The sequence below is a fragment of the Elgaria multicarinata genome, chromosome 2 (genome assembly GCF_023053635.1).
Source record: "Elgaria multicarinata webbii isolate HBS135686 ecotype San Diego chromosome 2, rElgMul1.1.pri, whole genome shotgun sequence".
Lineage (NCBI taxonomy): Eukaryota > Metazoa > Chordata > Lepidosauria > Squamata > Anguidae > Elgaria > Elgaria multicarinata.
Genome location: NC_086172.1, coordinates 167,180,201 through 167,468,558, shown reverse-complemented (window position 1 = coordinate 167,468,558; position 288,358 = coordinate 167,180,201). Strand labels below are relative to the sequence as shown.

Below are 288,358 nucleotides of genomic sequence, written 5' to 3'. Positions count from 1 at the left end.
AAGATAGCAATGTCGATGCCAGGCAAGCTTGCCTGTGGAGGGAATTCCATACATGTGTTGCCACCACTGAGAAGGCCTCTCTCTGGGGCCACCTGTGGCGTTACACCCCACAAGTCAGTTCCCAAATGTATGTCTGCAGTTTGTAAGTCTGTGGTTTTTAGAATGTTGGCCTGAGTGGGCGGAGTTAGAATGTCTTGGGAGGGGGGAGGAGTGATATATAAGGGAAGGACGGAGGGGATTGAGAAGTGCTTTTCAGGGGGACTTGTTAGGTACTCTTAGAGTCTGTAGTGCTCTCTGTGTTTATGGTACTTAAGTTCTGGGAAATTTGAGGGTCAGTGTAGTGAGTGGTGTCTTTAGAGTGTGGTGTGCATGCAGTTGATGTATATTAATCAATACTGAGAATAAAGAAAGTTCAAGAGTGATTGTGTGAGAAAAAGGAAAGCGTGTATGTGAATGAGTGACAGGATTGTATGAAAGGTTTCAAAAAGGTTTTTAAATGTTGTTATTTGAAACAAAGCTTGTGAACTTTTAAAAATAAATTGATTGTTTTGCTTTTAAACTACCACAAAAATCCCACGTGTCTGTTTGGCATTTATCATCTTAAGTTTACACATTTAGCACCCACTCTGACAATCATTCACCTAAGCAGATATAACTCACAGCGCATTATTATTTATATTAAAATCCTTCTCCATTTTAACCCCTTTCTCCCTTGCCTCAGGCGTATCAAGCAGTGGTGCTTGGCTTGAGCAGGGAGCAGCCGGAGCCGGGTCTGTTGTACTGAGCCTGTGTCGTGGCACCACCCACCTCTGCCTCTCTCAGATCTTCTTCACACTTTACATTTTTTTTTAAAGGGAACACCTAACCAGTACAGACATCAGACAAATGGGATTCTGTGTACATTCAGTTGCAGACATGGGTTTGTTCTTGTGCAATGTGTGAAACTTCCCTCCGTTCCTCCAGCTATAAATATTGGTTAGTTCACAGCATGTTGGGATCCTCAGCAAATGTTCAAGCAGAGTTAAAAACATTCCACTGTATATTTCCTCGTCACTGGACCAGTTTCCACAGTGATTAGTGTGCTGCAGATATAGTGACACAATGCATTTCTCACACTATGTAATTGTCTTTGTAGGATATTCCCTGTAGATAAACAGTATCGGCTGATGAGTAATGTACAAAAGACTGTGATAATCCCATAATCATACTAGTATAACTGGCCTGTTTCCTAAACCCTGAGCATTGAGACTAATTTGACTTTTTTTTCCCTGAACTCCTTCCAGTTCTGAGGATATGCCACTCAACATAGCCCACAAAATAAAATACAACTCCTGTTCATGCAACTTCTGCATGAACCAGTTGGTTCCTCGCAAACAGAATTCACAGAGAAAAATCAAATCTAATGAAAGGTTTAACTTAACTAACAGTGTACAGAGAAGTTTCAATGTTATTTTGTTAACATTGACAGCTGCAGCCATCCTTTCTGAGCAATAACTAAACTTTGCCTGGGTTACATTTAACTGTAGGTGTCTCTTAATCCTTTACATGATTTGTTTCCAGGCCTAGTTTACTGGCATATCATTGTACTTTGGCCTGACCTGTATTTATAAAACTGTACAGATATGTTTGTGTGTGTTCATATTTCATTTTGCTCCTATTTGCAATTAATTATTTTTGTTTAATTATGCTTGACGTTTTTCCATGTCAAAAATAAAAGTTGATAGTACATTGTTATAGAAATCTTACTTCTTCTTTTAAAAAAGCTTTATGGACAGAAATAAATTCCCAACTTTGAATTATAGAGAAAACTGTTGTTATTCATGGATTCTATGGCCTTAGCTAGACCTAAGGTTTATCCTGGGATCATCCCGGGGTCATCCCTGTTCATGTAAATGACATACAGGATATCCCGGGAGCAGGCAGGGACGACCCCGGGATGATCCCCGGATAAACCTTAGCTAAAGCCTAGCTAAAGCCTCAGTTTCAAGAGCTTTCCAATAAAGTATGTTTCATGAGAATCAGTCAACGGGAAGGAAGTCAAAAAGGAATGACCAACTAACTCCCGACTTTGAATTATTTACTGTACATAAAATGTATGGAGGGAAAAGCATGAACACTCCTGCTAGTCCTATACCAACCTAGATGCACTCATGAGGAGCTGTGAACAGTCCCTCTGCACATACAGTTGAGGGAGGGACTGTAGCTCCATGATAGAGCATCTGCTTTGCATGTTCAACCCCTGGCATCGCTAATTAACAGGGATGTGGAACCTCCAGCCAGCAGGGCCTTATCTGGCCCGCGTAGATTCCACATCCAGCCCATGGAGTTTTCTTCACTTCCTCCAGGGGCAGAGAATGGTCTCCAAGCCATGTCCCCTGGAGGAATCCCTCCATAGATTGGGGATAACTGCTGGAATTCTGCTGTACGCTGCTCCCCCTCCTCTTCCCCAAGTGGGAGGACAGCTGCTTTCCATGTTCCTATGTTCTACACCTGCCCTCAGGAGCCTAGCAAATTGCCTGCTCCTGACTATGCAAAGAAGGTGTAGACATATGTAACTTAGGGTGACCATATGAAAAGGAGGACAGGGCACCTGTATCTTTAACAGTTTAAAAGTCATTTGTATATATGGAGAACCTGCTGAAATTCCCTCTTCATCACAACAGTTAAAGCTGAAGGTGACCTGCCCTCTTTTAAATCTGGTCATTCTAGTATAGCTCCTGCACCTTTAACAGTTGTGATGACGAGGGAATTTCACCAGGTTCTCCACATATACAAAGGACACCTGCTGAAATTCCCTTTTCTATGCAACTGTTAAAGATACAGGAGTCCTGTCCTCCTTTTCATAGGGTCACCCTAATGTAACTTGCAAACCCAAAAGCTCTCATTGGACCTTCTCAGGAATGCAGGCAGAGGCTGTGGCAACGCATATGCCATGTGAGTAGGTAGGGTGACCATATGAAAAGGAGGACAGGGCTCCTGTATCTTTAACAGTTGTACTGAAAAGGAAATTTCAGCAGGTGTCATTTGTATATATGGAGAACCTGGTGAAATTCCCTCTTCATCAGAACAGTTAAAGCTGCAAGTGCCCTGCCCCCTTTTAAATCTGGTCACTCTAGTATAGTTCCTGCAGCTTTAACTGTTGTGATGAAGACGGAATTTCACCAGGTTCCCCACATATAGAAATGACACCTGCTGAAATTCCCTTTTCTATGCAACTGTTAAAGATACAGGAGCCCTGTCCTCCTTTTAATATGGTCACCCTAGAGTAGGGCAACATGTATTGCTTTCCCTTCTAGAAAAACTAAGCTGTTTCTTAACTAGCAAACAAGTAGCAAATAAATAAATGGGGCAATTTGCTTGTATTTAAAAATATATTTTTATATTGCCTTTCCGCAGTAGTCATCAAGTAACCATACAACTGATGAAAATAAAACGCTAATAATACCATAAGAGCATTTAAAGCACACACACAAAATCAGCAACAAATCATGCTAAAACATTCAAAACAACTTTAAAATGGCTAAACGCAAATTTAAAAAGCCAGATTCAAAAGAGATTACAAATGGTCAGCATAAACCCCAAATTTATGGAGTAGTGGACACCTTTTATTGACTTTTGGCAAAATAATTTTAGTATAGAAATTAACATATATTTCTGTTTTACTATCTCTAAATTACCTAAATTATTAGTGTAAAGGTAAGTAGTATGTCATGCTTTGTGTTATTTACCATACGTTTGTGTTTAATTTAATGATAAATTCACATTATTATTATTATGTAGGTCTTTTCTCATCGCATAGGTAGTATTTTCTATGTAATTTGATGTGACAGATTGACAGTAATTTACTGTTTATGTTGTTTCTAGATAATGTTTTTTTCTGTCTATACGTCTGAAAAATAAACTTTGAAAAACAAACAGATGGTCAGCAACTAGTTTTGACAGGCAGAGGACCACTTCGATAAGAGAGGCGGGGGGGGACCCCTCTCCCACCTTCCAAAATATCATGCTACCAGGTCCCATTGTCATAGATCAGCCCTTCCCAAGATGGTGTCTTCAAGACACATCGTGCAGAATGATCACGCCAAAGCCGTGAGATTTGCTTATTGGCTACAGCAAATTGCAGTTCATTTATAACGCAGCACAACCATTCACAAGCCACAGGTTGGTGACTGTTCAGTCTACATCCTTGAACTCAATGGCCTGTACATAGGAATTTACTCAAGTTCTTGGAATTGTTAACACCTTTCTTTCTTTATTTATCTATTTATTTATTTTATTTAAAGCATTTCTTGGCTGCCTTTCAGGGCAGAGGCCCCCACAAGGCGGCTTACAACAATAAAATACATAACATATTAAAAACAATAAAATAGTAAAAGCAATAAAAACATGTTCACAATAGAATAGCAATTAAAACAATAAAACCAGCAGCTACAACAATATCAGCAATAACAGTATGCATCATGAGAAGGCCATGGTAAAATAAAATGATTTTAAGGCCTTCTTGAAAGCCTGCAAGGATGGTGCATGGCAGACCTCTGATGGAAGTTTGTTCCAGAGGTTTGGGGCCACAACAGAGAAGGCCCTGTCCTAGGCAAATGAGAAGGACCTCTCTTCCTGATCTTAAAGTGCAGGCAGGCTGATATGGGTGAAGGCGGTCCTTTAAGTAACTAGGTCCCAAACCATTTAGGGCTTTAAAGGTCAAAAACAGCACTTTGAATTGGGCTTGGAAACACCTGGTAACCAGTGCAGCTGGCACAATATAAGCATTATATTGTCAAATCGCCTTGCCCCTTTCAAAATAACTTCTACCATATCTGGTGTTCATCTCATAAATGTATCTTGAAAGACTGCCAATTCCTAACTTTGAAAGAGATTCATTGGACTAAAATAGTTGGGTGCTGGGATGTCAGATAAAGAGAAGAATTTCCCCTCCCTTCCTCATCTTTCAGTGGTGCTAGGGTGGCCACGTGTCCTTTATGGAGGATTGTCCTCTATAGAAGGGCTGTCCAATTGCAGTGTAAAAATAAAGAACCCTAGGAACTATTTCCCATAAACAGTTAGCAGCTGAATAGCAGATTGAACGGGCAGATACACAGGTCACCTGACCACAGACCTCTGTGTTATTATGGGATACGCTATATCTTATATAGATATACTTCAAAGCTGGGAGTTAGTGGGTTATCTCTTTTTGACAGCCTTCCCATTGATCAATTCTCATGAAACATATTTCTTTGGAAAGTTCTTGACAAGTAGATTCCATGAATAACAATGGTTTTCAAAATAATTCAAAGTTGGGCGTGTCCATAAAGCTTTTTTTAAATTAATCAATTGTGCTATCACCTATAACAATGTACTATAACATTTGATTTTTAATATCAAAAAATGTCAAGCATAGTTAAACAAACATAATTAATTGCAAATTGGAACAAAATGAAATACAAACACAAAAAAGATCTCTGTACACCTTTATAAACACAGGTGAAGGCCAAAGTAAAATGATACGCCAGGAATATACAGCCTGTAAACAAATCATGAAGGGATTAAGAGACACCTACAGTTAAAAGTAACCCAGTCAAAGTTTAATTATTGCTCAGAAAAGAAGTCTCTAGCGGTTAAATTTAACAAAATAACATTGAAAAGTCTCTGTATACCTTCAGTTAAGTTAAACCTTTCATTAGATTTAATTTTTCTCCACAGACTGTATTTGTGGGGAACCAACTGGTTTCTATTGAAATTATAATAATTATTTCTAAATGTATATAAATTTCTAAATACATATAAATTAACATATGCAAATTTCATACAGATTATTGCCCTCTCTTTTGGCTATTCATGTCCTCTATTTCTGGTGATTCACCCTTCTCAGAAGTGCTTCTATTTCTGTCTAGCTTACAGGTTCTATGCACTATTGTGATAAACTGCTAAATCTGTCTATGTAGCACATGTGCATGCCAAAGGCACAAATCCCTTTGCTTAAAAGATGTAGGTGGGCAGATGACTGATCCAGGTTGGTAACATTGCTGTAATCATATTGAAATCTTGAAAAGTAACTAACAAATGTTCTCTGTATTGTGTTCAGGCACAGTAAATTAACTTTGAGCTGTAAGGTAGGGTGACCATTTGGAAAGGAGGACAGGGCTCGTGTAACAGTTGTATAGAAAAGGGAATTTCAGCAGGTGTCATTTGTATGCATGCAGCAACTGGTGAAATTCCTTCATCATCACAACAGCTAAAGCTGCAGGAACCCTGCCCTGGGTGACCAGATACAGAAGAGGGCAGGGCTCCTGCAGCTTCAGATGACATGCTAAGCGATGGTTGTAAAGCATTTTGAGCTAAACATTATATCAAAGTGTGTCATGTGAACTAGAGTGTCCATATGAACAGGAGGACAGGGCTCCTGTATCTTTAACAGTTGCATTGAAAAGGGAATTTCTGCAGGTGCCATTTGTATATATGGAGAACCTGGTGAAATTTCCTCTTCATCACAACAGTTAAAGCTGCAGGTGCCCTGCCCTTTTTTAAATCTGGTCACTCTAGTATAGCTCCTACACCTTTAACTGTTGTGATGAAGAGGGAATTTCCCCAGGTTCTCCATCCGGATCTACACTAGTGTCTTATAATGTTGCTAGTGTCCCTTTCTAACGTGGTTCTCTGTATCGGTTCTCTGTATCACGGGGCACACTAGCGTGACTTACGTTTAGCTGTAACGTTACTGCAGGGCACATTGTTAAATCCTTTCCGTTGTTCTCCCTCTTCTCTGAGAGTAGCAGAGTTGCTGGGTTTGCTCCGCCCACTGCCTGCCTCATTCCTAGCCAGCAGTGCAGGGCAATAGTTATAAGTGCACACAAACCCCCTCCCAAAACATCTTAACACAAGTCCTAGGGAATTGCCTGAATGCATAAGAGCCAGCCACTTTGCTGAAGCTAAGCTGGGCTGGGTCTGGTTAGGGTTTGGATGGATGACCAAATTGAAAAGTTTTAGCAGCAGCCCCGTTTTGGACTGGGAGCAGAGACCCTTGTTTATTTTCCTGTGCGGAGCTACAGCGATCCTTTGAGTGCTCCTCAGATCCTTTGCAAAGAGGGGGGAAATGTTTAAAAAAAATCATAAAAAATCAACCCATGACCCAATTTGATTCAAATTTGGTATTTGAATTACTGTGCCAATTTTGGTGTCTTTATCTATAAAGCTTACGCAGATGTAAGCATTTGTTTAAAATCCCGCTCCTGCGCCCACAGCAGCGGCTGGGGCAAATCTTTTGCAAAAGGAGCACAATTAAGGCTGGATGCCTGGGACTACTTCACAATCAAAGCAGATTCTAAGGTGGAAAACTTCTGAGTCCTTTGCATGCAATTGTCAGTGATTACACAGTATAACGCTGGTGTGATTTATCTGCTGCCGCAGATAAGATAGCAAACGGGGCGAAGGAAGGAGAACAGGAAGTGGGCGGAGCAAACCCAGCAGCTCTGCTACTCTCAGAAGAGGGAGAGGAAAATTACCGGTATAACGAGGCACATGAATCTGTAGCCGCGCTGGAACTAAGAAATAGAACCTGTAAGTACAACTCATTTACAACGTTAGAGACCCAGGGTCACGTGATGCTGTGCATCACAGTAACCCATTCAAAACGTTAGAATAACATCAGTGTAGATTCCCACCATATATACAAATGACACCTGCTGAAATTCCCTTTTCTATGCAACTGTTAAAGATACAGGAGCCCTGTCCTCCTTTTCATACGGTCACCCTAATGTGAACCATTCCTAACCATGGTGGCTACATAATCATGGTTTAAAGACGCTCACTAACCATTTGCTGCAAAGGGGTTAGCGGCCCAACCATGGTGTTGTCTTAACAGGCCCATTCTCACCATGCATTGGTCCTGATCCAACAGCTGTGTAAAAGAAGCCTGCTGATCATCTGTTTTGAGGAGTAAGGTTGATCAAAGCCCGCTGCCATCTTTCTCCAGTTCTTGAATAATCAGTCAGCTCGATAGGGTGGTTTTTTTTACATATATAAATCCCTGGCTATAGAGAGTTATACACACAACACCCACTTGTGAGTGTGATTCCACAGCCAGCTAAGGACACACACAACTTTTGGTGGATGAAGGCGTTTGCCTTTTAGTTTTCTTTTGTTGTAATTTAGCAATATGTCGTAGTGCTAACAGGGGTGCCCCTGAATTCTGTAGCATCCAAACTCTGTCCTGGATTTTAGAGGACTGTCTCGGATACAGCTTGTTTACCTCATTGTAAAAATCAAGATTGTAATTTGAGGTTTGATCTCATATCAACAACCTCACCTATAGGTTCAGGCAATGCTCTTCAAATAGAATTGCCTCACTACTCAATCTGCAAATTACTTCTTGGATGAGTAATTATAGTTTAGTTGTTGTTTTTCCTACTATCCAACAAAACAAGGGTGCTCTAAACATCCAGGCCTGCTATGGCATCGGGCCAGTTTCTGCATGATTTATCAATACTAAATAAGCAATTTAATAAACTGCTACAGCCATAGGCCATTGCAGAAGTCAAATAAAGAACAAAAAAATTTTCTGAAGTACTTTAAAAATAAAATATACTGCTTAAAGTTTAATCAAAGATCAATCACCCTATAAATACCAGGTGTGTCAAGCAATTAATGAGTTTATGGTTGATTAATGATCTACCTTCTAACCAATTAATCAATCATTTGTTCGATTAAAGTTAAATACTTTCCCATGTTTCCAAAATCTCAATCTAGGTTCCATTTTTAGAAATTAGAGGACAGGTGAAATAGCTTATGATTTAGGCTGCAATACTGTGCATACTTACCTGGGAGTAAGCCCCAGTTAAAAGTAGTGGGATTTATTTTCAAGTAAATATGCATCCTCCTTAGAAGGCGAGGGTATTTTTTAATTCCCAATATAGGACCACACTAAAAACTAAAGAGCCTTTTAAAAACAAATAAGTATCCATTTAACTTGCAGTGCTACTGATTAAAATCGGCCTCCCGTTAATTAATTAATTAACAAGAAGCTATTGGAGAACAGGAAAACATTAGAAAGAGCAACTAAAGTGGACATGAGGCTGGAGCAACTCTCCTGTGAGGAAAGGTTGCAACCTGTGAGGCTTTTTGGGTTAGAAGAAAGACAATTAAGGGGAGATATAATAAAAGTGTATAAAAAGTGCGTAGTGTGGAGAAAATGAGGACTTACAAAAGGAAGTACTTCATACTGGGCAGACTTAAACCATGGAATTCGCTGCCACAAGACCACCGTTGTCTGGGCCAGAGTGAGAGGCAGGTGGAAAGGCTGGGAGGTTTTGTAGTCCAACACATCTAAAAGTTGGGGAATCCATTGTAGTCTAAGATTATTGTTCCTTGTAAAGATTTGATGTGATGGTTTGATTTATTTTTGGATAGTAGATAATGCAATGATTGTACCTGGGGAATATAATTACATTTATTTTGTTTTCGCTTTCCACTAAAAGCAAGTTGCTAGATCTCATGATTGCAGGCTCCACTGAATGCCCCTTCAGGCTCAGAAACTAGAACAGAAAAGACACAGGCTATCAAATTTCTCATGAAATGTAACCATCTCAGTAGGATGGTAGAGCACATGGGTTTGGCAATAATTTATTGTACTTTATATCATTTTTGTTATACTGTTTGTTTTATACTTTGAATGGTTTTAATTTTTGTGAACCGCCCAGGGAGCTTTGGCTATCGGGCGGTATAAAAATGCAATAAATAAAAAAAACAAGCAGGTTGCAATGATGAAGAGAAGCAACTCCAGGGCTCTTCTGTCAGGAGGCCCCTACTGAGTTGTGGGCCCATGACTGGTGCCCAACCATGCCCACTATTGATGGCGGCCCTACCAACTTGAGTGGCTTGAAAGGGGGATTAGACAAGATCCTGGAGAATCAGGCCATCAGTAGCCACTAGTCCTGATGTCTACTTCCAGTACCAGAGGCATCGCGTTGGCCACTGTGGGAATAGAATGCTGGACGAGGCAGGCCTTGGGCCTGATGATCCAGCACATCGCTCACGTTCTTAAGCTGCCAACCTTAATAAACACGTTAACTACTTTGAGCAAGCTTTACGTAATCAGCTCAGCATCAATCACAACTGGTTTTACAAATTGCTCCCTGGTTTTGCTGACTTCCATTCAGTGCAAGACACAATGCCGGTAATTTGCATTCCTTTATTTATTTGGAACTATACCCCACCCTATCCTGTAGGCTCAGGGTGGCTGAAAATAATTTTAATACTTAGTCTCTCGTAACATCCTCCCTCTTTCCAGTCTTCAAGCCTCCAAACATATGGCATCCACAGACCATCAGTGGCAGAACTAGAGCACTGCTACTGTCAGCGGTAAAGGAACAAGGCACAGGGAACACTGGGGCGGGAGCAACCCCCGCTACAAGCCGTACCAGTCTCTAAAAATGCACCTGGGGGTGCAAATTTAAAGGACCCCTTTCCCCCACACACAATGTCACCAGCAAATACTTTAATTTGGCACACAAGCGACAATGTAATGAAAAGTACGGAAGACCAATGATTTGGCTTGGCATGCAAAGACAAAGATGTGATTCATGTTTAATGTGTGAATTTATTTATTTATTTATTTATTTATTTATTACATTTTTATACCGCCCAATAGCCGAAGCTCTCTGGGCAGTTCACAAAACCGGCCAGAGAGGTTTTGTAGGTCACTAGTAGGTTGTGCTAATTATGCAGCCTCTCATTCTGGTTTGCATTCTGCATAGAAGAGGCTTTTCGATGCAAAACATACAGTGCAATCCTAGACACGTCTATTTAGGAATAAATCTCATTGTTTTGTGGGGGAGTTATTCCCAGGTAGGTGCATGGATAACAGCCCATAGAACAGGGGTGTGCAGCCTTTTTGACCCTAGGGGCTGTGTGCATGTATGGACGTGCACATACACACACACACCCCCAATGTTTCCAACACCAGTGGGGACCTTAGATAGCTGCTTTAGAATTCTGACTGGTTCTGACCGAAAGCTGGAGCAGATTCACTGTCCCACTGATACATACACGCCCATGCACACACATCCAAGTGATTTGTTTGAAGATCTCCAATGGAGAGAGCACAGAACCTTCTCTCCACCCTCTCTCCCAGTGATCCTGAAACAGATTAACTCTTTTTCTGTGGCACTTTGTGCCATTTGATTGGCAGGATCAAAGTGGAGCAATACCCAAGGCTCACGAAGCACACTACAGAGGGACAAGTTATAGTGGCGCCATCAAGGTTGAACTTTGGGGCAGATCTTGGGGCCCCATTCAACAGAATGAGCCCCCCCCCCAAGGCTGCCTTGGTACATTTTGAAGTAAATGAAGTAATATACATTAACTTCTAACTGGAGATGCCCAGAAGATCATAAGTCCAGAGTCTTAAAATTACCTAGCTGCAACACTAACAGGGCATGTGGCGTCTAGGAAGAGGCTCCCATTGCTGAGAAGCAACCAAAGAGCAGAGTCATATGAAGCTGCCTTCTACCAGATCAAACTATTTGTCCATGTAGCCCAGTATTGCCTACTCCAATTGGCAACGCTTTCCAGGGTCTCGGGCACCTGGATGCTTTTAAAACTGGAGATGTCAGGGATTGAACTTGGGACCTTCTGGACACAAAGCACATGCTGTACCACTGAGCTGTGGTCAAGCGCTACCACTGAGACAGCCCCCATGTCCTTACCAGCAGGCATTGAAAGCCTGCATCGGGACATGGGGATCCGCTGCGCTCAGGCATGGCCAGCACAGGCCTATCAGCAGTCACTTGCCTCCACAAGGAAAAGTGCGCAAAGAAATAAAATGCTAAGAATAGCAATGGAAGCGAGCCCTTGCTATTCAAGGGATCATCCCATGAATGGTGGGAGATTCAGGGCAGAGGAAAGGAAGTCCTTCTTCACACAGTGTATAGTTATTGTGGAATTCAATACCCCAAGATATAGTGATGGCTACCATTTTGGATAGCTTTAAGGGGGGATTGGACAAATTTATGGAGGAGACAGCTATCAATGGCTGCTAGTCCTGATGTGCTACCTCCAGTATCAGAGGCAGTATGCCTATGTACACCAGTTGCTGGGGAATATGGACAAGAGGGTGCTGTTGCACTCATATCCTGCTTGTGAGTTTCCCACGGGCAGCCAGTTGTCCAGTGTGTGAACAGAAAGCTGGACTAGATGGACCCTTGGTCTGATCCAGCAGGGCTCTTCTTGTGTTCTTATGAGCCAATGTGGGCATGGCTTAGCAAAATTGTACACTTGTCATATAATTGTGGGAGCACACATAGATTCTGTTTATGTTATTTCCAGTTATCAACTGTCAACATCAAGGCCGTTTTAAATGAGTCTTCAGAGAGACCTTCTTGGATGGTTTCCTTGTGATGTTTGTTTCCATCCTTAATTTAGGATTTCATTAGCTTAATCAGCATAAGCCAATGCTAACCTGCTTTCCTTTAATGTATTTGCTCTGCTAAGGTTAGCCATTTAATGGATGCTGAAAAAGTGCCAGATCAGGCTTGGGATGAATCTGTTCCTACAGTCAGCAGTAATTTTACATCCCGGCTGGGTTAGGCTTGTGAGGTTTGGAAGTCAAACTATATGTTCCAAACAGGGTTCAACCCATCAGCCCAGGATAGAGCCAAGCCTTTGCATAAGCAGGATTTTGTTTTTTAAAAAAACTGATTATGTAATCCTTGCCTATGGCTATGTTGCCAGAGGACTGGATGGAAACCACATCATTACTTTACTAGTTTCAGTCACCTGCATTCTAGGATCACCACACTTCAGTTTTCAATGAGCATGTTGCCGGGAGAAAGGAGGGAGAGATCCTGGGATGGGAGCAAAATTCTCAGCAAGGCCGTTCAAGATTAAATTGCAAAAAGAAAAGAAAGTAGAACAAAGGTATCAAGAGCCTTTGTTGTGGTTATTTTCTTCTTTATACCTCATAATAGCTAAACCAATGTTAACAAAATGGGCCAATCAGCCTTTTTAAGCAAAAGGATTTGTGGCTTTGGAATACCTACCTAGGCCCATTTAATTGCTTATAAGTATAATCGGTCGGTATGTAGAAAACCAGTGACTTGCTTCAGAGAAGTATTCTGCATTGGTAAACTGAGTTAAATCAATGCATTGCATATCCCACTCACAGGTGAGTGGTCCTTGAAAGTGTTTTCCGCTGGTCACCTAAATTACACCTGAGGACATCCTACTTAATAAAGTACAAGTTTATTGTTCAGACCAATGTTCCATCATTGCCCGCCCCCTCTTACACACACACACACACACACACACACACACACACACACACACTTTTCATGCTGAGTTAATATTTTTGTGAACTGCTTTGTGAACCGCCCAGAGAGCTTCGGCTATTGGGCGGTATAAAAATGTAATAAATAAATAAATAAATAAATTTTTCAAATATTTTATTGAAAAGCCTAGCAAGACAATTATAACCATTTCCAAAGTAAACAGAGTAAGAATATCATGACTGTTTCCAAGAAAATCATGATAATTTCCAGAGGGTTGCCACATAATTCTGCTATGATCTGTTTGCAAGTGGAAAGTTGACTAACTGTGGCATTACAAGCAGAGATGTACAGAGCCCTACCGAGACACATCACAAATCCTATGAAAAATTAGTTAAGATGCTCTCAAAAATGCCTATAACGGGGTTTTCCTCCTGAACAGGATCCTGAGGCATATTTAGAGGATTTCCTTTTCCTATTTACACAAAACTGAGTATGCTCTCTGACCTCATTATAGTGTTCCTTGGCGAGGGCGTATTCCCCCTAAGACTTGGGGTTTCCTCAGATACGTTTGGTGAAACCCTACTATCAGATTTCTGATACAATATTAAGTTAATCAGAACCTCCTGACGTTGCTCACCAAAGTGCTTGAGCATCTCATTTCTTTAGAACACAGTGGCTGCGTTCAAACAACAGAACAGTAAATGGTGGGTTAATAGTCAACTCCATGGTTGATTATTGAGGGGCTACTCCCCACACGACAAGATTATAATCAACCGTGGTGTGGATTAAGGCCAGCGTTGAGTTGACTATTAGTCAACAATGTGTTTGACACATCTCCTGCCCTCTCTCCCCACCCTCCATCCTCCCACTGGTATCCCATCAGCCATTACGAGTTCTGCCGGTTGGACTAGAGCGGCAGCCGCCACTTTGGTTGCTCTTGCCAGGGGACTCTGTAGTTGCCGAAAATAACTAACTGCGTGCAACAAAATAGTCAATGGTGCCCGACACAATAACCCATGGTTGTTCAAATAATCAAGTCTGCACAGTTTGGTTATTTGCATTGGTTGAGCCAAATAACCAACTGTGATGTGAAAAAGTCCTGACAGATGACAGAATAACCAACTGTTGACTATTTAACCCACTGTTGAGTATTTAACCCACCATTGGTTATCGTGTCATCCGAACCCAGTCCATACGTTGAAATGCACAACTTAATTTCTATATTCTAGATCTCTGTTAAAAGGTGTCTACCCTGACACAGCTGCCACTGAAGGCCTATGGCGCAGTGGTAGAGAACATTGCTGTGCATACAGTAGATCTCAGGTCCAATCTTCAACACCTTCATTTAAATGTCCGAACAAACAATACTACTGGTGGACCAATGGTCTTGACTCCCTATAATACAGTTTCATGTGTGGCTTAAGGACTGCAGTTTGCTCCATCTTCACATATTGCTTCCTGAAAACACCATTGAATTTACGCGTTGCACCCTTACATATTAATGGCAGACCATTTTCTTTCACAAGAATTCATTTTTTAAAAAAATCAAGCCTAAGAAAATAAGTCTCTTTTCTAAATTATTGTTAAAACAGTAAGCATCAGCTGACATGCCTGGCATTAATATGTGTATGTGCCTTTTTTTCATAGCCTGAGCAGAATTTCATGTACCTGGAGAAAAATCAGAAAAAATATATTAGATATGTACAATTCACTGTCTGAGCACTACTTCAAATCAACATCTCCTCTTTCTAACAGTTTAAAAAGTTTCCCACCGCACTCCAGTTTTCAACTCTTATCAGGGTAGTCTAAAAATTTAGTATCCCATCCTCTATTGCCCTTGCAATTCATTCAGATTTTTATCACGTACAGAGTTGATGAGTTTACTTGCTTCTCATCAAAGCCATTAAAGAAAATGTTGAATCATGGGCAGAGCACAGGAACACCTGCGGAATGGAATTTCTTACCTCTTTTCTGTTTAATTCTGGTCTACTGAAAATTACTACTCCATTAATATACTTTTTTTAATATATGAAACTTGGCTTGATTGTTTCAAGCTTACTGGCTGTTGTCCAGATGCTTTTAAAATGACCAGTTATGGATCTGAAATACAAGTGTTCTGAGCTGGGTGGAAAGAAGGATCAGAAAACTGGGCTATGAATATGTACGATAGGAGTTGTGCCGATAACCTAGTTGCTAGAGCACACAGCTACCAGAACATTGACATCCATTTATATACCAGAACGCTGACATCCATTTATATAGCACCACAAAATGTTGCACCATACAAACATAGAGCTTGCATACGATTTATTATACAGAGATAAGTACAAGTCATTTCAACATGCCTGTCAACAGATGAGAAACTTATTCCTCAGTACAGAGCTGTATTTCAGGTAACTTGAAAGAGCATTTGAAATTTCAAGAAGGATTTCACAGCCTGCCTTGTTAAATGACTACACAGGACAATTTAATACATTTCACAGGAACAAACCCAGATTTGCCAATAGGGAGTTGCAGATCACCACAGCTTCATGGCAAGCATTCTAGTACGATACATGCATTTCCAAACACCTGTTTGCCTCACACATGTTTCATGTTTTAGGGGTAAGCTTACAAAGTATCTTAGTGGAAATATTTTAGCTGATCTGGAAGCACTCCTACCGTGTCCAATCCAAACGTATATTTCCTCTCTAGGATTGAGCTATTTGAAGTAGATGCTCAGTATACACCAGTTGCTGGGGAACATGGGTGGGAGGGTGCTGTTGTCCTGCTTGTGGGTCCCTGGTCAGCTGGTTGGCCACTGTGTGAACAGAGTGCTGGACTAGATGGACTCATGGTTTGATCCAGCATGGCACTTCTCATGTTCTTATGTGTACTGTGCTGATTGGATGCCCCTGTGATGTTGCCAAGAGATCTCCCCTCAATCACTAGAGCAGTTTAACACCTTTTTTTTAAAAGGTTTCCCTTTTTTAACTGAGATGGCAACAAATTGCAAAGGACTAGCTGCTGCATTAGTCTGTTGCAGCCATAACAACTGAGTCTTGGGGCACCAAACAGTTATGATGACATAAGCTTACATTGACTAGGGTCCATTTCATCAGGTCCATTAGGACTATGAATAAATACAGAAATAGGCTGGACTTCAGGAAATTAAAAAGGGAATCTAAGGCATAGAGAAAGGGCAAAACTGACAGTGAGCCAGTATTTAAATCATCCACATGCATGCCTGTAATTCCAATGGCAAAACTGGGCTTGCACATCAGCTAAAGAATGCACCTGTTTTTACATTATGTCTGTCTTCATCCAAATTATTTCAAATAGGCTCCAGTGCCCTAAAAATTCTACTGGTTGAAGTTCCTTAGCAGTAAGGTTTCCTGGCTCTCTCCTCAACTCACCCTTCAAGAGAGGAGCTGTGGTTCAGTGGTAGAGCAACTACTTTGTATGCAGAAGGTCCCAGGTTCAATCCCTGGTATCTCCAGGTAGGGCTAGGAAAGAATCCTGCCTGAAACCCTGGAGAGATGCTGCCAGTCCGTGTCAACAACTCTGGGCTAGATGGATCAATGGTCTGACTTAGTACAGGGCAGCTTCCTGTGTTCCAAAGGCAAAGCTTATTCACACAGTGCTTCTACAATAATAGAGAGTTATGTTATGTTCCAAAGGTTACCGCGGAAGCTAGTGGGAAAACTATGAACTGAAACCAGAGAGAAGCATGGACATGGTTCAGCCCATTTTCCAAATCAACTATTCCACATGAAAAAGATGATACACACACCAGCAAATGCCCATTAAAAAAAGCAGCCTTACCAAATTAGGCTGCAAACGTCTTGAGATATTGCACAACTCTTGCATGTCCTGCAGCCTTGGCCTACAAGAAGATATTTCAATATCAGTGAGCACCATCACATGATGTGTACATAGATTTCACATGAACGTTCTCAACACATACACATGCACACACCACATGCACACACCAAATCGTACTGTTTCCTTATGCACCATCCTGTATGCATCACTCTTCAACAGAAGCGATGATTCGATCCTTTCAACACCTGAAACCAGTTTGGTATCTACTACAGGGCCTTTTTTGTAGTGGCACTTCCTTACAAAACAGCCTCCCAATAGAGCTTGACCAGGCTTGGACCATTGGAACCATTGGGAAAGCAGTACAAATGCTTCTATTCTACCACATTTAAAATTATAATGATGGGGCTTTTTCAGAGAGTCAAGGATGTTTTGAAAGACGGATAAGTTGTTGGGAAAGAGGGTCCACTAGAAACCGCTATCTTGTTTTAGGAGCTAGAAACTCAGTGGTGGGTTTTTTTGCTGCTTTCTATTAACGTTTATCGTTATCTATCCTTTCAGAGATTTTATGTATATTTTATTACATATTATGTTACTTTTAACTGGTGAATGAGATGGCTCTTGTGCTGAGTTAGCAGGATACAAATTTAAAATAGATAGATATATAAAAACAACTATACTGTACCACATACACTCAATTAGAAGCATTAATTGCATTAAGGCCATGACTAGATAGCAACTCTGTGTGTGTGTCTTTACTGTCTCTGCAATTTAGCATTAATCTAGAAGTATTAAAAGCAGAACCCGGAAGATTAAAAAGAAAGAGAGAGAGAGAGACAGAGAGAGAGAGAGAGATGTTGTGCAGGCATTTGCACAAAATCCCTTAGCAATTACCTATTTGAATATTGCCATTCTTGCTGCCCCTGCTATTTCCCTCTAAGGAACAGTATTTCATGGCTTACGAGTCTCAAGTATGTAGGATACACGAGGGTGACCATGTGAAAAGGAGGACAGGGCTCCTGTTTCTTTAATAGTTGTATAGAAAAGGGAATTCCAGCAGGTGTCATTTGTATGCATGCAGCACCTGGTGAAATTCCCTCTTCATCACAACGGTTAAAGCTGCAGGACCTCTACCTTTTTGATCAGATGCAAAAGAAAGCAGGGCTCCTGCAGCTTTAACTGTTGTGATGAAGAGGGAATTTCACCAAGCGCTGCAGCATACAAACAACACCTGCTGGAATTCCCTTTTCTATACAACTATTAAAGAAACAGGAGCCCTGTCATTCTTCTCCATATGGCCACCCTAGGAGGTAGATAGACAGACAGACAGACAGACAGACAGACACACACACACACACACACACACACACACACAAAAACACACACACGAGATTCTGCCTATGATGCGGGTATCCCAAAGCCTCCCCACTCCCAGCAGTGCAGCTCCATTGTATCCTCTGAAAACCTCCTAAGGGCACAATCCTATGCATGTTTAGACTGAAAAGAGTCCCATCATCTCCCAGCATTCCCCAGCCAGCATGGTTGGCTAGGAAATGCTGGGTGTGTATGACTTTTTTCGGTCCAAAGATGCATAGGATTGCGTCCTAAGTGGTCTAGGAATGTCTAGCCCTGTAATCTCCAATGTGGCGTTCGCGGGACCCAATGTGCCTCTCCCTGCTCCTTCTGATTTCTTAAGAATTGTTTTTATTTAATTTTAATAATAATAATAATAATAATAATAATAATAATAATAATAATAATAATAATATAAATTTCTTACCCGCCTCTCTGATTGGATCGAGGCGGGGAACAACAGCAAGCAAAAAATACATAAAATACTGATTAAAAACATAGTATACACTGTTAAAAACATCCTAAAAACATACTAAAAGTATCCTAAAATTACACTGGATAGGCCTGCTGGAACAGATCAATCTTGACAGCCTTCTTGAATGCTAAAAGACTGTCAAGCTGACGAGTCTCCTCCGGCAGGCTATTCCACAGTCTGAGAGCAGCAGAAGAGAAGGTCCTCTGGGTAATGGTTGTCAGCCTAGTCTTTGCTGACTGAAGTAGATTCTTCCCAGAGGACATGAGTGTGCAGGGCGGATTGTACAGGAGAAGGCGATCCCGCAGGTAGCCTGGACCCAAACCATGTAGAGCTTTAAAGGTGATAACCAACACTTTGTATTTCGCCCGGAAACTAATTGGCAGCCAGTGAAGAGATTTTAAGACTGTTGTAATGTGATCACCCCTAGATGTACCAGTGACCAACCTGGCTGCCATATTTTGAACTAGTTGAAGTTTCCGGAAGAGGCACAAAGGTAGTCCTATGTAGAGCGCATTGCAGAAGTCGAGCCTCGAAGTTACCAGTGTGTGCACTACCACCTTTAGGTCTTCTAACTCTAGGAAGGGGCACAGCTGGCATATCAGCTGGCGTATTTAAAACATTTTTTTTTTTAATTGGGAGGCTCGCCTGCTGTAAAGCCAAGTGCTGCCCTCCAGTGCCAAACTGATTTGGGTTCGAAAGAATGGATTTTGTGTTTTGGAGCTCAGAGCTCACCTCTGTTTAGTGAATGGGCAAACAACCATTTTGTGAGAGCATCCACGACACACTCTCAAAATTCCAAATATGCTTAATGCATACATTGAACAAGAGGCCCACCTTACATAGTATAATAGTTATATTTACCACATGAAATGGAGTATTCCCATCGTAACCGGGCTGCTTCAGATTCACACCAGCCATTTGCCAGGCACTCAGGCCATCAACATCTCCATTAAAAGCAAGACTGGGGGAAAAGAATTATAAATTATTGAGTCATGCAAACAGTTCTTCTTGTTTAGCCCATTACTCTGTATTCAAGGCAGTAAAAGTTGCCTTACAAATTTAAAACATAACCATGCGTGTTTCGTTGTCAAGGCTTGTAATGAGAGGACTTGTAAAGGATTGGGGCTTTCAAACAAATCATTACCTTCATAACGAATGCAAACGCAAACCAGTTACGCTGGTGTAGCTTAAAAGGCCATTGTTTTCTTTTAAGGAACGTTGGGAATTGTGATTGTAGGCCCAGGGTTCTCAAACACAAAACTCTCACTGTTCACGCAAGTCCACCAAAGGTGTTGGATCATCAAAGCAGGGGAGGGGGGGGGAATCATTCCCTCATTTGATCCATTTGATCTCAGGAATGAGAGAGAGAAATAAGCAGGAACGGGTTTGAGGAACAGGGAAAAGACATAGAGGGGGAAATCTCAGGTGTTACCAAGACTCCCCCATTGCAGCAGTCCTTGGAGTTCCCCACCTTTTGCGTCAGCTTCCTTAAGGCGACTTCTCTAATAGTCTGCCTTTAAAGCTGGATGTTTTGAAGCCCCTAAAGATTTCTTGATGTATTTCTCATAGAACTGGATGTGTGTGGTTGCTGCCTTTATTTCTGCCAGGGCTCTTGCATCTGTAACAGCTGAACGACAGAAAGGGTATAGTTTCCACCACCATCCTTGGGGGTGGAGGGGGCTTCTCCTGTGGAATTTCTGTCATGTACCTGTCATGCCAAGTGAAGACCTTTTTATCTTCCTGGTATTTTAACAGGTTACCATCTTAATCTTTTAACTTTGCTGTTTTAAATCTATTTTAAATCTGTATCAATCTCTTCATTGCTGATCGGTTTTATTCTTGTTGTGCTTTTATATTATACAGTTATATTGTATTTTTATACTGTGGTTTGTTTTAAACCTTGAATTGTACTTCATGGTTTTAATTTTTGTGAACTGCCCAGAGAGCTTCAGCTATTGAGAGGTATAGAAATGTAATAAATAAATAAATAAATAAATACCTGTTAAAAACAATCCTTTCCACTTCCATAGGATTTCTTTCCATAGGACAGATCAAAAAGGTTTCCAACTGGCTCTGATGGCTAAAGTTATTACCCATAGAATCATAGAATAGTAGAGCTGGAAGGGGCCTATAAGGCCATCGAGTCCAACCCCCTGCTCAATGCAGGAAACCACATTAAAGCATCCCTGACAGATGGTTGTCCAGCTGCCTCTTGAATGCCTCTAGCGTGGGAGAGCCCACAACCTCCCTAGGTTCCATTGCCATACTGCCCTAAAAGTCAGGAGGCTTTTTCTTGATGTCCAGTAGGAATCTGGCTTCCTGTAACTTGAACCCATTATTCCATGCCCTGCACTTTGGGAGGATCGAGAAAAGATCCTGGCTCTCCTCTGTATTCACTTATAAGATAATAAACAATGTTAAACCTTTGGAAAGGTTTAACACAATACAATAATGAGTGAGCATTATAGGTTGGAAATTAACTCCTTTAAGACCTTTAAACTGTTGCCATATATTAATAATTATTTATTCTGCCATTTTAATGTGTTGTCAATTACTTTTTTTTTTTTTTTGCAATTTTGAATATAAAAACTTTTCTCCATTCAGGAATCTTGTCAGATATTGAGCGACATATACATCCTCTAAACAAATAATAAATTATTTAGGGAGGGGGGGATGTTTCAATTTTAGCAGCGTATAAACAAAATCCTAAATTGGAATTTTTATTAAGACTGTAGTTCTGAAAGTACCTTCACATAAGTTTTATTGAAATGAACTTCAGCGAAAATATGTTTAGAAAGTGGAGCATTAATGTGCAATGGAAAGATGTTTCACCTTGGGAAAGTTTAGTGAGTCATGTTAATTTCATCACCTGCCCTCTGATTTCAATATTATGCATAATAACAAACATCTACTTCCTACTCGAGAATGGACTGGAAAAACTTATCTGACACCTTGCCCCGCCTCCTGGCACTGATAAACCATTCTTAACGCCTTCAATCCAAAGAACTTTGCCACCCACTCACCCACTGGGCGGTATAAAAATGTAATAAATAAATAAAATAAATAAATAAAAATTTAAATTGTGTTGCATATGCTCAGTAACAAAACATTTATACCTATGTAAAAGAAGCACATAATTAACATAGGCCTAAATTATACTGCAATAAAGATGAACATCTCTGCTAGTTAAGTTATAGAGCGCACACACTCTTTCTCTCTCTCTCTCTCTCTCTCTCTCTCTCTCTCTCTCTCTCTCTCTCACACACACACACACACACTCACACACACACACACACACACACACACACACATACAAACACACACACAGCCTAAACTTCCCAAATGCTATAAATAAAACAGAGTGTTCAGAGAACTAAATGAGGACCAAGAATACAGGCATTCTTGCCAACCCATCTCTGTCCTAGTAAATATTTTTGTTTTCTTAGCTGAAAAGTCTTACATCCTGAACCATCAATTCCCCTAGGGTACAGGGCCTCCAGTACATAGACAGAGTTCCCACCTCAAAGACTTTCCCTGCTTGTTTCAATGGAGGAAGGAGTTTCCGTCATGGAAGCCACAGACGTGTACGCAGTCCCACCCCCTCCATTGCAACAAGGAAGGCTGCTCATGTGGATCCGTTTTATCACCTTTGTCTCGATCTCACTCATCTCCTACTGCAGCCAACCTTGTTGAAGATCCAATCCATGTTCTACAATCAGCAAAAATCAATTGGAAATGCTTTTTCCTGGAACCTACCACTTCAGGCTGCAGATGGAGGAGGTTTCCCTTTTGAATACCCCATTGTCAAACAAAACAAAAACAAAAAACCTTCCAGGACACAGGACGGGAAATGTAACGAGGACCAAACTAGTTCCTTCTCCCTGTTATCCCAATTCTTCTATCTGTAGGAAGGGTTTACTCCTCCCTCTCCCAGTCCCCTGGCAGCACATGCAAGGCCTTCATCACTACAACTAAATGTCGTACATTCCAGGATAGGCTTTAGCACTTGGTTCTACTGAACATATGCACGGGTTCTGCCCAAGAACCCGTTCAAACCTTTTCCAGACATGCTTCTTCACCTTGTGTGGCATCATAATCGGGCCCAAGCAAATTTGCCTCCCGCGCCCCTTACAATTTTTTCCACTAGAACATTCTTTCACTGTTGTATTGTCTTCTCTGCATAGGCAACAACCAATCTTGGAGCCGGGAGACAAACAAAAGCCTTGGAATGCCTGCTGGGAAAAGCAGGAGAAGATTACAAAAGCTCCAAACAGCTGAACAAGCAATACTGCTAGAATGAATCAGCCGCGCAAATTAATAGGGGCGTATGAGAAGCAGCTTTCGACAGGCTAGTTTCACCCAGTGGGTGTGCCCATGACCAAAGGGGAAAAGGCACAGGCAGTTTCATATTTCACAACACAGGATTTATCCCATCTGAGAATGCAATTTAAATGGGATACCCTGCATTCAAGTTGCTTCATTTCGTTGCATGTTTGTACTTTAGAATTTGCCAGCCAAATTCCATCTAAGAGCAAACCTGCGGCAAAAGAATGTTATTATTTTTAATTTCAAGAAGGCTGTAAAATAGGAGTCAGTAACTAGCCTTCTCCAAGAAAAATCTGGCTTTCTGAAGGAGGTTGTTTGCCCCCTCCAATTGACATCCTAGAGGCAAAAGGAGGTGTTGCAAGATAACGTGCAGGTTGAGAATTTTAGGGTGTGAGGTATGAGACGCTAGACCACTACCCTTCAATCACTTCTCGAAGTAGACTAATAACTCACTGGAGTAAAGTACCGCCTCTAGCAGTGATGGCAAGAGAAGAGAGCCAGTGTGGTACTGCATTTGGACTAAGTGTTAGGCGTCGGACTAAGACCAAGGAGACTCGGTTCATTGGTGGGAGATTCATCTGTTCATCAGGACAGATCAAAGGAAGGACTTCTTCACACAGTGTGTAAACTATGGAATCCAGCACCACAAGATGTAGTGATGGCCACCAATTTGGATGGCTTTAAAAGGGGGTTGGATAAATTCCTGGAGGAAAAGGATATCTATGGCTATTACTCCTGATGGCTATATGCTCCCTCCAGTGTCAGAGGAAGTAAGCCTACATACATCAGTTGCTGAGGAACATGGGTTGGAGGGTGCTGTTGCACCTGTGTCATGCTTGTGGGTTCCTGGTCATCATCTGGTTAGCCACTGTGTGAACAGAGTACTGGTCTAGATACCCCCTTAGTCTGATCTAGCAGGGCTCTTCTTATGTTCTTATCTCTGTTCAATCACAAAACGTAGGGCTGGGGAATGCTGGGAGCTGTAGGACTTTTTTCTATCTAAATATGAATAGGATTGTGCCCTTATCATGTGGCCTTGGCTTTTGTCCCTATCTTTCTGCCTAACTTACCCCATAGGGTTGTTGTGAAGATAAGGGCAGGAAGATAAGGTAAGCTATCCTGACGTCTTTGGGATAAAAATGAAAAATAAAATAAAAACAAGAAATGTTTTCAAGAAGTTTTCAAGAGGCCGGTGGGTGGGTGCAAATATTTTCTTGAGGGCAGACAGTGGGATATTTTTTAACAGCAAAGGTTATGGAAGTATTTCATTTATGGAGTACCCTCTACATAAAACCTTATCAAGTTTGGGATCTGAAAGGCCAGCTATATTTTTGATCCCTTAACGAGGGCCTCTTGAGTAGAGCACCTGCGGATCAAATCTGTATCATGAGCACAAACAAAACAGGTGTTCTCTGTGGCTGCCCCACAACTGGGAAACTCCCATCCCTAGGAGTATTTTCTGCAAGCACTGTATGGGCTAGGATTCAACAGCCTGTTATGGTTTTGCAGGTATATGATCATTTTTGTTACATAGAGTCGCTTAGAAAACTCTTTATAAAGATACAGTTTAATATTGTATTTTATATTATGGTTTTATAATGTTGTTTTATACTTTGAATGTTTTTAATTTTTGTGAACCACCCAGAGAGCTCCAGCTATTGGGCGGTATAGAAATGTAATAAATTAATAAATAAATGAGACTGAGTTACAAATCAGGAAGCCCATAGTTTGAATTTCATCTCAGCCATGAACTCCTCAGATGGTCCTAGGCCACTCAGGGCCCCCATATGCAATATGAGGATAATAATATTTACTTACAAGGTTGCATCATACACTCAAATGTGCTATATAGGCGCTAAGTATTCATTGTGATGTATTTAGCTTTGGGCTAATCTCAACCTCTCAGCCTAACCTACTTAGAATCATAGAATAGTAGAGTTGGAAGGGGCATTATAAGGCCATTGAGTCCAACCCCCTGCTCATTGCAGAAATCTACCTTAAAGCATACCTGACAGATGGCTGTCCAGCTGCCTCTTGAATGCCTCTAGTGTGGGAGAGCCCACTACCTTCCTAGGGAATTGGTTCCATTGTCATACTGTTCTAACAGTCAGGAAGTTTTTCCTGCGGTCCAGCCGGAATCTGGCTTCCTGTAACTTGAGCCCATTATTCCGTGTCTTTCACTCTGGGATGATCGAGAAGAGATCCTGGCCCTCCTCTGTGTGACAACCTTTCAAGTATTTGAAGAGTGCTATCATATCTCCCCTCAATCTTATCTTCTCCAGGCTAAACAAGCCCAGTTCTTTCAGTGCCTCTTAACAGGGCTTTGTTTCCAGACCCCTGATCATCCTTGTTGCTCTCCTTTGAACACGCTCCAGCTTGTCTGCATCCTTCTTGAAGTGTGGTGCCCAGAGCTGGACACAATATTCAAGATGAGGTTTAACCAGTGCAGAATAGAGGGGAACCAGTACCTCACGTGATTTGGAAGCTATACTTCGCAGCCCAAAATAGCATTTGCTTTTTTTTTTGCAGCTACTTCACACTGTTGGCTCATATTCAGCTTGTGATCTACAACAATTCCAAGATCCTTCTTGTTTGTAGTATTGCTAAGTATCCCCCATCTTCTAACTGCGCATTTGGTTTCTTTTTCCTAGGGTAGAACTTGGCATTTATCCCTATTAAATTTCATTGTGTTGTTTTCACAAGTTTGTTGTGAAGGTAAAATGGGGTAATGCAATATACCCTATCCTGGGTTCCTTGGAGGAAAAGTGAGATTAAAATGAGAGGAAAAAATGATATTTTTTTAGCATTTTGTATTTTGAACTGCTAACCTCAGTTCTGAGGTGCAACGTAGAAAGAAGTAGGTGAAATGTCACAGAAACATCCAAGATTTCTTAAGATTAGAGGGCCATTGTGTACAGTACAGCTTTAGGTCCTCCCTGCGTCTGAAGCCACTTCTTCATCCTTAAGTGTTGATAAAATATTTGTGGGAATGTGAAGCACTAGAAAAGCAGTGGAATGCCCAGCTGCAACAGCCCTTGGATGAGAGGAGAAGGAAAAGGAGCCAAGAATGGCAGCCAGTGCCAACTCCAGGTTTTTGAGAGCTCTTGGGCAAGAATCCGCTCAATGGGGCCCTGCCCTCAGGGAGTGTACCTTCTCACCCCCATTCTCACCAGCTGCTATGGCTTCTCCTCCTCTTTCTCTTCATTGCTACCGTTCACTTCCTTGACAGGCAGAGAGCCAGTGAGCAAATAGTCAGCGGCATCTTCTGCTCCTCCTTCTCACCTCCACCATTCTCTGGGCTAGAACGAGAGGCAGGTGAATAAGCAGGTAGCCATGGTGAAGAGAAGCAGCAAGTCCAGGGGGCTGTTGTCAGTGGGACCCTGCTGGGCGTGGGCCTTCAATAGGTGCCCAACCATGCCTAGCCTTCAGGCTGGCCCTGATGGCAGCCCAGGTTGATAAAGAGCTGTGGAACAGCATTCATGGTTCCAGTGGTGTCATTCTGGAGTGCGGAACTGGCAGAGAAAGGAGTTTGGTTCACTTTGTTTCATGGAAGACAGCAAAGCTGTAAAAAACCCTTCTCTGTTGCTCTAGGAGAGCCAGTGTGGTGTGAGAGCCAGTGTGGTGTAGTGGCTAAGGCGTTGGTCTGGGAGTCAGGAGATCTGGGTTCTAGCCATGGAAACCCACTGGGTGACTTTGGGCCAGTCACAGACTCTCAGCCCAACCTACCTCACAGGGTTGTTGTTGTGAGAATAAAATGGAGAGGATTATGTACGCCACCTTGGGTTCCTTGGAGGAAAAAAGGCAGGATATAAATGAAATAAATAATAAAGAAATGTGATCAACAGGAGAAAAGCTGTATCTCCAAATAGATCCCAAGTCAAGTGGATGAGATGATAGGAACCACCTTCTTCTTCTTCTTCTTCTTCTTCTTCTTCTTCTTCTTCTTCTTCTTCTTCACCACCACCACCACCACCACCACCACCACCACCATCACCATCAGAAGCTCAATGAGTAAGGGATGGCTATGTCCCAGCAGTGCAGCAAATAATTTGTATTTGTGAGGTCTCCACTTCAATAAATGATGAAGCAGGACCAGCCCTACCATTAGGCAGAGTGAGGCAGCTACCTGAAGTGGCAAATGCTGTGGAACAGGGAGCAGCAGTGAGTGCTGGAAGGACAGAGCTGCATACGCCACACAGCCTGCCCTTTGCCCCTCTAAGCTAGTCTGCTGGCATCAGGTTAACTGGGCGACGGCATCCCATCCCCAGTGTTTAAGTAAGATTCAGCTGCCAGTTTGGTCAGCTTTTGTACGTGGAAAGGAAGGAGGGCACCATCTTTTCCTTCACCTCAGGCAGCAAAAGGTCTTGGGCCAATTCTCAGAAACATCCGTATCTTAACATACCATACATTTGCCTCCAGTGGTGTGATGGTTGCCATCTCCGTGGTCACTCCCATGTCCATACATGTAAAATCTTCCCAAGCTTCTGGCATATTCCAGCATGGCCAAGAGGCAGAATCCAGGATAGGAATTATGCAACTGAAGAGGCAAGACTATGCAGAGTGGAGGAACAGGCTTGGTTCTCAATGGCTTGGTGTCACCAGAGGCAAGGAACAGGGTAGCTGCTACTCCAGCATTATTCCTGTGCTTCTGGAATATTCCAGCATGACCAAGAGGCAGAATCCAGGATAGGAATTCCTCTCATATAAGTAACTGGTTGCCTTTCACTCCTATAGACAAAACTAAAGCCCTGCAATTGGGGATAATATTTCAGTGAGGGTAAAAACCTCAACACTTAGTGGGCCACTCTTGGCCCACTTAGTGGGCCACTCCTCCTGCAGAGGAGTGTATGTAAGTGCAAAGCACTCCTACAGGCTTCTCTTCCATAATTACGATGCACATTTGCTAGAATTCAGTAATTATTATAATTATTTGCAGGAGAGAGACTTTCCCCTCCCTCAGCCACACGGCCACCACCCATCAACTGCCCTGCGGGAAGAATGCCAGGAGAGACAAAGTCAGTGGCCAGCTTGGAACAAATGCCCTGAGGGAAAAATCCTGATGATTTCAAAATTTATTTTAAATATGTATATTTGTTTTGGAGGTGGTTTTTTTTTTAATGTTACTTGTAAGCCACGTTGCTAGGATTTCTATCTTAAAAGGCAATTGTGATAAATAAATAAATATAAGTTACGAGTCAAAATGGAAACAAAACCCCACCTCAAATAAAAGGATGGCCATATGTATCGTATTTATAACCCATTTTCACCCTGACTTGCAGGCTCAGTTTATCATCACAGAAAACGCTGAAAAGTTACATTTTTCCCGCCTGATGTAACAGCTTTTAAGCATTCCATGTGGGGCCTCTTTAAATAAATACCTTTCCCCTGCGAATTCATATGAGGCCATAATCACCTCAAAAGCAAATACGATATGCGCGCGTGCACACACACACACACACACACACACACGGTTGCCTCTTGTGCTTCAAAAAGGACACGAGAGAGAAAATAGACCAGTTCAACAGAAAAGTGTTTTAGCATACAAACTTTTAACCATTCTGTTCCCATTTTTATGATTCTTCATAGCACTTCACAGATAGCGGAATACCCTCCCTGATTCCTAGCAGATAAAGATATCACCACTAACAGCAATGGAATTGATTAGCACAAGTCATTTATTTAACCAAACCATTCTCCTCACGGTTCATATATTGGGTTAATGATGTTCCTGGCCTGGGAAAATTGCCTTTCAGATTCCAACCCTTTCTCTCATAATGAGTCAGGAGATTTACTTAAACTCTTTCATCAGATGCATCACTAATTAGGTCCTTTCCACCATCTTAGATATACACAAGATTAGTAATATGTTGAAAGATTTCATAAGTGTATCTAATGAACAAGTCTTCAGCTGAATTTCATGTATTAAAAAAAGAAAAGAAAACTTGTTACTGAAACAATCTTACGTAAAAGGTTGAGAAAGGAGTTTGCGAAGCTGAGTTTGTGTATAAACCGAAGATCCTCATGCATCGATATTTCAGGATAAAAATGACAAAATGTAAATCACTATTTTTTCTGGTTGACAGGGAGAGTATAGCAGCAGAAAAAGTCATCTGCTGTGTTTATGTATGTACCTATTGAACTGGTTTGCCCATGTTTTTGAATGTGGCAAAGCCCCACAAACCACAAGCAATTTCTTAACTTGCAGCATGTCAAAGGAGCTCACCTTCCCAAAAAAGACATAATTGGCATGGGGGGAAAGCATCAATCCTCTGAATGCTGGTGTGAGATTGTGAAATTAATAAACTCAGGCATAGAGGCCTGGAGATTTCTGTTGGGACGGGGTATCCCTGAGAGGAGTAGTTTCATTTCTCCCGTTAAGGTACATTAGGGTGAGCATATGAAAATGCGAACAGGGCTCCTGTATCTTTAACAGTTGCATAGAAAAGGGAATTTCAGCAGGTGTCATTTGTATATATGGAGAACCTGGTGAAATTCCCTCTTCATCACAACAGTTAAATCTGCAGGAGCTATACTAGAGTGACCAGATTTAAAAGAGGGCAGGTCACCTTCAGCTTTAACTGTTGTGATGAAGAGGAAATTTCACCAGATTCCCCATATATACAAATAACACCTGCTGAAATTTCCTTTTCAATACAACTGTTAAAGATACAGGAGCCCTGTCCTCCTTTTCATATGGTCACCCTAAGGTACATTCACTGGTTAAATTTCATTTCTCCAGTTAAGGTTCATTTCCTGAATGTAGAAATTTTACTTCCTGTTTTGGGGAAAGAGGGTACAAAAGAGTGAGACAGACCAAAGCCAGACAAAGATTAGAGCCTATGGAAGGAGCAGAAAGAAACAACTTAGGGTAAAAGAACTTGCATTTTTGCAAGTTTCATTTTCTTTTAATGCCTTTGTATCACTCAGTTGTATTGACTAAATGCCTTTACTTGTAATTTGCTTGTTTTGCTTTACTAGTAAACTGTTGTGTTAAGTCACAAATGTCTGGAGTGTCACTCACCCCACATCTGAAGCCTAAACCCCATGTTACTGGGAAGGGAAAGGTAAAATGAAGGAAGGTAGGACTTTTAAGGGGGCAGAAATCCTTAAAGAGTTGCTTAAGGAGTCCAGGTCATAGAAGGAACCCTGGCAGATGTACCGTATTCCTTCAATTCTAAGACACACTTTTTTCCCATATAAACATCTCTAAAAATGGGGTGCGTCTTAGAATCATAGGGGTGTCTTCGGGTTTTTTTTTCTGTTGGTGGTACTGAAATTAGTGTGCATCTTACAATCGATGGAGTCTTACAATCGAAGAAATACGGTATATGTAAAGCAGCCTTTACTTGAGCACATGGGGCAGATCTGGGCTGGATACAACTTATAAGAGGTTTGGAAGTGGTGCAACAGAATCATCTTTGCCTTTGGTGCACATAGTCATTTCTTTTGTCCAGTATCCTCTGTATCATCTCAGCTCTTGCAGGTTTCTGAACTGCTTCATCAAAAACCTACAAAATCTCCTTGAGCCAGACATAATGGTGAAACAAAAGAAATGGGAGCATATATTACCAGCCTTACCCAAACTGCTGTAGTTTTTGTCTACAACTCCCAGCATTCCATTGCTTATGCTGGCTAGGGCTGATAGGAGTTGAAGACCAAAATATCTGAAGGTGTTTAGAAGAAGGCTGGCATACGCCCAAGACAACAATGGGTTCTTTCATAAAACCTGCAAATTCTCATCTGTCTCCAGCCTAGGAACCCCCCAAAACTAGACGCCACTCAGAAGTGCATGCACACAAACTGCAACACATTCATCTAAAGAAGTCTTCAGGCCTGCAGAACCTGTACCCACCAAGACTAACACAGTCCACCAGCCAACAGGGACACAACAATCATTTTTTGCTGCCCATCTAGATCTTCACCATGCTGTTGGGAATATTGCAACCTTACTGGAAGGGGCACTGTTGCAGTTAGTTAATTCATAAGAATTTTGACCACAGTTAGCCTTAGGATCTCTATAGCCTACAATGTGATTTTCTGCTATTTCTTCCTTTTACTCCTCCCTTTCTCCCCACCCACCCACCCTCCTCCATTGCTGGGAGCACATGTGTTAGCTCCCTCGCTCCTGCCTGAGTAATGGAACACAAAACAGACTGAACAAACTCTTTGAAATTCTGTGCTGTACCTGCATTTTATATGCAAGAATATTATTGTTTATCTTTATTGTTCTAAGATAGCCTGTGTGCACGTGGGGCTGGTAAACGCTCGTTCTGTTTTGCCTTTTTTGTGTTTCTCTGCTAATTACCTTTCTAACAGGGGGCACCAGTATTAAATAATCCCATCATATACAAGGTGCATATCTCAAGGGTAGGCCTGGTTGGGGACCTACCAAAGGCCCACACCTCAGTAGGGGTCCACTAACAAGAGCCCCCTGGACCTGCTCCTTCTCTTCACCTTTGCAAACCGTTTGTTCACCCACCGCTTGCTCTGACCCAGGGGAGCAGTAGATGCCCCTGCCTGCTTACTCCCTGGTTCTCTGGTTGTCAAGCAAACAAGGGCTAGCAGTGATGAGGAAGAGGATGAGGAGCAATAGCAGCTGCTGACAGTGGTGGTGAGAAGGTAGAGTCACTGAGGGCAGGGGGCAGTGAAGGTGACTTGCCCAAAGGCCCTCAAAAACCTGGAGCTAGCACTGGCTTAGTGGGCCACATGTTGTACAGGCCTGTCTAAGAGGCAAAGTTAGGTGTTTTTGCTCATCTTTTCCCAGGACCTCTTGCATATCTTTCTACCTCAACTCCCTGCATGAAGCGTGCTAAGCCACTATGAGAGATTGAGATGTTTATTGCTGAAAAGTGTCACCCAGATAGTGAAGAGATTATGCCTCTCTGTTAGTGAAGAGCCTTGATAAGCAGGGTAGTGATTTCGCATGAGGGGAAGATAATTCTGCCTCCAGCACATTCAAGGATACCATTCCTATTAGCCGGCCCGCTGGTGCCTTTTTATGCAGTCTTCGTAACTGCCGGGACAGATGACAGATTAAGATCATAAAAAAAAAACCCACTCCATATTTTATTTCGCCAGAAAGATAATCAGGTATTAGAGGCATGGTCAAAGTTCTGTCAGAAGCATAATTTTTCCAGACAGCTGTGATCTGAATTGAACAGCATTTTAGCCTGGAGATGGGCTATGATAACAGGCTTGAATGAAAGCATCCTTGGACTTTCATTAACTGGCATTTTGATATATAGGCAAGAGAGCAGAGAAAGAAAGAAAAAGGGGTTTTGGTTTCTTCTCCCCCATCCTGAACACTCCCATTCCTTGCATTTTTCCATTTGGGGTGACAACCAAATATGAACAGGTCAAGGCACACGGCATTTTCTCCTAGTTATTGTAACAGATATGTCAATCAAACATAATCTCTGGTCAAATAAGATCTTGCAGAGACATTTTTAGAATGGATTCATATATTCCTGCGATATATATTTTTCTGCGACATGAAACCTGGTTTTGCATTTAATGATAGGAAAACTGTGAGCCAGGTCACATCGGAAGCCACGGACAAGACTCTATATGCAGTGGGCCGCATCAGCAAGTTACAGGCCCCTCTGTCATTTCACAGATAGGTGATACCCATTTCCCTTCTTCTTTTTTTTTGCAAAAAGGAATATGGGAGGCCTACAGGTATTACCCCATATTCATACCAGAGCTGAGCTGAAATTTCTCAGACGTTTTTCTGAGAACGATTCTGAGATAATGTTTCCTCATCTCTTCTACCCTCACCTCAGAGAAAGATGGCCACTCTGCAGAATTATCTCGGAATTTTCTCCACCATTTTTTGGTGCCATTTTCTCCCACAATGCTCCAGGATGATGCTCAGTACTGTCCCAAGATATCTTGCTGTGTCAAGCCAGGCAGCACTGCTACACACCCCACCCACTCTGCCAGCCTACCTGCTTGCTAATGCCACCCTCGCTCCTGCATGCCTCCTCCCTCGCTCCCTGCTTGGCTAGCCAGGCTGCCCGCTGGCCTCTCCCTCACTTGCTCAGCCAGCCAGCTCAGCCGGTCACTTGCTCCTGCTGGCATGCTCCCGTTTTGTGCCCCAACTATCACAAGAGGTCCAGCAAATTCCCAGAAGAGGTCAGCCAGGGCCAGTTCTCACGATAACTCATAGGAACCCCACAGGCAGCTGGGGCACAAGACGGGTAGACAGGAACAAGTGGGCAGCCAGCTCCCTGAACTAATGAGGGAGCAGCTGACCAAGCGAGTGGGCTGGGTGGGTGGCAGTGGCAGCTGAAACCAAAACCAAAGCCAAAGCCAAAGCCACAGCCGGCCGCAGTAGGAAGAAGTACTGAGCCCTCCTGGTAAAGACAGGGCAGGAAGTGCTGCAATTTCCCACTCTTTCCTGCTCCACTGCCTGATGCAGGTGCATGACTCTGTTACAGCAGGGCCAGCCCTGGTCCCGCGCATTAGGGAGGATGCAAAATAGTGTTGGTCTGCCAACACAGTTGGTTGCTGTTGCCACTTGCAGCGGCAGCAACAACAAAAACACCTTAGGGGGGAAAAGATAGAAGCTGTCACTGATCATGCTAAGTGTTAACAGACCACACTTTGATGCAATCATCCTGTTTTATTCATGGCATCTGATGGGGTGGAGCAGGGGTTCATACAATATTGTCTTCTATTTGTAACTCTCTCACGTTTTCTTATCGCTTCTTCCATCTTTTTTCTGAAGATGGAATCGTTCTGCAGTAGTTCTGCAATCTCTCTGTAAGCACCTGGTGAGCTCCACTCTCGGGGGGGGGGGGGACTGTTAGAGAATTTCTTCTCCCCCTGGAGTAATCAAGTTAAATGGTTTCCACCACCCCACTCCTGCAGTCTCCCTGCTCACAAACAAGAGTGGCGTATTCTGAGAGACCATTTGTGCGCAGTGGGCGCTTAAAGTATAGGAATCTGCCTTACGCTAGGTCAAACTATTCGTTTGTTCTCACTGGCAGTAGCTGCACACAGTCGGAGGCAGGACTGCAAGACCTCTCTTAAGGTTTAGCTAATAGCAGTAAGGGCGTTGAGGTAAAATATGCTAGTATTACTGCAATGCACTCTATGTGGGGCTGCCCTTAAAGCCGCTCCAGAAGCTGGAGCTAGTGCAGAATGCAGCAGCTCAGCTGTTGCCGGGAGCTGCCCCTTTTCAGCATATAACTTCTTTGCTGCAGTGCACTGGATGCGTATTCAGTACCAGGTCAGGTTTAAGGTTCTAGTACCAGTATACAAAACCCTAAACAACTTGGGACCAGGATACCTGAGACAGCGCCTTCTCCCTTACCAATCTGTCCGATCGCTAAGGTCCTCTGAGGGCGTGCTCCTGGCGATTCCGCATGGATCTATGTTCTGATTGGAAGCCATCCAGGAGAAGAGCCTTCAGTGTGGTGGCCCCCTTCCTACAGAATTCCCTGCCTTTGGAAGTCAGGCAGGTGGCAATGTTATATTGCTTCTGGAGCCTGCTGAAAACACTGCTGAATCAGGAAGCTTTCCATGAATGATCCGCCATGGTTTTATCAGTACTGGGGTTTTTATCAGAACTTTGTTCTTTTAAAAATTGTATTTTTAATATGGTGATTTTATTATTATTATTTTATTCTATTTGTTGTTCACCGTTCTGAAATCTTTTGGATGGGATGTGGTATATAAATATTGTAAATAAATAAAAAAAGATAATATTGGGGGTATTTTTACCTTGCCCCTTTTGCCTTCAGACTCGCTCACCGCTACCATGTGGCCCCCAAGAATTTCTCCAAAATTGAATTCAGCCCTCAGGCAGAAAGAGGTAAAACAGGTCTGTGGCCTTTCCCAGGTCCTGCTAACTGAAATGCTTTCAGAACTGGAGATGGCAGGGATTGAACCGGGAACCAACGACATGCGAAGCACATGCTCTGAAATATTGTTCCCTGTGAAGTATTATTTCCTTGCACCATTATTTGTGTGCACAAGATAATGTGCACTGAAAGAACTGGGCATGTTTAGCCTGGAGAAGAGAAGATTGAGGGGAGACATGAGAGCACTCTTCAAATACTTCAAAGGTTGTCACACAGAGGAGGGCCAGGATCTCTTCTCGATCCTCTCAGAGTGCAGGACACGGAATAACAGGCTCAAGTTAAAGGAAGCCAGATTCCAGCTGGACATCAGGAAAAACTTCCTGACTGTTAGAGCAGTAAGACAATGGAATCAGTTGCCTGGTGAGGTTGTGGGCTCTCCCACACTAGAGGCCTTCAAGAGGCAGCTGGACAACCATCTGTCAGGGATGCTTTAGGGTGGATTCCTGCATTGAGCAGGGGGTTGGACTCGATGGCCTTGTAGGCCCCTTCCAACTCTGCTGTTCTATGATTCTATGATTCTAAGAAAATGTGCATCGTTCAGCATGCTATGGGCGCTCATGGATCTTTTTTGTTGTGTGTACAGGGGTGGGGCAACAGCAACTGGCCGATACACAGGGCAAGGTGGTGATACTGGGGAACTATACATGCAATCCAGTGGAGGCTGGTATCTGATGCCAGTGGGGAAGTGAAACCACTCCGGGTTTCAGTCAGAATGCTAAGGAGCTATCCAAGGTGCTTCCGCACCTTGGATAGCTCCTTTAGAGTTCTGACTGGTTCAGAATGAAACCCGGAGCGGATTCACCGCTGCACTGACATCGGAGCCACCAGACTTCACTGGTGCAATCTTCACACACGACCATCTTCATATAGACCATGCATTCCCCACACAAAAGTGCCTTTCCATGCAGGAATTTTGCCAAGTGTGAAGCAGCCCTAAAACATCATCTAGCCACCAAGTTGGGCTGCTCCCGCAAAATGTAGAAATGAAATCGCCACGTTTTAAAGGAATATCTCAATTGAACATGTTGACTCTCCACTTTACGTGCTGCTTTAATCAAATTTGGACCAAAAGAAAGAAAGAAGAAGAAGTCAACTCACAACAGCAAAATGGAAGAAACAAAGAAATACATGAAGTGGAAAATTAGTCATGGCTCATAAATTGCCTTGGTGCAAAATTGCATCATACACGGATTTATTTCTTTTTCTGGTTCTTGTTGAAAGCCCCAAAGCATTTTGCCGTCCTCTAAGACTAGCCAGTTAAACAGGTTCTTTAGAGGGCAGAAGAGGCTAAGTGTGGGGTCAATTCATTTGTAAAATAATATGTTTCTTTTATAGCCACTCCCCTTAATAATCCTGACAGCTGAGTTAAGATTTGACAAAGCAAATTCCAACCCTGTCAAACCGGTGGGTGAAGACTATATTAGTTTTCTTTATGGAATGAAAGGCCAGAATGCAGAAAGCAAAATTAGTCTTACTTCAATTTCTGTGATGCAGTACTCTGGGAACTTTGCAAGACAGCTGTTTTCTTCTTTCTCTTATCGTAACAACTCAGTTCACCTAAAGTGTCCCAACCAGAAATTCCTACATTCACAGACAATAAGTCTATTGTTGGTGGCTATATAGAACCTCAGCATAAGAACATAAGTGTTCTGGGGGTGTTCCCTTGGCATGTTGGGAGAGGATGTGGAAGCACAGGTTCCAAAGGCCTCCTATGCCCCCAGGATGCCCCCAGAACAGGGGAAGAACTATGCCAGTGCTGGAGTAGTCAGTATCAATGGGAAGGAAACTGTTAGACGAGGAGGAGAAGAAACCCCTGGAAATGGAAAAGAAAAATGCTGCTCCTCCCTCCCTTCTACCTCGCCAGCATGTGCCAGGTAGGGCTTTTGAAAAAGATCACCTCTGCCCATTAATCAGCCAACCAGCTATCATTCAACTATTACTACTATACAATATTGAAGAAAGGCCTGCCTCACGTGATGGCTGCAATAGGAAAGGATGACATCCACGTGTTGTGTGAATGGGCCTCCACAGATAAACCCCACAAACAATGCTGTAAATGGAATCAGTTCGCACATTCCATTGTTAAGTCAACAACTATAGTATGTGAGGGTAGAGAAATCAAGTGATGATATATAGAGGTATGAACCAGTCCAGAGTCACACTGAGGGATGTTGGAGAAGTTCGCAATGGATTCAAATGATTTCAGGTGACTATGAATCCAACCTGCAGGTTCTGCAGAGGACCACCTTTTCCCCTGAATCGTGCAGATTCTGAAGACTTGTGGACCGGTTTTACTTTGGGGGGAGGGGGATTTGTTCAATTTTGCAAATATGCACTTGTTCTAAAACATATCACTGCAAGTGTGGATTAGCACAAATGAGCATTTGCAAACAAACAAAATTCTCATACAAAAAATCTGATTCCGTCAATGAGTGGACAACAGAACGAAGGATGCCTGACAATCCTCAAAACACAAACAGACTAGTTCAAAATATGGCAGCCAGGCTGGTCACCGGTACACCTAGGGGTGACCACATTACACCAGTTTTAAAGTCTCTTCACTGGCTGCCAATTATGTAGTCCCGGGCAAAGTATGAAGTGTTGGTTATCACCTTTAAAGCCCTACATAGTTTGGATCCAGGCTACTTGTGGGATCGCCTTCTCCCGTACAATCCGCCCTGCACACACAGATCCTCTGAGAAGAATTTATTCCAGTCAACAAAAACAGAGGACCTTTTCCTCTGCCGCTCCCAGATTATGGAATGACCTGCCGGTAGAGATTCATCAATTTAACAGTCTTCCAGATTTTAAGAAAGCTATAAAGACTGATCTGTTCCAGCAGGCCTACCCAATTGAATTTTAAGATGCAATGTATTAGTTTTAAATGTTTTAATTATATGTATTCTATGGCATTTGCATTTATGTTGTACCCTGCCTCGATCCGGAGGGATAGGCAGGTAACAAATAAAGGTATTATTATTATTATTATTATTATTATTATTATTATTATTATTATTATTATTATTATTCAAAATTTATACATCCCCTGTCACACTACAGTGTAGTCTCAGAAATTAAACAGGCTTTTTCTTACCTGCAGAGTTCTGTTCCAACATTCAAGAGTTCTTGGCTGGAAAGGTGAGCTCCAGTTGTGCGGAGCAAGGAAATCACATCATTGTGCCTTTAGGAAAAGGAAGGAAAGAGAAACTTTATTCTTAATCACACTAGTATCTTCCTAGAAACACTTGTAGCACACTAACAAAGAAAAGTCACTTCAGTTTGGTTTTTACTTTGGTTTTATTTAATTCCCCCCCCCCCAGTTTTTACATTAACTTTTTATATTGCATGGTTTTAAACTTTAGCTTCAGCTATTTGGTGGTATAGACATGCGATCAATCAATCAATATGCCAGCAGATAAATAAAATAAATAGAAGAAAATAATATCAGACACATTTATATCAATGCCTAATTGACAATCAAATTCAGGCACATGGTCAACTCAATATACCCATGATTCAGTCATAAGCAGGGTGGATAAAAATCAATGATTTTTTAAAAATGAAATAAAAAAAAATCAGTTTTTTTTTAATTTAAATCGGATTTTTTTAATAAAATACTTTTTGAGAAAAAATCTATCTAAAGATAGTCTTCTATTTAAGATACAGTATAGTCCAAAGGTTATTCATCATGAAATAAGGATTAGTTTTTAATTATGTAGCATAAGGCTGTATATTCATGCAATGTTTAAATTTTTTGGTAAATGAATTCCATTAATCTATTCACAATGTCATGCTCTTCTAGAGGTTTCTGTAAGCTTATTGGGCAATTTTGAAGATATTATCACAGATGCTTGGTTTTACAGTTCTCAAAACTGTGAATTTGTGTCTGCAGAGATCACAATCCCATTGTTCCTTTGCAAATCCATGTACACAGAATCAACCCCTTACCTCTTAAGTGCTAAGTTTCAAAAAATTCAATGAATAGAGTGTGCTTTGGGGGGGGGGGGGCGTCACATGATTAAATCGAGCCTTTCTGAGTAATGATTTAAATCGTGATTTAAATCAAATCCATTTCTGCCGAATCTTTTCATTGCAATATTTGGCCACATCAAAGGCCAAAGACATTTTGTTGCTGGGAAATCAGATGTGGCATGTAACATGTTCAGAACAGCATATGGAAACAGTGTGCTGGAAATGTTCCCTATTGTTTGTTTCTAAGGTAACTGCGAAGACACAAACTTGCATAAGAGTTGGCAGATATGACTCAGAAAGAACACTATCGCGTATGAAGAATAGGAGTTCCCAAAGAAGTATTTTGTTTATTTGTTTGTTTGTTTTGCTTCTGTTGATCAGTGAAAAATACATATTAAATCACACTGCCACAGCACTCCTCTGAAAAATAAAAGAATTATCCAATCCTGTATTCCATTAGCTGAGATGTATTATTAACTTCTACTGCAATTACAAACCTCACGTTTTGTTTATCATCTTAAGTATTTCATCACAAGTGTTCCTTGAGACACAACACATAATCAAGGACAATTCTCCCCTCCCCACTTTCTGGAGGCAGCAATTGTATTTACGTTTTATTCCACAGTGCAACCCAACATTTATATCGGTAAACGTTCAAGGAAAAATGTAAGCAACTTGCACATCAACTGGTGAAAGAAAGAATTGACTTGATCCAATTCATGATCCATATTCTTGAGATCCCAACCTCTCAGGCTGCAATCCTACGCACCCTTGCTAGGGCCTAATTCCTATTGGACTCAATGAGACTTAATTCTGAAGAAATGTGTTTGGGATTATTGCAATGTCAGTTACAAATGACAGTCTCACAGAGGCCATTTTACACAATTAGGTTGTTGTGGAATATGTGCACATTCTGAACAGACTTGGAACAGTGACCGAGCTACCGGAGTACTTGAAAACTCTCTTCTCCTCAGAAGACATCAAGGAGAACTTGTTTAACATTCTGTGGAGAACATGTTTAATATTTCAATGGGTTAAATATTTCAGTATGACTTACTCTGGATTCAATCCACTGGGCCGGTTTACAAGACATGGGCAGGTCATCGTGTGGTCGCCATTTTGAATACACAATGCTCTACTACTAGTAGAGGTTGTTAAGGAGTTGTTTAGCCTTCAAATACCCCATAATGGCTTGGTTTGTACAACACAGCGCAACCCCTATCGTTCTGATCACAAGTTGCATATTGAAAACTGTGGCTACATACACAGCATGCACCATGGCTCATTGTGGATACCTACGTTATACTCTTTTCAACGCCAGGTGAAGACCTTTTTATTTTCCCAGTATTTTAACACTTTCTCACCATAGTCTTTTTAGTTTGCTGTTTTAAATCTGTATTTTAAATCTGTATAAATCTCTGCATTGCTGCTTGGTTTTATCCTGGTTGTGTTTTTATATTGTACTGGCTGTGTTTTTATATTGTACTTTTATACTGTGTTTTTATACTGTTGCTTGTTTTATAGTTTGAATTGTACTTCATGGTTTTAATTTTTGTGAATCACCCAGAGGGCTTCAGCTATTGGGTGGTACAGAAATGCAATAAATAAATAAATAAACCAACCCACGAAGACCTGGCGGTGTTGTACGAACCAGGTCAATGAGTGGGTGGGCCGTAAACTTAATTGTGTATAATTAATCTAACTTACTATGCAGGTAAAGCAGTGCCTTGAATATGTAAATTGCAATCACCATCTCTTAGTTGTCCTGAAATAATGGAACTTTAGTCAGTCACAACAAACTTCTTCCATTGACTTCAATGGGACCCAAGCATGGCTAATGACTTCTGCATTTCACTGCTGACTTGCCCGAGAGTTAAGAAAGTGAGGATTTATAGCGATTGGGGGGGGGGCACAAGTGCATTTCCCATCAGCCGTTTAAAGAAATGTAACCCACTCCTAAACTTGAATGGCTTCATTCTTTTGGCTCTTCGGTGAGAAACAATGAACTGACCTTTTACACCAGGCATTAGAAACTTCAAAAGGTGGAAGCACTTCTAATGTGTGGAAAAGACCTGGAGGACTATGCTTGTAAAGATTCTCTCCATCCCCTTAAAAGTTCTAAAAGTAATATACTTGAAGATGAGAAAGTACTGTCATGTTTACCCAGAAGTATAAGCAATCACATGCTATCTTTGGCTAGGTATTTAGCTTTCCCAGAATGGTTACCAAAGGGTTTGTCCACACAGTTGGAAACACACAAATATTATGTGCATGTTCAGGCCTGTGCACACTGGCCTTATGGCACAAAAAAACACAACACGCACCACATCTACACTCCATTCCCACAACCCTTCCAGCTTCTTTTTCTTTCCTTTTTTCAGAGGGAAGGATTGCGGGAACTCGGGCACATAATATGCATGTTTTATTTGTTGTACTGCATTTATATCCCACTTTTTTTCCTCCAAGGAACCCAAAGGTGTGTACATAATCCTCCTCCTATTTTATCCTCACAACAACAACCCTGAGAGGTAGATTGGACTGAGAGTCTGTGACTGGCCCAAAGTCACCCAGTGGGTTTCCATGGCTGAGTGGGGACTAGAACTCAGATCTCCCAATTCCCAGTCCCACACTTTAGCCACTACACCACACTGGCTCTCCTACACCATCCTAGATAATGCCATACCAGTGGCCTGCTAGAAGCCCAGATGCAACCAGCCATGAATCCACTTCTATAGAAACAATCATTTAGCCTGGAGGATTGCAAGAACTATCACCCAGTCACATATATCGCCTTTTGGGGCAAGTTGCTTGAGAGGGTGATGGCTGTCCAACTCCAAGTACTGTTGGTGACACGGATTGTCTTGACCCATTTCAGTTCAGGATTACGCTGGGATTGGTACAGAGGCAGCATCAGTCATCCTGATGGATTACCTTTGTCGGAAGAGATGGGGGAGTGAAACCCTGTTGATTCTCCTTGATCTTTCAGTAGCTATTGATTCAATTAAATCAATTCTGTGAGTGGAGGTTGAAGGGGAGGAGCACAGAAAGGTCTCTTTCAGAAAGTAGCATTGAGCAGGGGGTTGGACTCGATGGCCTTGTAGGCCCCTTCCAACTCTGCTATTCTATGATTCTATTATTCTAATGGGGGATTTCTGCTTGACTACCTGGCCCATGAGCTGTAGAATCCTGAAAGGTTCCGCCTTAATGCCCCCCCCCACCTCCGTGCTCTTATATATCTCTATGAAGCCACTGAGTGAGGTCATCTGGGATTTGGAGATTTACACTGGGATTTACACTGATGACACTCAGCTCTATTTCTCTTCATCATCAGAGTCAGGTGAGGCTGTGGAGCTGCTGATCCATTGTCTGGATTTGGTAATGAGCTGGATGAAGGCCAATAAACTGAAGCTGAATGCGGACAAGGTGGAGGCTCTGTGCATAGGCGGTTCCCTGGTATGGGAAGTTGGTGTACTACCTGTTCGGAATGCGGTTGCATTCCCCCTGAAGGAGCAGGTTCATAGCTTGGAGCTACTGAACCTGCTCCTTCAGGGGGAGTGCCATGCTGGAATATAAGACGTGCCCTGCTGGATCAGACCAATGGTCCATCTAGTGCAGCACTCTGTTCACATAGTGGCCAACCAGCCATCATCCAGGGATGAACAAGCAGGACATGGTGCAACAGCACCCTCTTGGAACCAATTTTCCCTTGGTGGCTTGGAGCATCTGTTGCCAGGTTTGGTTGGTTCGTTAGCTGCATCCTTTCCTGGATAGGGATAGCCTTGGCTCCAGTGAACCATGCTCTGGTAACCTCCAAGGTTGGATTACTCCAGTGTAATATATGTGGGGCTTCCCTTGAAAACTATTTGGAAGCTTCAACTAGTACAGAATTCAGTTGCTAGAATTCCAATTGAAGTGCCTAGATAACATATTACATCAGTTTGGAAGCAGGTACATTGGCTGCCTATTCACTATGGCGCCCAGTTCAAGGTGCTAGGGCTTATGTTTAAAGCCCTAGATGGCTTGGGGCCAAAATATTTTATGAATGCCTCCACCCATATTAACCTGCCCTACTTAAACAAAACCAGTACTGAGGCTAATTGCTACCAACAATACAGAATCTCTGGAATCATATTGAGAACCACAGGGGTTCAATGACTAATGCTGGATACATTATAATCTGGAATGTGAGAAATTAAGGATCAATTCACTTAGTCAAACGTTGATTTTGAACATCATAATATAGCCAAGACATTTTTGATCAAGTGAACTAGTCCCACATCCTCCTGTTATACAGATACGTTTTAGATATTTAAGTATAAGAGGATCATGCTTCAGGATAGAAGGTTGGATTGCACAACCACCAATTCTTTCCTCCACTACCCCAATTCTATGTATCTGTACTACTAGCATAAACTATTTCTATAGCTAAATTCCCTTTCTGTGTATAATTAATTCTGCAAACTTGTTTCACCTGCAGTATCTAACTAAGGCCATGGCTAGACAACGGGGTTGGAGGGTGACTATCTCGCGATTTTATGATCACGAGATTGTCCCACTCGTTTACATGCGGCGCGCGACATCGTGGCCGCCATTTTGGATTTCGGTTTTTAAAGAGGAAGGAGCACACGAACGAGAAAGGAGCACACGAACTTTTTAATTTTTTTTTTAAAAAAAACCACACACCTCGCCCTCCCCCCATCCCACCTCCTCACGGTTACTCGTGAGAAGCCAGGACAATCTGCGATGCCCAGCCACACGTTCCGCAGTCTCGGGATCATCCCAAGACCGCGGAAAAAGCAGGATTAAAGGGTACGGCCATATCCCGGGTCAAGGGAGGGATCATCCTTCCCTGCTCCTGGGATCCCCTGTGCATCAAAAGTATTTCTTTTGCCCTCTCAAAAGAAATACTCACAGACGTGGAGTTTCTTCAGTAAAAGAGTTTACTGAGGCATATCAACATACATCGTTCCCAACACAGGGCTGATCCTGGGATATAGGCCTGGTCTAGCCATGTTTTAATTCTATCGGTTTTAAATGATACAATTCCACCTTAAGCTTTGCAGTGAAGTCTGTTGACAGAGTAGGCCTGAAGCCTCTGTGAACGGACAACCAATTTAATTCACCCTCTCAACTTGAGAAGAGAGCATAAGCCTGAATCCAAAGACGGCTTCCAACTCCCCTTTCGGCAGCTTTAAAAAGATCAAGCATCCCAGTAGGAGTTCCTTATGGGAGTGGTAAAGCAAAAGAATCTGAATAACATGCTCATGTGAAATTCCTCAGGCAGTCGCTGGGTGTGGTTAAAACACACATAGCTCTTTGCAGGAACATATTGCATAGGTGGGTTGGACAAGCGCCACCTCAGTTCACCAGCAAGTTTGTTTAACTTGCTCTAAAGAATTTTAAGAGATTGTTGTCCACTTTTCATGTCTTTGGACGACTTGGCTAGCCATCTGATTGTCACAGTGAGTATTAAGATTGCATGCCAAGTGACTAAGAGTGGAATCCTATGCATGTATAGACAGAAAAAAAGTCCTACAACTCCCAGCATGCCCCAGCAAAGCCATACTAGCTGGGGGATACTGGGAATCGTAGGATTTTTTCCCTGTCTAAACATGCATAAGATTGTACCCTTAATGACCTTTCTGTAGTGCAAAATACTAATCCAGGAGTATGACGACCAGACCGGAATAACTACTAAGGAATCTGGACCAACTCTAAGAAAAAAGCTTTGTTTGCTTTGAATCCTGTAAATGTTGGGGGGTGGGGAGGAGAGAGAGAGAGATTTAGCAAAGTTAGCACTGATAAAGGTGACCATATGAAAAGGAGGACAGGGCTCCTGTATCTTTAACAGTTGCATAGAAAAGAGAATTTCAGCAGGTGTCATTTGTATGCTGCAGAACCCGGTGAAATCCCCTCTTCATCCCAACAGTTAAAGTTGCAGGAGCCCTGCACTCTTTTGTACCTGGGCAAGAGGGCAGGGCTCCTGCAGCTTTAACTGTTGTATCGAAGAGGGAATTTCACCAGGTCCTGCAGCATACAAATGACACCTGCTGGAATTCCCTTTTCTATACAACTGTCAAAGATACAGGAGCCCTCTCCTCCTTTTCATATGGTCACCCTACCCAAAAGCAGTCATTATCAATGAAAAGCACCCTAACTGTGGAATTCCCTCCCTCCTCATATATGGTCAGCACTGAATCCTACAAGCTTTCGGCGCCAACTAAAGACTTATTTGTTCATGCAGGCTTTTGATTGAATTTGTTTTGCTGCATTGTGTAAACGTATTTATTTACTGTTCTCCTCTCTTTGACTGAGGTTTTTTTTTATTGATATTGAATGATTTTACTGTGTTTTATTAATTGTATCCTGCTTTGGGATGATTTTATAATGAGAAGCGGGTAATAAATTCCATAAATAAAAATAAATATATTATACTATATGTGGCCAAAACATTTTCTCTAGACTTTTTTTTCAGGAACCCAAGAATCAGTCATTTTTAACTCTAAAAGAAGTTCTAGGGGGAAATGTATTTAGCTTATTCAATAGTCACACGTTTTCTTCCAGCAAAGAACAGATCTGAATGTGACGAAGCTGTAGAGAGAACAGGAAGCATGAGTGCCTTATGCTTCCTGTTCCTTCATGACACTGTCCTATTTGAAAGACTTTTCCATTCCTACCGCCTGGGAGATAAGCATGTTCTTGATGCAACGGCATCCTATAAATCTACAAGACAGGAGAGATATGGACATTTATTCTGGAAGAGACAGAATTGCAAAGGAACAGGAAGTGTGAAGCATTTGCCCTTCCTGTTCATGAAACCATCTGGGCCAAAACCACTCTAAAGCGCTATATAAAGTGGAACGAGGTTTCAATAAAGCACCACAGGCTTTTACTAGGAAAGGGCTGTGGCTCAGTGGTAGAGCACAAGCTTTGCATGCAGAAGACCCCAAGTTCAGCCCCCAGCATTATGAGTTAGGACTGGAAAAACGTCTGCCTGAAACCCTGGAGAGATTCTTCCAATCAATATTGACAGTACTAGGTTAGCTGGACGATTGGTCTAACTCAGTATAAGGACACTCTCTATCTTCCTGTGTTGTTATTCTTCCAAGAGCTTGACTGAGACTCAATTCAGACAAGACAGAGGTAATGTTAGCAGGTGGTTTGCCTGTACAGTTAGGTGATGTTCACCCTGTTCTGGATGGGGTTGCACTCCCCTAAAGGATCAGGTTCGTAATTTAGGGGTGCTCTTGGATCCAGAACTGTCACTTGGGGCACAGGTGAACTCAGTGGCAAAGAGCACCTTTTATCAGCTTAGGCTGATATACCAACAGCGTCCTTATCTGGATGGAGATAGCTCAGCTACAGTTATCCACACAATCATAACCTCTCATTTGGATTACTGCAACGCGTTATACGTGGGGCTGCCTTTGAAAATAGTCCGGAAACTTCAACTGGTACAGAACGTGGCAGCATCTTTATTAACAGGGACTGGCCAACGAGACCACATCACACCAGTCCTTTTCCAACTTCACTGACTTCCAGGTCTGGGCCTGATTTGAAGTGCTGGTATTAATATTTAAAGCCCTAAACGGCTTGGGGTCAGGCTATCTGAAGGAACGCCTCCTCCCTTATGTACCTGCCCGGACCCTAAGGTCATCCTCAGGGGTCCTTCTCCGTGAGCCCCTGCCAAAGAAAGTGAGGCAGGTGGCTACCAGGAGGAGGGCCTTCTCTGCTGTGGCACCCTGGTTGTGGAATGAGCTCCCTAAGGAGGTTCGCCTGGCATCTACACTATATACTTTCAGACGCCAGGTGAAGACTTTTTTATTCTCTCAGCATTTTAACAGTCTATACATTTAATTTTAACTTTGCTGTTTTAAATTTTTATTTTAAATTTGTATTTCTGCACTGCCGCTGATTTTATCCTGGTTGTGCTTTTATATTGTATTTTATATCATGCTTTTATACTGTTGGTTTTATACTTTGAATGGTTTTAATTTTTGTGAACAGCCCAGGGAGCTTTGGCTATTGGGCAGTATAAAAATGCAATAAATAAATAAATAAATAAATAAATAAATAAAATTGACATAAACTGCATTTTTAAATAATAATAATAATACCTGAACTTGATAGCATTCATTAGTGGAGTAGCTCCCAATCGGTCTTTTGCATACACGGTTGCACCAGACTCCAGCAGATGTCTGACTACCTCCAAATTACCCTCACAGCAGGCAACATGGAGAGGGGTGCGGCCATCATAATCCCCACAGCTCAGGTTTCCACCCTGTGACAAAGTTGTTTAAAAAGAAGGGTCTTGAAAAGTATCATTCACGTACCGAATGAAAGTCTCATCTGCACACCCACAGCATTTCCCAGTTTACGATCGGGGCTTGAGACCAACACAGCCAAGGAAACATCTCCTTCCCAATTTTGGTTTTTATCATGGTCTTGAGGATTAATGGATTAATTGAGCAGGGGGTTGGACTCGATGGCCTTGTAGGCCCCTTCCAACTCTGCTATTCTATGATTCTATGATTCTAATTCTTGTGGTTACTTTCTGCATGCCAGTCCAAGATAGTTGAAGTAGGTAGAAACAATCAGAAAGAGAAGCCCGCTTCATATTTTATGCGAACACGTGGAGGGGAAAGGGAGATTGCACACAATCAACCTCCATTTATTCATTATTTATTTATTTATTTATATAGCACCATCAGAGTACATGGTGCTGTACATAGTAGAACAATAAAACAGCAACACCCTGCCACATAGGCTTACATTCTAATAAAATCATAATAATACAATAAGAAAGGGAAGAGAATGCACTAAATAGGCACAGGAGACAATAAAACTCACAGTGTGAAAGTAAGAACAAAGTCAAGTTCTAAAAGCTGTAGAAAAGAAAAGAAAAGTTTTCAAATGAACTTTAAAAACAGTAATTGAACTCGTGATCCGCAAATGCTCTGGAAGAGAATCCCAGGCATAAGGGGCAGCGAGAGAAAATGGACGAAGCCGAGCAAGAGAAGTAGAGATACTAGGGCGAGTAAGAAACATGGCATTCAATGAGCGAAGAGCACGAGCGGGGCAATAATGGGAGATGAGAGAAGAAAGATAGGAAGGAGGTCTGAGCAGTACGACAATGGAACCAGTTACCTAGGGAGGTCATGGGTTCTCCCACACTAGAGTCATTCAAGAGGCAGCTGGACAACCATCTGTCAGGGATGCTTTAAGGCAGATTCCTGCAATGAGCAGGGGGTTGGACTCGACGGCCTGTAGGCCCCTTCCAACTCTGCTATTCTATGATTCTATGAAAAGCCCCCCCCCCATTGTATACTTGTACAGATGCACACACACAGGGCTCCTCCACTTGATCAGGGCACCCCTGCTTTTTCAAGGAACCCTTTCACCCACTGAGGGACCTACATGCATACAGTTGTTACATGCAGTGGGCTCGTTGAAAACCTTATTATGAATAATTGAAAGACAGGAACACAAGATCCTGGTCCCCGTCCCCCCACTACAAGCAAGCCCTTTATCAGTTCACACTATTTCAGATAACTATCGGATGACTCCCTGCTGAAACCCAAAAGAAACAACTCGGTGATAGCTTTATTAGGATGAGCTACAACATGGCGAGCAAGGTTTTGACTTCGCCAGAACTCTTCTTCAGGCTGGATATTAAGTAAAAAGATGTGCGGGGAGGGAGGGAAGGAGAGAAATATGCACTTGTAATCGTCTTAAGTTGCTTTGGAGGATGTACTATGCAGACTTAATGAGGTTGTTAAACCATACATGGCATGAAAAAAGATCTCCTGGGACAAAAACGAGGTCTGCTCTCGCTTTGAAAATATAAAGGTCAGCAGTTATTCAGATTTCTCCCTAGCTCTATTCTGCTGTTAACTTTTGTATTCTTTCTAATGGATCAAAATAGCTACCGTATTTCTTCGATTCTAAGACACACTTTTTTCCCTAAATAAACAGCTCTAAAAATGGAGTGCGTCTTAGAATCGCTGGCATCTTAGAATCGAAGCAATACGGTAAGAGGAAAAGAGGAAGCTCCTGCAGCAGCCTCGAGCTGGGAGGGTAAGCGCCTGTTTTTTTGTTAGGCAAATTTATTCGTAAGTCCCATCGATTTCCATGGGACTTACTCGCGTGTCGTCGTCCCCTGGTGCACAGACAAGTAAAGAGCGGGACTGGAGAGTTAAGCGTTTTAGCTCCTTAATCGCGTCTTCTCCTCTCTCTCCTCGCCCGAAAATATTGTTTACTCTTTGTTTCAACGCCCCCCCTTCTTCCCACGCAAACGGCGGTTCCTTCTCTCACAGAGGGAAAAAAGAAAAGGACACAACCATTAGAAGAAAGCGTGGGGGGGGGGGGAGGTTGGCTGGGCGGTGAGGGAAGTATTTCTTCGATTCTAAGATGCCCTTTTTTCCCAAATAAACATCTCTAAAAATGGGGTGCGTCTTAGAATCGATGGCATCTTAGAATCAAAGAAATACGGGTAACTGAAATTATTTTTCCCTGTTGTGAGATTACTTCGAGTTTTTTTATTCTCACTTCAACTACTTGGGAGAAGGTGCATTTGGTAGAATATACAAAATGCACTTTGCGGTGGTCATAGCGGGTGAGATTTTCTCATCCTCAGCATCTGAGTGATTGTATAAAATACGGCACGTAAGAGATTTTTACCATGTTCTGCAACGCTTTTAGGGCTTCCAAGTCACCATTTTTTGCAGCCACACAAGCTAAAGGGGGAGTCAAAGCATCCCTAATAGCTGCTAGTTCCTGTGAAAGTAAAATAAACTATTAGCAATGTACACACACACGTATTTATTTCTCGTAATCCTTTCTAATCAGGCCTGCATATAGCTTGATTTGCTTGTGTAAAGTAGGGACATTAGAGAAATACGTTCAGGGGATGGAGTTCAACGGGTTTTCCCAGGCTTCGCCTCCCAGGCTGCGTTTCAGTTTCTGCTGCAGAACTCAACTCAATCTGCAGCAAGTTGGGCCAGTTTGCGGATTTTCTGGGAATTTTGTGCTTTTGGGGAGGGGGGGGTAAGGTCCTGCAATTTGCACAAACTATAGCCAAATTTGTGCAAGTTATGGAAAATGTGCATAATTTGCGCAAAAAATTGCTCAGAAATTTGCGCAAATTGCAGAATCCCCCCCCCCCAAAAAATGTGCAATACATTCCTGAAGTTCAGGGAACAGCCTGTAGCTCTCAAATATACACACTGCACAATTCTGGAATTCCAGCAACGGACATCCCTAGGCTGAGGCAATAAAGATGGTTGTGCTGCAAGCACCATCTGACGCATGCCTGCTTCAGAGGTCTGGGATACAGCATGTTCTGGAACAAGGTTTTGTATTAGATGGCCTTTTTATCCCTTTCAGTTGTATGAAGACACGAGTCCTCTCTTCTGTATTCCAATGAATCCAGCAGCTTTCAAATGCAGCTGGTTTTGCAACATTTTAAAAGTTGATTGGAGTGAACTTTCTTTAACCTGTCTTGAATACACATGAAGGGGTAGGATATTTCATTTCATTTTAAATAAAATAAAATACATGAATTGGGGGCTTGAAATAGCTAAAAGTACTTTGTACTCACAGCTACACACAGAACACCGATCATGCAGACTAACCTAATGCCCGGAATTCTATACTCAACTATCCCTTTTGCTGTTTTAAACTCTGGATTCCATCCAACATTGTGCAAGTGGACTTCCACTCATGTAACAAAAGAAGATCCATGCTGGATCAGACCAAGGGTCCATTTAGTCCAGCATTTTTTCATACAGTGGCCAACCAGCTGTTGACTAGGAACCCACCGTAGCCTTCCCTTTCCTCTCCTCCTTGTTGCAACCTCCCACACCCACTCCAAAGCTCTTCTGGAGATGGTTTGGGAGGGTGTACAAGTGCAGATACTCTGTCTTTTGCAATGAGGTTCTGCTTAAACAAGTCCTATTTGAACAAGTACCTCCTTGCAGCTGATAAACAGATATCTTGCAATCTCTTGAATAAACTTGCTATCTTTGAGGGTGATCTGGGTCCTGATGGGCACAACAGTCATCTCTCCTCTCAGATTCTCGTTCAGCATCTGGAAGAGGGGGGAAATGTAATAAGCAAGCTGGGAACCAAGTAAGAAAATCCAAGGTTGACTCTAGAACATCAGAAGAGCCCTGCTGGATCAGACCAAGGGTCCATCTAGTCCAGCACTCTGTTCACACAGTGGCCAACTAGCCATCGGCCAAGGACCAACAAAGCAGGCCATGGTGCAACAGCACCCTCCCAACCATGTTCCCCAGCAACTGGTGCACACAGGCTTACTGCCTAGAATACTGGAGATAGGACACAACCATCAAGGCTAGTAGCCATTGATCGCCTTCTCCTTCAGGAATTTATCCAACCCCCTTTTAAAGCCATCCAAATTGGTGGCCATCACTACATCTATGCAGACATTCATTCTGTGTACACTGAATGTGTATATGTGGCACTTTCAAAATAAGCCAACTTCAAACCATGGTTTATGAAGCTGGCTTGTTAAACTAACCAGAGTTTGTTATAAAACATGATTTCTGGTTTGTTTGCAACAACAAGCTGAGATTCTCTGAAAGCAAAAATAAATGCAGCAGGAGGCGGCAAGGGGAAGGGGAAGGGCAGGTGCCTGAGTCTCTCGTGGACTCATTCCAGCTTGTGAACATAGTACTAAGCCACGCTTTAGTGTTATGTGTTAACTGGGCCACAATTTGAACCTCCATGTAAAGCCACTGCTTGTTTTGTGTATTAATGTTGATTCGAAAAGTTTCTATAATCAAAACTCATAGACACCAGAAAGCTCCTGAAATTCTTGAATGTTTTTACAGTCTTTTCAACAAATAATTTAAAAAACACACACCACAAACACCCATTTGTGGTATTAATTGCCTTGGAGTAGGTAAAAAAAACCAGTTCATGTAAAACGCCAGATAAATAAGTAAAGCATATCTTCGATGCAGTAGAAAGTGAAACAAGGATATGAAATATACAAATGATGGTGTAATATTGGATCTTGGCTTGTAAAAAGAAAAAAAAAAGGCCCTTCAAACTGCCGGACTATTTTTCTACAAGTTTTAAAAACATTTGAAATGAGATTGATAAGTGAAGGTATCTTGGATAACCCTTTAGAAAATTAAAACGCTCCATGTGTCTCACTCAAACCAATGCAGATGACGGCGGGGGGTTTTTTAAACCCAAGACACTTGCATGATAGAATTTGGGTTCTTGCTTTATAAAAGGATGGTTTATGGCCACAGACCTTCAGCTATTTAGCCTAAGACTCGGTGGAGGCTGTTGGCTCTGAAGTCAGTGGGGTTATGAATCCGCTCTGGGTTCCAGACAGAACTCTATAAGGAGCTCTCCAGGTTGCTTCCCACTGCAAAAACTCACTTTCGGATTCGATCCTGTGAAATTGACTGCAATCTTAAATGCTATGTACATAACAGATTCATTATGTAAGCCTATGCGGCAGGGTCTTGCTATTTACTGTTTTACTCTGTACAGCACCTTGTACATTGATGGTGCTATATAAATAAATAAATAAATAAATAAATAAATAATAATAATAATAATCAGTTTCATGCCAGTTTAACAGCCATGGATCCCTTAAGAATCCAGGAATCTTAGCTTGGTCAGTGACACTGCTAGAATCAAGGAGGCCCTTGGGTTAGATGCCTTGTGCCATACTGGGTACTCTGCTTCCCTGGCTTCCCCACCACACCCCATGCCCTAGATTGCCCTGGCTTTCTCCCAATGCCATCCCAGTTGCTCTCTCCCTCTCTCTCCTAAGAACATAAGCAGAGCCATGCTGGATCAGACCAAGGTCCATCTTGTGCAGCATTCTGTCCATGCAGAATGGCCAACCAGTTGTCAACCAGGAACCTACAAGCAGGACACGAGTGCAATAATACCCTCTGCTCATGTTCTCCTGCAACTGGTGTACAAATTCATACTGTTTCTGATACTGGAGGGAGCTTATAACCATGAGGACTAGTAGCCATTCTCCTCCAGGAATTTAAAGCCATCCAAATTGGTGGCTGCTGCAGAGTAGCAGCCCAAGTAACTGTGCAAGGTTGGGGTTAAAGAAAGAGAGGACCAAGTCATTCCCACCTCCCATATTGAATCTTCACCACCTCCAAACATCATGCATGACAGTGGCAGCAACTTATTTCCTTTTTTAAAAAAAAAGGTTTACAAAGAGGCCAGAGGCACTGCAGAGTGAAGATCGAGTTGCGCCTGCCATCTTCATTTTCCCAGCATGCCTCTGGGCCCTACATGGGCCCACGAGCACCCTGGGAAGATGAAGGTAGCAGGTGCAACTGAATCTTGGCTTTGCAGCACATCCAGCCTCTTCTGTAAAAAGTTCTATAGAAAGGAAACAAATTGTTGCTGGAGGCCCTCTGGGCTGCAGAGTTCCAGGCCGGAGCCTCATAGTCTAGCCCTAACGGTATCACTGATATTTGAATAAGCAATTCCCAGGGTTCCCCGGGATACTTGAGAGAGCAGGGCGGGAGTGGGCAGGGGCAGAAGGGTCATAAAAAGGTCCTGGTGCAGTGCAGGAGCACCACTTTTCAAAAAGAAAAACGAAACACGCTTCTGAGCACTTGCAGATTTGTACAGGCACATCATGAGTCTCAGTGGACGTCGGCCGTACCTGCTTCTGTGATGTAGAACTGCTCCGTTATTAGAGAGAGTCTGGGAATACAGATCCACTGTGATAACTATCTGGAAACATGGCTGCACAAAGTTAAAGACAGTGAGGAGTGCTGTGGGAAAGAAGACTTTAGTTTTGTTTAGGCATGCCTTAAAAAGAAAGCCGGGGGGGGGGGGGGGAGAGAGAGAGAGAAAACACTGTAGATGTGTGAGCTGGGAGTGTTTCATTGCTCCTTTCTAAGGGAGGTTAGAGACTGGTTTGCTGTACAGGGGCATGTTCCCACATGGCAGAGGTGACACGTAGGGAGAACAGCAGACAATTGCTTTCTCTCCCCACTCCATGTTTCAGACAGCGGGCTATTATAGTTCAGCAGCAACACTAGATCTAGTTACTAAGAGGATGAAAACAGTAACCAGAACAGATACTCTTACGATAGGTTTCATTTTTGCAGTTTAATCTAAAATACAACAGATGTCCTTTGAGCCTCGTTGGGCAGATGGGGTGGCTGGGCTTGAGGTGGTGGGCTCCAGGGTTCTTATTTAGCACACCCAACTATCATCAGCCACACAGCATATGTAAACAACAGACAGAAATCCTCCCCGTTGTTTATTGGCAGACGAGGGAATTGCAAGGTAACCGTGGGGTTAATACAAGTGGTGCAGGGCACAGGTAGGTGCAAAACTCTGTGCATGGTGGTCTTCTTGCATTCTCTGCATACTTGGCTTTGAGCTAAAGCATCAAACTGGGAGCACCTGATGCTCCCTCCCACCTACCCACCCCCACAACAAGGAGATGCCCTTGGAGGTTCCAGCATTGAAATGATCATCAGTTAAGTAGGAGGGGGGAAACCAATAGATGACAAAGTAGGCAACTTGGGTGTGATTTTACAACATTGGAAGGATGAACGCTCACCTCCAGTGACACAATACATTGAGGACCTTACACCACTTTCAATATTTGAATGGGTGGTGTATAGATGCCGCCTTTGAATGGATTATTAATTGGATATCTGGTCCAAATTTGTTGAAGCTTATGTACAATTGCTGGAAAGTTATGCTTTCATATATATGCATTTCATATGTATTCATAGAATCATAGAATAGTAGAGTTGGAAGGGGCCTATAAGGCCATTGAGTCCAACCCCCTGCTCAGTGCAGGAATCCACCTTAGAGCATACCTGACAGATGGTTGTCCAGTTGCCTCTTGAAGGCCTTTGGTGTGGGAGAGACCACAAACTTCCTAGGTAACTGGTTCCATTGTCGTACCGCTCTAACAGTCAGGAAGTTTTTCCTGATGTCCAGCTGGAATCTGGCTTCCTGTAACTTGAGCCCATTATTCTGTGTCCTGCACTCTGGGAGGATCAAGAAGAGATCCTGGCCCTCCTCTGTGTGACAACCTTTTAGGTATTTAAAGAGTCCTATCATGTCTCCCCTCAATCTTCTCTTCTCCAGACTAAACATGCCCAGTTCTTTCAGTCTCTCCTCATAGGACTTTGTTTCCGGACCACTGATCATCCTCATTGCCCTCCTCTGAACACGCTCCAGCTTGTCTGTATCCTTCATACGTATTCATGTATAAATTTTAAAAAAATGAATTTAAAAAGCTGTGGGGGATATGTATTTAGGATAGGGGCTACATTGCCCCCACCAGCAGAACCCACCACAGACCGCACCCCTTCCCTGCCAACAGAAGTGGTTAAAGATTTGGGGAATAATTTCAGCATCTTGGATAGCTCCTCTAGAGTTCTGGCTGTTTCTGACTGAAACCAGGGATGGATTCACAGCCCCACTGAAAGTGGAGCCACCAGCCTCCACTGCACACAGGTCTAGGCCTGGCCGACGTGCTCCAAAGGAAAGAAACTTTCAGGAAGGCGAAACTTGAGAAAAGCCTAGATGTTCAAGAACTCAGAAGACAAAAAAACGTTTCACCTGTCTCTTCTCAGCCAAGGTAAGCCCAGGTTTGCTCAGGACGTAGGACAGCTTGGCCAGGGCGGCTTCCGGCGTCATATCTGCCCCGGGAATCACACCTGCATCCATAAGCGTCTGCAGTCAATGAAGAAAATGCAGCTTGACTGGGGAGCACATACTGGAAGGCACATCAGCTAACGCACTGTTGGCGCTAGGCGAGCCTCGTCGAGGAGATCATTCCATAATTGGGGGGGCCACCCCTGAAAAGGCCCTCTCCCTTGTTGCCATCCTCCGAGCTTCCCTCAGAGAAGGCACCCAGAGAAGGACCTTAGATGTTGAGCGTAGTGTATGGGTAGGTTCATGTCGGGAGAGGCGTTCCGTCAGGTATTGTGGTCCCAAGCCGTGTAAAGCTTTATAGCTTAAAACCAGCACCTAACTGGATATGGTGGCCCCCATATCCAGTTAGGCACACAAATGTCTCTAAAGCATGTTGAAGCATTTCCAAACTAACACAGTCATCATCCGATAGGGATGTCACCACCTTGCACATCCTTGGCGGTGTATAACGCAGCCTCCAAGCATGTCCAGAAGTGACATGGTATTTTTTAGCCCCACCTCCTTTTACTTTTGTCTCCATCCACCGCTGGGATGCAGTCCTCGAAAGCTGCTCCAAAATGGAATCCATTCCTCAGGTTCTGCAACCCTCCTTTAAATCATAGAATTTGGCTCAGTTCAGACAACACGTTTCTCAACGGTGGTTTTAGAACTCCACGGTGGATTTGTTACACCACCGTTGAGGAACGTGTTGTCTGGCGGGAAAACTCCATGCAACGGTGGCGTTTCTTTAAAAAACCTTCCACGTTGAATATCCACGCCATGCAGAGGAGAGTTCCTGCACAACTGTTGCGTGGCATGTTGTGTGGCGGGCTCCGTGGAGTTTTCCGTTGAGTAGACTTTTCCCACTGGTTACAGAGTTCTCTGGCAAAAGCAGCGAAAGGAGTGAGTGCCGCTCTAGGAAAGCCACTAGAATTGGGGTTTTTTGCAGCAATGGCTGATGGGATACCATCAGGAGGACCAGGGGAGGAGAGAGGGTGGAGGAACTGTCAACCAAATGTTGCAATGGATTTTACTCAACTCCATGGTAGCCCACAGTCAGACAATGGTGGAGTTAGAACGTGTTGTGTGGGGAGTATCCCCCAAAACTCCACCATTGAGTGGAGGTTTCACACTGTGTTGACTAATGTGTTGCCCGAACTGAGCCTTCTTCTCACCTTTCCTGTGGCATAGACTAAAGAAACAGTTCCTCGCAGACACTGGGTGCAGTTCAGAATCACCACATTGCGATCAGTTGCTTTCTTAAGCTCATCTAGCAAATCTGGACGATTATTGGGGGCATTTCCACTCCCATAGGTCTCAAGCACAACCCCTTCCATTGGACTCTGGAGGAACGCCTTCACCTGCAATGAAAGAAAAATGATATGCTTTAAAGTGGATTCCTGCACTGAGCAAGGGGTTGGACCTGATGGCCTTATAGGCCCCTTCCAACTCTACTATTCCATGATTCTATATCAGCAATTACAGTTCAAAAAATGTGTGCCACAATTGGAATTTTGGCTTCTTCTACACACACACACACACACACACACACACACACACACACACACCTCACACATATTCCTAAATATAAAGCCAGATTGTTTTAATACTGTATATTGTAAAAAAACAACAACCATATGAGATAGATTCCTGCATAACCTGACATAATTTTATGGGGTATGGAGTGAAACTACTGTACTTAGTAGAAGAGAGAGATGGGCAAGTAGAAGATTGGTTATAATGGGATGGACAACTTGAGCGACACTAAAATCCAGAAAAAAGTATGATGAGACAGAAAGATGCAAGCCATGTGTTTGTTTTAATTACACAGAGACAAAAGAAGCTGCGTAATTGGGGGAAGTGGCAGTAGCTGGAGGAGATGCAGAGATGACTCCAGATTGAAAAGGTGGTTATAGATTGACATCCCTTCGCACTCAGAACCACAGAGTTGCAACTGACAACACTGTCCCTTTTAACAGTCCTAATTACTGAAGGCTGGCTTACACAACGCAGGAGAATGAGCTGAGAGAATGCCAAGGAGGCAGGAAAAACTGCATTGGGTCTGGAATCTGGACTGCATGAAGTCTTAAGCACACCTGTAGCCTGCCTACTATGTCCGCATGGCTCATCTCCCTTTCCTGATGACCTCCACTTCCCTTACTCGGCTCCGTCCTTTTTCTTCTGCTGCCCCTTATGCCTGGAACGCTCTTCCAGAACACTTGAGAACTACAAACTCAATCACTGCTTTTAAAACTCAGCTAAAAACTGTTCTTTTCCCTATAGCCTTCAAATATTGAGTTTGTTCTGACTCTATACTGTTAGCTTCACCCTACCCGGTGCCTGTTTACACTTCCCTGTGCCTGTTTGCATTCTCCTTCCCTCTTTATTGTTTACTACAACTTATTAGATTGTAAGCCTATGCGGCAGGGTCTTGCTATTTACTGTGTTATCTGTACAGCACCATGTACATTGATGGTGCTATATAAATAAATAAATAATAATAATAATAATAATAATAATAATAATAATAATAATAATAATAATAATAATATACCGCCCTATAGCGGAAGCTCTCTGGGCAGTTTACAAAGATCAAAACTGTGGAAGCGCCTCTCAACAGCATGTGATTGAAAAGCATCGTAAGCATTCTAAGACATGGATTTGACACATGTCTGGATTTCTCCCCTCTAAGAGTCTCTGGATTTCTTTCTTTTTTTTTGACAAAGGAGCATTCTCGGAAGCGTCTCCCATCTGAGAAAGCATTGGGGGGCAGGGGCGTGTTGACCATGCAGAGTTAGTTTGGAGGAAAAACAAAAGCACAGAGGCACTCTGGGAGTAGTTCAGTAATATACTAGTGCCATTTTCTCATTGCTCATTATATTTATTTATTTATTTCATTTCATTTCTATACCGCCCAATAGCCGGAGCTCTCTGGGCGGTTCACATATGTAATCAACACTCCCCGACTTCAGTGCTGTCACAGCGTTCGTTTTTTCTTCAATTTTTAAATTTATTTTATAGTTCTGGTTACGTATATCAAGTGTTACATCATGCATATACATTCAGTGTCAATACAAATGCATGTTCCTGCCTGGGCTTAATATTATTTAACATAGCAAATTTAGGGTACCCAGGAAATTAGTCTCTTTGCCCGTCCGCCTATACTCTCGCGAATCCTGTATATGCCGATGGAGGCAGCCTCTCATTTTCTTTGTTCACAGAATCAATGAATTACCTCCATACCTCTTCAAAGCAAGAGCGACAGCCTGGGAGGAAGAAGGGAGCTGTGGCGCCATTTAAAAAAAATTTTTTTAAAGGAGCTGAGCGCATGTGCGCTCCAACGAAAAGTGAGGGTTTTTTTTAAAAAAAGCCCTGACCTCACTCCACCCCCCCGGATTCCTCCCAGCCCAGTTCCTTCCCTCTACTGATCCCCGCTACTCACGGGGAAGAGGGAAGAAGCCAGGACAGGAGGCCACACCTCCCGCAGTCTCGGGATCATCCCGAGACCATGGGAAGAATTAGGTTTTACCAGGAAGTATTTATCCCTGGGAAAAAACGTTCTTGTTCCTCCTTCCTCCCAGGAGTCCCTGTGCATCATTTGGATGCACAGGGACTCGGCCGTGACCAGCCCACATTTTTGGGCTGGTGTAGAAATGGCCTTAGATGTCCTCGCACTTTCCTCAATTTTGGGGTCAATTTTTCTAAAAGAGCAACCTGCCATACCCTTTGGTACCAATTGTCGATATGGAGCCTTTTGCCATCTTTCCAACGCTTAGCTATCAACCATCTAGCCACCAATAGTAGATGGCTTATTAATGCCTTATCTAACAACTTACTGTACAATCCGCTATATAAATTTAACAGTGCTAGGTCAGAAGATAGGTGAACCTGTTGCCCAGTTATTGAGCTAATCTCCTGGAATACTTTTATCCAAAAAGTATTTGCCTTAGGGCATGACCACCACATTTGCAGATATGCTTTTTGACATGTTCTCAGAAGCAGGGAGGACTGACCGCAGCAGCAGTGATGCCTGGGAAGATCCTGAGCAGTCCAACGTTGCTGTTCATGTTGGTGTGGATCTCAAATTTCCTGGTGGTACTGGCTCTCCATACGGTCTCCCAGTTAACTGTGAAAACAAAAGAATATCTGTGGCATTACCCACATTTCTATTCCCTTAGGTACGTCTGGCTGAGTACATCTAGACAGTACGGAATGTTGGACTGAGTGGGTGGGGCTGGTGGGGCTGTGGAAAGGTGGGAGGAGTCTATATAGGGGGGAACTGAGTGGTCTGACCGGTTTGGTTGGTGATTGGGTTCGGAGAGTAGATGTGTTTAGCTGAGTGATTTCTTGTCAGGAGTTGTGTGAGGAGGGAGTGAAAATAAGATCATAGGGACTAAGGATTGTTATTATTAGATTGGTTACTACCAGAATTATTAAGAATAGGCAGGATTGGAATAGAATTCAAAGGAACTAAGAACTGTAAACAACAATAAACATTTTCTTTATTTTGCTACCATAAAACCACGTGTCAGTTTGGCTATGTCTCCTACTCTATTGGTTCATAAATAAACACATTACATTAAACTTTTAGCCTGCTATATTCACAGAAAAGCCCTTTTCCAAATCTCCTTACCTTTCCCCTCTGCTATAAGGGAAAGGTTATACTTTTCTTTTTACCCCTTCCTCAGGTATTTAGGTGGTAGTGCTTAGCCTGAGGGAGGAGTGTGCGTCAAAGCCTTGTGTGTGAGGTGGTGTCGTCGCAATATCCCTCATTTAAGAAGCATCCCTTCCAATCCCAGCAAAAGATCTACCCCTTGGTCTTAACCCTTTACAACATCACCCCACGCACGTTTACTCAGAAACATGCCACTGTTTTCAGTGCGGCTGACTCCTGGGAAAAGTGTCCACAAAATTGCAGCCATAAGCCATAGTTCAGTTGGGGATGAAGGCATGAAGTGTCTAAAATTTAGATTGTAAACTCCTTGGGGGAAGAGAACTGAGTTGTATAATTTTGTGAAGCAGCATGTATGCTGGTGGTGTGACATATCTATTAAACAAGGACGAGCTATGCCTTCAATTCTGCTCTTTTAGTGTCCCAACATTCTTATATGCCTTGAATCCTGATCTGCTTCTTCTAAGAATCGCAGGTTTAGGATTATCGATATTGCACAGTGCAGTAATAACACAAAAAAATCCCTACCTTTTGTGTTCCAAAGCAGCATTCCCTAAATTGGTGGCCTCCGAATGTGCTGGGAATACAATTTCCAGCATCCCCCCAGCCTGGGGGATACTGGGACTTGTAGTACAACACATCTGGAGGGTACCAAGCTTGGGAAGGTTGAAGAAAAACAAGATTTTAAAAACCATGCTGGATCTTGTAATTTTTAAAAGAAGTTAGGGAAAAATAAAATCTATTCCGTGTTTTTAAAAAGTAAACATATACCTTTAAACAAATTAAGTAATTATACGATCATGTAAGTCCAATGAATACAAAATTAAAATGGATAAGAAATAGTGTTAAAAGATACTTTTTAAACTGCAAAATTCTAGCAAACGTATCTGATAAAGAAGAACCGTAGTATCTGGGAAGGAATTATCTAGCAGGGACTGTTTCTGTAAGTATGTCTAACAGTGACATCAAAACAAGGGTCTCCTCTTTGCTTAATTATCCAGAGAAAAAAATAGGGATATGCTGAGCCACTGTGAGTGTTTTTATCTGTGTAAATAAAGCTCCTGTGACTCCAGAAATCGACATGGGGCACATCTACACGAAGGGTTTGCCCCAGGGTGGCTTTGCAGTAGTGGCACGTCATCTACATGATGCAGCCACCATTGCGAAGCCATCCGGGGGCAAAACCTGGAAACTCCGCTCCCAAAAAGTCGGGTACTTTGGCAGCGGAGCCCATGGTGCCCCCTGATTGGTCGGCATGGGCGGCCCCACACCTTTAAAAGTAAAAAAAAAAAAAATGGGGTGGGTGGGGGGAGGAAAGGAATGGGGCCGTTTCCCCCTCCCCCTTTATTTATTTTTTATTATCTGTATCTCTGCAGCTGCACAGATACAGATAATAAAAATAGAAACGGGGGATGAGGAACAGGCCGCCAGAAGGAGGGAGAGATGGTTCTTCCCAAGTCCCTGCCCCATCTCCTCATGTCCTCCCTTTGGCTGCCCCCTCTCCTCCCCCCATTTCTTTTATTTTTATTATCTGTATCTGCGCAGCTGTGGAGATATAATTTTAAAAAATTAAATGGGGGGATGAACGGCCTTGTTCCTCTCCTCCTCCCGTTTCTTTTTCTTTCTTTCTTTTTTGCTTTTAAAGAGCCAGAAAGTTCGCACTTGCGTTCCTACCCGTGCAGATGTAAGGAAGGAACGCAAGTGCGGGCGCAAGGCGCCTCCGTATAGACGGGGGCATGAACATAAGAAGGGCAACAGTGGATCAGACGAAGGGTCCATTTAGTTCAGCATTCTGTTCAAACAGTACTCCAAAAGGTATAGGGCGGGATGTAAATATTAAGGTGCCCACGGGAAGCCCACCAGCAGGACATGGTGCACCCTCCTGTTCACATTCCCCAGCAGTTGGTGTACACAGGTATCTTCCTCTGATACTGAAGGCAATATATACCCATCATGACTAGTAGCCACTGGTCCAAAACGCTTTCAAAGCCATCCAAATGGGGGGGGGGCAGCATTACATCTCGTGGTAGCGACTGTACACAGGAGGGGCTCGCCCAATGACAAGTGAACAAGCTACAAAATTTCTTGCAAAGGTCCTACTTATCACAGCCAGTCTGCGACGCAAGTAAGTCAAAGGACTCCCGAAACCGTCTGGATGCCAGGTTGAAACAAAGCTCTAGTGCAAAAGCAACATTCTGGTATCTCAATCCCACTTCCATTTTACTTAGCAAGTGCAACTGTGTTAACATGCGCCTACGTGTTTGGGGGGGGGGAGCTCAGCCAAGCCACCTTGCCAGGCATCAGCAACGTGGCCCATATTTCACACATCTTTAGCAGACAGATGTTGTTACTCTTACTACTAATCACCTCCAGAGTTTATAATGCAGTTACTAGTGATTAAATAAAATGGCAACGATTCAATTAAGTGTGATTATACATCGCAAACCAGATGCCAGCTGTTTAACTAATAGTCACTCTTGAGTTCCATTGCTAAAATGCCAAAACATTCATTATTAATTCTGGAAAAGCTCACGATCCATGCCGAGCAGACAATGGTGTGTAAATAATCTTGAAGTCTGATGGAAAGCTGCATCCAACAAGATGTGCATGTATACACCATCTAACCAATATGTGGCATAAGCCAGGAATGCAGAACCTGCGGCCCTCTGGGAGTCTCATCTGGCTGGGTGGGTCCCCAGATGGCTACGCCCCTTCCCCTGGTCCCACCCACCCCCTTTCCCCCAACCTTTGATCATTTGGGCAGTAGCTAGACCTAAGGTTTGTCCCTGCCTGAGCGCTGGATGCCCTGTGTGGCACTTAGATGAACAAGTTTGACCCCAGGACAATCCTGGGATAAACCGTAGGTCTAGCTACAGCCTTGGTTTCTCTGTTTTTGTGCAGTTTTTTTTCCCCATTCTAAAAAGTTGAAATCCCTCTCCTAAGACTTTGTTGCTGGCAGTAAGAGCCTTAAACTAAAATATCCTGGTATTTTTTATATTATTGCTCCAACCCTATGGAAAGGAGGACAGGGCTCCTGTATCTTTAACAGTTGTATAGAAAAGGGGATTTCAGCAGATGTCATTTGTATGCATGCAGTACCCAGTAAAATTCCCTCTTCATCACAACATAGAAAGCTGCAGGAGCCCTGCCCTCTTTTGTATGTGATCATGGGGCTAGGTCTATCCTATCTAATCCATTTGTCTTTAGCCCTGACTCTTGCAATTTGCAAGGATTGCAATTTGAGATTGATAAACAAATGGTCAAAGAACACTTAATTTCCTTGAATGAGTTCAAATCTCCAGGGCCCGATGAACTGCATCCTAGAATAATGAAGGAGCTAGCGGAAGAACTCTCAGAACCTTTGTCTATTATCTTTGCAAAATCATGGAAGACGGGTGAGGTGCCGGATGACTGGAGGAGGGCAAATGTTGTCCCTATCTTCAAAAAGGGCAAAAAGGAGGAACCTGGGAACTACAGACCAGTCAGTCTGACATCCATCCCTGGGAAAATTCTGGAGCAGATTATAAAGAAGTCAATCTGTAAAAACCTTGAAATCAATGCAGTGATCACTAGAAGCCAACATGGATTTGTCAGGAACAAGTCCTGTCAGACAAATTTGATCTCATTTTTTGATCGGGTAACCTCCCTTGTGGACTGTGGGAATGCTGTGGATGTCATATATCTTGACTTCAGCAAAGCTTTTGACAAAGTGCCCCATGATATTCTGATTAACAAACTAGCTAAAAGTGGGCTAGATGGAACAACTATTAGGTGGATTCACAGTTGGCTACAGAATCGGACTCAAAGAGTACTTATCAATGGAACCTTCTCAAACTGGGGAGAGGCAACGAGTGGGGTTCCGCAGGGCTCAGTCCTGGGCCCAGTGCTCTTCAACATTTTTATTAATGATTTGGACGAGGGGGTGCAGGGAATGCTTATCAAATTTGCAGATGACACAAAATTGGGTGGGATAGCTAATACCCTGGAAGACAGAAACAAACTTCAAAGTGATCTTGATAGGCTGGAGTGCTGGGGTGAAAACAACAGAATGAAATTTAATAGGGATAAATGCCAAGTTCTACATTTAGGAAATAGAAACCAAAGGCACAGTTACAAGATGGGGGATACTTGGCTCAGCAATACTACAAACAAGAAGGATTTTAGAATTGTTGTAGATCGCAAGCTGAATACGAGCCAACAGTGCGATATGGCTGCAAGAAAGGCAAATGCTATTTTGCGCTGCATTAATAGAAGCATAGCTTCCAAATCACGTGAGGTACTGGTTCCTCTCTATTCGGTCCTGGTTAGGCCTCATCTAGAGTATTGCGTCCAGTTCTGGGCTCCACAATTCAAGAAGGATGCAGACAAGCTGGAGCGTGTTCAGAGGAGGGCAACCAGGATGATCAGGGGTCTAGAAACAAAGCCCTATGAAGAGAGACTGAAAGAACTGGGCATGTTTAGCCTGGAGAAGAGAAGATGGAGGGGAGACATGATAGCACTCTTCAAATACTTAAAAGGTTGTCACACAGAGGAGGTCCAGGATCTCTTCTCGATCCTCCCAGAGTGCAGGACACGGAATAACGGGCTCAAGTTAAAGGAAGCCAGATTCCAGCTGGGCATCAGGAAAAACTTCCTGACTGTTAGGGCAGTACGACAATGGAATCAGTTGCCTGGTGAGGTTGTGGCCTCTCCCACACTAGAGGCAGCTGGACAACCCTCTGTCAGGGATGCTTTAGGGTGGATTCCTGCATTGAGCAGGGGGTTGGACTCGATGGCCTTGTAGGCCCCTTCCAACTCTGCTATTCTATGATTCTATAATTCTTTTACCTTTGGTCCTGTCTGTCACTGGAACACAACCCTAAGAGTTTCTCCAAACTGGATTTTGACACCCCTGGTATAATCCTTTTAATCCAAACAACTGTGGGAACATACAAAATGGCTGGCTACGGAGGTGTCCAAAGAAACAGGAGTTCTGTTTACATCCCATTCATTATTATATTTTACACAGAACCAGAAGTATACTATAAATGGCATAAATTAAAATTGCCTATGCCAGTTTATGCCTGCAGACATGCACAATACTTCTGGGAATCACATATCACAAGAGCAGACATTTAAGAGGAACAAGATCTAAAGACACATTTAATATGGACTGGCATTGCTTTATAGTGTATACAACTTCGTAGGAATGGGAGAATAAAATTCCAAAAGCATTTAAGTCATGTTGATTGCCATAATGAAAGGCATCTCTCTTGTGGTTAGTTAATTTATTTTTTCTGACCTAGAAAGGAAGGAAATGCATAAGATCTGAAGAATAATAGACTTTGTAATAGATATATTTTGTAATAGTTGTAATATGATCATTGATGTCCTGTGAGATGAGGGGAGAGGGGAGGGATATTATATTTAAATTTGTTTTGTTTTATGAAATTTAAAATAAATAAAAAGAATGACAACACAATATGAGCCAACAGTGTGATATGGCTGCAAGAAAGGCAAATGCTATTTTGGGCTGCATTAATAGTATAGCTTCCAAATCACGTGACGTACTGGTTCCTCTCTACTCAGCCCTGGTTAGGCCTCATCTATAGTATTGCGTCCAGTTCTGGGCTCCACAATTCAAGAAGGACGCAGACAAGCTGGAGCGTGTTCAGAGGAGGGCAACCAGGATGATCAGGGGTCTGGAAACAAAGCCCTATGAAGAAAGACTGAAAGAACTGGGCATGTTTAGCCTGGAGAAGAGAAGATTGAGGGGAGACATGATAGCACTCTTCAAATACTTAAAAGGTTGTCACACAGAGGAGGGCCAGGATCTCTTCTCAATCCTCCCAGAGTGCAGGACACGGAATAACGGCTCAAGTTAAAGGAAGCCAGATTCCAGCTGGACATCAGGAAAAACGTCCTGTTACAGCAGTACGACAATGGAATCAGTTACCTAGGGAGGTTGTGGGCTCTAGAGGCCTTCAAGAGGCAGCTGGACAACCCTCTGTCAGGGATGCTTTAGGGTGGATTCCTGCATTGAGCAGGGGGTTGGACTCGATGGCCTTGTAGGCCCCTTCCAACTCTGCTATTCTATGATTCTATGAACTGTCCCAAGTCAGAAATCAGGTTCATCCAACCCAAGGGGACGTGCTTCTAGAATCTAGATGGATGCGTTCCCAGGATCTGACCAGAGTGGACTCCAATACATTTAGAGTTGTACAACACTGTGAATTCTTCCAGGCCTCTCTCCTCACTAGGACACGGCATTGGGAAGAACCATACCTCCAAAACCAGATGACACGTGACAATCTTAACCACTGAAGTTCCAGGTGGTTAGAGGTCCCCAAAGGCCTACATCACCGAAACCTACAGTTGAGCCTACATAACCCAGTCACTTGCTTCCTCCACTTCCCAGCAGATAGGCGCCATGAACCAGGCGTCCAACATAAAGCTTATTACACTGGACGGAACTCCTTCCTGCAATAAGCCCCACAAATCCTTACACCACTGTTGGGGTAATCACTATTGCACACTTGACTGCAATGGAGAACACCGAATGTGTATATCAGTCTTTGTCAGATAATGGTTCGGCGGGAGGAATTGAAAGCCAAAGATAAGCAATCATATTTCATTAAAATGTCACAAGAAGTTTATCTTTTTCGCAGCAACTGCGGATTAGTTTGCTTTTGGCCTCGATCAATTCCCGCCCACCAACTCCCGAAGAAGGGCGTTCGTTCTAAGTGGATGTTGAGAATTATTATTATTACCAAGTCTTTTTTCAGAATGTGTCCTACCTAGTTTGGGGAAATGTGTGTGTGTGTGTGAGAGAGAGAAAGAGCATTTTAAAACTTTGGAAAAGCCTGAAAACTAGTCTTTGAGATGACATACATTGACATCGATCACTGAAGAGAGATTTGTCCAAATCTAAAACAAGTCAATCAAAGAGGGCAATCCGTTCTCTTAGAAGAGTTTCTGGAGTTCTGCCTGTCTGAAAAACGCACTGCATACACTGCAACAACAGAATGAAACTTAATAGGGATAAATACCAAGTTCTACATCTACGAAATAGAAACCAAATGCAGTTACAAGATGGGGGATACTTGGCTCAGCAATACTACAAACGAGAAGGATTGTGGAATTATTGTAGATCACAAGCTGAATATGAGCCAACAGTGCGGTGTGGCTGCAAAAAAGGCAAATGCTATTTTGGGCTGCATTAATAAGTATAGTTTCTCAAATCGCATGAGGTACTAGTTCCTCTCTATTTCGCCCTGGTTAGGCCTCATCTTGAGTATTGCATCCAGTTCTGGGCACCATACTTGGACACAGATAAGCTGGAGCGTGTTCAGAGAAGGGCAACCAGGATGATTTGGGGTCTGGAAACAAAGCCCTATGAGGAGAGACTGAAAGAACTGGGCATGTGAAGCCAGCAGAAGAGAAGATTGAGGGGAGACATGATAGCACTCTTCAAATACTTAAAAGGTTATCACACAGAGGAGGGCCAGGATCTCTTCTCGATCATCCCAGAGTGCAGGACACGGAATAATGGGCTGAAATTACAAGAAGCCAGATTCCGGCTGGACATCAGGAAAGACTTCCTGACTGTTAGAGCAGTATGACAATGGAACCAGTTACCTAGGGAGGTTGTGGGCTCTCCCACACTAGAGGCATTCAAGAGGTTAGCTAGACAACCATCTGTAAGGGTATGCTTTAGGATGGATTCCTGCATTGAGCCGGAGGGGGGGGGTTGGACTTGATGGCCTTATAGGCCCCTTCCAACTCTACTATTCTATGATTCTATGATTAATTATAATAACAATATTAAAGGAGGATGTTTATCTACAAAATATGACTATTTTAACCCAAACTCATAACCAACTATGGACTTTCAATAGAATTCTCTATTGCTTAGCACCCTTCTGTAAGTCAATATAAACCAACTGATCTATTTACCAGGGAGAATCCTGTTTCCTGGTACCTGTCCCAGGTAAAATAATGCCCTTGCTTTATCTTTGGGGGATGCTGTCCCCACAGAGCTGTGTTGGCATGTGGCATTCATGTGGTGGAATCACCATTTGAAGGGTTGCAGCCTCTTCTCCAAACTCTCCAGAAATTAAATCTGAGTGGGGACAGAACATACATAGTGAAGGCATTGTCACAATGGCACGAAGCATGAGAACTATATCTATATCTATCTATCTCAGTTTCCAAATAGGAAATCTGATCTGGCTAAAATGCCAATCCTTTTTGTAGAATGTTTTCTGGTGCAACGCATTAGACTTCAAGCAACCTGTTCTGACTTGGACAGGCTGATTTTGTAAAAGAGATTCACTCTCACTGATGATCCTCTTCTGCATTATGTAAATGAAAATATAAACCTCATCAGAAAGAACTGAGATAAGTGCATAACTGATCTGGCTCTTGTGAAATCACGTTTACTTGGTAGGGGCCATATCTCAGTGGAAGAGCACATGCTACGAAAGCCAACGTTCTCAAGTTCAATTCCTGGCATCTTCCAGGTCAGGCGAGGAAAGGCTCCCGAATTTAAATTTGCAGAGCTGCTTCCGATCAGCACTGTCAATACTGAGCTAGATGGACCATTGGCCCGGATTGGGATAACACCGCTTTTTATATTCTCAGTGAAGATGGCAGATCTTACAGGAGATTACACAGCCTTAGGACCATACTTAAAAGATACACTGATAAAAGTTAGCTACATGCACACCCAAAAACTGGTTTACCATTTTCAAGTGCTGAAACAAAACTGCTCAGAGGCTGTTTGGAGTCACAGGTCTCACACCATGAGCTGGGGTGTAGTAGAGGCAGAACTCAGAGGGACTGAGCGCTGTGACTTTTTCTTTAGCAGGGATGCTGACATCATCTGCCACCCGCGTCACGCTTCCCTGTTCTCTCTGAGCTTAGCTGCAATCCTCACAGTCGCTGAGACAGAAATAGAATTTTCCAGCAAAAATACTTTTCCAAAGGGTGGCTTCTTAACCATGCAGTGCGGCTTGTTAACCACCCTGAACAAACCAACAACAAACCATGGGTTCTCAAGGTGGCCTATTTGAGAACAATAAGCCACACTGCATGGTTAACAAGCCACCCTGAAGAAAATGTCCTGGGTTCAGACAACACACTAAACCACAGTTCAACAAACAACCCAGAGTTCAACATTAGCCCACACTCAACTAACTTCTAAGTGTGGGTTGGCGTGTTGTGTGAACCCAGTCAGAGGGAGGGAAGGAGAGCAAGAGGGAGAACAACACAGTGGCCAGCATCTTTGGAGACTCCTTGAGGGCATGGCTATGGGAACATTCATGATGAGTACCTGCACTTCAAAATTTACCGCTACACCATGAGTCTGATTCCACGTTTCCTCTTCCATTGGGGCTTACTGGTCAGAAAAGAAAATTTCAAGTAGCTTGAGCTGGGACACGAATCCCACATCCCAGAATTCACCTGGCCCTGGGAGCCAGGTGTTTTCAGGAGCCAGGGCCCTGCCACTGTCTCCTACAAAGCTCCCAGTTCAGCCCTGGCAATGCTGCTGAGAGACGCCACCTTTACCTGGGCCTAAGTGCTTGGATAGGGGTGGGTAAATTCACTCTTCTGTCATCAGATGTATGAGCTTCTTCTGAGGTTCAGCTTGGCAGCCGTCTGCCCCCGGTGCCAAAATTCTGCACTTCCCCCCAGGGTGTTTATGGGGCCTTTATGGTCACTGTTAATGCAGTGGGGAAAGTGCACAATTTCAGCAGCGAGGACTGATGGCTGCCGAGGCTCGCCGGGGGATGCGGAGGATTCCATTAGATTCCTGGGCTCAGCCGGGAGCTCGCAACATCCCTATTTGATAAAGGTTGAGGAAATTCCTCTCTGTCTTACTTAACTACTAGCTGCGTTTTTTCAGAACAGAAAAAAATGATATCATAGTTCAGTCTAAACCATGAGAACATAAGAAGAGCCCTACTGGATCAAACCAAGGGTCTATCTAGTCCAGCACTCTGTTCACACAGTGGCCAAGCAGCTGACAACCAGGAACCCACAAGCAGGACACGGGTGCAACATCACCCTCCCACCCATGTTCCCCAGCAACTTGTGTACATAGACTTACTGCCTCTGCTACTGGAGGTAGCACATAGACCCAACCTGGTGCCCTCCAGATGAGTAGGACAACAACTCCCATCATTCCCAGCCAGCATAGCCATTAGCCAGTCTAACTGGGAATAATGGGGCTTGTAGGCCAACACATCTGGAGAGCAAGACAATGGCACAATAGCCTAGACAATGGCACATTGAGCATCTCCACATCAAAGAGGAAAATAACCCAGCAACGTTTCTCCAAGAGCAAAACGAGGGCTGGCAAACAGGCTGTCAGTACTAGATCATTTGATGACTCAGAGTTGAACATGTTAATGGCCTCTTCTAAACGGCATCGTGTCTGCGATGATGTCAAGCGATCGTGAAATTTCTGGTCTGGTCTTAGATTTCTGATGTAAGCCACCACTTCAGGGCTGCAGTCAACAACAGGTCATGAAATGTACGTGTGGGAATTAATTCCAGAACAAGCTGTTTTTCTTTTAGGTTTTCCTACTTGCCCTGGCTGGCCCATCTGTCAACTTGGGAGAACCACTCTTATTAGAACTCTCCGTAGAGTCTGTGAAAGGCCCACTCCTTTTGCCAGGCCACAGTTTCTGAATGACCTGGATTAAACACAGATAATCCATCCCAGGATTTGTACCAGACTAGCAAATGTGGCTACCTGCAAGGAAAGAACCCTAAAATAAACAACTATCTCCTAAGTCTTGTGTGGAACCAAATTCCTACTTCCAAGGGTCCCAGGTCAGCGGACACAACATTCTCCTTGAGAGAATTTGGATGGCTTTAGAGAACCACCCTCAAAAGCCACAGCTGGCCTGTTCAGCTTCTCTGGATCGCTGCCTCTTCCTCGCTCATCACACAACTCCAGGAAACATGAGGCTCGGGAACCAGCAAGTCACAAGAAACAAGGTCAACAGAAGGTGATGGCACCAGGAAGCAAATTTGGGAGTTGCCACCTTTTCCCTGGCTCTACTTCTATGCCTTCAACAGCAGTCTGACATGCGGTAATTAAGCAGGCACTTGGACAGAGTTAAAAAGACTTCGCCTGTTTCGCTTCTGCATGCCCGGCTGATATTAAAGGCACAGAACAACCCTCCTGGGTGAATGGGGGAAACCGGTACCCACCTGGCTACATAGACAGGTTAAGTCTCTTTGGAGGGGACACAAATCAAGTAGGGGTAAGAAAACACCCTCCTCGGGACAGATAGAGGCCTTCAAGAGGCAGCTGGACAAGCATCTGTCAGGGATGCTTTAGGGTGTATTCCTGCATTGAGCAGGGGGTTGGACTAGATGGCCTTGTACGCCCCTTCCAACTCTGCTATTCTATGAGTCTGTGATAAAAGCGAGAAGCTTAACAAGCAGAAACGTCTATATGAAGATTCCATGAGGCTCTTAGTTCAAAAGACTCAGCAACAACAAGAAGCAGGTGTATCTGTTGAGGCACTAGAGACCGTTTAGGCTGTGCAAAAAAAGCAGAAGCCATTGAGGATCTTGCAAACGAGCCCTGCACTCATTATTATATTATTATTATTATTATTATTATTAATATTAATTTATTACATTTGTATATCGGCCCATAGCCGAGGCTCTCTGTGTGGTTTACGTAGGATAAAAACACTTAAAAACCATAAACAAAAATTGAAAATCACACAAAAACATACAAAACAAACCCAGGCTAATTTCATATTGCTAAATGCCTGGGAGAAGAGAAAAGTCTTGACCTGGCGCCGAAAAAATAACAATGTCGGCGCCAGGCAGGCCTCATCAGGGAGATTGTTCCATGTCATCAGGGACATGATAGCCCTCTTCAAATACTTCAAAGGTTGTCACACAGAGGAGGGCCAGGATCTCTTCTCGATCCTCCCAGAGTGCAGGACACGGAATAATGGACTCAAGTTAAAGGAAGCCAGATTCCAGCTGGACATCAGGAAAAACTTCCTGACTGTTAGAGAAGTACGACAATGGAATCAGTTACCTAGGGGGGTTGTGGGCTCTCCCACACTAGAGGCCTTCAAGAGGCAGCTGGACAATGATCTGTCAGGGATGCTCTAAGGTGGATTCCTGCATTGAGCAGGGGGTTGGACTCGATGGCCTTGTAGGCCCCTTCCAACTCTGCTATTCTATGATACTATGATTCTATGAATTGGGGGGCCACCACAGAAAAGGTCCTCTCCCTTGTTGCCATCCTCCAAGCTTCCCTCGGAGTAGGCACCCGGAGGAGGACCTTGGATGTTGAGCGCAGTATACGAGTAGGTTCATGTCAGGAGAGGCGTTCCGTCAGGTATTGTGGTCCCAAGCCGTGTAAGGCTATTGTTGCATGCAATAAAAGCAACGCTGTCCAAAGGCAGGAGAGACTGAACTAATCCAAGCACGTTCTAGAAAGCAGTAGCGCTTGGGTTAAGCAACGTATTGGAGCCACGCTGCAATACAGGTTTGGACTCATTCATTTAAAGGAGTGCAATAGCTCCAGCAAGCGACACCTCCCTAAAGGAAGGGGGGGGAGGGATGGACTGAACTCCACCTCATGAAATCAAACCAGAAATGCAACTTTCAGTGAGTTTGGAGCGCCAGACAAACAACGACGCTTTCTTCCCACCGGGCTGAAAGCAAGCCAGACTCCATTACATAAGTTTGTGCAGCATTCATTTAGAATGCAGAGAGGAAGCCAAGAGGTAGAGAAGGTGCAGCAGCCTATGGGTGGAAGTTCTTGAAGAAAGGCAAGGCAGAGAACACACACACACACACACACCGCCCCCTTTCCCCTGGCAAAGAATTGCTGAAAGATAAATGATGCATGTTTTTAAAGTCAGAGAGAGAGAGAGCATCCTGTCTAATTATTATTATTATTATTATTATTATTATTATTATTATTATTATTATTATATAATTATTTATTGCATTGGAAATACCCTTCAGTTAATTGCCTAGGAACAACTTCAGTTTTAAACTGAATCAGGACTGCTTGGAACCGCTTCACACATTACAGATTTTAAGTGTGAACCTACGATGTTTTAGGTATACCCTTAAAAGCTAAAACAGTTAGATCATCGAGAACGTGCATCACATTGCTCATGGCTTCCTATTGCATATACCCTGAATGACACACCCAGGTTTGTTACCGTGAGATACGTGAAATGAATTTTAGCATCGGTTCCCTGGTTAAATTTATTCCTTTTATTAAATCCTGCCCAAAATGGCTCTCAAGGCAAGTAACCATGATAAAATGCAAATAAAAATGGAATTTGATTGAAACGTTAAAAACAAATCACTTGGGTATTGCCAGGTAATCAATTGGAAGGGGGCTTTCAAGTCATCTAGTCCAACTCCTTGGTCCATGCAGGAAATACTGGACCAGAATATTCCCTACAGATGGATGTCTGGCCTCTGCTTCTGCCTTAAGACCTCATAAGAAGAGCCATGATGGAACACAGAGGGTCCATTTTTAGCCCAACATTCTGTTCACAGTGGTCAACCAGCTGTTGACTAGGAACCCACAAGCAGGACACAAGTGAAACAGCAGCCTCCCACCCATGTTTTCAAGCAACTGGTGTACAGTTGCTTACTACCTCAGCTACTAGAGGTAGCACATGGCACTTACCTGCAGTGACACCAGGAAAACGCTCAGTGGCGGTTGGTGGCTGCAATGTCAGGAGGTTTCAACCAGAACCAGTCAGAGCTATCCAAGATCTGCACCTTGGATAGCTCCTTTAGAATTCTGGATGCTTTTGATTAAAACCCAGAGCAGATTCACTGCCCCACTGACATCGGAGCCACCAGCCTCCACTGGAAAAACAGGTAAAAAGGTGAGTTTGGAGAGAAGGGAAAGGTGTGTGCCAATGAACAGGGAGGGGAAGGGACTGGGGAAGCCAGCTTATGCCATATCCCCAGCTCCGCTCCCAGCTTTCTTCCTTCTTGCTCCACAAAGCCTCAGCTAGATGGGCAAAAAAAAAAAAAGCCCATCTAACTAAATTGCAGAGTGGGAGGAACACAAGAGGTGAAGATCATCTATGCCGCACCTCCCAATCTGTATTAGGTGACCATAAATCTCTGAGTTCGGAGGCTTAAGGCCATCCCAATAGGACTGCTCTCTAAGTTATTAATGGTGATAGTAAGAAAGTTGACAGTACTGATCTAGCACTGAGGAAGACCTCCTCCGGGGTGGCCGCTCCTCTCTGGAACACCCTACCTGGCAATCTCTCTCCACAAAACATCTACCGACAGGAACAACTTATATCCAAAACCCTCCACCAAGTTCTGTTACCAGTAGATTATTTTTGTTTGTTCAATTCTGATGCTATGGCTTCTGTTAAAAGCCTCCTGACGCATTTTCACCTGTTCAAATATACCTACTTTGATTTGAACATCTCTTAGAGCCAGTTTTTTAAACTAAAACCAAAAGACTACTAAATTAATACATCATTATCATAATGAGATGCCCTGTCTGTTGAGCTCAGTGGAGCCCGGGTTCCGCAACAGATGATGCAGCATGGGCAATTGCATCATTTCAAAGGCGGCAGCCATCAAAAAGCTGAAGCAGAGACTCAAGATGTCTGAAACAAACATGGCTGATGGGAAGGAAGTGATGCAGGGTGTTGTTGTTTTTAAAGTCAGCAATCTTCACAGTCTGTAACCCTGGTCTCCGGTCCCATTATACTACTCAAGAACTTCTTCACCCTCCATTTAATTGATAGAAAGCCCTCTACGGCTCGGGTCCAGGTTATCTGAAAGACCGTCTTCTCCCATATGAGCCTGCCCATGCTCTGAGATCTTCTGGGGAGGCCTTTCTCTCAGTCCCACCAACAGCCCAGGCACACCTGATGGGTACGCGGGAGAGGGCCTTCTTGGTGGCTACTCCAAAACTCTGGAACTCCCTTCCCAGGGAGTCTAGGCTGGCTCCCTCTGTGCTACTTTCAGAAGCAGGCAAAAACTTTTTTGTTTCAGCAGGCTAATAATAATAATAATAATAATAATAATAATAATAATAATAATAATTATTTATTTGTTACCCGCCTCTCCCTCTGGATTTTGGAACTATATTGGACCAGTGTTAATGTACTAGATCCCCCCTTTTAACCTGTTACAGTTTTTAAAAATTTTAACATGTTTTTAATTTTACTGCATTTATTTATTTATTTATTTATTTATTAAATTTATATACCGCCCCATAGCCGAAGCTCTCTGGGTGGTTTACAAAAGTTAAAAACAGTGGACATTCAAAAAAAGGATACAAAATTTAAACCATCAAAAAATATAAAAACAACCGTATAAAACAGTATCCATTTTAAACAACAACAGTTCTGGGGTCCACTTAAAAATAAACAGCATATGTTGTGAAATGCTGTTAAACGCCTGGGAGAAGAGAAAGGTCTTAACCTGTAGGTTTAATTCTATTTTTAACTTTTGTAATTTATATTTATATGTTTTAATTGTACATGTTTTAATCTTGCAAACCACCTTGAGTCCCAGTACTGGGGAAAGGGCGGGATATAAGTAAATATAATAATAGACACGTAACAGCGCCCTTCCCTATCTGTCTGCCTGGCACCTTCCATCCTAGACTGGCTGTAGGAGCAGCAAGTTAAGACTTCTGGGAGCAAATAAATGGAAGATGCTTAGTTCAGCGGCGACTCTTTTCCCAAGAAGATTGCAGCACAAATGCGTTCTATGACTGATTGCTTGTTAAAGGAAAAAGGCTTCCTGGAATAGGACATTGCTGCCGGAGCAGCAAGCTTCTAAACCATGCTGCCCATTCTATATATTCAACCCTAAGAGCACCATCCTGTGCAAGTTTAGACCGACTGGGTTATGCTGGGAATTGTAGGAGTTTTTCCTATTTTAGGATTGCACCCTAAGTCTAATTTCAGCTCCAGCAAAGCTACATTTTCTCCTAACCACCCCCTATTATTCCAATCTGCTTATTTTGTCTCTAAGTGTGTTCGATCACTATATTTTAATTGTGGGCCTGCTATCAGCGTTTTGGATAGCTACAATTTTTGCAGAATTCCGAATCTGTGATGGCAAAGAAGAGAAGCGTGAATAATGGAGAAGAGGTAGAAAAGAGCAGCCACAGGGAAACTCTCTGCTGGGGAACATGGGTGGGAGGGTGCTGTTGCACCATGTCCTGCTTGTTCATCCCTGGCCGATGGCTGGTTGGCCACTGTATGAACAGAGTGCTGGACTAGATGGACCGTCGGTCTGATCCAACATGGCACCTGAGGGGAGACATGATAGCAATCTTCAAATACTTGAAAGGTTGTCACACAGAGGAGGGCCAGGATCTCTTCTCGATCATCCCAGAGTGCAGGACATGGAATAATGGGCTCAAGTTATAGGAAACCAGACTCCAGCTGGACATCAGGAAAAACGTCCTGACAGTAAGAGCAGTATGGCAATAGAACCCAATTCCCTAGGGAGGTCATGGGTTCTCCCAACCTAGAGGCATTCAAGAGGCAGCTGGATGGCCATCTGTCAGGAATACTTTAAGGTGGATTCCTGCAATGAACAGGGGGGTGGACTTGATGGCCTCATAAGCCCCTTCCAACTCTACTAGTCTATGATCTATGATTCTATGATCTATGTAAAAATGCCACCCTTTAAACACTGGATCCTACTGCAGAATGTTTGACAGCTCAAAACTTGGCGTTCTGTTTTGTTTTGGAATGTAACGCTAAAAACCTCAAATAGCAACTACGTCATGGAAATTGCTCAGCTCTCTCTTTTTACTCCATGGGTAAACATTTTAAATGCATGTTTCCAAGTTATTATTAAAGAAATTATTATTACTGAAGTTATTATCAGTGATTTTTGTGAACCGTCCAGACAGCTTTGGCTATCGGGTGGTATAGTAATGTAAATAATAATAATAATTACTGGCCAGTGACCCAGCAAGAGAAACTTCTTGGCCAGTTCCCTGTTTTGTGTACATTTTATATACCCTATTGCTTTACGCCTGCCCCATAATTTCAGGACCAAACCATGTTATGTTACAAGCTTTTGTAATTAACATGCTTTGAACTGGCCACATCTCTTTCTTTAGAAAACAAAAACGCTGATCCCGGTCAGGCTGGCGGCAAGAGGGAAAGATGGTTAATCCTTCCTTCATGCTGTTCCCCTGCTGAATTTGTTTCCCCCCAAATGGCGCTTTGGGAGAAAAACAGCAGGGGGAAACGTTGTCTTCATCCCCCTCTATGCTGCACGTCAGTCCCTATTAATATTAGGGTCTTTTTCTAAAGGAGAAACAGAAATGTTCAGTTTTAAGCCTGTTGGTTAGAAAAGTTTTAGATGCATCGCATCATTTAGCCCCAAAGAGCAAGTAAAGGCTAATACTTATGTTATATCTGTATCCCTTCATTTGATACAGAAGAGTCCACGAGGCCATTGGAAGAGTTCCATCATTCTGAGGGCACTTGAAGAAGAGTTACCTGGGGAGCCCGGTAACTGGCAGGGGAGGGCATGAACCCACCTGAAACTTTAAGTGGCAGCCCAGTTGACTCTGCGGACTCTTCATGGGCATTTGAAACCCGGCATTTGGCTGCTTCAGACAACACTTGGCACCAGCCAGTGGAGGCTGGTGACTCCAAATTCAGTGGGGCTGTGAATCCACTCTGGCTTTCAGTCAGAACTCTAAAGGAGCTATCTCCCCTCTGAGGGAAAACGAGGAGTGCCAGGAGAGGAAAAATGAGGAATGCGAGGAGAGGAAAAATGAAGAGAGGCTGGCAACTACCGGACTGCAGCCTGATGTAAATATAGCAATCATTGATGCAATAGCAGATCAGTGTTTGTTAATTGTCAAAACATCAACTAATATTTTTGGGACTCTTGGGGACATAAGTGATAAACGAACCCCCATTGCTGGATGTACAAAACAACCTGATGAGATTTTACAACTTCTCAAGGACCTGAGGACCAGAACAAAACAAGAAGTGAACCAAGAAGTAAAAGAGCTATCGAAAGCGCTGAACCTAATCCCACCACCACCAAATGGATTCAGCACCTTGGACAGATCCTTTAGAGTTCTGACTGAAACCCAGAGCGGATTCACAGTCCCACTAAAAAACAGAGCCACCAGCCTCCACTACTGCCCGCCAGTTCAGTTTTGTAAACAAAAATGCATGGTAGGTGGTCAACTCCCCCTCCCCTCAAGGGTCCACATGCTGTCTACTATGAGGTAAGTAGAAATGACAAGATGACATATATGTCATAGGTTACATATAGGTTACATCCCACATCTGTTTCGGGTACATGCAAGAACACAATGAGAACTCAAAGGCCGTTTTTTAAACTGAATCATCCTCGTCAGAGTACAAGGAAACAGTGAGGAGTATTCACAAACCAAGAAGAAAAGCCCAGTGAATAGACGAAAAGGCAGCTTTAAAATCTTGACCCAGTATGGCAACAGTTCAGGAAAGGGTTACAAATGGTATCATTGGAGTCTGAGTGCTGAAATCACAGCGTTGCTTACTTGTAATATCCACCTCAGCATTTGCAAGTGGAGGCAGGTTAGGTGAGGAAAAGGCATTGAAACTCTCCGTATCCACCTTAGTCACCCGGTTTCCCCTGTACAGTTTATTATAAAAGTACAGGCACACCTATGAGGACGAGAAAAGAAACATGTCAGTATAGAAACCTTGTAATTAAAAAGATCCAACAGATATATATATATTTAAAAAAGCACGTCTGACTCTTTCTTTAAATATAAGGAGAATGATTTGAGAGAGGATTATAAACATAATGAGGATTATGCTGGGGTGGTGTATACCTTGCATGCTTCAAAAGTGCCACATTTGTCACTTAGTGTTTTGGTGTTCGACTACTGAAACTAAATGTAAGTGAACTGCTTGTGGCATTTCCTTCCAAGAGCAGGTTTGGTGGCCCTCAAGGTTCGTCAAGAACCTTTGAGGCTCAGATCCGATGACCAGGATGTTAAAGAAAGGATGTTAACATAAAGTGTGCGGTTTTGGGGTTCATTAGAGCAGGGGAGAACCACCCAATAGCTTCGGCTATTGGGCGGTATAAAACTGCAATAAATCAATAAATAAATAGGGGTGGGCAAGAAGTAGATCTCCAGATGTTTTGGACTTCAACTCCCAGCATTCCTGAACATTGGTCATGTTGGTAGGAGCTTCTGGGAGTTGAAGTCCAAAACATCTGGAAATCAACGCAAGAAGAGCCATGCTGGGGTCTATCTAGTCCAGCACTCTGTTCACACAATGGTCGACCAGGAACCCACAAGCAGAAAACAGGTGCAGCCTTCCCACCCATGTTCCACAGCAACTGGTGTACATAGGCATACTGCCTCTGATTCTGGCTATAGCACACAGCCATCAGGACTACTAGTCTTCTCCTCCAGGAATTTATGCAATCCCCTTTTAAAGCCATCCAAATTGGTGGCCATCACTACATCTTGTGGTAGTGAATTCCATAGTTTAACTATGCACGGTGTGAAGAAGTCCTTCCTTTGATCTGTCCTGAATCTCCCACCAATCAGCTTCATGGGATCACCTCATTGGGTTCTAGTATTATGGAAGAAGGAGAAACATGTCTCCCTATCTACCTTCTCCACACCATGCATAATTTTGTACAACAGGTCCCCCTTTTCCTGCACCTATGCTGCAAGTTAGCCCCATGGAATAGAATGCGCTTCTTTTTTTTCTTACCAGAGTTTCAGTTTAGCCTTTTGAACGACTGCTGATGGTCCTCTGGCAAGATGATAAATTGACCTGTAAAGCCTTACACGGCTTGGGACCACAATACCTGATGGAACGCCTCTCCCGACGTGAATATACCCGGTCACTACGTTCAACATCTAAGGTTCAACAACTATAGCTGTGCAATACTGGATATCTAATGCTCCTCACACTATTGCCCCGCTCGTGCTCTTCGCTCCTCTGATGCCATGTTTCTCGCCTGCTCAAGGGCCTCTACTTCCCTTGCTCGGCTTCGTCCATTTTCTTCTGCTGCCCCTTAAGCCTGGAACGCTCTACCAGAACATTTGAGAACTACAAGTTCAACCGCAGCTTTTAAAGCTCAGCTAAAAACTTTTCTTTTTCCTAAAGCTTTTAAAACTTGATTTTGTTCTGACTTTATACTGCTGGTTTTACCTTACCCAGTGCCTGTTTACCCTACCCTGTGCCTGTTTGCTTTCTCTTCCCCTCCTTATTGTTTTATTATGGTTTTATTAGAATGTAAGCCTATGCGGCAGGGTCTTGCTATTTACTGTTTTACTCTGTACAGCACCATGTACATTGATGGTACTATATAAATAAATAAATAAATAAATAAATAAATAATAATAATAATAATAATAATAATAATACTGAAGTATAGTTTAGGAAGGCATAATTGTCTCAGGGAGGCTAGACTGGCTCCTTCCTTGTTACACTTTCAGAAGCAGGCAAAAACTTCTTTGTTCCAGCAGGCCTTTGGGAATACTCTGGACCTGTGTTAATGTATTGGATTTTTTAATTGTTACTTGCTTTTTTAAATTTTTTAAATGTTGTTAATGTTACAGTGCGTTTACTTCTATTTTGACTTTCGTAAATTTATATTTACAGTATATGTTTTAATTGTATATGTTTTAATCTTGTGAACCTCCTTGAGTCCCAGTATTGGGGGAAAGGCAGGATATAAATAAATATAAGAACATGAGAAGAATCCTGTTGGATCAGACCAAGGGTCCATCTAGTCCAGCACTCTGTTCACACAGTGGCTAAACAGCTGTCGACCAGGGACCAACAAAGCAGGACATGGTGCAACAGCACCCTCCCACCCATGTTCCCCAGCAACTGGTGCACAAAGGCTTACTGCCTTGAATACTGGAGGTAGCATATAGCCATCAGGCTGATAACCATCGATAGCCTTCTTCTCCAGGAATTTATCCAGCCCCTTTTAAAGCCATCCAAATTGGTGGTCATCACTACGTCTTGTGGTAGTGAGTTCCATAATGCGCTGTGTGAAGAAGTACTTCCTTTTATTTATCCTGAATCTCCCACCCATCAGCTTCTTGGGATGACCCCTTGGGTTCTAGTTTTTTCAGAGATATAATATAATAAGATAGATACGTTAATGTGATTGATACATCTACAAAATTGAATCAGTAATGGAAAGGAGGTCATATTGTGATGAGGAGTTTTTGTGGTATACTGAAACACCCACCATGTATCCTAAATTAAAGGAGCCGTTGTTTTATATTTGGTAATGTATGATTTTTATGACTTTGAATTAAAAAAATAAAAATAAAGTTGCCCTAACAAGTGTTGACAATTGCACTTTTCTTTCTGTTTGTATATTCTGACTGTAATCTTTGATCCTTTGCTCTGAAAGTGTAGACACATGCAGGGGCATAGGGGCAAGAACAAAGAGACAAGAAGAGGAGCAGACCTCAGGGATGACAAATTGTCCAGCAAACAGCAGCGCCCCCAGCAGGTTGGAACGTCCATCATTTCTCAGTTCATATATGGGCACCTCGAAAAAGAGAGAGACAGAGAGAATCAACAGTCAATTGGTGCTTAAAACACACACACACACACAGCAACAGGAAAAAAACAGAGACTCCACTATATGCAATACAAGCGTAAAGCCATGAATAATTTATGAAACGTTCTCTTATCATATGATTTATTGGAACTGGGATATATATTTCTTCATCTAAACGATGGCAGATGGTGGGCTTTCTCCTTTTGAATGTAAAACGTATCTCACACCATCACAACCCACAAAGTTATCCTTGAATTTTGCAGGTTCCTTACGTTGCAAGGAGGGGGTGGGGAGAATGCGACGTGTAAGAAATATCGTTTGCCAAACGCAACCCCCGGTAGCCAACCGATGGCTTTGCACATTATTGGAGGAAGCTCCACCTTATTCCCCTGTACAGTTTATTATAAAAGTACAGGCACACCTACGAGGACAAGGTATCGCAGGCAGCTTCCTGGGCTTGTCTATACACTGTCTATGCTCTGTCCTGGCTGCGCAGTTGTGCTCCATTGTTTATATGATGCAGCCACGCATTCGCAGCCACGTCGTATTATCGCCCGCGAAGCTGTGGGTTTTTGGTGTGTCGCTTTACTGCGAGGTTTGACTATGCTCCAATGTCACCACATGCTTTTGTGCATGTTTCAGTGGTGGATGCAGTTAGGGGGTAGATCCCAGTGTAAGACAGGCATGAGAATAAGGGGCAGAGTGTTTAGTAATGGCTGTCATGGCGACCTTAAAGTCTCATTCTGGAACAAGAGTAAGGACAGTTATTGTGTATAACGCATAAATTCATTGAACTCCAGCAGAGCAGATGCAGGCTTTCAAAGCTACTGGTATTGACATTTAAAGTGCTATTGGTATTGACATTTAAATTGACATTTAAAGCCCTAAACGGTTTGGGGCCAGGTCCTCCCATATGTACCTGCCTGGACCTTAATATCATCTACAGGGGCCCTTCTCTGTGAGCCCCTGCCAAAGGAAGTGAGGCAGGTGGTTACTAGGAGGAGGGCTTTCTCCGCTGTGGCACCCCGGTTGTGGAATGAGCTCCCCAGAGAGGTCCGCCTGGCACCTACACTGTACTCCTTTCATCGCCAGCTGAAGACCTTTTTATTCTCTCAGTATTTTAACACTTAAATTTAACTTGAATTTGAATTTTGCTGTTTTAACTTTGTATTTTAGTTTTATATCAATTTTGCTGCGTGGTTTTTGTCCTGGTTGTGCTTTTTATACTGTATTTTGTATTTGTGCTTTTAACCTGTTGGTTGTTTTACTATGGTTTTAATTTTTGTGAACCGCCCAGAGAGCTTCAGCTATTGGGCGGTATAAAAATGTAAATAAATAAATAAATAAAATAAATACAACGTTGCGCAGAGTTGGCAGAAAACCAACCAAAAAATGCTTCTGGAGGTTGTCAGTCACTCGATACTTGCTGCCCATTACCGCCGTGTGACAACGGTACTGCAAATTTCCCTGGCTGGATAGTCCACATTCAATCCTGCCACGTGACCCTATTGTTGTGGGGTTTTGTGGGAATCATGTACAGCAGCTCCATAGCGACGCCCCCCCTAATGGGGGATACCCATTATCCCAGGACAATTCTCGTTTGGAACGCCACTAAGCGCCAAACTTCATGCAACGAGGAAGTTCCATAATTGGATCCCCTTTTCTCTTTCTCATGACTTCAAAGCAGCCACGGCAGACTGCTAATTTGATCACAGCACCAACACAGGTGGAAATGGAAGTTACATGTTTCCACTCAACGCACCATTTCCCCAATTGAAATCCCCTCCCTCGAAACTGCTATTTAGCTCCACTGGAAGGAGAGGGGAAGCAGGTACCAATACAGTACTTGACTTCCTGCCCCCACCCCCACCACCACCACCACCCAATGGGGCTAATAGTGGGGTTTCGAGAAGGGGAAATTCCAACCAGGGAAATTTATTTATTTATTTATTTATTTATTGCATTTGTATGCCGCCCCATAGCCAAAGCTCTCTGGGCGTTTCACATAAGTTAAAAACACTTTAAAAACAATATACAAAGATTAAAAACCACAAAAACAAGCAGAATACACATACATTTAAAACCACTATAACAACTTTAAAAACGATGAACCAAAAAAACCTAAAGGTCGTTACATATTGCTAAATGCCTGGGAGAAGAGATATGGGGAGGATTAAAAAATACCCCAGCAGCACCACTGCCCCAATTAAATCAGCAGCACCCCCCACCTGTGGTGCTTTAAATTAAAGAAAGGGGGCCTTCTCTGCAGTGGCCCCACATCTTTGGAACAAGCTCCCATTGGAGGTCCACCATGCTCCACCATTGCAGGGTTTTAAGAAGGTCTTGGAAACACATTATTTTATGTTGGCCTTCTCTTGACACGACTGCTGTTGCTGCTGGTGCCATTGTAGTTGTTGCTGGTCTTATTGCAGGCTTTTATTGCTATTTAATTGTGTTTATGTTTTTATCACTTTTAATATTTCAGCTGTTTTTTACATACGTTTTATTTGTCTGTGGCATAAAGGCCATTACAACCACAACAATACAACAAGATGTCTCAATGGCCTCATCTACACCAAGCAGGATATTGCACTATGAAAGCGGTATGAAAGCAGTATATAAAAGGCAGGAGCCACACCAAGCAGGACACAGCGGTATGAAAGCGGTTGTCAAGGCACTTCAATACCGCTATAAAGCAGAAGTGCAGCTCCTGCCTTTTATATACCGCTTCCATAGTGCAATATCCCGCGTGGTGTAGGTTAGGTCTATGACAGCCAAAATTCTTACAAACTCAGGGCCTTCCTAGACCTGCCGGCTTATGCCGGCAGGGAGGCGGGGCCGAGGCGCGCTAACGTTAGCGCGCCTCCCCCAAGCTTCCAGACGGCAGAGCCGCAGGGAGGACGCAAGCCCTGCCGCGTCCGCCATTTTTGTTTGTTTGTTTGTTTAAAGGGGCCGCGGGTGGCCCGAAGACTCCGGGAAGGTAAGTGGCTTTTTTATTATTATTTTTTAAACGGGGGGGGCGAAGGATGGGAGGGTGGGTGGCACAGGGGGAGGGCGGGTGCGATCACGCCGACGACGCCCGAGCAAGCAACCGAGCGGCGCTTGCCCGGGATGGGGCAGCATTGCCCGGGCAAGCGCCGCTCGGCTGCTTGCTTGGGCGGTGAGCGGCGCGATCGCACCCGCCCTCCCCCGGTGCCACCCACCCGCCCATCCTTCGCCCTCCCCTCTCTTCCCCCCCCCCCCCGCCGATGGGCACAGCGGTCCTATGAGCGCTGTGCCAGGTCCGTGGCTTTTCGCGGCTCCTCACTAGTAAGCGAGGAGCTGCGAAAAGCCGCGGAAGTCTCCACACTTCCCCCAGCCCCGGCCTGAGGCCGGAGCTGGGGAAAAAGCGCGCCATAAGCGACAGCAGGGAAACCGGGTTGGAAGGCGCGCTAAGGCCTGGTCTAGCAAGGCCCCCAGAGGGAGAGAATTCATATAAAAGAACCAAACTGAGGGAAAAGGCTGAGATTTATACTGGTGAAAAAACGGATACAGACCCTAGTAGCAATGATAACAGAAAATTATAGCAGGGGGTCCCCTCTGCAATCTATGCCTGATTTCTTTAGAACATTTTGGCGGATTATCTGAGCTGCTGCGGCAAACGTTCCAACCTTGATTGTAATCGCTTTACTAGAATCTGCTATCAGATCAAAGATAATATCAGCAGTGGGCCAACCTGCTCTTGATCTCAGAAGATCTCCCAGAAAAGCTGTTTTTTATGTATCTTACTGCTCTAAGCCTCCTTGGGAGGTCTTCTGCCCTGAAAGGCAACCAACAAATATTTTAAATGAATATATAAAATGATGGGAGGTGGGATCACAGTCCTCTTATGTCACGTGTAGCTTGGCCCAACTCCCAGCCTCACGTGCCCCATCTGAGGCCTTAGCTAGACCTACCTTTAATCCACGACAATCCATGTGATTATCACGAGATCCCTCCTCCATTTACACATGAGGCGTGACGACCCCAGGAGGAGAGGCGTCACACCCGCCATTTTTTTTTAAGCGACAGGAGAGCTCAAGCGCTGAAAGGTAAGTTTTTTTAAAAAATAATTGAACTTCCCCGCTCCCCCTACTCTACCCCGAGGAGCACTGCTCCCCGTGTGGGGCTCCCGGCTCCGCACGAGGAATCGCGCGGAGTCGGGTCAACCCGCGGCAATGGGTCACTTGTTCCATGGGCTCAGCCCGAGACTACAGAAAAACCAGGCCCAAAGTGTAGGGCTCTATCCCAGGGCAAAGGAGGGATCATCCCTCCCACTAATCCCGGGATCCCCTGTGCGCCATGTGGACGCACAGGGACGATACTAGGGTTCACCCCAGGATAAAGCCCTGTCTAGCTAAGGCCTGAGACACAAGGACAGGAAGCAGGGCTATTGTCAGGAGGCATGAGGATCAACAGCAGGCGCCCTCAAGCTTCGCTCCAACCTGGAACATCTTTCAAGGACACTTCTTACCTGAGATCCCGTTAGAACGATGGTTTTACCCAGGTTCTCACACATGAAGGACAGTGCCGAGGCTGTATAGGCCATCGTGTCTGTGCCGTGGAGGATCACAAAACCATCATACTTTTCATAGTTTGCCTGTTGATGCAAAACAAACTCCTTGCGTTAAGAGAATAAATAAGAAAAAGTGGGGGGGTGTTATAGTTTGGAGGGAGGGAGATAACGTGTTATATTTGAGAACAATGGTGAGCAAGTTGATTTTTAAAATAGTAAGAATTACATTTTCCCTCTCATGTATTGTTAAATAATTTTCTAAAGGCCAAATGCATTATAGGGGCCATCATTTAAAATATTGAAGTAACATACAGAGAGAAGCAATTTCTTTATTTTTCAGGTTGCCTTCATCTCCTCCTTCTTGACTCTCTTTTTGGCTCAAATTTCAGCAGCTATCCATTTACCAGAGAGTATCTCTATTACGGGGTCCTTCCCTCTGATAAATCACTACCCCAATGTTTTCCCTTTGAGGATGTGCAGTTCAAAATTCATTAGAGTGAATTGTAATTTCAGGGTTGGGTTTTTCCTGATGTCCAGACGGAATCTGGCTTCCTGAAACTTCAGCCCATTATTCCGTGTTCTGCACTCTGGGAGGATCGAGAAGAGATTCTGGCCCTTCTCTGTGTGACAAACTTTCAAGTATTTGAAGAGTGCTATCATGTCTACCCTCAGTCTTCTCTTCTCTAGGCTAAACATGCCCATAGCACTTTTCAAATACTTGAAAGGTTGTCACACAGAGGAGGGCCAGGATCTCTTCTCGAACATCCCACAGTGCAAGACATGGAATAATGGGCTCAAGTTAAAGGAAGCCAGATTCCAGCTGGACATCAGGAAAAACTTCCTGACTGTTAGAGCAGTACAACAATGGAATCAGTTGCCTGGTGAGGTTGTGGGCTCTCCCACACTAGAGGTCTTCAAGAGGCAGCTGGACAACCCTCTGTCAGGGATGCTTTAGGGTGGATTCCTGCATTGAGCAGGGGGTTGGACTCGATGGCCTTGTAGGCTCCTTCCAACTCTGCTATTCTGTGATACTGTGATGATTCTATTATTCCTTGTGTATGCTCCTATGGCAAATGGCTCAATCATTTTTAATAGAAGCTGAAAATCTACCTAAAGGTGTGAAATATACTTGAGGAAGCAGGCCTCTTGGCCGACCAATCTAAGGAAGCTCTACTATTGGTGTCGAATTTGTTTGCATATTCCAATCCGGCTTCCAGGGACGCTCCAACTTGAACATAATTAATTGTTGAAGAATACAGTCAACATAAAATCCCGTTCTTTCAGTAGCTAATTATGAGAAAATTCAAAGACCTGTTCTTCAATGTATACATATTAATGATGTGTCCTTAACCAGAGGAAGACTGCTAATTAAGAAAAGCTTAGCCGCAGCTTTAAAACAGGAATGTTAACATATGCAAATGAGGCGTATGATCTGATTTCTTGTAGCCGCTTTTACTTGGGGGATTATATACCATTTACGGGAACAGATTAAGCAAACTGGGGCTATTGTCACAGCCGACAAAGAGGAAGCCCCATCACCCAGCCTCAAGAAAGGCAACAGACTAATGTAAGACTGCCCTCTTCTGGCCAAAAGGCAGCAGGGCGCTGCATTAAATACATAGATATAGATACATACAGAGACACACATCCCTGCATTCGCAAGAAATGTATAGAGCAGTGGTTCCCAAACTTTTTCATGTAACCGCCCCCATGGTTCCACAAACTCATGCCCAGTGCTCCCTACCCTACCCTATAAAAATCATTATTCAGAATAGTGGTTTTCAACGACCCACTAAGGAAGATAATAACAATAAAATTCAAAACAGTAACAATTAATTGAATATTTATTCAAAATCCAATTACATTTTTTTTAGTTTATTCAATTAAACATAATTGTTGAACTTGATCCAGTGATATCATCTTTTCAAAGTCTGATAGTCATTTAGCAAGGCTATTAGTTATCACATTTAGTAACTAGGGTAGAGCACCTCACTATTCTGTAAATCCTTAATGTGATGGATGGGCTTGATGAAGCGATACCAGTTTCCCAATGTCTGGTTTAAAGTCACTTAACATCAGTCTTAAATCACCACGTTTCGTAATCTGGAGTCAATTTCTTTGCTTGGAGAGAAGTAGGCAGACCACACTAAAGCCACATTCCACCAAATACGATGTTGGAAATGCAAGCAGGAGCTTCTGAACCACTCTCCATAGTGCAGGAGAGCGATCAGAAATTTCCTTCTGTAACCAAAACTCCTGGTATGGAAAAGACTACCTTGAGCGCACTCCCTGCCACGCCTTTGCCTCTTAGCGCCCCCCGCTGCCGCCTTGCCTCTTAATGCCCCCCTATGCAATTCCACTGCCCCCAAGGGGGCGGTACAGCCCACTTTGGGACCCACTGGTATAGAGCATTGCTTCTGTTTGGTCCCAGAGGAAGAGAGAGATGCAAAAATCAGGAACTGGGTTTAATTTATTTGACAGACCCCTGTTAATGGATTCTGTTTAAGTGGATACTGTTGTTTTTATATTTTTGATGGTTTTAAATTTTGTATACTTTTTAACGTTCACTGTTTTTAACTTTTGTAAACCACCCAGAGAGCTTCGGCTATGGGGTGGTATATAAATTTAATAAATAAATAAATAAACTCCAGGGCACAGTGTTTCCCAAACGTATGAAGAACCAGTGGTGCAGCTAGGACTGGACCTTGGGGCCAAAGCTCATGATCCCAAAACTCAGGGAGCCCCCAAAGTATCAGCCAAAGGGTAAAATCCGTCATAAGTCCTACTTAGAGTTGACTCATTGAAATGAATGGGACTTCAGTTAGTACTCAGCTAGATGTACCAGTGGTCTGACTAGCAGCTTCCTAGTTATTACATTAACTTTCACAGCACATCAGCTGTGCCTTCATGCATGCATTGATTTATTTGTTACGTTTATATGTCACCTTTTCCTCCAAGGAGCCTAAACCCAGCCACTCACAGAGTGGAAGGAGGTGGACGTGACAGACCACGGATCTGAAATATAGTCAAGAAGAAGAAGAAGCATAAGGATGTAAAGGATTCTACCAAGTTGACCCATCTAGGGGAAGACCCTCTCTGAGGGTGGGACTGAGAAAGTCTTTCAGGTTCTGTTTTGCACACTAGTGTCAGATTTGTATCAATTTTCTCTTCTACTGTCATGCATCCCTCACAGGGAATTTTAGGTAAACTATTTGGTGTTGCATAGAATGATGGAAGGTGACCAGATCTGTAACCTGAATTGCTGACAGGCTGATTGCTTTGCATAATAAAACCTATTGCCTTGGGGTTTGACTTCTTTGTTTGACTATACACAGGCTAGGAGGGCTCCAGACCCCAAGATGCCAGTTTCTCCCCAGCCCTGCTTCGCTGAGCTTGTGGTTTGTCTTCTTATTCTGTTACTCTTTGGCCTCCAAAGAAAGATACTTGGGACCTTATGCTGTCTTTGGTATGAAATCTATACTTAATGCTCTCTAAGTGCCCTGATAACTGTTGGAGCACATTATGCTTTCCAGATACCACTTTTCCAGCGTTATTTTCTGCTTTTTATTCCAAAATTCCACAACACGTCACTGTGCATGCTACAAGGTGTAAACGCCCAAGAGGGATATAGCATCACCATAATGGGAACATATCAATATGACATAAGGTGTAGATCTGGGCCAAGCCCCCAGTGCGAACTCTGTAAACAGCAGCTGGAGAAAGGAGCCATTCAGTTCCTGTTCTTCAAACCAAGGTCTAAAGAGCTACCAGGTTGGACTGTGTTGTCAGGCAAGAATGTGTCAGTGGAAATCCCACGGAGTAACATGCGTGCTAAAATCCTATATACATACCAACAGCAAATTCAGTTCTCTGAGTTTGCAGTTCTCTGAGTACCAGTCCCTAAGTAGGCAAAATGACACCATTTACGCTTAAGAGTGGGCTTGAGGGAACCCCAAGGTCTGCATAAGTACAAAATTATTTAGGGAGGGATCTAAAAAAGTCCAATAAAGGCTAAGCCTTGTGTTCAATGGCCATCGAATATTAACTTTTGGAGGGGGAACAGGTGGGGAAGGGTGATGGAATGGGGTATCCTAGAAAAGGGCATGGATGGCAGGCTGGCTGGAACCTTAAACAGGAGCACTGCAACATTTTATTGCAGGTCCCACTTACAAAGTTTAAGATTCGGTCTCCCCAGTCAACACATTCTCAGAGGCAATGGCATGCCACCCATAAATTTTGCAGTGCTTGAAGCTATGTTATACTGCCACCTTGTGGTCCAATGGATTTTAGCAGGAAGCTGGAACGCTGTTTGCAAGAAATACATACCAGGCCTACAGGAAAACAAACTGATCATAACATAAGGAAAGCCGTGCTGGATTGGACCAGCATTTTAGATTAACGGTGTATATACCTGCCAGCTGGTCAAAGAAATGTATGGAAAATGGAATATACACCGTGGCCAACCAGCTACCTTTAGGAAGCCCACAAGCAGAACATGAGTGCAATAGTGCCCTCTGTGGCGATAGCCACCTTTCTGTCCCTTAGGTATGTCTGTTTTTGTATGTCTAGTGAGTGCGGAATGTTTGACTGAGTGGGTGTGGCTAGTGATGCTGTGAGAGAGGGGGGAGTATAAATAGGTTGGCTGAGGGAATTGTGTTTTTAGTTTTGGGGTTTGGTTTTAGTCTGGGAGTTTTAGTCTGGTTTGTGCTTCGTGAGAGTGTTTGGTGTGAGGAGTGAGAAGAGATAGAATTTTAAGGGGCTTGGGATTGTTGTTTTAAGTATAAAAATAAGCAGGTTTGATCCAAATTGAAATACTAAAGATCTCTTAAACTTTGTGTTCTGTTACCACAAACCACGTGTCAGCTCGGATTTATTACCTGCTATATTACACAGTGTAAAAACATCTAACATACACCTGCAGTTCAGTACCTCAGCAATAGAACCTATTTTCCAAAACCCTTTACCTTGTTCCCTCACATATAGGGGATAGGTTGTGTTGTTTTTGCCCTTTCCTCAGGCTTTTCAAGAGGTGGTGCTTGGCTTGAGAAGGGTTTGCTAAGGCAAGGCCTTCTGTGTGAGGTTGGTGCCATCGCCCCCTCCCACCCGTGTTTCCCAGCAAATGGTGTACATACGGCACCCCGCCTCTGATACTGGAGGCAGCATGGAGCCAGCATGACTAGCAGCCATTGACAGCTTTAACCTTCATGAGGCCTTCAGCTAGCACAATAAACTGATGATGATGATGATGATATACAAAGAGATTAACCTTCATGATCATGTAACCAAATCATGAAAAAGTTACATCAGACCTCGTTTTCCTCATCACTTTTCCCCAGGACAAATCTGTGAGCAGAATCCTAGTTTTTCCTCTTATTTTTTTTTAAAGGAGAAGGAATATGGAAATAGCTTGTGAATATGGAATAGAAAATGCTAGCTATGTGATTCACACAATTTGTATTTGTCAACCACGAAGATCAATAAAGGACCGAATACGTTGACACATCCTGCCAGCTAAACTGCGGATTCCGAAAGTGCTGAGATTTTGCCGGTATAAAAAGCATCTGATCCTTAAAAGCAGAACTGTTGGGACTGCAATGTGAAAAACAACATGACCAGCAAATTGCAAGAGAAATGCAAAATACCTGTAGATGCTTTGCAATATCGTCCCATTCAGCAGGTGTCATATTTGAAGAATCAAGCAGTGGAGAAAGTTCCAGGATTGTGTAGATAATTCTTTTATTTTGCTCAGAAAGGCTGTCAAAGGAAAGGACATTTTGCACAATGAGCTATTTTACTTGCACCACAAAATAAAGAATGTTTTAATTTTGACTTGAGAAAGTTTGAAATCCATGATCAATCTTCTCTTCCCACTTGAGCTGCCATTGTGTTCCAAAAATTTCAGCCAATAAATCAGATGGGATTTAGGATGCCGTCTTACGCATGCATAATACAGAAAAGGAAAGTCAAAGAACTCCCAACATCTCACATCCAGCATGGATGGCTGAGGCATGCTGAGAGTTGTAGGACATTTTTTCCATCTAACCATTCATAGGATCAATTAAGTCTGCATATGTGTGAATATAAATAAAGCAATAGTTCTGAAGAAAAACATGCAGCACACAGTACAGACAAAATAAAATCATATCATCCACATACAGTGGTTAAGTTTACTGCTCTGTTTAGAATTTTAAGCATGTAATAGTTCTGATTATGCAGAAATACAATTTCATTTATGCAAAAGTTAAAAAGAAATGGGGCTAAAATACCACATTTCCAGACATCCTTAAGGGTTAGACTTGATTGTGTTCTGACCTTCATAGAAGTTTCTGAATAAAGAGCTTTTATTAAAAACAAGAGTCTCAAATCTGTATTTGCATTTAACAATTTGGCCCAAAGACGGTGTCTTTGAATCAAAAGCTGCACTTAAATCAATAAAAGCAGCAAGAAGTTGTCCACCTTTTGTCTAACTTAGTTGTCAGGTGACGTAAGATATAACATTATTATTATTATTACTATTTATTTATATAGCACCATCAATGTACATGGTGCTGTACAGATTATACACAGTAAATAGCAAGACCCTGCCGCATAGGCTTACAATCTAATAAAGTTGCAGTAAACAATAAGGAGGGAAAGAGAATGCAAACAGGCACAGGGAAGTGTAAACAGGCACCGGGTAGGGTGAAGTTAACAGTATAGAGTCAGAACAAACTCAATATTTAAAAGCTATAATCTTCCTTTCCTAAAACCAGCCTGCTCGTCAACTAATATGGAATTTTCCTCTGACCAGTCCTCTAATTTTGACAAAAGAAACTTAGCATAGATTTTGGCTGGAATATCAATCAGACTAATTGGTCTGTAGTTCCTTGGATCCTGTCAATCGCCTTTCTTAAATATCAGCACAATCATCCTGAGATTCCAGCCTTTTGGTAGATGCCCAATGTTATTTATACGGTTGATTAGACCTGCTAACTGTGAAGCCCATCAGTCTAGATTGTTCTTAAATAATTTAAAAAGTCTTCTCCTGGTGTCTTATTATTTGTCAATAAGGGCTTTAATCTCCGATATAGATACAAGGGGCCATAAAGGGATAGACTTATTTTCCAACTCAGAGGTCAACCCACAAGCTGTTGTCCTTTCCTCTGCTTTAAATAAATTATAATAAAAGTTTTCCCTTGTTACAGATGGTATGGAAATATCAAACGTGCATTTTACTTCTCTAATTCTTCCAGAAACTAAATGCCAGAAATAAGCTGGATTTTGTGCTTGTTGTTGCCAATTCAAGATCGATCCAGAATCTTATCTGAAACTCAGCTCTCTTAACTGCAGTTAATTGTGGTTTTTATTTATTTATTTATTTGTAGTTTTGCCTGATGTTCAAAACAAAAAAGGAGGAGAGCATCCAAATCAGGTCAGAAAAAAGAAGAAACAAATTCTCAGGATGCAAGGTTTTATTACAAAGCCAATCGCCAATGAGAAAATTATTTTGCTAGAGAGAATTCTGCAGCCATCCTCTTAACAACCTCCTGAAGAAGGCCTTTGACAGGCCGAAACGCCTTGGGCTTTGTAATAAAATCTTGCACCCTGAGAATTTGTTTCTCCTTTTTTATGACCTTTGCCTGATGTTCAACATAATACTTTGATCCTCAGGGTGATGTGACACTTGTGCTCTTCATGTCCGACTTCTCAATTTCCTTCTTAGGCCATTTCTACACCAGCCCATGAAGAGGGAGGGAGGGAGGGAGGGAGGGGGGAGGATCTCGTGAGATCCTCCTCTTAGTCCACATGCAGGAGCAACTTCCCAGGAGGAAGGAGGGTGTCGTGCCCACCATTTTTTTTAAAGGATCTGAGCGCATGTGAGCTCCAACGAAACATGAGGTGTTTTTTTTAAAAAAAAAGCCCCAACCCCCTTCCCCACAACCTTGCTCCCCCCAACCCCGCTCCCCCCCAACCCCGCTCCCCCCCCCAGCCTGGTTCCTTCCCTCTACTGCTCCCCGTTACTCATGGAGAGGAAGGAAGAAGCCAGTACGGGAGGCCACACCTCCCACGGTCTCGGGATGATCCCAAGGCCATAGGAAGAATCGGATTTTCCCAGGGATTATTTGGATGCACATGGACTCAGCCATGACCAGCCCACATTTTCGGGTGGGTGTAGAAAAGGCCTTAGTGCACTGCATCCTTTATCAAACCAGAAAGTCTTCATAGGCTTTGTATCATTTGAATTTATGTCAGTCGTTAAGAAAGGTTTCAGATTATCACATATGGCCTGATACGCATGTAAAAATGAGTATGCATCAGAATCAGAAGACACAATGATGTCATGCAAAGACCTTAAATACTTTAAGTTTGGTCGTATTTACTTTTTTCCATTTTGATCTCTTTTCCTGATACATTTCCAGGTTTTGAGAAAACCAGTGGTTGGAATAAGTTACAGGTCTTAAGTTGGATTCAACTACCAGCTTTACCACTATGGGGTGATGATCACGGTCTTCCCTGGGTGGAACTGTTATACCAGAAAACAAACGTGCCTTTTCTTTGGAAACACAAATGTAATCAAGAACACTGCCTGAATAACCAGGAAAGAAGTAAAAGGGTAAGCAGTTTTGGGGTCATTGCTGCCTGCAATGAGCAATCTAAACATATATGTTCGCCTAAATAAATTTAGACCAGCATTATTTAACTTCACATCTTTGGATTTCCAATAATTCAGTTCTATGGGGATATCCTCCGATATACCAGTTTTCCACAATTAATGGTAGTGAAGATCCCAGTCTGGCATTAAAATAGGATAAGCAAAGACTTTGGGAATTCCATACTCAGCTCCTCCGGTATTTATTTATTTATTTCATTTATAGCCCGCCTTCTTTCCTCCAAGGAACCCAGGGCGGTGTACATAATCCTCATCTTCCTCTCCTTTTTATCCTCACAACAACAACCTGTGAGGTGGGTTGGGCTGAGAGCCTGTGACTGGCCCAAAGACACCCAGTAGGTTTCCATGGCCGAGTGGGGACTAGAACCCAGATCTCCCGACTCCCAGTCCAATACTTTAGCCACTATGCCACACTGGCTCACTTCCTGTTCCAAGTAGAGCCATATGTCTGCTCAATAATACTAAGAACACAAGGAGAGCCATACTGGATCAGACCAAGGGGCCATCTAGTCCAGCACTCTGTTCATACAGTGACCAACCATCTGCCTGCCAGGGACCCATAAGCAGGACATGAGTGTGTCCCATCCATGTTCCACAGCAACTGATGTATAGGCTGACTGCCTCGGATACTAGAAGTAGCACATAGCCATCAAGACTAGCAGCCATTGAAAGCCTTCTCCTCCAGAAACAGTCTAGCAATCTAATTTTAATTTCGCTGTTTTAAATTTGTATTTTAAATCTGTATTAACTTCTGCATTGCTGCTTGATTTTATCCTGGTTGTGTTTTTATATTGTATTTTATATTATACTTTTATACTGGTTGTTTTATATTTTGAACGGGTTTTGTGGTTTTAATTTTTGTAAACCGCCCAGAAAGCTTCAGCTATTGGGCGGTATAAAAATGCAATAAATAAATAGTTACACAAAAGCAATGAGATCAGAACCAACCCTCGGCTCAGAGAATCCAAATCCCACCATGATGAATTCTGTCATCTCTATGCACGACGCAAATCTGCGTGATTGTTCTGACTTTGCGGAGTTTATTTTGCTTTTGATAGTCATGGGGAAAGGAGCTCCACAATACACTGAAACCTTACCATGGAAAATCTTACTCAGCCAGCCTCCTGGCTTCTTAGATTTCAGTAAGCATATCTCCCACCATAAGGGCAAGCGACTTGCCTTTTAAAAAATGAAATTTGAGATACTCAGGAATCTGCTTTCATTAAATGACACTTCTACCTGCATATGCACAACGCTATTGTGCTCTGCACAAGGTTAAAAGGCAAACATTCAGGATATTTAACTGGAAGATTCAGAACTTCCTGCTTTAGGGTGGATTCCTGCACTGAACGGGGGGTTGGACTTGATGGCCTTACAGGCCCCTTCCAACTCTACTATTCTATGATTCTGTGAACTCCAGCAAGAGCGACACGTCCCCAATACATACGGAAGCACCAAAGTGTCATCTCGAAGTCCCGAACGGCAATACAGGTCAGTTTCCTTGGCGTATACCGCATCATGGAGAATTGGGATCTTCCTCAGGGCCGCTGCTAACTTGTTGGCCTCAGGAGCAAGACCTGAATATCAGGAGGAAGAAAAGGAAAAAAAGGGGGGGGGACAAGAGTAAAACAATCGTCTTTTGATTTCTTGGCTGATCATTAAGATTTCATATGATCTATTCAAAGTATTCAAGGAAATGACACCAAACACAAGAAATAAATGTCCTATAAGAAATATCCTTGGTATTGGGGACCTTACAAAGGCCTCACCAGAAGAGCGTAAAGTGCCGACAGGTTCACTGAGAGCAACTGGTCCTCGGGATATAATCCTAGGTTGGGTTGAAACACGCTACTCCTGCACAGCAAGCCAAAGGCAAAATCGCTTGAGTGTTTCACTAGTGGGGCCTGAGTGAAGTTGTGTGTATTAAGAACACGGGACGAGCCATGCTGGATCAGACTGAGGGTCCATCTAGTTCAACACTCTGTTCACACAGTGGCCAGCCAGCTGTCGATCAGGGACCCACAAGCAGGACACAAGTGCAACAGCACCCACCCACCCATGATCCCGAGCAACTGATGAATATAGGCTTACTGCCTCAGATACTGGAGGCGGAATTAAGCCATCAGGACTATTAGCCACTGATAATCTTCTCCTCCAGGAATGTATCCAACCCCCTTTTGAAGGCCTCCAAACTGGTGGCCATCACCACACCTTGTGGTAGTGAATTCCATAATTTAACCATGTGCTGTGTTAAGAAGTCCTTCTTTTTATCTGTCCTGAATCTCCCACCAATCAGCTTCACGGGATGACCCCCATTGGGTTCTAGTATTATGAGAGAGGGAGAAAAATGTCTCCCTATCCACTTCCTCCACACCAGGCATAATTTTATACATTTCTATTATGTCCTTTTTTCCCAAGCAAAACAATCCCAGCTGTTGTAAACTTCCCTTCAAAGGGAGTTGCCCCAGTCCCTTGATCCTTTCATAGAATCATAGAATAGCAGAGTTGGAAGGGGCCTACAAGGCCATCGAGTCCAACCCCCTGCTCAATGCAGGAATCAGTTGCCCTTTTCTGTACTTTCTGCAACGCCTTTATGAGGATCAACCAAAATGCCACAAGATATCGTATAACCTTTCAAGTTCCTTAGATTAGGTACATAAGAAGAGCCTTGCTAGATCAGACCAAGGGTCCATCTAGTCCAGCACTCTGTTCACACAGTTGTCAACCACAAGGAGGACATGGGTGCAAGAACACCCTCCCACCCATGTTCCCCAGCAACTGGTGTATATAAGCGTATTTCCTCTGATACTGGAGCAAGGGGAAGTTTATTTAAATCAGGATAACAGCATGAGGAAGAAGAGTTAAATCCTTATCTCCGAAGACCTCAGGTCTGTTCAGATTGGAGCACTTTCCAAGGCTGATTTTATTAATTCATTAATTAATTAAAGCTTCTTTTCACAAATATGACACTGTATCCTTTCCATTCTTAAATACAGTGTCTGAACAATTACAACTGGGTCAATAGCATGCCCACAAATTAAATTCTTTACTCAAATAGTCATAATGAGTTGCAGGCTGGAAAAATCCCAGGCACCGGAATGGAAATCTCCTAGAAATTTGGAGCTGGTTGGTTGAATGAAGTTAAACGTTGTATACAGCCCAAATGTGTACATCAATGATTAGACATAGTTGCGGTTACTGATTAAGGACAAAAGTTAAAGTCAACATTAGATGTTTCCCAGGGAACACGCCCCTGAAAAGGATGGGTGTCTGCTGGAGAGCCATCTAAATTCAACTTTTGAAATTCACTGGCTTAATCAGAAAGAGAACAAGGAAGGCAAAGCTACGTTAAATATCCAGAGGTAAGTCCCCAGGTTTTGGTGTGTTTTTTCTCCTTATAAAGGGAAGCAAAACACCTCAAAGAAAAAACCGCGGAATGGGTTTGCTTCAAGTCAAAAATAGCTGAAGAATCCACTTTAAGGCTCTAGCTGAAGAATCTAGCTGCCTCCTGTACTTCAACAGAACTCATGAATGCAAAATGAAAGTTGGATCAGGAACAAACTGTTTCATTAAAGATTGACACATAACCTTGTGGGCAAAGCCACATAAAACATCAGCCAGTACTTCCATAGAACTCAGAAATGGAAAATGAAAGTTGGATCAAAGAACAAGCTGTTTTATTTAAGGCGAGTGAATGGACCTGGCTTCCGATGGCTGGAATGATCCGTAGTTTGATACAGTGCATCCTTCAAGCAAACTTAGACAGTGGTCGGAGTTGGACACGTTGTGGCTGAGTGAAGCCATGATGAGGGAGGAGCCTGTTTACTAACCTCCCCCTTGGCCTGTGCTGGTTAGGGAAGTCTGCCCCTAGTGGATGAAGGTGTTACTGGAGGTTTCAACCACACGGGCACATTAAAATTCATTAATGCATTTTAACAACAAAATAACTCTGAGGTGCATACCCCTAGGATTCCCATAGTCAGGGCCGAGGCTACCATAGAGGCCACTCAGGCGGCCGCCTAGAGCACCAAGCTAAGAGGGGCACCGGGCACAGCGCAGTACTCACACGCGTTGGCTGTGAGCCGGCCCGGCCCGAGGATTCAGCCGGGCCTGGGTGGGCGAGATGGCGCCCCTCGCCCGCCCAGCCGAAGTGAAGCCAGCGACACTGGGGTGGGGGTGGGGCAGCTCCACGTTCGGACTTCCGGAACTCGCCCGGAAGAGAGAGAGAGAGAGAATGTATGGGGGTGGTGAATGGGGTGCATAGGGTCTTTGAGTGAATGCATGTGTTCATACGTGTGTTTGTTTGGAGTGAGTGATGCTGAGTGTGCCTGTGTGCGCGCGTGTGAGTTGGGGGGAATGATTTGGAGGTGATATTCCTATTAAATAATGCATTTTAGACCCATAGACGTTCCTTTCCAATTTGTTTGCTGTAATTGGCATGACGTATTTCTTGCACTTTAAAATAAATCTAGCAGTTTCAAGTTTTGTGCTCCTTATTTGTTCCAGGAAACATATGTTCTTAAAAATCAAAGTTGGCATTTTTGGGGGGTGGGGTGGGGTGAAAGTAGCTCACCTTGCCTAGGGCGCAAAATAGTCTGGCACCGGCCCTGCTTAGTATCCATGTCAAGCGTCTAAGATTCACAGTCTCGGAGCTATGGTGCTGAGACACATACACACACGCACGCACACACCTTCTTTTATGATCACAGATTCACACATAAGCCTTTGGGCAAAACTATATAAACACCCAAAACTGTTCCACTGAAGATAAAATAATTAATTCCCAATTTAAATGTATCACAGATCCACTACTCTGTGCTGGACAATGTAGAAAAGAAAATAGTTTAACAGAGCAGCTATATGAGTGAGAGATTTTATTATATTCAGCAGTATATAAATGCTACAAATAAATAAAAATGTTGACTTAGATTTAAGTCTCATTCATCACTACAGTTAAAGCTGCAGGAGCTATACTAGAGTGACCAGATACAAAAGAGGGCAGGGCTCCTGCAGCTTTAACTGTTCTCATGAAGAGGGAATTTCACCAGGTACTGCATGCATACAAATGACACCTGCTGAAATTCCTTTTTTTTAATACAACTTTTAAAGATACAGGAGCCCTTTCTTCCTTTCCATATGGTCAACCTAGTTTAGTCAGAAAAATGTCCTACAATTCCCAGCAAGCCCTAGCCATATTGGGAATTGTAGGACTTATTTTTGACTAAACATGCATAGGATTCCACCCTTAGAATGCATAGGATTCCACCCTTAGAAGCCTAGACAGAGTGGTAGACGATTCTGAAAATAGAATAGCAGTAACCAAGAAGAGTGTTATATTCAAGAAACATCATGAACTCCAACAAAAGGGTATTTGGAGTGAGGAATAATAAAAAACTACACACCTAGGAACAACACCAAAAGCACACACATCCAAATGCACAAACAGTACAATTGTCTTAAGAATATCAGATTGGATATTTATGTCATCACTGCTCTTATCATAACATTGATAACTTCACATGACTTGCCCTGAAATCATTTCCTTCATCCTAGAAACGTTGAAACTAGTGCCCTCCTCATGTTTTGGACTTCAACACTCAGCGATTCTTTTTTCCCCTCTCTTCATTATATTTATTTTAAATTTAATATCTCATATAGAAAATAAAATAAACTTGAACATGATATCCCTCCCCTCCCCTTATCTCACAGGAAATAAATGATCAAATTATAACTGTTACAAAATATATCTATTACAAATCATTCCACAGATCTTAAACATTTCCTTCCTTTCTTTGTAGGTCGGGGGAGAAAGTCAACCAACCACAAGAGCGGTACCTTTCATTATGCCAACCAAAAAGATTTAAATGCTTTTGGAATTTTACTCTCCCATTCTGTATCTCCACCTATAAAGCAGAAAATATGTGTGTGCGATGTATGTCCGGAAATGTTTACCCACTTCCAGAGGAGTTAGAAATTTGACATGCTGATAGGTCTAGCTGTACAATGTACCAGAAAAATCTAAAAATGCAGAATGTTGGTTTTTAAGTATTTTTTAAAGAATGTAATAAAAACCAAGGCTTACACCTGCCACTCCCAGCCTCCTAGCATGTCTTGGGTGGGAGGCCAGACTTACTGGCCTTTGGCAGCCATTGTGAGCTGGGCAGGTTGCTGCTGCTGTGTGTCTTTCACAAACCTGACTCCTAAGTTTGGTCTCGAGCAGTCAACCCAATTACACATAAAAGGAAACAACCTGCATAAATGAGCTGCATCCATTTGTGGTGCTTCCTCCTGGTCTCTGTGTGGTTTTAAAATTGTAACTAGATACAACAGCATGACTTTGTGGGACCAAACATGCTAAAAGGCACTCCGTCCTGAATATCACTGTTTTCCCAGAATTTTCTCAGCCCGAGACTGCAAAAAAAACGGGCCTAAAGGGGAGGGCGAGATCCCGGGGCAAGGGAGGGTTCATCCTTCCCTGATCCCGGGATCCCCTGTGTGTCATGTGGATGCACAGGGACGATCCCGGGGATCTCTGTTTTATGAACTTGGAGATGCACAGTTTCGCATGATCAAAGTAAAGGAAAATCAATCCTTCACAAATGCAAAAAGGTAGACTTTTGCACTGGTGAACTATCATGAAAAGGGTTTAAGGGTAGGGAATTTTAAAAAACCTAAAAAAAATCAAGGCATGAACCAATCTGATTCAAACTTTGCACAGCTAAAGCTCTCCTTAAAAGCTATCGCTATGCCAAGTTTGATCTCTTTACAGTCTTAGCCCATGCGCTCCCTCCTGTTTCCTATAAACAGCCTCCCTTCCTTGGAGTTTATTTAATATGATCTTAGGGTAAAGTATAATGTGTTGTTTTATTTGGCAGAAATAAAGACATGTTTTTTTAAAATAAAAAAATTAACTGCAGGGGAAAGGAGAACGTAGGGGGTGGAGCAGGAGATTTTGCCGGCATTGCAGCGCTCCAGGTGAAAAGTTAAATGAGCTGAAAGAGAGCAACAATGCACAGATGTGAAAGTGCCCAGAGCTCGACTTGCTAAGGAAACGGAAGGGGAAACCATGGATGAAAACTGGATTAAAAAAGTAGGTGTGATAGAGCTCAAAGAGACAAGCTTCTATATAATAGAAGAAATGGAAATGACAATATTCATAAAACCAGCAGGGGAACATTTCAACCTCTCAGAACACTCTATCACTAACAGAGGTGACCATTCTTGAACCAAGTAATTTAAAGACGGGGTTTAATGGAAAAAGCTGAACTACAATTCATCAAGCGGTTCAACTCTATCACATATGGCTTGGATATGGACAAAGGTGTGTTTATTTAAACTATCACCCAAGAACCTGTTGTGAATGGCCATGTTTAAGGTAATTATCACTTTCCACACTTCAGTATTCTCTGACTTCACTGTTTACAATCCCTACCACCCAACCATGTGACTATATATATACCAGTAACTCAGGAAACTCATGCACCTGATCAAGCAAACATTGCTATAGTTATTATCAGGTGTGAATAAATGAGCACCACAATACTCTTAGAATTCACTGATTGTTTTTTATCAATTTAATCTTGCCAGCTGAAGATCAATGGATGAAACACCTACAGTAATTCCTGTTATGTTATTTTTAAAATGCCATTTTTTAAAAAAATCCCATCTTTCAGCAACAGGGAACATTGTGGAATTATTAACTTGTTTGGCACATAATTAACATTCTAAGAAAATAGTGCAGCATTCTCTCTACCCCGTTTCTTCTAAGGAAAGTCTTTCCAATTTTTCCACTGGGGGGTAATTAGAAAAAAGAAAGAGCTCTGATGCAATCTTTTTCCTTCACAATTATGAGTGTTGTTGAAATAGTGTTCAACAAACACTATTTGTTGAAATAATGTTTTAAAATAATATTGTAATAGACAATTACATTGTTGCATAACTTCTAGATCCCAAATTCATTGAACATAAGAAAAGTCATGCTGAATTGGATCAAGGGTTCATCTAATCCAGCACTCTGTACACAGTGGCCAACCAGCTGTCAACCAGGGACCCACAAGCAGGACATGGTGCAACAGCACCCTCCCATCCATGTTCCCCAGCAACTGCCTTTCATAGCCATCAGGACTAGTAGCCATCAGGACTAATAGCCATCTCCTCCAGGAATTTATCCAACCCCTTTTTAATGCCATCCAAATTGGTGGTCATCACTACATCTTGTGCTGGTGAATTCCATAGTTTAAGTATGTGCTTTGTGAAGAAATACTTCTTTTTATCTGTCCTGAATCTCCCACCAATCAGCTTTATGGGATGACCCCAGATTCTAGTATTACGAGAGAGGGAGAAAAAGGTCTCCCTATCCACATTCCCCACTCCATGTATAATTTTGCATGTCTCTATCAAGTCTCCCCTCAGCCTCCTTTTTTCCAAGCTAAATAATTCCAGCTATCATAACCTTCTCTCATAGGGGAGATGCTCCAGTCCCTTGATCATTTCAGTTGCCTTTTTCTGTATTTGCTTCTATGGTTGCCTTGATTACAAAACAAGTAACACTCTTACGACTTGATGCTAAAAAAAAAAAATTAAAAAGCTATTTGCAAATATTGCAGAGGCTCTTCAGATATTTGGTCCAACCCAAGACAAAAAAACCAAGATTATGGCAACCAGCTTGATTGATAACTGTGGAGGCAGTGGAGGCAGTGACAGACTTTGTATTTCTGGGCGCAAAGATTACTGCAGACGCTGACTGCAGCCAGGAAATCAGAAGACGTTGACTTCTTGGGAGGAGAGCAATGACAAATCTTGATAAAACAGTTAAGAGCAGAGACACCACACTGACAGTGCGACAATGGAATCAGCTACCTAGGGAGGTTGTGGGCTCTCCCACACTAGAGGCCTTCAAGAGGCAGCTGGACAAGCATCTGTCAGGGATGCTTTAGGGTGGATTCCTGCATTGAGCAGGGGGTTGGACTCGATGGCCTTGTAGGCCCCTTCCAACTCTGCTATTCTATGATTCTATGATTCTATGACAACAAAGGTCCGCATAGTTAAAGCAATGGTATTCCCTGTAGTAACCTATGGCTGCGAGAGCCGGACCATAAGGAAAGCTGAGCGAAGGAAGATAGATGCTTTTGAACTGTGGTGTTGGAGGAAAATTCTGAGAGTGCCTTGGACTGCAAGAAGATCAAACCAGTCCGTACGCCAGGAAATAAAGCCAGACTGCTCACTTGAGGGAATGGTATTAAAGGCAAAATTGAAGTACTTTGGCCACATAATGAGAAGACAGGATACCCTGGAGAAGAGGCTGATGCTAGGGAAAGTGGAAGGCAAAAGGAAGAGGGGCCGACCAAGGGCAAGATGGATGGATGATATTCTGGAGGTGACAGACTTGACCTTGGGGGAGCAAGGGGTGGCAACGGCCGACAGAAAGCTCTGGCGTGGGCTGGTCCATGAAGTCACAAAGAGTCGGAAGCGACTGAACGAATAAACAACAACAAGACATTTTGCTACTCATTCCAATTATAAATGCTGATGAGACGGGCAGTTGAGTCTTATTTGAACTCTGGTTCTGGTCAGCGTCCTTCACCTCACCTGAGAGCAGCAGGCTAGCTTAGGGATAAAGGCCAGATGTGAAGCAAATGACTAGCTGGAAGATACTGGGAATTGGAGGCCTTTTTTTCTGTCGAAACATGCATAGGATTGCACCCTTATACTTTCAATTATAGTCAACAAGTAATGCATAAAACATTCCATATCCTCACACTAGCAATCCTATACCTGTCTACTCAGAAGACAGTCTCGCTATTCCCAAGTAAGTGGGCATACGATTGGAGCCCTAAAGTAGGAACTGTCAGGGTTGGAAAATTTACCCACAGAGGGTTATACCTTGAAAGAAGGAAAAATTGACTTTGGCACAATCTTTGAACTTTGGATCCTCAATTCTTTACAGATGTTACACATCAGTACTGTAAAATATCAAGGCCTCCTGACTCAATTGAATAATTGGCTGATGAAACTGTGTGCAATACCTTGTATGAAATGTATATAAAGTTGTACAGATGTAATGGTGGTGTGGGTGGATGCCGGATGGTGATGTTATGTATGCAGGATGTATTTTGTACAGAAGACGTTATATACCTCAGTAAAATCTTTACTGAAGAAAAGCTATACATGCTGTGAGTATATTTTCTTCCTGGAGAGACAGTGCTCAGTGGCCAAACAGAAGAATCAAACGCTGAAGCTGCTGTGTTGCTGCTTAATCTCTGCTAAGTCAATTCCTGACAGGAACGTCATTCAAGTAAGTAGGTTTGATAAGAAAGTAAAGGAGGGGGTTCATCCGTAGACATGTGTATGTTCAGAGGGAGAGGAGAGGAGGAACAGGACCATTCCTCCAGCCCTGCTAAAATTCCTCCTCCTTCAGTTGTCACCATCACTAGCCATCCCAGCTTTCTGTACAAAGGGAGCTGAGAAAGGGGAGCAGGGCCATTCTACCAGCCCTGCTAAAAGCGACTTCATTTTTCCTCTTCCCTTCCCATCCTTTTTTCCTTATGTGTTGTGTCGCTTTTGAATATAGGCCTGCAGGACTTATTTTTTTATTGATTTTATGTAAGCCACTTCAGGAGCCTTTTTGGCTGAGGAGCAGGATAAAAATAAATAAAGCATATGTGGCTTTAAAAGGGGGTTGGATAAATTCCTGAAGGAGAAGACTATCAATGGCTACTAGTCCATGGCTATGTGCTAACTCCAGGATCAGAAGCAGTAAGCCTATGTATACCAGTTGCTGGGGAACATGGGTGGGAGGGTGCTATTGCACCCAGTCCTGCTTGTTGGTCCCTGGTCGACATCTGGTTGGCCACTGGGTGGACCTGGTCTGATCCAGCATGGCTATTCTTATGTCCTTATATGTCCCTACACTGGACTGGAGTCATGGTCTTAGCAGAGTAGGTGCTAGATCTTCCTGTATGCTCTTTTTCTGATCTTGATCCCCACCCCAATCCTAGATGCTCCCGTTTGCTCTGCATAGGAGAAACTATGAGTTTGCTCCTGCTGGATAAATAGCAGTTTTGAGGTGGTCAGCAGGATTGGCACATGAAGGTTTAAAAAAACCTCTTCACCTGTCCAATTTAGAAACATACATGGTTGATTTTACCTGTGAGAATTTTATTTTATTTTTTGAACTCCTGATATGTCACATTTACTTTGGTCGTAAATCATGGTTTTATACCTCGCTTCTTTATTCATAATTACTAATGTGGATAAGCGTACATCAAAGGGATGGAGAAATGTCACTCTTCTTTATTTTTAGTCACCCTGATTTTGAAAACTACGAGCTGCGAAACATTGTTAAGACGCGACTAGCCTATTGTCTTGAACATGAGCCCTTAGTTAACAGTGCTGCTGTTTTCCTCTTCTAGAGGAGACACGTTCAAAACCACATTACGCAGATTGATCAGGATAGTTAAAGAGTGGCAGAAGGGTAAATATTGCCCACTTTTTCAGTATGTGCTTAAGTGAGAGTTCTAGTCGACGTAAAGCGAAGAACTGGAGAACGAAGTGATCTTGGGGCATGCAGCAACCATACCCTCTAATTTTGTGTTTATTAAACTCCAATAACTTCCCCCCTTCTTTCCATACGCATCGCCAAAACAGATTAGAATCCCTGTTTCACCATAACACTGAAATGAGCAAAGAAGAAGAAAAAAACACATTTTTTCCGCCAATCTTTTAAAAACAGCCAGGATTGTGAACACTGCCAAGTGTGGAAGAGGTCCTTTGGCATTGAAGAGCTAGAAATGGGGATTTCTGCAGGTGCAGCTTTTCCCACCCCTGTATGTCATCCTATGCCTACCAACATTTCACCTTCTACACAGGTACTAAAAGGGAGAAGAGCTTTGCATTCTTCTACACCCTGCCGTTAGAATATAATGTTCTGTGACCTATTTTACAAGACCCAATAAGTGCTTGGAGGAAGGAATAGGTAACTTTAGGAAGCTGCCTTATTCCAAGATCTTGCTCCATCTGTACTGACCCGCCCTACCCGGTGATGGCGGGTCTTGCGTGTGCAGAACACATGTTGTACCACTGGGCCACAGACCTTATTTAGGGCAACCTTCCCCAAAACAGATGTTTTGTACTTCAATTCCCATTAGCCCCTGCCAGCATGGCCATTTGCCAGGAATGCTGGGAGTTGTGGTCCAACTAGAGGGTCCCAACTTTGGGAGGGCTACCCTAGGGAACCGCCCCGTTGCATAGGGATGCTTCAATCACCTGTACGCCAGGCTGAAATACTGCAGATGCATCTTTTTTGCCCCAGTGATAGGGGAAGGCTACCCCTGCTGAATTTCTACCTGTCGGGAATTCTGCCTAGTGTGTGTGCACATGCGGCGCGGATGGAAGGGGAGGGGGAGAAAGTAGCCACAACTGTAGCATCGCAGGAGAGCCTCCAAGCTGCCCCCCTCCCAATGCCCTGGTCCTCTAAGATCCCCCTCCTTCAGGCACTCGACTCACCTTCTGACTGAGGCACCATCCCGATCGTCCCTCCAGTGTTGATCACCAGCACCCGCACTTCAACCATGGCTCTGCAGCCACCCCCAATCTCTAGGGCCAGAGCGGGCTCGGTGGACGAGAGGGATCTGCCGAGCGCGTTGAATCCTTTGTCCTTTTGCTCTGCCATGATGGTTTCCCAGCCCAGTTACCTGCCTGGGTTGGCGGGTGGCTAAAAGTGCGGATACCCGGGACCCCGGCAACGTGGGCATCTATATGCCGGCTCTTAGCGCCGCCCCTTTCCGGACTCGCCGGCTCTCATTGGGCGCGGCCAATGAGAGCCGGCGAGTCCCGAAAGGGGCGGCGCTCCCACACTAAGTGAAAGGGACGACCCTCCCGCTTCCTACCGTTAGGCCCTTTGGGCGCCTGAGGAGAAAGGTGGCTTGAGGAGTCGCTCTGCCTCTGTATCGAGGGTCGCCTCAACGCCCGCCGAGGGCTCCTTTATTTTCACCCACTAAACACCCTCTAACAGCCCTAGCTGTTCTCAAGGGGGGGACGGGGGACAAAAGACTTCAAAAACGAAGTGACTTTTTTATTTTCGTGTTTCACCTCAGCCCGTTCAGACAAGTTGGAAGGAAAGAAAAAGCCTTTCTGGTGTAACAGGATGAGGTTAAAAAATTAAAAAAAACAACCACCACCCATCGTCACCATTTTATTGATTTATTTATTTCATTTATATCCCACCTTTTTCCCTCCAAGGAGGTGATGTCCCCAGGGAGAGGTTTCATCTCTCTAATGAATGTAATGTGTCAAGGGTTAAAGACGGCTTCTCTGCCAAAGGGTGGCTACATGTGGCTATATGCCAGATTTGCATTCCTTAATGGTGGACATAATGTCCTAGCAGACAAAGGGAAAAACTTTCAACCAACAGAGCATCCAATGTAACCTATGACTCGTTGAGATTGTGCACCTTAACTTAAAAATTGAATGTAACATGCCCAGTTCTTTCAGTCTCTCTTCATAGGGCTTTGTTTCCAGAACCAGGATGATCAGGGGTCTGGAAACAAAGCCCTATGAAGAGAGACTGAAAGAACTGGGCATGTTTAGCCTGGAGAAGCGAAGATTGAGGGGAGACATGATAGCACTCCTCAAATACTTCAAAGGTTGTCACACAGAGGAGGGCCAGGATCTCTTCTCGATCCTCCCAGAATGCAGGACACGGAATAACGGGCTCAAGTCAAAGGAAGCCAGATTCCAGCTGGACATCAGGAAAAACTTCCTGACTGTTAGAGCAGTGCGACGGTGGAATCAATTACCTAGGGAGGTTGTGGGCTCTCCCACACTAGAGGCATTCAAGAGGCAGCTGGACAACCATCTGTCAGGGATGCTTTAGGGTGGATTCCTGCATTGAGCAAGGGGTTGGACTCGATGGCCTTGTAGGCCCCTTCCAACTCTGCTATTCTATGATTCTATGAATGTAACTTAACTTGCTAATCCAGAACTGACCAATAGAAGGGTTAGAAAGAGACTAACCCCCTCTTGTAGTCAGAGCCTATATATACTGTAAGATTCGTTTGTTTTGGGTGCCTCCATCTTGTGGAACCGGAGAACACCCCCATACTGCAGTATCGGAAGTAAATGGATTAAGTGTATTCTCCAGCCTCGTGTGTTTGATTGGCTATTAACACGCCGGGGAAGCAGGCCTTTAAATCCCTGGTTACGGGACAACAGAGGGGTACATAGTCCTCCTCTCCATTATATCCTCACAACAACAACCCTGTGAGGTAGTCTGGGCTGAGAGACTGTAACTGGCCCAAAATCATCCAGTGAGTTTCCATGGCTGAATGGGGACTATTACTCGGGTCACCCCACTCCCAGTCCAACAGTCTGGCCACTACACCACACTGGCTCATGCCATTTGCCATACCTGTTCTCAAAATAAAGTACAGAAGGATTAAGAAGACATGACATCTTGAATGACATAAAAAGATCCTTCTAGTGCATCCTGTTTCTAACAGTGGTCAACCAGATACAAGAAGGGGAGTAGGCCACCCTTGCCACAGACCACATCCACCACGCTAGCAATAGTATTCAGTGTATATGTGTGTGTGTGTATGTATATATAAACAAGAAAACATTAAACCCTTAAGCCATTAAAAATGGAAGCATTAGCTAGCTAATAGCTATTTATAGCCGTTTGTCTATTGTTTGTCTATTCTTGTAAGAATGCCTCTTTAAAAATGGGGGAGGGGAATGTGAAAAGAAATATGCCCTTATGTTTTTTAAGGCACCTTTTAAAAACAAAAACATGAGACCCCCTATTCTTTTTGTGACAGATTTGCCTGGTGGTGGTATTTACCACAGTCCACAGTTTTTCAGCTCCTTCCGTTTCCTCTCGTCGTGAGGAATTTCTTTTCACCAGCTCCCAAAAACTTAACTGCCACAAAGAAATAGTAAACAATATAAGTAGGGAAACGTTCTTTGCATGTCTTTCTGTCTACATACACAGAGCTTCTCAAGAGTTCAGGGCACCCTTTTAAGTTAAGGGCAAAGACAGATGTTTTAAGACTGTCTAAAATGCAGTGAATATCGACTCACTACAGATCCAGTCAACTCCAGCTCGGGGAAATAGAATGAAATCCATCAGGGCCAAACTGGGGGGGAAATCCATCTTCACCCCACAAATGGAATTTTCATACATCCCTATTTTACATGTAGTTGTTCGTGTCCACAGCCCCCTGCTCCTGCATGTGAAGATCTGTGGACTGTGGTACGAATAGTGACATAAGGGGACTAAAAAACAGGAATCCGCAACAAACATCATGTTTTATTTTGCAGTAACCTTTTGTGTCCAAGCGAACCACTCATTTTTCATTTTTAAAAAAAATGTTCTGTCACCAAAGGCAATAAAAATAGAATGTACAGATTTCACCACTAGCAGTAGAAACAGGACATACTGATTAAACAGACATCTTCAGGATCTAAGCTCATTGTGTTAAGATACATTGTTCCCTGTTATTAAAAGCAACATACTTCATGTACAGGTGACATTTCTTAAATTGACTCTCACGGATTAAAAAAATGTGTTGTTATACTGGTGAATAATCTCTAGGAAATACTAGAGCCCATGGGATTTGGGTAGCTTGTTAACCATGACAATGTCATTCTTACTGGCTTTGCATAACAGGGCAACCTGCACCAGCATGGGTAATTATATACAAATCTCACCAGCATATGCTCACCATTTAAAAGGTTTTACACTACTAAAGGGACAGTAACCTTCAACTGTGGCAGAATGTTAAAATTAGCACACTTGTACAGCAAACAGCCTGTATCAAAATCAATTATGCATTTGGCTCACCAAAGGGCTCTGGATTTTATTTATTAATTTAATTACATAGAAAGGCATATTGTGTGTTGTTCCTGCAATATTCTGAATAAACTGCATTACAATGCTGTTTTCAGCTATTTTAATTTTTTCCTTCTTTTGGTCTATGTACAGTTTTTGTTGTTCAGCTTTTGTTTTTGTTTCCTTGATAAATGTAATTTCTTCCTCTATACTATTCTGCACAAGCTTATTTCCCCTGCCCCAAATGCTGGTGAGATTTGTATATAATTACCCTTGCTGGTGCAGGTTGCCCTGTTATGCAAAGCCAGTAAGAATGATATTGTCATGGTTAACAAGCTACCCAAATCCCATGGGCTGTTTTAGGGTGGCCTCTTAACCACAGCAACAAGCCACCCTTGCTGGGGTTCGCATGACATGGCCACCCACATTGGTGATGGTAATTATGCAATATTTCAAAAAATTATGTACTCATGTTCATATTTTTCATTTCCCCTTACTTCCATTCCTACAGTTACTTTTCTAACTTGCTGTTTTCTGAACTTGGACATCTTATATACAGTTTCATAACTGCCAGTACCTTGTTTTCTTCACTTTCTTCTTTCCATACATGCTATATTTTTATCTTTATTCCGTTTATAATTTTGTGTGCTCTCTCTCTCTCTCTCTCTCTCTCTTTTTTTTTTTACATTTCATTCAATCCTATGGACTACTGCCTATCTTATAGTACTCTGCTGATTTATTATTTCCCCTCCTTAGTTTCAGAAATTGGTCTGTGGTTCAATCTGTAAGCATTTTCACAAAACATCTACAAAATTCTGAACAGCTAGCAGTAGGTTACAGTTTCTTATGGGAAGGCTTTGCTCATGTGCAACCTTCATCAAGAGAGCTCTTCTGTTTTGTTTTGTTTTGTTTTGAGCTTTTTACACAAAGTAGTATTTCCTGGAGAGTATCCCCAAGTATCCAGAAATCTCTACATTGGATTAGATCTAGACTAAGAGCTCCATCACACCGGGAGGAAACACGCTCCCCACCGTCGCTTCTCCGCCCGTGTTTTCATTGCTCAGTTACTTCCTCTTTCAAAAGAGGAAGTAAATAACGAGTATGAGGCCCATTCAGTCCGCTGTTCTAATTGCGCTGCTTCTCCTGCACACAGCAGGAGAGAGTAGCAATTCCATGCCATAACGAGGGGTTTTTTGTCGCAAAAGGATGGCCAGAAGGGGCGGAAGGCGCATGGGAGGCAGACGATGGCATGTGACCGACCTGAGAAAACTCCGTGAGTGCCCAGTAACGAGTGTGCAATAAAACACTTGTCGGATGGAGCTCTCAGTCCAAGATGGATCACTAAGGCAGGGTGTGTGTGTGTAGGGACTACAAGCCTGCAAACCATGGCTAACTGCAAAGGTTTATGGGTGAATGGCTGTTTCTGCTTCTAAGCTAGCAAACTGTTATTTTCTGTATTAGTCTGCAACATTCTTCTGTCCATGGGAGGATGAGTCAAAGTACGGTTCTCAGGTGCCTTATCTATGAGGCCTAGTACCATCCCTGGAGGCTCTTAACGAGCTGACATTCCAGCGGTGCCTTATCTAAAGCATAATGAAATCACATTTCATGTACCCCGGTTCCATGGAATTGAAGTTGGTTGCCTCCCATGGGTTGCATTATGCTGACAGACGGTCCAAAAATCTCATAGAGAACTACCTCCCATTGACCTGCACAAATTTTCAGTCATGCAGAAATTATAGGGCAGCCTTCCTCAACCTATTGTCCTCCAGATGTGTTGGACTACAACTGTAGAGCACATACTTTGCATGCAAAAAGTCCCAGGTCCAATCCCTGGCATTTCCAAGTAGGGATTATAATACACTACATTTAGGAATATAACGATTTCCATTAAACTTCAATAAACCAAGTAAAGTAATTCTGTGGTCCTTGGCATACCACACAAATGACGAGTGAAGATCTAACTTTTGCTTTCAATTTATATGCACACAGTAATTTCACAGGAAAGGGTGGGAGACAAAAACATGAACATGTTTATAGTTCAGCTTTACAGAAGCTAAAGAATCTGACATTCTAGTTGAGAAATCCAGCCTCTATCATTATCATCAATCCAAACATCTTTCCATTCGCAATTAGTTCGGAAATTAGTTTCATTTTGAAAAACCTGTAAGGAGAAAACGTAGAAAGAACGGTTAATTTTTAGTTTTATCCTGAGATTCTTTTCAAACAAACAAGTGAAATATCGCCAAATTAGCAACCACAACAAGAAGACTAATTATTCATATTTATTTACAGTACTATATACTGCACAATAATGAAGGATATTCTGAATAGTCATGTATAGCATTGCACTGTCACTTAAAGTTTTATATGGGGAAAACAATAATTCTAGAGTGAAAAACCTACTTCCTTTGTTTTTTAAATGATATGCACATGATGTTTCCATGCATCATCTTAGAAGAGGCTTTCCTTACTATGATTGAGAGAGAAGAGGGGAAGACTCTTGTAAGGTGGTACTAGCCATATACCATTTTTATAAGCATGTATATTAAATATATACTATCTCATTAATCAGGGGCACATCATAGCTAATTAAAAGTGTTGGTGTTTTTTTAAGAATCTGAGCATCATCACATGGGAGGAAATTGTGTTTCCTTACCATCGCTTCTCTGCCCACACATTTGTCCCTCATTACTTCCTCTTGCAAAAGAGGAAGTAAACAATGTGCACGTGGCCCATTCAGTGGGCCGGTTTGATCGCGCTGCTTCTCCTGCACACAGCAGGAGATAGCGGCAACTTCTGTCTCAAAAAATAAGTCGGACTTACTGGGGTATAGTTGTTTTTTGTCATGCAAAGAAGGCTAGAAGGGGCAGGAGGCGCACGGGATGCAGACGACGTTGTGAGAGGGACCCATGAAAATCCATGAGTGCCCAGCAATGAGCGTGTAATAAAATGCTCTTCTGATGACACCCTCAATTACTGATTAATAAATTAAATGCTGCAGCCTATATATATATATATATATATATATATATATATATATATATATATGATGCATCGGTTTAATTAATTGGACTTGTTATCTAATTAATAAACAAAGATGTGATTGATTGAGTGAACCAACTGTCATAAGCCTTTCCTCAGAGTAAATACAAGGGTAGGGAACCCATAGCCTTGCCCAAATGTCATGAGGCCCACAGTGACACACAGAGGGAGAGGTGAAAGGTAGCACATAGAAAGTAAATGTGTGTACTGTTTTACTCTCTTTATGCACCATCTATCGTATTTGAGTCTTGATTAGGATTGGAATCTGAAGACATCTCTAAAACAACAACAGTAATAAATGTAAAACCTCTAACGTATTACAGGATAGCAGAACATTTGCATCAGCTCCTACCTCTTCTTGATTTCAACTGGTTCAGGAAGTCCAAGCTTTGGATGTTCTTTTCATCAGTTGCCTGCAAATGGATCAGAACTGTTTTCTAGGTTTCAGAGAATTATCAAGTGTATCAAAACAAGGCATCACTTGCATAACGTGAGACCCACCAAGCAGAACACATTTATTTATTTATTTATTTATAAAGCACCATCAGTGTTCATGGAGCTGTACAAAATAAAACAAAACAAGACAATCCGCCATATGGCTTACAATATCAGCAACTTATTTTGGCTTCCCAAAATCTCAGCAATCTCCTCTGCTGGCCCAAACAGGTGTTCTGCCAAAACCTACTGGGCCTCCTTACATGGCTACTGAGCTGTCTTCAGCTTCACAGGTCCTAAATTGTGTGGGATTGAAACAGGTTCAGGAAACAGGGTGTGACCATATTCCAAAAGGGACTGAGCTTGCGCTCATTTGAGATCACTGCCGCAGAGGTCTTGTAGTGCTACCAGTGACAGAGCACAGCATTGCAGACGATCTAAACCTGCTCCCTGCACTAGGGAGACCCAACACTCCATCCTGCTTCCATCTACATAAACCTGCACTTTATCCAGAGCGGAGAGAGGCTGTCTATATGCAGAGAAAGCCCCGCGATGGTTGTGGACATATGCTACGTCGCTTAGATGACGCAAGTGCAGCTTCGCAGCCACTGTGCGGCTTCCCTGCGATGCTACGATTTGAAAAAGTCTGGGATTTACCCTGACTTTTTCAGCCGAGACGGCATCAATATGGTGCTTCCACTATCTGATGATGATGATGATGATGATGAAGATAATATATTTATTACCCGCCTCTCCCTCTGGATCGAGGCGGGGAACAACATTAAATACAATACATAAAACTGGTTAAAAGAGCATATAAAACCAATACAATATTAAAATAATAACAACATCTTAAAATTCTTCGGTTTAAAATTCATCTGGGTAGGCCTGATGTCACTCCGGGGCCAACCCAGGGGTGATGTCTGGTGCAAGGGGGCAGCTCCGGTACCTGGATGGCTACCTAGAACCCCTGCGCTCCCTCCTCGGAGTTGGGATTAGCCGATGCTGCCCCAGGAGAGGGAAAGCATGGAGTTTGAGAAGGAGGAGGCGGCAACGCAGCACCATGAAGTCAGCCCCCAAGTGGCATCCCGAGATGCCGGGCTGCAGCTCCCCCTATGTCATGAACATGGGAAGGACTTCTGACCAGAACACCTGTGATGCTCTTGCAAAACTTATTCAGTTCAATGGGACATGGTTAAGAGATGTTCCTGGTGGATAGTTGCCTATAATCAACATGTTATATAGCAAAGGGTTTGATCTTTGAATCTGCCCTAGACATAATGCGCATGCTCAGAACAGTCACCTACATGCATAATAACGGTTGCACTTACTACTTGGAAAGGTGTTCTGCCACCATAATCCGTGGATTCCATGTCTATGCCTGCAAGATGCCAAGCCATCAATCCATCCACATCTCCATTAACAGCAAGGCTGAGAGCAGGAATGGAAAAGAAGAACACTTGTCATGTGGTTTTCTGTTAACTACTAGCATTACTTTGCCCTGCTAGTGAACTGCTCTAGAAGAACCGGATGAAACAGAATGCAAAATAAAATTAGAACACTAGTTCTGAGCAATGCTGGTGCTCATAGGACTATGCACTGGGCTGTGCACCCAAGGGATTTTTTCTTTTAAAGGCGAACATTTATTGAATACTGAGCCATAAAGGACTTTATTTATTAAACACTGTAGACACTGATGCCCTACTCTGCTTGCCTGACTGAAGGAGGGCTGTTGCAGCTGCTCAAGCAGAGGCCTAGTGGCCGAGGGGGTGCGGCTCCCAGCAGAGCAATTCCTTTTCGTTCCTGCTGCCGGGAGCAATGGTGCAACCTTGGAGCCAGAGTTTCTTCGGTGCGGCAGCAGAGCAGCTGGAGGGCTGTTCCCCCCCTGTATCCCTACTCAGTGGCCTCCTCAATTCGGTGCTTATTTCTTGAGACATTAGGGTGTGCCTGGGCACACCCAGCACACCCCTTGCACATACCTATGCTGGTACTAGCAGTTCTGCTAAGAGCTGCTTAAATCATTAAATTATAGGTTGTTTCAAAACCCATTTCCCTGTAGGAAGGAGCTTCCAGGGAAGAGGACTAGCCACACCTATGGACCTTGAGGCTGTGTTTGTTTGGTAATAAAAGTCCAGTGCCTGCCAGCATCTGTTGGGAAGGAGATTCAGGGGGAAAGGACTACCTACACCTGTGGGCCCTCAGGCTGTGGTTGTTTTTGGCCCTGCCCCAACTAGGTAATAAAAGGCTAGTGCCTTCCAGCAACTGTTGGGAAGGAGTTTGTACCATGTGCCCTGGGGAGGTGAGATAACAAAATTCAAGGAGTCCTTTCAACTCCCTTAAGAAGAGACTCCCACCATGTGAAACCATGTCCTTTGCATCCCCTGGTATTGACTTCTCTAAATGAACTATAAATGAACCATGTCCTTTGCATCCCCTGGTACTGACTTCTCTCAATGAACTATAAATGAACCATGTCCTTTGCATCTCCTGGTACTGACTTCTCTAAATGAACTATTTATAACACACTCATGACTGACCACTAATGAAGGTTTGTGGGTTGATTTCATGATGTTTTCAACAAACAGGATGTCTCCCACGGACCCCCCCTCCCCTTTATTCTTTTTTTTAAAAGATCAGAGATAAGGTGGAATAAACCCTTAATGTTGTGAAATCGGCAGGGTGTAAAGCTGGCATTGCACTATGAACTTGCTGGGGAAGGACTTCCCCTGCTATCGGAGGGAGGAGAGCGTAAAATGCCTCCCTGCAACAAAGGGAGACCGATCTGATCCTCTGACCTCATCTACTTTAAATACGCCATTGCATGCCATTTGCTGGGGGAGCCACAAATGGAGAAGGCTATTGACTTGGTACCCCCCTGCACGCTTCCCAGCAGCATCTGGTTGGCCACCATGGGAAAGAAGTAGGGTACTGGATTTCATGGACCTTCAGTCTATCCAGCAGGTCTTTTCTTTTGTTTAAAGATTAATTTTAGGTTTGTTTGTTTTTCCTTACAGGCAAAGTTTGGTTCCAGCATTCTTTAGCTCTTCACCAGAAAGGTGAGCTCCTGTTTCTCGGAGTAGTCGTATTATGTCCATGTGCCTTTATGGGGGAAGGGGGGGGGGAGAAGAAAAGAAAATGAAAGAAAACCTCAGTGCAAATATGGACAATTCAATAGTTAATAGATTCTCAATGAAACTACCAGGGATAGGAGTTTAACCACTGAGTTTTCTATGAGCATCTTTAAATGAGCGTTTTATAGCACGCTCGTGACTGGCCACTCATGGATGTTCGTGGGCCATTTTGATGACGCCGTGAACTTCCTGTGCATCTCCCACTCCATTTCCCGGTTTTAGCAACAACAAAAAATCCTCAGAAAACCTGACTGTTCTGAGATACGTTAATATTTATCGGGATTTACTGCTGTGTGCATGTGAACTTGTGCTATAAAATGCCTACTAAATGGCCTGTCCCATTGCACTGCATTGACCTGTACAAGCTGAGTGATCCCTGCTCTCTTCCTTGTGTAATTTCAGCTCATTTGTTTGTTTGTTTATTACATTTATATACCGCCCCATAGCCGAAGCTACCTGGGCGGTTTACAAAAGTTAAAAACAGTGAACACTAAAAACAAATATAAAAATGTTAAACCATCAAAAGCATAAAAACAACAACATCGATTTAAAACAAGTTGGTAGAAGGCACTCTGTGCCACCGAGAGATGGTTCTAGGAGAATCCCCGAGCTATGAAACTGCTCCTTCAGAGGGAGTGCAACCCCATCCAGAACAGGTTGAACACCCACTATCCGGTCAAAAGAACCGCCCATTAACAGCATCTCAGTCTTGTCTGGATTGAGTTTCCGTTTTTTAGCCCTCATCCAGTCCATTGTCGCAACTAGGCACCAGTTCAGTACATCCACAACCTCACCTGATGAAGATGAGAAGGAGAAGGAGAGCTGTGTGTCATCAGTGTACTGATGACAACGCACTCCAAAACTCCGGATGACCGCACCCAACGGTTTCATGTAAATGTTAAACAGCATGGGGGCAAGACTGACCCCTGCAGAACCCCATACTGGAGAATCCATGGAGCTGAGCAATGTTCCCCAAGCACCACTTTCTAGACCCGACCAGCCAAGTAGGAACGGAACCACTGCAATGCAGTACCTCCCATTCCCAACTCAGCCAGTCGTTCCAGAAGGATACCATAGTCGATGGTATCGAAAGCCGCTGAGAGATCAGGGAGAATCAACATTGTATGAACCCAGCATCTGGTATTCAGAGGCATGGTCATTGGGTAGCCTGGAGAAAAGGCCACCTATCATAGGGTTATCATATAGGCTCATCTACACCAAGCAGGATATTCCACTATAAAAGCAGTATGAAAGAGGTATATAAAAGGCAGGAGCCACACTACTGCTTTATAGTGGTATTGAAGTGCACTGACAACTGTTGGGGCCCATGACACATGCCATATACTGCTTTCATACCACTTTCATAGTGTTATATCCTACTTGGAGTAGATGTGTTATGGGTCCCAGCAGTTGTCAGTGCACTTCAGTACCACTATAAAGCAGTAATGTAGATCCTGCAGTGCATTTCAATACCGTTATAATGCAGTAGTGTAGCTCCTGCCTTTTATATACCACCTTCATAGTGGAATATCCTGCTTGGTGTAGATGAGCCCAGAGTCACACTCCCCTAGGCTTTCTCCCGACATAGGTCATCATACAGGGAGACCAAGGCTGTTTCCTTGCCAAAACCAGGCCTGAAACCTGACTGAAATGGATCCAGAAAATCAGTCTCATCCAAGAGTGCCTGGATCGTTGCAAATGCTAAAAAGGAGAAGGAAGGAGAGTCACGGTAAGGAAACACGATTTCTCCCCACCTGAAGGATCCCTCTATTCCCCATTTTACAAAGCAGCAGTGAGCAAGCCCAGTCCTCCCTACCACATGGCCCAAAGGGAGAGAGGGACAGTGATAAGGCTGGGGTCAAGGGCAGGCATGGTTTGGCACCTGTGAAGAGCACATACTCCAGCAAGGGCCCACTGAAAACAGCTCCCTGGAGTTGCTCCTCCTCTTCACCTTTGCAATCTGTTTGTTCATCAACCCCTCACTCAGGCCCAGTAAATAGTGGTGGTGGTGATGAGAAGGACGAGCAGGAAATGCCACTGCCTGCTTGCTCTCACTGGCTCTCTGCCTGCCAAGCAAGCAAGTGGTACCAATGAGGAGGAGCAACAGAAGCTTGTGATGACGGCGGCGAGAAGTGAGACTCAATGAGGGAGGGGCCCCATGGAGGGTGTCTTAGAATCATAGAATCGTAGAGTTGGAAGGGGCCTCTAAGGCCATCGAGTCCAACCCCCTGCTCAATGCAGGAATCCACCTTAAAGCATCCCTGACAAGTGGCTGTCCAGCTGCCTCTTGAATGCCTCTAGTGTGGGAGAGCCTTGGGTTCTTTGGAGGAAAAAAGGTGGGATATAAATGCAAATAATAATAATAATAATAATAATAATAATAATAATAATAATAATAAATGGAATAGATGTGCAATGTCTTTTGGTTGGTGGTGCTAGGAGTTCTCCATCTGGAAGCATCCCAGCAGTTCAAACTGGAAGCCCACAACACTGTTTTTACTACAAAACAGTAGTGGCAGTATTAAGCATGCTTTTTAGAAAGCATAAGTGAGCTTTTAAGAGTGTAACAAGATGAACCCAATGTGTGAGAAGTGAGAGGTATTTTTTAGGTTTGCTCTTTCAACATTCAGTATCGATTTCTCTTTTTCTACCTGAATTCGATGGCATTCATCAACGGGGTGGCACCATATCTGTCTTTAGCATAAACACTTGCCCCACTTTTCAGTAAATACTCTGCTAGCTGAACATGCCCTTCACTTGCTGCAACATGAAGTGGAGTGCGGCCATCATAATCTTCACAGCTCAGGTTTCCACCCTGCAAAAAATAAGACATCTTCCATCTGTTCAAGTTGAGACCAATTACAAAAGTATTTAATTAAATCCATCGCTAAATTGTGGACTTCACTACCCCAAAACATAGTAATGACCATCAACTTGGATGGCTTTAAAGGGGGATTAGACAAAGTCATGAAGGCTATCAGTGGCTACTAGTCATGGCACCATCTGTCTCATGTTCCCCAACAACTGGTATACAGAGACATAGTGCCTCTCACACCGGACGTAGTATAGCCATCACGACAAGGGATGCATTAATAGAAATATAGCTTCCAAATCATGTCAGGTACTGGTTCCCCTCTATTCGGCACTGGTTAGGCCTCATCTTGAGTTCTGCTTCCAGTTTTGGGCACTACACTTCAAGAAGGATGCAGCCAAGCTGGAGCATGTTCAATGGAGGGCAACGAGGATGATCAAGGGTCTAGAAACAAAGCCCTATGAGGAGAGACTGGAAGAACTGGGCATGTTTAGCCCGGAGAAGAGAAGACTGAGGGGAGACATGATAGCACTCTTCAAATACTTGAAAGGCTGTCACACAGATGAGGGCCAGGATCTCTTCTCAGTCATCCCAGAGTGAAGGACACAGAATAATGGGCTCAAGTTACAGGAAGCCAGATTCCGACTGAGACATCAGGAAAAACTTCCTGACTGTTAGAGCAGTATGACAATGGAAACAGTTACCTAGGGAGGTGGGGGCTCTCCCACACTAAAGGCATTCAAGAGGTAGCTGGACGGCCATCCGTCAGGGATGCTTTAGGGTGGATTCCTGCATTGATAAGGGGGTTGGACTCGATGGCCTTATAGCCCCTTTCTAACTCTACTATTCTATGATAAATGTATTACTCTTTTAGAAGGAGTACAGACAAGGGCCTCTTCTGATGCTCTTAATGCACAGGCAAGTTGATATAGGAGGCACTCCTTCAGATATTTGGGGCCCACCCTTTATTTATTTCTCATTTTCCTTGAACCTACGAAGCAACAATACACCAAATCAGACCACTTCTAGCCCAGTACGGTTTACTAAGAGTGCCATGGGACGGGAGGTAATCGTGTTTTCCTACTGTCGCTTTTCTGCCCCACAATAGGCACGAGCAGCTTCCTCTTTCTTCACATAGGGTAGAAAGAGGAAGCAATTAACAACTACATGGCCCGTTCAGTGGGTGCTTTTATCACTTTGCTTTTCCTGCACAGAGCAGTAAATGGCAGCAAGTTGCATTTCATTAAGAAAAAAAAAACAGATTTACCGGGTCTTGTTTTGTCACGGAAAAAAGAGCAGAAGGAGCAGGAGATGCACGGGAGGTGGACGTCAGTGTCAAAACGACCCGTGAACGTCATAATTGGCCAGAAACGAGCATGCTATAAAACACTCATCTGATGCTGCACTTTGACTACTAGTAGCAGCTCTCCATGGTGTCAAGAAAAGATTTTTCCCATCACCTTCTAGCTATGCTCTATATTTAACTGGAGATGCTACAGATTGAATCTGGGACCTTGTGCATGAGGAGCACGTGCTCCACACCAGAGTTATGGCTTTTCTCCAGAACTCTGGAAAACAGATCACTGAAATATCATGAGCTCTGTTTCAAAAGAAGCTGTTCCAGTAAACCAACTTTACTGGAGTTGTTTACTGGAGTTATTTACTGGAGTAAATAAACTTTATTTATTTGATGTATTGTTGCATTTATATCCCGCCTTTTTTTCCTACAAGGAACCCACAGCAGCATACATAATCCTCCTCCTCTCCATTTTATCCTCACAACAACAACCCTGTGAGTTAGGTTGGGCTGAGAGTTTGTGACTGGCCCAAAGTCACCCAGTGGGTTTCTATGGCCGAGTGGGGACTAGAACCCGGATCTCCCAACTCCCAGTCCAACACCTTAGCCACTACACCACACTGGCTCTTAGCCAATACACCACAGTTTACACCTGGTCTGCTACCATTACACTGGATGATAGCATGGGCAGCAAACTCACTCATGTCACACTCCAGTCTCCAGATGCTGAAGACTCGGTTTGTCAACTATTCCTGAAGAACAGTTGACCAACCCAGTTCTGAGTCAGCATGAGCCTCCCTTGGGGATCCTGTAGACCCCAAGCTGGCCTGAGTCCGATTTTGAAGGAGAGGTACTCTGCAGATCATCTAGAACATTTGTTACCTCACACTGCCCCTTAAGCAAAGAGCTAAAATCCTTAGCTCCACCACCTCTCCAACTATTCAAGGCATCTCACTCTCCTCTAAGCTTCTGATAAGGGGCACCTCTGAAGGTCAGAGTGAAAGACTCCAAGGCACGTCTCTGCTCTTTTAAATCCCTGCTAGTTCTTCAGAAAGAGGCAGGTACTTGGGGGCTCAGCCAGTTTTGCTACTGAGATGCTCAATTGAGCTCAAGCACCTATGCAAGATGTTTCTGTCTTACCATTTGACAGGGAATTCTCCGAGGTCCTGCAAAATGTGATATCCCCTGGTAACTGGATCTGGGACCTGATAAATCTAGATGTACCTTGAGCCCCTTGCATGTTTGGATATGTGACCCAGAGACTCTCAGCCCAGCCAGTACTGCAAGGCCACAATTACACATCTGACTGTTATGAATTGTATTTACCACTTCTTCAATCGCTTTCAATGCATCCAAGTCACCAGTTTTAGCTGCAGCACAAGCCATAGATGGAATTAAAGCTCCAAGCTCCTAAGCAACAACAAAATGGATATACACATAGAGAGAATCTTTACTTTAAACTCTATCTCTTTATCATCTATCTCTACATTGACACAATATTATATACATGTGGGAGGAGAACAGAAATTACACATGGCTAACGTGTGATCATATAGATTAAGAGTTCAAGTCCAAAACGAGCAAAGAAGTGAGCAAAATCTGGATAAATACACAGATAGCTTAAAATGTTCATCGCTATTAGAAAAACAACAACAATGGAATAATCCAGTATTACGAATTAGGTTAGGTTTATATTTGTGTCAAATTGTGTTATTTATTTACCTCTTTGCAGTTAAGACTTATAAATTTGGTCATCACATTAATAAACTTGCTGCTCCTTAAAGAGCTGTGGATTCCTGTGAGCACAGAAGACATTTCTCCTCTAAGGTTGTCACCCAGCATCTGCAGTGGAGATGTGGGAAGGGAAGAAACAAACAAAATTACATTGGAAAAATCCAGAGAAAAAGTATTCTGCTTAAACCTTGTTTTAGTATGTTTGAGAAGTAATTTAGTAATCTGTATACACATATGATGGATTTGTAACTACAACCTTGTGGCCAATGAATCACCCAACTCCCCTAAAATTAAGCTAGTAATAGAATAAAATTCTTCAATAAACCTGGGAATTAATACTATCGTAGAGGGGTGCTTTATAAAGTCCAGTCAGGTGAGACTCCAAAAGCCAGGGTCTAACATATGGTTTTCTGACAATGGGCAACACCCAATGTCACATGAGCTGACACAATAAGCCTTTCCCCATCTCTGGTCTAACCCCTCGCCTCCCCCACACACAACTGCTCCAAAGAGTCCCCAAAGAGTCCTCCCTGTTTGGCTAACTGAAGCAGCAGAAGGGGCTAATTGGATACAACCCCATGATGGGAATTATTCCAGTTATGGGATACTCTAACTAAGGCCATTTCTAAACCTGCCTTTTCCCCCAGGATCGTCCCGGGATCATCCCTGTTCATCCAAATGACACACAGGGGATCCCAGGAGCAGGCAGGGACGATCCCTCCATTTTCCTGGGATAATCCTTACACTCTGCTGTAATGGTGAAGAGTGTGGCCCTGATCAGAAGACACCTTAAACCACAGCCTTAACCACGGTGAATAAGACTTTTTGCCTTATTCACCATGGTTAAATCTGTGGTTTACAGTGTTTTCTGAACAGGGCCAGTGACTGGGTTCACACAGGCATGAGTGGTTAATAAGCCACAGTGGCTTATTAATCACCCCTACATGTGCTGGGCATGTGCCACCCAATTTTCCTAATTCCCCTTGCCTGCCACAGCATGTGGTTATGTATGAACCTGGTGAGGGAGGGTGACTATGGTGATTAATAAATGACCCAGCAACCCTACATCAGAGCCCTGATAACTCCTGAGGCAAAACAATCTCAGCACCAAAAAAGACCTCTGCCTGGAGACCTAGGCCTTAGCTAGACCTAAGGTTGATCCCGGGATTGTCCCGGGGTCATCCCTGTTCATGTAAATGATTCACAGGATATCCCGGAAGAAGGCAAGGACGATTCCAGGATAAACCTTAGGTCTAGCTAAGGCCCTAGGGAGCTGCTGCAAGTTAGCTTTGACAGTACTGGGCCAGTTGAATCAGCATATAGCAAGTTCATATGTTAAAGGACAGAGACGGAAGAAAAGCTATTATTTTAATTCAGTCTGCATTCATTACCTTCTTCTTCTCCTTCCAAGAGAGGTGCCTTTTACCCAGCACATAAGACAACTTAGCCAAGGATGCTTCAGGTGTCATATCCCCTCCTGAAATTACTCCAACCTGAGCGAGGTCCTAGAAAGATGTGATAAACTGTTGGTGCAACTATCGGCTGAAAAAGGACAGAGTCACTGCAGCTAGCCACAGGCATTTATTTAGAGGTTGTCTGTGAGATGGCTTGTTCAAGCAGAGAGCCCCAACGTTAGGATATGAAAGTTATATGACTAAAGCCTGGTTCACATCCCAGGGGGCCTTGTCAACCACCCAGATTTGCATAATTACCTTCACCTGGCACAGTTTCTCATGTCATCCAAACCCAGTGAGGGTGTCTTGTTGGGGTGGTTAACACACCACCCAGAACCCATGGTCTGTTGTAGAGTTGTGGGGTGGGTTGTTAACCAACCCAGCAAGACACTTTTGCTGGGTTGGGATGACATGGGAAGCTGTGGCGATGGGGAGTTGAATTGGCAATTTGGCACTGCAAACCAGGTTTATAGTAATTGTGTGAACCAGGTTAGAGCGTTTCTACACCAGGGAAAATCCTACAACTTTACCACAGCTTCCATTTTCGTCTTGCAATCACAACATGCTCTCTTTAAATACATTTCCCTTCCTCCCTCCCCTTTGCCCCCTTTAACCAGGGGCAGAAAACTGCACAAGTACAAGAGAGAAACTTCCATGAGTCACAAGTGTGCTATAAAAATTGCTCATTTAGAGAAGCCCTAAGAGTGTGCTGATAAGTTAATGTGGGAGTTTGCTTCCTGGGAGAGTTTTGACTATAGGAAGAAGAGACTCAACCCTTGAGATCTTTCCATTCTGAGCACCACAGCAGGGCTGACCATGGAACATCCCACGCCACAGCTCTCCCGCTAGATATGCAGACCATAATTTGAATCAAGGCTGACCAAGGTTTGACCTTTGATGCAATGTTTATTGCTGTCAGGGCTGGGCTGTTGGCAGCAGTCAGAAGGGGGAATCTCACATACATTTTACACATAGTTGTATATTTCCTTTCTGTGCCAATGTTTTAAGCTGAAAAGCATCCTCAGAACTATTCAGGGGTGTGGGGGTGTGGGCGCGCGTATCATCTTTTGTTTTCCTGCCATTTGTCGACTCTAGCAGCTCCCCCCTCCCCCACACACGGAGGAAAAGATACAGAGATGCCATGTCTGCTATGTCATTAGCCCACTCATGTCCTTTAGATGACACCATCCGTCCCCCGCGTGCTTCCCACTCTTTCTTGCCTTCTTTCCGTCACAAAATAGACCCCAAAAAATCCTACTTTTTTTTTGGAAATGGAATGTGCCACCATTTCCTGCTGTGTGTAGGGAAAGCAGCGTGATAAAAATGGCCCCAAAGTGGGCCACATGGTCTTTGTTTACTTCCTCTTTCTTCTCCAGGAAGAAAGAAGTACTGAACAACAAAAGTGGGGGTGGAGAAGCGACGGTAGAGAACCATGATTTCCCCCGTCTGATGAAGCTTAATTTCTGTTGCCAGAATTCTTTGGGGAAAAGAAATGGCTTGTTGAACCCGGTTCAGTCTGTGATGTAGATATGTCTCATACATAAAACCCTAAAGCGCTACTCAAGAGACCAGGAATTGAATATAGATATGTAAATTCCCAGGATATGCTGCTCCTGGCTCATGATATGCTAGATTAGGTGTTAATTTTCTTTAAAATTGAACTCTTTGTTTTCCTATATTTTTGTTTGTTTATTTGCTATCTGCAGATGTAGAAATATATTCCTGTTCTTGTAATTTTCTGCTTAAGATTATTAATGCACAAAGCAGCACAGGTCTATAGGATTACGATTACAACGTTGTGCATATTTAATCCATCATTTCCATCACCTGCCCGGTTGCATAGGTTGAAGCCACAGACCCTCGCAAACACTGGGTGCAATTTAGGATCACCACGTTCCGTTCTGTCGCTTGCCTCAACTCTTCCAGCAAATCGGGACGGTTGTTTGGGGCATTTCCACACCCATAGGTCTCCAATACTATCCCTTCCATTGGATGCTGAAGAAACGCCTTCACCTATTGAGAAGATGATGTAAATGAATGGCTAGACAAAATTCCACAGTAGAGTACGAATGCTGAGATATTTCTACTAATATACGACGTAGACGGCTAACGTGTCCGTCATTGCATGTAATTTCTTAACTTGGAGGAGGGGCAAAAGGTAGGGCAGACAAGATGCTTTGCATACATTAAGGCCCCAAGTTTAGTCCTTCCATATGCTTACATGTATTCAACCTCTCAATTTAATTCAGGTTAATATTATATAAGAATATAAAAAGAGCCATGCTGGATCAGATCAAGGGTCCATCTAGTCCAGCATTCTGTTCACACACAGGTTGGCCACTGGGTGAATCCACAAGCAGGACAAGAGTGCAATAGCATCCTCCCGCCCATGTTCCCCAGCAACTGGTGTACATTATGACAAAATTGTGACTCTTTGGAATGTTTGGGGAAAGCGGTATAATGAAGCAATGGTTGAGGAAGAACAAGGATGCTACGATATATGAACAAAAAGCAGTGAAAAGTGCATAAATTCTGCCCACATTACTCAAAATAGATAAATCCTGAGATTATGCAACATTAATCAAATTACAACATTATTTTAAGAGCATAGGATGGTTATTAATAACATAGATGCTTTTTTTTTTAAGGCAGATTCATTGGGGATAGATTTCTTTGCGTGAATGCTCTCCCGTCTGCATATTTTCTTCTAGTTTCAAAATGTACGATTGGGAGAAAGAGCATGGGCCAAATATTGCTGGTTGTTGTTGTTGTTGTTGTTGTTATTATTATTATTATTTGTATACTGCCCCATAGCTGAGGCTCTCTGGACGGTTTACATAGTATGGGCATTCCCTTTATCATATTTCAGGAGCACATACAGTGGAAGCAGTAATTCCCGGGAAAATCCTCAGCAATCCCACATTCCGGTTCATATCAGTTTGGACCGTAAACTTCTTTGTGGTGTTGGCTCGCCATACAATTCCCCAATCAACTGTGAGAAGGAAAACAAAACAGTGAAATGCTGTGGAGATCAGAAGAGGACAACTATTCAATGTAACTCATCTTACATAGGATGATCGGTCACATGTAGTTTTTCCTCGTATTTTTGTTTCCCACACAAAATTCAGCCACAGAGGCTACCGTCTGAAGTTGAAGACTGGTACGAGAAGAGTGGATTGTTAACCCCTTTCCCTATAACATTTTTCCTATTAAAATTTGCCATCAGCAGCAGCTTCTCCCCCGCCCTGCCCCCTCCATCCATGGGAAGAGATACTGGGCCTTCCTTCACAGCACCACATTGCCACTTGCCTCGTGCTTTTGCTGCTGCAGGACGGTGGCCATTCAGCTCATCAAAACTGCTCCCTGTCTCTTGCCCAGCTTCTGGCGATTATTCAGAGGTTGCCTTTTGCCCGGGAACGCTCCCAGCTTGACATTGGAGCAAGGTCAGACAGCAGAAGAACTGTGATGATCTAAGTCCCCAACTTTTTCAAAAGTGCAGCTTGGTCTATTTGCCCCGAAGTGGCTGTGAATCAGCGGCTGCGTCATATAACTGATGCAGCACCAATTCACAGCCACTGTAGGGCAAAGACAATGTTTAGACAGCCTCACAGACAGGACCAGTTCCAAGTTTGAGGGGCCCTTAGCAAAATGTCTTTGCTACACTGATAGAAGTGCTCTGAATAAGTGCCAGCTGGCACTATCTATATTTCCCACAAAATGTCCCTAATGTAGGATCATTCTGGGGCATTATGGGAAACAAAAATGGCAGGGGTGGGCCCTTGAGGATGGTGCTATAGCAATGGTGACTTTTTATTCTCTCAATATTTTAACACTTAATTTTAACTTAAATTTAAATTTTACTGTTCTAACTCTGTATTTTAATCTTATATCAATTTTGCTGCGTGGTTTTATCCTGGTTGTGCTTTTTATACTGTATTTTGTATTTGTGCTTTTAACCTGTTGGTTGTTTTATTATGGTTTTAATTTTTGTGAACCGCCCAGAGAACTTCGGCTATTGGGCTGTATAGAAATGTAATAAATAAATAAATAAATAAATGTTGGGTCTAAACATAGATACACCATGGGGGGGGGGAGGAATGGATTCACACCATAGAAAAGCATTGCTGTGAGGGAAAGAAGAACTGCCAATCAGAGGTTGCTCACAGAATACAAGGATGACAAATATCCCACTGCGGGCCACAAAGTATAACAAAACGAACTTCTTTATTTATATTTATTTATTGCATTTATATCCCGCCTTTTTTTCCTCCAAGGAACTCAAGACGGCATACATAATCCTCCTCCTCTCAATTTCATCCTCACAACAACAACCCTGTGAGGTAGGTAAGTGACTGGCCAAAGCCACCCAGTGAGCTTCCATGGCTGAATGAGGCAGAGAATCCAGATCTCCCAACTCCCAGTCCAATACTCTAACTGCTACACCACACTGGCTCTTAAGAACAAGCTCCTGACATTATATGGGTCTTAAACCTGAGTCAAATAAAAAGCAATTGTTAATAAGGCCTTGGATTAATCTATCAAACACCAAACTAGCTGATTACTATTATTTCATTTATATCTCGCCTTTTTTCCTCCAAGGAACCCATGGCGGCGTACATAATCTTCCTTTGTTGGGCGCCTAAGGTCCGGCACCTCACTGTCACTTACTTCTTATATCCACCTCAGCATTTGCAAGAGGAGGCAGGTTAGGCGAAGAGAAGGCATCAAAACTTCCAGTATCCACTTTAGTCACCCTGTTTCCCCTGTACAGTTTATGATGAAAATAGAGGCAGACCTGCAAGGCACACCATAAAACGTACCTGGATCAAGATTGGCACATGCCCAACCCCAGACAAACCACACTTTGATTAACTGACCAGCCTAATATTCTCGAAAACAACCATGTACTTGACGTGTTAATTAATTTCTTAGATCAACAACATGGTCACTGGGTTACCCTGTAGAAGTCAATGTCATAAGGTATGTTGCTGACCATTGATGTTAAAAAATGCACTGATGCTGGAGAAAGATACCAGTGCCTGCAAGTCAATATGATCAGAGACATGCACGTAAAAATGTTCAAGATACCCATTAAAGAGCAAAGGAACAATTAAGCAGAGCTGGTGTGGTGTCGTGACTAAGGCTACAACCTTATGCACATTTAGACAGAAATAAAGTCTTACAACTCCAAGCATTAAACATGCATACAACTGCACCCTTAGAGACTGATCTATAAATCAAGGGATAGTTCCCAAAGTTACTTAAGGCCCATTGATTTCAATGGGTGCATTCTAAGTAGAACCAGCACTGGATACTTTAGGGTGGATTCCTGCATTGAGCAGGGGGTTGGACTCAATGGCCTTTTAGGCCCCTTCCAACTCTACTATTCTATGATTCAAAACCCTGGTTTGAATCTTGCCTGTGTTAGGGAAGCCACACTCTATCAGCATCTGCACTAGGGGTTGTTATAAAGATTACAACTATTATTTATGTATTTATTACATTTATATCCCACCTTCCTTCCATCATGAAACTCAAGGTGGCTACATGTGGTTCCCAGGTGGTCTCCCCTCCAAGCATCAACCAGACTCAGACCTGCTTAGCTTCAGCAAGGTGGCTGCCTCATGTGCCTTCAGACCACGCCCTGGAACAGCTTTCCTGAACTTGGTGCCCTCCAGATGTGTTGGAGTACAACTCCCAGAATCCCCCAACCAACCATAGGGGATTAGGACGAGATCCATATGAAATCAGGCCAAGGAATACAGGTTGCCCACTCTTGTGATATCTAGTATCATAACTTATAATTTATCTGACAGCAATTTCCATTGAGCGTAGAATTAGGAATGCATTTGCTAGACACCACAAACCTCAGGAATGACAAATTGTCCAGCAATCAGCAGTGCCCCAAGCAGGTTGGAACGTCCATCATTCCTCAGTTCATAAATAGGTACCTAGAAAACAAAGATGATAAACATGTGGGAATTTGTTCAGGCATAACTCCTAGCATTCACTCTCCCTTCAGGTATGAAGAGATGTCTATTTACTGAATAAAGCTTTGTGGACTGCATGGCAGACCTATATATTGTTTCACATCTCGCCTGGAGGCCTTGGAATCATGATACTTAAATTCTGCTAGGCAAGTTGTGTAACAATAGAAGGCATCCCACCAAACACTAAGCCCATTACCTGAGCTCCTGTTAGAACGATGGTTTTACCGACGTTCTTACACATGAAGGACAAAGCAGCAGCCGTATAGGCCATCGTATCCGTCCCATGAAGTATCACAAAGCCATCATATTGTTCATAATAGGTCTAAGCAAATCAAAGACACTGGTGTAAATAATTCCATGCACAAGTTGCACTTGCACGATCGGGGCACAAGGACTGCTAGGCCTGATAGCTTCACTTGTAGCCCTGCTCTGGAAACATGAGACGGTCCTAGACATTGCAAAGCTTTGGCAGTGTGGGCTGATATTACCATTAGCCAAAAACCACTGCCGTCGCATGCAGACTAACAGTGGTACACAAAATGACAGGACAGCACAGAAACAGAAAGGCATGGTTATGTTGGTGGGGGAGAACAAAATTTAGGAAGAAACATCTATCCACTATAATAATATTTTGGGTATTGTGGATCCAGACACATCAGATATAATCAGATGACCCCAAGAGGTTGTATTAACCTATCATAATGGGATGTGTCTTCGCCCATATCAGCCTGCCCACACCTTAGGATCAGAAAGGGAGACCCTTCTCATTTGCCCACCTGTGAGAGGAATTAGGTGGGTGATCACACATGAGAGGGCCTTCTCTGCAGTGGCCCAGACCTTTGGAACAAGCTGCCATCAGAAGTCTGCCATGCTCCATCATTGCAGGCTTTTAAGAAGGCCTTCAAATCCTATTCTTTTACCTCAGCCTTCTCTTGATATGACTGCTGTTATTGTAACTGCTGGTTGTATTGTTGGCTTTTATTGTTGTCTTAGTGCTATTTTACTGTGTTTTATGTTTTTATTGTTTTTAATATTAAAACTGTTTTAGTATGTTAATGTTGGAAGCTGCCTTGGAAGGGCTTCTGCCCTGAAAGCCAGCCAAGAAATACTAATACTAATAATAGTTGTGAGGTCAGGTGTGGCTGGTGGATGGCCTCTGGAGTTCCGCCTGTTGGACGTTTTATTGAGCAGGTAAGATCAACATTTTATACTGATGCCTGACCAATACCAAGGTCTCTACTGCCTGACAATCATGTCAGCCAATGTTGTACATCCCTGTTCTTTTTCCAGAGTCCTGGGGAACTCAATAGGCTGGATCTCAGATGCAGATCACACAATGGTTCAAGCCTAGGAGATTAGTGGATTTATATTAGGGGTGTTGAACATCAGGCTAGGGGCCAAATCTGGCCCTCTGGAGTTAATCAGAAGATCATGCGCCTTTCTCCATGTCACCAAGTGTTTCCTTGTTCCCTAACCTCTTCCCGATTGTTTGGTGGTTTCCTGTTTTTCCTCCACCCCCATTCTAAACAGTTGAAATACCTTTCATAAGGTTTATTTACTGGCAGGGAGAGGTTTAAGCTAAAATATGATGGTATTTTGGGAATATTGGCACTGCCCACCACTGGAACATGCCCCCTGACAGCTTCTCCAAAAATGAATTTGTCCCTTAGACTGAAAGAAGGTCAACACCCCTGATTTATATGCAACTTTCCTAAGAACATCAACATAGTTTACAATAACAAAAAGAAAATTTATCTGAAGACCACGATCTAGGCGGTTTGAAAAGGCTGAGGCCCTGCATTATTTTCAGATGGGAGTGACACCCTCTACCACATAACTGTGGGAATTGTAAAGTCAGCCCAATTAAATCTCCAGGGAGCATACAGCAGCCCGCATTGGCCACTGACGAAGACTTCTTGTTGAAACGCGTTTGGCCCTTTTATTCTACGTTGCTTCTGCCAGACATTTGTTTTTGTGCAATATGCTATTGCACTTTTAATGCAACACTATTGTTAATCTTAACTTTATTCTTGTATATTAAATACTATATACTTAACTTTTTGTTTAGTATTACATGGTTGTTTGTTAAGGACTTCACCTTTCCTTGCTCTTGGAATTTGAAGTATACCATATATCACTTCTGAAAAGCCATTGAAGAAGTAGCTTTGCTCTCTGTAATATAAATAGTCAAGGATGCATTCTCTCAGGCTACCAGAGGGGGCAATAAAGAGCACTATGCACTATGCTAAAGAACATACCGGAAGGCTGAATAAAGAGGTTGTTGTTAAAAAAAAATTCAAGATGGCATCAGCCTCTTTATGAGAAACCAGAGATAGAACACTCTCCTCTTCAGGAAGGAGGTCCCACAAGTCTGGGGCAATTGCTGCGTAGGTCCGATTTTACTGTCCAAACCTGCCACAAAGTTGGCACAGAATGTATTGCCTGCTGATTAGAGATCAACAGGGGTGTGGATTCATACATAGAAATACGATTTATAAGATATCCATCAAATATACACAACATTTTAATGTGTATATAGAACAACCATATTCATGACATATAAATACCTCAAGATCTTTAGCAATCTTAGCCCAGTTGTCTGTTGTCATATTGCAAGAATCAAGCAGTGGTGAATATTCTAGAATGCTGTAGATAATTCTTTTCTTTCTTTTAGAGAGGCTAAATAGGACAAAACATTTTTAAAAGAAAGTTGAATACATATAGATCACTCACTGTTCATAAGGTGAACTTTATTAAACAGAGTATCAACCATTACTTACGGAAGCGCCAATGTGTTGTCCGCAAACTCACAGGAATCATAGAGTTTCATTACCTTTGCATATTCCTCGTCATGTAACATAGGCATTTTTTTCAAGGCCTCCACTAACTTATTCATCTGAGGAGCAAGCCCTAGAAAGAGACACAAAAAGAGAAACAAAAAGTCAAAGTAGTCGTGTTGATCATAGGTAAAATTCCAAAACTTATATTAATGTACGTAACACCTTTTATTAGGCCAATCAAATGATCACAAAAAAGGTCAAGCTTTCAAGTTCCCCAGATCTCTTCATTAGGCAAGATGTTATAAAAAGCAAGCTGGGTGGATGAAATAGAGAATGGGGGGAATCTGACTAGATAGTGAAGTCATTGTCTTCATGTTTGGAATCCCAGGATGGAATAGGAGAGGTGAACTCTGCAGGCAATCAAATTAGGACCTGCAGGGCGAGTGATGGTTACTGGATGGACCTGCAGCTAGGGCTACTGGGAGCCAGAAGGCGGGAAATGTTAGCTCTTACAGTTTTGAAAATATAAAATCCAGCAGGAACTAACCAACAACCATCACATGAGGCTGCAACAGCCGGTAATGATTGGGAATAGGACCTATCCATGTGTGGCAACCCACATTTGGGAAAGATTTCCCCAGGGAGGCTCTCCCAAGGCCTTTTAATTTGAGAAAGCCTATTAGATCTGCCTTTTTTAGACCTTCTCATTGTTGTTGTTTTTTGCTGTTTGTTTAAAGCAGTGGTTATTGATTTCATTGTTGTTGTGTTTTAACTATGTAAGCCACTTTGAAAATGTTATCTCTACTTATAAAGCAGAAAGTATGTGTGGGTCACGTATGTCCGGAAATGTTTACCCATTTCCAGATGAGTTAGAAACTTGAAATTTGACACAGTGATAGGTCTGACTGTACAATGTACCAGAAAAAATCTAAAAACATACATTTTGGGTTTTAAGTATTTTTAAAGAATTTAATAAAAAAAACTAGCTTTACGCCTACAACTCCCAGCATGCCTTGAGCGGAACTCCCAGCATGCTTTGGGTGGGAGGCCAGACTTACTGGCCTTTGGCAGCCATTGTGAGTGCACAGGGGCTGCTGCTGCATGTCTTTCACACCCCGATTCCTAAGGTTGATCTTGAGCAGTAAACCCAATTCCACATAGACACCCACTTACCTCCCCTCCTTGGTGATGCTACTCCCCGATGCTCTATCGAGGAGCAGGAGCAGCAACAAGAGGATGTCTCAGAGGGCGCAGACACCTGTGGGCTGCCAAAGGCGTGCTGGGAGGTGAAGTACTAACTGAGAGGGCCTTTTCAGTGGTGGACCCCCAATTATGGAATGATCTCCCTGACGAGGCTCGCCTGGCACCAACATTGTTATCTTTCTGGTGCCAGGTCAAGACTTTTCTCTTCTCCCAGGTAGTTAACAATGTGTGCTGAGTTTTTAACTGACTCCAGAATAATTGTTTTAAATGGATATTGTTGTTTTTATGCTTTTGTTGGTTTTAAATTTTTGTACATTTGTTTCTAATTTCACTGTTTTTAACCTTTGTAAACCACCCAGAGAGCTTCAGCTATGGGGAGGAATGTAAATGTAATAAATAAATAAATAAAGTAGAGTGTCTGATAAAGTATGGGTGAGCAAACCAGGTCACTATGTCTCAATCCTAACTCGCTAACTGTCTTTGTTCTCATTCTCCCTGACTTTCCTCAACTGCCCCTCATCCCGCCCACCATTCCATTCTAGCCTCAGCTATCAGTCATTCCTCCATTCACTCTTCTGTTGAGTCAATATTTATTTATTTATACCCCACCTTTCCACACACACACACACACGCACACACACACACACACCAAATCTTCATAAGACATAACATAAAAACAAATAAATTAAAAACACAAAGATAAAAGAAATAAACAGCATCCAACCAATAATAAAAAAACCTTTCAACAACAGACCAGCTTGTAAACCCAATAGACTGCCGAATAAGAAATGTGTTTGCTTTCCGGCAGAAGGAGAACAGAGAGGAGCCAACCTAGCCTGGTAGGGGGATTTCAGAGCCTGCGGGCTGCCACTGAGAAGGCCCTCTTTCATTTCCCCACCAAACATGCTTCTGATGATGGCTGTACCCAAAGATGGGCCTCCCCTGAAGATCTTAAAATCCAGGCAAGCTCACATGGGAGAAGGCAGTCTTTCAAGCAAGCCTGGTTGTGGCCTTTCAAGTAGCCTCATAATTCAGAGTATATATCTGAATGTGCAGATGCTAGGTAAGAAACAATAAGGAAGGACTGTTATATTCACACCCTACTTTTGGGCTCCCTAGTAGTAGCTCACCTGGCACAGTAGAAACAATATGCTAGACTAGATGGAGCCTCCTAGAACAGATCACAATAATTGCAAATGAATATAAAACTGTGATAGGCGTACCTGGGGGAAGGAAAGCTCTTCTGCCCGCAAACATAATGGAACCAGGAGAGAATCTATTGTGGAAGGCCAAGGAAAGTACTAACATTTCAGGATTCAGATAAGGATGGCTCCAAGGATATACATGTCTACCTTGTGCCCGTTTTGACCATTAGAGATGTTTTCTTGTGCCATTGAATCATAGAGTTGGACAGGACCATGGAGGTCAACTAGTCCAGTAGTGGGCAAAAGATAGATTGCCAGATGTTTCGGATGTCAACAGTCAAGAATGCTGGGAGTTCAAGTCCAAAACATCTGGTGATCTTTCTGCCTACTCCTGATCCATGCAAGATTTGCCACACATGAAGCAACTGCTGTTCCTGTGAGTGATGACCAACTTTCCTTGGCTTAAATACCTGCAGCAAAAGAGAGCCCTCCACCACCTGAGGAAGTCTGTCCCATTGTAGGACAGCACTCACCGTTAGCGAGTTTCTCCTGATGCTAAGTTGCATTCTGCTTCCGTGCCATTTCCTCCCATTGGTTCTAGTTCTGCCCACTGGAGCAAAAGAGAATATTGCCCGCTCCATTTTCTGCATATAACAGCTGGAATTGTACAGAATTGTACAGTTTGAAGGGGCCTACAAGGGCATCGAGTCCAACCCCCTGCACAATGCAGGAATCCACCTTAAAGCATCCCTGACAGCTGGTTGTCTGTCTCTTGAATGCCTCTAGTGTGGGAGAGCCCACGACCACTCTAGGGAATTGGTTCCATTGTCGTACTGCTCTAACAGTCGGGATGTTCCAAGACTAAGCAATGTAGATCAAAGCCGTGCTTGTCCTCACCACCACCACCCCCGCACCCCCAATCAAGTGTGTTTTATTCCAAGGGAAGCCACGGGTATTACACAGCATGGGGTGGGGGGGAAATCCCCATCATGTTTTCCCCCTCTGTGTTGTCACCTCTCCCACTCACCTCCGTCACACTCGGTGCCCCCCATGCCAATGGTGCCCCCAGTGTTTAGCACCAGCACCTGAGATCTGGCCTCCTCCCTGGCAGGGCAGGCCTCTGGCAAGCCCCACATGCTCTCATGGCTCAGGGAAGAACTTCTCTGCCGTTGGTACTGGGGGATAGAGGACGCAGCTGCCATATCTCTGCACAGAGTCGAATCTGTCAGCAGGCGGATCACTGCATTTGGCACTGCCTACCTCCCCAAAGCTTCAGTTCTTATGTCTCCGCACCCTTTCTATTTTTATCCAAAACATGGGCATCTTCCATCTGACATTTATTGCTTACGCTGTGACCTCAATTCTTAAACTCGTTGGTGTCACTGCCAATGACTGAGCAGACAGACGCACATGTTCTCAAATTCTCAGTCGGCAGGTCTGTGCAACGAGATCTGCATCATTAAATCAGAAGAGAGGAAGCCTTAAAGAGAAAAATCCACAAGCACTCGCCGTCTGACCCGCTTCAAACTCTGCTGGCTCTTCTCCGAGGAATGAGAAAACATACAACAGCACTTCCCTTCTGCAACATGGATACTAATAATTTCTCATAGGTATAGTGTGTTTGGGGTGGGGGTTGCTACCAAAGCCTGCTGTCTAGCAGCAGAGGAGGGCAGCAGCTGGGAAGAATAGGGGGCAAATGTGGACATTAACCTGCTCTTCGTTAGTTCTCTATTTTATATTCTGTTATATTGTTGGATCAAAAAAACTGCCAGTTTAAAATCATCAAAAAACCTAACAGTTTAAAAGACCAGGGGTTTGTCTATACGCCCCTGTATACCCTGTCGTGGCTGTGCAGTGGCGCTGTGTTTTAACTGCTTTTAAATTAGAGATTGTTTTAACTTGGTTCATGGCTTAGTTTGCTTTTAACTGTGCATATTTATTGTTTTATACTGTATGCTTTTATTTGTACGCTGCCCTGAGATCTTAATGATATAGGGCGGGATACAAATGTTTTAAATAAATAATAAAAATAAATATGACGCAGCCACCAACTGTGAACCGCCCAGAGAGCTTCGGCTATTGGGCGGTATAAAAATGTAATAAATAAATGTAATAAATAAACTCGCAGCCACATTGGATTCCTGTATCCGGATTTCTGTAAACCGCCCAGAGAGCCCTGGCTATGGGAGCGGTATATAAGTGCAATAAATAAATAAATAATTCCCCCGCAAATCTGCGCTTTTCCACAGTGTCGTTTTACTGTGATGTTTTCAGTTGCTCTGACATCATGATGTTACTTTGTCTGTCAGCAATGGCCTCGGTTTGGGTTAAGCAAGTGGGTGTTGCTAGGGGCGGATGAAGTGCAAAGTACAGGAACACAGGGCAAAGGGTGCGCTGGGCAAACAGAATGGCCACTGGCGCGGCGATTTTTCTGGTCGGACAGCCCGCGCTCCCTCCTGCCGTATAACTTTACCAATTCTGCCTCGCAGCAGTGATGCTGTGGGGGTTTGAGGGAATCAGCTACGAATGTGGTGTTGTATAGACACCCCAGAAAAAAAAAGGAGAAACAAGTTCTCGGGATGCAAATCTTTTTATTACAAAACCCAGTACAGAGAATTCTGCCGTCACCTTCTAACAAGTAAAAATGTGTATGTCATATTTTTGTGGAAATGATTTTATATGATTTTATCATTTGATATATGTAGTGTCTTCATGTAAAAAACAACGTAAACAACAATAATAATAATAATAAAAATTTAGAACTTACTTAACAGCATAGGCCCCTGAGGCAATGTGCCCAATTAACTTTTCATATACATGCTCATTTTAATGGTACGTGTTGTCCTGTAATTCTAATTGTATCCTATTTTATTTTAATGTTGCAGCCCCCTGAAGAAGGCCTTTGAGAGAACACAGGCTGAAACACGTTGGGCTTTGTAATAAAAACATTTGCATCCTGAGAACTTGTTTCTCCTTTTTTTCTGACCTGACTTGGGTGCTCTCTTCCTTTTGGTTTTGGTTGTATAGACACCCCCCAAAAGATAAGGCTTCCTCACCTGTGCTTGGTCCAAACTCCACAGAGCCAGGAAATTGGAATCTAAGGCTGATGCTACCTGACATGCCCAGTGAGCAATATGATGTTGTGCAATGTCACAAATTGTGCTTGCTTACCGCTTACCCTCCATGCACTCAGACTTTTCCTGGGTCTTTTGGTCCCAAATCCAGATTGGGAGCTTGAGTGCCTGGGACCAGCAAAGATAGTCCATGTTGTCCTGGTCCTGTATTGCCTTTTGAATAAGGGCAGAGATCATATGTGTGATGCACAGAGACCACAAAAAACAGCTTTGGGCACCCTTCGCTTGGAGAGGGACAGTGGGAGAGCAACCCTATTGATTCTCTTGGACCTCTCAGCAGCTTTAGATACCATTGATCATAGTATCTTTCTAGATAGTTCATATTACACCAGTACTTTTCCATCTGCACAGGGTGTTAGTCCACTTCCAGGCCCGATTCAGTGTGCTGGTATTAACATTCAAAGCCCTAAATGGTTTGGGCTCAGGTTATCCGAAGCCCCTGCCAAAGGAAGTGAGGCAGGTGGCTATCAAGGAGAGGGCCTTTTCTGCTGTGGCACCCTAGTTATGGAACGAGCTTCCCAGGGAGCCTCGCTTTGCGCCTATACTGTGCTCTTTCTGGCACCAGATGAAGTCTCTTTTATTTTCCCAGGCATTTTAGTCTTTTAGCTCTGTTGTTCTAAATCTATTATTGCCTTTTAAATCTCTGCATTGCTGTTGCAATTTATTCTGGCTTGTACTTTTATACTGTAGTTTTTTTAAAAATTCATTTTATATTGTATTTTAGGATGTATTTTATGGTTTTAATTCTTGTAAACCACCAAGAGAGCTTTGGCTGTTGGGTGGTATAGAAATGTAATAAATAAATAAATAAATAAATAAATAAATAAATACACACACAGTTTTATATGATGTGAAATAACGTTAGCAGGCTACTACACTGTTTACTGTAATGAAATGTGTACTATAAATAATTTTTCAAACTCTGGGTCTTATCTTAGTGAAAATAGTTATACTTTTAAGACAATGTATTTCTCATATGCTGCATTAATTCCCCTCTACAAAAAAGAGACTTCCACCCCATCAAAAAAACCCTCCCTTTTTCTTTTCCCGTCCTGATTTTTGTAGATGAAGTAATTTAGAAAACTTGCAAGCTTTAATACTTTTGTGCCCCAACTGTGGATTTGGGATTCCACCCCTCCCGCCTCACAGACCGGAACGGCTCTTTCATCTTCCTTTCTGATTCTCTTTGCAATCACAGCAGAAGTATGCGCTCTACCATGTTTTGGAATATGCCAGGAATAAGAGTGGCACATAAAGTTCAGGTACAAAGTAAATACACAATGTCCACCAGGTGGAAGCAGATTCCCAGATGTAAACGGGAACCTCGTTTTCCGGACCGGCAGTCCTTTCTCATAGAGGGGAATGAGGGGGACGATGGTTCAAAGTGGAGCAGAGTGGATGAGAAGGAAGAACACCAAATAGCGTACAGTGCTTCCTTGAGTCAGTAAGCATTCCATAGTCACCAATTCCTCATTGGGCTGGGTTTCTTTGGTGTTTGTGTGTGTGTCTCACCCATTTAGCGTTTCCCCACCCCCCAAAGTTTTTTTTTTCCTACTCCCACAAACCTCAGATCTATCTTTAAGTCTGACGATACCTCTCCTCTTGTGTAGGGGGTGCTGTTTTAGCTACATTTGTGCGAACATGGGAAGACTTGAATAAAAAATGGAGGAAATGATGATTTAACAGGGAGGGGATAAGGGGGAAGGAAGAAAATGTAAGGTAAATGGGTTTGCAATTTAAGGTAACACAGCAAAGGAAGGGATGGAGTCCAATGACTGAGTAATCTACGAGTGAATATTTCTTTATACCTGCCTCTGGCTACTCAGTCCTGGGCTACAATATGCAGACTTTAGGCCTCTCATCCTTCGCCATTTCTGCGCCTCCGGAACTGGTGTTGATTATTGCATGAGGGCAGAAGGATAAACACGAAAAGGTAGAGAAGTGTCAGAATGCCATAAAAACGTTTAATATACAAAAGGCTGACGCGGTTTGGCCTTTTGTTTTTTAGACCTTTTTCAGGGGTTTGTTACAATGTCTGCAGAAATTATTAACAACAATTTTTCTTGTGATAGTTGTTGTTAATAGTTTCTGCAGACATTATAACAACCCCCTGAAAATGGCCTAAAAAACAAGAGGCTGAAACAATCCAGAGGGAGAGGCAGATAAATAATAATAATAATAATAATAATAATAATAATAATAATTTCTACAGCATCCTGGGACTTCTCTCTCTTTTTGTGTTTATATAGCTCTTTTTCTTTACAGAACGGCATTGCTGAAAGACTATCTTCCTCTCATGCATCTGTGTTACAGCCCAATATATTTTGGAATTTACAATAGCTCAAAATTAATGTTCTTGTGAGTTAGGAAACTGTGTGGATGGGAAAAGAACAACAGATTTGACTTGATCCAGGCTTATTTCTTATTATATATATATATATATATATATATATATATATATATATTCTTTTAAAAGGCACAAAACCCACAGTGTATTATGTCCAACAGCTTTATTTTTTTCAACATAAACTAGAAATTTAGCATAGAGCTAATAACAGAAAGAAAATATTAAACAGAACACTTAACCTTTCAGTGCACTGTAAGACCAATGTATAAGCAAACATTATCTTCCTAATGTGGCTGTTGTGAATTTTAACCAAAGAGTTGAACTGAAGTGGCTGAATTATATTTTTCTCACTCGGTTCTTTGGAGAAATGAGCTCACATTAAGCCGCACTGTCAAAACTATTAATTGTAAGAATCTGAACCATACAAGCAATTTATGTGTGTCCTTAAATCCGTAAAGGGAAAACACCAGAACCCTTTTCACTTGTAAGCCTTCTGTGTAGAGGACTAACCCAAGGGAAAAGAAAGGAGCTGTCCCTGCTCTCCAACCCAAGACTGCACCCTACGGTTCTGATCCCACCATTCCTGAACTTGCCTGACTCCACCCCTTCTGACCTCTGCACATTGGGCAAAAATCTGAAGATGGAGATGGCTGTACCCATATTGTTTGCTCCACACAGAAACACTGTGAGATTGTAACTCCTGACTACATGGAGAAGAATATGTTAGTACACCTGCCTACCTTTTCAGAACTTTGCCCAAGAGACAGAGGTCAGAGGGACAGTGTCAAGTGATGTGATGTCAGGGGCAGCAGTGCTACGCATTAGCCTAGCCTACGCCAACCTGGCTTCTCCAGATGTCTTAGACTTTAACTCCCAGCCTACCCCAAGTCGGGGAAGGCTCCATTAGCCCTTGAGATGGCTAACATGTGAACAACGTTCGAGTTATTCCAAATTCAAATAATGCACTTTTTTTTTAAAGCTCCAAGGAGTCCATTAGGAGAACAGAGAAAATAATTAAATTGAGAACGTCACATTTTATGTTCTTCTGGGAACAGTTAATATTCTGATCCTAAATACGCTTGGGGTATAACGGGACTTTCCTTCCAGCAAGCGTGCTTAGCACTAGAGCCTTAGGCGTTTAACAAAACCAACTTATGCAGCTGGTACAGGGAGGCATTCCTTTCTCTTGCATCCTGATGTTTGGACTGGTCGATAAGAAGCTCTGGCCTCAGCTAACAGAGTGAAAAAATGAAAGAAAAGTTACTAAATACGTGAACAACACCCCAAAAGCCCTACCTTAGTACATGCAAGTAGTGAGGGCTTAAAACAGATGTTAGCAACATACAGTTCATGTGCTGGGGAGGGAATGTAGCTCAGTGGTAGAGCAGCGGTTTTACATGTGGAAGGTCTCAGGTTTGATCCCTGGTAATTCCAGGTAGGTCGTGAAAAGCTCCTGCCCGAAACCCTGAAGAGCCACTGCCAGCCAAGTGTTGATAACAATAGAACACATAAAACGAATACAATATTACAAGCGATAAAAGCCACAATAAAACCAGCAACAGAAAAGCAATAAAAACCAACAACAAAAGCAGCAATAAAAACAGCAAGAACAGCAATCATTATCAGGAAAAGGCCAGAGTAAAATTAAATGTTTACAAGGCCTTCCGAAAAGCCTGCCATGATGGGGCATGGCAGAGCTCTGATGGCAACTTATTCCAGAGATGTGGGGCCACTGCAGAGAAGGCCCTCTCACGTGTGGTCATCCACGTAATTGCTCTCACAGGTGGGCAAACAAGAAGAGTTTCTCTTGCTGGTCTTAAAGCGCGGGCAGGCTGATATGGGCGAAGGCGGTCCTTCAAGTCACTTGGTCCCAAACTGTTTAAAGCTTTTAAGGTGAAAACCAGCAATTGGGCTCAAAAACACACCAGAAGATGTTGGGGCAAACTAGTGCAGTTACATGGAAGGCAAGTCCCCCATGGCACTGTCCCATCTCACTCAAGACCATGTTTGTGAATATCTGAACCACTGAAACACATAACACTGAGCCATAGTTTAGCATAACATCCAAACCCCAGCCTAGTGCTGTCTACCGTAGTTTTCTCCAACTTGGTGTCCTCCAGGTGTCTTGAACTGCAACTCCCATTATTCCCAGCCTTCATGGGAATGGTCATGGGATGGCTGGGGATGATGGAAGTTGCAGCCAACACTTCTGCAGAACAGGTTGGGGAAAGTTCATAGAATCATAGAACAGCAGAGTTGGAAGGGGCCTATAAGGCCATCGAGTCCAACCCCCTGCTCAATGCAGGAATCCACCCTAAAGCATCCCTGACAGATGGTTGTCCAGCTGCCCCTTGAAGGCCTCTAGTGTGGGAGAGCCCACAACCTCCCTAGGTAACTGATTCCATTGTCGTACTGCTCTAACAGTCAGGAAGTTTTTCCTGATGTCCAGCTGGTCTACTCTAACTAGGAGTGGCTTCCCGGGTCTTGGATCATGGTCTTTCCCATCACTTGCTTCCTGTTCCTTTTAACTGGAGATGCCAGTGATTGGAACTGGGACCTTCTGCATGTAAAGCCTTTGCTCTACCATGAAACTCTGGTCACGCTTTCCCCCAGTGTATGAAGGTGCCTTATATCAGTATAGATTATTTGTCCATCTCACCCAGTATTGTCTATTTGGACTGGCAGGGGCTCTCCAGGGTACCATAGTTAACGCTATGGAATTCACTACCACAAGATGTGATCATGGCCACCAATTTGGATGGCTTTAAAAGGGGGGGTGGATAAATTCCTGGAGGAGAAGACTACCAATGGCTACTAGTCCTGAGGACTATGTGCTACCTACAGTATCCGAGGCAGTAAGCCTATATACACCAGTTGCTGGGGAACATGGGTAGTAGGGTGCTGTTTCACCCATGTCCTGCTTGTAGGTCCCTGGTCCACAGCTGGTTGGCCACTGTGAGGACAGAATGCTGGACTAGATGGACTTTTGGTCTGATCCTGCACAGCTCTTCTTATGTAGAGGTCATATATATCATCTCCTACTTGACCCTTTTCTGAAAGATTATTTAGTTTATTTTTAATTATTTGTTTCCTTTCTATACTGTCCAACAGATGAGGCTCCCTGGACAGTTCACAACACACACACACACTTATAAACACTATGAAACAACATTATAATAAAATTGTGTTTTTTTAAAAAAAGATACTATTATTATTTAATTCATTTCTATACCAATGACAGAGATTGGACCTGGGATCTTCTGAATGCAAACATGTACTCTACCACTGAGCTCTGGGCTTTTGCATGAAGCCACCACATCCAGTTTCCTGTAGTGCTAGCAAATTTTAATCCAGGTGGGCTAAACCTTTTGTTTACAGTTTCACTTATACAGAAAATAAAGGTTTGCTTGGTTTGCTCTTAAAATCGTTCCCACTACAACTTGACAACCCTCTCTGGAATTTTGCGCTTTTGCATGGCTTGGTGTTACGCTAATAGGCTTTAAATTTGGGGACAAACCTTACCTGACTCCATTCATATGGGCTTGCATACCACTTAGGAGGAATTACTTCACGGGGTTTGGATCTGCAAATCAGACTGGGGGAGAGAAACTTATCGTGAGTGAAGAAAACTCATATTAATAGGAAAGACGTTTCTTTAAATGGAAAATGCATTGCAACACCTACACAATCTACAGGTATCTTTGCAGAACACAACAGATAAAAAATATCACCTATCTCATAACGGGGATGTTTGACTAAATGACCCACTTTCCACTTTCCAGTTTGTAATTCTTATGTATTCTAATCCTGAAGGATTACAGCTAGTCCTTTCACCTGTAAATGCTTTGCCCAGCTCAGTCAGTTGGAAATGATGCAAACCATGTTCATATGGCCATAGGGCCAAACATTATCTGGAAGAAATATCTGCAATGACACCAGATCCTCCACACTCAGTTAGACCTCTGAGAGGGGGAGTCTAGGTATGCATGGCTCTACTTATGTTCTAGGTATCCCCTGTAAAAGTGCCCTGTGTCTGCCCAGTGGGTTGAATAGCATACTGTTCAACTACTTTCATTTGGCTTCTGTGACGACACCGACCTCACACAGAAGGCCTTGCCTTAGCAAACCCTTCTCAAGCCAAGCGCCACCGCTTGAAAAGCCAGAGAAAAGGGTAAAACTGACACAACCTCTCCCCTATATGTGAAGGAACAAGGTAAAGGGTTTTGAAAAATAGGTTCTATTGCTGAGGTACTGAACTGCAGGTGTATTGGTAGATGTTTTTACACTGTGTAAAATAGCAGATAATAAATCCGGGCTGGCACGTGGTTTGCGGTAACAGAACACAAAGTTTATTGAAATTGAACAGATCTTTGGTATTTCAATTTAGATCAAACCTGCTTATTTTTATATTTAAAACAACAATCCTAAGTCCCTTAAAATCCTATCTCTTCTCATGCCTCACACAACAAACATTCTCAAGAAGCACAAGCCTCAGACACTCAAAAAGAATAATAATCAGAATCAGACTCAGATAAGACAAGACAAGACAAGACTAGACCACAATCCCTGCAGCCAACCTATTTATACTCCTCCCTCCCCCTTTCTCACCGCATCACTAGCCACACCCACTCAGTCAAATATTCCGCACTCGCTAGACATACAAAAACAGACATATCTAAGGGACAGAAATTTATTAGAATGTAAGCCTATGCGGCAGGGTCTTGCTATTTACTGTTTTACTCTGTACAGCACCATGTACATTGATGGTGCTATATAAAATAATAATAATAATAATAATAATAATAATAATAATAATAATAATAATAATAATAATAATAATAATAGAAAGGTGGGTATCGCCACAGCTTCTTTATCATTTCCACTGGCCTGGTTGGCATCTAATCTTTTAACAGGGGACATAATTTTAAGCCGAGCAAGGGAAGGGCGAACAAACACTGCCTCAGTTCATGGCGACACTCTGTGCATTGTACTTTTTGAGGTGTATAATATATATATATAGTGAATGTGACCAAGAGGTGTTTGGAAAAGCAGGTTGCATACCTATAACTGTGCATTCACAGTAATAATCTGTGCATTCACACTCACTTTGGGCAACTTCTATAGCTGAGGAAAACGTTCTGGCGGGAACCCTCCCCCACTGTCCACAAAGGGATGACAAACATTTTAAAACAACACCCCAGCACCACCAATACCACTTCTTTTCTACAAAGACCTGGTTCACACTTCATGACAAGCCTGAGTATGGGTTGTCATTGAATTGCAAAATACCCCATTTCCCAGAAAGAAAACTTGCCCAAGAACCCCAGCAAACGGCAGAGGTGGGGGCTGAGTTCCAAAATACAAAACCACCATTTTGAATCCAGTTTACTGCTCCAACACCCATTTCACAGAAGGCAAACTGATGAGGCTCGGGGACAAGTACTTTTTGGGCAAGTTATAAGGCAGAGTACAATCTGAGGACCAAATATCAAGTCACATGTTTTCCCCCACACAAAGCACAACAAAATGACCATTTCAGAGATGATGATCTGGTGATGCTCAGAGAAACACACACATATTTATGTATTTGTTTGTATTTATTATTGCATTTATATCCTGCCTTTTTTCCCCTCCAAGGAACCCAAGGCAGCATACATAATCCTCCTCCTCTCCATTTTATCCTCACAACAACCCTGTGAGGTAGGTTGGGCTGAGAGTCTGTGACTGGCCCAAAGTCACCCAGTGGGTTTCCAGGACGGAGTCAAGACTAGAACCCAGATATCCTGACTCCCAGTCCAACATTTTAGCCACTACACCACATTATGCAAGCCCCCCTTCACTCCACCTAATAAAAAACAGGTAAATCATACACAAACCCAAGATGACCGTCCTACCCCAGAATACTCTCTACCACTCTCCGGCTTACCTTTACCATTCCCCCCGCCCCGATGATTGGGCATACTTCAAAAGGAAGTACTGGGCTGCAACCACCTGGCATTTTTATTTTCTAAGAATAGTTCTGGAGCCCACCTGGGGACCTAGAAACATTCTTGGAAATAAAGCTGGCGCTTGAGGCTGACGCTTAGCTTTGCGGCATGCCAGCCTCCCAGTTTAAAGAATAAAAATAAAAGAGCCTGGCAGGAGCCAAGGGAGGTGTCTGAGGCATACTGGTGCTCACTGGCACCACGCTGGGGACCCCATGCCTGAAGGGAAAATGTTGCCATTGGGGAGGGAAGCGTGAATTTGAGATGCCTCTATGGATATCTTGGCTCAGTTCAGATAACACATTTCTCTACGCAGTGGAAAACTCCAGTCAATGGTTGAGTTTGTAGAGTTTGTAGTTCTAACTCCACCGTTGTGTGAATGTGGGTTCCCATGGAGTTGAGTACAATCCATTGTGATGTTTATTTGACAGTTTCTCTGCCCTCTCTCTTCCCCCAGTCCTCCTGATGGTGTCCTATCAGCCATTGCTGGGGGGAAGAAAAAAAAACAAACAATCCCTGCGGCGCTCCTAGAGTGGCACTCCCTCCTTTTGCCGCTCTTGCCAGAGAACTCTGTAGCCAGTGGGAAAAGTCCACTCACCGCAATGGGAAACTCCATTGAGCCCACCACACAACACACAATAAAATGGTTGTGCAGGAACTCTCCTCTGCACAACATGGATATTCAACGTGGAGTGTTTTCTAAAAAAAACCTTCCACAATGAGGTGGATTTTTCCCCCCAGACAACACATTTCTCAATGGTGTAAACATTCCACCGTGGAGTTCTCAAACCGCTGTTGAGAAATGTGTTGTCTGAACTGAACCCTTGAATTGCAAGAGAGAAAGTAGCAGAGGTACCCAATGGTTGCAGTGGGCCGAGGGTACACTGCAAGCCAGATGGAGTCTCCAGGGCTGAGAGTTGCCAACCTTATCGTAAATCAGGAAGGTGCTCGCAGAGAAGAAATCAGCATCCCACTGAAATTATGGGAGAGGGGAGGCTGGAAGGGCCCCCTTAAATCAAATCCACAAGCCCCACTCCCAACAACACCCAATTTCAGCCAAATCATCCCAGCAGTGGCCTTAAATTATTTATTTATTTATTGCATTTCTATACCGCCCAATAGCCAAAGTTCTCTGGCTGGTTTACAAAATTAAGACAGTTCAAGTATAAACAACAGTATAAAACCATAATATAAAATACAATATAAAAGCACAACCAAGATAAAAACAGCAGCAATGCAAAAATACAAACTTAAAATACACATTTAAAACAGCAAGTTCAAATTAATTTATAGACTTAAAATACTGGGAGAATAAAAAGGTCTTCACCTTGTGTCTAAAAGAATATAATGTAGGTGTCAAGTGAACCTCCTTAGGGAGCTCATTCCACAGCGGGGGTGCCACAGCAGAAAAGGCCCTCCTCCTGGTAGCCACCTGCCTTACTTCCTTTGGCAGGGGCTCGCAGAGAAGGACGCCTGAGGATTACCTTAGGATCATTCTTTAAAGGAGTAAAGAACCCCTCTGCTGGGTCACTCCAAAAATTCAAGCACTAACTGAACTCATTTATTAAGAGCATTTTGACAAGACAAGCATTTAAAACATCCCAATTTAAGTTCATCTCCCAGTGTTCATCTTTGCATCGGCTGGGTGTATACACATGCATGAGCCCTTATTCATCTATAGATAATAATCCGAGCTATTTTTAGAATGTTTTGTCATGTGTGACAACTCGATTACTACAGACTCCCTGCCTGCCAACTCCTGTCTCCTTGAGCTGTGCAAAGCACGGCCGCGATATATTTTAATTCATTCTGTCTAGACATGTTTTTCAAATACATAGTTTCCTCTTAAGTAGTGATGACATATGGTAAATACAATTAATGTAAACTGCAGATGTACGAATTGCCCTGAATACATGATGATACATTTAGGTTCTTTTACTTTTCCAGGACTGTGTTGTTTATTGTTGCACTGTATCCCCTGCAGGATCAGGGTGGGTAACAGCATTAAAAATAAAGTTCTTATTTTAAAAGAGTAAGAATATACCCTACCCAGTGCCTGTTTACCCTACCCTGTGCCTGTTTGCATTCTCTTCCCCTCCTTATTGTTTTATTATGATTTTATTAGAATGTAAGCCTATGCGGCAGGGTCTTGCTATTTACTGTTTTACTCTGTACAGCACCATGTACATTGATGGTGCTATATAAATAAATAATAATAATAATAATAATAATAAGAAGAAGAAGAAGAAGAAGAAGAAGAAGAAGAAGAAGAAGAAGAAGAAGAAGAGCCATGCTGGATCAGACCAAGAGTCCATCTAGTTCAGCATTCTGTTCACACAGTGGCTGACCAGCTGTGAACAGGGGAACCCGCAAGAAGGACATGAATGGAATAGCACCCACCTCCCACCCAGGACCCACCTCCCAAAGGCATACTGCCTTTGATACTGGAGATAGCATAGAGCCATCAGGGCTAATAGCCTTCTCCTCCAGGAATTTGTCTAATCCCCTTTTAAAGCCATCCAAATCAGTGTCCATCACTATGTCTTGTGGCAGTGAATTCCTTAGTTTGAGTAAGCACTGTGTGAAGAAGTACTTCCTTTTATCCATCCTGAATCTCTTACCAATCAGCTTCATGGGATGATCTCATTGGGTTTCTAGAATAATGAGAGGGGGAGAAAAATGTCTCCCTATCCACATTCTCTACACCATGCATAATTTTGCACATCTCTATCAGATCTCTCCTTAGCCTCCCTTTTTTCCAAGCTAAACAATCCCAGCTGTCTGTAACCTTCCGTCATAGGGGAGTTGCTCCAGCCCTTTGATCATTTTAGTTGCCCTTTTCTGCACTTTTTCCAGTTCTACAATATCTTATTTTTGGTGCAGTGACCAGAACTGTACACAGTATTCTAAGTGTGGTCGCACCATAGATTTGTATAAAGGCAGTGTGATACTGGCAGTTTTATTCTCGATTCCTTTTCTTATAATGCCTAACATGAAGTTTGCCTTCTTCACAGCAACCACACACTGGGTTGATATTTTCATTGAGTGTTGCAACGAAACCTCAAAAATCTCTTTCTTGTTTAGTCACTGCTAGCTCAGAAGTTGGGATTTCTTGCCCCAATGTGCATCACTTTACACTTGCTTATATTGAACCACATTTGCCATTTAGAAATCCATTCTCCCAGTTTAGAGAGCTCTGGAGAGCTCCTCATAATCCCATTTTATTTTAATCGCCATAAATAATTTGTTGTAAGCGGCAAACTTGGGCACTTCAATGATCCCAGATCATTTATCAACATGTTGAAAAGAATTGGTCCCAAATGAAAGTTCTTAAATGAGAACTTCTAGCCAAATCTGAATGTCTTTCATACTGACAGGAGTAGGCTGGCAAGTGCTATTTTGTTTAGTTCAGAATCCCTAGAATGATGTTTTGAGGTATTCTGGGCAAAACAAAATGATGGCCATCAGCTGAAAGGAGGGTAGAGGAGGACCACAGAATATCACTGCCAACACCCCATTACTGAAATGCCACTCCTCTCTATCGTGGCCTGAAAATGTGGCAGTGAAGTGGGGAGGGGGGTTAGCCCAGAACTACCATTGGAGAAGCACCAATTTGTCCAAATCTATGCAAAGGCAACAACTATGCTAATCTATGCAACAAGATTGCTATCACAACAGAGGTGACTGAAAACTCCAGTTTTTCAAATGACTAAAGCGTTAATAATAGAAATGAACTTAAATACAACAATATTTTATAAACTGGGAGGAAAAAAAGGTAGCTTTACCTTAAAAGCTTCTGGCGAACAGCATTCCGCAACTGGGAAATTCTCTCTTGACCAAAATTCAGCAAGCCATTTGGGCTGTCAGAGACTAATTTGTTAATGGCAAGCCTTAGAATGTTTATCTGTGAAAAAGATGGTTTTTTTGGGAAATCAGTAGGGCTAGAAAAGTATTTTTTTAGAAAACAAACTAACTGGCTTTTAACAAAATTACTTAATTAAATACAAAACACTTTTAAATTAGAACTATCAATCAAAGTATTCATTTGACTAATCAGTTAGAACGTAGGTGATTAATCAATTACATTTAAATAATTTTGCATATAATCAAAATCCAACTTGAGGATGTGAAAGAAGTGCAAATTACAACAAAAACTGCCTCAAAAGGTAAAGAAGCAGGTCCTTGATTGTGACCAACCCAATGGAAGACGATTCTGAAGTTTTTACTCAAAGTTCCTTTTAAGAATACGGTAACATACAAAAGCTACAGCATCTTTAAAAATAAATCATAGAATAATAGTATAGTAGAGTTGGAAGGGGCCTATAAGGCCATCGAGTCCAACCTCTTGATCATTGCAGAAATCCACCTTAAAGCATCCCTAACAGATGGTTGTCCAGCTGCCTCTTGAATGCCTCTAGTGTGGGAGAACCCACAACCTCCCTAGGTCATTGGTTCCATTGTCGTACTGCTCTAACAGTCAGGAAGTTTTTCCTGATGTCCATCCAGAATCTGGCTTCCTGTAACTTGAGCCCGTTATTCCGTGTCCTGCACTCTGGGAGGATCGAGAAGAGATCCTGGCCCTCCTCTGTATGACAACCTTTTAAGTATTTGAAGAGTGCTATCATGTCTCCCCTCAAACTTCTTTTCTCCAGGCTAAACATGCCCAGTTCTTTCAGTCTCTCCTCATACGGCTTTGTTTCCAGACCCCTGATCATACTCATTGCCCTCCTCTGAACATGCTCCAGCTTGTCTGCATCCTTCTTGAAGTATGGTGCCCAGAACTGGACGCAAACAATATTGTTTTATATTGTTTTAGGTGATTAAATTGCTCGGGCTGCGGAAGTATCATCTAGTAATCTAAAAATGGGGCACCATCTCCACTTCATTAGCTTCATAAGAAATGTAACAGATTCACAGGAGTTATGCACCTGATAGCAATTCTACACTTGTTCATTGCAATTGCAGATAAAAGGAAGATTACATTTGTTTCAAATGGCTGAGACCGTGTTCCTGTCCATAAAATCAAACATTATGTCAATTCTAAATAGATCTGAAACTGGTTTGTCATGGCTCCCAATGAAACATTCTTGGACATTGTAATTCTGTGTGTGCCAGGCTGGGGGCGTGGGGAAGTAGGCCAGATTTGTAAATAGTAATTTGGCTGGTTGCCTGTGGCAAGTACAGATTAAGTCCTGGCAATGTGGCAAGAAAAGTTTTGAATACTTTGAGAACTGGTTCTGTTTTCCCTTCCAGGCAAATTACATAGATAGGTAGGGTGTTATTTTATGGTTTAGGGACTAAACCACAGTTTATCGACTAACTTGCATGGCTGGGCTAACAATGAGAAAACTACCATTTCAGGATTTACTGGGGGAAGCCATGACTGTTCACCCAGTTTCAAACAGGCTTAAATTTGCAGTGTAGATGTGCTCTAATGACGGTGAGGTTTATGTTCAACTACTTCCCTCATTCAGACTCAACATCAGGAGCAACGCAGGATGAAGCAGGCTCAAAATGATTAATTCCATTAATTTTGCATAGCTATAGTATGAGATGTCCAGTCCGGATCCTTCCTTTTCAATATTACAGCTTTTCCTCTTCAAAAGAGTAAGTCTTGTACTAAGCCTCTCCCCTGGTTGCCACTGGCGATCAAGAATTCTAGGCAGGCGAGCAGGTGGAATTCCCTCCAGGCAAGGAAACATGTTGGTGAAGGAGTGCATGTTACAGCTTCCTTGCTGGTCATGGAGGAAGAGTCTTAACTTTCTCCACGGACAGTATGGAAATGTAGCAGAATGAAGGAGAAATGGAGCACTCTCCTTTGTTAGCCCATTGTGCTTCTAAAATTTGTTTTATCCTGGGTTTTTTTTCCTCCCAGGACACGACCGTCTTATGAGTGAAAAACAGGTGAGTAGATTTTTTTTAACAGGCTAATAACTTTTAGATGCTTAGTAACAAGGCTGAGTAAGCATCAGCTTGATTTGGTTCCCACAGAACAGGAGTTCATTCATTTTACTTAAAATAGTTATAGCCTATAAATGACTATTCAGAAAGAAAACCCACTAAGGTCAATGAAGCTTTCTCACAGCTAAGTAGCTATAGTATCACAACCTCTCTCTCTCTGTCTGCAAGGCAGTTTACGTACAAAATTAACTCACAAAGCAAGGACAAAATACAAAATATTTTTGCAAATTATGTTTTACCAAAATCAAGAGCAAAACAGCATCTATCTTAATAAGCTGGAGAAAACCATGGATCATAATTATATCTTGTTGAAACCTGAGAGAACAGAACATAGAATCATAGAACAGTAGAGTTGGAAGGGGCCTATAAAGACATTGAGTCAAACCCCCTGCTCAATGCAGGAATCTACCTTAAAGCATACCTGATAGGTGGTTGTCCAGCTGTCTCTTAAATACCTCTAGTGTGGGAGAGCACACAACCTCCCTAGGTAACTGGTTCCATTGTCGTACTGCTCTAACAGTCAGGAAGTTTTTCCTGATCTCTGGGATGATCGAGAAGAGATCCTGGCCCTCCTCTGTATGACAACCTTTTAAGTATTTGAAGAGGACTATCATGTCTCCCCTCAATCTTCTCTTCTCCAGGCTAAACATGCCCAGTTCTTTCAGTCTCTCCTCATAGGGCTTTGTTTCCAGACCCCTGATCATCCTGGTTGCCCTCCTCTGAACACGCTCCAGCTTGTCTGCGTCCTTCTTGAATTGTGGAGCCCAGAACTGGACGCAATACTCTAGATGAGACAACTTTCTCCTGGTGCCTAAAGAATAGTCAAGTGGATGCTGACCGTGGCATGGTGCTACTTCTCTATTTGCAAGGTGTTGCTGATGTAAGGGGAGCACTGAAAAATGTCAGAGCAAAGTGGTACATTCCACTCAAACCACCCCAGTACTCTACCATCTCATTCTGCTGCACGTGTAGACCAAGCTGAAAATTAATGGAAATCATCCAAGGTTGGGATAGCTATCGCTTTTTTGAAGAGATAGTATCCAATATGACCTGTGCACTAGCAGGACCTATCGCAAGAGCAATCAAAACCAGAGGCTTCGTTTCCAGAAGACTGCAGATCATCGAAGCTCGTGGAAGGGAACTCCAGTAACCAGCTATGTTCCAGAAATGAGTGTTTCCACTCATTGCTGGGCTTATTTCTGGAATTGCTAGCTTCTGTTGCGTAAACAATCAGTTCCGCTTCTGCAAGAGAACCAGTGGAGGAACACCAGAGGTACAGGATACTGCCCCTGGTCTGCAGATTCTGACACGCAAGATGATTTCGAGGTTATGACCAGGCATTCGCTGCACTGAAGCCAGACAACTTTTTAAATTCTGCTGAAGAAATCCACGAAATCCAAGGACAGTACGTTAACACCATGCGGCATTCCAGTTCTAAAATCTGAACTCGTGTGTGCTTTACCTGTGTTATGTCGTCCACATCAATCTGCGCATCAAACGCAAGCTCTATGTCATGGTCCTGAAGGACTGGTGTTCCCAGAGAATGGTTCCATCCCAAACCACAAAGGACACCAATGTATCTTCTCCTGCTTTCATCAGCCCTAAAGAGAGCGAGAAGCTTTGTAATGGCCGGGAGTAAGAAAAAATACAGCAATTTCCTACGAGATAACCTGATACTGGTCCTATGTAGACATAATGGGTTTGGATTCTAGGGCCATAGCTAGACGAGGGCTTATCCTGGGGATCGCCCCAGAATCGTCCCTGTGCATTCACATGACACACAGGGGATCCCAGGAGCAGGGAGGGATGATCCCTACCTTTCCCCGGGATCTCGCCCTACCCTTTGAGCCCGGTTTTTCTGCGATCCTGGGCTGATCCCGAGACTACAGAACGTGTGGCTGGGCGTCGTGGTTTGTCTTGGCTCCTCGTGGTTACTCGCAAGGTGCCGGGACCCGCACACAAGTCACAGAGCTCCTCAGGAGCTCTGCGCCCATCGGGGGTGGGGTGCGGTGAGTGGGGATTTTTTTTTTAAAAAAAACAACCCTACCTTTGAGCGCACAAGTGCATCTTCTGTTGTTTTTTTAAAAAAAGAAAATGGCGGGTGCGATGTCCTCTCCCTCCGAGGTCGTCGCACGCCACGTGTAAATAGAGGGGGAGATCTCGCGATAAAAATATCATGAAATTTTCACCCCTCCATCGCGCTAGACCCATAGGTCTAGCTGAGGCCTAGGTGTCCCTTTCCACGAATGGAAGGCGTCTTTCCATTTGCAGAACACCTTCGGATTCAGGGGAGGCTCCCAAAAAGTAAAAGGAGTAAAAGGAGATGATTGTCATTGCTTCTCTTTCAAGTTTTATCTTTGCAAGATAGAAATGTGATCTGCACACCTGAAGGAAAGCAAAGATTTGCAGGACACTGGACTTCCAACATCCATTCCTGCATTTAATTTTGGCAAATTCCAAAATTTGCACTTGGATAAACATGGCCCCGGATTACACAAATAAATAAGCAAATCTTGGGCAGTCTTGTTGTCAACAATGTGGAAATTGGATTTATGGAACACAATGTGAAGATCTGGGAAGGCGTGCAACAGTTCTTGTGCGGGGTGAAGAAGCTATAAAGAAAGCTGCACGTGGGCATTGGTGAAACTGATTGCTAGCATATTGCTTAGAAATGAGAACACACCTGAGATCTATCACAGGAGCGAACAGCATGCTGAGCAACGCTGGGAGGCCCGGAATATGAGGCATGAGAGACGTCTCCCTTAGCAAAATTGTGGAACCTGTTGTCATCAAAAAATAATAATTGGCCATTTTAAAGAATGCAATAATCTCACACATGTCAGTAGTGATGGTAAACAGAATGATAGCACAGGCAGAAGAGGTTGTAACAGTACACTACTTACCTGTTGCATTTACTGTTATGGAGGCAGCAACCAATATCTGTTGGAACGAATCCTCAGGGGCATCAGCAACAACGACGGAGTTTACACTCTCCTTCTCTACCAAGACTGTTCTAGAGGGGGATGGAAAAGAACTGTCACAGGGCACAGGTTGTTTATACACAGTGGCTTTACAAGGAATTCCTAATACAAAGCAGAAGAAAGCACCAAGGGTTGCATTCAATGTTAGTGCTACTTATACTAGATCCTTTACACGAACGGGATTTAACACTGGATATACCTCCAAGATGGAAGGCACAATCCTACGGGGATGGCTGGAAGCCTCTGAACCTGGAGGCGCCATCTGAAGCAGAGCAGGAGCCGTGGCAGAGCTGATATTTGCCTCCGCGCTCTTCCCACTCTGAATTTTCGCTTGACGGGCTTTTTGCCCATTTAGCTGAGGCGTCTGGGAAGGCGAGGGAAGGAGGTTTGTGGAGGCCTGGGGATACAGTGTAAGCTGTCCCCACCCTTCCCACCGGCACACCCTCTTCCCTCCGAGGTTGTCTTTGCAACCTCGGAGAAGTATCACAGAATCATAGAATAGTAGAGTTGGAAGGGGCCTGTAAGGCCATCGAGTTCAACCCCCTGCTCAATGCAGGAATCTTGAAGCATTTTCTCCGCACCGGCTGTGACGGGGGGAGGAGCTCAGACTTCTGGTTTGGAGCACTGCCTCTGACCTCCAAACTATTGTATGCCCCTCCATGATCTTAACCAATTAAAGCTAATTGGTTAAGCCTCATAAATCAGGGATAACCAACCCGATGCCTTCCAGATCTTTTGGGCTACAAATCCAATAATCCCTGACAATCTACTATGCTGGTTGGGGCTTATGGGAGTTGTTGTTGTTATTGTTGTTATTATTATTATTTGCCCAATAACCAGTGTTCTTTGGGAGGATTACAAACAGTTCAAAGACTACAATACCATAGAAATAGTTAAAAATATAAAATTCAATACAAATATGTAAAAGAATGCAACTTAATACAATGCAAAACATCTGGAGGGCACCAGATTGGAGTCCAAAATATCTGAAGGGCAACAGATTGCCTAGCCCTGTTATAAATGATTAAAAATCAGGCAACGGTTTGTTTTTTTAACTGAAATAATTATTTTATGTACAAGCATTGACAAAAACCTCTGTCAGCAAGAATCATCTTAGAAGAGACACTGCCCCATCTTTCTCATAGAGGATGGCATACCTCTTCCACCAAGGTTGTGCCTACTGGGATAAATGTGCCCCAAAACTAAAAGAAAGCATGCCTTTTTCTTCAGATCGCTTCGTTTGTGTGGAAGTTAATGCAAATTTGACCAATTCATCCATTAAAAATCATACATCAGAACAAAAGAAGAGCCCTGCTGGATCAGACCAAGGGTCCATAAAGTTGAGCGTTCTGTTTACACAGTGGCCAACCAGCTGCCCGTGGGAAACCCACAAGCAATGACTAGATTAAGTTCTCTTAATCAGGCTCTAATGGAAAATATATGTCCCAGGGGACAGAACGTTCTTCTTGGCTTTGTAGGACCCTCATGAGAAGCTCAGCTCAGCTACAGTCTGTCACGCTTGGTTCTCCTATCTACGATGGGAGAATGTAAGACAAGCCTTGCTAGATCAGACCAAAGGTCCATCTAGATTAGCATCTTGTTTCCTGCAGTGGACAACCAGATTCCTCAGAACAGGAATGTTCTGGAAAACCCTCCCTCGTGCGGTTCGAGAGGCGGAAAATGTGACATCTTTTTTAAGTGCCTCCTGAAAATGTACCTTTTCACACAGGCTTTCCCTGGATTTTAACTCAGCTGGTTTTATAATGTGTGTTTTTCTAAACAAAAAAAAAGTCTTAAGTTTATGTGATATTTGTTGTATTTTATGGTTTTAATCGTGCACTGCCCAGAGAGCCTTGGCTAATGGGCAGCATAAAAATGTAATAAATAACCAAATAAATAATAAAGAATTTTGGGTTGGTGGATGTATTAAGAATACTTTCACAGTGTCATGGGCACCTTTAAAGAATGGCTGCCATGGGGGGCTCCAGCCTGACCCAGGTGGACACAAAACATGCATTTCCCTGAAGGCACACTGGTGAGACTAAAAAAAAATTACCTTGCTCAAGAGCCTAAGTACAACACAGAGGTGAGATCTGAACCCCAAACCACAAAGCCCATAGTTTTCTGCTCCAGCAGCCATTTCACAGAAGGCAAAGTAAGGAGACTCAGAGATAAATAACTTGGCTGAAGAACTGCGTACAAGGCAGAAACGGGGGCTCTGATCTTCAAATGGCAAATCATATATTTGTCCCCACAAAGCATAGCAAAATACCAGTTTCGCAGAAGGGAGATGCTCAGAGAATCAGAAACACACAAAACGCACTGCGTGCCAAAGTGGGCACCAATGGCTCTGAGGCTCTGGGGCATTCTGGGAAATCAAGATGGCACTGAAGGCCGGGGGGAAAAATTAATTAAGAATCTTTTAAAATGGAATAAAAACCAGGAGGGGACTGGTGGGCACCACAAGAGGTGTCTGTGGGCATGTCGGGGTGCCACATTGGAGACCCCAGTCTTTGGAGACATCCACAAGCCAGGCATGAAAGCGAAAGCCTTTCCCCACTGTTGTTGACTGAACACCGCAATGCAGCATCGTACCTGAACCTGGAACCTCGGGTCAGATTGCTGAATTTCAAACTGTAGGGGTTGTATGGGCCAGTCAGGCTTGCCTTCGAGAAAAATAAATGCAACATTGCAGTTAGTTACCTCTGGAATTGCTTCCGATAAAAGTAAAGTGTAGCAATGTTTGCTGAAACAAGCCAGCTTCTTAAACGACAGCTTGAGGTCAGCTTGTTTCAACAAACCAACAATTAACCAGTTTATTGGGTTTGCTCGATACAGCAAACTGTAATTAATTTAAAATGAAGCAAACACTTCTGAACACCTCCTTGTGAGTGAGAAGGGGGAAGAATGTGCGGGCCCAAGGCTCACCTAGCCTGATTCTTGTAACACTAAACTATGGTTTGGTATTGTGTGCGAATTGAGGCTTTATCATCTTAATATTTCAGATAATCTAATGCATAAAATTGCTTGCACCAACTACTGACTCCCAAACAATAAGCCCCAGGATTTGCATGAGCACTACGAAGATTGGGCAGCCCCTCCCCACCCCCCTCAAAACCTCCACAAGGTTATGGAGTCACCTGGCTTTAATAACGAACAATAAAGCAACTTGTTATTAATAGACACAAATGGGAAAGCAGCCTTTCATCCTTCAGGACATCTGTAACACTCGTCTCTGGGTGGGAAAAAAGATCACCGTTCCTGGTCAGCTTACCTTGCAGCGTGGTGCACTAAACTTATTGGCAGAGTAGCTTTCCAGTAACATCTCAACCAGGCGATTCTCTTCTTCTTTTGGGCTGTTCTGGGGAGATGCAGTTCCTATTTCTCTGTTCCCTTCTGGCTTTGAAAACAGCTGTTTGAGGTTTTCATTGCTTAGCTAAGAGAAAAATGAAAAAAAGAGGCTTTGAAAGGTGCATGAGAGAGAGAGAGAGAAGGAATACGTTTGGCTTCCCGTGAAACTTTGTTTTCTTCATCGGATGGAGGGCATCCTTGAAGCCCGTTAATCCTCCCACTCGTTCTAAAATGCAAGACTAAATGAATCTCCTTTGAGCCCTTCCCTCACTCTCCCTCCAAATAGTTCTAGGGAAGCTTTCTCCAATCCGGTGTCCTCCAGATCTGTTTGACGGCAATTCCCAGACAACATGGCCATTGGCCAAACACATCTAGAAGGCACGAGGCTGAGGAAGGCTGTCCTATGGCAGGTGAGTGGGGATGTCCATTGCTCGGAAATTGGGCCCATTTTAGGTTCTGAGGACTGAGCATAACATGTCCTTCTTGCTATCACTCTGCCCTTCCCTGTTTTCAGAGCTTCGAAAAACTGAAACTCTCAAAAGTAACATCCTTCACCAAGGCATAAAATGCATAGAGTGTGTCCGTCTGTGGGTGGGAGCTTACTCCCACAACTGACACACTTTATAAATGGGGCCTTGATGGCCATGCACCCACAGGTGTGGTGTGATCTAAGATCACCTGTAAAAAGCAGGACCATAGACGACTGAAAAAGTAGGATAAAATGTATTGTATTTTCTCTTGTACACTGCTCCGAAATTTTGAATGGGGACCGGTATATAAATATTGTAAATTAATAAATAAACTAAATGAAAATAAAACAGTAAAGGACACTGCCTCAGGGTGATCCCAGACCAAGAAAGCCTTATGCTGAAGCTGCCACAATGGCGGTCAACGAAGAACTGAGAGGCTGGGCGTGAACCCGAGGTAGCAAGCGCACTGGGCGGCGGGTGAGGGTTCCCGCCAAAAATCTCCTCAGCTGTAGAAGTTTCCCAAATGAAGCTCCTTGCAGGCGCGGAGCCCTTATGTGTGACGCACAGACCACGAAGAAGAACAGACACATACTATTGATTCATAGGAGTCCTCTCCCAACTCAGCATGACATTCTTGGATAAGCGTATTGCGGATGTTCACGGTGTCCGTAATTCCGGAGTACTGGAACACTTCCACGTGCAAGACGCTGTGCACGATTGAAAAGATCTTCACCATCAGAGCGCAACCGTTGACCAAGGAGGCAAACCGCTGGCTCGCGGCGTAACTCCACTGTTCCCCACAGACGCGGGACTGCGCAGAGGGCCGTAGCCTGCGCATCTTGAATTCCAGGGCCTAAACAAAACGAAACAAAACTCATCCAAAGAAACAGGCATTTTCCGAAACATGGAAGTGCCCAGAGAGCTTCGACTGATGGGCAGCATAAAAATGTAATAAATAAATAAAAATAAATAAAATAAATTTGAATGAAAAGCAGTGGAGGCTGCTCGCTCTGAAGCCTGTGGGGTAGTGACTCCACTCCGGGTTTCAATCAGGTCTCTAACGTGTTCTCGCACTGACATAGGAACCACCAGCCTCCACTGACTAAAAGGTTTTAAGGTTCCCCACCTCCTCTCCTTACGTATGACACTGTTCCTTCGTTCATTAAAACCGAAGAGAAACATTACCTGGAAGGGAAGCTCTCGAAGATGGCTGGGAATCTCCCGTAAGTAGTCCAAACCCACTTTCGATCTATTGCCATAATCTACATAGAAAACCTGGACAATAAAGCAACAGCATTTTTTTTAAAAAAAAGGTTGAAAATTCTTCCAAGGCATAGAGGAAAATGAGTAACTTGCAAATTCAGTACAGCAACCACACGCAAATCTGAACCTATTACATAGTAAGGCAGCCATTTTAGGATTAGGACAGCCATTAAGGTCAAGGACTGCTTCACTCAAAATGGCTGTGTCAGTCCAGCTGAGAGCTCCCCTCCTTCTTGGTACCAACTACCACTGCTGAGGACATCAGAGAAAGTGGAAGCATAAGAAAGTGGAAGGGCTTTCTCCGCTGTGGCACCCCGGTTGTGGAACGAGCTCCCCAGAGAGGTCCGCCTGGCGCCTACACTGTACTGCTTTCGTCGCCAGCTGAAGACCTTCTTATTCACTCAGTATTTTAACACTTAATTTTAACTTAAATTTAAATTTTACTGTTCTAACTCTGTATTTTAATCTTATATCCATTTTGCTGTGTGGTTTTATCCTGGTTGCGCTTTTTATACTGTATTTCGTAATTGTGTTTTTAACCTGTTGGGTGTTTTATTGTGGTTTTAATTTTTTTGAACCGCCCAGAGAGCTTCGGCTATTGGGCGGTATAAAAATGTAATAAATAAATAAATAAATAAATAAATATAAAAATGTAATAAATAAATAAATAAATAAAGCATAAGCCTTTCCATTGTGCTTAGATCCAAGTCCATGACCTACTGAATGTTGAAACAAAGGGCACAATGCTATGGGTTGCGCCCTCAATTATAGTAAGCCCTCTCGGACATGAAGGCTTATGATTATCCTATGCAGGGTGGGAGGAGTGCGGAGGTTCTAACGACTCAGATGCAGTGGTGACTCCGTTTCCAGCCATGTGGGTCTGCTGCCCCTTACGCCTGGAACGCTCTTCCAGAACATTTGAGAACTACAAGTTCAATCACAGCTTTTAAAGCTCAACTAAAAACTTTTCTTTTTCCTAAAGCTTTTAAAACTTGATGTTGTGCGGACTTTATACTGTTAGTTTTACCCTACCCTGTGCCTGCTTACCCTACCCTGTGCCTGTTTGCATTCTCTTCCCCTCCTTATTGTTTTACTATGATTTTATTAGATTGTAAGCCTATGCGGCAGGGCCTTGCTATTTACTGTTTTACTCTGTACAGCACCATGTACATTGATGGTGCTATATAAATAAATAATAATAATAATAATAATAATAACCCCTGCGCTCCTCTCTAGCCGATCTTTTTTTCTTTTTACTTTGATAATCCACAGCTTTCCGCCTCTTAAACCCACATCTCACTAATCTGCCCCCGCTTCCCTGCATTCCTGCGCCTCCCATGCCTTGGGATCCGCCCCTGGTACACCCACTTTGCAAACCCGAACCGAAGTCACCACTGACAGATGAAGGAACAACAGTGGTGACATTAGAGCAATGGGGAAAGTAGAGGTAAACTGACACTTAGAAAAAGCGCAGGTTTCGGGAGGGGGGGAAGCCTGATGTGGCTGTGAGTTGGTGGCTGCGTCAGATAAACGATGGCGTGCAACTGTGCAGCCACAATGGGTTATTTAGAGCATGGTTCTTCTTGTGTCCAGCATAGCTCTTCTTGTGTTCTTGTGCCTGGGTTCACTCATGCACAAAACCTTGCAGTGGCCTTCAGGTCAAACTTTGAGCTCTGCTCTGCTCACCACTCCCAGCAAGTAACACAAAGGGGGCAGTGGTGAGAAAGGAGTGTGGGTAGCAAGTATGGCCTCGGGGATCTGGACCCATCTTAAGCCCCAACGCTGATTGGCCCAATCTGAAATTGGCTGGGGGTGGGGTGGGGTCCACACCACATATGGACCACTGCCTATTGAAGTGGGGTGATGCTGGTTTTGCAGCCATACTGTGAGCCAGTTGTCACATTTGCTTGAAGCTCCATCACACCGGGACGTTTTCCCTTGTATTATCCCCCTCCGTTTACTTAGAGTTTGAAAGCCTTACGTTTCGTTCATCTTCACACCTCTCCTCGGAATCGCTGTTTCCCCCCGCCCCGCAACCCACAGATCTCATTTGTACCTCCCCCTTATGATCTATTGGTTGTTTGCAGGGACGCCCCCTCCCTTTCATCAGCAATGCCGCCCTCCCTCCCTCCCTCAGAATACTGGATTGAGTACAATGGGATAAAAATACATGTAGGGGGTCGAGCTCATTGCTGGAAAAAACGTTCCTTCCCCGCAGCTGGAAACCTTGCAAAGATGGGGGGAAGAGGCGAGATCAAGACAGGTCATGGACGGCGTCATCTGAGTCCTTTGTATGCAACACACCGTGACGGCGGGCTATAATGCTGGTGTGATGGAGCTCTGGGACTCAAAAGGAGACCTTGTGTCGTATCGGCTAGGAACCCTTGTGCCTGCTGGCCCAGGCGCGCATGTGTATGGCCGGTCCCTATCACTGGCAGCCATGATGTAGCCAACAGGGAATCATGTACACTTTCCTTAGGCATATCGCCCATTAAAACTTCATTCTGCAATGGTTTTTCTTTTTCCTATCCTGGTTTGAATTGTGCTCTAATACTATGAAGTATTGTTTTAAAAAAACATACCTCAGCACTCTCTCCAGATACGTACAGAACTTGGGCTCTGTAATATCTCTCGTTTTCGCAGTCGGTAAACGGGGCCAAGCACATCAAATCTGGATACGGACGAACTGGCAAAGGGGTCAGCTCGAGGTCGTTGATTTCAGCACACAGGTTTTTTAGAAAAGTCATACTTCTTTCATCTATTCTGTAGCCCCAAAAGTGTCCAACCTCTACCACCTGACACACAAACAACATTTTTGTTAATATAATGCGAAATGCAATATCTATCTATCTATCTATCTATCTATATGTATATATTTACACGTTTTCAAATATAGACTTTTAATTATCAGGAGCTAGAAAATTATAGAAAGGGGTCCCTGGGAATAGGTGTCTGTACCTCTGTGACATTGATCGACAATTCAAGGCTTCTTATGGTGGGCAATTTTTCCAGATCGTCAGTGAACCTCTGCACAGGAGCCACCGTATGCTTCTGAAAGTCCACATTCACTCTAAAAGCAAGTAGAAAGCACAATAAATGGAATACAAATATCCCCCAACTGCTACATTTTGGAGTTTCCCCTCAATAGAAATGTTCTGGAAGGTGTCCCAGAATGAAAGCCAACGCCCACAACAGTGCTAGTTTTAGGTGTCCCTGCATCAGGATAAATTGTTCAGATCTGCTTTGTAATTAAGCACACACAGGAGTTATCAGCATGCAAAACCGGACTCCCACCTGGTTGGAATCCAACTGAAATTAGCTGTGTTCGGATGACACAAAAACCATCGATGGTTTTAGGAGTCAGCCGTCAGCAGATTGGGCAACGGTTGCTATTTGGGTTGTCTGTCGGGCAATTTCCACCCCACAGTTTACTTTTTCGGCAGAAGAACCACTGTAGAGGCACAACTGGCTGAAGAGTTGATTTCTCGCAAAAGCGGTGTTTTTTGTGTTGTCTGAACCAAGTCTGTGGTGTTTCCGACCCGTTGGATTTTTCCACCTGGCTACAGAGTCCTCTGGCAAGAGTGGCCAAAACTGCGCTGGCTGCACTGCTGCAGCCGGCACAACTTGCAATGGCTCCTGGGATAGCACCTGGAGGACTGCGAGAGGAGGGCGGGCGGGGAGAGGGGCAGAGGCTGTGTAAAATCAAATGCCGGGTTGAGTGGTAATTCACTCCACGTGAGCCTCAAACGCTCCATAGGGGCGTGGCACCATGTTGTGTGAGGAGTACCCGCGAGAAACACAACTGTGAGGTGACTGCACCACCCACCACAGACTAAAGCGTTGTCCAAATGCAGCCATTGACTTCCCCAAGACGTTGGTGAAATTCAGATCCACAGTGAATAACCTATAACCCTGGCCTTGCCAGCATCCAACGACACGAAGGTTTTGCCCTGACAAAGGCAGATTTGACTGACAGCTACATCTTTTTATTTTGTATGGTGCTTTGTAAATCTAATTAAAAGGATACATTTTCAAAAAAATCATAAGAGCATGTTCCAGGAAATGCCAAGCATTTTCTCACATTTTAGGCTTTCACACTGCACACTCTTCTGTTTAGCATTCACACTTCTGGAATTTGTTTGCTTGTCCATGTTAGGCATTATAAGAAAAGGAACTGAGAATAAAACTGCCAGTGTCATACTGCCTTTATCCAAATCTATGGTGCGATCACACTTAGAATACTGTGTACAGTTCTGGTCACCCTATCTATCTATATTATAGAGCTGGGAAAAGTGCAGAAAAGGAGAACTAAAATGATCAAGGGGCTGGAATATCTGCCCTATGAAGGAAGCTTACAACAGATGGGATTGTTTAGCTTGGAAAAAAGGAGGCTAAGGGGAGACATGATAGAGGTCTACAAAATTATGCATGGTGTTAAGAATGTGGATAGGGAGACATTTTTCTCCCTCTCCCATTATACTAGAACCCGGGGTCATCCCATGAAGCTGATTGGTGGGAGATTCAGGATTTAAAAAAATGAGGGACTTCTTCACACAGTGCATAGTTAAATTATGGAGTTCACTACAACATGTAGTGATGGTCACCAATTTAGATGGCTTCAAAAGGGGGTTGGATAGATTCCTGGAGGAGAAGGCTATCAATGGCTACTAGTCCTGATGGTTATGTGCTACCTCCAGTATCCCAGGTGTGTACCAGTTGCTAGGGAACATGTCCTGCTTTGTTGGTCTCTGGTCGACAGCTGGTTGGCCACTGTGTGAACAGAGTACTGTATTATTATTATTATTATTATTATTATTTATTTATATAGCACCATCAATGTACATGGTGCTGTACAGAGTAAAACAGTAAATAGCAAGACCCTGCCGCATAGGCTTACAATCTAATAAAATCATAGTAAAACAATAAGGAGGGGAAGAGAATGCAAACAGGTACAGGGTAGGGTAAGCAGGCACTGGGTAGGGAAAAACTAACAGTAGAAAGTAACAGTAGAAGTCTGCACAACATCAAGTTTTAAAAGCTTTAGGAAAAAGAAAAGTTTTTAGTTGTGCTTTAAAAGCTGTGGTTGAACTTGTAGTTCTCAAATGTTCTGGAAGAGCGTTCCAGGCGTAAGGGGCAGCAGACGAAAATGGACGAAGCCGAGCAAGGGAAGTAGAGGCCCTTGGGCAGGCGAGAAACATGGCATCAGAGGAGCGAAGAGCACGAGCGGGGCAATAGTGTGAGATGAGAGAGGAGAGATAGGAAGGAGCTAGACCGTGAAAAGCTTTGAAGGTTAACAGGAGAAGTTTATATTGGATTCTGAAGTGAACTGGAAGCCAATGAAGAGATTTCAGAAGCGGAGTAACATGGTCAGAGCGGCGAGCTCTGGACTAGGTGGACCCGCAGTCAGATCCAGCATCAGGGCTCTTCTTATGTTTTATGTCTTTAAAGACTCAATTCAAATAACTAATTTTGCTGGCAAAGTGTTTTGCGATTCTATGACCCTGTTCAGACGACACGCTAAGCCACAGTGGTTAAGCATTTTGAGCTAAACACTATGGCTTAACATGTTGTGTGAACCATTTCTAACCATGGTTTAAACACACTCACTAACCATTTGCTGCAAAAGGGTTAGTGGCCCAACCATGGCTTAGCATGCTGTCTGAACAGGCCCTATGCAAGCACAGAACACCCTGCAGAATTCAGTACTGACTGTAGGATTCAGCATCCTGACAAACTCACCTTCTGTTTACATTTGAAAAGTAAGTTTCTAGTCCCTATGGCTGCTGAGCTTGAAAGCGCATGGGCGAAGTCTGGAGCAGTCTCTGAAGCTGAAAAGAACAGGCTCAGTACCATTTTCAGTTGTCAGGGCTTCAGCTGCCCGTGCCAACTCAGTGGGACTTCCCCACCGCTCATAGAATAAATTATGCCAAATGGTTATATGGAGATTGGTTTATTCTGCATATTTTATACCAATTGCAAAACTGAAATTGTCTTGGCAACACACCCGACTCTGGCTGTAGGATTGTGCTTCAGGCAAGCGCAGTTGAAGATTGAGGAAGAAGTACCGAACAGAAATAAAATGCTTTAGAGTGGATTCCTGCATTGAGCAGGGGGTTGGAATCGATGGCCTTGTAGGCCCCTTCCAACTCTGCTATTCTATGATTCTATGATAAAATGGTCTCCTGGGATGTAGAGAATCAAATGCATCTCTTTAACGACCTACCGTGTGTCCCTCACAATTGAGCTTGCTCCTCCTTCAATTTTCCCCTCAATCTCTTCAATGGAATGGACGTTAAGTGTGAATTGAATCCGCAGCTGTGACATCTTGAGGGCCATGTACACCGCAGGAAGCATTTTAAAGCGTTCTGTTGGATTCCGGGAAAATTCTACAAAGGCTCTAGAGATTTACAAAAACAACAACAAAAGCAGTGTTAAATAGGACTGTGCTCCGCTCCGATTCGGATCGCGAATCCAGGGCCGGGCGACCTGATCCGCCTCCGCCAAAGGCAGATTCGGATCAGATCAGAGGAGCTGCAGATCGAGGCAAAGTGGTTCGCCTCCATCCGGAGCTCCAAATGCAGGTAAGTGGGGGGAGGGGGGCTCACCTGGCGCCAGCATCGCGGTTCATGCGGCGACAACGGTGGAGCCAGGTAAAGGGGGAGGGGGCTCACCTGTGTCAGCTACGGTCCAGCGCAGGCTTCAACTGACGCCCAGGCCTCAAAGCGGAAGAAGGCCATGGCCTGCTTCTGCTTTGAGGCCTGGGCCTCAGTTGAAGCCTGCGCTGGACCACGATGGAAGCAGGTAAATGGGGGGGAGGGGGCTTACCTGGCGCCGCCACCTCCGTGCAGCGACGGCGGTGGAGCCAGGTAAGGGGGCAAGAGGGAAGGGAGCTTATTCGGCCCCCATTTTGTCCCCCCTTCCCCACTTACCTGCTTCCGCCACCCGCTGCAGAGGCAAGTAAGTCGGAGGGGGGGGGGGGCAAAATCTCAATCCGCCCCTCCGGATCTCGCTCTGCAGAGCAGGGGAGGGTCAGATCAACCCGAAGCGGATTGGCCGGATTCGAAAGTTGTGGATTGGGCTGCAAAGCAGTTTGGGGGGTCCATGCACAGCCCTAGTGTAATAATAATAATAATAATAATAATAATAATAATAATAATAATAATGATTTCTTACCCACCTCTCCCTCTGGATCGAGGCAGGGAACAACACTGAATACAAAAATACTATAAAATACATAGAACTAATTAAAAACATATAAAATGAATACATTATTAAAATAACAGTCGGACATCTTAAAATTCGACTGTGTTCTAGGGATTAAAACTACAAAAGCCGGGCTGCTGCTCCCTTAGTACAGGGATGCAGAACCTCTCTCAGCCTGAGGGCCGAATGTCATTTCAGAGAAGTCCTTGGGGGCTGCATTTCAGGGGTGGGCGGGGCCAAAGCAACCAGCCTACCGTCGCTTAAAGCTCTCACAGCTATAAACGAAGCCTTAGGAGAGGCATCTCAACCTTTTAAAAGAGGGCGAAAAACTGCGCAAAAGTCGGGAAACCACTAAACAACCAGTGGTTGGAGGGAAGGGAAGGGAGCGTGGGGAAGGGGTGTGGCCTTCTGGGGAAACCTCAAGGGCCAGATTGGAACTTCCAAAGGGCCACATTGGACCCCCAGGCCTGAGGCTCTGTGCCCTTAGCGCTCAATAAATCAGTACACTTCAGGGTTTTTAAAAGGAGGTGGCAGAAATGCCACCTTCTTTACCCATATCTTCCAAAACACAGAATTACACTTACTTGGCCCCATCATAACAAATGGATTTTACTTGGCCGCACTGTCTAAACAGGGATTGTAGTTGTTTATAGTAGAGGAAGCCATACGGGGGAATGTTCTTCAACTGTTAAGAAAAAGGTGTGAATACATAACAGCTGTGGGTTGTTGTTTTTACAACGTTTATATACCGCTCAAATATCTAACACAGATTCCAGAGCAACAGTGAAAGAAGATTTTAAAAAGCAAGTTAAAATTACTCAATTTAAAAACAAAAGAAACAGAAAAACAGTGGCTAGTCAGTTGGGGAAGGCTTCCCGAAACAGAATTGTTTTCTAGAGGCGCAGGAAGCAGCCTAATGTTGGCGCCTGCCTGACCTCCAGTGGCAGAGAGTTCCACAGAGAAGGGGCCACCACACTAAAGGCTCTTCTCCTGGTGGATTCCGATCGGGCCACAGATCCACATGGAAGTACCACGAGCATGCCCTCTGACAACCTCAGTGATCGAGCAGGTTGGTAAGGGAGAAGGCGCTCTCTTAGGCCCTGTCTACACACTGTACTGAAGGCGCATGCATGCGCCCCCAGTACGACCCCAAAACGATGGTGTAGACGGCAGCCCAGAAGAGACGGAGGAGGAGGAGGCGGCTGGGGAACCGGCTGCGTCCTTGCCACCGCCACCGCCTCCCCGCCAGCCTCCTGCTGCCAGGGTAAGAGCGACCCCGGTTGGAGAGCTCGGCGGAAGCGGAAGCTGAGCTCTCAGACCCGGGTCGCTCTTACCCCGGCAGCAGGAGGCCGGCGGGGGAGGCGGGTGGCGGCAAGATCGCAGTCAGTTCCCCAGTTGCCGCCTCCTCTGTCTCTTCGGGGCTGCCGTCTACACCATCGTTTTGGGGTCGTACTGGGGGCGCATGCGTGCGCCTTCAGTACGGCGTGTAGACAGGGCCTTAGGTATCCTGGTCCCAAATTGCACTTTAAAGAGAATTGTTTGATTTTTTGTTATACTCAGATTTATTTATTACATTTATTTATTACATTTTTATACTGCCCAATAGCCGAAGCTCTCTGGGCGGTTCACAAAAATTAAAACCATCATAAAACAACCAACAGGTTAAAAACACAAATACAAAATACAGTATAAAAAGCACAACCAGGATAAAACCACGCAGCAAAATTGATATAAGGTTAAAATACAGAGTTAAAACAGTATAATTTAAATTTAAGTTAAAATTAAGTGTTAAAATACTGAGTGAATAAAAAGGTCTTCAGCTGGCGATGAAAGGAGTACAATGTAGGCGCCAGGCGGACCTCTCTGGGGAGCTCATTCCACAACTGGGGTGCCACATTCCACAACCGGGGTGCCACAGCGGAGAAAGCTCAGATAATTAAACAACAACATTCTTTGTACAATACATTTCAAGAATCAAGAGAGGGAATGTCCACGTGTTGGAGTAGTTTGAGGCAAACTAGAGAACATAACCTTAGCATTCCAGCAGTTAATGGATACTAGAGAACTCTGTGACCCTGGTTCAGACGACACGCTAAGCCACGGTAGTTAAGCATTTTGAGCCAAACATTATGGCTCAGCATGTCGTGTGAATCATTCTTAACCATGGTGGCTACATAACTACAGTTAAAACACGCTCACTAACCATTTGCTGCAAACCGTGGCTTAGCGTGTTGTCTGAACGGGCCCAGTAAGAGATTTAGCCAGTTAGTTCAAAATAGAAATGTGAAATTCGGCTCGCCTGTCCTCCAGTTCTTTTGCCTCCCTTGCTCCCAGTCTACCAGCAACCCAAGGTCTGCCATCTGTCTACTCTTTTCCTGCCAACACAACATTGTCTCTTTTCCCTGGGCTCTGTGTAAGGTTTTCGCTGTCCCCACTTCCTGCCTCCTCCACTCTCCTTCCCCCCCCCATCCTCTGCTTCTTTCCCGCATCTTTCTCTCAGCCCACTCTTAGCCCCCATCCTGCATTGTTAGCCAATGTACTTTAGCCGGCAGCTCGCCCACCTCTCATCCCAAGCAAAACGAAGCAAGAAGCAAGAATGAGATGATCTTATATTCGTCCAGCAGAGCGCTTTGGGGGAGTGAGAGTAAAAACTAACAGCGCAAGCATCGCGCTACGAGCTGCCCTTGGTGTCTCTTCGAATTACTTTCATAAATAAAACAAAAATGAGAAGGAACCGAAAACGTTGAACAGGAGAATTTGTAATAGAGAATATGAAGATATAAAGCAGGGCTTGGAAGCCTGTAGACGTGCAAAATACAGAGCAGTGTCTACAGGTTCAGAGTGGGGAACTCTAGAGAATCCTACGTTCCCTGTGACGCTCTTCTGGGACAACAGGATTGCTCTAAGAAGAATGTAAGAGGGACCCTGCTGGATCAGACCAAGGGTTCATCAAGTCCAGTATTCTGTTCACAAAGTGACCCACCAGCTGCCCATGGGAAACCCACAAGAAGGACATGAGTTCAAGAGCAACCTCTCTCCAATTTTATTTATTAAACTTCATTGATCATGCTGTCTCTCTTTCCCCCCCTGTATTGCACTCCTATATCACTGATTGTTGTTTACCCTGTTTTTATTGAACTATTGAGATTATAAGACACCCTGGAATGCCAACGTGGCAACTAAAATGAAGCATGGACTTTATAGAAATAAAAACTATGCAGAGAAATATCGAATGATCTCAGACCAGATATTACTTTGTAGCCTAATGTACCCCACAGGGCTGCTCTTAGGATAAAATGGGGGCCGTGGGAGGGATTGTCTATGCCCCCTTGAATTTCTGGAAGAAAGGGGTGGGATACAAATGTGACAAATAAAAAGATGCAAAACTGAACCCTAATATTAAGTTTTAAATACAGTGCAGGAGAAAAAGGGGGGGGGGAGAGAAAATCAAAGCAATGAAGAGATTATGACGTTCATGGTGTGGACTACGCAAAACGTAATTAACGTACCACCACAGTCGTTTTGGGATCTTTGCCTAAGAGTTCCCTCACAGCAATATCTTGGTCGTAATGTCCAAAAGTAAAATAATTTGGATAAAAAGCTCCAGCCATGACAACCTAAGAAATAAAAGAAAGATGCTTTATTTTATTTTTATTTTTTTATAATAGTTTTTATTTTTCCAATACTTAATCATACATCAATACAATAAAAGAAAACACATAATACATAAATGTTGAATAACCTTAATAGCATATTTTCTAGTTTAATCTGTTAACATAATCATACTTAACATAAAAGTGCACCCCCCCACCCCGGGATCTATTCCTGTTTCCAAAATCTCATTGTTTCTTCTGGAGGTGGTTTCCCACTCCCCTTAGATAAAACAAATTCTAGGAACTGTTTCCATATTCCCTCGAAATCATTCGTTTTTGTTATTCCTAAGAAAGATGCTTTAAAGGCGCAACTCTCCCTTAGCAACCCCACTCATTCCATTGTGATGGCCCACGGGTGATCAACTAATCAAGTGATCCACACTCTGGTTTCTGGTTACACTTTATGCTTCTCTGCCTTGGAGATAAAAGTATTGCCTTGGCTCTGGTGCACACTGCTGTGCAACACTGACAGATTACTGGGGAGGGGGGCATCTCGGTGGTGACACCCCAGTCGTGGAATATCCTCCCCAAAGAGGCTCACTGGGCCTTTATGGTCTTTTCAGGATCAGATAAACTCTCCCACTCTCTGCGACCATTTTCCTGGCTTTTTTTAGATCCAGGAAAGTATGGTGTTATTGAGAAATGGAGGAATGAGACTCTCATCTAACTGCGCAATACCACAGCACCATCTAGTGGCTAAGTAATGAAAAACACTGGGGGGAAACATGTGTGAAGGAGCTCCTGCAAAGAAACTGGAAGCAGAAACCTCAGTAAAGGTGCAGGTTAAAAGCCTCATGTAGAAAAGCCTTAAATTAGTTATACTCCCTTTCCCCCACTCCCAATGGTCCAGACACTACTTGGGGTTCCCCTATGCTGCTACTTTCAGAACTTCCCCAAAAGTTACATCTATATAACTAATGTCACATCGGTAAGAATAAAAAAAATGTCCCTACATTCAAAGAGCACCCACAAGAAAAACAAGGCTCACAACACTTATGTACCCTTACTTTAATAACGACAATGCATGCATGTTCCAGTCCGCCACTTAAAATCCTCATGAGAACATGGAAGGTCCATCTGCTGCAACTGCCTGATGGGAGACTGGCAGTCACACACCAGAGGACCTTTTCTACTGCCGCCCGTCAGCTATGGAACGACCTGCCGGATGAAATGCTGACCTCCTTGAAACCTTTTAAGCAGGCCCTAAAGGTTCTATTATTCCAGCAGGCCCTCCCTTTTAAGAATCCTCTTGCTGACCGTTAGGCATTGTTTTTATGCTGTTTGGTTTTATTGATTGTTCTATCTTTTTAAATTGTTTTTAATATTTTTATGCTAACTATGGTATTTTATTGATTGTTTTTATCTTGTTTTAAGAGTTTTAACTTTGTATGTCACCTAGGGTATTCTATATATGGGCGGGAATAAATTGAAAGGAGGAGGAGGAGGAGGAGGAGGAGGAGGAGGAGAAGAAGGAGGAGGAGGAGGAGGAGGAGGACATTTTAAATTACATTAGCAAAATCAAGAGGAGCCTTATCATAATTTTAAAAAAATCCCACTTTGAAATCAACCTGTGTGTATTTTAACTTAGGTCCCATGGATTTCCGCTGGGATGCAGATATCTTTAATGTCCCCATATACCCAGCCTTCTCACCTGCAAAATGAAACGCTGCTTATGCACGTGCTCGTGATCCATAGCGGGGGACTGCGTTTTGACGTGCATATTGAACGTGCCAACTCTTTTCTTCAATTCCTCATACAATTCAGCCACCTAAGAATTGCAACTCTAAATTAAAGCACACTCCCGTTGCAAGGACATCAAAAATAAAACAAGACCATAAAGGCAAAGGACTTCTTAAAAAAAAAAGAAGAAGAAAGTAAATTTCTTACAATTTTGTATGTCCTAAGTAGCAAACGCCTTGGCCTTTAGCTAAATTTAATCTTAGTACGTAGTATTAACAACAGCGATTATATCTATTCCTAGAGGTTGTAAGAGAAGCTCTTTGCTAGGAACAGATGTTCTTAATAGGGCTGCACAGACTATTTATTTATTTATTAAATTTATTAAACACCTCATAAAATAAATTGCTCTAGGCGTTTTACAATAAAGTAAAAGACTTCTACTGTTACTTTCTACTGGTAGTTTTACCCTACCCTGTGCCTGCTTACCCTACCCTGTACCTGTTTGCATTCTCTTCCCCTCCTTATTGTTTTACTATGATTTTATTAGATTGTAAGCCTATGCGGCAGGGTCTTGCTATTTACTGTTTTACTCTGTACAGCACCATGTACACTGATGGTGCTATATAAATAAATAAATAATAATAATAATAATAATAAGTTAAAAATACAAAAACAATCATCATTATAAAACTAACGTACATGTCAACATAACATAAAATACAGTATCATACTGCAGGGACAAGGGCAATAAATAACACTGCAGGGATTAACATATTAAACCAAAAAAATACTAAAATATTTAAGAATACTTTAAAAGTAGCCCCACTTGCAGGCTGTGAAATCGAGGCCGTTCCTCTGCTTTTTTAGGGGGACAGCAAGCCCCAACGTCTGCCCCTTGCCATAAGTAATGGTGGTGGCTGTTCCTTCATTATTATTATTTTAAAAATACAACTTCATTTCCTCGTTGTATCTGCCAACAGCAGCATTATCTAAGGGCCGCAAACGCCACGCCTCAAATGACCCAGAATTTCGATCATTTGGGGGTTAAAAAAATGATGGCCAGGCCACCAAGAGTGAAGCCACACTGTCACTATGGGCAAGAGCAAAACGAAGGTAATTCTAAAAAATTGCAATGCAGGACTTATGCACTATATTAAAAACTGGAAGACCAACATACGAAACTATTTTGGTTTCAGGAACAATTTAGGATGAGAGCAAGCCCCCGCAGTGCGTAGTATCCAACAGTGTCACAGTGCTAGCACTGATGACATCACACTAGTGCTGATTTACACCAGAGCATTAGCACTGAGACACTACTGATTACTCCTAGTAGGCTTGGAAACCCCATCGTGAAAGCTGCAACTTTCCTCAGTATGCTGGGCTAAAAACTCTCACTCTACCCGGCGAGCTGTTTGCGCAGACATCTCTGTGCTAGATCAAAACAGTTGTTCCATCAGGAACCTTGCTCCAAGTGAAATCAAAGTAGACACGGTCGTGTCCTGCCAATTAAGTCCTCCAGAATACTTCCATTATTTTCTCTTTCAGCCTGGAAGGATTTCTGTGATGTACAGTTTCTGCTAAGTGCCGTAGCAACCCTAGTAACAGAGTTCCACAATTCAAATACGCTCATTAGTGGCCTTTGTGAGTTTACTGCAGAAGCATGTACAGTTTTGTTAAGTTGCATACTGCCTTTCACAGATCACTACGGACCCAATTGCGTGCATTTTTATTTATTTATTACATTTATATACGGCCCCATAGCCGAAGCTCTCTGGGCGGTTTTTAAAAGCTTTAAAGTGCTCCACTGGTAGTGGGATGGGGTAGAGGGGAGGAAGAATCAGAACTGGTTTGGGGCAGTAGCCCTAAGAGATGGGGCATTAATCTCTCCCATGCCCCCTGGCATCTTCCTTAATGAAAATGCCTCCCCTTCCATATGCTATTAGCCCAGGATGCAGGGTGGGGGGTGGTGGGGACACATGAAGAAGATAGGAAATCCGGTTGTGCCTTTTTCCTGCAGTGGATCTATTAGCAGCTTTAGGGAAGTGATTTCAACTGGGGGAGGGTGGGGGAGATAAACCCCTCCCCGAAGCACTCCTTCCCCAATCTAATTAGCACCCTTCCCTGAACACACATCCCCCATCTCGTATGTAGCTTGAAATTGTAAACCCAGAGATGTTTGTCCCAAAAGAAAGATTTGAAAGTACCTGAAATATGCTTAAGTGTCCATTTCAATGCCAGGGACAACACTCAGTAAACTATGGGAATGTATGTATGGATTGCAGTAGAAGTCAATCCTCTCTCTTCTCTCTCTCTCCATATATACACAGGCCTGGTTTGCATGTAAAGACAACCCAGAATATAGGTTGAACATAGCTTGTTGTTGAATCATGGGTTGTTGTTGAATCACAGGTTGTTACTACGTCTGATTTAACTATGGGTTGTTAACCACAAACAACCCAGGAGGAGAACCCATGGTTTGTTCATGGGTTGTGAACTCTGGGTTGTTCGTGATTAATAACGTAAGGTTAAACAATAATTCAGGGTTTGCATGTAACAGCAAGCCATGATTAAAAAACAACCCACGATTCAATCTGTACTCTGGATTGTCGTTACATGTGACCCAGTCTCTCTCTCTCTCTCTCTCTTGCACACGCACATACACACACACACTTTAAAAGCCAGTTTCCAGGTACTCAGTATTATTTGTAGGGGGGCAGCAGGGCAGGGCTAAGGGTAAGGAGAAAGCCAAGACATGTTCAATTCACCTCTCTAATTCTCTTGATATGAATATAGTTGGAACGTCCCCAGTCTAGTTCATCCTGGAGAAGAAAAGCAAGAAATAAAAACATAAAAATGAGACGTTGAAAATAAAATTTGCAAAAAAAGCATGCAGAAATCTTTAACTACAGAGCTAATTGCATGCATTTTTAAAAGCTTTAATTGGGGGAGGGCACCATCGAGAAGGTCTTCTCCTGTGTTGCTGCCTTCTGAGCCTGGAGGAAGCCCTTAGATAATGAACATAGTGTGTAGGGGTAGGTTCATGCCAGGAGAAGTGCTGTCAGGTATTGGGCTCCTGAGTCATGTAAGGCTTTATAGATTAAAAAAAGCACCTTGAATCGGGCTCAGAAAAGAAGAAGCTTGGAGGACCAGAGAAGTCCATGCTCTGTTAGCTACTTTCTCCAAAGAAACAGAGGACATGGAAACGGAGGTAAGATCCCAGTGAAAGGACAACACAGCCCGCTCTAGTACCCCAAGCTTCCTGGGCTAGAAAGAGTCTGGTTGTTGAAGGTACTATGAATTTTCCTCCATACAGATGAGAGGTTATAAAGCGATCTAGCAGAATCCCCTCACGTTTATGATTCTAGAGCAGAGTTCTAAATGTGTTTCATGTCTTGTATGGTGATCATAAAAACAACAGCAATGAGAGTTAGGTGATTCTGAAATATTTATTCAGCAGGGCATTTCTTACTTTTCTGCTGTTCAAAGGTGAAGCATCCTGAAATAATCTCCCATTTTCTCACCACCACCACTAATAATGATGATGATATCAATAATAATAATAATAAAATAATAATAATAATAATAATACTATTCATGTCCGTCTAGAAAAAACACCATGAGCGAGAAAGAGATGATGCTGCTGCTGCTGCTGCTGCTGATAATAATAATAATAATCGGGCCCAATAAGAGTTGTAACTCAATTACAGACCAACATAAACATCTGTCTTTAGGGTCTGATTAAAGATTTGTAATAATGGGCCTGGTGGACAGCAATTGGAACTGGGTTCCAGAAGCAGAACACACAGAAAAAGCAGAGTGTTCAGTAACATCATGCCACAATATATACCAAATTCTTTTCTGTCTGGCCCATCAAGAAAAGGGGAACGTATTCATTTTATGGTAGACAGGGCTCACAATTTGGAGCCCCCCATCCCTCAAAAAAGTAGAACAGGGAGATGGTCCCACAGCCCTCCTTCCCCCTCCCCCAAATTTGGCTCAATAACTGAGCATTTCTACTCAAAGGAGAAGAAAGGAAATGTTTGCTGCACCAAAGCTTGTGTTACAATCCACCAAGTAAACATCCCAGACTGAGCCATAAATCATCTGTGGAACTAACCTTCGGGTGTCGAAGTTTTCCTTTTAGCCTGCTTTCCTGCCATTCCTAAAATTAACAACAAAAAAGGTGAAGGTTCTATAATCATCCATACAATAATCTGTACTTAATCACCGCCTCAGTGCAACATACTCCATGTACTCCATGTATACTTAAATTTGGGAGTAGCGCAATCCCTCAAAATAAGGGTGGGATTGCTATTATAAATAGCTATTTTTAATTAATTAATTAACTGAAAACATTTCTATACTGCCCTTTAATTATTATTTTTAGGTTGGTTTACAATAGCTGATAAAACAGCAATCAACAGGAAGTCAATTTTCAACAGTAAAAAATACAGTACTAAAACAAATCAGAGCAGACATTAAATCTATCAGAGGTTTAAGGGCTGGAAAAATAAACTCACTTTCTCTCTCTTTCTGACTGGGTTCACACAACATGCTAACCTATGCTGGTTTATTTTCTGGAACAACCCACTATGCCTCCACCTGGCTTCTAGGCAAGTTCTTCCCCCTTGTTTGCAGCCAAGGCTCTCAGATGGATGCAGAGATGTTAATTAGCTCTTGTCCTGTCCTGTCAGTGTCAAAGCATGCACAAATTACCCACTGATAGGTCGGGAAAAGGGAACCAGATTGCCCACGCTCTGCAGTAAAGGTTGTTTTACCTATGGTGGGTTAGCGTGTTGTCTGTCGCGCAGTGTGGATTATGGAGATCGCCTACAGAGACGCTCGGCAAGAGCAGCCAAAAACACTGCCTCCGCTCTGCTCCTTTCAAGCGATCTCCATTCCCGCCACAAAGGAAGCTGGGATACCTGCCTGACTGGGCAAGAGGCCTACAAGAGGAGACCTACTCTATATAGCTCATTTGCCTGATTGTCTGACAGGAGTGTAGAAGGTTGTTTACATAACTACTTACCCAATATAGCTTGCCACTCACCATGGGTTAGCGTGATGTGTGAACCCAGCCCCTCTCTCCCTCTCTGGGAAGAGCACTCCACAAGCAGGGAACCACAGCTGAAAAGGCCCTCAACCCAGTTGCCTCCCTCCTTATTTCAGAGGTGGTGGTGGGAACACGCAGAGGAAAATCTCTGAGCAGGGTTAGACAGACTCAGCTGCGTCTGCATCCGTCAGGCACCCGCCAAGCTGCTGCTTGCAGTGCTGTGTGATCATCTTCACGGCCTAGCAAACACCAAAGCTGTGGGGCTGCCCACCGTTGTCTGGAGCCTCCACGGTACGCAACAATAGGAGTTCTGGAAATGGCAAATTTTCCAAGTTGCATAAATGGCGTCCTTAAAGGCCCCATTTATGTAAGATTAAAGAGCGGGCTGCTGAACATGCCACAGCTCACCAAACTGGGCCCGAGGGGGCGGGCTCAGGGTAATCTGCCAGACTCCTGGACCGAGTCGGGTGCCTGCAAGATCCCTACCTGAGGCGAAGGATAAGATGGCCTCCCTACATTTCCATGTATAAAAGCCCATTCAACCATCACTAGATTGGTGCAACCGGGTTAGCCAGAGCAATAATCTACAGTCTGTTACTGGATTATTTCTCTGGTTTGTTGGGCGACATATAAGCCAGAGTTCCCAGTTCACATGTGACGACAAACAACCCAGGATGGAACGTCCCTGAGTTGTTTGACCACTCCCGTTCGCAACAGGCAACGTACGCCAGCACCCTTTGCCCGTTCACAATGGGCCACGGTTGCTCTGATATGCAAACCAGGCTGTTATTATCAGAGGAAATAATTGTTTTTCTCTTAATACAACCACTAGTGATTACTATAAGATGGCAGCATAATGGGAATATAATGATGGTTGTTCAACCTTTCTGGGCATCCCAGCTTGTTCCAGGAATATATATTTGGAGGGGGAGGGGGGAAGAGAAGAAGATTACCTTAAACGCATCAACAAGCGCAATACAATCGCTTTTGCTGTTCCCAGAAAAATGCATTTTATTCCTGTGGAAAGACAACCATTTTGCAGAAGTGGTTTTAGAAGTTTAAAAGCATGTACAGGTCTTCACAACACTATTGCGATCTTTTGCTAATATGATCCCGGTCGGAATTCAAGTTGTTGGCGATGATGTTTAAAGCCCTAAACAAGGCTTGGGACCTTTGATACCTGAGGGAGCACCTCTCCCTATATCTGCCTGCCTGAGATTAGAGATCTGTTGGAGGAGCCCTCCTCCACGTCCCACCAACACGAGACATGCGCTATGGTGGGACGTGGGAGAGGGCTTTCTCTGTTGTGGCACCCCGACTGTGGAATGCCCTCCCCCTGGAAGCCCGATTGGCGCCCGACAACGCCTTTATTTTCGCGCCAAGTTAAAACGTGGATTTTTATCAATCTCTGAGAACTAAATTTCTTAAAGCTGCACATAGTTTTATTGTTTTTATTGCTTTTTGATTTTCTATTGGTTTGTTCAACCGTCTGCCGGACAAACCCTGGGTAGGGCAACAAACCTTGGGTTAACCATGGTTAGTGTTATGGACAAACTAGGTTGCTGAGGACTTCCTGGTTTCTATAACACACTTCCCCCTTGGAAGTATGAGCTGTCCTTAGAAAACGATAGGCAAAGCTGGGATTGTCACAGAATCGTGGTTGCGCAATAACATGCTATCTCCCCCCACCCCCGTCTCCGCCTCAAAAGACAGCAGCAGAACCACGGAAAAATATATGGCTTTTTTCCCCATAATTTTTGTCATTGTATGTATGGGATGAAATGGGTAAAAGAACAACAGTCTGACTCAGCAGCGTCCAACACCCTCCCGTGACCTCCATCTCGCACACAGCAGGCCACGTGTTTTCTGAGGGGGTCCCCGATGCAATACTGAGCATGTATCACCTGAAAGCAACAGAAGCATGCAGGCTTCTGCAGAACCGTTTGCATTTGTATGTCAATGCGTGCAGAATGATCTCAATGCTGAACTGAACCATCAGTTAAAGTGGGCTTTTAAAGATGTCATTAAAAACAGATGGCAGCCCTGGTGAAAATACCTGTATGCATCAAGGTGTTGTCTGAAAGGAATCACAAAGAAGTTCCTCAAAGAGAGGGCTGCAGCTGCAACGGAGAGAGACAGCATGACATTTCCTGGAGGAGAAGGCTATCAATGGATACTAGTTCTGATGGCTATATGCTACCTCCGGTATCAGAGGTCATCTGCCTATGTATGTACACCAATTGTGGGGGAACATGGGTGGGAGGGTGCTGTTGCACTCGTGTCCTGCTTGTGAGTTTTCTGTGGGCAGCTGGTTGGCCACTGTGTGAACAGAATGCTGGACTAGATCTGATCTGATCCAACAAGGATTGTTTTAGTCACCCAATGAGCAGCCATGGCCGAGTGAGGACTCGAACCTGGATCTCCCGACTCCCTGTCCAACACTCTAACCACTACACCACACTGGCTCTTATTAGTGTGGTGTAGAGGTTAGAGCGTTGGACTGGGAGTCAGGAGATCCGGGTTCTAGTCCCCACTCAGCCACGGAAGCTCACTGGGTGACTTTGGGCCAGTCACAGACTCTCAGCCCAACCTACCTCACAGGGTTGTTGTTGTTGTGAGGATAAAAAATGGAGACGAGGAGGATTATGGACACCACTTTTGGGTTCCTTAAGGAGGAAAAAAGCTGGGATATATAAATATCATGAATCAATCAGTATCTTGCCTTTCCTTCTCAAAGGGTCCCAAGACTTAAATCCTATCTCAATGTCTAGAGGTTGTATATCTCTTAATGTGAGATGCAGGGGGACTAACATGGAGAGGGGATGATTAATTCCTTGTCTCTCCCCTTCCTCAGGTTTCCTTTGATCTCCCCATGGCTAAACTTTAGACCAGTGGTCTTCAACTGGTGGGTCGCGACCCAAAAGTGGGTCACGAGGTCAGTCCAGATGGATCGCGGCAAAGCTGTTGTCACCATGTTGGACAATTGTGAAATTGTGAAAGTGGGACCCATGTTGCAGGTTGGGAGTCTGAAGTGGGTCTCTGGTCTGGACCAGATGAAGACCACTGCTTTAGACCAGGGGTATTGAACTTCCGCCCCCAATGGCATTTTAAAATGGCCTGCTAGGCTCCCTAGAAGGGCATGTCTGCTTCCTCTGGTCCACCCCTTTCTCCTGACCACTGATAATTGGGTGGTTTCCTGGCTTTGGCATGTTCCCCCCCACCCCCAGCCATTCTAAAAAGGCTGAAATGCCTCTCCTTAGTTATTGGCAGTAACAATGTCAAGCTAGAATATGCTGCTAGTATTTGGGCCCTGCCCATTTTTGGCTTTGGGTCCACCCATCTCTAGAATGCATCACCCTCCTCTGAGAGATTTTCTTAAACTGAATGCAACAGTCAGGCTGAAAGAGGTTCAGCACACCTCCTTTAAACTGAAAACTTTCAGGCAAGGATGTAGCTTATTATTTATCACTTTGTTTTGTTTTTTTGCTCATGCTATAAAGCACTAGGGATGTCATGGGCGCCCGACTGGGTTTGGGAGTCTGAGGGACTCTCCTGAGTCTGCCCCCACCCCTCGTACCCAGTCAGGCACCTATGGGCCTGTGGGTCGAGCTCTCGCATGGCCCGATGAGTGGCTGGCAGACGCCAGTCCTTGTCTGAAGCTTCCATTGAGACTCCAGACATTACGTAATTTCCCCCGCTACATAAATGGTGGCCGTAAAGGGCCCTTTAAGCAAGAGTAAAGGCGCAAGCAGAGGCTCAGAACAAGGATGAATGGGCTTGGGACATCATCAGACGCTCGCCAAGAAGAAGCTTGTGGGGCAAGCTGGGGCTATAGCAGTGGCAGGGCGAGCGTCCAATGAATCAGATCCAGGTGAGTTTGCTCATCCCTATAAAGCACCATGAATATGGGGGTCACGTTGTAAGTCATTAGCAAGCAATACGCCTAGTTTCAGGAACTAATTGTACTTGTTCCATCGTTTGACTTACCTATTATAAGACATTCTTCCAGACACCCAAAGACATGGCCAAGAGCTATTAGTTTGCCAAGGTGCTGATCCACAGGTAACTGTGCCAACACCTTTCCTAGGAAAGTCAGCTCCCCATCGTAAGGGGTTCTTTCTTCAGATCCGACACTGATAGCAAGTGCTCCTATCTATTCCCAAAATAGAAGCAGTGGTCAGGTTAATAGAAATGGATGTGCCAACCATCATGAACATTAACGCCAAAACGCTGTGTCTGCTATTACTCAAAATCGATTAATGCCAGGCCTGCACAATCTGTGAACCTGCCAAGAAAAACCCACATAGAATCAGAAGGTGAATCAAGCAATGAAGTGGAACGTCACCCTGCCTGGGCATTACGGACTTGTTCCCTAAGAGCTTCAGTGCAGATTTCATGCTTAAACAATTTACAATGATGTGAGGCATGTTGGAGAAATATCTGTTGATCTCTTGATCTGTTGTTGCTTGCAATTCCTTGCTTTTTGGTCTTCCTACCAAGGGAGTAGTTATGTCTACTTTTGCTACTGCTCAAGAAAAAACAAAACTATTTGGGTCTTGCATGCTAAAATTAATGTCACTGTGGACTGGTAAGCATATCAAACAGAAGTACCTACCTCCTTAAGATGTAGAATGGTGCGTTCAATGTCGCTTATCTTGGGAGGAGACAGAGCTGTTGCTAGTAAAGCTCTTGGTTCTCCCATGTCAAGCATCTTCACCTTTAACACCGTACTTTCCAAAGGACATCGCTAAAAGGAACAATAAATGGAACAATGTTGACATTCCCTAATTCTGCAAGAACATGAGCCCGATTCAGCGGTTTCTTGTTATCATGTGTTTACCCGATTGAGGTATTCAGAGCCTGAATAGGGTAAACACATTGCAAGAGGGAGCATATTAATCCCGCCTCTTGCCTTCATCACATCCATTGCCCTCTGCTACAAAAACATGAAACCTTTGCATGACTAATGACACCACTGGGATAAAACAACACCCAAGTATGCTCAACCACGAGCAATGGTTTTCCAAAACCTGTCGTCTGATTCCAGCCTAAAAGATACACAAACACAGGGCTTGTCTATACACCTTACATATCCCGTTGTGGCTATGCAGTTGCACCCCATTGTTAAAATGATGCAGTCACCAACTGGCAGCTACATCGGGGGGTTCCCTGTGAAATTGTGCTTTTTCACAGTATTGTTTTACCGCGACTTTTTCAATTGCTACGATGTCACCATGTTGTTTCTTCATCTGTCAGTGGTGACTTTGGTTCGGGTTAAGAAAGTGGGCCAGGCGGCCATTTTATTTTCAGCATACATCTAGTTGAGGCAGGAGGGAGGGGGAGAGCGACGCTACTGAGCGTGTGCACGCTAAGGTTGAAAAAGGCCTCTGTATTCACTCTTAATAGGATGAATAAATATTCATTAAAAATCAACCGAAGGAAATTTAAAAAGAAAAGAAAAGCCATTCCACCAACTAGAAGGAAGGATGAAGAAAACCCCACCACTGGATTGATGGGTAAGGGGCTCATTCCTCCAGATTTTGTGGGCACAAATCTCACCAGCCTATGTTATCAGAACCATTTTGATTCAGAGAGGATTTTTTTCTTTTGTACTTTAAACTGCCCTCCTACCCTCAATCTTTCACCAATCCTTTTGAAATTCTCAGGGTATGTAAAGCCAACATTTCTTCCTGGCACATGTAAATTTCATCAAGATTGGTGAAACGTTTTCGATTTTATGAATATTAGAATGACCTCCCCGCAATTATTCATTTATTATGGTAGAATGCAGAATCTACCTAGGGGCAGATCTCAGTGCCGGGTAAGCGTGGGAATGCAGGGCAGGGGGTGGGCTTGTCAAGCCTAGGAATGGCCGCCACGGCGACACAAAACTCTGGGTAACAGAAGGGCAGTTATGACATATAATGAACTTATTAGTATTATTATTATTTATTTATATAGCACCATCGATGTACATGGTGCTGCACAGATCACACAGTAAATAGCAAGACCCTGCCACATAGGCTTACAATCTAATAAAGTTGTAGTAAACAATAAGGAGGGAAAGAGAATGCAAACAGGCACAGGGAAGTGTAGAACTGAACTGCAGCATTGCATCTGAGCCACTACAGGCTTTCAAACTTGCGCAGAGTTGCCCGGGGGGGGGGGGGAGGTTTGCGCGGTTTTCCAATCCCTCCATATTTCCTCCCCGTCTGACAACAGCGCTGTGGTTTTTCCTGGCCAGATAGCTCATGCTCCCTCCTGCCACGTAACTCTACTGATTCTGCCTCTTTGGGGGAAATCGGCTAGCGAAGCAGCGCCGTAGAGTCATCCCCACAACGCCCAATTCTTACCATCATCTCAGGTGTGGTGCTTTCAGGAATGAACTTTGCCCAGAAGTTCTTGTACAGTAGCCTGTAGCAGCAGCCTTTCGAAACACGGCCGGCCCGACCTTAACATGAAAGAAGGAGGAGCCTTAAGAGCCAGGTGCTCTGCCACTTAAATTGCCACATTTACACTTCAAGCTTTCTGAACAGTAGGTGGCAGTACTGAGAAATGGGCTCAACCTAACTGCCATGGGTTGCCTCTTTGTTTTCATTTGCGATTAAAGCCTTACAAAGGCAGACAGTGGAATCATCCATGGAGAGTGGACCACAGGGAAGACTCAACCCTGAAATGTTCCTGAAGATGCTATTGGAAGATCACAGTCCTCTTAGAACCTTTCCTGCATTTGCAGCCTTTACACTGAGCATCCCAATGTGGCAAAGTTGACGTGAGAAGACCCAACGTTACTCTCTAGCTTGAAGGGGCAAGGTTTGCCCCTGCAGTTGTGCACAGCTTCGAGAGACTGAGGCCATGTCTACACCAGCCATTTATCCCGGGGTCGGCTCAAGATCATCCCTGTGCATCCAAATGACGCACAGTTGATCCTGGGGTCAACCAAGGACAGCCTCTTAGCTGTCTCAGGATGAATGGTACTGCGGTTATCCCAATTTTTCCCGTGGTCCTGGGACAACCCCAAGATCCATGGGTTGTGTGCTGCTTGAGTCGTGGGGCTGAGCAACCGGGCACGGAGCTCTGCGGGGGGAGTCCGTGCCCATAGCGGGGGAGGGGGGAGGAGCATTTTTGCTATCCCTGGAATGACTCGCGGTATTTTTCAGTGCTGAGTTTGCAGGGGTTTTTTAAAAAAGAAAACACAACCCATACTTTTGGCACAAGATTGCGCCCGTGCAATTGTACAACGTCTCCTCTCTTTAAAAAAGAAAAAAGAAAAAGGCCACGCCAGAACATCCCTCTTCAATTCCAGGACAATGCGCCAGTATTTGGATCCTGGGGGATGATCCCAGAAGCTGGAAAGCCTGAGATCCTTCCCCCACCTGTCCTGGAAGGCCTGCAGGTGTAGATTAGGCCACAGGGCAGTACCAGGGGAAAAACCCCTAACCACGCCCACTTCTAGGTCCTGTATAGGAACTTCGGTACTTGCAATGCTTCGGTTGCCTGCCTGCCACGCTCTCTCAGGTATCCTGGTCCCAAGTTGTTTAGGACTTTGTACACTAGTACTAAAACCTTAAACCTGGCCCAGTAGCAAAGAAACAGCCAGTACAGTTCCCTCAACAAGGGAGTTACATGCTGGAAAGGGGCAGCTCCTGACAACAGCCAAGCTGCTGCCTTCTGCACTAGCTCCAGCTTCCAGACAACATGGCTGACTGAAGAACCTCCCTCCCCAAGATCATTAAGTTCAGGGTCTAATATTACCTTCCTGCACCACTGCTGTCAGTTTCTTCTTACCACTACAACTGGCTTCCTGGACTGCCCCCCACCACCACCACCGATGAGAACAGGAACGATAGACCAGGAAGCTACCTTACCTCTCCTCTGATTACAGTTGTTTTTAGAAGCCCAGCATAGCCTCAAGCTTTGGTAGTTGGTGCTTTCATCACAAACCAGAGTTTTGGTCAAACAGAAATCGATGACTGCAGAGTAAAAGGAAAAGGGAAGAAGTATGGGTGGTAAAAAGATGTTTCTGCAATGCAACCCAAATATCCACCCATTTCACGTAAATCAAATGATTATTATCATCAGCATTTATTTATAAATCACTATAAATGTACACGGAACTGTACAAAGAATAAAACAATAAAACAGCAAATGTACAACAAAATTTAATAACATTTTAAAAGTTAAAATTGAAGGGGGGGGAGGGAAGGGACAAAATTAGAACCCAGTTTTCAAGGAGAGATATCAAAGGCTTTAGAAAAAGGAAAAGTTTTCAACTGAGCCTTAAAAACTGAGATTGGAGGAGCAGTCTGTAGATAATAATAATAATAAATAAATAAATACATAAATAAATAATAATAATTACCCGCCTCTCCCTCCGGGTCGAGGCGGGAACAACATAAAATATAAAACAATATAAAATACATAAAACTGATTAAAACATATAAAAACTAATACATTATTAAAATAACAGCCAGACTTCTTAAAATTCCACTAGGTAGGCCTGCCGGAAGAGATCAGTCTTTATTGCTTTTTTATATTCAGAAAGACCGTTGAGTTGGCGGATCTCTCCCGGCAGGCCATTCCACAGTCTGGGAGTGGCAAAAGAGAAGGCCCTCAGGGTAACGGTTGTTAATCTAGTTTTTGCTGGCTGAAGTAAATTCTTCCCAGAGGGCCTAAATGTGCCGGGCGGATTGTATGGGAGAAGGCGATCCCGCAGGCAACCTGGACCCAAACCATGTAGGGCTTTAAAGGTAATAATTAACACTTTATACTTCGCTCGGAAACTAATTGGCAGCCAGTGTAGTGATTTTAAAACTGGTGTAATATGGTCACCCCTAGGTGTACCGGTGACCAGCCTGGCTGCCATATTTTGAACTAGTTGAAGTTTCCAGACTAGGTACAAAGGTAGCCCTACGTAGAGCGCATTGCAGAAGTCGAGCCTCAAAGTTACCATCACGTGCACTACTGTCTTTAGGTCTTCCAACTCTAGGAAGGGGCGCAGCTGCCGTATCAGCCGAAGCTGACAGTAGGCACTCCGGAAGACATTTCCAGGAATATGGAGGAAATGGGTGAGTTCAAGCAAGAGAACTGACAACCCTTGGGCAAGTCAGAAACATGGTATTTGAGGACCAGAGATCCCTGGTAGGGGTATAATGAGAGCGAAAAACAGAAAGATGAGAAGGGGCTAAATCATGTGGCACTTTAAAAGTTAGAACAAGAAGCTTGAGTTGTACCCTAAAGGGGATAGGGAGCCAGTGAAGGGACTTCAAGAGTGGAGTGACGTGGGCCTAATCTACTCCAAGCAGGATATTGCACTACATAAAAGGCAGGAGCCACACTACTGCTTTGTAGTGGTATTGAAGTGCACTGACAACTGTTGGGGCACATTGACACATGCCCTATACTGCTTTCATAGTGCTATATCCTGCTTGGTGTGGCTCCTGCCTTTTGTATACTGCTTTCATATCACTTTCATAGTGCAATATCCTGCTTGGTGTAGATTAGGCCATGATCAGAGTGGTGGGCCAGGTAAATTATCTTAGCATCAGAGTGCTGGACCGAAACCAGAGGACTAATGTGAGCCTGAGCAAGACCAGTCAAGAGAAGATTACTGTAGGCAAGCCGAGAAATAACCAAAGCATGGACTAAAGTCTTTGCAGAGGAAACAATAAAAAAAATCTGAATTTAGCTACGTTACAGAGGGGGGGAAATGACATGACTTTGTAACAGCCTCAATATGAGGAACAAAGGAGAGAGAAGAGTCAAAATGAAACCAAGGCTGCAACCCTGCTCTATGGGACAGAGAGGAACATTATTCACAGTAATAGAAAGTGCATATCGAGATGAAAGTTTAGGAGGCAAAATGGGCAGTTCAATCTTGGCTGTATTAAATTTCAGGTGATGATGAAGCATCCAACCTGAGATGTCCAACAGACGTGCCATGATACGATCTTGGATATCAGAGGAAAGTTCTGGGTTTGAAAAATATCAAAGGTAAAAGAAGAAAAGACAAGATGTACAACAACAGAAAAGTGGAGGTCTGAAACGACACATCGCATCTTAAAAATGCTTTCAATTTCGCTTGACAAAAGCACTAAAATGTTATCGGCTTACTCGTGCTGTCACATCATAATATTGTCCATTTTCCCAATTTCTTTGCTCACAACACGGTGAAGTCACAACACTGGTTATGGGGTAAGAAGTCAGCAAAGGGATGCTAATTTTGGCAGCAATCGTGTGTTAAGTTGCGGTTTTGAAATCCTTTAAGCTTTCTGAAATCCTTGAAACTATTTCCTGCACAGCAATGGTTTATCCTGGGGAGTCTATCTGGCAGAAGCAGGTATTATCCAGGCAGCTGGAATCAACTAGTCACAGAGGTGCAGGAAAGGAATACAAATGTTCATTTTTACCTTATTAAGTATATATAGCATAAAGGGCCTTATGATATACAAGCTTTCCATGGAGAGCTGCTTATATGGGCGTGAGACAAAAATGGTAAGAACTAATCGAAAAGTAGGCAATATTCTGACATATATTCCCCATAGAAAAAGAAATTACATAAGAACAAAAGAAGTGTCATGCTGGATCAGACCAAGGGTCCATCTAGTCCAGCACTCTGTTCACACAGTGGCCAAGGATGAACAAGCAGGACATGGTGCAACTGCACCCTCCCACCCATGTTCCCCAGCAAGTGGTGCACACAGGCTTACTGCCTCAAATACTGGAGATAGCACACAACCAACAGGGCTAGTAGCCATTGATAGCCTTTGTCTCCAGGAATTTATACAACCCCCTTTTAAAGCCATCCAAATGGGTGGCCATCACTACATCTTGTGGCAGTGAGTTCCATAATTTAACTCTGCGCTGTGTGAAGAAGTACTTCCTTTTATTTGTCCTGGATCTACCACCCATCAGCTTCGTGGGATGACCCCGGTTTCTAGTATTTTGAGAGAGGGAGAAAATGTCTCCCTGTCCACATTCTCCACACCAGGCATAATTTTGTACACCTCTATCATGTCTCCCCTTAGCCTCCTTTTTCCCAAGCTAAACAATCCCAGTTGATGTAACCTTCCCTCACAGGGGAGATGCTGCAGGCCCTTAATAATTTTAGTTGCCCTTTTCTGCACTTTTTCCAGCTCCATAATATCCCTTTTTAGGTGTGGCAACCAGAACTGTACACAGTATTTTAAGTGTGGTCACACCATAGATTTGTATAAAGGCAGTATGATACTGGCCATTTTATTCTCAATTCCTTTTCTTATAATGCTTAACATGGCATTTGCCTTCTTTACAGTGGCCGCACAATGGGGTGGACATTTTCTTGGAGCTGTCCTCCAAGCTAAACAATCCCAGTTGATATAATTCTGTCCAGTAATCCTGTTTTATGACCCCGCTAATTCTCCTGTGCCCCACCAATTCTGTGGCACAATTGGCTTGTGCAACAGCGATTTAGACTTTCTGGGGGAAACCTGAAAAAAGTGGAAACACTCATTTCTGGAAGGAGGCAGGTCGGCAGAAGTGGTAAATCTCCCCGCAGTGGAATCGGAGGAGGCAGAAGGGAATCGTCGTGGGTGGAAGCACACTGTTGGATACTGTCCATGCTCATGGAGGACTACACAAACAGTATTATAGGAGATCTTCTGGTAGTAGTAGCCATGAGGTTAGGGGGGGAGAAAAATGGGGAGAGTACGTAAGCGTAAGGGTTGCACCCAATCCTCCCAAGACCCACTTTGAGGATGGGATGCTGACATCTTAACAGCATCAGAGAGAAAAAGAGGGGGAAGGCACCACCAGGGCAGACACAAGAGGAATACAAGAATATATCATTGATTAGGTCCAACGGGTTTCAAATTTCAATTAGATCAGTTGTGTTGGACTACAACCCCTATCATCCTCCAGCCAGCCCGGCTATCGAGAGGGCCCTAGGTTGGGGCAGGCTGAATAAGACTGTCACCAGGTGCCTTGTAAAACAAAAACAGCTCTTCCAGGACTCCAGATGCTGAAAAACAAAGTGACACTAAATCGAAATGCATCGGGCCTAATAAACTATACATTTTGGAGTACCTGGAGGTCTCTTTTACTCTTGTATCTATGGCATCTGCAGAATATGTGATCCCCGTGCAGTCTTAGAATATCAGACTAGAAGGGAGAGACTCAGGTTCTAATCTCCGCCCAGTGTTGAAGCTCACTGAGTGACTTTGGGCCAGTAAAACTCACTCAGTAACCTACCTCACAAGGCTAGTATGAGGATAAAACGAGGGGCAGAGGAAACATGTATGCTTCTTTCAGTTCTTTGGAGGATTAAGAGTTATGTAGCATTTTAAAGACTTAACAAAATCATTAGTCTTCAAGGTGCCACAGGACTCTTGATTGCTGATGCTGGAAACTGGGATAAAAATGCGATGGATTAAATAAGTAGAAGCCATCTGAATCTACTGCAACTTTACCAAAATATCGTTTGCAGTTCAGCTTGCATTTTAAGACGATGTCCACCGCGCTGGAAGTCAAACTAGTTTTAGCCACTCAACTCAGCTCCGGATTTAAACCTGCCCAGACCCTAAGGTCATCCTCTGGGGTCCTTTTCCGTGAGCCCCTGCCAAAGGAAGTGAGGCAGGTGGCTACCAGGAGCAGGGCCTTCTCTGCTACGGCACCCCAGCTGTGGAATGAGCTCCCTAAAGAGGATCGCCTGGCATCTACACTATACTCTTTTAGACGCCAGGTAAAGACCTTTTTATTTTCTCAGCATTTTAACAGCCTTATCAACTTAATTTTAACTTTGCTGTTTTAACTTTGTATTTTAAATTCTGCATTGCTGCTCGAATTTATCCCGGTTGTGTTTTTACATTGTATTTTATATTATGCTTTTATAATGTTGGTTTTTATATTTTGAATGGTTTCCATGGTTTTAATTTTTTTGTAAACTGCCCAGAGAGCTTTGGCTGTTGGGCGGTATAAAAATGCAATCAATAAATAAATAAACGGCGGCAGCTGTCTTCTTAAAGCTAAGCTTGTGAGGATGGAGAAGTTATTATTATTATTTTTATTATTATTTATTTATATAGCACCATCAATGTACATGGTTTCCCACTGTCGTCTAAAGAGCCTGCTCTAAATCAAGCAACTGTGAAGGTCTCAGGACAAGGGCGCACATGTCAGCTTTCTTACCTCGTGGCTGCTACTACCAGAGGTCACGAGAATATTGCAAATTGAAGCTGGGGGCGGCTGCCAGCGCAAAAGTCACGCACCGATGCTGAAAGAGGAAGCAGGCGATCTCAAGGAAACGCCTGTGAGTGGGAAAGCTCAGATCTGAAAACAAGCCTCCTTCTCTTCCGGCAGGGACGGGGAGCTCCCTCTGCCGAGTAGCTGCTAGCATCAACCCAGAGGTCTTCATCTTACATTTGTGTCTCTTTGCATAAGCATTTAGATGCTTCGTAGGCCTCCGACACTCATGCTACGCAGGCCAGGCTTCCTCTCTGACAACAGCAGAGAGGCTCAAGGACATTAATGAGAAGAGGTGGTTTTCAAGAAACAAAAGAAGACACATGGCCTGTTCAGATGATACGCTAAGCCACGGTTAGGCCGCTAACCCTTTTGCAGCAAATGGTTAGTGAGTGTGTTTAAGCTGTAGTGACTATGGTTAGGAATGGTTCACATGACACGCTAAGCCATGATGTTTAGTTCAAAATGCTTATCCACCATGGCTTCGCAGGTTGTCTGAAGATGGTCACAGACTCCGATCACAATGTTTGAAAGAATGTACCCTTTTATCTTTTTTTTGCTCACCACTCCGAAATCTGTCTAGATGTGGAGCGGTATATACATGGTTCCTCTCTATTCAGCCCTGGTTAGGCCTCATCTAGAGTATTGCGTCCAGTTCTGGGATCCACAATTCAAGAAGGACGCAGACAAGCTGGAGCGTGTTCAGAGGAGGGCAACAAGGATGATCAGGGGTCTGGAAACAAAGCCCTATGAAGAGAGACTGAAAGAACTGGGCATGTTTAGCCTGGAGAAGAGAAGATTGAGGGGAGACATGATAGCACTCTTCAAATACTTAAAAGGTTGTCACACAGAAGAGGGCCAGGATCTCTTCTCGATCCTCTCTGAGTTCAGGACACAGAATAACGGGCTCAAGTTAAAGGAAGCCAGATTCCAGCTGGACATCAGGAAAAACTTCCTGATTGTTAGAGCAGTACGACAATGGAATCAGTTACCTAGGGAGGTTGTAGGCTCTCCCACACTAGAGGCATTCAAGAGGCAGCTGGACAACCATCTGTCAGGGATGCTTAAAGGTGGATTCCTGCACTGAGCAGGGGGTTGGACTCGATGGCCTTGTAGGCCCCTTGCAAAACATGAAAATTTCAAAAAGTGTCCACAATTTTGGCCACCACTATAGATACTGCTCTTGAGCAAAGTTTCACATGTTGAGCACAACATACACAAACAAGGCCCTTTAGCCCTGGAGTGGCATTGCTTTTCTGCAAACAGATGAATTAAAACAGTGTTTTGATAACGCACTTAATATACATCAGAAAAAACTTCCTGACTGTTAGAGCAGTGCGACGGTGGAATCAGTTACCTAGGGAGGTTGTGGGCTCTCCCACACTTGAGGCCTTCAAGAGGCAGCTGGTCAACCATCTGTCAGGGATGCTTTAGGGTGGATTCCTGCATTGAGCAGGGGGTTGGACTCGATGGCCTTGTAGGCCCCTTCCAACTCTGCTATTCTATGATTCTATGATTCTATGATTCTACTGCTATATTATGACAATACCCCATGGCTACAATCCTTCTACCATTTTGACTCAGAGGTCGCTCATGATCAGCAAAAAGTCCCCTGCAGCTTCAATTAGTTTTTCCTGATATCCAGCCAGAATCTGGCTTCCTGTAACTTGAGCCCGTTATTCCATGTCCTGCACTCTGGGATGATCTGGCCCTCCTCTGTGTGACAACCTTTTAAGTATTTGAAGAGTGCTATCATGGCTCCCCTCAATCTTCTCTTCTCCAGGCTAAGTCCCATTATCCCCAGCCAATATGGCTATAGGAGGATGGGGGTTGGGTACCAGTTTGGGAAAGGCTGCATTAGCCCTACAATAAGAACGTAAGAAGAGTCCTGCTGGATCAGACCATGGGTCCATCTAGTCCACCATTCTGTTCACATAATGGCCAACCTCTAGAAACCCACACGTAGGACACGAGTACAATAGCATCCTCCAATCCATGTTCCCCAGCAACTGGTATACATAATCCTACTGCCTCTGATACGGGAGGTAGCATACAGCCATCAGGACTGGTAGCCATTGATAGCCTTCTCCTCCAGGAATTGGAGTGGGTGGATTGTGTGAAGCGTCTTTGTCTCTCTTCTCCACATTCTGACCTTTGTCTGAGAGCAATAGCTGCCTGCCCAGCTTCTCTGCCCTACAGTTTCTCTCCTCCTTCGTCTCTTTGGTGTTTGCCAAAAGAGAACCGCAAGCATTGCATTTGATATTATGCAAATTGAATGAATCACAGCAAATTAAAATACTACACCTAATTTAATCTGAGTAGTTATTGCCAAAAGCCATAAATAAATTTGTCTTCCCCACTTTTGCTCTGTACAAAATAGGAACTTCCTTGGGGCAGAATTTGATTTTTGGCACAGAGTACACACTGTCCTAGCTTTAAAAGTGCCTTCGAGAGAGTTAGGAAGGGGGGGGGGGGACGGCGGGGGAGGGGAGTCAGAATGCAACAATTTTGGCTTTTCGTTTTAAAATAGGGATCCAGGAACTTTACTTTCAAAAGTTACTCCCAAAGCAAAGGGCACAAAAAGATGTTAAATGCTGTTAAATCAGTAATAATAGAATAAAAGCATTATTCAAATGTACACAAATATTTTTCGTTCTCACTAACCATCATGATACATCAAAAAAATGCTCACCATATTTAACGTCTGGAACGGTCACAGAGCTTTCTGCTATATTTGTAGACAGAAGGATCTACAAGAAAGATTTTTAAAAAAACAAATAGGAAAGAAGTCTTACTGTGGATGGTATTTAAGAAGGAGCCACGCAAATATGGACAGTTGTATTTATTTGGTTGTATACTGATTTGGGGGCCCATATGCAGGCCACTAACACAGCTCACAAACACGCTTAAATAATAAAAAACCTTATTCTTCTTATTCTTATTCAGATTTCTTAAGACACTTTTTTAAAGACAAGGTGACTTACAACAAAATTAAAACATTCAAGATTTCAAACAGGAGATAAAGCTGATAAAGTCACCATGAAATAAATAAATAAATAAATAAATAAATAAATAAAGTTGTTTTAAATGGATATTGCTGTTTTTTATGCTTCTGGTGGTTTTAAATTTCTGTATATTTATTTTTTAATGTTCACTATTTTTAACTTTTGTAAACTGCCCAGAGAGCTTCAGCTATGGGGCAGTATATAAATGAAATAAATAAATAAATAAATAAATAAATTGTGAGGGTGGTTTGCATTAATGGAGGGTAGAAAAGATGATACAGGGACTTGAGGACAGGCTGAAGGACCTTGGGCTGTTCAGTCTGGAGAAAAGAAGAGGAGGGCCAGGATCTCTTCTCGATCCTCCCAGAGTGCAGGACACGGAATAACGGGCTCAAGTTAAAGGAAGCCAGATTCCGGCTGGACATCAGGAAAAACTTCCTGACTGTTAGAGCAGTATGACAATGGAACCAGTTACCTAGGGAGGTCGTGGGCTCTCCCACACTAGAGGCATTCAAGAGGCAGCTGGACATCCATCTGTCAGGGATGCTTTAGGGTGGATTCCTGCATTGAGCAAGGGGTTGGACTTTATGGCCTTTTAGGTCCCTTCCAACTCTGCTATTCTATGATTCTATGAAGACTGAGGGGAGACATGTTAGCAGTGTTCTGGTACATAAAAGGCTGCCACGGGGAAGACGGTCAAGAACTATTCTCCATTGCCACAGAAATTAGGAAGCAAAATAATGGGTACGAGTTACAGCTACCTAGATTACAATTAAATATAAGGAAAAACTTCCTGACTGTAAGATCTGAACAACAGTGGAATAGTCTACCTATGGAGGTTGTGAGTTCTTCAACTCTGGAAATTTTTAAAGAAGAAGCTGGACAGCCGCCTCTCATGGATGGTTTAATTGGTTTTCCTACACATTGCAGAGGGTTGGACTAGATGACCCATGTGGTCCCTTCCAAATTCACAATTCTATGATTCTAATACACACATACCCTATTTGTGGGGATGTATTCTTTTGTTCCCAGTGCATGGCTACTAAGGCCCAGGTTCCTTCCTGCTTCCCCAAAGCTGCTGATATCCACCCAGCAGCATAATTACTTTGGCTGCCCTCCTGACCCCACCAAAATAAAAAATCACAACTAACACAAGACTCACTTTGCGGTAACCAGGAACTGGAGCCAAGAACACATTATTCTGTTCTTCCAAAGTGACACTGGAATGGAGTGGATACACTTGTAACCTAAGGAAACACATTTGAGAGGATAGATGAACACATCCCAGCTACCTTCAAAACCTCTTCCAGGCTTGGAAGTGCTGCTCTGTCCCCTTAAACGGAGCATATTCTAAGCACAATGAGTTCATTATTCTCTACCTCCAGTCTTAAAGGGATAAAGAAGACTTGAGATTCCTTCCATTGCTTAAACCAACCAGTGGCTTCCGGCCTAATTTCATGCAGACCTCTGTAACTGCAGATCAAGGCTGGCTCTCTGGATCCCCAGTGTGTGTGTGTGTGTGTGTGTGTGAGAGAGAGAGAGAGAGAGAGAGAGAGAGAGAGAGAGAGAGAGAGAGAGAAGGGGATGGGCTACACCAGAGGTAGGCAAAAGGTAGTTCTGGATCTACTGGTAGATCTCTGGATGATCTATAGCAGATCAGCAAGGATTCCTGATTCTCTATTGTTAACAATACCAGCAAAAAATGGGTTCGAACAACACACTAATCCATCCCGTGTTGTTGCTGAACTGCGGGTTATTGTATTGTCTGAACACAGGCACGTTTTTAACACAGTGTGTTTTCCGCAGGGTTGCTCATTAACTATGCAGTGAGGCTTGAACAACCCATCAACAAGCCATGGCTTCTCAAGGTGGCATATTTGAGAAAAATGAACCATACTGCATGGTTAACAAGCCACCCTGTGAAAAACACGCTTCATTCAGACAACACAATAATCCATGGTGGGTTAGCTTGTTGTGTGAACCCAGGCAATGTCTCCCCTCGATGCCCTAAATTAGACTGTTGAAATGAAGAAAGCTTCGGGGAACCCTAAGTGGATTTTTGTGAGTAATGACTGTGAGCTCCATTCACTTTTGGCAAAAAAACACACACCCAAAAATGGATATTGCTGAAACAGATGAAGCGATGGAAGGAGGAAGGAGAAGCTCCCGCAAGCTAATCAGTTTCGACTTGGGGACTGGGGGGATGGGAAGGAATGTCAAAATGGATGAGAGATGGAAGGAAGCAAAGACAAGAGTTGGGGAGGCAGAGGGAGCGAGAGAGAAAGCGCTGTGTGGTCTTGCAACGTGGCAAACTCTGCCCACTTTTGGCAGAGAACTTACGGCTCTCTGCAGAAAAAAGGCTCCCACCCTGCCTTAGACTGAAAGCAGAGGACAGAGCATTCGTTGCTTTCAGTGCACACACCCATTTCTTGCATCCCATTGTTGTGTCTGTGGAACAGGCTTTCTAGTTTTCTAAAGTGCTGCAAAACCCTGCGATACCCATTTACTAAAGGGGGATAAGTAGGATGAGAGTGTAAAACACGGGCAACAACGCCTCTATGGAATCCTTGGGTCTGGTAAAGGATGCAGCACATAACAGATTGCAACTCACCTCTTGTGAGCCATGAACGAGAGAAGCTCATGCATGTAGTTTATTTCTGCCAAACCTAGAGGGTGGAAGACAACTGATAAGTACACACTGCATGTTTACTCTGAGCTAAAGAAGTAAAAAAAGAGAAGAGGAAGAGGAAGAGAAAGAGGAAGAGGAAGAGGAAGAGGAAGAAGAAGAAGAAGAAGAAGAAGAAGAAGAAGAAGAAGAAGAAGAAGAAGAAGAAGAAGAAGACGACGACATTATAGTCACTTGGAAGTTTATTCAATTGCATGGGGGTTCTCTCACCTGACAATGTATCCTATCTAGTTTGCATTCACACTTCGACACTCCAGCCAAGTGCTCAAATTATGGTTTATGGGGCCGGCCCTCCCATTAGGCAGAGTGAAGCAGTAAACTTATTCGCCTCTTGTCAGGCAACAGCAAGGTGTTGGAGGACAGAGTTGTAAGCCACAGTCTGCCCTGTACCCCCTATGCTAGCTTGCTGTCTTCAGGACTGGTGGAAGATGCTGCCCTATTACCAGTGTCAAAGAATGGTTCATCTTTCTGTCCAATTGGCTTTTGTACATGAAATGAGAAAGACGCCATCTTGTTTTAGCCCAGCCCCGATGGTTTATATTCATATTTCACACCTCTTTGGCTCCATGTGTCCTTCTGTGATTATACCAATAACCTTAGTTCTCCAGCATATCTATAACCTCTGCTGAGAAGCTGGGGCTGTAGATGACCATATCCTGGAGGGTGTTTTCTCCATCCTAGGGTCTCTGGCATTAGTTGCCAGACCCTGAGATGCAAATGGTTTCACTCGACCAGGCAACGGCTGAAGGCAGGTATGTGCACCAGACCTGTCCAATCCACAAGCTTCATACTGCCTTCCAATGGCAGGGGCTGATATTGAAGCAGTTATTCCCTTCTGTGCCTAAAGGGGTCACCAAGGCACAAACACACACGGATGACATCAGGCAAGGTTGTCAACCTCAGCTGAGTTTTTCCAGTTCAAATCCTGGTATTCCCTAGAGGAGTGAGCATAGATCACTGGTAGACTACCTGTTGTGTATGCAAAAGGTCCCAAATTCAATCCTTGACATGTGCAGTTTAAAATTAAAAAAACAGCAAGCAATACAGAAAGCAGTCAAGAGTAGGAAATTGAGATAAAGGGAGAAATAGTTTGGCCAGATATAAGATGTCTTCCTAACACTCTGGTGTACACAAATTGCTCTGGACAATGTGCGTATTGTCACATGATTTAACCACCTGATTCTCTTCCAGCAAAAAATAAAATTAAGATTTATCTCACCTGGTAAAAATACCAACACACTGCCACGCTCTGACACAAAGTCCAGACTATGGTATTCTGCCCTGGTTTTACAAAGACATAGTTTGCATTAGTTTCACGATAAAATAACCTTAATTTATATTTTCCTAAAAGCCTAAGGAATGGATTTGCTAGTGAATTTCCCCTTTATATTCAATATTTTGCGGTTAACTGAACAGATGTTTACAAAGTGTTACCTGAAGCTACATTTTCTGTAACACACATGCATGAAGAAGCTAAAAGCAAGACGTCCCCTGAAGCCTTGACAGAAAGAAAAGTATTCTTATTTCTCATTTTATTTCAAATAAATTGGAGTTGCGTAACAAGCTTTTACAAACGCAGCGCTCTTTCCTTACGTCACAGTAGCTTACAACTTTAAAGCATTCACCAAAGACGGCGAAGGTGTAAGTGCACTTTATCAAGAAGAGGAAAAGATCCACTTGCCTCTATGGTAGTCTTGACCAACCTGGTGCTCTCCAAATGTTTGGACTTCAAATCCCATCAGCCCCAGCCAACATGAACAATGGTCAGGAATGCTGGGAGTTGTAGTCCAAATCATCTGGAAAGGTAGTTTAAGGTATGCTTTAAGGTGGATTCCTGCATTGAGCAGGGGGTTGGACTCGATGGCCTTATAGGCCCCTTCCAACTCTTACTATTCTATGATTCTATGAAGGCTGGTCTACTGTGATCAACAGTGGCTCTCTGGAGTCTGGGGCAGATCTCTTTCTCATAATCCGCAACCCAATCCCTTTAAATTGGAGGATCAAAGCCTGTGTGCAAAGGAGGTCCTCTATCTTTGATCTACAGCCCCTTCCCTAAAGTTGGGGAGAAGTTCTTTCCAAAGAATTTCTAGGAAAGATTGTCAATTTTAATTTCCTTATTCTTCTGTGACTTTTGCGTTGAAACACTCACTATGTTTTTTTTAACTTGTACATTTTGGGAGGTTGTGGGTAACCCATTGCGAGTCACTGGACAGGCAAGCTAATAAAAAAGTATCCTATAATTTTAGCCAACTTTTAATAGGACACAAAATGCCATCCTGCAAAATTATGAAGCTAAATTCATCTGATCCCCACATCAATTATGAGTCTTACTGTGAGCTTTCTAAATAAAAACACTGCTGGCTTCTTTATTTATATGGCAGTACAACATGAACCAGTTGTGCAAACTCCAAAATGGGCCCTTTCACTTAATAAGAATGATCAGATTGTGACCTGAAATGCTGTAGACATCCAATTCCATTTATGGCATTGGCCTCTGTATTCACTTTAATGTGGCAAAGAAATATTCATTAATTTTTTTAAAAAAGAAAAGCCATTCCACCAACTAGAAGGAATGAGGAAGACCCCACCACTGGATTTACGGGTAAGGTCTCAATTCCTCGAATTTCATGAGCACATATTCTCGCCAGCCTATGTTTTCAGTGTCATTTTGATTCAGAGAGGGGTTTTTTTCTTTTGCACTTTAAACTGCCATCCTTTCCTCAATCTTTCACCAATCTTCTTCTAATTCTCAAAGTATGTAAAACCAACATTTCTTTCTGGCACATGTAAATTTCAGCAAGATTGGTGAAACATTTTCGATTTTACAAACATTAGAAAGACACACACACCATTACTGCTTAATAATGGCAGAATGCAGAATCTACTGATCTTCAGACAGTCACTATCTCTAGCCTAACCCTCTTCACAGAGGAGTTGTAAGGTGAAAAAAAATGGGATAACACCACCCATACTGTCCTGACCTCCTCAAGGGAAAGTTGGAATACGAACCTGACATTTAATATGTATTTTAAACATTGAAATAATGAAAAAAAATTGACAAGTAAATCTTTAAATGAGGAAACAAAATGGCACCTGCTTGGATGAATGTGGAAGTGAAACTTCATTAACCACAAGGGCTATTGTCCCACCAGGCACTAGCCAGTAGGCACCTGTGACATTCATTGTAGCCACTGTAGCCACATTCTACAAACTACTCACCAATCAGAACAGATGTGCCTGATTCCACATTGTCATCTGCCATGCTTATTACAAAGGATTCTAGGTCATTTTCTAGGGAAGTCAATTCATGTGAGGCATTGGCAAGGCCTTCTGGGCTTCACCACTTCTTCACATTAACTGAGGATTGGAGCAAGTCATGCTTAGATAGATCCACTGAAATCCATGGGAATTAAATTAGTCATGACTAACTTGCCCCAAACATTTCATTGAGTCTACTCTAAGCATGACTGAGACGCATCCAGAGATCTAATCCAGAGAGTGTGATCTAGAATTCACCAAATACTCCTTTGTGGCTGCACGTTGGAGGGTAGGGCTAGCAATAGTGGGCAAGCCAGTTTTCACTGAAGCAGGTCCAGGACCTATTTTCTCAGTGAGTAATCTCTAAATAAGTGCAACTATCAAGGTGCCCCAAAGCACACAATTTTGAAAAAATGCTGAGTTACACGGAAGCTACCTGTGGTGTAAGGAGAGCTCTTATTTATTTTATTTATTTATTACATTTATATCCCGCCTTTTTTCCTCAAAGGAACCCAAGGCGGCATACATAATCCTCCTCCTCTCCATTTTATCCTCACAACAACAACCCTGTGAGGTAGGCTTGGCTGAGACTGGCCCAAAGCCACCCAGTGGGTTTCCATGGCTGAGTGAGGGCTAGAACCCAGATCTCCCAACTCCTAGTCCAACAGTTTAGCTGCTACACCACACTGGCTGCCAAGAACCTGTGTAACTACACCTCAGAGTTGCATCCTCGATCAGAAACCCCTGAATTGGGAGGATTTTTATCATCAAATGCAGGGCGGGAGGAACAGCAGAAACAGTCTTCACCTCCCCCGCCCTACATATTTAGTTAGATGAGCTTTTTAGCCTGTCTAAAGATAGTGCTTCAGAGAGGGAGGGGACAGGCTGGCAGGAGCTCAGTACAGCCCGTACCCAGAGCAGTGTCTATACGATGCTGCTCTGGAAGGGTGTCAGTCAAAAGCCGATAACATTGTGGCTGCGAGGCGAAATCTTTAAGACAGGGCAGGAGGGAGCATGAGCTATCTGGCTGGGAAAGTTTGCCCCATGTTCCCGCACTTTCAACAACCACAAAAGACTCAGCCTCTCTCTGTGAGCTTTCTTGCAATGCCCATTGGATAAAGGTAAAAGACGCCATAAATCAGCACTTTGAAAACACGCAGTTTCAGGCGAAATCCTGATGTGTCTGTGAGTTATTTGAAGGAACGCCTCCTCCCATATGTACCTGCCCGGACCTTAAGATCGTCTACAGGGGCCCTTCTCCATGAGCCCCTGCCAAAGGAAGTGTGGCAGGTGGCTACTAGGAGGAGGGCTTTCTCCGCTGTGGCACCCCAGTTGTGGAACGAGCTCCCCAGAGAGGCCTGCCTGGCGCCAACACTGTACTCCTTTCGTCACCAGCTGAAGACCTTTTTATTCTCTCAGTATTTTAACGCTTAATTTTAACTTAAATTTAAATTTTACTGTTCTAACTCTGTATTTTAATCTTATATCAATTTTGCTGTGTGGTTTTATCCTGGTTGTGCTTTTTATACTGTATTTTGTATTGTGCTTTTAACCTGTTGGTTGTTTTATTATGGTTTTAATTTTTGTGAACCGCCCAGAGAGCTCTGGCTATTGGGCGGTATAAAAATGTAATAAATAAATAGGTAACTGCATCATTTAAACAACACAGCGCAACTGCGCAGCCTCTACAGGGTTAATAGAGCGCATAGACACACACACACGGCGTCTCTGGTCTCCTCCTCTCCCTGTCCACTGGAATGCCCCCTTTCCCCCTGTCCGAGGTCATTTTTCTGACCTTGAAGGGCAGCTGGGGCAGTCCAAGGTGTGGATCTCTGACTCCCTCTTCCGAGGTCAGAACGCTGTCTGTGACATTGGAGGGGGGAGTCCCTAGTGAGCCAGTGTGGTGTAGTGGCTAAAGTGTTGGACTGGGAGTCGGGAGATCCGGGTTCTAGTCCCCACTCAGCCATGGAAACCCACTGGGTGACTCTGGGCCAGTCACAGACTCTCAGACCTACCTACCTCACAAGGTTGTTGTTGTGAGGATAAAGTGGAGAGGAGGAGGATTATGAACGCTACCTTGGGTTCCTTGGAGGAAAAAAGGCAGGATATAAATGCAATAAATAAATAAATAGTACCCTATGGTCCTCAGACAATGTCTAGGGGCCATAGGATTCCGCCCTAAATTTAACTAATTGTCTTTTAAAAAGAGAGAGAGAGAGAGAGACTTACTTTAACCATTTATCTTCTAACAAAATCTTTTATTAAGAAGGCAGTACTAACATCTCAGACGAATGCAATTTCAAGAGAGGAGCAGTCATGATCAAAATTCTTTTTGTATTAGGCTTTTGCATATTTGCACTCACTGAATGCCAAAGCTACAAAATGCTGCAGAGCACGACAAATTAAATTGCTTTAATCTGTTCTGCACTCTGAACTGACACGGGCGTTAAGTATCAAAACTAGATAAGATGAAAAAGAAAAAGAATGCACTGGGTTTTGCCCATTTACATACAATGCTTTCCTTACAATTTCTTTTCAAATATTTCATTTTTTAAAACAAAACAAAGCACATGATTATTTCATACATAACCCCTCCGTCCTGACACACACACATACAATCTAACACTGCAGCTATCAAAGCAAACTTTTCATTTGATATCGCTTGGAGAGTCACTTATGTAGAGTTGTCCTTGTGAATATTTTAAATATGATAAACACATTTTAAAACCTGTAAAACCCAAGCACTGATTAATCTAAGCAGAATTTGGAGTAAAATACTGTGACATCTCCTGGAACATCAATGGGTAGAGGTTGAGTTTGCATCTCCTAATTAGTATTTTAAATCCTAATTTGGATTTGGACACAATGATCAAACATAATTATGCTGAGGGGGTGAGTGGGAAGGATAAAGACATGATATTGCTATGCCAATTGAATGTCTGCCATTTTCTTTATCCATTCAGCCCAAGAAGGGAGGGGGGAAACATAACAACCAGAAAATCCAAAAATGGTACAAAAATGGTAGACATGCCCCCAACATCCAATGAAATACTGTCAAAGTCCACCAATCAGGCTGCCCAGACCTGGGATTCATCTACACCAAGCAGGATATTCCACTATGAAAGCGGTATGTAAGTGGTATATAAAAGGCAGGAGCCACACCACTGCTTTATAGCAGTATTGAAGTGCACTGCAGGATCTACACTACTGCTTTATAATGGTACTGAACTGCACTGACAACTGTTGGGGCCCTTGACACATCTACACCAAGCAGGATATATGAAAGCGGTTTATGGTATGTGTCACAGTTGTCTGTGCACTTCAATACTGCTATAAAAGTAGTAGTGTGGCTCCTGCCTCTTATATACCACTTTCATACCACTTCCATAGTGTTATATCCTGCTCGGTGTAGATGTGTCTATGGGCCCCAACAGTTGTCAGTGCACTTCAGTACCACTATAAAGCAGTCGTGTAGATCCTGCCTCTTATATACCACTTTCATACCACTTTCACAGCGCAATATCCTGCTTGGTGTAGATGAGCCCCTGGAGAAAACAATGAATTCAGACTAGGGGACACTCCGAAGAAGATCTGTGGACATATGAGGGCTCAGAGGGGAGGAGAGCAAGAGGAAATCCCGTTGCATGAGTGGAGACCCACTCACACAACATTGCATTTCACATAATATTGCCGCAATGCTGGAACAGTCTGCTCCCTACCCAGCCACTGGTCTTCCCCTGTATGTTACTTGTGAAATTGCAATCTCCTTTTCACATTTCAGGGGGTGCAGCATGTTTTGTGCATGTAGACAAACGGCAATTCACGTTCTCTAGCCGTTCGTGAAGTGTGTATTTATGCAATCAGTTTTTAAATCTGTACTAAATTACTACTGGGTGCAGTTTCAAAATAAAAATGTAGGTGAAAAGGCGTTTTCGAGCAAATTTTTAAAAACCACATGCTATTAAAATGGCACTCGTAGGAAAGCTAAAAGTAAATGTGTTCCAAAGTAGTTACAGCGATTGGCTTAATTCCCTGAAATCGCGCCACACATGTCAAATCATCCCTCTTCAAAAGTTGGAAGAAAATTCCTAAGGTAATCAACAACTACAGAAATGACTCTACTGTCCCATTATTTCCTAAAGGTCGGGACTTTTTCAGCTTTCAAAACTGAAGGACGAACCATTTGGGAAAAACACAGGAGAACAACAATTTGGTGAGGACCCCCTAAGATGCACCATAAAAGAAATTACTGAAGACCTTGTGGCAATTCCAGAACAAATACTTAGCATGGAAGTACCTCATGTACCTGGTTGCTTCCAACCTGATCAGCATGTACATTTCTAAACATAAGCTGTAAGCAAACCAGTGACCTGCTGTTCTCTCTCCACTTCCTATCACTTGAGGTAGGGAGGGAGAGTAGAGATTCCATGGTTTAGATTAATGGTATCTAAGCCTGAGTGCAGAATCTCAGGCCCTGAGGCCAAATCCAGCCCTCTGGTCTTCGTGAGTTGGCCACACACCCTTCCTCTGGCCACACCCCCTTTCCCTCAAACCATTGACAGGCCCGTTCTGAAGACACCTTAAACCACAGCTTTAACCACGGTGGCTAAGCTAGAATGCCAGGTCGTGTTCAGAAGACACCTTAAACCAAGGCTTTAACCATGGTGATGAAGGCAAAAAGCCTTACTCACTGTGGTTAAAGCCATGGTTTAAGGTGTCTTTTGAACGAGACCACTAATTTGATGATTTCCTGGGTTTTGTGCAGATTTTTTCCCCATTTGAAAAGGCTGAGGTGCCTCTCTTAAGGATTAGTTACTGGTAGTAAGAGCTTCAAGATACCATTTGCTGGTATTTTTTGGGCCCGCCTCTTTTCCCCTCACCCGCACCCTCTACCGGAAGGTTCTCTGAATGGAATTTGGCCCTCAGGCTGAAAGAGGTTCTACACCTCTGATCTAAGCTATACTGAATCACAGAAAGCTAGCATCTCATGGGAAAGACCTTCTCCATGATACCTAGTAACTATGGTATGCAAAAGAAGCATTTTTGTGGTTTACAGGACCATTCCACAATGCACCCCATCCTCATCTTCACAGTACACTGGAAGCTCCCTTGAAGAAGAGGTACAAGCACCAGTTCCTTGGCTCTAGAATGTTCCAAAGTCTGTTCTCCGGAGGTGTAAACCCAGAGACTACAAAAAAGAACAGTAAACAACAAAAATACTTCTTCCACATAACATTCTAGATGTTTTAAGGCTGGAAAAAGTGCAGAAAAGGGCAACTAAAATGATCAGGGGCTGTTGTAACCTTCCCTCTTTAAAAGGGGGTTGGATAAATTCCTGGAGAAGGATAGCAATAGCTACTAGCCTTAATGGTTGTGTGCTATCTCCAGTATTAGAGGCAATAAGCCTATATACACTGGTTGCTGTGGAACATAGGTGGGAGGGTGCTGTTGCACCATGTCCTGCTTGTGGGTTCCTTGACAACAGCTGGCTGGCCACTGTGAAGACAGAGTGCTCATGGCTTTTCTTATGTTCTTACCCACTCTCCTTAATTTCTAGCTCATCAAACCACTGGATCAGAGCGACTGCAGCTTTGTACATTTCTGGATGTATCAGTGGTTCCTCAATAACCTGTGCAGGAATCTAAGAGAGGACAGAGGAGGAAACAAACCATTACTATTATCCTGGCTTTTTACAGAATGCCACCAGCATGCAGGAGGAGTTGGACCAGAATGCAGAAGTGACCCAAGTCCCTGTGAAAAGGAAAGGTCAGGGATGGACAGTGAATTATAAGAATGGGTAAGGGAGTGTCCTGGGGACCTAGAGAGTGTAGAAAGGAGTATTTTTCTGTGGTTTCTGTGTACTTCGCCTGGGTTTTTGTGTGTGTGTGACATGCACACTGTGTATTGGCATTTTGCCTGTATATTTCTCTGAATCTCATCAGTTTGCCATCTGCGAAATGGGTATTTTGTTGTAGTTTGTGGAGGTAAATATGTGACTTAGCATTTGGCTCTCAGACCCCACCTCTGCCTTGTACCTGTTCATGGGACAAGTTAGTTTTCTTTGATCCTCCCCAGCGTGCCTTCTGGGAAATGGAAGTTTCATGACTGGCCATGCCCAACATGGCAGCCATTTTATGAACAATGAAGCCTCCCAATGGCAGTCATTTTGTTAGAGTGCCCACATTACCCTCTCAAAATTCCAGATGTGCCCTCTGACCCAAAAATATTAGGGACCTCTGTGCTACTATCCCCTCACTCTGCTTATCTTTTCCTTTTTTCTAGGCGGATGGGCAACACTTCAAAATGCAGCACTGAGCTGCAGCTACCCAGAATACCTTTGGGACTCAGAGGCATTTTTGGATATAAAGAAGGCATTAGGGGCTGACACTTCACTTTCCTGCATACCGACCTCCAATTTTTTTTTTAAAGCAGTAAAAAAAAATGTAAATCAAGAAGAAAAAATCAGGATATGGAACCTGACATGTGCCAAGGAAGGTACAAGCAGGCGCAGTGATGTCCATGAGCACCATGTTGGAGGCCTCAGTGCTAGAGATAAGACTTGTAATTCCCCCCTGAGAGAATAGTGTTTGTTACCCTTGGCTGAAGACTGAATTATCTTTTAAGATCAGAGAAAGTTGCAGGTTGTTCAAAATAATTTTGCTTTTTAAAATGGGGGTGCAATCCTATCCGGATGCCCATCTGCCTACCAACTCCGGGGCTGATGGGCATCCTATGCTCAGTGGAAGGAGCACGGAGGAAACTGTTGCCTCTGCTCCCACTCTGCATTTTTGCTACATGGATATTTTTGCCCGTCTAGCAGAAGGGGAAAGGAGGAGGCTGATGATAGCTTGTATCCTCGCTTCCCCAGTCCTCTTCCTTCACTGCCCCTAGAAATGCCCCCTTTACGTCCTCTCCAAGATTGCTTTCGCGAACTCGGAGAAGCAGCAGGTGCCAGCTGCAAAGGGGAGGGGTTGGGGACCTCAGATCCAGGAATCTAAACTATCCTATGTCCCCCCCAGACTCGGTCTAAGGGCATAGGATGGCTCGCTAAATAAATACAGTGAAACTAGACGTTTTAAAGAGTTGGCTATTTTTATTACTTCCGTTTATATATTGATCTTACAATGCTGATATATGAACAGTAAATATATTTTCAGGTTTATTGGTGGGATTAAAAAAAAATCAATCCATGACCACAATCTAAGAAGGTATGGTGCAAACCAGAGGTGATTGTTTCGGGCAACTACTTCAATCATCTATTACCTCTGGCTATGTTAACTTGGGCTGATTGGAGTTGACACAGCGCATAATGAAACTATGGAACTCACTACCACAAGATGTAGTGATGGCCACCAATTTGGATGGCTTTAAAAGGAGGTTGGATAAATTCCTGGAGGAGGCGGCTATCAATGGCTACTAGCCCTGATGGTTATGTGCTATCTCCAGTATCTGAGGCAGTAAGCCTTTATATATACCGCTGCTGGGGAACATGGGTGGGAGGGGGCTATTGCACCATGTCCTGTTTGTAGGTCCCTGGTCGACAGCAGGTTGGCCACTATGTGAATAGAGTGCTGGGCTAGATGGACCCTTGGTCAGATCCAGCTTGGCTCTTCTTCGCATTCTTAGGACAAGACCAGGGCCGGGCAAAGCTGATAATAGGCCCGGGCCAGATAGGAAATATAGGCCCCATTTCAAACTGCTCATTAAGTATTTTTTAATCAGTTCTAAATACATATGAACTAAAACGATTTATAAAAAAGGTAATGGCAAGCACTTTTATTCAAGATGTATATAAGACATCACTTCTTCACATTCAGAAATGCTTTATGTGCTTTTCTTTGGGCAAATTCATCAACAGCAGAAAAATCAAGCAACTTTGCCCAGGGGGACTCGGAGTAGGCCCCCTCAAAATCATAGGCCCATGCCAACTGGGCCCACTGCCCCTCCCCCCCCCTGCCCTCTGCCCAGCCCTGGACAAGACATCAACTGGGCCACACAAGTTGCCCCCCCCCCCCCCCCCGGTGTTAACAGAAACAGAGGCCCTGTTCAGAAGACACCTTAACCCACGGCTTTAACCATGGTGAATAAGGCAAAAAGCCTTATTCACGGTGGTTAAATCTGTGGTTTAAGGTGCCGTCTGAACAGGGCCAGAGTTGTGCAAATAAGAAGTGCTATGCAAGACGTCCTACACAGCGGTGTGAACATAAAGTAGGCTATAATCCTGGCAAATACAAAACATAGGAAGAGCCATAAGAGGAGCAGTTTTATGACAGCTGCGGAGTGCTCATCTCCTCCAAGGATTTTTCCATTCTTACATGCTGGAATGTAAAGCTATCAGTTTGTGGTTCTCTGCTTCAGTAGCTTTCAGAGCGCATCTTTTCACCTTGTTTAAGCTTCTGTGCCTTCTCTTTGCTATCCCCGAACCTGACAAAGCTGCTGTGGCGTTTTATCAGGGAAGGTTGCGATTTGACAAAGACAAGAGTCCACAAGTATTAACATCGCTTGTCAGAAGTGACCCATTCAAACCAGGCCCATCTTCAACAAAGACAACGTTTGCCAATAATGCAGATTTCTTAGGAGCCCAATACAAAAATCATGAAGTATCAAGTCTATTTTAGCAAACGTTCCTGCCTTAAAAAATATCCCAAAGTACCTTTCTCCTCCAGCAAAGACAGCTACTAAATCGCCTGTGAGAAGATCAAAAACAATCCACGTAGAGAAGTAAACGTATTTTTCAAAGAAATATAAAACTCTCTCAAAACGAGAGAAAATGAAAGAAAAGAGGAAAAAATAAACACCTATATGACAACTACATTTATATCCCACTTTTTTTGCAAGGAACCCAAAGTGGTTTACATGGTCCTTCTCCCTTCCTTTTTATCTTCACAACGACCCTGTCAGGTAGGTTAGGCTGAGAGTTAATCATCTGTTAATCTAGGGTGGCCATATTGAAAGGAGGACAGGGCTTCTGTATCTTTAACAGTTGTATTGAAAAGGGAATTTCAGCAAGTGTCAGTTGTACGCATGCATCAACTGGTGAAGTTTCCTTTTCATCACAACAGTTAAAGCTGCAGGAGCCCTGCCCTGAGTGACCAGATACAAGAGGGCAGGGCTCCTGCAGCTTCAACTTTTCTATACAACTGTCCTCCTTCTCATAGGGTCATCCTATTTAATCGTGATTTTATTTTGTGAACCTCTTTGGGTATTTGTTTTTAAATGAAAAGCTGTATAGAAATTTTATAAAATAAATAAACGAAGTTTCCGAGATTATTTGTTTTCCGGTGATGACAATGTGCTTAAAGGAGAGTGTTCTTTTTTCAAGCAAGGAAACAAAACAGGAACAAGGCTGTCTTGCCTTGTTCACGGTAGTATTTAGGGATCCATCCATACCAGCCAATTAAGAACATGGTGCAGGTTAAGCACATGAGAGCCAGTGTGGGCTAGTGGTTAGAGTACTGGACTGGGATTCAGGAGAACCAGGTTCTAGTCCCCACTCTGACATGAAGCTCGCTGGATGAGTTGGGCAAGTCACTGACTCTCAGCCTGACCTACTTCACAGAGTTGTTGTTGTGAGGATAAAAATGGAGAAGAGGAGGATTATGGTTTCCTTAAGGAGGAAAAAAGGCGGGATATATAAATATAATAAATAAACGTCTTCGCCTGCTGCTGACACTACATCAGAATATGTAACAGATGAGGCTCCCCGGGACGAAAGTTCCACAATTGGAGTGCCACCACCAAGAAGACCCTTTCGCTGGCATTCATGATGGCAGAGTTAGTGGAGGAGTGTTGGACTGGGACTCGGGAGATCCAGTTTCTAGTCCCCACTCAGACATGAAGCTCACTGGGTAACTTTGGGCCAGTCCCTGACTCTCAGCCTGACCTACCTCACAGGGTTGTTGTGAGGATAAAATGGAGAAGAGGAGGATCGCGTAAGCTGCCTTGGGTTCCTTCGACAGAAAAAAGGCAAGATATAAACGTAATATCTTTTATAGGAAAATAGAACAAGGTGTCTAGCCTGCTGTGGATCTTTATAGCTGCTGCCTCCCTGCTCCAGCACCACCACTGTCCCCCTCCTCACTAATAGCGCTGATTTAATTAGCCCAACTTGTAGCCATAGTGCCCTATGAGTCGCCTCCAGGCCCACTCCTGAGAACATCTGAGACAGTGGATCAGCACGGACTTAAGATATGACTGGAGCTTAGCAAGAGGCATTTTTTTTAAAAAAAAGATGTTTTATGGATTAACGATTAAAAAAATCACCCATTTACTAAAGACTCAGATGTCAAAAGATGATGCTTCGAGGCAGAAGTAGGAGTAGGATTTATGGAGAACCTTCCTTTGCTGGAAGAATGCTCAGTAATTGGAGACGTCAGGTTTTTCCTGAGTAGCTTCTGAACTAGCTAGTAATAATGATCATCTTTGGAGACAGAAGGACTTGAACAAGACAGACCACTGTTCTGTTTTGATGTATAGTCATAAAACCATGAATCTGGAAAGGACCAGAGACAGACAGAGAGAGGGGTAGTGGTGGTTTCGATACTGACAAAGGACCACCACACCTCTCATATCCCAAAGGGATGTGGAGAAGGTAAGACCCTGTGGCAACCAATACATAAACTTATAGTAAACTAGATTGCTCCTTGCTTATTTTAATGTGCGATGTTTATAGAGTATTTGCACAGCATTTTCATGTATCCACCAGCTGTGAAATTACTGATTCTCAAAACAGTTTTACTCCAAGATCTGTACATTCCTGAATTGAGTCTTGAGGTGAGGGTGGGAAATCAAAAACCTCTGAAATGATGAAAAATGGAACATTCAACTGAAAGTAGGACCGTGCTGAAAACAGGGGGAGCAGACGTTCCAGCAACAGTTCGCAGAGCTTGAGAAACAGCAGAAAAGGTTCCATTCAAAGAGAAAGGCAGGAAACTGAGCACTCTGACTTGGCTTCATGATGTTGTCAGATAGCTAAGGGTTACTGTGAGGTCGTGAGGCCTCCTGGCTGGCCAAGGACAACTCCCCATCACAGAGCTCCGTGTTAAAGGCCTGTTCTTGGCAGCCATCACAAGCGGAGTTGCAGAGGTCTAAACAGGATTGGCTTTATTAACCACAACATACACTCGAGTTAACGTCGCCCTTCTCTGTGGTCAAGACTGTTCATCGCTTTAAAAGCTATTCTTAGCTGGATGGCACCAGATCATCAGCACTAGATCATGTGATGCACAGCTGCTTCTGCATAGGATAAGGCTCTAAGCCTTCATGTACACTGATGCCATTGTAATAAGCATTTAAAAAAAAAGCTTCAGGTTCCCGAATTGACATCAAGACCATCTTGTAATCTAGGTTCGGATGACACGACAAACCATGGTAACCCCTTGTGCCATGGCTGCTGGCATGCTTGCAACCCAACATGGCTGCATGTGCTGCAGTATCCAAAATGGCCGCCGCTACATTCTACAACTAACTGCAGCTTAAATAATGAAGCCACTGACTACTCTCTTAAGGATTGGGTTAAGGTGGAGGGAGAACTTGTGGGTGGTTGGACTCACAATTCCCATCAATGTCAGTCAGCATCATGGCCGATGGTCAGGGATGATGAGAACTGTAATCCAATAACATCTGGAGTGCTGTGGGTTCCCCACTTCTAGGTTAACGTAGAATAGGTTTTATGCTCAGAGCTGAACGTTCTCCTGGGGTCAGCAATGCCTGTTCTTAAGGGGAAGTTTCTAAGCTGGGAATGTGTGAATAAGACAATGGAGCAGTGCGCGCTCCCTTTACCACCACGAAAGTAAAAAGGGGTGTATAAAGAGGGTGACCATCGCCTGCACTTGGCACGAGTGGGAAGGTACTGTTGAGCTCATGTCCTGCTTGCGGACGTCCCACTGGGACAGCTGGTTGGACACTGTGTGAACAGAATGCAGGACTGGATGGACCCTTGGTCTGATCCAGTATCAGGGTTCTTCTTATGTTCTTATCCTGTGTCACATTGCTGTTCAAACATTTTTATCACAAAATTGCAAAACCTTTGTAATCAAGTCAGGAAACAAAGCTTTGTGCCTTCTTGCCCTAGAACATACCATGAGTTTGCTTTATAATTTTTTTTTTAAAGCGCTGGAATTGCCCTAAAGATACAAAGCACAATTGCCTGTACTGTTGCATTTGTTCCTCCCTAATAAGCAAAGAAAAAAGCTCCAGCCGGGAAAGGGGAGGAGGAGGGGAGAAAATACAGTATCAAGAAATAAACATAGAAGTTGAGGTTTGCAGGTGTGCAATTTTAAAGGGGCGGGGGGGGGGGGAAATGAGGAATCTAGGGCAGCCCCTGTCCTATTCATAAAGATATCAGGGTTGAAAGGTGTGGGAGGCTCACACGGGTAGTGTAGGGGTTAGAGGGTTGGACTGGAATTCGGAAGATCTGGGTTCTAGTCCCTGCTCGGCCATGGGGGACTTTAATAAAAAGGAGAGGAGTGGCGCTGAGTCCCCTGCAAGAGGAAAAAAGGCAGGACATAAATGCAGTAATTTTTTTTTAAAAAAATAATTTATTATTGCATTTATATCCTGCTTTTTTCCTCAAAGGAACCCAAGGTGGTGTAAATAATCCTCCTCTCCATTTTATCCTCACAACAACCTCGTGAGGTAGGTTGGGCTGAGAGTCCGTGACTGGCCCAAAGTCACCCAGTGAGCTTCCATGACCCAGTGGGGACTAGGACCCAGATCTCCCAAAGTCCCAGCCCAATACTTTAGCCACTACACCACACTGGCTCTCCTAATAATAATAATAATAATAATAATAATAATAATAATAATAATAATAATGACCATGTTCAGACGACATGCTAAACCATGGTTAGGCTGTTAACCCTTTTGCAGGAAATGGTTAGTGATCATGTTTAACCCATGGTTATGTAGCCATCATGGCTAGGAATGTTTCACATGACACGCTAAGCCATAATGTTTAGCTCAAAATGCTTAATCACCGTGGCTTAGTGTGTTACCTGAACAGGGTCAATCATCATCATCATCATCCTGTCATAGAAGTGATAGAACATCCTTTCATATGGGCTAGATTACAACCCCCATCATCCCCAGCCAGCAAGGCCACTGGGGAGTTGTAGTCCAATATATCTTGGGTGCGCCAGGTAGAGTAAGGTTGCAATTGCGTATCCGGTAGATGTAGCCTGATCCGAAGAGACTTCCCAGTCAACTTCCTGGCTCTCTAAGTCACCACCCATCACCAAGAATCTTTTTACAGGCATCAACTATTATATAATCTTCCCTCCCGACGCTGCCCGTTGATGCTGACACATCACTGACACATATATGAATGCTGACAGGCCATTGTTATAACGGGAGGAATATTTTTGTTCGGCTTAATGTATCAGGACTTCGATGACTGGAGGAGTCTATTTAGTGTCCCTTTGTCACTCTGTTCGTTAACAGATATGTCTGCCTAGAGTGTGTATAGAGTGTGTTTTTGTAAACCGCCCAGAGAGCTTCGGCTATGGGGCGGTATATAAATGTAATAAATAAATAAAATAAATAAAATAACCAATTAATTGCCTCATCTCCTACTGACCCCCCTCCTCTCCTCCAATAAATTAAGCCTGAATTCATTAATCAGTTCTTAGGTGGGATTCATGGGTTAGATCACCTTATACTGACAGTGCAAAACCTTAACTACGTAGATCTAAAATAAGGATGTTTTCAAAAATGAAAACTTCGACATCAGACCTGACCCTTCCTGCGATGGCAGAAAGTGCTTGCATTATGCCAAGAAGGAGGCCACAACCCCCCACCCCAAAAAGGGGACCTTTGAAAGGTTGTTACACAGAGGGCCAGGATCTCTTCTCAATCATCCTAGATTGCAGGACATGGAATAATGGGCTCAAGTTACAGGAAGTCAGATTCCGGCTGGACCGTGGGAAAAACTTCCTGACTGTTAGAGCAGTATGACAATGGAACCAGTTACCTAGGGAGGTTATGGGCTCTCCCACCTTAGAGGCATTCAAGAGGCAGCTGGACAACCATCTGTCAGGTATGCTTTAGGGTGGATTCTTGCACTGAGCAGGGAGTTGGACTCGGTGGCCTTATAGGCCCCTTCCAACTCTACTATTCTATGATTCTATAAAGGATGGTAAACAGCCTGTTCACAACTATGGCCATTTGTGACAAGTGTAAGCAGGTCCCTCCACAATTTAAAAGTCTCTTGCTGCCTCAAAAGAGTCCACTTTTGGTGTAATCTAGGTAATCCTAATTCTGTCCCTCTTCTGATAGCCACACTAGTTGGGGATGAGGGGAGTTGCAGTCCAGCACACCTGGAGTGTACCTGTGATGACCTCCCCAATCCTCAGGCCTTCCAGCGTGCAGCAGAGGATGTGGATGAGGCTGTTTCTTCAGGTGTAGGACAGTCAGTGCCTTATTCAGGCTTCTCCTGGCTCTGTTATCATCCTCTGACTCAGAGGATGAGCCCCCAGCAGAACCTCCATCTACCTAGCCTTGCAGAAGTCTTAGACAACAAAATAAGGTGAGGGTTCTTTAACAATGCAGTCAGCTCCTCCAGACTACAAGGCCTCATCAGCCTACATAAGGCTTTAATTGGCTTTCTTTCCCTGCTGAGACAACATCTTCCTGTTGTCTAGCTAGTAGGACCCCTTTGGAACTATCCAAGGTCCTACTGTCTTCCTGCCTTGATTGTGCTACTAGCTTCATCTGTGAGCCTCAAGGGACCATAGAACAGGACAGCACCAGGTTGGGGGGGGAAATAACAGAAATGTAGCAGCCTTTGGCATTTAAAGATACGCATACACATGTAACCTCATGAGAGGAGGAAAGCGGTGAATACTGATGCAGCTTAGCCTTCATACCTGCTGAAGCCATTGCAGAAGGAAAGTCTATGGATTTTAAACCAATCTGCTTCCCCTTGATACCAACCCAAATATTTTAGATGCTCAATGATGGAGAGAAACCAAAGTTGGCTGTTTTCCATACCCTGATATGACTGATAACATGCTTCAGGTCATCAAGATAATATTCTTCGATAGTATGGGGCTTGCCTTCTACTTCAAACACATAGGCTGGATAAAGTCTGTTGCGAACTGGAATGGCAAAGTAGGTGGCGAACTCTTGACAGCTGATTGTCGCAGACATCAGAATCACCTATTGGAAGGAACAGCATACAGACACGCTTTAGAAGCCACACGTCGTGCCCATGTAACAGAACAGTGGGTGGAGGAATGACTGACAGCTGAGGCCAGGATGAAATAGTGGGGGGAGTTAAGTGTCAGTGGGAGAACATCGGTTAGAAGGAGGACGGGGAGTTAGGGAGAGGTCAGAAAAAGAGCTGAGTTAAGGCAGGGAGATAGAATGAGAGATGAATTAGGGGGCAGAGATAGTTAAGGGCGCAATCCTATGCACGTTTAGACAGAAAACGTCCTACAACTGGCTAAGGAATGCTGGGAGTTGTAGGACTTTTTTTGCATAAGATTGCACCAAAGTCAGTTAGTATGAAGAATCAGAGACAGGCCGTGAATGAGAAGGGCGAGAGAGAAGTTACTGAAAACAGAGACGTGGGGTCAGTTCAGACAACACGTTAGTCAACGCAGTGTGAAATCTCCGCACAACAGTTGAGTTTTTAGGGGATACTCATCACACAACATGTTCTAACTCCATCGTTGTGTGACTGTGGGCTCCCGTGGAGTTGAGTAAAAGGCAACATGACGTTTGATTGACAGTTCTTCCACCCCCTGTCCTCTCCCAGGCCTCCTGATGGTATCCCATCAGCCATTGCTGCCAAAAAAAAAACACACCAATCCCAATGGCTCTTGTAGAGTAGCGCTCACTCCTTTCACCACTCTTGCCAGAGAACTCTAAACGGGGAAAGTCCACTCAATGCAACAGGAAACTCCACGGAGCCCTCCACACAGCACACCAGTTGTGCAGGAACTCTCCTCTGCACAGCGCGGATATTCTGCGTGGAGTGTTTTCTAAAAAAAACTCCACCGAGGGATGAAGTTTTCCTTCCAGACAACACATTTCTCAACGTGGTGTAAAAACTCCACCGTGGAACCTTCAGAGTGGTGGCCCCTCTCCTATGGAATTCCCTGTCTCTGGAGGTCAGGCAGGCACCAACACTGTATTCTTTTCGGCACCTCCTGAAAATGTCATTGTTCCAGGAAGCCTTCCCTTGATGACCAGCCACGGTTCACTTTGCAATTTGCTTTTTTTAAAAAAAAACTATTTTAAAAAGTTTTTACTCTGTTTTTATTTTATTTTATCTTGTACACCGCTCTGAAATTTTGAAAGGGGAGCAGTATATAAATATTGTAAATAAATAAATAAACATTGGGGTGTGTGCAAAATTATGACTGCTTCTTGTTTACGGATGATTTTTTTCTGATTGAGCGTCAGCAGGCTGCTCTGAACTGTCATTTTGCTGGCACTGAGAGATCACTCTCATGTAAATGATCACCATAGTCAGGCCACAAAATACCTGTGTCTGTCTCCTGTATTAACCTGTGCCTAGACCAGCCTTCCCCAACCCAGTGTCTTCCAGATGCGTTGGACTACAACTCCCATCACATTTTCCTCCCTCTCTCTTAGTACTAGAACTCAATGGAGTGATCCAATGAAGCTGAGCACTGGGAGATTCAGGGCAGATTAAAAAAAGGACTCCTTTACACAGCACATAGTTAAACTATGGAATTTGCTACCACCAGATGTAGTGATGGCTACCAATTTGGATAGTTTTAAAAGATTCTTGCAATGAGCAGGGGGTTGGATTCCTGCAATGAGCAGGGAGTTGGACTCTATGGCCTTGTAGGCCCCTTCCAACTCTACTATTCGAACTCTCATATTCACAAGCTGAATATGAGCCAACAGTGCGATGTGGCTGCAAGAAAGGCAAATGCTATTTTGGGCTGCATTAATAGAAGTATAGCTTCCAAATCACGTGACGTACTGGTTCCTCTCTATTCGGCCCTGGTTAGGCCTCATCTAGAGTATTGCGTCCAGTTCTGGGCTCCACAATTCAAGAAGGACACAGACAAGCTGGAGCGTGTTCAGAGGAAGGCAACCAGGATGAACAGGGGTCTGGAAACAAAGCCCTATGAAGAGAGACTGAAAGAACTGGGCATGTTTAGCCTGGAGAAGAGAAGATTGAGGGGAGACATGATAGTACTCTTCAAATACTTAAAAGGTTGTCACACAGAGGAGGGCCAGGATCTCTTCTCGATCCTCCCAGAGTGCAGGACACGGAATAATGGGCTCAAGTTACAGGAAGCCAGATTCTGGATGGACATCAGGAAAAACTTCCTGACTGTTAGAGCAGTACGACAATGGAATCAGTTCCCTAGGGAGGTTGTGGGATCTCCCACACTAGAGGCCTTCAAGAGGCAGCTGGACAGCCATCTGTCAGGGATGCTTTAAGGTGGATTCCTGCATTGAGCAGGGGGTTGGACTTGATGGCCTTGTAGGCCCCTTCCAACTCTGCTATTCTATGATTCTATTCTATGATTCTATGAAAAGGTATTGGACAAATTCCTGGAGAAGAAGGCTATCAATGGCTACTAGTCCTGATGGGTACGTGCGACCTCCAGTACCAGAGGCCTATATACACCAGTTGCTAGGGAACATGGGCAGGATGGTGCAGTTTCATCATGTCCTGCTTGTGGGCAGCTAGTCGGCCACTGTGTGAACAGAATGCTGGACCAGATGGAGCCTTGGTCTGATCCAGCAGGGCTCTTCTTATGTCCTTATCACTCCCAGCCAGCCTGGCTGACCTAGACATAGCCAATCGAGTGTCAACTGCCTCCTGTTTCTCAGCTGAGAGGGAAGGTAATTTCATAGTTATTTATGCACAACATATCAAATTTCCCCATCCTCCCTGGCCCTTTTATCCTAACAACAAAAAATGTTGATGTCATATTTATGATTGCCATTCTCATAATGCACAGAGGGCCAGATCTGAAAAGACTGTCACTTCACCAGAGGCGCCTCTGTCCTGCCTGCGGCGATGTGCTGTGTAAAGAAGTCCTTCCTTTTATCTGCCCTGAATCTCCCACTGCTCAGCTTCATGGGATGACCCTTTCAGGTTCTGCTATTTTCCCAGTATCAATGCCATGGGAAACGGCACACACAGCCGTAAAGCACTTGCAGCCGAAACACTCCTTCCCCGACGTGTAGAGATCGCCCCAAGGCAATCCCAGCTGCGTCTCCTGGCTTTAAGAGGGCTGGATTCGGCTCTGATGCCCTTTTCAGCTGGGGAAAGGAGTGAAAGTTGGCAGCAGTCAGCAGTGGTGAAAGGAGCGAGCGAGCAAATGCCGGAGTCAATTATTTTAAAGACACCCAGACCTCCCAGGATACAAACAGTAATGCTGGATTCAGACTTCCTTTTTAAAAACATTGTCTAGTGGGGGAGGGGGGCGGCACCGGGTGAGTGACAATTTGGAATCTTTATAAATAGCTGCCAAATGATCAAAAGCTTTTCTATATTTATTGTACTCGATGGCCTGTTTAACACACTGGAAGCTGGCTTTCACCAAGTCAGACCATCAAGCTCAGGGGTGGGCAGATGGTCATGTTTTTTATTTACTTATATATTTATTTAAACCATTTATATACTGCGCCATATCTAAAAAAGATTCTGGAGTGGTGAACATAGGAATAAAACAGTAAAAAGAATTAAAAGATTCAAACAGCAAATTAAAATGGTTAAATTTAAAAACAGGGGCTGGAGGAGCTGGTCTGTTGAGGAAGGCTTTCTGGGAGAAAAATGGTTTTTCAGGAGGCGCTGGAAGCAGCCCAGTGCTGGCACTTGCCTGACCTCCAGGGACAGGGAGTTCCAAACAGAAGGGGCCACCACACTAAAGGCTCTTCCCCTGGTGGACTCCAATCAGGCTGTAGGTCCACGTGGAACCACCAGGAGCATGCCCTCCAACGACCTCAGTGACCAAGCAGGTTGGTAGGGGAGAAGGCGCTCTCTCAGGTATCCCGGTCCCAAGTTGTTTAGGGCTTTGTACACTAGTACCAAAACCTTAAACCTGGCCCAGTAGCTGATAGGCAGCCAGTACAATTCCCTCAGCAAAGGAGTTACATTCTGGAAAGGGGCAGCTCCTGACAACAGCCAAGCTGCTGCATTTTGCACTAGCTCCAGCTTCCGGAGCTGGTTTAAGGGCAGCCCCACATACAGCACATCGCAGGAATCCAGTCTTGAGATTACTAATGCCTGGATGACTATGGCCAAGCTATCCCTGTCCAGAAGAGGGAAAGACTTGGCTCTACTGGTAGATCTCTAAGTGATTTGCAGTAGACCGGCAAGGATTTCTGGCTCCCAATTGTTTAACAATGACGGCAAAAAAACGACCACCTCCACCCCCGATGGGCACGGAGCTCCTGAGGAGCTCCATGGCTCTTGCCCAGTTCCTGGCTCCTCGCGGTTACTTCAAGGGGTTGGACTGGGAACCACGATAAGCAGGACCAAGCCTGCGGAGTGGAAACTCCTAATCCCTGATCTATATATTGCAACTTTTGGCAAGTGTCCTTGGTGCGTGTGCAGTTTTCCCAACGATTCTTTCAGTGTGCCTCATTTGCTTCTGTATGCTCACTGCCAAGTTCTACTCTGCCCCTGCTGTGAGCCTGAAAGGCTGTTACAGCACGTGTCCCTCTCCTAATCGTTCAGAAAGACATCACAAGGGCTACTACCTTCAGCGTATTGGGCATTAGTTATTGCTGAATTATGGTAAGACGACATTGCTTTTTTTTCTTTCTTTCTTTTTTTTACAGAAGTCTCAACCGCTGGCAGTTCAAATTTACCTTCACAAATCGTGAATTAGTACGCAACAGTTTACGGACCACCAAGAGTAAGAAATCCATCTCTTCAGTACGCTCGTGCACCTAAAAATAACGAACAAATGACAAGACTCAGCACAAAATGAGTTTGCTTTAGAGATGTATTGGGCTCTGAAACTGGCATTCTTGATCTCTTAACCATGGTTAGAAGGTTGGGAGCATGCCATAGGCTCCCACACTTCCTTTACTCTCCTATCCAAATTTTCCACCCTGTCTTTTTTTCTTGATGCTTGCCATGGTGGAGAGTTAACATGAACCGTAATAGGACTCGAAAGAGAGAGTTTGCAACTATGCTTAGAGGCTGGTTTGCAACTCCTGGTTAAAAGATAAAACCATGGTAAACTGTCACACCAGGGCAGGTTTAATGCTGCACTATAGTTAGCTCTGCAAGGGAAAGGGGAGGACTCATGCCCAAGAAAGAAGAAAGGCCGTGGCAGCCTTCTGGTCTCTTAACCGTGGTCTGCACTGGGCCATTGAGTCAGGGAATGATCTGAAAGCGTGGAGATCTGCACTTGTGGCAGGAAAATAATCGCGTCCAATTTGTCACATGGACATTCAATCCATGGCCTAATCCACACCAAGCAGGATATTGCACTATGAAAGCGGTATATAAGAGGCAGGAGCCACACCAAGCAGGATTAAGCGGTATATGGTATGGGTCAATGGGCCCCAACAGTTGTCAGTGGACTTCAATACCTCTATAAAGCGGTTGTGTGGCTCCTACCTTTTATATACCGCTTTCATAGTGCAATATCCTGCTTAGTGTGGATTAGGCCATGGTGTAGATTAGGCCCAAGAAAGGAAAGCAGTTGTAGAATGAAAGAAGAGGTGACAGAAGTGATCACCTCTATGAGGGCAACCAGGATGAACAGGGGTCTGGAAACAAAGCCCTATGAAGAGAGACTGAAAGAACTGGGCATGTTTAGCCTGGAGAAGAGAAGATTGAGGGGAGACATGATAGCACTCTTCAAATACTTAAAAGGTTGTCACACAGAGGAAGGCCAGGATCTCTTCTCAATCCTCCCAGAGTGCAGGACACGGAATAACGGGCTCAAGTTAAAGGAAGCCAGATTCCAGCTGGACAACAGGAAAAACTTCCTGACTGTTAGAGCAGTACGACAATAGAATCAGTTCCCTAGGGAGGTTGTGGGCTCTCCCACACTAGAGACCTTCAAGAGGCAGCTGGACAACCATCTGTCAGGGATGCTTTAAGGTGGATTCCTGCACTGAGCAGGGGGTTGGACTCGATGGCCTTGTAGGCCCCTTCCAACTCTGCTATTTTATGATTCTATGAGCAGTAGGATGATCCCAATCAGGCCCTCTGGAGTTCCCCAGAAAGTCACACACCCTTTCCCCACCCACATTCCCCCACACATTGATCATTTGATGGTTTCGCAGCTTTGGTGAATTTTTTTCACTATTCTAAAAGGTTGAAATGCTACTCCTAAAGCTTACTTAACTGGCAGTAAATATACTGGTAACTTGGCCACACCTCTTTCGCCCATAGCCCCACCTACTCCTGGGATGTAGCCCCAAGGCCCTCTCCGAAATGGCATTCGGCCCTTGGCCTGAAAGAAGTTCAACACCCAGGCTGCTCCTGGGATTTCCATCTTTGTTATCACAGGAGAAGTGAGTTCCCATATTATCTCCTGGAGGGGGCAGGACCGGCTCAAGGTTTAAGGGAGTGCAGGGCAAAGTGGCCTCTTATGGACCTCTCTCCTCTCCTAGTGGGCACAGGAGTGGGTATAGCCACCACACTGCATTGCTCTGGGGCATCATGGAAAATGGCTGTGGCAGCTAGAGCCATGCTCCTTGGAATGCTGGATTCGGAATTTATTGTAAGCACCCCCACCACCCAGCAGGTATCTGAGGTGTGCCGTCACAGCTGCTCAAAGATGACAGGCCTTAGGAGGATGGTTGGAGAGAGATATGGCAGGTGAGGGGCCTCCTTCAGCCCGAGGGTCAAATTATCAGCATTTGTCAGCTAACAGCGAAGGTTTATGGCTGGTCTTATCAAGTGTGGAGGCCGAGCCAGAAAAAACTGCAGCTGGGATTCCTCAGCAGGCTGGGATGCCTGCAGAGTTGATCCGTTTATCCCAGAGTTGTCTCTAGGTCAACGGGATCCCCGGGTCAACCAGACTTTCCCTGGGATAATTGAAACCTGCGGCCGGTGTGGCCAGTGCTCCTGGGTCGTCTCTCCAAGTAGCAGGGCTCTTTAAATGGGCATGGAGCTGCACAGGATGACTCCATGCCCATTGGGGAGGGGAGCAATTTCGCCATCCCCAGGATGGCTGCCGGTGCTTTTGTTTAAAAGGATTTTTTATTTACTTCCTTTTTCGGAGGATTGGGGATGTGCAACTGGCTCCTCCTTCCAAAAAACAAAGCAAAAAACACGCCGTGCCGGACATCCCTCTTTCCTTCCAGGACGTCGTGCTGGCATACGGACGCTGGGGGAGGATCACGGAAGCCAGACAGCCCGAGATCCTCCCCCCCACGCCTGAGTCTCGAAAAGCCCGTAGGTATAGACATGTCCCTGGAGTCACAGAGTGGAGCTTCTAGATGAAGGCATGATGGAAATTTAATTTTTGGAGAAGCTCTCAAGAGCTGAATTCAAGCGATGAGCAGGGCAAAACAAGTGGAGCCAAAATTGCAAGATATACCAGTATATTGTAGCTTACAGCTCTTACTGCCAGCTACCTTAGAAAGGGTGTTTTAGGGAGAGATTGCACAAAAGCCAGGAAACAAAAAGCGATGGACATTTTACTCTTAACACATTTTTGCTCTTAATGTATGAACGTTTATTAATTTAATGCATGCCAAAATAATGTTGTCGTAGAATAGAACAACATGTATTGCATTAGTCCTTAGACCACAGCAGCACACAGCAGCTGAACAACGATTACGTGAGTTTACATAACCATGCAATAATCACCAATTAAAATTAGTCGTTAAAATTATTAAAGTTAAAACGTATTCTTAAAATAGCAAGCCGCTCCATGTGTTTGTATGCGCAGAACACTGTCGCCTGCTACAGAGGGGAGCTGAAGTCAAGGTATGGCCTACAGACCAATTATCGAGTGAGGACTCTTGGAAGGAAACTTACAGAAAAATACAGTAATCACTAGTTAAAATCAGTCATTAAAATTATTAAGGTCACAACATATTCCTAAAATAACAAGATTTACTTATAAAATACGTAACATTATAAACTCCTATCAGAATGCATTTCTCATATCTCAGAATCTCCCAGGCAATTCAGAGCAATGGAGTCTACATACTTCTCCCTATATTCAGCACCCTTTACTGAGAAAGAAGCAACCTTCAAACCACATAATGGCCCCGTTCAGACAACACGCTAAATCATGCTGCTTAACCACAAAATAGTTAATGGAATGCATAATGCATTCCGTTAACCATTTTGTGGTTAAACAGCATGGTTTAGCATGTTGTCTGAACCAGGTCATTGGCCCCGTTCAGAAGACGCTGTAAACCATGGCTTTAACCATGGTGGTTAAGCCAGAAAGTTGGGCCGTGTTCAGAAGACACCTTAAACCATGGCTTTAAACATGGTGAAGTTTTATTCACTGTGGTTAAAGCCGCGGCTTAAGTTGTCTTCTGAACACAGCCTGGCTTTCTGGCTTAACCACCATGGTTAAACCCATGGTTTAAGGTGTCTTCTGAATGGAGCCAATTCAATGTTGTCATGCAAACAGCATCAACTTAAATGTCAACGCAAATGTTTCCTATTAAAAAACAGTCTTACAACACAATCCTATACCTGTCCACCCAGAAGTACGCCCCATTGAGTTCAGTGGGTCTTACTGCTATGTATGTGGTTACAGGATCACAATCTCAGTGTGATCTTTTATTGTCTCCAAACTTACTTCATCTATGAAGATGTGGGTGAACTCCGAAAGGCTTTTGTTTCCAACTATTTTCTGAAGGAGAACTCCAGTGGTCACATAAATCAATCTCGTATCCTTCGATGCAACTTTTTCTAAACCAACCTGAAAACCATTGCCCCCCAAAAAACCAAATAAATCACATTTCATTTCAAAGAAGACACTGTGAAAACTATGCATTTGTGTGATATAATCAAGATATTCCAAAGTATGAAATAAGAACTTCGAATTTGGCCGAATAGTTCCCATACACAAGAGGGATGGATTTGTAAGGAAGCATATGCAGCAAGCTCATTTATCTAAATAGCCCCCTCGGTCCCCAGGAGCTGTTTTGGAACAGAAGTGTTCAAAAAAAGCATGCAACAAGAAATTAAATGATGGTGCCTTCTCCTAAAACTCATAAAATTGGCCCAGAAACACCACAAAACCATCACTCTGGTTTTAGAACTGATGTTATTTATATTTATGATGTTTTATTCTGACTGCTTTTGTACGTTGCTTTAGGTGCCAGTATTATAGATGTCCTTTAAAGCCCTACATGGTTTGGGTCCAGGCTACCTGCGGGATTGCCTTCTCCCGTACAATCCGCTCTGCACACTCAGGTCCTCTGGGAAGAATTTACTTCAGTCAGCAAAAACTAGATTGACAACTGTTACCCAGAGGACTTTCTCTTCTGCTGCTCCCAAACTGTGGAATGGCCTGCCGGAGGAGACACGTCAACTTAACAGTCTATTAGCATTTAAGAAAGCAATTAAGATGGATCTCTTCCGGCAGGCCTATCCAGTGGAATTTTAGGATGTTTTTAGAATGTTTTTAGGATGTTTTAACAACATATATTATGTTTTAATTCAGTTTTATGTATTTTGTATTTGCTGCTGTTCCCCGCCTCGATCAGAATGGAGAGGCGGGTAAGAAATATTATTATTATTATTATTATTATTATTATTATTATTATTATTCAACTGACAGAGCTAACTAATGCTGCTACATTGCTGACTGGAACATCTCACAGAGACCATATAACACCGGTCTTAAAGGAATTCCACTGGCTGCCAATTTGCTTCCGGCTGGAATTCATGGTGTTGGTAATAACGTTTAAAGCCTGGATCTCTCTCTCCCAAACAGATCAAAGACTTTTTTTATAACCCCTATGCTGCTGAGTTCGACCAAAGCTTCAGACCTAGGTCATAGCTAGACGGGGCTTTATCCTGGGATGATCCCAGGATTGTCCCTGTGAATCATCCCTCCCTTGCCCCGGGATCTCGCCCTCCACTTTGGCCCTGGTTTTTCCGCAGTCCCAGGCTGAGCCCGAGACCGCGGAATGTGTGGCCGGGCGCCGCAGGTTGACCCGGCTCTGCACAATTCCTCACGACGAGCCAGGAGCCCTGCTGCGCCCATCAGGGGTAGGTTGGGAGGAGCGGGGAGAAGTAATTTAAATTTTAAAAAATACTTACCATTTGCGCACGAGCGTTTGTGCACTGCTGCCCCTTTAAGTTTTGAAAAATTGGTGGGCCGTCACGCGTCACATGTAAACAGAGGTGGGATCTCGCGATAAACACAACGCGAGAACTTCTCTCCTCCATCGGGGGCTAACCGGTAGGTCTAGCTAAGGCCCTAGTCTCACTCCTGTACCTAGCTTTAGCGTCTAACCCTAAGAGAACTGCTTTCCAAAGCAGCCAGGTTTACGTCAGAAGTACCGTAATGATGTTATTTCTCCTAAGCCAAGCAGCTTTTTGCTTCTAATAATTAACCAACCCGCCTGTGGCAACCTTCTTTGCCCTATTTCCAAGAATACCTTCCAGGACTCAGTTAGCTCACAACACACACAGAACTAATCTACGAAACACAATACATTCTCATCAATTTCACACTCTACAATGCATATTCCGTTACAATGCGCCCTTCCAGTATCAGAGGCAGTATACAGTGGTGGCCAAAATTGTGGACACTTTTTGAAATTTTCATGTTTTGTAATATTTGCATGCTTATAGAAAATGTTCTGTTTCACGAAATTGAAATGTCTATATATCAATTGAAAGATCTGATTCACGTAATACAACAATCCTGCTTCTTTTCCTGGGTGTCCAATCAACTCTTTTCTTTGGTGCCATTTCTCTCTATATGATGCACGTACGTACACTTTTAATTTGAGAAACACTTAAAATATTCACATGAACTCCAATCGTGCTTCAGTTACGGAACAAACAGCAAAACTGACTTTCCCCAACTTGAAACATGATGTATCACAGCTACTGCCATGTGACTGGTCCCCAGAACAAGGACTGTGATTGGCCAATACGGTTTGCAATTCCAATCCGCTTCTTCACTCAATCACACCTGTGTTTGTTTTTAGACTAAAGTAAGCATAACTTTTTTTTGTACTGCAGCTATTTGCATTCTGTTTTTTTGTATTGAATTCAGCATTAAATTCTCTTTCAATTGATATATAAACATTTGAATTTCGTGGAATAGAACATTTTCTATAAGTATGCAAAGCTGCAAAACATGAAAATTTCAAAAAGTGTCCACAATTTTGTACACCAGTTGCTGGGGAATGCAACTGGCAGGGTACTTGTGGGTTTCCCATAGGAGCTGGTTGGCCACTGTGCAAACAACACACTGGGTTAGATGGACCAGTATGGACCAGGACTATGTTTGCTGCCTTAGTTTCCTTAAGGAGGAAAAAAGCAGGATGATAAGAAAGAAAGAAAGAAAGAAAGAAAGAAAGAAAGAAAGAAAGGAAGGAAGGAAGGAAGGAAGGAAGAAAGATCATGTGAATTTAACTTTGCGTGACACACTATAGTACCTGGTAGCCCACAAGTTCGCCCAGAGGCCATGACCGCTGCTTGCTAATCCACCTTGCAATGCTACTGGCACCGATTTTCCTAGGCTGAGTAACGACGATGTTGCAGTAGGTGGAGCGCTGCCCACAGTGATCCAAGACATACTGTGGAAGCTGAGTGCTTTTGCCGCTACCTGTAGATCCACGTACAATTACCACCGAGTTGCTTTCTATCAAGGACATTATCTGCATAAAAAAAGAATTTTGGGAGGAAATTCAAACTGCGTCATTTCAGAAGGACGATGGGACAACATTTTAAGTTCGCCGCTTTCAGTGATTATGTTCTCTCTTTAAAACCTAGCATAAAGCCTAGGTTGCCATGGGCAGCCCAACTCTTTGCAACCACTCAACTGGGACATCACCAAAGTATGGGTAACGATGGCAACATCCTCTTTACCCGAGAGAGGATGCAGTTGGCACACCGAGTGGAGTTGAGGAAAAGGACTGCGTGCCACTAACATGACTTGGGCATCCATAGTAAGGGCCAGAGGGGTGCACAACCTGTGACCCAGGGGCTGCATGGACCCCTGAGTCCTTACTTGCGGCCCCCAAAGGTTCACTGACCACCACCCCAGCCACCACTACTGAATTCCCCACCCCACAGGTCCTCTTTTCTCATTTGAATGAGATTTTCCTATGAGAATTGTTGGGTTAAGGAGTGAAGAGAACGCTCTCAACTTCCCTCCCCCAGCAACTCTCAAAGAGGTCACTCTTTCCCTGCTGCAACTAGGAGCAAGAAAAGAGCAATCTGTGTCAGGATTGCTGGGGTATGCGTGCATGCACAGGTGGCTCCCGACCCTTTAAGCCAGCATCACATGCGGCCCTCGCAGCTGAAAAGGCTGCGCACCCACGCTTAAGAGGAAGTTCAACCACCATCCACAACGGGACAAACACTAGCTCCAGAACCTAGTTGCTGTAAATCACAGGAGTTGCAAGATAAGCAGCGGCTAGAATCGTCAATGAACAGTCCAAGGTCGGTATGCCAAAAGTATCCGATGGGAGCCAAGGTAAACAGTACAGGTTTCAGGAACCGGAGTTGAGGTCTTTCCAGGGTCAGATATTGTCATGTCTAGCCCTGCTCCCCCTGGGTTGGAAGAAGGTGTTTCAGGTGATCAATCAGAATCAGACTCTGAAGCAAAGGAGTCGGCTGCCCTTGAAGCTGCTCCGGAAGCTGGAGCTAGTGCAGAATGCTGCAGCTCGGCTGTTGTCTGGAGCTGCCCCTTTCCAGCATGTAACTCCTCTGCTGAGGGAACTGCACTGGCTGTCTATTCGCTACCGGGCCAGGTTTAAGGTTCTTGTACTTGTGTACAAAGCCCTAAACAACTTGGGACCAGGATACCTGAGAGAGCGCCTTCTCCCCTACCAACCTGCCCGGTCAAGGAGGTCATCCGAGGGCCTGCTCCTGGTGGTTCCACCTAGATCCATCCTCCGATTGGAGTCCACCAGGGGAAGAGCCTTCAGCGTGGTGGCGCCCCTCCTGTGGAATTCCCTGCCTCTGGAGGTCAGGCAGGCTCCGACCTTGTACTCCTTTCGGCGCCTCCTGAAAACATCTTTATTCCAAGAAGCCTTTCTTTAACATGCAGCCTTGGATTTCTGATTTTTGCTTCTTTTTAAATTTTGTTTTAACTGTTTTATTCTGTTTTTATTTTCATTTTACCTTGTACACCGCTCCGAAATTTTTCAATGGGGAGCGGTATATAAATATTCTAAATAAATAAATAAATAATAAATATTCCAGCCTGTACCAGCGGGGGAGAAAGCTCTCATGAGCTCTTCACCACCTGGGAGTAAACCCTCTCCCGAGCTTATCTCGTCAAGGGCAAATAATACACAGTCAGTGGGAAGCCAACATTCTTCCGAAGGAGAGAGCGCGGATAGGCTGGCCGATCCTAGAGTATGCTGCAGACTAAAACAGGCGGAGCTAAAGGAAGGCGAGAAAAAGTCAGCCCAGCTCACATCCCGTCAGAAGCTGCCTCAGAACTAGTCTCTCTGAAGTTAATGCGACTTGGGAAATGGCCTTCCATTCTTCTTGAAAGGACAAATGTCTCGCTTAGTTTGAATAGCTCCTAGAGATTAGGGGGAAGTTCCTAGAGATTAGACTCTTTTCAGGCGGGAAGAAATGTTTATTGCTTGAATAAAGCTTTGTGGATTACTTAGCAGGCCTCGTTATTGTCTCCCAAGAAGGTGGAAGGTTTTGAGAAACACAACAGATATCTCCCAAACAAAGTCAAGGGGCCAGCAGGTAAGTGACTGGAACAAAGCTCCAAACAAGACAATTGCTTCCAGCAAACCCCCAGCATCTAAAGCTTTCCTTATATTGTGCTGCTGATGCCTGAATGCGGCCATGTGCGTTGCAGCTAGCTCCTGTGAAGGGCTCCTCCCCAAACATTCTCAGGCTCAGCTGTTCTCTATCACAAACAGAGGCACAACACTAGTAGAGATGTGTGAATACACAGGAACACCTGAGAGAGAGAGAATGCACAACACGCTGAAAAGGCCAGGGCAGAAAGTTATTTCTGCATTACAAAACAAAACCCCTTTTTAAAAAGCTGTTAACTACCATTTATACCCAGAACAAAAACAAAAAAACAATCAGGCAAAAGCTGTGGGGATGATGGGTGGTAGGGAGAAAGACAATGCCGTGAAGTTTCACAAAGCCAAGATTTAAAAACAGACAGCAAAACTACCATTTACCTCTTCTTTGTATCTTGATATGGGCAAATCAGAGTATTTGTAGTTACCAAGAGGTATCTGAGTCACGGGACTAGATTCAGGGCAAGAGGGTTGAGGTCCTGGAAACAAAGCCAAAAAGATCAGGAAGTACAAGTTAATCAAGTGTTGCTTTCGGAGTCAACAGAATCCAAAGATTCAACAGACCAATGATTTCTGACTCGCAATTATTTAACAAAGCAACAAATCATGCTGCCGACGCAAAGAAAACTTTGTTAGGAAAGGTTGCCCTATGGCATCTTGCACTTCCTATGAAGCACTTGAAATTGTCCATTTTAGGGGAGTACACACTCTGGAGGAGTTCAAAAGCACGAAGCACTTTTTTTTTGTTCAGATATGCCCAGATGACAGGTGTTGTTTTGATCATTTGTCTTCCTGGGCTTCATATCTGGGAGGCAGGGTTGTGCACTGCCTCGGGCCCTTTGCGGCCGCAGTAGTTTGCGGCCATAGATATACAAAAACCAGAGCCCCCACGATATCTTGAAATCATGGCCTGGCTCTCAGGAGGACGTTGAGTTTCAGGGTAAGTGCTGGCACCAGCGGCTCTGGGTTGGGAGGGGGTGGCAAGGGTCCAACGGTCTCCTGGACAGCCTTGCAGCCGGCACCCAGGAACCCACAAGGCAAATCTCACGGCTGTTTCAGAGTGTCATGTCTAACCCTACTCCCAAACATTTTGGGAGAAGATGTTTCAGGTAATCAATCAGAATCAGATTCAGAACCAAAAGATGCAGCGCCAGACATCAGCCAGCCTGTACCAGTGGGGGAGGAAGCTCTCTCCAGAGCTTATCTCCTCAAGGCCAAATCCTACACACTCAGTGGGAAGTGAGCCTTCTTCCATAGGTGAGCATCCCGACAAGCTAGCTGACGCTAGGGACCACCGGAAGCTCAAACGCACGGGGCGGAAGGAAGGCATGAGAAAGTCAGTGAGATTACGCCAGAACCTGCTTCCGTACCAGGCGCTCTGAAGTTATGGGCATTTGAGAAGTGGCTTCTTATTCTTCTTGAACGGACAACTGTCTTGCTTAGTTTGCATAGTTTTGCCTAGGGGGACATTTCCAAGAGGTTAGACTCTATTCAGGTAGAAGAGACCTTTGTTGTTTAATAAAAGCTGTGTGGATTACTTAGCAAGCCTCGTCATTTGCCTCCCATCGAAAGCAGGAGTGTTCTGAGAAACACGACACAGAGGCTCCAAAACAGCCTCTGAGGCGAGTCGGGGGTGGGGGGACCGTGCACAGCCCTACTGGGAGGTTCACACTCCCACATCTGCAACATGGGACCTTCCAGTTATGCTACCCATAATCCCCAGCCACCATGGACATTGCTGGAAATTATGGAGCTGTAGTCCAACGTAGCTGGAGAGCACCAGGTTGGGGAAGGATGGTATAGCATCTCTTGGCTTACTTAAACGGACTGTGTTGCCTGGGTATTTTCCTAAAATGATTCTCTTACCACCAAAGCAACTTACTCCCCACCCCTTGTTTCTACAAAGCATTTTGCTTAGTCCTGTTTAAGGCATGCTATAAATAATCTGGATCCAATTCTATTCCATACATCTTTTATCCCTCATAGATGCATGTAATATTATTCCTTAAACCCCATGCTTTGAATCGGGGTTTAATTGGATTTCCACGTATTTGCTGAACTTACATTATTCATAGTTTCCTGAAGGATCTGGTTTTTCTGGTGGCAAATCTGGATATATATTTTTGCAAGCAAGCGTGCACAGACGCGCGCGCACACCCACACACGCATATACCCTTTGCCCTTGCTGATATAGAGCTTCAATTGTTGCAGAACACAAATAGGATTTGACAGCTGAAGCAGCAGCAGATTTTGCCAGATATTTTTTACAGCACCTCTCACAAGTGTATTTCTCTAAACAAAGTTAGAGACAATGACTGGGTTCACACAACATGCTAACCCGTGATGGTTTATTTTTTGTAACATCCCATGATGGGTTAACGTGTTGTCTGTGGGATGTCCCTACCCTCCACAGTGGGCTATTTCCCCCATGTAAGCTACACTTAGAACCCACGGTCTGCAGTAAGTGTTATTTTAGATATGGGGGGTTAGCGTGCTGTCTACTGTGCTAGCATGGGTTATGGAGATTGCCTACAGAGCAGTTCGGCAAGAACAGCCAAAAACGTTGCCGTCACTCTGCTCCTCTCAAGCGATCTCTATCTGTGCCACAAAGGAAGCTGGGATACCTGCCTGGCTAGGCAGAAAGACTACAGGATGAGGAGGGCCAAGGGAGGGTGAAATAAACTACTCTGTGTAGCTTATTTGCCTGATCCTCTCACAGGGACACAGTAGGTTGTTTGCATAACCCAGCGTAGCTTGCCACCCACCATGGGTTAGATACATGCGAACCCAGCCATAAAGACCACTTCATTTACCAGACTTTCCCAAATTGGTGCTGTCCGGATGCGTTTGACTACAAAACCCAGCACCCACAGCCAGCACACCCATGTGGGCTGGGGTTGGTGGGAATGGTTGTCCAACATGCTGGGAACTGGGTTGGGTTAGGAAAAGATGATTCAGACTTTGTACCCCTCAGGGCTTAGGCCATCAGTTGTAAGAAAAGGCTATAGCTCACCCTGACCTCTTGGATTAAAGACCCAATCCATATAGAAAAAAAACAGGAAAGAACTGAAGGGTTATAATGTTTTATTTTGTTTTGAAAAAGGACCATGTAAGTTTGGGCTGCAATATTTATTTGATTAGGGCTGCAATATAAGAGGCAGGAGCCACACTAAGTGCACTGCAGGATCTACACTACTGCTTCATGGTGGTACTGAAGTGCACTGACAACTGTTGGGGCCTGTGATACATCTACACCAAGCAGGATATAACACCATGAAAGTGGTATGAAAGCGGTATGTGCCACAGTTGTGGTTCCTGCCTTTTATATACCGCTTTCGTACCACTTTTATAGTGGAATATCCTGCTTGGTGTAGATGCACCCTAAATATGTTTCACTCTGGCTTGGTTGTGCCCCTAATGAGTATTAACATCCCCCTTTATTTAACAAGACCAGGACTCTTCTAAAAGTATTCTTGGGGAAAGCTCATGCCCATCATGGCATTCTGTTATAACACAACAATGCTGACCGGCTACCCACCCATCCACCCTCCGGAAAATTCAAATATGTCAGTATGGAAACATCAGCAGCTCTACATGATTTGACCAATGCTAGAAGAGATTTCAAGCTGCCGGGAGAAAATGTTTCTGGCAGCGTTGGAAAAATCCCAGCAGCTTTGTTACGAGGTGCTTAGAAGTTTGTCGGTGACACCTAGAAACGCAGTTCTTTAGAAAAAGAAAAGAAAAACGAATTCGGAGTAGGACTGATAGCAAAAAAAATTGGCATTGTCTCTTATAAGCACAATGTTGGCATCTAGAAATTTAACGTATTTTTTTCCCAACCTGACATCTGGTTAAAGCCATGTTTGGAAAGATAACACAATTTTGCCCACAGCTTCTTCTCAAATCGTTTCATGGAACACATTACATTCTCCACATAAAATCTTCCTGCATCACATCCATTAAAACACAGCACAACCCTCACAGTCCTCTATAAACAAGACACAGCAAAGCGGATGCCATAATACGCACGTGGCTACCAGAAGTAGGGCCTTCTCTGCTGTGGCACCACAGCTCTGGAATGAGCTCCCTGGAGAGGTTCGCCTGGCACATATGCTGTATTCTTTTCAACACCAGGTGAAGGAGTTTTTTTATTTTCTCAGTATTTTAAGATTTTGCCATCTTAACGTTTAACTCTGCTGTTTTAACCTATATTTTAAATCTCTGCATTGCTGCTTGGTTTTACTCTGGTTTTATTCTGGTTGTACTTTTATATTTTGTTTTTATATTGTGTTGTTGTTGTTGTTGTTACTATTATTATATTTATTTGTATCCTGCTTTTTGCCCAATACTGGGCCTCAAGGCAGCCTTACAAAGTTTAAAACATACATTGGAAAAAAAACATTTAAAATACACAACAAAATTATAAGTTATTAACATAGATGGGGGGCCAGATTATTCTCCAAAGGTCTGCTGGAGCAAACAAGTTTTAGCCTGCTTCCGAAACCCCATCAAGGAGGGAGCCAGTCTAGCTTCCCCGGGAAGAGAGTTCCAAAGCACTGGAGCAGCCACCGAGAAGGCCCTCTCCCAAGTTCCTACCAAGAGCGCCTGTGAAGATGGTGGGACTGAAAGAAGGGCTTCTCCAGAAGATCTCAAAGCACAGGCAGGCTCATAAGGGAGAATACGGTCTTTCAAATAACCTGGACCCGAGCCATATAGAGCTTTATAGGTCATAACCAGCACTTTGAATTGTGCCCAGAAACAGACTGGAAGCCAGTGGAGCTGTTTTAACAGGGGAGTTGTATGCTCCCTGTAACCAGCCCCAGGGCTTTAAGTTCACGGTTTTAATTTTTGTGAACCACCCAGAGAGCTTCGACTATTGGGTAGTATAGAAATGTAATAAAATAAATATATAAACTGCAAGTACTCATATTGTTAGAATGAGCTTCCCTTTTCCCTGGTGTTTCCCCCACCTAGGGAGATCCATCAAGCCAATGTCTTGCTTTAAGAACCTAAAAAGAGCTGTACTGGACCAGGCCAAAGGCTTATCTAATCAATCATTCTGTTTGGGGAGGGGCTGTGGCTCAGTGGTAGAGCAGCTGCTTTGCATGCAGAAGGGCCCAGGTTCAATCACCGGCCTCCCCAGGTATGGCAGGAAAAACATGTGCCAGAAACCATGGGGAGCTATTGCTAGTCAGTGTTGACAATACTGGGCTAGATGGACCAAGGATCTGACTCTGTATAAGGCAGCTTCCTACGTTCACACAGTTTCAAGCCAAGATGCTTAGGGGAAGATCGCAAGCAGGACATGAGGGCAACAGCACCCTCCCACTGCTGTTCCCCAGCAACTGGCACTCAGAGGCATACTGTCCCAGACACGAAAGGTATCACCATGACTTTCTCAAAATACTAGAACCCAGTGGGGTCATCCCATGAAGCTTGAGGAGAGACATGATAGCACTCTTCAAATACTTGAAAGGCTGTCACACAGAGGAGGGCCAGGATCTCTTCTTGATCCTCCCAGAGTACAAGACAAGGAATAATGGGCTCAAGTTACAGGAAGCCAGATTCCAGCTGGACATCAGGAAAAACTTCCTGACTGTAAGAGCAGTACGACAATGGAACCAGTTGCCTAGGGAGGCTGTGGGCTCTCCCACACTAGAGGCCTTCAAGAGGCAGCTGGACAACCATCTGTCAGGTATGCTTTAAGGTGGATTCCTGCGTTGAGCAGGGGGTTGGACTCGATGGCCTTATAGGCCCCTTCCAACTCTACTATTCTATGATTGGTTGGAGGTTCAGGACTGATAAAAGGAAGGACTTCCTTCACACAGCACATAGTTAAACTATGGAATTCACTACCACAAGATGTAGTGTTGGTCACCAATTAGGATGGCTTTAAAAGGGGGTTGGATAAATTTCTGGAGGAGAAGGCTATCAATGGCTACTAGCCATGATGGTTATGTGCTACCTCCAGTATCCAAGGAAGTAAGCCTGTGTGCACCAGTTGCTGGGGAACGTGGATGGGAGGGTACTATTGCACCTGCTTTGTTGGTCTCTGGTCGACAGCTGGTTGACCACTGTGTGAACAGAGTGCTGGACTAGATGGACCCCCGTCTGATCCAGTATGGCACTTCTCATGTTCTTATGATTAGTGGTCCATTGACAGTCTTATCCACCATGATTTTGTCTAATCACATTTCAAGCTGTCCAAGTTGGCGGCCATCACTTCATTTTGTGTAGCAAATTCCCTAGGATAACTATGTGCTGTGTGGTGGAGAACTACTTCCTTCAATGCGTCTTGAATCTCCCACCATTCAGCTCCACTGGTTGACCCCTGGTTCTAATGTTACGCGCGAGTGAGGAAAACATCTCTCTATCCACCTTCTCCACAATATGCATAGTTTGATACACCTCTATCATGTTCCCAAGATGCTGTGTCCCCTGGTAAGTACCTAATCTCTTCTTCTCTGCCCAAGCCAAGCCATTGAGATCAGTTCAGGGCGTGATCAATAGGGCTCCTATGGATTTGGACTGCTCCCATCACCCTCAAAAGTGCTGCATTCCGTCCCTCGCCCCAAAGAAAGCCATACTATTGCCACCAGTTGACCTCTGCTGTTGAGATTAAGGGCAGATCAGAGAGAAGGATCCTATAGCATGGGTTTTTCAGCATGGGAAACCACACACACACACACACACACACACACACACACACACACACACACACACACACACACACACACACAGGCTAACTATCCCTTCAAATGCAGGACTTTAATCCAACCTTTACCAAATGCAACATTTCACAATCCAGTCTTACGATCTACGCATGATTGCACAGGTCTTTCTATAGTTAAGGAGAAAGAAAAGAAGTGGGTTTTGTTTTTGTTTTTTACCTGGTTCACCAGGAGGCCAACTGTTGTCTGATGCATCAAGTTCTTCTGCCTCCAGTTGTCTGTATCTTTCAACATATTCAACTCCAGAACTCTGTTGAATAGGTACCCTGGGGGAGACAAAATGCAATCCAACTCTTATTCTATGAACTTAAAAAAAACAACCCACCGATCATCAAGAACCTCCACAAATATAATTCTAAAGAAGACATGCAAGTTTGTTTATTCTGCTTCCGCCACCCCATCCTGCCTCACAAATGTCATGTTTCCTGAACGACGTGATGTTCAAGATCCCAAACACACTAGAAAAAGCCCCAAAGCAACAGGAATGTTATCTTTCACTGGGACCAACTCAAAAGTCTCAAAGTAGAAAGGAAGTACTCTAGAGCTATTTACAAAGAACACACCACATCACAATGGGATAAAAATTGAAGAGCCTTCAGTGTAGTGGCCCCCTTCCAATGGAACTCCCTGCCTTTGGAGGTCAGGCAGGCACGGACATTGTGCCATTTCCAGTGTCTCCTGAAAACATCTTTATTTCAGGAAGCCTTCCTTGACTGACTAGTCATGGTTTTATCAGAATACTGTTTCTTTCCCCCCAAACAAGTAATAATTTTAACATGGCGTTTTACTCTTTTATCCTATTTTGTAACTTTTATTGTTTACCACTCCAGAATCAGTCTAGATGTGGGGCAGTATATAAATGTTGTAAATAAACAAATAAAATAAAAAATGCATTACAGCCCACATGAATAGGAATCTGAAGTCCATCAACCTTGCCCAGTTTGGGATTAAGGGCTCCTCTAAACAAGCGATTTATTGCACAGTCGCGATTGGCCATTCACAAAAGTTTGCAGGTCTTTTAAATGACGTTGTGATCAACCACATCTCCTGTTGCATCTGTTGGAAACTCCGTCATGAAAAGAACTTTTAAAGTGGTAACATCTGAAAAAAGCGGGATCTTCCACCACTTGATGGTGCTGTCTCAATGGAACTGAATGGAGTAGCAGTATTCAGTTCAAACTACAGGGTCGTCCCTCTCCATCCGTGTAATCAAGCCCATAACAATTGTGCCATAAAGCAGGAAGCACAAACGTCCTAGGTAAGCAATGTGATTTCCCCTTAAAGATGCCCAAAGTCTTGCCTTCACTGTGATGTTTCCTTAGAATCGTTCAATTCCCTGGTCTACTCTTTCATCTCCAAAAAGAAACCACAACGCCAATATTATTCAAACGAATTGTGGGGCAGCTCCCTAGCCGAACCAAGCAAAGAATTTATTTCTACACTTTACTGCACTCAAAGCAGCTCACAATTTAAAAATCACATGGAACAAGACTTGCAAACAAAAAAGTCCATTCTTAAAATTGCAGCATTTAAAACCATGATAATAGAGGCATTATACAACATACCACCATGAGTTCTTAATGTGCAAACATAGTAAGATTGAGGAAAGAGGACAGCTTGGACAATGGGATATTCCACTGGCATAAATGATGAGGAAAGGTGTCACAACAATGGGAGGTAAAGGAAGATGGAGTGGAGGTGAGGACTGGACGGGCTCACTGGACCTCACATGGTCCAGGACCACCCACTGAGGAGTAAAATGGCAGCGTGAAGTGACTGCCTCAGGCTGCTGAATTTTAAAGTCAAGAAAGGGCAGCAAATTTATATTTAAGCTATTATTATTAACGCTGTTTCTGCCAAAAGAGGAGTTTGTGGGGTTTCTCTGCCTCAGGTTCCAAGCGAGGGAGATGGGAGCAGGCAGAGACCATCAGAGCCTGCTTCAGTTGGAACCCCCCCATACAGGGCGAACTGTCATCTTGACCCTGTGGGGAAGAAGGAGCAGTTAGTCTGCCCCTCCATTGGGAGATGAGAAGGCGGAGCATGGCCTTCCCATCAGCCTGAACAGTCTCAATTTCTTTTTATTTTCTCCATCTTCCCTCCCCATCCCCTTTTCCTTGTGTGTCATGTCTTTTTTAGAATGTAAGCCTGAGGGCAGGGACTGTCTTCTTTACTGATCAATTATAAGCCGCTCTGGGAGCCCTTCTGGCTGAGGTGCAGGATAAAAATACTCTAAATAAATAAATACAATAACTTGGCTAGCCTTGGGTACTACATACCTTGACATTATTTATTTATTTATTACATTTCTATACCGCCCAACAGCCGGAGCTCTCTGGGCGGTTCACAAAAATTAAAAACATTCAAAGTATAAAACAACAGTAAAAAACCATACTATAAAATACAATATAAAAGCTCAACCAGATAAAAACAGCAGCAATGCAAAATTACAAATTTAAAACACCAAGTTAAAATTTATTTACAGACTGTTAAAATGCTGGGAGAATAAAAAGGTCTTCACCTGGCGTCTAAAAGCATATAATGTAGGTGCCAAGCGAACCTCCTTAGGGAGCTCATTCCACAGCCGGGGTGCCACAGCAGAGAAGGCCCTCCTCCTGGTAGCCACCTGCCTCACTTCCTTTGGCAGGGGCTCACGTAGAAGGACCCCTGAGGATGACCTTAGGGTCCGGGCAGGTACATATGGGAGGAGGCATTCCTTCAGATAACCTGGGGGTTATCTGAACCCCCAGGTTATAGACATGGGGGTGGGGGGGATTTGCTCCTGATAAGATATTATTTAAAATTACTTTTTCACGTCTACAGACACAAGGCTTATTTCAGACAAGTAACATGTGTAGCGATGGGAGTGGGTGGGAACGAAGCAATGCCCAAGGTCTGTCCCCCAAGATCAAGGTTTTCAGTTGCAAAAACAGTCAATAATTGGATGCATTTTTTGCTTACAAAAATCACGAAGTTTTAATTGACCAACATTTTTAAACGAATTCAGATATACTCTTGTGGGGGCCTCCATTTATGTAAAGAGGTGAGTGGATGACAGGACCCCTGAATGTAGAGCACATGTCCTCCTGATAACTACATTTGTACTTCCATTCTTGCATCTTACAAGAAAAAAAAATCCAGGTACTTTTATGTGATCCAATCAGCACAGAGGTGGGGAACCTCTTTCTGCCAGAGGACCAAATTCAATTTCAAAGAAGCATCCGGGGTGGGGGGGGGCACATTCCATTTGGTCAGTGGGGTTGAAGTCAAAAGTAACAGAGAAATACAAAAAATACAGGCAGATTTTTGCTGAAAGGCCTGAAAAGTCCCAATAACTAAGCCTTAGGAGAGGCATCTTAACCATTTAGAATGCGGAAAAAACTTCACAAAAGCTGGTAAACTACCAAACGACTGATATTTGGGGAACGGGAAAGGAGTCTGATTAAATTTCACACATATTCATTGAATCTTGGCCCCCCTTTTTCTCCGTTCTTTTTATGGGAATGGGTCCACTTGACTATGAGGAGACATAAATAATGGTCTTTGTTACTAATGTTGATGGTTTTCTCTGTTGTTGTTTTTAATTATTTTTTGCCTACTCCTCATAAACTGGCAAAACCAAAGACGTTCCTTACAGTTCAGGAGCTTGTAGCTCCAATTGTTACCAAAAAGGTAAAAACAATTTTAAAAAGTAAATTCGGTTTGTAATAATTGTTTGAATATACTGTACTTTTAATATACCAAATGTAATAATTTTATGCCAAACCAGCTTGGACATAATTACATTTTATGTTCCTAAAGTAACAAAGTGACTTTCAATCTGTAAAAAGTGCTAATGTTGCATTATTTCAATTTTCCCGAAAATTTCCGTTTCCCCCCAAACCCCCCCCCCCCCGGTGGGTTCAAAATTTCTGGAAATTTTACATCTCTACTCCTGGGTCCAAGGTCAGAGTACAGTCTCCGACTTCAGATCCAGGAATCTAAACTCTCCTGTGCCGCCGCCCCAGACACTGTCTAGGGGCCATAGACTTGGTCTCCCCGTAGAACTAATATTGAATACAACCCAGAGTCACATTGCAAGGAAGTCCTGCAGATTTCTATTTGAAATGCAGTCTGCAACATATATCCTTCACCAACAATAGGCAGTGTATATATAGTGACGCACATCTGATTTCATCTAGATGTGTATAACAATGTGGATGAATATCAGACATGCACTGGTAGAGAGCTTTCTGCTTACAATTTCCCTTGCTAGACTGGGCAGTACTAGATACACTGAGTACTAGATAGTTTAATGATTTTGCATCATGCGTTTACAAGGTCAAGCTGCTGGTTCCTGGGGTTGGAAGAGCAAAGAGGCAGATTTAAATTTCAGAATGAAACACCAAAAGTATTTTTTGGAGAGGGTGTTTTTCTCCCTTAAAAAATAAAAAGAATGAAAGGGAAGCTACCCAAAATGTGGTAATATTCAGTGCTTTAAATTGAAGCAAACGAACAAATGACACAGGACTAACCCTTTCAACATAGAAGATGCTGGTCTCCACCTAAAGTGCTCTCAGTAACATAAAGCGACAGGGTGTTAAGAAAGGCAAGCGGAGGATGGGAATTTAAGTGGAAAAAGTAAGATGTACCAAAGCCACTGGAAATCTCACTTTGAACACAAGTGCTTGTGACAGCATCCCTTATTTTACAAGCCTGGATATTTTTTGAGGCCCTTATATTTTTCCACTTTAATACCCAATTCTCCATTCCTACATCAATGTTTTTCTAAGCAAAGGACTGGGTTTTCATTTAAAACTAAGGCCAAACTCAATCATCCCAGAGGGTGTGCTCTCATCTGTGTGGATGCTCTTACACACACACACAACACTCCTGTTTTCCAAGCAGCAGTATCTTCCCTTTCCCTCATTCTTCCAGCTTCTTCTCCTGCCATTTTTAAGGGGAGAACTGAGCTTTCTACTGAAAATGGCATCTCTGAATTGTCCCATCCCATCCCCAAACATTTAAGTGCATTTACCTGTATCCAGACTGCCAACAGCGAGATGAGGAAATGCAATGACATCACCACACAGGTACGAGGGTCTACCCATTACAGAGAAGCACTCGACACGGTGCTGCCATTTTCACCAGCAACTTTGTGTTAAGTGCAATGTGTTGTTGACCCCTAAAAGAGCTTCGGCTATGGGGCGGTATGTAAATGTAATAAATAAATAAATGAAAAACCAGGGTGTACAACCACAAGCCAGACAAGACTGACAATAGAGGACATCCCAATGCAAGCAATAAGAGATGCATATATGCATCAATGAGAGACCTTCAAAACCTAGAGCAGCCTTCCCCAACCTGGAGCCCTTGAAATGAGCTCCAGGTTGGTCCATCAGTCCCATCTAGCATGACCAATGGTCAGGAGCATTAGGAGTTGGTAGACCAAAACATCTGGAAGGCACAAAGTTATGGAAGGCTGCCTTAAAGCACCTTTCAGAATCTTGCTGAGGTTTTGCAGATAGGCACCTATATTCCAATTTTCACATTTAAATTGAACAAATCTTCAGAGAAGGATCTAACTCATGACAAGGAACACTATAATTCAAGATGGTGTAGAGAAAGTAGGTCATATTATCTCTCTACTATTATCTCTAGTATTATCCCTCATAATACTAGAACCCAGGGTCACCCAATGAAACTGAATAGTGGGAAATTTGGGACGTATAAACAAAAGTACTTCCTCACACAGTGCATAGTTAAATTATGGAATTCACTAGATGGGAAGTAGTGATGGCCACCAACTTGGATAGCTTTAAAAGAAGATTAGACAAATTCATGAAGGACTGGGCCATCAATGGCTACTAATATAACATGGAGTTTGATCTTTAGAATCAAGAGCTTTAGAGTTGGAATGGATCCTGAATCCCTTTACAATCAGAGACACTGGGCAGTAAGGTACCCTAAAAGGTCATTTAGACCAACCTCAAACAAGTATCAAAGCCATCCCTAGGTACATTTTCAGCAACCTCACCCTCCCTACCTAAAACGTAAGACCAATTCACAATCCAGTTTTAGATATGGAGACAGCAGTTCAAAAATGCAAACTGTGAATGCTACAGCACAGACGTCATACACATAGTGAACCATGGTTGGCTGGCTGTTCCACCCCATTGAGTGGACACTTGGGTTTGCCTCAGCACAATGTATGAAACGGCCTTAGGGAAGAACCATTCGCACATGAATTTCAGCGACCCAAACTCTGAAATTCAAGCAAAAAGAGGGCATCGTATAATATTTACACACTCAACTGTTCCAGGTCCTGCCTTGTTATATATTTCCGCAAATGCTAAAAAAGAGTGAGTGGACTTCAGCCAACATATTCATCAGTGAAGTTCACAGAGGGAAAGTGTTTTTCCTTTAGCTGGTATTCAAAACTGTAAGACATTTCAAACTTCAGCTACTAAAATAAGCTAAAATGGGGGGAATGCATTAATTCAAAAACCTTAATGCTCGTCTGTATTAACTAGTACGAAGCATACATTTTCGAAACGTCAAAATTTCAGGCTTTACATTTATAAATACTGAAGGCTGTGTAGAAGGAATAAAGATTTTTGAACTATTTTTCTATAAACCTGTAGCTCCAGTATAAACAGGAATATGGCTAATGCTATTTTTTTTTTTTACTTGCAGGCAAAGACGATTTTAAAATATCTTTCTGTATTGTATATGTATGTAAATTCCATTATACCACTGAGGAAGACCCAAATTGGGTCGAAATGTGTTTGGTTTGGTTTTAAAGACATCACACTGACAACAAAGGTCCGCATAGTTAAAGCAATGGTATTCCCCGTAGTAACCTATGGCTGCGAGAGCTGGACCATAAGGAAGGCTGAGCGAAGGAAGATAGATGCTTTTGAACTGTGGTGTTGGAGGAAAATTCTGAGAGTGCCTTGGACTGCAAGAAGATCAAACCAGTCCATACTCCAGGAAATAAAGCCAGACTGCTCACTTGAGGGAATGGTATTAAAGGCAAAACTGAAGTACTTTGGCCACATAATGAGAAGACAGGATACCCTGGAGAAGAGGCTGATGCTAGGGAAAGTGGAAGGCAAAAGGAAGAGGGGCCGACCAAGGGCAAGATGGATGGATGATATTCTGGAGGTGACGGACTCGACCTTGGGGGAGCTAGGGGTGGCAACGGCCGACAGAAAGCTCTGGTGTAGGCTGGTCCATGAAGTCACGAAGAGTCGGAAGCAACTGAATGAATAAACAACAACATAATATTACACAATTAGGATTTATTTGAGGTATACAGATCGTTTTTGGTACATAGTATATTAAAGACTTCTTAAGCATTTCATTCACCTGTACCAGATTATTGATAGTGCAACGATTAGAAGCTTTTCCACCCCTTTCTTTCCAGTTCATATGCTGACAACCACTCATCTATTATTGCAACATAGTTCAACTTTTTTCCACTCAGGCTGTAGAGGCACCTTCAGTTTTGCTGTCACTACTTACCGGTTCTATTTCACACTGAGACATATATGTATTTCAATGGCATATATTCGCTCATGTATTTGCTAGGGATAATCACCTGGAAAACATTAATTACAACTTTGCCTAATATTGTGTTTGGTATTAACATACCTTCATTTTAACTAACCAACTTATGGAATGGAATTTTTCCTATGGAAAAACCAAGCACTGGGAAAGTTTCTGTTTCGGAAAAATTTCTGCCCCACATCACCGGTTGCAGGATCACACTTTTGAATGCTTTTCTATGAGCTCATCAGGAACTACGTGGCCATTGGGGGTGGGGTAGGGGGAGCGGGAAAATATTTTTTTTATTAAAAAAAAGACCGACCTTTTGCCCAGGAGTGCTCATGCGCTCTTCTCTGATGGAAAACCAAAAAACAAAATGGTGGGCGCGATGTCCTCTTCCTCCCTGGACGTTGCTTCGCCGCGTGTAGACAGGGGGAGATCTCGTGATCACTATATCGCGAGATCCTCCCCACTCTGTCCCTCTATACCCAGTAGGTCTAGACATGCCCCTGAACTCAGGAAGCTTTGTGCTGATCATTTTGTAATTAAAACAAGGATACTAAGAACCAAGAGGAAGGCCTTTGCATGCTTGGGAGAATGCTGAAGTTCGGAGGCGCACTTATCTGTTTTTAAAAATACCTTAGGGGGCACCTCCTCTCAAACATAAAAAAAAATGGGTGATGGCTTATGTAGCCAGTCACATGAGGCAAAGGGGAGGAATGAAGGAGCAAATGGCTGTACAGGCTAGCTAAGAGATGCCATTAACTGAGGCAGAAGACACACACATCCACAAAAATGAACACACAGCAGCACAGGATTTGGAGAACACGCACAGCGCAACATTTTGTGGCCTGGCCCACTTGTACTATTAGAAATCCAAGCCTTCCCAGCTTAAAATGGGTTTGACCAGAAAGTGTGGCCACTAATTCTAACAGGGGCCTAATCCACACCAAGCAGGATATTGCACTATGAAAGCGGTATATAAAAGGCAGGAGCTACACTACTGCTTTTTAGTGGTACTGAAGTGCTGGTGGTACTTTTTAGTGGTACTTTAGTGGAACTGTTGGGACCCATTGACACATACCACAAACCTCTTTCATCGTGCTATATATCCTGCTTGTTGTAGATTAGGTCAGGCTGTCAAATGCCAGGAACCACACTATAAAATACAGGGGATCCCTCCCTTTGTGCTAGATAATTATGAATTTGCAGTGCTTAAGGTAAGCTTTGTTATGTTTGAAAGAGGATGATTTAAAGCTCAGATGCTCATCCTTCACTCCCCTATATTTGAATGTGAAAAATGAAATGGCACCCCTTAGAAGAACTGAGTGCGCTTGAAGGACAGATTCAGTTTTGTACCTTCAGCCAAAAAAAAGCCTGCAGCCCCCCGAAAATGAGATGGCCATCAACTTAACCTTGTCAGTCAGCTGTCATGTCCAGGCTTTCAGCTAGTTGCCCAAAGGAGCTACAGCACATAGCAAAGTCATGCCAATCATAAGCCCTAACTATGACTGTTCAGGGTCATCCTGGCATATAAGTTTACTGAAGAGTTGCAATGTCCCCTGAAATAATTAGTCCAGTGAATCTTAAACTCTTAATCCATGGACCACCAGGAGTCTGGACTGGCCTTGGCAAGACCACAGAAGAAAGATGGCTGTGATGCGGCATCTATAGGGTTATATGGTAAATTGAATTGGGGGCCTTTCACAGGCAAAGCGTGTGCTCTAACAGGTTCCCTCTCTACTGTAAATCCACCCGTTCCTCCAAGCAGTGACATTTTTTTACTGGATTGAATGAACAGCTAATTAAAGGCGTCCATCTACATAGTATAACTATCTTTAAAATGGAACAAAGATAAGGTTAAGCAGCCAACTGGCAAAACGATACGGGATGCAGGCTTATGTAAGTAACGAGGCCAGCTCTACTTACTGCTGCAGATAAAATAAAAATCTAACTTAATACTTCAGGCCATGAGTCATTTGCCAGCTGAGATCAAGTAGAGCCATTTTCTTCATGATGTGCCACTAAGAGTGCCCAATTTGTCTGAAACAAGGAAGAGGCACCAAATTTCATAGGGGACATGATCTGTATTTGTTTATTTATGATGTCTATGAGCCGCCCTGTAACAAAAGTTATTTGGGGAATAGTCTGGAACTCTGTTAATGTGCTGGATTTTGTATTGTTGTTTGGTTTTTAATACTTTTTTTGGGAAATGTTTTGATATTACAGCTGGTTTAATTAATTATATTTTTAACTTTCGTATATTTCTATTTATATGTTTTAGCTGTATATGTTTCAATTTTGTAAAGCCACCTTAAGTCCCCAGTATTGGGAAAAAGGAAGTATACAAATATAATTAATAATAACAACAATAACAACAACAACAATAATAATAATAATAGATTCCCAGGGAGGCTCATATAATAAAAATATGAATGTGCCTATCCCAGAATTTTCAAAATCTCACCTTCACCCATCCATTCAGATTGTCCAGCACACACTTTAATGGAAGCCACATTCAAGACATCTGGCGCCTCTTGGCTGAACGCAGAAACTGTGTTTGCAAAGACCACAAGGTAACACGGCAGACCCATGTGGAGAAGTGTTGCTCTAAGATTGTCTTCCTGGTTAGGAACGCATGACAAGCCATTTTTTAAAAATAAAGGATGCGAAGTCACATGAAAGCCAGGATAGCATAGAAGCTAAACGTCAGATAATGACCAAGGAGACTCATGTTCAAATGCTCATTCATCCACAAAGCTCCCTGAGTGAACTTGGGCTAGTCACTACCTCTCAGCCTAACTTACCTGACAGGGTTGTTGACAGGATAATACGGAGGGGGAGAAACATGAACAGCACTTTGTAATAAGTCATTAAATCATGAAACCTCCACATGCAGAGGCATTCTACTTCTAAATACACGACGGCGGGACAGTGCCAGCTCCAGGCTTTTGAGGGCCTTCCTCAGTGAGTCTACCTTCGTATTGCCATTGTTACCTGCTTCTATTGCTCCTCATCCTCTTTGTCATCATTGCTACCTATGCTTGCTTGGGAGGCAGAGAGCAAGCGGGCAGCGGTGTGTACCGCTCCGCCTTCTCACCACTTCTACTGTCCGGGTCAGAGCAAGAGGCAGGTGAAGGTTGTGGCGGTGAAGAGGAGCAGGTCCGGGGGGCTCTTGTCAGTGTGGGCCCTCAATAGGTGCTAAATTATGCCTACCCGTGACCCTGGGAACAGGCAGAGAAGTTGTTACTGATGAGGCCGTGCAACTTAGCACGCAGAAATTTCTGTCTGGGACAGAGTCTCGGCCCAGGCTGTTCCAACAAGGAACTTATGTTCATGGGCACAGGAAGCGCCAAGACACAGAATGCAATTCTGGTGTCATGTCTAGCTCTGCTCCCCCTGTTTTGGAAGAAGGTGTTTCAGGTAATCAATCAGAATCAGATTCTGAAGTAAAGGAGTCGGCGCCAGACACAGGCCAGCCTGTACCAGTGGGGGAGAAAGCTCTCACAGTTTCTTCCCCAGCTGGTGGTGACCTCTCTCCAGAGCTTATCTTGTCAAGGGCAAATCATACACACTCAATGGGAAACCAACATTCTTCCGAAGGGGAGAGCTGGCTGGCTGATTCTAGGGTGCACCGCAGGCTGAAACGGGCGGAGCAAAAGGAAGGCGAGAGAAATTCGGCCCTGCTCGCATTGCATTTTGGGTAAAGGCTTTCCGTTCTCCTTGAAAGAAGAATTGTCTCGCTTAGTTTGCATAGTTTTGCCTAGGGGGAAGGTTCCAAGAGATTAGACTCTCTTCAGGTGGGAAGAGATGTTTATTGCTTAAATAAAGCTTTGTGGATTACTTAGAAGGCCTTGTCATTGTCTCCCAAGGCAGGGGGCTTCTGAGAAACACAACATCTGGAATGAGAAATGTGGGGGCTGTCTATATGCGCTCAAAACCCCGCGGCAGCTGCAAATTGGCGCTGTGTCAGTTACGACGCAGTCGCAGATTCACAGCCACTGCGGGACTTTTCCATGAAGCTGTATGGTAAAAAAGTTGGGGACTTATCCCGCCTTATCCCACCCTGGCTCTTCCGCTGTCTCCATGGTTGATCTGGGGGGCATTGCAGAAGGATCGCATCCCGCGTTTGGTTGCCGGAACCCAGGAAGAGGGGGGGCAGCTCCAGTACCCAAATGACCGTTGCGAACCCCGTGCTCCCTCCTTGGTGTGGGGATGACCCGACACCACCCCGCAGGAGCAAACCATGGGGTTTCAAGGGAGCACCAACTTGGCACCATGAAGACAGCCCACTGTTCACAGAAAATAAAATTAGGAACTTAAGATGTTGTCTTACAACGAGTCAGGCCATTCATTTATCAGCTTAGTATTTTCTAAGTGAGACAGATCAAAACTGCACATATTCACAAAACACATTATTTGTTCATTGACAGCCTGTTTGACATTACCTGTAAAAACATGGCGGAGGGGGAGGTAGAAAATCCAGTTTTTCCATCAAGCATTTATGGTAGCACAGCAGTTCTGCCAGAAGAGTCCCCTGGCCTTACAGCAGCAGTGCAAAACCTCGGGCCCAGGGGCCAAATCCAGCCCCCCAATGATGCCCCTCCCCCTTTCCTCTTACCACCAATCACTTGGTGGCTTCCCAGCTTTTGCACATTTTTTTGCCCTATTATAAAAGCTTCAAATGCTTCTTCTCAGGCTCAGATAATGGAAGTAAGAGCTTTGAGGTAAAATTGCAAGTTATTCTTTGATTTTGTACCCACCAACCACTGGAATGCGACCCCCAAGAACTTTTCCGAAATGGAATTCATCCCATAGGTTAAAAAAGGTCCAGTGCCCCTGCCTTACAGAAAGGCATCTCCTTTGCTTATTCACACAGTGGTCGTGTTTGTAGGGTGTTTTCAATTCCTGTCCACACTATGCCAGGCATCTGCAAATCCTATCCACATGAAATACCATTTTTAAGCATTTAAAAATATAATTTTTGGCATATGGCGGCACATCTTAATCACCCACATGTTTAGGTTTTTTTAACGGCTTTTAATGCTTTATGTGTGTATGTTCTGTGTTTTGAATTTTAAATTTTGTATTCTCATTTTTATCTTAATTTTAGAATTTCTGTAAACCGCCCAGAGAGCCCTGGCTATGGGAGCGGTATATAAGTGCAATAAATAAATAAATAAAATAAATAAGTGAGCCTCATATCTCCAACAGATTGCTCACTGAATATTTACATTTTACTTATTTGGTCATTTTGCAAACTGCGCTATTACCCAAGCTACTGTCATTATTTTTGGACGCAACTTAATTTTTATTTCTATTTTTCAATGACAACAAAGTGCAGTGACCTGGCAACTATGCTGGAGAAGAGGTGGCAGGCAACATTTTAATTTCATCTGAACATTTGCAAAGGCAGTTCTGTCATTATAAGTCCAGCTCCTTCCCCCTTTTTTATAGCACCATATACAATGCAATGTGAAAAGCTTCCAATTGAGGATGATTAATACTGACGCCTGAATTTTTCCAACATATAAGTAATATCAGCTTTAATAACAGCCACACACGTCACCCTTTATATTGCATGACATCCAGACCAGATCCGCACGGCCGTTTTTCTACAACAGTTAAATGCAACACAGTTGAGAAAGAAGGGGATTGACTGCAAGAGACCAATACTTATAAAAGAGAATATTGTCACGGAAAATTACAGCAGCAGGAGGAGGAAGGAAGGAAACTTGAACAGACTTGTATTGCATGTTTGCTGTTCAGGGTTTATAGCAAGAAATGCAATAAAAGGAAAGGCAAAATGGCTGCTTAAGACTTTTTGAACAAACAACATATAATGAATCTTCAAGTGGATATTCTCCCACTTACACTACAATCATCCAGCCAAAGGCCAACAAAGGAAGAAGTCATATTCAAATAGCAGGAGGAGGAACAACTACGGTAAGACCTGAATATTCTTTTTTGAGATTGCAACCTAGATTACTTGGAAGGGCCATAGTTCAGGGATACAGCACAAGCTTTGCATGCATAAGGTTTCATGTTCCCCAGCATCTCAGGTTAACAGCACAATCCTAAGCATGTTCAGACAGAAAAAGTCCAACTCCCAGCATTCCCCAGCCAAACACGATGGCTGGGGAATGCAAGGAGTTGCAGCACTTTTTCCTGTCTCAACATGCTTAGGCCTTTACCCAAAAAGGATCAGGGAGCAGGAAAGAAGCAACATGGCTGGTTAAGAGTGCAATCCTATGCATATTTAGACAGAAAAGCCAGTGTGGTGTAGTGGCTAAGGTGTTGGACGGGGAGCCGGGAGATCCAGGTTCTAGTCCCCACTCGGCCATGGAAACCCACTGGGTGACTTTGGGCCGGTCACAGACTCTCAGCCCAACCTACCTCACAGGGTTGTTGTTGTGAGGATAACATGGAGAAGAGGAGGAGGATTATGTTCCTTGGTTTCCTTGGAGGGAAAAAAGGCAGGATATAAATGTAATAAATAAATAACAATAAATAGGACTTTTAAAAGTCTAAACATGCTTAGGGTTGTACCCAAAAAGGATAAAGAAGCAGGAAATATTTCTCCTTGAAGTCCTAGGAGGCATGGTCTGTCAGAGAAGACAATATTGAATTAGATAACCGGGGATAAGGCAGTTCCTATGCACATCCCCTCCCTAATTCTAGCTGGAATTTTTAAAAAAGAGATTTCTCAGGATTTATTGGAGGTGCTACAGTAGAAGGCCGCATCTTTAAATACCTTCATCATGTTAAAAAAAATCCCTACAAACCTGCTAACAGCTGTGGACTATAAATAAGAACTGCGCAAATACTAAGAGATTAATTTAATCAGGGAAAGTATAGACTAAAAATCTCTCTCTGTACGCTGCCTGGTAAAGTAGCCCTCAACCGGCATCAGTCCAGTTCGGATGAGCTTTCACAAGGCTTTTTTATTTATTTAGATAGACAGATATACATTTGTGAATAGATAAACAAAGCAGCTTGATTCATTCGCTTCTCCACCACAACTCCAAGCCTGAGAGACAAAAGAAAAAAGCCCTCCATAAAGCCAGCATCAAAATGGCCTGAAAGTTTAGTTTGACAACGAAAGCAACGTGGTTATTTTTAGAGCACTACGGGCATAAAAATACAGCACCAAACTGTGACCTACAGCTATGCACATCCAAGCATCGCATCATTCAACCGACAGTCTTAACTTTAGCTAGGAGCACATGTGGTGTGACTACAGACTATCGTTATTCGCCCGGCTACCGACAATACCTTCGGATGCATTTAGCAGCCATAACAAGCTTCTGAAATTGCCATCTTTGCCTTTAAAAACAACAACAAATCCACAACCTCACATGCAGGAACTACTGCTGAAGGCAAAACTCTTGTTCAAAAGGTAGAAGCCCTGAATGGACTGTGTGGGGAAAGAATTTCGGAAGAATCCATGTCCAAGTGAAGTGACTCTATCCTATTGGAAGAAATGAATTAAGAAGTCCTTGAAGCTGGGAAGGATTAGAAATTGTCCGCTCTTCTCTCAAGTGGGTGCAATGAGGAATACTTCTCTCTTTTCTTTTTACAGAATGTGTGACTGCCTGAAAACAGAACAGCTTTGAATAAAACCATCTTCACATCGGGCAAGACTCATCCACAGCCGCGTCAGTGACAGATTACGCCTTTCAACAAGTACAGTAAGTGTGTGAATTATTTTACTCAAAACTAATTTATGAAATAAAAGCATAGAAATTGTACAGACTAAAAAAACATAGAACCACTAATAGTTGCTTCGAACAACTGATGTCTTGCATGAGAAGTGAATTGATCTGGACATGATGTTAGAAGGTTTTTTGGGCTTTGCATTTTTTTAAAAATCTGATTCTTACCAGCATAGTGAAGTGTATCTATCTATGTATAAAATGTATCATTACAACTACAACTAGAAGCTATCAAGAAAAAACTTCTATCTTTGTATTTAAAATACTAAATTTGAGGTGGTTGGGGGCTTTAGTTAAATTTTAACATATTGCAAGAGGTTAAACACATTAGAGGCGTAATATAGCCAAATATGGAAACAAGTTGAGTACTGGGGAGAGGAGAATGCTTAAACTTTGGTTGGACTGTTACCTAACTGCACAAACCTCTACACACCTCTACACAAAAGGAAGACCTATTCAGTTTAATGGGCATTCTCCAAGGTAAGCCTGCATAGGATTGCTACCTAAATCTGTCAGGTTGTGAGGTAGGTGCAATTACAACATTCATCAACCAAACTTGAGGGGAACCCTAAGGAATAATTTAATTTACTTTTGCAACACCAACATATAATTGTCTTTTTTTTTCCTTTTAATAAGTTGTCAAAATGCCATTCTTTGGCTGGATGAAATGGCCGAAAAATTATTCCTATAAAACTGGGCAATATCCTGGCGCAGAGGTCGTGACGAAGACACTTCTAAGGGAACTGAAATGGCACCTGAAAGAACGTGAACGGCTAATACAGGAGATAGAAAATGAACAAAAAGTCCAGAAGAGTGTCGTGGATTACAACTGGCTAAAGAGCCACCAAAGTCCTCAGATAACTATCCCAGCTACTGAACAAAGACAGCTTGAAGTTCTTTGTTCTCAAATCCAGCCGTGTCAAACTGGAATCATTCTCAGCAGGTAACCTTGTCTTATTGATCTAGTTGATTCTGGAAAATAAGAAAATCCTTTCCTTTGCAGCTTCATCATAAGTATGTTTACCTGAAAGTAAACTCCACCATTTGATAAGTCCAAGCAAGCAAGCTCAGGATTAATAACACAATCCTATGTTTATTTGGATAGGGGTTTACTGTCAGTATGCTTGGTTCTACAACTTTGTAAGTATGATTGGATGCATCCTTATTCACAAGACCCTCTGAGTTTATTGGGACATCCCAAGTAACATGCATAGGATAGCATTTGTCCAATTGTATAGCTGAATGTTGATATAGCTTTTCAAGATAGCTTACTTGGACTTGAGTCCTGCTTGTGGGTTTCCAGCTGGCCACTGTGTGAACAGAATGCTGGTCTAGATAGACCCTTGGTCTGATCCAGCATGTCTCTTCTTAAGTGCTTAAGATTTATCTGTTCCCAAAACGTGATAGAAAAAGCCCTCATCTTAAAGTCTCCAAATCCTTCCGGAAATAAAACCTTTAGCTTTGCAAAATAATTCAGTGCACACAGATCAAGTGCATATTACATATTAAAAGGTCTTTCTTATTGAGAGATCAGATCCATCCATTCATTTGCTAGACATTTATGCCTCAGCATGTTAATGAACTATATTTTTACTCTCTGCATGTTAGCTTCAAAAACTGCTTAGTATAATTGCCTCTGTGAAACTAGCGGCTCAGATTTTACTCATATTCATTCCGGTAAGGATAACTTTTTTTTCTGCTCACAAAAGGAGTCTCTTTAAAGTTCTGCTTTAAAATATTCTATATATAAATAATTTCCCCCCAAAGGCAATGTACAGAAGAAGAAAAATAGAACAAACCTATGCTCTCTTTTTGAGCCCAGAAAAAGACTCGAGGGCACCGTCAGTTTGAATCAACTTGCTCGGACAGCTTAATATTTTTTTAAAAAAATGTTTCCACTGTTGTGCGGCATCCAGTGTTACATTGCAAGTACCATTCTCCACAAATATTTGGTTGGTTGGTTTTTAGAAAACAAACCCCAAAAGAACAGAATGTCTTCTCCTGCCCCACTACCCACCATAAAAGATAGAACTGGGTACCATTAATCATTGGTTTTCCTCTCTCACATACTTCTTTCTAGATTTCGAGAAGTTCTGGCAGAAAACGATGTTTTACCTTGGGAAATTGTTTACATATTCAAGCAAGTTTTAAAGGATTTCCTAACCAATCTTGAGAAAGAAGCGCAGCAGGACCAGCTGACCGACGTTTGGAATACAAATTGCTCTGTACATTTTGCGGCGCCTGGCGACGGCTCTGGCAAAATGGACAAAGAGGAGATCCCAACGGTATCCAGTTATGTTGACAAAAACACACAGGGCATGTTTCCAACATTCTCTCACAGAATCTGGAATCTTCCTTATTATTATCCATCAAGTTAAGTTTTCTCCCCTTCCCATGAGATCTACTCAGCTTCCCTTGGATGAACCCTCCTGCAAAGAAGATTCAAAGCTCCAAAAAAAAATCACAAAATTATTACTTCACCCCTCCCGTTCCCATTACTGCAAATTCAGAATTTTAAACCGATTACAGCTTGCATATAATTTACAGCCCTTAGATCATTAGAATGACAACCTCTTTTGTTCGCTAACGATGTTGTGTAAAAGAACCTCCTAACCAAATATGTAACGTAGAACTTTTTAATGAGATGTTTAAAGTATGCTGTTTTTATTGTTCTTATAAGCATGCACAAACTCAAGCAGTTTGCAATACTATAAAATACAATCACTGTGAAGAGCAATGGCAGATTTTTGTCCTGTGATTTGCATATATGCAATCTTTTCTAAAGCCAATGACTATCTGAACTGAACTGAAGGGGGAGGAGAAAGAACTTATTCTGAGTAATATATATAGTACTAGTCTTCAGCTGAGAGGTCAGGACCCACAGATCGGTTACCATTTGGCCTAAGGTGGGTCATGACAATGGCATTACCACATTTTGCTATTTAAAGAGAAGTAGAGAAGCAGGGAGAGAGAAAACACAGAACTAAACCAACATTTCTCTGAATACATTGTTCTGAGGTTTTTATTTTTCCTCACCCTCCTAGAAAAACACAGCCACTTTGCAGAATTTTCTCTGAATACTCTTCACCATTTTTTTGTGGGCAGCCACCATTTTCTCCGCACAAAACCCTGGAATGAAACTAGGTCCGGAACATTGCGGATGATGCAAAATGGCGGCTGGGCTGCCAACGCAGTTGTTGCTGCATTCACTTGAAGCTGCACTGCTGCCACTGTGAATGGTGAGCTTCAGCCTAGAGAATCTGTTTGAAAGCTTCTCATCACTCTGGAGAAAGTTGGTAAAACGGTATCCACAATTTCTCTTCCTACATATAAGATAAAGAATTTCAAGAGCTCTGGAAAAGGAAGTGTGCAGAGCATTTTTTTATCATTAATAGTTACAGACGTTTCCTCCCTGTGTGACAATACGCCTTGCAAAAATTTATCTTCTATACAAAAATATAAGAAGCTGCACCCTTCTTTGCTGCAAATTGCCCTGAAGAAGAAAAACATATTGACAAAAACTAAAGTGGGTTCTATGCCGTTTGTGAGTAACGATGATTTCTAAATTTGAAAAGGTTTGCTTTGTTTGTTAAATTTGTATCTCGCCTTCAGCAAATGATGTTCAAGGTGGCTATCACTAATACAGATGCAATAAAATGTATTAAAATACAATAAAACAGCAATAAAATATGAAGTAAACAAAAACACAAATAAAACCAATTACAACATATTTGCAGATCTGCTTAAGCGCCAAATGCCTGACCTAATAAAAATGTTTTTGCCTGCAAATAGGTGGTCGTCAGAGACAGGGCAAGCCAAGCCAAGCCTCGCTTCACAGGGAGACCCTAGGAGCAGCGACCAAGAAGGCCCTCACTTGGGTTCCTGCCAAATGTGCTTCTGATGTTCACACAGACAGAAGGGCCTCTGCTGAGGATCTTAAAACCCAGGCAAGTTCATATGGGTGAATGGGATCTATCAGAAAACCCAGTCCCAGGTCACATAGGGTTTTATAGATCAAAACCAGCACTTCAAAACCTGCCTGGAAACAGTCTGGTATCTAATGAAGCTGCTTTTAAGAGGGGATCACACACAACAGTCTGGCTAGTAGAAGATTCTGAACACTCTTCAAGGCATTCTGAACTAGTAGAAGTTTCTGAACACCCTTCAAATTACATTGAAAATGCAGTTCAATGTAAGCAAGTGCAAAGTGATGCATGCTGAGGCAAAAAACCCTCAACTTCAAGTACAACCTGATGGGATCTGAGCTGGCAGTGATCAAACAAGGAAGAAATCTTGGGGTTGTGGAGGACAACTCAATGAAAATGTCAACCCAGTGTGTGGCTGCTGTAAAGAAGGCAAACTCCATGTTAGGCATAATTAGGAAGGGAGTTTGAGAATAAAACAGCCAGTATCATAGTGCCTTTATACAAATCTATAGTGCTACCACACTTAGAATACTGTGAACAGTTCTGGTCGCATCTAAAGAAAGATATTGTGGAGCTGGAAAACGTTCAGAAAAGGTTAACTAAAATGATTAAGGGGCTGGAGCATCTCCCCTATGAGGGAAGATTACAACAGCTGAAATTGTTTAGTTTGGGGGGGAAGGAGGCTAAGGGGAGACTTGATAGGTGTACAAAATAATGCATGATGTGGAGAATATGAATAGGGAGACATTTTTCTCCCTCTCTCAAAATACTAGGGGTCCCATGAAGCTGATTGGTGTGAGATTCAGGACAGATAAAAGGAAGCACTTCTTCACTCAGAGAGTAGTGAAACTATGGAACTCACTACCACAAGATGAAGTGATGGCCACCAATTTCAATGGTTTTAAAAGGGGATGGTGGAAACATTCCTGGAGGAGAAGGCTATCAATGGCTACTAGTCCTGATGGTAATGTGCTACCTCCAGTATCAGAGACAGTAAGCCTATATACACCAGTTGCTGGGGAACTTGGGTGGGAGGGTGCTGTTGCACTGTGTCCTGCTTGTGAGTTCCTGATTGACAGCTTGTTGGCCATTTTGTGAACGCAGTGCTGGACTAGATGGACCCTTGGTCTGATTCAACATGGCTCTTCTTATGTTTGTTTATTATTGCATTTACATCCCGCCTTTTTTCCTGAAAGGAACCCAAGGCAGTGTACATAATCCTCCTCCTCCACCTCTCCACTTTATCCTCACAATAATAACCCTGTGAGGTGGGTTGGGCTGAGAGTCTGTGACTGGCCCCAAGTCACCCAATGGATTTCCATGGCCGAGTGGGGAGTAGAACCCAGATCTGCCGACTCCCAGTCTGACACTCTAGCCACTACACCACACTGGCTCTCCAAAAGCCATCCCACAGAAGTCCAAATAAGGTGTAATTAAGGCATGAGGTTGAGGTATCACCATGGCCAGAAATGACATCTGAAGGAATGAGTTGAAGATGACAGACATATGTTCATGGCGGCACCCTGCAGAATTTCTTAAAGGAAAGAAGACAGTCCCCTGCCCTAAAGGACCTTCCCATAGAACAGAGGACAAAGAAGAGAGAGGCATGAGGAAGGGAAAGGTTAACCTGGGAAGAACATGAACAAACACCATTACACATATTTAGGCTTTGTACTGCTTACCAGCATTTGCTAGAATAAAGCCCTCAGTTGAAAGCAATTGGTTAACAACAAAATATGTGAAGACTTGGAGGGAGGGAGGTGAGCTATAAGAGACAACCTGAACTTTCCATGGTTAGCTGTTGTACACTGGCTGCAAAATTGTGACATTAAACCAATCAGGAGAAAGCTGAGAGAGTGACACGAGAGAGTTAAGGTACACTTACTAGGAAGTCAATCCCATTCAGCTCATGTTCTCAGTAATCATGTTTAGGGTTGTGATGTTCTTCAGGACTACGAAGCCCAAAACTGGATACCAGCTGGTGGATTTTTTAAAAAAATGTTGTCTCTAACACGTTTGATGCTGGCACTTCAGAGTTCCCAGTATTTTTCAGCTCTGCCTTTAACCTTAAACCTTAAATAAAAGTAAATCCCACTCACGTGGATTAAAGCTAACTGGTGGGAGATTCAGGACAGATAAAAGGAAGAACTTCTTCACATAGCACATAGTTAAACTATGGAATTCACAACCACAGGAAGTAGTGATGGCCACCAATTTGGATGGCTTTAATAGGGGATTGGGTAAATTTCTGGACAAGAAGGCTATCACTGGTTACTAGTCCTGATGGTAATGTGCTACCTCCAGTATCAGAGGCAGTAAGCCTATATACATCAGTTGCTGGGGAACATGGGTAGGATGGTGCTGTTGCACCATGTCCTGCTTGTAAGTCCCTGGTTAACAGCTGGTTGGCCACTGTGTGAACAGAGTGCTGGACTAGATGGACCCTTGGTCTGATCCAGCATGGCTCTTCTTACTTATGTTCTTAAAGATGCACAAGAATTCATGGTTAGATATAAAAAGAACAAGCCTGGAATTTTGAACAACACACACACATATAAAGAGGGATATACAGTTTTTGTTAAATCATTTCTGCAGATTCTCAGCCATCTGTGTTCTGTCACCTGCTCACTGATGGAATCAGATTTGGTTTTTAGTGATGTCTGAAAATTTTGTGTTTGCAAATGGGCAGAGCACATTCACGCCAATACACATTAGCACAAATGCACAGTTCCACTAACGTACATCAGGACAAATGTGCACTTGTGCAGATCTCCCCAAAAGTTACAAAATGGTCCACTGGTCCGCACAACTCAGAAAAGAATGGCCCACTGTGGAATCCTCAGGTTATTATTATCATTAATATTTATATACTGCTCCCTATCTAAAGTAGATTCCAGAGTGGTGCTCATAGGGATAAACAGCAAAAAGAAAGAAGATTTTAAAAGTCAATTAATAATTGTTCATTTTATAACAAAGGAACAATAAAAACATTGTCTAGTCAGTTGAGGATGGCTTATTGAAATAGAGTTGTTTTCAGGAGGTGCTGGAAACAGCCTAGCACTGGCGCCTGCCTGACTTCCAGTGACAGGAATTCCAAAGAGAAGGGGCCACCACACTAAAGGCTGTTCTCCTGGTGGATTCTAATTGGACCAAAGGTCCATATGGAACTACCAGAAACATTCCCTCCAGTCCAATGGCCTCAGTGACCGGGCAGATTGTTAAAGAAGGTTGGATTCATAGAAATCTAAACACATTTGAATCTGCTGTGAATTCCTCTGACATCCCCAGCACACACACACAAACATGTTTCAGTGTTTTGCTCCAAGCATCTGTTGTGGGGGTTATAGCAAAGATTTTTTAATAGCTTGAAATTGACATGTGGGAGCTGTGGTCATAACTGACATAAGTAGAGCAGAAAATCAATGGAAATAGTTGCCAGAATTGACTTTTCCTACAAACACAACCAAGCTAAATTTAACTCCAACCATTACAGAACAAAACCCATATACTTCTCATCCTGGGATTATATCACCACATGAGATAAAGAAGGGAGACGGTAATACATTTTAAAAGACTGCCTAGGCAGAGGTGGAACAGTATTTGCTGAGTTGCGTGTGCAAAACTTAAAAGTGAAAAGCTGGCTTTTACTAACCTGGGGGGAAATAGTTGCTTCTAAAATTAACACATATCTTCTGCATTTTCAAAACCACTTCATTATACAGAAGCCCCAAACTGTTCTTCCTTCTTTGAGCCTGGCAGAACAATTGGGGCAATTTAATGCGCTACTGCCTGTTGGTAGTGTTGCTAATAAAAGTACAGTTGGAGGGGGCCTACAAGGCCATCAAGTCCAACCCCTTGCTCAATGCAGGAATCCACCTCAAAGCATCCCTGACAGATGGCTGTCCTGCTGCCTCTTGAAGGCCTCTAGTGTGGAAGAGCCCACGACCTCCCTAGGTCATTGGTTCTATTGTTGGACTGATCTAACAGTCAAGAAGTTTTCCCTGATGTCTGGCTTCCTGTAACTTGAGCCCATTATTCCGTGTCCTGCACTCTGGGATGATTGAGAAGAGTTCCTGGCCCTCTCTGTGTAACAACCTTTCAAGTACTTAAAGAGTGTTTAAGTCTTCTCTTCTCAAGGCTAAATACACCCAGTTCTTTCAGTCTCTCCTCATAGGACTTTGTTTCCAGACCCCTGATCATCCTCGTGAAGCCTAACCAGTGCTGAATAGAAGGAAACCAGTACCTCGTGCGATTTGGAAGCTATACTCCTATTAATCCAGCCCCAAATAGCATTTGCTCTTTTTGCTGCCATATCACACCGTTGGCTCATATTCAGCTTGTGATCTACAACAACCTTGCAATCTTTCAACCATACCAAAAGAAGAGAAGAGTAATTCTCAAAGTGTCTAAAACTTTTATTCTGCCCAACACATTTCGGAAATACAGTTCTTGGGGGGAGTGGAGCTTTTGTCTTCCTACCACTCTTTTGCAATGAGCCCTTCTGCTCCTTCCTCTGCTAAAACTGACTGAATGTTCCATAAATGTTTTAGGCTCTCCAAAAAAATACTTTGCTCTTGTTTTTGCGAGGTATCACATGCCTTTCCTTTTTGTTTGTTTTGCAGTTAGAATCTTTCAAACAGCCCCTACAGCTGTGCCTTTTAACAACAGACATTAGCAGGCAACATTCACTTTTCTGCTATGAAAAGCTTCACCTGTTGATTTCTTGCACAGCTAGCTGCCATTAGAAGCACAAGAGGAACCCAGGCCAGGCTTCTGCTGGCCTTTTAGCAAATCAAGTATTTTTACTGTGCTTTAATTAGAATCAGACTCAAAACCTAGAGATAATGGCTTTTTAGAGTTGAAAGTACAGGATTGCAGATTTAGGGTGCAATTCTATGCATGCCCAAGGGTCTCTACTTCCCTTGCTCGGCTTCGTCCATTTTCTTCTGCTGCCCCTTACGCCTGGAATGCTCTTCCAGAACATTTGAGAACTACAAGTTCAATTGCAGCTTTTAAAGCTCAGCTAAAAACTTTTCTTTTTTCTAAAGCTTTTAAAACTTGATTTTGTTCTGACTTTTATACTGTTAGTTTTACTCTACCCTGTGCCTGTTTGGTGCAGTCTCTTCCCCTTATTGTTTTATGATTTTATTAGAATGTAAGCCTATGCGGCAGGGTTTTGCTATTTTATTGTTTTACTCTGTACAGCACCATGTACATTGATGGTGCTATATAAATAAATAATAATAATAATAATAATAATAATGTTTAGACAGAAGACGTCCTAGAAGTCCCACCATGCTGGGACTCATAGGACTTTTTTCTGCCTAAACATGCATAGGATTGTGTCCCTTACTCTCACTTTCTTGAGAACTATGGTGAAACTTTGCATTTCTGCTATCGGCTTCTCTTTAATTCCTAACAGCTAATGCCAAACTTTGCAATAATAACTAGGGCAGGATCTACACGGCTTTAAAACGGTTTATAATGGTAGTGACAACTGTTGGGGCCCAGGACACACTCTATATACAGTTTTCAAACTGTTTTCAAAGTGTCATATCCTGATTGGTGTAGATCTGGCCTAATAGGCTTTCATATCAAAGGAATTCAATATTATTACTACTGCCAATAATTATAACAACAACTTGTTTGGGAGAGCTGACCACCTGGTAATATGATTAGCTGACTGTGGAATGTTTGGATCAAACCAAAGGCCTATTTAGTTCTGTATTCTGTTCATACAGTGCCCAAGCAGATGTCTATGGGTAACCCACATGTCTGTCCATACTGGTGAGGGAGGAGGAAGTAAATAGTCACCAACCGTTGTTCTACAAAAAAAAAAGAATAGGATATCCCTCCTCCCCACAAATTGGCTGAGTTCAGAGACACGCTAATCAAGGGAGGGGGTGTTAATAAGAACAAAATGGAAAAGCGCTGATTAGCATGTCTTATCTCTAGCATTTCTTCCTTCAGTTATGTAGATCTGCTTACTCCGCATATATATTTCTGCAGAAACACGGAAGAACGTTGTGGTACCTTAAAAACTAGCATTATTATGATAGAAGCATTCATGAAGTAGAACAACATCCCCCAAACTGGTGCCCTCCAGATGTGTTGGGGTTCAACCGGTGGGAGTTGTAGTCCAACGTATCTGGAGGACATCAAGATCTACACTACTGCTTCAAAACGGTTTATAACAGTGACAACTGTTGAGGCCCAGAAAACACTCCCTATGGTCTTTAAAACCTTTTCAATATATCCTGCTTAGAGTAGATTGTGGAGTACAGGCTGAAGCCTGTAGAGTTTTCCACGGATGGAAAATAGATCGTGCAGGTGGATCTTTAAGGCGCTTGTACATAGGCGGCGGGGAAGGAGATCTAATTGTTTGTTAAGAGGCCATGTGGACACGTTATGCAACTGGATCCCTTTCCCAACATTTTACAAATTCCTGCGCTCTGTGGAGAAACGCTACTAAAGTCAAAACTCGCATCCTACCTGCTGTTTACTATACCGCTACTTACGCATTAGCAGTAGAAGATGGCTGCTCTCTAGCAGACCCACCGCGGGTTTGGGCCGACCCAGAAGCCGTGGGGTCACCCCCCAGGAATTCTACTCCACTAACTGTCTTGCCGATTGTGAACCAGTCGTTTATCTGGTCTACGGTGAGCTTTCGCAACATGGCTGAACCTTAACATCAACCTTCCTAAAGAGCCACCGATCCAGAATACAGGCCGCGGCTATTAATAGCCCAACAAGCCCCAAACGAATGACCAAACTCCGCCCGCCCCCAGCCACGTGCTCCATGGGGTGTAGGGATACTGCGATTTGTTGCAAGAAGCGGCGAAGTTGTTGGGTTTTTTTTTACTTTTTTAAATAATAATACGCCGGCTCCAAACCCAAACTTTTGTTTCTTAGGGTGAAATCCAATGTAAATTGAATTTCTTGAAATAAATTCAATGAAATCCCTCTAAGCAGGATTTATATTGGATTTCATCCTTAACAGGTTTCTGTCGTATCCGCCGCTACCTGGGAGTAAGCGCCATGAAAGCAATCAGATTTATTTCTGAGTAGACATGGATAGGATGGCACTATTTCCAGCGCAATCTTGTGGATGATTACTGGGAAGGTATTCCTGTTGTTTTCCAGTGGGGCTTATTACCTGGTGAGAGTGCATACAGTTGCACCTTAATTAACCCCCGGAAGTTTTTTTGTTTTAAATACAACGGAATTAACTCGTTATTAGTAAACAAGTTTAGAACTGGAGCCTAGCAACGCTCCTCTATGGATGCTTACTCGAAAGTAAATCCGATTGTGTTCAATGGGACTTAGTCCCAGGTAGGTATGCAGGGGATTGCGATCGTGCAGCTCATGGAATTGACGCGCTAGTAAATGCGTTTGGGATTGAAGCATTAGAATGCAGTGTAATGCGTATTTACTCAGAAGGAAATCCCGCCGTGTATTGTGGGGTTTATTTCCAGGTAAGTGTGTTTAGGATTGTAGGTTTAGGGCGCAGTACTATGCATGTTTAGACAGAAGAAGTCTTATAGGGATCCGGCTGTGACTTGGAACTAATTCTCATTTAATCAGTGGAACTTCCGAATTCAGTCTTGCACGTATGGCTGTATTTTCACAGAGCGCAATCGTACACATATCTGCTCAAAAGTAGACAAGTAGGGTTGAATTCAATGGGGCTTCCAGGAAAGTGAGTATAGGATCGAGTTCCATGGGACTTCCCCCATCGAGTTCAATGGCAAGAAAGTGCAGCCTTAATCACACTGATAGTTATGCACCTCTCCCATAGAGACAAAAGCCCCGCCGAACACAATGGGATTTGCTCGCAAATCAGCGTGCATTAAACCGCACCGCTTCTTTGGAAGCCGATTCCACTGAAATCAAGTGGAAGAACTACGCGGATTCTGAGTAAAAGCTCCACCCGCGCGCTGAGCATCCCTTCCTCGCAGGTGCGAGAGAGAAAGATGAAACTGTGATGTGGAATCCTCCACGATAGAGGGCGCTGCGAGCAGAGGAAGAGGCGCTCTGGGCTCGCTCCTTTCCCGGCAAGCTTTGCGTCGACCAGCGGCGGCGGCGGCTTTGTGACCTTCTCTTGCGCTTCCTCGCTCATCTCGCTTCGGGCTTCAAGGTGGGTTCGGCCTTCTCCTTTCGGTAACAGCGAGGTTTGCTCTCTCGTGTTTCTGGCTTCCGCCGGCTTGGCAGCGGCCGAGCCTCAATCTTACGCCTTACGAGCTGACCTAGGAGGCCTGTGCTGGACGGGTGGGCGAGTTGCTTTGGTTACGGAGGTGGAGAGGGAGGCCCTGAGGCAGGCTTAAGGTGATAGCAGGAGTAGTGGGCTTGGCGGGTGGGGAAGGTAGAATCACAGAATAGCAGCGTTGGAAGGGGCCTATAAGGCCATCAAGTCCAACCCCCTGCTCAATGCAGGAATCCACCCTAAAGCATCCCTGACAGATGGTTGTCCAGCTGCCTCTTGAAGTGTGGGAGAGCCCACAGCCTCCCTAGGTAACTGACTCCATTGTCGTACTGCTCTAACACAGTCAGGAAGTTTTTCCTGATGTCCAGCCGGAATCTGGTTTCCTATAACTGGAGCCCATTATTCCGTGTCCTGCACTCTGAGATGATCGAGAGGAGATCCTGGCCCTCCTCTGTGTGACAGCCTTTTAAGTATTTGAAGATTGCTATCATGTCTCCCCTCAGTCTTCTCTTCTCAAGGCTAAACATGCCCAGATGTGAGAAAGAGGGGTGGGAGGCACATTGGAGGGTGTCTTTCCACTTTTACTTAGTTTGAGCCAGTGTGGTGTAGCGGTTAGAGTATTGGATTGAGAAGTCCTGGGCTCTAGTCCCCCACTCACCATAAAACTCACTGGTTGACTTTGGGCCTCTGACTGACTCAAAGTTTAACCTGCCTCACAAAACTGTTGTGAGGATAAAATGGAGAGGAAGATGAGGAATCTTGTGTACACCGCCTTGGGATCCTCGGAGGCAAAGGCACAATATAAATGTAACAAATAATAGTAGCTTTAATCCTGTCTGCTCAAAGCTAAGACCCACTAAGTTATTTCGTATGCATGTTTAGACCAAAAAAAAAAAAGGCTGGTTAGGGAATGCTGAAAGTTGTAGGAGTTTTTTCTATCGAAACATACATAGGATTGCACCCTTAGTCACAATAGCTAGGTAGAACCACTGCAACAAGGACAGGCAACTCGTGGCCCTCAAGATATTGCTGCATTGCAACTCCCATCACTCTGAGCCAACATTGTTAGAGGTGAGGATGGGAGTTGCAACCCAACCACATCTAGACAAATTGCCCACCCCTATACTATTGCCAGTGCGTTGGAGAGGGAGCTGAATTAACTTTCCTTTCCTCAGCCCATGTATGCTCCTCTGAGCTTCTTGGAAGAAGAAGAAGATTATTATTTATTTATTTATTTATATAGCACCAACAATGTACTTGGATATTGAATAGGATAAAAAACTTAGCATTTCGGAGGCAATATCCCACTGCAGCCTCCTCAACCTGGTGCTAGCTGAAGAATTGTGGGAGTTGTAGTCCATCACATCTGAAGGGCACCAGTTTGGGGGAGGCTGCACCACTGGATATCATTTGCAGTGGGACAACACAAGGGCTATGGCAAATGCCACCAAAAGCATGTTTAATTGAAATTCCTCCCTACTAAATATACTTAGGATTGTAGTCCTAGTTTCTTACTTTTTTGTTTCACATGCCGCCTTTTGTATGGCTAGTCCCAGGGCAGCTAATAAGTAAACATTAATACAATCAGTTTTATTATTCTTATTGTCATCACAATATAAAATAACATAAAAATGGAAGGCAATAAAAACATGAAATCACAACAGCAGAATAAAACCTAAAAGCTCAGTCAAAGCTTAAAAGGCCCGAGAAAACAAAATGGTCTTCCCTTGGTGCTAAAAAGATAGAGTGGGCATCAGGAGGGTATTGTAAAGGCAGGGGGCTACAACCAAGAAAGCATTTTCCCCAGTCACCACCTGTTTTGCCTCTGAGGCGGGGGGGAGGAGACGGGACGGGACGGGACACCAAGAGAAGGGCTTCCAGTCATGATGTTAGTTTGTGGGAAAATTCATGGAAGAATGGACTCACTCTGACATCCAGAATTCAAGCTGATGTCAGCTTGAATTTTAAAAGTAAACATTAGCACTTTTGCTTGGAAATGGCCTGGTAACTAGTAAAGATGTTCCCACTGGCCAATCCCAGTTATATTTCCACACATCAGTTGTGCATGATAGCCACATGTTAGATCAATTTCTTTTAACTGTACTTCCGATCTTGACTCCCTCTCTTTTTTTGATCTCAGAATATTTCATACCTAGATGAGCAAATGGAGCAGTAAAGTGGTATTAACAGCTTTTGGAAGAATTCAAAACCAAGATCTGAGTGAACATGTCACTGGAATAATCTGTTCTCAAGGATCCTTCCACATCTTGATTAAAGCTGTCTCCCCTGTTTTGACATAATCGTGACGTCCAGTGGCAGATTGTTGGTTAATTAACCCACGAATTGCAGAGAAGCACACTGCACCTGAGCTGCTTCCTGTTTCCATTAACAACCCTTGAATACTGCTTTTGAGGATTGTTTCTGTGATGTCTGAACAGAGGCACTTGGGTTTGTTCTTGGGTTAATTAATCCCAAATTAACCCATGGCTTGTTCTTGGGTTAACTTGGGGTTTTTAACCCTCAATCAGCCCTAAGTGCCCGTTTAGACATCACTTGAGGATTGTTAATGGAAACAAGAACCACATATAATAGCAGCATCCAACCATGATTTGCTGCTGGACATGCTGTTATGTCCAAACAGGGTCATTATCTGACACTGAACTCTGTCACAGCTATAAATGTAGCAGTGACAGACCTTCAGCAAAGGGTTGTGAGACTTCCCTTATGCTTACAGTTAAAAGCAACATCTCAAATATTTTAAAATAAAAAATGAACATGAGTTCTCAATTAGTTTGGGATGTTAAATGTTCTCTTGCTCTTAATCATTCATTTGTAATGGGATTTGTGCATGTTAATTGCTGAACATGGACCTTAATTTTTTTAAATGGTATTATTTCAAAGTACTGCCATTTTTTTTACAGATGTTTAGGAGTTACCTTTCAAGACTGTGGCAAGCCCAGAAGATTTACCATACCCAAGTTCACCAAGAACTATGGGTTGGTGTCCTCCTAACCGGCTTTATCTATTACAAAATCTCTTATGGAGGTAAGTGTTGTGTGTTCAGTTTCTAAAATTGGTTACAGGTGTCAACAAATTGGTTTTGGATATAAGCCAAATAGAACCATACTGATAGTGAGGTACTGATCATATTTGTAGTTACATACATCCACACCAGCTTTCATTCAGCACATGCTTTTACCCGAACACCAGCTACCAAACTGCAGTTTTAGTACAGTACAAATTATATTGTATGCACTATAATCTTAAATAACAGAACTACCAATGTTGTGGATGAACCCAAAAGACCTCCAGCCTGACTATTACCAAATTTGCCTTGGGTCTTCTTTCCCTAAGCTTGATTCCATTAATCACTGAAGTTGCACCTCCATCCATGGTGCACCTCTAGTAGAGTCCAGATTTTTCTTGTGAAGAGATAACAGATGCCTCCACATTTTGTGCCATCCTATATTCACAGCACATGGAGACATTTTGGCACATTACAGTTTAAACAGTTGGTGCAATCCGATCCTATTTATGAATCTGTATGGTAGTATTTTCCCATCTCTGTCCAATACGTTGTCTAAATGCTATGCGATCCAGTCCTCTACATGTTTACTCTGAAGAAAGTCTCAAACTCCTAGGCAACGTGTGCATAATAAGAAGAACCTAAAGTATTTTCAGAGCCCTTACAAGAGCTGAAAGACTTATACTATCACATTGGAAGGACAAATGCTCACCTCCCATCATGCAATAGATTGAGGACTTAACAACACTATCAATATTTGAACAGGTGTTATATAGGCGCGGCTTGTGATATATGGTCTGCTTTTCTTGAAATCTATGCATAACACTCTCCCCCTTTTTTGTAAATGAACAGCATATCTGATGGGAAATTATTATATTCCTATATATGTAATGTTTCTTTTTTTTTTTCCTTTTTTTTTTTTTTTGCTTGTTCTGTTTTGTTAATATTCACACTTTTGGGGGGGGGGTGTTTTAAAAAAACCTCCCACATAAGAGTGTTCGGAAACTCCAGCTGGTTCAGAGAGCTGCAGCCAGATTGTTGACCGGGGCTGGTTACAGGGAGCAGACAACTCCCCTGTTAAAACAGCTCCACTGGCTTCCAGTCTGTTTCCGGGCACAATTCAAAGTGCTGGTTATGACCTATAAAGCTCTATATGGTTCGGGTCCAGGTTATTTGAAAGAACGTATTCTCCCTTATGAGCCTGCCCGTGCTTTGAGATCTTCTGGAGAGGCCCTTCTTTTAGTCCCACCTTCTTCACAGGCACGCTTGGTGGGAACATGGCAGAGGGCCTTCTCGTTGGCTGCTCCGGTGCTCTGGAACTCTCTTCCTGGGGAAGCTAGGCTGGCTCCCTCCTTGATGGGCTTTCGGAAGCAGGCTAAAACTTTTTTGTTCAAGCAGGCCTTTGGAGAATAATCCAGCCCTCCATCTATGTTAATGTTTTATAATTTTGTTGTGTATTTTTTAATTGTTTATGGTTTTGTTTCCCTCCCCCCCCCCCCCATGTATATTTTAAACTTTGTAAGGCCGCCTTGAGGCCCAGCATTGGGCAAAAGGCGGGATACAAATAAATATAATAATAATAATAATAATAATAATAATAATACATTCCTTGACATTAAAATAGGCTGAAATCAATGAACTGAATTTTCTTAAACATTGAGATCAGTAAACTAAGTATTCTTAAATTATTTTTAAAATAATTTAAGCGTTCAAGCAGAGACTGGACAGCCATCTGTAAGTGATGCTTTAAACTGGATTCCTGCACTGAGCATGGGGTTGGGCTTGATGGCCTAAAAGGCCCCTTCCAACCCTGATTGATTGATTCAAATCATTTTTATCCCACTCTTCAGTCAAAAAGCTCCTAGAGCAGCTTACTATAATTAATTAAGTCCCTGCCCTCAGGCTTACAAACTAAAAAGACAGGGAAGAGGAAGGAGAGGATGATGGTGATGCTTGATTCTCTTGCCCTGGTAGAGGGGAATATATAAATTAAACTCAGGTTTGCACTGCAGTTATTGGCTCAGTTCAGACAACACGTTTCCCAATGGTGGTTTTAGAACTCCATGGTGGAGTTTTTTTATACTGCCGTTGAGAAACATGTTGTCTGGCGGGAAAACTCCATCCCATAGGAGTTTCTTTAGAAAACATTCCACACTGAATATCTGCACTGCAGAGAATTCCTGCACATCTGTTGTGTTGTGTGGCAGGCTCCGTGGAGTTTTTTGTTGTGTTGAGTTGACTTTTCCCACTGGCTACAGAGTTCCCTAGCAAGAGCAGCGAAAGGAGCGAGTGCTGCCTGGTTTGGGTTTTTGCAGCAATGGCTGATGGGATACCATCGGGAGGAGAGAGGGCAGAGGAGCTGTCAGGCAAACACCACGATGGATTTTACTCAACTCCACAGTAGCCCACAGTCACACAACAGTGGAGTTAGAACATTTGTGGGGAGCACCCCCTAAAAACTCAACTGTTGAGTGGCGTTTTCACATTGCATTGACTAATGTGTTGTCTGAACTGAGCCATTGTCTTGGGCTGGCATAGTTTTGTTGGTCTGTGTTTCTCCCCTTTTGCTGTTCCTCTTTTGAGTTCAAGCTTAATCTGTTTTTTCTCCCATCCCCTCAGGGCAAGATGTTTCCTTAGTAGCCCATTCTCTAACATTCTTAAATGTTAAGTTCTCTTATGTAGACACAGTAGCCATGTTTAAAATGTGGCTTTAGTTTGGCACTTTCAGTGTGTCTAAATCTGGTTGGAAATGTTATTTTTTAATGAAATTCATTTTGCCTCTTTTTAGGTAAAAAATCAGTGAAAGACGATAAGAGTAAGTATTGACAGCATATATACAACATGAAATACATTCCGTCAGCGAGATTAATTTTAAGATAAATCTTAAAGGAAATTTATGAAATAGATCCTCACCATTGATGGTGTACAGAGCTTTAACGATGCTGCTATTCATTCAGAAGATACTCTTAATATAGACCACTAAAGGCAGGAGCCACACTACTGCTTTATGGCAGTATTGAAGTGCACTGACAACTGTTGGGGCCCATTGATGCAGACATATACTGCTTCCATACCACTTTCATAGTGTTATATCCTGCTTGGTGTAGATGTGTCACGTGCCCCAACAGTTGTCAGTGCACTTCAGTACCACTATAAAGCAGTAGTAAAGATCCTGCAGTGCACTTCAGTACCGCTACAAAGCAGTAGTGTGGCTCTTGCCTTTTATATACCGCTTTCCTAGTGGAATATCCTGCTTGGTGTAGTTGATCCTCAAGTTACTGGTCCATTGGGTTGGGATCCAGATATATTACATGCAGTGGGTTGGCAGAAATGGACTTCCTTGCCCTCTCCTTCCCATGGCAGCCATCTGGAAATGCTACAGAGTGGGGTTGAGGGACCCTGCTGAATGGGATAGGCTGTAGTGATGATGGGGCGTGAGTAGGAAGGAGAAAATTGGGTGTAGATTGCTTCCACTAGTAGAGTTCCCTCTTCTTGGCTCCTCCTACCCTAGAGCATGCCCCATTCAGCAGGGTCTGAAGGGGCTGCTGTGGGTAGGAGGGGGCTTTTGCCCCACTGAGTATGCCTAAATCTGGAGGCACCCCATTATGTTTAACGCTTTACTGTCTACTATATTTCATTATCCAGCTGGTTAAAACTTAGTTCGTATAAAGTTTAAATAATAGACTATTGCTACTGTTTGCTCATGATGTCTCTTTAAGGCCAGATGAGCAAACCTTAATCCTATCTAGATTTTGCTTGCAAAGGAAAACATTTAGACACGGCTATTCTCCTAGCAATATAGTCATGGAATAAGGGTTGATTTCTCTTAGACATGACTAGCAAGCAGCTTGCTTGAGATTGTATATAGAGAAAATAATCAGAAATGCTGGCAGGTTTTATATGCATTCTGACCAAAGGTGGTGAAAATTTGTTCTACTGTAGTTGATGGACTAATTGAAATATTTTTCAGTCCTTACAAGGCAGCTGGACATGGTTAGGTAGATGTCAGATTGTTTATTTAAAAATATTTCTATACAACCTGACATGTAAAACATATCCAGCTGGTGAGCAACATTAAAGTTGTTAAAAGTATAACTTAAATATGCAATATAACTAAAACATAAAACAGCAGACATCAGAAAACAAACAAAACATTAAAATGACAGGCATTAAAAAGCGTCAAACCCTGAAGCGAATAATTTGCAAATGCTTTGCTGAGGCTACTTTATTGCTTGACTACGGTTTTGTGTTTCAGAACAATCTGGCCATTAAAAATGTAATTCTTCAGTGTACGTTTGAACCATCATCTTGGCTGTGGATGAACCGCACTACCATCATGGGAAGTTAATTGTATTATAAGCAATGTTCTGCATTAGCGCAGTGGTGATCTGCCATGGACCGAATAAATGTGTTGCTCAAGAAATGTGCTGAGTATATTTTTAGTGCAACTTATTTATACAGCTTCTAGACATGATCAACATTTCTTGTTATATATAGCTTTCACTTATTTTTATTATTATGCTACCCTTCAACTTACTAGTTGGCAAAATGGCATAAGGTAAAGGTCGCATAACAATGTCATGGAGCATCAAGCATGTTGACATAAACTATACCATATTTATTTGAAGAATCAGGCCTTCAAATTTTCAGGGTGACTATTTTCTGAAAATTAAGTGCATATCAAAAATACATTAAAAGCATCAGAAATTATAAGAGCATCATAAAACTCATCAACCAAAATAAAACAAACTTAATTAAAAAGGCTGAAAAAATAAAAGGCCTTTGGTGCTAAAATAACAACAAAGTAGGCACCAGATGAGATGTCCCACTTTCCTCAAATGTTGGGGGAACCCAGAGACGGGCCTGTGAGAATTTTGGTTTATGGTAATACACTTTGATTTACAGGATATTCATTTACCATGGTTTATGCATGGTAAAAGTCAACTATCATACACAGGGATCTAGGATTGTACTATGGCTATGGTTGTCTTATGAATCACTAATTATAGGTGCTATCAGGGAATCCATTAAATTCCACCGTTCCTGGGAAACTGAAGTTACAGGAACAATTTCCAGAGGAAATATATACTATACAGAAAACCTCTCAGCAAAACTTATAAGTTGGATAAACTAGACACGCAGAGATGTTTTTAAAAGTATATATTCAGCTGAATGGCCAGTACAGACTAACTCAAATACTTGTACTCGCCCAGTAGAAATCTTTATTTTCCCTCCATTCCATATAACACATTTCCCTTGGTTTCAAAGGACTTTTGCCATGGAGCACAAGGAGGGTAGAGGGAGACTAAAATTCCAGGGATGTGGTTAAAGCACACATGTGTTCTTGAAACTAGCTAAATATTGGCAGGATCCAATCATTCATTCAAGTTTCAATCTGTTCAGTGTAGATTGTGATATGACAATGCAATCCTGGATTACCTCCATTCCTGTTTGTTGGAATTCTGAGTTGTTGGTTTAGTCAGACCCAGGTGTCACAACTGTGTGATCTCATGAACTGGTGCCTGAAATGAAACTTTAAAAATAAACAAGGAAGTCTGCCTGCAACATCTGTATTCCAGGCTGGGAAGTCTGCAAATCTGTTCAAAAGGAAACAAGTGAGATTGGAGATTTCCCCTAAGCTTTTCTTTCTTGATTACAAAGTTGGCAGATGGAAGAAATTAAATATTAGTAGTTAATCCCCGTGAAACCTTTTCAAACCATAGTATAAAAGCTAGCAATTAACAGAAAGTTAAAAAAAAATAGACTAGACAGTAAGGTTTTATGAGCTGCCTCAGAATGAGAAATTCAGGAATTTTAATTATGGAAAACAAAGCTTTCTACTTTTAGATAGGAAACAAACAAGAGAAATCCAATCTATTGTATTTTACACAAATTAATTTTACACCTGAATAGCCATTATTTGACCCAATCTTACCTAGCCATAGGCTTTGTTTACTCCCCAGTATATTCTAGCTCCCTGCTGATAAGCTGTTTTAGCTACCACTTTGCTTAAAAGTGGGGTTGTTTCTTGATTCAGGTAAAGGTGAAGTTACTCGAATAAGATTCGTACGCACATTTATCAATAACAATGAATATTGTACTCTTGAATGCCGGATGTAGGCAGGGAGAAAAAAACAGTTCAGAGGGGTAAGGAATCTTATATATTATTGCATGTACATAGCTCCAGATAAAGACCCTGTTCAGATGCCCTGCTAAGCCACAGTGGTTAATCATATTGAGCTAAACTTGATGTTGTGTGAACCATGACTTAGTGTGTTGTGTGAACCCTTCCTAACCATGGTGGCTACATAACCACGGTTTAAACACACTGCTGCAAAGGGGTTAGAGGCCTAACCGTGGCTTAGTGTGTGGTCTGAACAGGCCCAGAATTTCTGAAAGAGTCAAACAATTATATAACACTATTACTCTAGTGACTTGGCTGAAAGGGTTCAGTGTGTTGGGCAATTAAATCTGTTTGCACTTTTATTGAAGCTATATATTCTCCTGTATCTACAGATGCTAGATTTTGTTCTAATGCTTGATTTGGACTCTGTTCTACAATCCTAAATGTGCCTTCTTATATGTTCACTGGTGTTGGGTGGGTGGGGGGAGGCCAAACCTTCATGTTCTACCAGAAGTAAAAGAATAGTACAACTAGCTTAACGTATTAGTACAAGAATTATATCTCATTATTTAACATTTATCTCATACTTTATATTTGCAGACCAAAGAAGCTTACAAGGTATCATAAAGTTACAATGCAGTAACAGTAGCCAATATATCAAGTAAAGTGACAGCACGAAATGGAGAAAAACTATTTTAAAAATCTATTAATTGCCATAAAAAGCACTTTGAATCAAATTTTTGAAGGTCTGCAACATTAAGAACATAAGAGCCTTACTCTTTAATGTATACATAGACATGAAAACTAGGTAGGAAATTGGATAAAAATGCAATCTAGACCCCTATATTAACAAATTATTTTTCGTGATAAAATATATACATTGAGCTGTCATTTCTACCCTTAATTACTGACACTGTAATAATCTACAGCTGTATCCTGCCTTGATGAAGATTCATGTGGGTAGTTCTTTGTGTCAGCAATGTCAGCATTGCAGTCTGGTAATCTTGTTTCTCTTTCCTCAGTAGATGAGATCATATATGAAAACAATTCCTCAGTATGCATTGTCATGCTCAAGCATGACCAAGGGATGGAGGATGTTATATATTCTTGGTATCTCTGAAGCCTGCAATGGAAAAAAAAAGCAGGTTGAAGGAAAAGCCTACATTTTAGCCTATCACCATGTTGTAATACACTAAGCATTGGGCAGCATAATTTCTGAAGGCTGGTCCCACTGTTCCCAGGCCCAGGGATGGCAATGGGTTGCCTCTTCGAACGTCTTTTGACAGTTTGCTTATCAATAACAGTTCAGATATGCTTCTATTCAGTTCTCAGACTGCTGGCCTTTACTTCATCAAAACAGCACCCTACGCTCACAAGAAACACCTTTAGTGGGGGGAAACATCCAGAAATCCAAGACAGCCCAATTGTTGACTGAGTTTACCTATTGGCCACAGGATGCTGACTGTTGGGGAGGAGAGGATGGAATGAAGTAGCTCGAATCCTCAACAGAGGACACTCCACACTGCAACATTTTGTTGCAGTTCCCACTTGTATTTATGTAACTGAGAAGGAGCCCTGTTTGGTTATCAAGAACAGGGCTGCTTCTCTGTTACATAAATACAAGTGGAAACTGCAACAAAATGTTGCAGTGTAGAGTGTCCTCTTTTCAGGATTAGTGTTTACACTAATGCTGGGGTCTTCAGTATGGTACCTGTGGTACAATGAGCCTGCAGAAACCTCTCCTGGCACCAGGCAGGCTCCCCGCCTCTCCTGATTTTGATTTAAGATTGCTTTATTATTATTTTTAATTGGCATTCTGCAAAAGGAAGTACTGCCTGATTTCTGGGAGACAAGTGTCCTGTGACCAGCCATGCTCACCATTGCAGCTATTTTATGAATGGGCAACCCTATTCCCATGGTCAATATTTTGGGAGTGCACTCATGACGTTCAAAATTCCAAGTATGCCCACCAGCCAAAAAAGGTTGGGGACCCTTGCGCTAATGGTTCATGAACCTTCCACCAGTAAGATTTCAAATTTGATGCTCCCACCCCAGAAGTGGAACTACTGAAGCCTTTTTTACTTTAACAGTTGCTGCTGTCCATTAAGCTCCTCATTCCCACTGTTATTTGGGAGTGACTGGCTTAAGGTGGTGTAACAGCCTAGTGACATTTGAGCGTCCCAGCAGATTCAAAGCTTGCTATCATTCTCTGAGCACATTTGTCACAGGAACAGATGCCCATTGTTCCATGGAACATAATCCAGCTTGAAAAATGTTGTTGAATGGCAAGATGGTAGAAAATATGGTTTTCTATTCTATTCATCATTCCCTGTGGTCTTCACGAGCAATAACATTATTGTCTATGCTTGGCTTTACAAACAGATTTGACCTTCAGCTGTTTGTATCCATGTTATTGGTACCAGTTTCATCTAAAAGCAAAAAAAAAACCCCAAAGCATTTAACAAAGCTCAGGTACAAACATTGCATAATTACAGTGCAAGAAAGGGAATGATGATATTGATTCACTCAGTTATTCCTTTTCTCTCTCCCCCCCACCCCCAATTTAGCACCTGAACTACTTCTGCTATGGTTGTTTAAGATACTAAGTTGCTGCAGATTTTTGCCTTTTGTACTAAATGAAATAAATAAATAAAAGCTTCGGATCTTCAAGCATTTTGTTAAAATGTAGTGGGTTGGTTCTGTCCTGGAGTATTTTAATCTGCTGAGTTCCCCTCTCCCCTAGAGTCAACTGGATAAGGTAGACTTAATTTCCTGCCTTAAGCTACTGGAAGCATTTTGTGCTGCTATTAAGCATTTCTTATTCAGATGTAAATTCCTGCACGTCTCAGGATGTAAAGCCATTATGTAAACAGATTGTGAAAATACTGTCTAATGAGCACTGATGGAGCCCCTAGTCCGTACAGTGTATTAACCCCTGCATACTTTCAGGGATAATTATTCTGCTGGATGGCAGCTGGTATGCGAGGGGGTGTTTCAAGGGGTTCAGTTTTCTCATCAATATTGTTTAATTCATATATAAATCCCCAGGAAGAGAAGTGGGGAATACATAATGTTATGCTTTGAAGTTAAATACAGTCCAGATGCAATCTCTGGTGTCCCCCTTGCTCAAGAACGAGGTAATTGTGACTGGACTATAGTTAGCATAAATCTCTGGGTCAAAGGAGAGTTTTTTCAGGAGTGGTTGCACCATTGCCTCCTTCAAGGCAGCAGGGACCACCCCATCACGCAGTGATGCATTCACCACTCCCCTGATCCATCCGGTGAGCCCCCCATGGCTAGCTCAGATAAGCCATGACTGGCAAGGGTCAAGAAAGCATGTGGTGAGTCCAACAGATGCAAGCGTCTTGTCCACATCCTTAGGCTCCAAAAACTGAAATTTATCCCACAAAGCAGGATAAGGTGATGCACTGGACACCTCAGCAGACACTGAATCAATGGCGTTCAAGTCTGTGTGAACATGAGTGATTTTATCCTCAAAGTGTCTTGCAAACTCACAGTGAGCCTCCAGGGATTCCAATATTTGATTAGGTGGGTTAGATGTACGTAACCTCTGTACCACCTGGAAAAGCTTAGCTGGACAACAGCTTGAGGATGCAATGGAAGTGGCAAAGTAAGCCTTCTTTGTGGCCTTCACCGCCACACAGTAGGCATGACTGTAGGCTCTTATGCCTGTTAGCTCACCTTCAAGACGAGTCTTACGTCATTTATGCTCCAGCTGTCTTCTGACTTGTTTCATTGCCCGGAGCTCCCCAGTAATCCAGGGAACCTTCCGAGCTCCACAGTGTCCAAGAGGGCTTCTAGCTTCATATATATTCATGGTAACCTGGGATGCAGTAGTCCTATGTCTTGAATAATTTGTAAAGTTTGCAAGTGCTTTCTGCTAGAACTTGTATTTCATAGCAGTACAAACACTATGATTTTGAAGAATAATTCCTTATTTATTTCCCACCCTCCAACTTTTTTTTTGGTTGAACTACACTTCAGAGAAATAAGGTAAGTAGTTGTTGTTTTTACACACTAGGTCAGGTGGGAGACTGTATTTCCCTTCCCATTGATTTAAATAAAATGGAATTGCACACAATCTCTTTAGCAGGCTTTCAATCAGTCCAATCCAACTGTATAATCCAGCAGGAGGAGTTGAACTAAATTGAAGTCAAGTGGTGCTTTCTAAATTACATGTTTCTTAGGCTAACCAGTCATATCCTCCTTGGACATAAGCTAGTACTTTAAGCAGTTGTACTTTTAGGGCATAAAAGAGATAAAAATAGAAAACGGACAAACGTTTATGGAAAGAGGGTCTATGTACCACTTTTAATTAAATTGTTTTCTCTATGCACCAGGTGCTAGCAATTACCGCCCGCTACCTTCCGTTGAATCAAAGTACTACTTCATCCAGGGGTGGGCAATGTGTGCCCCTCCCCAGATGTTCTGGCTTATACTTCCGATAATCCCTCACCATTGGTGATGCTGGCTAGTGTTGGTTGGAGTTACAGGCCAAAACAAGTTGCCTATTGTCTTCTGAGGCAGACAGGGTCTCTTACGGTCTCAGAAAGAAGTCTTCCCCTGTCCTTCCTAAAATCCTTGAAATGGGGACACCAGAGATTGCTTCTGGACTGTATTTAACTTCAGAGCATAACATTATGTATTCCCCACTTTTCCCAGTGGCAATAAATTACAGGGGCATCACTTACCTGAGTTTGACTTCCTTTGGAAGAAGAGACCATGAGAGACATTTGGCATTTTGTAATGCTTATTTAAAAATATATAGTGTATCTTCCATCATAGAACTCACATCGTGCATCTGGTCTCCCATCCAGGCAGTGACCAAACCTAAATAATTGCATCTATAGAACTATCTTTGTTTTTTGGTGATTTGCATCCTATGGCAGGGGTGGGCAACTTCTGGGAGTCGGGTGCTGCACTGCCCTTCCAGTCCCCCACCTTGGGGCAACATCCCTCACAGGACTGGAACAATCCCCTGCAGCCGGGACTACCCTACCATTAGGCAGAATGAGACAGTTGCCCTAGGCAGAAAATGCTGGGAAGTGGCAGCAAAGTGTTGGAGAGCTGTATGCCACATGGGAGGCCCTGTAAGTTAGCCTGCTGCCTTCAGATGCAGTGGAGGATATATATTTTTCATCCCCAGTAAAATTCAATTGTCAGTCAGTTGGCTTTTGCACATGGAATGGGGGGGGCATCTTGTTTTTAAATGCAGGCAGCAAAATGTTTTGGGCTGCCCCTGCATAATAGGGAGAAAGCTAAGTTAGAACATTGAATTAAGAGACTGGGCACACAGGAAAAAGGGATAGGAGGGGTAAGGTGGGCCTCCTAAAGTGGAGAGATTCATTTTTAAACAAGCATTTAAACCCAGTCATAGAAAAAGCCAAATGCATGTGGCAGGGAGCAGCAAGAGAGAAAAGATGCAGTTGGACACAGAAGGGAAAGTTTTGGTTTTATAGAGAAGTGCAGCACAGGAACTAATAGACTAAGACAAGGTGTGTGTGTGTGAGAGACAAAACAGTAGCCAGGTAATTGGAAGCAAAAGAATGAAGAACATGTAAAAGGTGTTAGAGACAGATTTATTTATTTATTATTTATTGGTATATTTATTACATTTCTATACTGCCCAATAGCCGAAGCTCTCTGGGCGGTTCACAAAAATTGAAGATCCACTGTTCTTCCCTGTCTAGGATCCATTCTTACTGCTCATAAAAGAATCTTGCATGGATCCGCAATGCTGATTCCCAACTCCCATTTCTGCATGCAGAACATGTTGTACATTGTGCTCACTTCTGTGTCAATGCAGAGGTAAATGGTCTCTTGTTGGGTGTATGTGCAGTGCATACAGTCCTTCTCTGGATGGAGACCAATTACTTTATGTGCTGTTGAGCTGATTAATTCATCTGTTTTAAAGTGGGATTAGTCAATTTGAATTAAATCCACCTGCTGGGATTTAATATTGAATGAGTGTTTTTTTTTCCTATGGTTCTTACTCCGTCAGGCTTATTTTGGAAAATTCTTTTCAGTTGCAACAGTGTTTTGGCTTGCAGCCTAGCCCTGAAATTTTGCCTCCTTTTAAAAATCAATGAGACTATGCCAATTACCCTTAATGAAAGTAATACTTTTGCATTCCGCTTGCAGTTTTCGGTGTTGGCGCTCCCCCCACCTCCAATTTACTTTTTAGATTGTGATGCTGTGTCTTTTTACCCCAATGACCGCTTATATAATGGGGGAACAAAGCAAAAAACTAGTGTTTTATGTAACAGCCACTTATATCCCTTTTATAGGGATCACCTACTGCACAAGTTCAGCATTTCCCCACCAGGCTACGTATGTTACAAGTCTGCAAATCTAACATAGACCTTTCCTTTGTTCTACATGCCTGTTCTCAAAATCATATGCTCAGGATTATGCACACAACTAACCTTATCCATAGGAATTATGTTTCAGCACCAGTGACTCCAGCAATCTGAAAGTAGAGCAGTAATTATAAAAGAGATTTGTAGCTGATGCGCTGGCTTATAAGTTTTTTGTTGTTGTTGTTTTGAGAAGGAGGAAGTATTTCATAGTTGCATTTAGGTATTTTATGTTTGCACCTAGATTGTGGCCTTCCCAGGAGGGCACAAGAGACCTGAAAATGCCAGGAACAATATACAGCTGTTGCCAGTGGTGCAGCTAGCAAAGTGCTTCAGATGGCCATATGTATTATTACTCCTTCCCCTTTCAACTGTCATTCTATGGCCCCATTCAGAAGACACCTTAAACCATGGCTTTAACCATGGTGGTTAAGCCAGAAAGCCGGTCTGTGTTCAGAAGACTCCTTAAACCATGGCTTTAACCACGGTGGTTAAACCAGAAAGCCAGTCTGTGTTCAGAAGACTCCTTAAACCATGGCTTTAACCACGGTGGTTAAACCAGAAAGCCTTATTCACCTTGGTTAAAGCCATGGTTTAAGGTGTCATCTGAACATGGCCTGGCTTTCTGGCTTAACCACCATGGTTAAAGCCGTGGTTTAAGGTGTCTTCTGAACAGGGCCTATGCTTTAAAACTTCTTCTACATTCCTGATACGTTAGAACAACAACAGTTTTGGTTTTGTTTGGGTTTTTTAAAACACACACACACACATCTATGCACTTGTAGCTTTACATTTAGAACTCGTATCACAGCAGCAGGACTACAGGAATAGCATGGAGTTTTCTTTTGCACCTGCTACTCTCTGGATGGTCATTTGGTGGCAGCAGGACGAGCTGCAGAGCCTTGGACTTTGGTCCCAAGGTTTAGCGCTATTGCACGATGGCTGAGGACCTCTCCCTCGGGAGCTTTTGTGTGTGCTGTCTCTTCCTCTCAGACTTGAACAGGAAGTCTGCAAGTAGCAGTGGAAAAGAGTCATTCAATTCCAGTCCTCAAGATGAATGTCTTGAGCAACCAGGCAGGGAGACCCAGTTCGCCACTGCTTCCTTATTTTACTACCTGCCCTACAAAGCCCAGATGACCTGCTAGACAATGCAGTTCCTTCACTCTTCCACCCAGCAGCGGCAATGTGGGGTCGTAAATTTTCCATTTCATAAGTTCATTAGTAACAATGAATGGCTGCCAGTTGCAAATACAATATTAGGCAAACTTCACCGTTTCAAAGTTGTGATTAATCTTTTTCAGATGATTATCCCTAATAGTATGTACGTGTCAGAATACATCTACGTCATTGAAACATGTATCTCTCTCAGTGTAAAACAGAACTAATAAGGTGAAACTGAAGGAGCACCAACAACCCTCCGCAGAAAAGAGTAAAACTTTTGAAATAGATGAGTGGTTGTGAGCATATTATGCATAATTCTTTGGAATGCCAAAATGTATTAGTGTGTCAACAGTTTTTAGTACGTATGTTATTTTCTTAAAACCTAAGGAAAGTACATGCTATTATCTACATTTTTACACATATTCCAATAAATTGGCTACATAATGTAACATTTTGTGAACCGCCCAGAGAGCTTCGGCTATTGGGCAGTATAAAAATGTAATTAATTAATAAATAAATAAATAAACATTTAAGGGCCCTATCCTTTGCATGTTTAGACTGAAAATAGTCCTACAATAGTTGGCTGGGCATACTAGGAGTTATAGGACTTTTTCTGTCTAAACGCGCTAGGATTGCACCTTAAATCACATTAATTTCCCTCCCTCCCTCAAATATCCCATGTCAAATACTTGTGATACATTGGGAAAGGAAATTAATATGGGGTACTTTTTTTAGTTTTATTTACTAAATACAAGTAAAATAAACATGCTAAATTCTATCACTCTAGGGCCTAATTGGCATAAGAACATTTTCCACGTTAATATCCAGCAGACCCATCACATAAGGAAACAGCTCTGTCCCTTGTTTCTGTAGTCATCCAGGCATAGTGAGTCACCCTCATTCCTCACCTTAACAGATACCTTGCTCAGCTCTCTGCTTTCTACCTGTGTCAGAGAAAGCATGACATACGCGTCACCAACAGGAACTACAGTGATACCTGTAAATGCTCTCTATTCTTTTGGATTTACTCAGGAGGCAGTTCCGGAACATTCAACCCTTGCCACACTTTTTAAGGAGGATTCTAAGAAACAGGGACTGCCCATTGCTGGCTCCAATGGGAGAGAAAGAGTGAATACAGATGTATGTACACACATACTCAGAACACATTTTTCCCCAAAGAAGTGAATCCTTCCAGCATTTGTAATGCAAATGACATATGTACTAATCTGTGAATCAAATACCGATGGTCTCATTCACTTCACCTTTTTTTGACTTTTAAAGCACTGTTTTGTTCATTCATTATATAAGAAGTGCCATGCTGAATCAGACCAAGGGTATATCTAGCCCAGCACTCTGTTCACACAGTGGCCAACCAGCTGCCCATGGGGAAACCCACAAGCAGAATGTGAGTGCAACAGACCTTCCTGCCCATGTTCCCCAGCAACTGATGTACATAACATCAAACCTTCAGGACTAGTAGCCGTTGATAGCCTTCTCCTCTAGTAATTTGTCTAATGCCCTTTTAAAGCCATGCAAAATGGTGGCCATCCCTACATCTTTTTATAATTTATTTTTGCATTTATATCCCATCTTTTTTCCTCCAAGGAACCCAAGTCGGCATACATAATTTGCCTCCTCTCCATTTTATCCTCAACAACAACAACAACCCTGTGAGGTAGGTTGGGCTGAGAGTCTGTGACTGGCTGAAAGTCATCCAGTGGGTTTTCATGGTCAAGTGGGGACTAGAACCCGGATCTCCTGACTCCCAGTCCAACACTCTAGGCACTACATCACACTGGATCTTGTGGTAGTGAATGCCATATTTTATGTGCTGTGTGAAGAAGTACTTTTTTAGCTGTCCTGAATCTCCCGCCAATCAGCTCTATGGGATGACCCATGGTTCTAGTTTTATGAGGGAAGAGGAAAAATGTCTCCCTTTCCACATTCTCTACATCATGCATAATTTTGTATGCGTCTATCATGTCTCCCATTACCCTTATTTTTCCAAATTAAAAAATCACAGCTGTTGTAACCTTCCCTCATAGGGGAGTTGCTCCAGCCCCTTGATCATTTTAATTGCTCTTTTCTGCACTTTTTCCAGCTCTACAACATCTTTTTCTTTTTTAGGTTTGGTGACCAGAACTATACAGTATTCAAAGTGTGGATGTACCGTAGATGTATTATATTGCATGAATGCTCATCTTACTACTTCTTTGGGGCTGCAATCCTATACACATTTGTCTGGGAGTAAGCCCCCTTGAAATTCAGTCCAACACATCTGGAGAGTGTCAAGTTGGGGAAGGCAATGTAAAGGTATGGATGAGTAATATACTTACATTCCCCCTTGTGCCTGATATTTTAGATTTTCATTTTTTGGTAAATCTGAATTTCTCTCAAGTGTCCTGGCAGCTTATCCTTTCCTGAGAAAGGATTCTAGGTGTCCTGGAACAGGATTATACTTTACTATAACATTTTTGTTTTGGTGTATGTAAAATGTTGGATCAGTTCCAAATGACTACTTTAGGTGCTCCCAAAGGCTTGGGTGTACCTAGGGATATTGTTGACAAGTTTCCTTTGAATAATGATACTCATCACACAGTACCTTTTCCTCTTTCGGGAAGAAAAACAATGCATGGGGCAGTTTTCAGCAGAAAAACAACTATGGGGAAGCTGCCTTATATCAAGCCAGACCAAGGTCAATCTACCTCAATTTTGCCATGAGTAGGCAGCCTTCTGCCCTCCAGATGTTTTGGCTTACAACTCCCATAATACCTGACCATTGACCACTTGCTGAAGCTTATGGGAATTGTAAGCCAAAACATCTGAAGGGCACCAGGGTCTACATAAGGTCCACACAGGATGGGCAGAAGGCAGATCTCCAGATGTTTTGGACTTCAGCTCCCAGAAGCCCCTTTGAGCATGAGCAATGGTCAGGAATGCTGGGAGTTGAAGTCCAAACCATCTGGAGATCTACTTTCTACTGACCCCTGGTCTCTTGTATTTCAAATAAGAGTCTTTCACAGCCTTGTGCTCTACCACCAAACTACAGTCAATCCCTTTTCAAGTCAACAACTCTTCCAGTTGTTCTACCCTAAAATGTGCAGCCCTCTGAAGCTGCCTTTGGATAAACTATGGGAATGATACATGTGAATCCATAGCACATTGACTTTGAATCTAAGTATTCTTTGTATATCTGGACTGGGGCTACAGGGAATCCAAGTAGACCCTAACTGGCTGAACCAAGCAGAAAGCTCTGATGAATATGGAACTGTTTGCACCTTCAAGGAAAACTGGCAAAAGGATGCCTAGCATACCAAAAAAAAAAGTTGCTGTCTACAACCACAGCAAACCTCTGTAGATCCTGACTTTTTATTTGCACAAACCATGTGGTTCTCATGCTACTGGACTACTGTTTTGTTATTTCACGCAAACAAGATATAGAGACAGCCGAGGCAAAACATACCTTTGCTCTTTGGTCAGTAAAAGTAGTACATAAGCTATGAAACAACAGAATAAACGTCCATGAAGTTCAACTTTACTAAGCACGTATAACTTTTTGAGCTGCTAGTTTTCTTGTGGCAGAGCTCCTGTGGTGTTAACATCTGTGTGACAGGCTGAAGTTCAATCGGTGAAGACAAAGAAATGAGACATGCTGGATCAGACCAAAGGCGCATGTAGTCCAGCCTTATATTCATAAAGTGGAGAAACAGATACCTATGGGAAACCAAAAAGGAGGGCCAATTAAATTTCTTCATGCCAAGATAAAAGCAACAGGAAACAAACACACACAATGGATTTTAAAAACAACCATAGGTGACTCCATCTATTTAAAACCCATGTTGGGGTAATGTCTATATTATACTAATATATTGTATCATTATTATTAATAGTGTATTATTCAACATCAATATGGATTTTGGGTTCCCCCCCCCCCCTTATGAGTAACAGGACAACCTTTGCTTTTCGGTGGCTTGGAGAACAGCCATTTAAAGCTATACTACCTGCAGCGTTTGTCATTGAAAAACGTTCCATATATCTAAAACTACATGAAAAACGTTTCATACATCTATATCTACTCACGAAGCGCTTTTCAAATCTGTGTGTGCGCTGAATCTCTCCCCGCCCCATTTTTTTTGCAACTGTCTTTCGCAATCTATAGAGATGGAAGCCACATACCGGGGCGCTCTCCCTCCCCACCAAATAACAATTAAAAAGCGGCCTTCGATTCACGCCTTGCATGTCACGTTATCGCTTTTCTATTGTCCTCCAGGCAGCCTGAATGTCACTGTCAAACCTCACCCCACCCACCCCCAGCTCGAGGGAGCGCCAGGCGGAAGGCTTTGCAGGAAGCTCGCCCTGCCGCTTTCCTAGCGGAGGGGAAGGCGGAGACAGGAAACCAAGGGAAAGCGGAGGCGTGGTCCCCATCATCTGCATTCCAGCCATACCTCAAGTCGGTAGTGAGACTGCCTGGCAGCGGTGCGAGCCCGGTGAGTCTGCAGCCCGTAGGGAATGAGGCGGCGCAGGAGGAGGAAAGGAAGAACTTCCTTGCTCCAGCAAGCCTATTTTTAAACCACCATTATATACTTCACCGCGAAATGGAGCAAGAGAGTGCACCCGCATTGTGAAGGGAAACCTCTTTTTTTATATTTCATTTATACCCTGTCTCCCCCCCCCCCCCTCCTCCAAGGAACCCAAGGCGGCATACATGAGGCTTTTTGCGTGGAGTGAGATAGGAAGTTTTGGGGACTGGATATGAACATAACAGCCCTGCTGGATTAGACCAAGGGTCCTTCTAGTCCAGCACTCTGTTTACCCAGTGGCCAAACAGCTGTCAACCAGGGACCAACAAAGCAGGTGCAACAGCACTCTCTCACCCATGTTCCCCAGCAACTGGTGCACACAAGCTTACTGCCTCTGATACTGGAGGTAGCATATAACCATCAGGGCTAGTAGCCATTGACAGCCTTCTCCTCCAGGAATTTATTCAACCCTCTTTTTAAAGCCATCCAAAGTGGCCCCTGGACTTCTACCTGCCTCTATTTTTATTTTTATTTATTGTCTTCCAGAGCATTTGTTCTGGTTAATTTTATTTACTTTATAATAACCAGAAATATAGATGTCTCCTGAAGAAAAATCACATGTGGCGTGGCGTGCGAGTCGTTCGGAAACAGTCCCCAGCACCCTTTGACTGAGCGTGATGTTGACCCCTCCAATGTTCTTATGCTGCACGATTCTCAGCTAGGCCGGGTTCTATCGTTCAGTGATTGACATGCGGTTTCCAGTCCACCACATAAATCTACTTCTAACATTCAGGTTTCATGCTGGCCATTGCCAAGATCGTGGTCTATGAAAAATAAGCAAATTATGCAATGCAAGGGAAGAAGGAAACCACAAAGGAAGCATAGACAAGTCTTTGATATGTTAGGGTGGTGGGGGAAGAGAATAATAACTGCAGAGAAAGTGCATAACTGATTCCAGCCGTTTATTCAGAATTGCTCTATTGAGCTCTATGAGGGAGCTAAAATCCTATGTGGACTCAATATGGAAATAAATCCAGTTGGAATCAGTGGGACGAACTTTTAGATAAACATATGCATTGCTTTTTGACTGCTCCTCAGTCAAAAAGGCTCTGATAAGCAGTTCACATGCAATCAATAAAACAGCATAAAGGAATAGTTACCTTTATGATTGCAGTCTGATCATAAAGCAGTAGATTGGCAGAAGGAGAAATGATCCTAAATCACACATGTGGAGGGATTTGCATGACCAGAATTTTGGTTTTGCCTTTGTTTGGATCTGAACCTCTGACCCAATTCAGAAAGTCGAAAAAGTGTCTGAAGGCTGGCAAAATTCCAGGGGCAGAAACCTTAGTGTTTGAATTTATAGGGAGAGTAGAGGGAAGGGAGTGTTCTTGTTTTGAGATTACAGGGGGTTAGGATTTGGCCAAAATTAGGGAAAGCAGGGGTGTGGCTTCTGAATTTAAGTATTTCTATTAATATATTATAAATATATAATTTATATTAAGGGCACAATCCTATGCATCTTTAGACAGAAAAAAAGTCCTACAACTCCAGGCATTCCCCAGCCAGATGGGGATTGTGGGAGTTGTAATCCACATCTGAAGGGTGCCAGGTTAGGGAAAGCACAGAGGGGGGAAAAGGATGCAATCGGGAGAACGATTTAAGGAGGAATCCCATTCCCCCCTCCCATTGTAGTGCCTTCCCTCTTTTAACTTATTTATCTGGAAATTGGGGCAGCTGTCGGAAAGATCATACAGCAGGAAACAAGGGTGTCTCTCCCCTCCAATGTAAGGTGCAAGCGGAGGGAGCGGGCCGAGAAATATTTACACCTTGGGCAGCAAAATACTTAATTATGTAAAAAACATTTTGGTAATTGTGTAAAAGAACATTACATAATTATGTTAATTATGTTTTTTAAAACACCTGGAAAATCCACATGGGAATCCCTTACCAGACAGACAACCCAGCGGAGGCCTTCTGCCTGAAGCAGTAAAGCAGTATTGGAAAGGAGGGGAGGGAAAGCAAGTAAGTAGGGCGCCAGATATACCCACAAGCCGAAATCGGAAAACAAGAGAAAGCAGTAAAATCAATAAATAAAATGAGAACACGGTCGCAAATCCGAGACGCTTACTTAAGGAACAAGTGCCATTAGCGTAGCGCGATGCATGTTACTCAGAAAAGCATTAACCGGTGACCATTGGAGGTACGCCAAGGGAAAGATCCACCAAGGCAGGGCGCAATCCTATCCGTGTTCAGATTTATTTATTTATTTTTTAAAAATCCCACTCCCAGCATTCCCTAGCCAGGGTAATCCTAGGCAACTTTAGTCGGGGAAAGAAGTCCTACAACTCTCAGCATTCCCCAGCCTTTAAAGCTGCATTCCCATGAACGTCATCTGAGTAGGTATGCATGTGTTTTAATAGTAAATTCTATGTTCCTGATTTTGTAATGTTGTAAGCCGCCCTGTGCGCCTTGATAGGCGGGTTAAAACCACGAGCACAAATAAAAAAAATAGAAATAAATAAACGCAAATCCTCACTAGGACGTGTTTCAACAAGCATAGGGTACCGACGGGGGTGGTGATGGTGGTGCACATATGTTCCGATTTTGCGCATATGCGCCACTTAATACAGTGGGAGAATAAAGCACGAGAAAAAGCGGGGGGGTTGCCTCCCGCCTCCCTATACTTGCAAAACAATCCAAATCTCTCCCCCTTCCCGTCGAGAAATGAAATGGTTCAGTCCTAATAAGCGCACAAAGCTCCCGCCTGCCGAGAACGGGGCGGGGGGATCCTGCTCACTGTTCTGTGCAGGCATGTGTCACGTGGGGTGCAAAGACCAAGGCAGGCGGGCGCGCGCCGGTCCGCCTCGCATTCCTTCCTCGCTCGCTCCCGCCCCCGCCCCC

General features: G+C 43.3%; 4 protein-coding genes across 4 annotated transcripts; 1 reads left to right on the top strand and 3 right to left on the bottom strand.

Moving 5' to 3' along the window:
• Nucleotides 1-12,869: 12,869 nt before the first annotated feature.
• Nucleotides 12,870-107,866, bottom strand: LOC134393157 (60 kDa lysophospholipase-like). Its single transcript, XM_063118119.1, has 16 exons — nt 107,646-107,866; nt 96,589-96,718; nt 92,134-92,245; nt 86,450-86,575; nt 81,862-81,945; nt 78,944-79,070; nt 59,747-59,859; nt 56,909-57,094; nt 55,659-55,772; nt 51,019-51,138; nt 49,731-49,826; nt 47,168-47,331; nt 38,173-38,259; nt 19,747-19,846; nt 17,061-17,121; nt 12,870-14,924 (listed from the first exon to the last, which is right to left on the bottom strand). The coding sequence occupies exons 1-15, from the start codon at nt 107,809-107,811 to the stop codon at nt 17,065-17,067; spliced, it is 1,782 nt and encodes a 593-aa protein (XP_062974189.1). The 5' UTR covers nt 107,812-107,866; the 3' UTR covers nt 12,870-14,924; nt 17,061-17,064.
• Nucleotides 107,867-113,052: 5,186 nt separating this feature from the next.
• ASPG (asparaginase) lies at nt 113,053-137,225 on the bottom strand. The gene is made up of 16 exons (XM_063118115.1): nt 137,024-137,225; nt 133,649-133,778; nt 133,436-133,547; nt 131,065-131,190; nt 130,746-130,829; nt 129,547-129,673; nt 127,758-127,870; nt 126,706-126,891; nt 124,816-124,929; nt 123,413-123,532; nt 123,017-123,100; nt 120,233-120,396; nt 117,463-117,549; nt 115,782-115,881; nt 114,368-114,428; nt 113,053-113,134 (listed from the first exon to the last, which is right to left on the bottom strand). The coding sequence occupies exons 1-16, from the start codon at nt 137,196-137,198 to the stop codon at nt 113,121-113,123; spliced, it is 1,797 nt and encodes a 598-aa protein (XP_062974185.1). The 5' UTR covers nt 137,199-137,225; the 3' UTR covers nt 113,053-113,120.
• Nucleotides 137,226-142,575: 5,350 nt separating this feature from the next.
• On the bottom strand, nt 142,576-262,720 carry TDRD9 (tudor domain containing 9). Its single transcript, XM_063118493.1, has 39 exons — nt 262,563-262,720; nt 237,036-237,142; nt 230,527-230,624; nt 227,797-228,018; nt 224,973-225,095; nt 221,053-221,133; nt 216,243-216,399; nt 215,827-215,846; nt 206,781-206,872; nt 205,632-205,634; nt 199,860-199,874; nt 199,205-199,251; nt 197,911-197,965; nt 196,462-196,546; nt 194,987-195,044; nt 186,945-187,049; nt 185,430-185,527; nt 183,688-183,823; nt 183,064-183,225; nt 181,133-181,196; nt 180,030-180,093; nt 178,141-178,185; nt 176,789-176,842; nt 173,995-174,111; nt 172,200-172,307; nt 169,275-169,375; nt 167,711-167,884; nt 164,446-164,557; nt 164,070-164,282; nt 161,410-161,499; nt 160,817-161,077; nt 159,678-159,839; nt 158,999-159,069; nt 156,326-156,435; nt 156,106-156,202; nt 154,885-155,023; nt 151,247-151,365; nt 144,995-145,072; nt 142,576-142,704 (listed from the first exon to the last, which is right to left on the bottom strand). The coding sequence occupies exons 1-39, from the start codon at nt 262,718-262,720 to the stop codon at nt 142,608-142,610; spliced, it is 4,098 nt and encodes a 1,365-aa protein (XP_062974563.1). The 3' UTR covers nt 142,576-142,607.
• Nucleotides 252,763-254,496, top strand: RD3L (RD3 like). Its single transcript, XM_063118118.1, has 2 exons — nt 252,763-253,061; nt 254,199-254,496. Exons 1-2 carry the CDS (start codon nt 252,763-252,765, stop codon nt 254,494-254,496), a joined length of 597 nt encoding a protein of 198 aa, XP_062974188.1.
• Nucleotides 262,721-288,358: the final 25,638 nt, after the last annotated feature.

What these genes read in the sequence shown, in the direction of transcription:
- LOC134393157 (XM_063118119.1), bottom strand. Translation starts at nt 107,811, where the DNA reads ATGGCAGAGCAAAAGGACAAAGGATTCAACGCGCTCGGCAGATCCCTC. An exon ending in GATGGTGCCTCAGTCAGAAG is followed by an intron (nt 96,719 to 107,645) that starts GTGAGTCGAGTG and finishes CCTGATATTCAG; the next exon opens with GTCTTGCTCCTGAGGCCAAC. An exon ending in GACAATTTGTCATCCCTGAG is followed by an intron (nt 79,071 to 81,861) that starts GTCTGCTCCTCT and finishes TCGTCCTCATAG; the next exon opens with GTGTGCCTGTACTTTTATAA.
- ASPG (XM_063118115.1), bottom strand. Translation starts at nt 137,198, where the DNA reads ATGGCAGCTGCGTCCTCTATCCCCCAGTACCAACGGCAGAGAAGTTCT. An exon ending in AGATTGCTAAAGATCTTGAG is followed by an intron (nt 131,191 to 133,435) that starts GTATTTATATGT and finishes TGATTTGCTTAG; the next exon opens with ACCTATTATGAACAATATGA. An exon ending in TGCTGAGGTGGATATAAGAA is followed by an intron (nt 127,871 to 129,546) that starts GTAAGTGACAGT and finishes TCCTTCTCACAG; the next exon opens with TTGATTGGGGAATTGTATGG.
- RD3L (XM_063118118.1), top strand. Translation starts at nt 252,763, where the DNA reads ATGCCATTCTTTGGCTGGATGAAATGGCCGAAAAATTATTCCTATAAA. An exon ending in ACTGGAATCATTCTCAGCAG is followed by an intron (nt 253,062 to 254,198) that starts GTAACCTTGTCT and finishes ACTTCTTTCTAG; the next exon opens with ATTTCGAGAAGTTCTGGCAG.
- TDRD9 (XM_063118493.1), bottom strand. Translation starts at nt 262,720, where the DNA reads ATGTTGCGAAAGCTCACCGTAGACCAGATAAACGACTGGTTCACAATC. An exon ending in TGTCGATCAATGTCACAGAG is followed by an intron (nt 164,283 to 164,445) that starts GTACAGACACCT and finishes TTTGTGTGTCAG; the next exon opens with GTGGTAGAGGTTGGACACTT. An exon ending in TATCTGGAGAGAGTGCTGAG is followed by an intron (nt 161,500 to 164,069) that starts GTATGTTTTTTT and finishes TTTATTGTCCAG; the next exon opens with GTTTTCTATGTAGATTATGG.